This window comes from Echeneis naucrates, chromosome 18, assembly GCF_900963305.1.
Source record: "Echeneis naucrates chromosome 18, fEcheNa1.1, whole genome shotgun sequence".
Classification (NCBI taxonomy): domain Eukaryota; kingdom Metazoa; phylum Chordata; class Actinopteri; order Carangiformes; family Echeneidae; genus Echeneis; species Echeneis naucrates.
In genome coordinates, this window is record NC_042528.1 from 13,321,560 (window position 1) to 13,575,166 (window position 253,607).

Consider the following 253,607-nt stretch of genomic DNA (forward strand, 5'->3'; position numbering starts at 1 on the left):
CCACCGTAGAAAATAGATTCCTGAATCTCCATGTTCTACCTGTAGTGTTCACATTTTGAAAAATTTTGTCTTAAATTGTGTCATTTTGTAAACTGGTGTTTCTTTTTCTGATAGGAGGACAACTGGAAAGTGAGTGAATGTTTAATGATTATTCCTGTTTAATTGTTACCAGTTTACGGTTCAAGATGAACAAGAACAAGATGTGTCAATCTGTGAGAAAGCATTTTCAGTAACAACACCTTTGATTTTGATGATATGCTCCATTTGTACACACATTTAATTACAAATTTTTAAAGCTTAAAACAGACAAAGGCAATGTCATTAAACAAAATGAAAACACAGATCACATCGCTCTCCCACCCAGGAGAGAACACTGTAAATCAATCAACAAAAGATTTAACTAGGAATAAACAAAAGAATGAATGAAGGCTTTGATTAAGCCTTACCTTAACCTATAAATCTGAACACTGACCCTAACCCAGAATGAACAGGATATTTGTAATATTATTGATAATGGAAAAGTGAGGGAGAAAAGAAAAAGATGTTTAGAGATAATGCCTTAACCCTAACCCTAACAACCCCAAAGCGAGATGACACTTTCCCCAGTGCCCCCAACCCCGACACCTCTAAACTTGCTACCCCCTAACCCCTGATAACACTAACTCTTGGACTAAAACGAAAGGGAATAAACACACATCTGTTGAATCATGTAAGGCTCCCTGTTCTGAGGTAACGATTAATCTTCTATGCTGACAAACTATATACAGTATATTTTCTGGTCAAAAAAGCAATTCATCATTCTAGCCCCTTTTTAATTATTTTTTGTATTATTTTGTTTCCTCTGACCTGCCTTCCTTTTTTATTAGATCATATAATGTCATATTCGCACAGTTTCTGTGCCAGTTTCCCTTCAGATTTTCTGCCTGAGCCCTATCTCCTCCACCCATCCCCCTCAGCCATTCCCTCTCACAGCGCCACTGCTCCCATCTGCTCCATTTTCTGCTCTGTTGCGTTAACTCCTGCTTTCCCATCCCATCTTATTGGATTCACAGAACATTCTGAGCATTCAATAAATCTGTTAAACCTGTGTTTCACCTCTAAGTCTGTATTTGGATTCAAGAAATTTCTCGCCTGTTGTAACTTATACCCAATCTAAATTAATAGACACAAGGAGTAACATTCTACCTGAGTATACTTCTAAACATTTTTTATATTCTACATCTAACGATGGTGTTCCAATATTTATATCTTAATCCTTAATCAGCAAAACTGTTTCTCTTTCACACTGGAAATATGGAATAAAGTCTTAATGCCTATTTGTGAATTGTAAATAAACAGGTGCTGATACAAACATTGGTTATGTTGTAATATCTAAACAGCTTTAAAAGAACACTGCATATTTTTATTTTAATTACTATATATTATATTCTCATCAGGCAGCACAGTGGCATAGTGGCTAGTCCTGTTGCCCCACAACAAGAAGGACACAGTTTCGGTTCCCAACCTGAGGCCTTTCTGTGCAGAGTTTGCATGTTGTCCCTGTGCCTGTGTGGGTTTCCTCCGGGTACTCTGGTTTCTTCCTACCGTCCAAAGACATCGTGTTTAGGTTACCTGTTGACTCTAAATTGTCTGTATGTCTGTGTGGTTGTTGGTCTCTGTCTGTCTCTGTGTGTTGGCTCTTCAATGGACTGGCGACCTGTCCAGAGTGAACCTGCCCTCACCCAATATGAGCTGGGATTAGTTCCAGCACCCTGCACGACCTGGAAATGAATAAGCAGAAGAAAATGAATATTTTAATCAGTGGAGATGAATTAAGAGAGATCTATGAGAATAGAAATATCTATGAGAGGCAATTAAGTTAATAAGCATCAATCTACACTGTAATAAACAAGCAATGACAAACAATCAACAATTCTGTGTTCTCTAATTCCACTTCAAAAGTTTCCACATTGTTGTATCTAAATAGTAATTCACAATTTTGCGATTTTTTTTTTTTTTTTTTTTTTTTTAAAGAACATTCACATTACTGCTACCTTTAAGCACTGGTTAAAGTGAGAAATGTTGCTCTTGAATTTAAAATGAAATGATGAGGAGGCAAAAATCTTGAGATAGATATGAACATTGATGACAACATGAAAAATAATATCTGCATGTATATGCAACAACATTAGTGGGCAAAATGTGTTTACTTCCTTTCTTCTGTTATTTGGATGCACTGACTGTGGTGAGTAATAAATAATCCAATTCTATAATTGACCCACAGGGACTGCAGCACCAGTTGGAAGCCAGGCATCTCAGCATCTGTCCAAATATATTTTTGTTGACAACAAATCTACCAAACTGCTCCAATGCTGTATATTATGGCTATTCTGGGCTGTGTGACAGTAAAATCTTGCTTACTTCACCTGTAATTGCTGCTGAACCCTGAAGGGAAACCTGATGAAAAACAAATAAAACAGACAGCTTTCATGGCTCCACTCGAACACTGATTTATCCAGCATACAGGGCCCAGCTGCTCCGGTGTTTTTTTCTATGTATCAACTCATCAAGCTCTCACACACCTCCTCCCTATCAAGGTCGAAGAGAGCTCACTTTATTAATCAGCTCTGGCTTTAATCATGAGTCCATTAGCAACGTGGCCTAATTGACCATCATTTTAATTGCTCCATCATGCTCCACCTTAGGACCTTCTGTTGTAGGCTTTTGGTCTCACTTCTCGATAAGACACACGCTTAATGAATGCTCACACTTGTGTAAGAAAATGGCAGCAGCCCGATTCCTCTCACGTCTGAGCGGATGGCCCTATGAGGCCTATAGCTAAGTGAGGCAGAGACTGAAGGTGGCCTGACATTTATTGCATGTAATTGTAGATGGGTATGATCCGACACACTCCAACATGGATGGATATTAGCCAGGAGCAGATCTGGTGTTGCTTCAACAGCTGCTGGGCATGCAAGGCTGAGACAGGCTGAGACAAGGCACAGAAAGTGACTGCTGAATGGGGAAGTCACTTACAAAACAGCAGCTCACAGCGGTCCATGGGGTCTAGAAGCCAGCAGTTGAGCTTGAGAATCAACTGTGAGATTCAGTCTATAATGCAAAGATGGAAATCCTTATTGATCATTATCAATTGAAAGGATAAACATTCCTTTATTATTATTCTAAAGAATTCTCTATTTGTTAATTATTTGTTAAGCTACATTTTTAAACCTATAAATGTGTATTGGGATTAGAAGAATTATCTGTTTAGATTGGTTAGCAGTATTTATTTAAAGCTATGTTATTTAAAGTTTTGTTGTTGTTTTTTTTAAATATAAATCAGTTTCTTTTTAACCAGTGGCTTACTACACTTGGAAATACCCATGTACTCTTTTTTAATTTACAATGTATTTATTTTTCCATTTTCTTAAGAAAATTAAAAGTGTTTCCTTTTCTTTCTGTCTGTCTTTTATCTTTTGCACATAACATGTTTGACATATTGAGCAGGTCTGTTTGTGGGAAGGGTTCGGGTTAGGGTTCCTAGGTAATAACATTTAGCTTATGGACCAACATATGTTGGCCTCCTGTGGTGGCCACTCGTTTCCACTCTCTACCTCGGTGGTGCAGGTTGGCAGGTGTGGCCAGCAGCAGGCAGCACAAACTGCTGCTTGCTCAATGTCTGCACATCGCTCAAATGTTCATGAGTCGCTGACCATGTTGCTTGTGGTGTGAACACTATGAGGGTGGCAGCTGCCAGGGGCAACAAATCAGGGCGTCGGATGAGGAGTAGTGGGGTTTCTAAATGTGGCAGGGCTTATTACTTCTGCTAGAAAACAAAAGTAACTGTCTTGCTTCTGTATATTTCTGACAGGTTCCTTCCTCCTCCAATAGCAGTCTGTTTAAAAACTCTCATTAACGATTCCACAACACTGTTAGGCTCAACTCAACTCTGAGTCCAACTCAAGTCCTTTTTTTTTACTTTTAGAGAAAACACCACTGACTCTTACCTCCTGCTCTGCTGGTCAGAAAACCTACTAAGACCCACGGATCTGTCATGTTTCCTGCACAGTGCTGTTAAACCAGGAATGGCATGGCTAAAGCTGCCTCTGAGAGTGAGCCAAAGTTCAAGAATAACTTTTAAAACCATACAGTCAGCTATTGAAGCATCTCACTGAGGCTGCAGCTCTTTCGGGGTGCACCAACATGGAGCTGAGTCTCAGTAGGGTTGTTTTCATCACTTTGCATGGCAACTATCAGCTCATTGTATATTCCATGCTTCTGTGCCTCTTTACCAGTATGTGCGGTTGTTGCTCTTTGTAGCTGAGGGTTAGGGTTAAGGATTAAGTCATTGAAAAGTTTGAAAAGTCAATCAGCTTTAGCAGTTTCCTCAACCCAGATTAATCTTGATGGAGTTGTGGTGGGACTGGACACTATGGAAGCTGATGTATAGTGACAACCATGCATGTTCAATTTTAATCACCAAAGAGCTTAATATGCATGCCTTTTGTATGCACCACTACATCTAACCTTTTATTTTTACAAAACTGTTTCATTTAAGAGCTAAATTAAGGCAGGCCCACCATGACAGACCAGTCTGAAACACCCAGACCCATGTTTGGTCTCCAGAAACTCCTATATCTGGCTCTAAAATTATTTTGTTGCAGTATTGCAACAGTAACAGCGTATCCTGGAGACCTGGACTCCTGTAGACCTCTCAAGGTGAACCGGGCTATATAAACAATGACATTAGCAGCAGGTCCTTTAAGTCCTGGAATTTGTGATGTGGAGCTATGAATCTGGAGTTGTTGGTCCAGCTCATTCCACAGATGCTGGATTGGGATGAGATTTGGGGAATTTGGATCCAAGTCATCACCTTCAACTGGTTGTTGTTCAACAAATCATTTCTCCCTGCCTCGCTGCAACAGGGTTAGGGTTAGCCTTATCCTGCTGAAAGCCGACACTGACATTCGTGAAAGTAGTTTCCTTGAAGGGCTCAACTTGGTCTGAACCAGGTTTTGGTCTGTGCTCTGGCAGCCCAGTCATCACAGCCAAGTTTGGTTCTTGTCAAAATCTCTCTTCCTCACATTTGACCATTTTCTTCCTGCTGCTACATCAAAGCGCCTTTCAAAGCTCATCCGTTCTCTAACTCTGACATCTTATAAAACAATAAAGAGAAAATGTACGGTGCCCTTTAGAGACTTATGTGATTTATTATTACATTAAGTGTTTCATCACGAGGATACACAGGATGTTTAATTTTAGATTTACTTGCTCGTAAAATAAATCGTTTAGGGAAGAATTTTTATTTTGCACTTACTTCGAGATTTGCTTGCAATCAGTTTCATTCCTGCCTTTGTCGATATATTGCCACATGTTGATCACTCAAGCAGCATGGAACTAAGGTTGTGTAACTTCACAGATGTAACCATGTATATATGCACACAAAACCAACAAAAGTATGCCCTTTGAAGCTTTGTTCCTTTTAATTGGCTGAAACTGAGCTTGTCTTTATCTGGCAGCTTAAGAAGCTCACAAGAAGGTTTATTCATATGTGCACGAATCTGCCCTAAAAGAGGTTGGAACAAACATGAGTTTAACTTTGGACATGTGTTGAGTTGGAGCAACTTTTCAAAGTGTGACTAAGAGCACAGCTTGGCTTTCTCCCCTTTGATAGTGATTTTGAGTTTGCATATGCTCCCTGTGTCTGCGTAAGTTTCCTCCCACCGTCCAAAGACATGCGTGTATAGGTTAACTGGTGATTCTAAATTGACCCTAGGTGTGAATGCGTGTGAGTGGTAGTTTGTCTCCGTATGTCTTTTAAGAAGCCCCTTTCAAATCACACTTTAGCACTTTAAGTTAGATATAAGATCAATCAACTGATATTCATTTTGTCCTCTCAAGACATGTTCCAGTGATCAGGTGCAGATGGTCGATGATGTATATTGCGATTTGAAGTTGCCAGATCATAGCTCAGTATCTCAGCTATGGGTCCACATACACACGGGAGGCTGAATCTTTGTTGTTTTTAATCATACCAACCAACATTTTGCAGAAAACACGCACAAACAATTGTTGTGGCAGCAGCATTGAGTCAGTCCCTATCGCATTCTAAACACACAGTTCCTCTAAAGACTGCTGGAGTTTATGGTGTTCTTTTAATAATTATTCAATAATTTGACAGACAAAACATGAAAACATCTATGCTCCTGATTTTTTTTTTGCATAATTTTATTTAAATTAGCACTGATTAGCAGTTATCTAAGCCTATGGTCACTGTACCTGGCCTGTTAGCTTATCTTGACGGTTGTCCAAATATATTTTTGGATTAACCAGGAATGAGGGGCAGCAGGCACAGATTCAGCTAAGATGGCGACTGCTGAGCAGTTCAAAACTGTTCAGCTATGTGTGATGCCACAGAGACCATCTTAAATCTCCTTTTGATTAGATAACTAGTTGAAGGCAAGACAACCAACAAAATTAACACCAATTCACTGTGGCTACAGTTCACAATCTTTAGTTTCCATCAATGTTGGCAAATAGTTTAATGAGAAAGGTTGGGAATGTAATAATGGGAAGATTTAACACAACTACTGCATCAACTCTGTATGACTGATTAAACAGCAATATGGAAATGAAATTATTTAAAGCTTAGTGGGTTGTGGACTTCATTAAGATAAGGCAATTAAACATAAACAGAAATAGATGAGATAATAAAGGAAGTTTTGACAGAGTCAGTCTCAGTCTGAACCTCAAAAAGAAGGTGATTGTGTAAAAGTCAGCTGATCACAAACAGGGGCTGAGGAGAAAGATTGTGACCGATTGTGATTAAAGGTGGGCAGGAAGCTTTCACAACTCTCAAAAAGCTCTTTACTAGCTATTGAGAACTGGCCAATATGTGAAGGCTCTCCCTGAAATAAGGCCTGATTACTGTACTGATGCAATCAGAGGACCCTACAGAGTAGTCCAGCAAGTGTGATTGCTTAGCACACAGCTGAGGAAGAAAAGCCAGAGAAGAGCAGACATACTGTAGGGTTTGTGAGGGTGTCATAGGAAGCTGGGTGGTTATTCAGCAGCAACTTGATATTGTGTTGATTCATACATCCATGTATGAATGTTTGGATTAGTATTTACATTTCACAAGAATGCAAAAGAATTCAGTTGTGTTTTTATTAGGGCTTGTCAAACTAGGGCTGTCAAATTTTCTAAGATGACTTATTTCATTGCTTTGCCTAAACTGCCGTCTGCCAAAGAAACAGCTGACTCAGGTGTTTTGTATCTATGGATTTCCAAAGGATATTGTTTTAGACCGTCAGCCCTAGTCCATCTCCAGATTTTGGAAAGGGTTCTGCAAGATCATTACAGCCGCCGTCAGCTTCACCTCTGGGTACTATCCAGAATCAAATGGGAAGAGGGAACGTCTCAACAAGGAGTTACAGACATATATTTGATGCCTGGTGCCGCAGAACCCAACTTCATGGAGTAAGAATCTGGTGTGGGTGGAATATGCCCACAACTAGCTGCACACCTCGGCCACCAGCATGTCACTGCTCCAGTGTGTCTTTGGTTACCAGCCCCCTATCTTCTTTGAGGCAGAAAAGGAGATCACTGTCCCATCTGCTCACGCATAGTCCAGCGTTGTCACCGCATGTGGATAGCCACTTGCAAGGTCCTTCTTCACAGTGTGGACCGGATGAAGATAGCTGCAGAGTGGAAGCACTGCCCTGCTCCAGCATACCAGCCTGGCCAGAAGGTCTGGCTCTCAAGATGCGACTTACCTCTCCATGTTGCCTCCTGAAAACTGGCTCCAAGGTTTGTGGGTCCATTTCGGTGTCCAGTCGGTCCCTCCTCTGTTTGTCTGCATCTGTCCCAGTCCCTGATACTGTCATGTCCAAGAAATCATGTTATGTTGAGTTTTGTGATGTCTATATTGTCTTGTAGCTTCCTGTTTTATCTTGACATCGAACTCTCCTCTTGTTTCAGGTAACTTGACACTTCTCCTCGTGTCTCCCCCTGGTCTGATTGTTTGCCCCACCGTGATTGATTCCACTGTTTCCCATTGCCTTGAGTGTATATGTAGTCTGTGTTTCCCTTTGTCTTGTGCTGGTTCATCTTTTCTTGTAAAGCCAAAGAACCCCCGCCGCTTTTGTACTCCATTTCTTGTCAAGCCAGGTTTCGTACTTATTTGATTTTTTGCATGAGTTTTTTGTCATAGTCAGATTTTATGTTATTTTGATACTATGTCTTGTTTTTGCTTATTTAGTCATAGTACCTTTTTCTATTTTTTTGTTTAATAGTTGCTCTGTGGGAGTGATTTTCCTGCGATACTTTGTCATTAAAATGTTGTTTGGACTGTCTCTGGAGTCGTGCATTTGGGTCCTAGTTTGGTTGTGACAAAATCATAAGATATAACACAAGTGTAATCAATGTTACTTTCCAAAAAGGTCTAAGTCTAACCCCTAACCCTAACCCTAAAATCTTGATAGATTTATTTAAACAAACACAAAAAATCCCTCCATCTATTTTCATATTCTCCAAATTCTTTCTTCTACTTTAAAAATACAATTATGTCTGTATGTGCATAAAAAGATCAGCCAAGGGTGAAAGTTACATGAGTACAGCGTTGTTGACTTTTTTGTCTTTGTTGTTCTCACTCATATTCTCTTAGCTGATCCATCTTAGCAGGCAAATGCAATGGCGTGCATGTAGTGCAGGAAGACTGTATGCAGTGACTTCTTGTCCTTCTGGAAGGACAGGGCAGACTCCTTCACTGTTGCAGGGTCTGGCTAATTAGCTCCAATTGGACACAACTCAGCAGCCAACGGGTGACATAGAACTGTTGACAGCTGTTTTAGTTCACTTGGACAAAACTGTAGAAGCTGGCCCATCTCTCCTTTAACAGACTGACTGCACTCCACACCGTTCAACTGGCTCTGTATGAGCAGGTGAGTGCACATGTACATGTGGGGTTTATTACACTGCTTATGGTGGCTGTGTGCCTGCCTGTGCAGTTAGGGATTCATTTACTGAGAATCCTGTCATTACTGGGATGAACTTTTTTACAGTCGTGTACTTACATTGTTTTGGGGTTAATCTCTCATTGAAGCAGCACAGAGTGAAAATGTTAGGTGAGCTCCCTGGTACATTCACATCAGCACACAGCTTTTGGGTCCTGCCTACACATGAAATTTGTGTTGATTGACAGTGTTATGGTCGATCATTCTAGCTTCAGATTAATTTTTTTTACAATATATATAAAATATTTCTATTTTTTGTCTCCTCAGAGATATAGCTAACTGGCAAAGAGAATTCAATCAACCAATCAGCTTGTGCAGTGGAGATTTTGGCTCCTCATTTCCCTGCTGTTACCCAGAACACCCTTCTCCCTGGCAGTTTGCTGAGATGCCTATTATTATTTCCAGCTTTCACAAGACTCAGATTGCTGCAGACACCTCCCACATCTATATGCTGATTGACCTACTGAGTTATTATACAGTAAGCTGTAGTTTGTGTCCTTGCCATCAGCTCCTAACTTTTCCCACATTGGGGAAATTGCTCTTAATTGGCCTTTAACCTGAGCCTTTTATCTTAGGAAATGCACTGGTTTCACTCAGTTACTTGTAAGTTGCAAAGTATAACTCAGTAACAGTGATGAAGTGGGAAAGCCCTCTTCGTGCAGGGACCTTCCAGTAATGAGGCTGCCTCTCTGACCTTGAGACCATCACTGATCCTCTGAAGCTCTGTAAGATCGCATGACAGACTACCAGGCTGCACTCATGTAAGTCACATGCGATTACATGAAACCATATGTACTTAGTGTGTCCTTGTACATTGTACCACTCTTCACAAGCTGTCTTCTCCTGATATTAGTGTACTAACCAGCTAGCCCCAGCCGGTCTCTTGGTCTGTAAAGTGAAGCCAGTGCTTAACCCTTCATTCTATCTAATGACCATCAATGGTCAACTCAACTGCACAGCAAAAATAACTGAAATGATATTCAAGCCTATGTGAAATGAAGATGCTTTATGGGGTGTGGCAATGTGACTGACAGACTGTACTACCCAATCAGAATAGAGAGCAGAGCAGGACAAGTGATGTTAAAGCCATGGACAGGGTTCTTCTGGCTGTTCCAGCTTTAATCTAAGGGTATGTTGTTGTGTTGTTGTTTTCTTATAATTTTTGAAGTGTCACAGTATCACGCCTTTATTGCGTCTGCTTGTGTGTGCGTGCCTATGCATGTGCAGTATCTGCTTCATGTAATTTCCCTCTATAAACCACTTCTAACTTTGTTCAATCTACTTTTCTCATACTGCACTCAGGTCCACAGAAAGGAAAACTTACTGAAACCTGGGGAGGTAACATTAATGTATTCTGTTTATGTTGATCCATGACTTTTGTGACATGCATACTCTTGAATCAAAGATCAGTCTGGATCCGTTCAGGGAAAGGTCTTCCTGTAGACACCTGCTGAGGTATTGATCAGTTTTACAGCTCACTAAATATGATCGATAAATGAGAGACGGTGCAGGTACTCAAATCAAAGATCAGTAATATTCTCTGGACAGTGTCTCACTCTAACCTCTGCATGTGTGTGCATCTGTGTTTCTATGTGTGTGCTGTTATGACTGGGGTCATTGTGTTTGTGAAAAGTGCATGGTAGTGTGGGTTGGACCTGTTGTGTGTGTGCGCCCTGTGTCTGTGTTCTATCACATATGTAAATAGGTGTGTTCCATAGCCGGTAGCTGATTGGTGGATGATTTCCAGCATGGCCTATGATAGGCTGACGACAAGAGCCTCCTAAAAGGAGGCAAGGTCCCAACCGACATACTTGATTGCTTGGTTTGTGAGTAGTAGGGGTGGACTGCTAGTTTTGGTTTATGGTGGGTAAGTCTTTTTTTGAATAGTCTTGGATAGGGAATCCCTTTGTTTTATAGCTAGGAATCTTTTATTTGTTGTTTTGGCCTTGGTTCACCCTGACGCCTAGCGCTCACCTTTTAGTTTATCTTTGTATGTATTGTGCCTAGTGCATTTGTAAATAAAATCCCATCCATTGTTACAACAACAATTGTTTTATCGGTGGCTATTTGGGACTTGGGGAAGATGGGGCCTTATCATGTTGTGCTCTAGGCACCCCTAGACTGGGGCATAACAGTGTGCACATGTGTATCTGTGTGGTTTAGCCTTGGCCTGGTAGGAATAAGCTGGTAATCCAGCTTCACCTGACAAATTTCAGCAGCTTATTGATGTTTTGAAAGGTCAAACTCTCCCAAAGAGCTCCTTTGGGTCAGAAACATCCATACCACTGGCATCAGCCAGTAGCATTTGGTTTTAGCGACATCACGAACAAGTGCATTATCTTCAGACAAAGCAATGCCGATCCCTCCACCAAGGTGCCACTGAATTCTTAGGGAGTGTTAGTTATCAGTTATCAGTGGTAGACAGAGTAAGTATAATCACAGATGGCACCAGTGTGGAGGCAGTGCAGACTTCCCTCAACTTCTCCTCCCTGTACAGATTAGTGCTGAACGGGCTGATTTGTGTTCTGGTGTCTTCTTGGTGTCCCCTACAGTTTGGCAACACTTGTCTGACAAACGTACCAAGAGACAATCGGTCCTCGATGAAATGAAGTGATTAGCTCTGCATTGTGACAGTTTCACACAGAGTGCTGATGTATAGTCTCAATGAAATATGGCAGAGTGTTGGGACAAATCATCTGCTGCAGCTATTGTCTTTAATCGAAGGCAATGAGGCTGTCAGAGTGAGGTAAACCCCTTATCTATTCATTTTTGCTTCAAAAAGAGTACACTCTGTTAAATTCAGTTCTTTGGCTCATCAGCTACCATCTGCCTTCCTCATTCCTTTTAATTTTGTTGACTCTAAATCATTACATCATGTTTACCTCCTCACTACTAAAACCATTTATATAGCCAATCACGTATGTTTTTTATTCAAACAATAAACTAAATGCTACCATGAACATTTCTGGCGATGACCACCAGCCTGAGAACGGATCATTCTTCATTTTAACTGCCACTTTATCACAACTCACTATCACATTCTGTTCTGGTAGTTTTGGAGCCATTGGAAGCGTTTTCCAGAGATATAGACACAGTAAGGAATTTAAGTTAGACTGTGGCGAGGTGTTGGTGCTAACAGAAAGAATGTTACAGCTGCCCCATGTGGATGACAAGCCTGTGGAAAGATTTACTTGGACCAGAGCAGAAGCAGGGTAAAATACTGATCCGTCTGCAGCTGTCTTTTTATGCAGAGTGCTGCACTGAAATTAAAGAATAAATCCAACTGGCTTCAAAGCAAGTGGGAAATTTCAAGTGCTGAAATGTTTCTGTGCCTGTTACTGAACATATCAAACCCAGCTGCTTCTTTCTCCAAGCATCCTAAAATATTAACAGTTTAGGATTTAGACAGTAGATTAAAAAGACAACAAAGAAGGTATAAACAGAACAAAACATTACTTTATTTGATGTCCCAAAGCCATCCTCATTGTTGTCGTCCAATTTCCCCCTGGGTTGGTGACTCAACAAACATCTTAAGTAGACATTTTTCTAACATTTTATTATTGGAATCAATGATTTTAATGTCAGTGTTCATGTCACCACAAATGTTGCACACATCTGGCTATTGGAAAGAAATGTACAAAGACTATCTGTAAAACTATAACCTGGATTCTGGGGTTGTACAATGAAGTCAATGTTGAAGAGTCTCAAAGCTGCATTCTTTCCAATGGTAATCAGGGGGCTTTAAAACAGCAGTGATGCTGCACTGCACTTGGGGATTTCCACTTAGTCAGGCCCCACCAGTCCAACTAAATTGCTAAATGTTACTATTACTTGCAAAATGGTGCTTTTGGCCCATCATATCCTTGGAACCTCAGCGGGCATCTGGTCCCTAAACCTCCTCATCTGGGGTAGGTTCTGGCTGTTATCTTCCAGTAATGTCTGACAAGTGTGTGCTTACAATTGGTTCAGGTGTTGAAATAGAATTTAATAGTCCTGATGTATATAGGCTGGATTCATTTTGCTATCTTTGGCTGGATGCCAAGGCTGTGTGTGAGTTGAACAGATAAGCCAGCGGGTTACAATGTCCAGCTCAGCCTTGAGTCAACTGCCAGAGGTGTCTGATTTGGTGGATCCAGCCTCTCAGTAAAAAGTGTGAAAAAGTCTACCTTTAGCTTGATCTGCAGCTCTGAAACACAATCAGAACAATTTTGATTTTTGCTGCCATCTCTCTCTGCTCACAGGATGACAACTAAGTGTGTTAAATTAACTAATTTCCATATGAGGCAAGTGTTTTACAGAGGCACGCACATATGTTAAAAATAACACATTTTTAAGATGTTAAAACTGCATTAAGAGGAAGAAAACATGTTTTCAGCCCTTTAGATTTAGATGAGCTGGCAGTTTCATCAGATCTCAGGTGTTCAGGAAGCTTGCTCCACGGGTGAGGAGCACAGAAACTATGAGCCAGTCTGGGTGCTTCAGCTCACTGAGTCTCAGCTCAACTAGGTTTGAGGTGTCTAGGGTAAAATGAATAATGCTATCCTCAAACTTCTGGAGCAAAAGAGTTGCTAAAGGCGAATGGTCTCTTTATAAATACCCTGACTCTCAGCAGATAACAGAAAGCCCCCCTGCCAATTCCTGACATTTACAGGCTGAAAATCTGTGAAATATACGTATGCTCCACAGTTTTTGACCTCTGACCTTTTTCTTTCTGTGTTGTTATCACATCCAAATACCAAGTAAATGTTTTCATTAAATTTACATTCATGCTCTGTGGAGGATAATACCGTAGTGAGACAACGGGCAGAGCTGTCTCCCTGCAAGAGAGAGACTAATTAGTGATGATGGGAGACACCTGGGAGATGCCAGAGGAGAGGAGTTAAGAGAGGACAATCATTTTTCAGGTGGGTCAGCTGTATGAACATCTCGTCTGTCTGGTGGCTTGAACTACCAAAACTCCCCCAGTCTTCCTGTCATTTCTGCTCAAGTAACTTCCGGCGGCACAGGTAGAAGAAAATATGACAATAACATTCATAAATGGAATGATTTTGGACCACTTAGTCAACATTGACATAAATGACAAAAAATGAGTTAGTTGAGAATGACATAAAAAAGACCATAACCTTTACCTCCCTAACTCTGCCACCTGTCAGTGAAGGGTTAGGGAGAAAAGAGTTACCTCTTAAAGATATCTCATTTCCAGCATGCCGCACATGATGTAAAGGCTTCATAGTCAGTCATCAGCTACAAACGGTACGATCATCACAACAGCCTTCTCACAAAATGACGCTCATTATTAGAGCAATGAGGAAGGACTGAATGAAAGGGCAAGTTCTCTTCAACCTTCAGTTCTACAGTCATTAGTCAAGTATTGTCTGTTGTACATTGTAAACCCATTCAGTTTACAGTGTGACAAGTCTGCACCCACAGCACTTTCATTTTACTGCTCTCCTGAGGGGCAATGCGGCTGCATAGTGGTAAGCGCTGTTGCCCCACAATTAGGACGCGGGTTCTGCTCCTGCGCCTGGGGCCTTTCTGTGTGGAGTTCTCTGCAGAATTTACTGGTTGTCTGAGTGTGAGTGGTTGTTTGTCTCTTAGTGTTGACTCTGTGATGGACTGATGGCTTGTCCAAGGTGATTCCACCCTCACCCAGCGTGACCTGGAAATGGATAAAGTGGTTAAAGATGAATGAATATTCTCCTGAGCAAGGAACCGAACCTGCAGCTGCTGGGTGTTCTGCCTCAGTGTCTGTCTGTTGTGCGTATTTGGCGTGCCCATATTGAAGTGGCAGTGTGTTGCGCACTCAGAAAAACTGGTGCTCCATAGCATGTGCTGGCTATCTATTATCCTGTATCACTGTAGATTGACACTGTATTTTTTTTTATTAGATTCTAGACTTTATATTTAATTTACACTAAAGTTCTAAGATATGGGAGATAAAAAAACAAAAAAAAAAACAAAACCCAAATGTAAATGAGACAAATGTTCTGAGTCCCTGCTGTGAAAACATACCACAGTACCACTTTTTCAAAATCTCTGAAATGAGAACTTTTTTCTTTTTTTTTTTTAAAGAAAAAGGAACATGTTTTAGTCAAATGGCAGTGAGGCCTACAATTCCCGTGATGCAACTGTATTTCATTTTTATTTTAGTCCCGTTGTACCTGGTGAAAACCAACATCTTTTTAACATCCTGCTGGTCCCATATAGCATGAATTCTGTATTACAGCTCAACTCCATGAACTTGAACCATGAACATGTTCCTGCCTACACCCCCCCCCTCCAATGCCTGCCTGCCTGTCTCTCTCTCTCTCTCTCAACCCAACCGGTCGAGGCAGATGGCCGCCCCCCCTGAGCCTGGTTCTGCTCGAGGTTTCTGCCTCTTAAAGGAAGTTTTTCCTTGCCACTGTTGCCAAGTGCTTGCTCATCGGGGGATCTGTTGGGTCTCTTTAAATAAATTTATGAAGAGTTTGGTCTAGACCTGCTCTATATGTAAAGTGCCTTGATGTAACTTTGTTATGATTTGGCGCTATACAAATAAATCTGATTTGATTTGATTTGATCCTGCTAACACGTAATAATCCTGACTTTGAGTCATGGATTTTTTTGAACTAAGGCGACGAGGAAAAGAATTCATCATTGCCCTCATCATCAACATCATCACATGAGAATTAAAAAGACAGAATGAATGAAGCTTATTGGTAATTTTGTAAAAATGTTTTATGCAACAATTTAAAAGTAATAACACAGCAAAAGACATTCAAAAGAAGATGAGCAACTGGGGTGTGTCCTGCCAGCACCAAGCGTCTGTCCAGTCCTCCACCATGTAAACAGTGTTGAGAGAAGCTGCTGATGCTGCTCTGCTTCATCCTGAAAGACCCCCCATCATCATCCTCATCCCCATACTGTGAATAACACACTGAAAATATAATAAATTATAAAACCTACAAAGATGGAGGAGTTGACTTGTGGTAAACTTAGGTGAGAAGATTTTCAAGCATTTGGGACACACCCCAGGTATGAAAAGACCTCTTTGGCACATGACAGAAACTGTAAACAAAACAGCATTCATTACAATTTTTTAACATAAGTATTATCAACATATTAAAAAACAAACAAACAAAAAAAAAAGTTTTGGCAAATGTGACCGTTTCCCCAACGATAATACTTGTCTCAGTTTGCATGGTGTCCGTGCAAAACTGCGTCATTGTGGCTAATGTTAGAGCGCTGGGAGGCCGAGCAGAGGGGAGAGATGTGGACTGGTTCAGGTCCCATTTGTTGTTTCATGTCTCTGGTCCTCCTGTATGCGATAGTTCTGTGGTTCACAGTCTCTTTAGTGCAAATAGGCTGTCAGCTGCTGCCTCCTCAGAGAGGGGAGGGTGAGGGATGGGGTGAAGTAGAAGGTCATTTTCGTGGTGGAAGTGAGGCTTTGTTTGGTTTGGCACCTGGGACTGGTCTGCAAAATGTGTGTTTGTGTGTGCAGAGGGGGGGAGAAAGAAAAGATTAAAACTTGAGGTTGAGGTTACAAAACAAACTGATGACTGCAGGTTTTTCTTCAGAAGAGTGGAGGCTTTGTCTGTTTGTCATCAATCACAAAGGCACAACATACAGGTGTGTGACTGATTTCTCCATTGTTCACACAACAAACACACACTAATTGTCACACACAAATCTGAATTACAAAGTGAAAAATGTGTACATGGTTTGTGAGCATACTAACATTCATAAATTAGCGCTGACCACAAATTGCAGCAGGGGCTGATTGGAGAAACACACTGCTGGTCCAGTTTGAGGCAGCAGCACAGTACTGTCCAAGTCTGGTGTATGATGTTTTTAATGAGGACGGATAGTGGTACAGTGGTTAGCACTGTCACCTCACTGCAGTAAGGTTCTGTGTCTCCAACTTCTCTGCCAATGTCCCAGTTCAGATATGACTGTCCTCTCTACAATGTCATTCCCTGGCCCTGTGTGTCATTGTTGTGTGTTTTCCCCACCTGAGAGCTCTGAGAGGGGGGATGGCTGAGACTTTTCCCACAGGTTTGGGTCCCACTGCTGGGGGCATCATGACCAGCAGACCTGGAGAGGGTTTGGAAACGGCATTCAAGGCCACACTTGCCGTGAAGGAGTTTCCCCTGGCTGGGCTCATGGGGAGGGGCCTCTGAGGAGGGAATGGGGACGCTCTGGGCTTCAATTCAGACACCATCTAAAAAACATTTAATGACATTTAATGGTCAGGTTGTGTGTCTGGTTATCAGTCTATTCACATACAATTCAGTGTGTGGAGAATTCAAGCACGAAGGGAAAATGTTTAAAAAGCAAAAGTTTTCCTGGAGGGAAAAAACATCTTTTTTAAGATCAGCACCAACACAGAACAAGACTAAATCCCAGATACATGGACCCAGCAGGAAGGAGAACTCCAGCTCAGTTTCAGTCTGGACTGGATCCAGGACGTATTCTGAATCTGATCCAAAGAGGATCATACCACCCTATTCACACCGATAGCAGATGAAAAGTGAGCTCCACAAAACAGCAGTGATCTCAAAGTAAATGCTCATGAAATATTGGATGGTTGACACAAACAAGAAAAAGCAGCGGAGCATTCAGAAGTTCATCTCATTTAAAGACGTTTTACACTTCACAGAGGTGAACTGATGAGAGCAGAGTACTAATCAATACCAAAGCAATCACATAAAAACATAGTGGTTTATTATTTCTTCGGGGTTCAAGAAGTATTTATGTGATTCATCTCAGAAGAACTCTGAGTCAGACTCCAAAAGTTTTCTCATTAGCTCTGCGTGTTTGGAAATTACACAAAGAAATTATCGATTTAGCCGCAGCCATGAGGAATGCAATGCGGAATCTAACACTGGGACTCAAAAAGGCGTCCACCACACCCCACAAACAGGAAGTTTAATGTTGCCATGGTTTCAGTTTTCATTTTATATAAAAAAAAAAAAGAAAAAAAGAAAAAAAAAAGTATGTGTGTGTATATATATATATATGTATATATGTATATATGTATGTATATGTGTATATATATGTATATGTATATATATATATATATATATGTGTGTGTGTGTGTGTGTGTGTAATTTTGGATAAATGAAAGGATAAACAAATGAACTATTATTAGTGTCTGTCTGCAGTGTCCTCTACGCCACAAAACTGTCATTGTGATTTATTGATGCAATCAATATTTCTAACTATATCTCCATCTGCCCTGAGCATTTTATACTCTTATTCTGCCTGGTATGGTGAACACAGAAGGAACGGGTTCTGTAATTTAAACCCAAATCAGATCAGATCACCCTGCTGGGCTCACTTGGATTGGATTTCTGTCTCTGGGGGAGGTCAGTGAGTTTAGCATCTCTTGAAGAGGCCAGTCATTTTAATCCATCTGATTGTGTGTGTTTGTAGTTGTTCACAGTCACCGGCTGTATTTGGTACATTACCATGTGATGCTACATGTCTGTCATCCTGTGGTGTCAGAAGCTCTTGTATGTTGCATGTGCTGTGCAGTCCTGTCTGTGGGTCTGTCTTTGTAGGGCCAAAGCTGAATTTCCCCAAGCAGTGGACAATAAAGATGTAAATGAATTTATTTGACACAGATTCTGGCCCTCTGGCCAGATGTTGATCCTTGGATCAGTTCAATTCTCTTTTAAGGCCACAAAAATGATCACAAAGGCTTTTACCAGGGGAGATCGTGTCGGGTTGAGGGGCAGAGGCTTTTTCGGCGGGCTCAGTCTCTGAGGGGTGGGTGGTAATTTGAGTGGGGCAGCTGGGGGCTTGCCAACTGGCAGGGGTGGGCGAGGCGTCTTGAGGTCCCGGGGACCACCCTGAGGAGACTGGGCAGGTCTCAGAGGTCGCACAATGTTGACAGGCTGGGTGCCATTAGGTGACAGGCCTGGTCTGAGTGGCAGGACCTCTTTGCTGGTGTGAGGAAGCTGAAAATTAAGACCACATGAAAGACTGAACCTTAGAATAGCAATGTACATTTCTTTATTATCCTTGTGCCAGTATTTTAATTAAGAAGACTTATTCATCAATTACTACCCATTATTACTGGTCATAATTACTCAATTAATGATAGAGATGATGACTTCTATCAATCATTTTTGTTGTAACATATTATATAAGATATGATTATTGTGTCATTTCCCAAAACCTAGAAGAAGTGATCTACATATAACATGACAAAGAGGAAAAACAATCTGTGAAGGTTCCATAAATGAAAGTTTAAATGGGTAACTGTCAGCATTAGCATGTGCTATTTGTTGTGATTAGATGTGGTTTTTACTGGTACAGTGCAGCTTCATTCATTGTGTGCTTTGTTGTTTTCCTAATATCTGGCCTTTGTAACCCTTTGCTATATAAGAACTGAAGAGGTGGGGTGAGAGATTATTCTGTAGTGCGATGTCTAGAAGCAGTGACAGACATTTTCAGACCATTTAATCCTTGAGCTAAATATATTTTTACATAAAATATATATTAATGTAATATTATTATTGATATTGTGTATATATACTTGGTAAATCTATACTTTATGAATAATATTTACAATAATCTTTCATCACTTCTGTGTTTATGCTCCTCAAACAAGACAGTTCAGCCAAATAAATAAAGCTGTAAAGGAGGTACAGTGTGGTGGATTTGGGAGGAGGCTGTTTCTTTGAGGTCATTTCATAGGAAGGGCAAACTCTAGGATGGGTCATTATTCCCTAAAACACACCTTATTCCCTTCCTTTCCAAAACACACACTTCTAACTCACCCCCTTGTGGCTGCTGGCTTTGTTGATTGGTCCAACCACCTTCAAGTGAAAGGCAGGATTCAGATGGCCATTCTTCCCTTTCTCTACCGACACGTCCGTCCTGAAAGGACAGGCAGAAAATAAACCTGAGCCTGACACCTGAAACCAGTCCTGCTTCAGCATTCCTTTCCATCTGACATAGATTTTTTTTGCCCAAAGTAGAAAAGGAGAGAGAAGAGAAATCAACATGAAGTTTTTCCTCCAGTCTGATGGGAAAGGAAATCAGATCAAAATGAAATTAGTCTGGTTCTGTTTGAGGAGGTTTTTCTCTCTGCTGTCATCAAGTGTGGCTCATTGTGAACTGCTGGCTTTCTCTAAATAATACTGTCAAGTCTTGACCTCACTCTAAAGTGTGCTATACAAATAAAATTGAATTGAACCGGAATTGTCCTTCAAAAGCTCTTTATATACTCACAGGTACACTGTGGAAAACCTATCATGTCCTTGTCAATGTCAAAATCTGCAAATGGAAGTGATGATGATTTTTGTGTTGATGCTCCTGCACGCCTATATTAGCATTAAAAAAATAACTGACAAAAAGATAATGACATTCACCCAGTGACGCTACCGCCATAGATGCAGTGGAGCAGAGAGCAGCTGCATCGACACTGTTCTTCACAGTGCCAGGCTAACTGTGTGTAATAATGACAATAATTACACTTCGGGCTTTCCAGTAAGAATGTACAACATGCTAAAGCAATCATCCTGGAAAAAGGCGTAACTGTAAATGTACAAAGACTATTGCCCATGGAACAAAACAAAAAATGCTGTAGTTGCAGCCATTGAGAGTATTTTTAATCAGCATAGGCGCTAAATCCTCTGCATCGCTACCTCTCATTCAGTTATCTCCATTTTAACAGCCGTTTCTGTAAATTACTGCTCAGTGTCTCCGAGATCTAGCCTTTCTCTCTGTCTGCGATTTGAGGGTCAGGGTCTTTAAAATGCTGGATCCTCCTGTAAATCACTGAAGCAGACCTGAGAGATTTCAAAGTTCAGTGTTATGACAAGGTTGATTTTGCGGGCGAGGTATACAGCAATGCTCATAAAGGATGCTTTGGGCTTTATGAGGACATGAGCTTTGTTTGGTTCTGATGGAGGTGAGTCTCAGCCTGCTGCTTAGATACTGAAGGAGGTGGAGATCTGCCACCGCTCCCTTTATCCTCACTACTGTCTGACAGACACAGAGACAGAGACAGAAAAACAGAGGCAGACAGACGGACAGGGGGACAGAGACAGAAAAACAGAGGCAGACAGAGAGACAGACAGACGGGCAGGGGGACAGAGGCAGAAAAACAGAGGCAGACAGAGAGACAGACAGACGGACAGGGGGACAGAGACAGAAAAACAGAGGCAGACAGACGGACAGGGGGACAGAGACAGAAAAACAGAGGCAGATAGAGAGACATACAGACGGACAGGGGGACAGAGACAGAAAAACAGAGGCAGACAGAGAGACAGACAGACGGACAGGGGGACAGAGACAGAAAAACAGAGGCAGACAGACGGACAGGGGGACAGAGGCAGATAGAGAGACAGACAGACGGACAGGGGGACAGAGACAGAAAAACAGAGGCAGACAGAGAGACAGACAGACGGGCAGGGGGACAGAGGCAGATAGAGAGACAGACAGACGGACAGGGGGACAGAGACAGAAAAACAGAGGCAGATAGAGAGAGACAGACAGACGGACAGGGGGACAGAGACAGAAAAACAGAGGCAGACAGAGAGACAGACAGACGGACAGACGGACAGAGACAGAAAAACAGAGGCAGACAGAGAGACAGACAGACATAGACAGAGAAGCAGACAGTCAGACAGACAGACAGACATAGGCAGAGACAATGAAACAGACAGACAAACAGACGGACATAGACAGAGAAACAGACCGTCAGACAGACAGACAGACAGACAGACAGAGACAGAGAAACAGTCAGACAGACAGACAGACATAGACAGAGAAACAGACAGTCAGACAGACAGACAGACATAGGCAGAGACAATGAAACAGACAGACAGACATAGGCAGAGACAATGAAACAGACAGACAGACAGACAGACGGACATAGACAGAGAAACAGACCGTCAGACAGACAGACACAGACAGACAGACAGGCAGAGACAGAGAAACAGACAGTCAGACAAACAGATGGTACTTGTTGCTTTTGTTCTTCTCTCTCTGTAAAAGCCACTTATGGAAACAGGACGTCTTTATCCTGCAGCAGTAGAAGATGAGCAGCACTCCTGGCAGGACGACCAGGAAAGCAAACAGCAGCCCCACCACCAGCCCCACCTGACCTGTGGACACACAAACATGTGCATGTTCATTACCATTCCTACAGGGATTGTGTTTTGATATTTACATTATTTAACCACATTATTTTCTATCAGTGCACGTTTCTGTTGAGACAGGTTTCTATATCTGCCCAGGTGTGACTGACCTTTTTGTGTCTCACGGACTTTGATGTTTCCATTTTTACAGGTTACCAATGTTCAAGAGAAACTCCCACTCGCCCAGCCAATAAGTCTCTTCATCAGTGCCTTCAGACTGACTTCGAGGCCTGCACCTATCTATTTCTGTGTGTGTCCGTGCATGGACTCACTGTCGTACTGAATAGGTCCACTGTCAACACTGCCGCCAAGTCCTGGCTTCTCACAGAAGGGTGGTGCCCATCCTCGGTTACAGTAGCAATTCCCATTGCTGTTACAAACCTATACACGTGCACACATAGACATACAAGGCATTTGTTAGTATTGGAATGTGCTGCAGGTTGTGTTGTTTGCAACAGACTGACACTGTGTGTGCCTCCTCTACCTTTAGATACAGAACACAGATTATAAACAATAATGTCTCCAACTTGCTGTTGATCACTTAGACCTTTGACCTTGATTTCTTCTGGACAAGCTGCCTCCAGGTCCAGAATGATCACAGGGCGTAACAGATAATTGCATTATGCATGCATTATTAAGGGAGAATGCATACTGAAATGCTATTGATGAAATTGAAATGGCCGCTATATTTATGCCTGAATATCTTTTTTCAATTCAGCGTTGCTCTTTATTAATTCAGTTAATATCATGTGCTCTGCAAATCGCATAATATATTTTCTAACAATCAGGTTAGAATAAACAAATTGATTAATGTGTGGCATTAAAGTTTACTGCAGGGATTCTGAGTCTTTGCCCCTGGGGCTCCCTGCCAGTTTATTCAGGTTGTCTCTGCATAAAGGACAAATAAACATTTGCAACTTTACAAGAACATTATTAAGGCAAGGTCTAGCTCGTTCAGCTATCAGTAATAGTCACAGTCCATAAACCATGACGGTATAACTGCTCAGTCAGTCACGCCTTCATTCCTTTCTCCCTACAATATAGTGTAGTCTTACACTGATATTTACTAATACTGGAAAAACAGACAGCACAATCTGCAGCTCCAGTCAGTTCAGATCCACAGTCATGAGAGGCAAACCGAGACTCATACTTATTATTCTACCATTTTTTGCTGTTACACATTTCTAATTCTTAAGGGAGAAGCCTCCTGGCAGCTGATTTGAATTTGGAAAGACAATTACAACTCATTTAAGCCTCCTACAGAGAAAAGTGGGGTCCTAGATGATGTTTACTGAAGCTACATCCATCCTTAGTCATGTGGGCTGTGGGGGGAAGATTTGTAAATTCTAACATCTTCAATTATCTTTTTGGAAGGCAGACAGGGAGCATCTATAAATTGTAGTACCAGCCAACAGCCTGTAGTCTGTCTTCACTGCCCCTTTGATCCACTGATTGGCCTTTTCTCTGTGACATCAGACACGAGTACTACAGACTCATCTGTCATGACAACATGGCCAGAGCGTGATTTCTCAGAGACATAGGTGGAGGATTAAAATCAGTTTTTATACACTGACTAAGAATGAATTGAAGAATCACCTCTGAATGACACCCAGTTTAAGAGAACTTTACTTCATTCTGCATGACAGTTAATTACCTTAAAAGTCTGAATTAAATGTGTGAAAAAAAAAAAAAAAAAAACCCCAACCCAAAACAACTTCAATCTAGAGATTAGCATTTAATAATGACTAATATCTGCAGACACCTTTGCAGCCTCTATACAGAGGAGAATACACTGCTGTGCTCTAATTACATCCAGATGTAATTACCCTACTGGTGATAAACAGGCCTATTTACCTCATTAGCACTCGGTCAACATGAAGGGCACTTGGATATTGTGTGGCTTATTTGTAATGATCACTTATGAAGTGAGTATTTGAAAGAGTTTCTCCATCATATATGATAAAAAGGGGAAATCTGTGTGAAATGAAAACACCACAACCTAGATTTACACACAGTCACTGATATATACAAATCATTCACCCTGCCAAGTCTACAGAGCCTGTAATGTGCTTTCAAAAATAAAAGCCTCATGTATAATCTTTTAAAAGATACAGACTCAGAAGAGAGTGAAACGTCCCTGCTTAATATTGTTGTTTATTTGCATGGACATCCATGTTCTCCAAAAGCATTAGGCTCACTGAATGAAAGAATCAAATGAATTAAATGATGATGCTAAATAAAAAAAAAACCCAAACAAAACAATAAAAGTTCTAAAACAAACAGAACAAAACAAAGCCATGCTAACACAGGAGGAGATGGTTAGAGAGAAAACTGTATGTTTAGAGTAATCCTGACTTGAAGCCATTTCCATTATCCATCTGCACATTGAGAGGAGGAACACAAAAGGGACAAACAGCATAAAACAACAAAGTGAGGAGAGAAGGACGGGGGAGTAGGGGAAGCAAGGATGTGTCTGGTGTTTTTTCTTATTGCTCACATTATTTCAAATCCTAATCAAATAGCAATGCCTGATGAGTAGTGCGACTGCTCCTCATGCAGCGGCTGGGGTAAACAGGCTGAGCCTTCTAAGGTGTGAAATTTGGGTTTCTTCAAATGATGAGAGCAGTTCAAAACATTAACTAGGCCCTGCCAATTAGGGCTAGACTCCACATATCAAACTGGCCTGGAGTTAACACACAAGTGTAACAAAGGAAATGTCCTTCACATTTGACTGCAGAAGTAATACCAAGCTACTACTGTGGGTAATAATTCAGGCAGTTTTCATGCCAATCTATAATACTTCTTACAGCATTTACCACACATTTACTTCCTAAAAAGTCAACCTAGATGTTTGGCTGTGAATAAAGCAACAACACGAGGACCACTTCAGGTGGATAACTTGATAATTGGCCTTACTGTCTGTCTCTTCAGAGGAACAGAACACACACTGTTATGCCAAACTACGACCAAAACTAAAAAATGAGAGATAACCAGATACTAAATATCCACTTGGGTAAATAAAGATAACATACATATAAATGGATGTAACCAATGTTTGCAGGATTATACACTGGTGGAACAGCCATCAGAGGTATTTTGGGCTATATTATATTGCCCAAGGGCACTTCAAAATGTAGACTAGAGGAACAAAGTACAAAATCAGTGAGTTTAGTGGATAGCCAAGTCTACCTGGTCCACCTAATGACAAGACCACATTACCATTTACCCTTCCTCATAATCGCTGAAAGAATCTAAACTACCATGTTCAAGTCACTGCATTACTGTGTGAACACACACTGGTAACTAACTCAAATAGCAAAGTGAGCAGAAACCCTTAACAGGGATTGCATTATGCATTATTTACTTCTTCTTCTTACTATGGCAAATCACCATATAACTGTGTTTAACCAAGTTTATCCATCTGGCCTTTACTTGTTCATGTCAAGCACGCCCCTGCCGTTGTTAGAGATCCAGCTTCACTTCACTCCTGGTTCTTATTGAAGTAAAAATAAATAAATAAAAATTCTCCTCTTGTGTTAAAGTTTTGAAAAGGAGATGGGGAAAATACCCAACAATCTGAAGTCTGCAGATCTGAAGAGTTTCCATGAGTGATCTAGACCTGCTGAGTCTTATTACCACTGCTTCCCCATGACCGGACAAATTCTATTTCAGTTTCAGTTGATAAAACGTTTAGCTGACTCTATAAATGATCTGCCGTGATCTGAAAAAATCAGGACTCAGGAGGAAAGAATATATATTTTAGATTCTATTATAATCTTTGGCTTTCTGACAGCTCTCTGGGTCTGCACGGTTCAGTAAGACTTTCTCTGGTGACAGCAGCCGAACACAAAGGAGCCCCAAAATTTGAGGATTTACTGCCTCTTTCTTCTGCAACACACATGGACAGATGCTTTACTGCTAGCAGGCTACAGAGCTAATTATCCTGTTTGCTGTAGCACAGAGTCTTAACCCTGCATTTTGTCCCATGACTATCAGGGGTGACTCCACTAACAAAAACAGATTGATTTGTAGTTTGTGGAAACTCCTGATTGATTAGCTCAGTAAACATTTTCCTTATGACTTTATGGTCTCAGTGTTTAGCTCAAGTCTTCTTCCATACAAAATATTCTTTTTGGGTGTGGCCACTGTGGGACTGGTGATTGACAGACTATACCACCCAATCAAGAGAACACAGCAGAACAGATCCAGCCCTCATTCCTCCTCAACTCCACCTTCTTCTCAAATGATGGTTTTAAATAAAAAATCTGATTTATTTGTATAGTGCCAAAACATAACAACGTTTAAAAAAATACAACATGACGGTGACGGCCAAATTAAAAACTGGAGAATTCACAAACAAAAAAAGTCTCACTTGTTGCATTGCAAAAAGCAAGAGACAGGTTTCATTTTCCTGTGGTTTTGCAAACATTAGATTTCAGGAAAACATCAGCTGTCAGCAGCTTCACCGAAAAAAAAGTCACAGTGGTGAAAAGTTGATGGTAGCTGCCAAGGTTAGACTGCTGTGCTGCGTGAAGACACATCTGGTGACATATGTTCCTATCTGTGAGATCTGTGCCTTTTCAATGTGGTTCAGCTGTACCTGGACTACAAATAACTCTATGTTTTGTGTTTATATTTCCAATTCAGTCCATGTAGCTTAATTACTCTTCAACCAACTTACAACCTGTGACAGCCTGTTATTTTCTATTGGAAAGAGGTGAGAGCAGATTGAACAGTTGTTCTGCAGGTTCCCTGTCAGAGGAGAATATGCCTCAATTCTGTGAGTGACCAAAGCTGCATTTTTAAAATGTTCTGTGCCACCTGTGGGAAGCTTTGGCCTTGGTAGACCTACTTTACAGTAGGTGTCTTTTGGTCTCAGTCTTCATACAAGCTTGACAAATTACACACTGCTTGCTCGTTCAAACATTTTGCTTTTAATTTTAGTAAAAACGGGCCCTTTGCAAAAAAATCTAAATTTTCACCATAATGCTATTTCAACAAGGACATGTTCTCATGGTCATTCTTTTGTTGAATGACACCAGAGTTGAAAAGAGTTGAAAGTTGAAAAGTCTACAGGAAGGTTTCATTTTGGTGACATTCTTTTCAGGCTTGTGCACAAAAATGCAGGTCTGTTTTGCTTTAAATACAAGTTCAAATAATGTGAACTCTTCTATCTGTTTTTAGCATTGAAAAGGTGCAGCAGTTTTACATTTCTATTCATGCTGCCACTGAAAAGCAATGACACAAAAGTTACCAGCAGTTCCTGTTGCTGTTGTTGCCAGAACACAATGGCCTCTGCATTTTCATGCTCTTCATATCCTCAGTCAGAAAGTTTTTGGGGCTGTGGCATCATATATATATGTCTCAGCTTATGTTTGATGAGTTTCATTGACAGTATAAACCAACAAGGTTTGAAGTTTCAACTTCAGAGGTCAGAATCAAAGATTGATAATAAAGATAAATGATCTTCATTCCCATCTCCTCTTTGGGTAACAAGTAGTTAAACCTACGCTCTGCTCCAGAGCTTGGTTATTGACTTGAAAACTATGAATGATTTTTCTTTATCTGCCTCAGGCTTGCTTGTCCTGCTCCAATAAATAGTTCATCACTTCAGTTACTGTTGCATTCCAGTATTCCAGTCATTTATTTTCCTGCCTTTTATGACACACCTGGTGACAGCGCTGCAAAGCGTTACCTTTGCCCAAGGACACAGTGTGACAATAAGATTAGGGAGCCATGCCCAGCAGCTAAGTGAGTCGAATCTGCTGCATGACTATGGATGCCTGTGAGACTTGTGAATTTGTATGTGTGTGTGAGTTTGTGAATACCCCGTGGCCATGACAGCGTGCGATGCAAGTCTCCAGCTCAGTGAAAGAGGCATTTTGGCATCGGCGGTCTCGGCACACCTGTGGCAACACAAGCAGAATGATCACGTTACAGATTACAGTGCATGTAAAGCGAACACAGTGCGTGCAAACAAACAGATTCTGCCTTTTTCCTCTGCCCTTGGACTTTGGAATAACCTGGCCACCTGAGGAGACTGGGCAAGCAACATGTCCTGTTTAATCAGAGCCGTTTGACTTATTAAGATGCTTTCACCAAAGACATTTGGTCTCAACTGCTGCTTTAATTTTCATTTATAGGCATGCTGGAGGGATGTGCTGCTTTCTCAGGAGCTTTATTAGTCATGCAACTCATCTTTCCCGGCAGTGTAAGGACAGACAAGAGGACAGGCAGTTTGGGAGTGGGTGGGTGTAGAGGACAAACTGAGTCACTGACTGATTTGGGACAAAAGAATCATCAAAAGGGACTAAGGCTGCAAGAAAGATGAAGAGTGATGAAGGCGTTAAAACGTTTGATTGTTTTTCAGATGCGATGTATCAGATTCAAACTGTTAACATTGTGCTTTGAATCTCATCCATTTGTAGCCTTTTTCATAAAGTTGCTAATGAATGAACTTTTGTCTGTATCCATTCATTATGGAAGCTAATCACAAAAACAATTTGATTCCTGCTTTGTAGTCTAGTATAGTTTAAACACAATCAGTCTCTTGACTGGAGCAACCCTATTCTTTTTACCCAGACAGCCTAAATTTGATGACTGACAAAAAGTACAGAAGTCAGCAACTCAAAATGTGAAATTATTATTGATCAGTTCAACAGTCCATTGAGTCACCATGTGTACAATAAAAAAAAAAATCATCGATCAAAAACACTGGTGGTTCTATTGTAAGGTTGAAACTCATTGACACTACTGTAGCAGAACTTTTTACTTCCTGCAGTACAAATCTGCAGCAGTAAAATATGTTTGTAAGTGCTGAGACTAAAGGTCGTAACTCAGCACCTTTTATGTAGCTCTACAGCACAGACCTACATTAGTTATAATTTAGACATAATATTAGTTATTTGCATTTGTGCTCTTTCTCCTACTATGTCTGTTATTGTTGTTGCTTTGCTATTGTTCGCAGGGCAATCAATTTTGCGTTGGTTGAATGTGCGATTGTGTGATTAGAAGCTGTAGCTTTGTGCCATGTATGCCTGTGCTGTCTAAAAAAGGCCGGTTCAATATGATGACTCAAATTTCATCATTTCGGATGGCAGACAATATTCTTTACTGCCTATTTTTAATCTCTACTCATGAAGCACTTTTCAGTCCTTTCAATGCCACAATCATTGAGATGGAATTCAAGGGGTACAGATGGATAAATAGAATTTACTGGTAGAATGGTGGGAAATGCAGATTATTTTGTGCGTGCATTGATAAATAATATACAGCCCTTTTCTACTCTAATTTTGTCCCATTTCCACATGTGTAGGTGTGTGTAGCATCAGATTCACAGCCCAATGGAATGGGAGAAGTTTGAAACAAACACCTAGCAAAGATCAGGCCTCCTCCTACTGAATTCTCTTCCTGTTAAATAGATTGTGAACCCATTGAGGACTACTTTAAATGTGGATTTACAACAAATTAAAAACTCAATTTGCTTGTGAATTTCCATGGGATTGTAATAAGCAAACAAACCCTTTTATCCCATAATTTCAACTTTTTATCTCATAATGATGACTCGGTGTGTGATTTAGTTTTTTTATTCAAGGCTAAGTTGTCATCCTCTGTTTTTGTTTTTTGTTTTTTTTTACTGCCAGAAATGGGCTTCCATACAAAGCTGTATGGGATGGTGACAGAGAGAAAAACCACTGTTGAAAAAGGTCCACATGAACTCTTTCACCTGGAATTTGCCAGAGACATGTGGGAGACTGCAAGGTCAATTGGAAGAAGGTTATTTGGTCTGAGAAGACAAAAATTGAGCTTTCTAGTCATCAGACTAGACACTATGTTTGGCGAACACAAAACATTGCACATCACCACAAACTACTACTACTACTCTACTGTGAAGCATGGAGGTGGCAATGCCACGTTCTGGGGATGATTCTCAGCAGCAGGCCCTTCAAAGCTTGTAAAGAGGGGCAAATGGAATGCAGAAAAATATCAGCAAATCCTGGGGGATAATTAGATTAAATCTGCAAGAGAACTACAATTTGGGAGAAGATTTATTTCCCAGCAAGGCAACGACCCCAGGGATAAAGCAAAAGCCACACAGAAATGGTTCAAAGACAACAAGGTGAAGGTTCTGGAGTGGACAAGTCAATGCCCAGATCTCAGTCCAATATAGAATTTTTGGCTGGACTTGAAAAGAGCTGTTCATGCCAGATCCAAGAAAAACCCAACAAAACTTGAGTGGTTTTCAAAGGAAGAATGGTGAGAAATCATACAGCTTCTCATGTCAGAACTCGACGTGGTGCATGACAACACATTTCTTCAGCAGCAGCCTTTGTCTGGCTCCTTACCCCTGAGCTATCATAACACACACAAACTCTAAAAGAGACATCAATGTTCATACAGAAGAGTAGAAATTAGTTTTCTGACTTTAGAACAAGGCTTTAATTTCCTTTGTGCAGTGCAGTCACTTTCATCTGTCTGCGTTCTGTTCAGGTCATTTTAAATCTCCAGTCAGGTGTGAAAGTTGTTGGGCAGGTAGCCAGACACATTTGTTGTTTCAAGCTGTTGCTGACCAAAGCCGTCTTAACCCTCAAATGCTCATTTGACTCCTAAATGAAAACATGACAGTTGGACAAATCACTTCTAACTTAATGATCCTCCCCATCATTATCCCGGTCTGTAATGGACCAACCTTTCCTTCTCCGCACTTAGTGCCAGTCATGACGAGGCCGGGGTCGGGCAGGTCACCCTGGCCATCCTGGGTGCTGTAGACATAGGTGCCACGGCACTTCACCTCGATGCCATCCGTCTTGATGGTGGTGTCGATGGACACGGCGTTGGTGCCTTTGGGCTTCTTGGCAGCACTGTGGCATTGGATCTTACCACACTTGGCATCACTGGGCAGAGACAACACAAACATTTAGCCCCACCTAAAGAGAGCTTTATTTATGAGAGACAACAGAGCGAAGAGGAAGAGGATGCTGCAAGGAGTGCCTTTTTTTACACCCTCAGTGAAACCTCTCCAGGGATTGTTTGCCAAATCCCCCGCTTGTCTGGATGAAAAATCGGATTTTTGTGTGGAGCTAACCACTGATAACATAAATGAATAAAGTGTAATTAAGTATATTAAGGATGAAATTTTGAACAGCCTGATGTGTTCAGGGTCCAGGCTCTGAAGCTAATGTCTGGAGCTAGCGTGCCCCATGTCTTCATACAGAAGATAAGTAGTAAAGCAGCAGTCAGTCTGGTAAAAGATGTTACAATGTAAAATTAATTTCTCATCAGCTACAGAGCAAGATGTGAACTATTTCAATCTCTATCAAATATCAGTCCATCAGTAATTTTAGTATGAAGTACAGCCTTGGTCTTATGCTTTGAAATGAAGTTGGTGGTGACTGGTTGATGATTTGACAGAAATAACAGCTCCTCTTATCTACTTCAAATAAGTGAATGGAATGCATAAGAAAGGAGATCGAGTTATTCTTTAATGGAATGCGGTGTCTGACTCACTTTAGCTTATTTCTTCTACCTACACGCCACTGAACTCTGAGCAGTGGCTCTCCAATCTGTACTGACTTGTTACTGTAGAGTTTTTTGGCTATGTTGACACATAATGAGAGAGGCACTGAAGAACTGTGTTGTGTTGTGACAGAGGTTTTGTGGTTTTCTTTAAGAGCAAGTATCCCTGTGATGGAGAAACAATTGTAATATTAATGCAGGCTTTCTCTCCCACACCTGCCCTCTCAGCATCTGGCTATGTCACTCTGAATTGTTATTGTTGCGACCGTACCTACAAAGTTCTCATGCCATGAAGCTCTGACCTTCTCTCTGGCCCACTGTTTTCTTTAGGTATATTAAAGCACAGTAATGTGATACGATTTAATCTGCTGACCCAGGAAAACTTGGACAATATTGTACACAATGTGAAATTCTCCTCCTCTTGACCTGATAGTATCCCAATGGGTTTTTCCTGTAAAAGAGTTTCTTCCCACGGACGGATTCCCAAACATGCACACTTAAAGGTTGATATTATCCTGTTCCTGTTTGTAAGTAAAATCATTGAAAAAGTATTTGAACAGCTGAACAAATTCTTGGGACATGCTTGAACAACACTGCAGCAGACCTCTCCTGGTTACTGTAGGTCTTCAGAGACATCCACTTAAAGTCATAGTCTCATTGGATCACAGAGCAGAAATTAATGAAAAACTGGTGATACTCTGTGGCACTCTGTGGCATTTTATTGTGATCTCTCACAGAAACATGACACTGCCTCCCCAGCGACACTTGAGGGAGGAGAGAGCTATACTTGGCTATTTTTGTCAACATCTACAGCTTCCTGATTTTTTTGCAGTACTAATAATGTATTCAAACTGGTTAAAAAAGGCATGCAAACATAGGCACATTCTTGAAGAAAACAATTGAAGAGGATTAGAGAAAAATGTGCAGATAGCAGCTGTGTGTCTTAATAACAGCCAGACAGCATATTTACATAGCTTCTAATCAGCTCTGTGACTCACTGTGGCCAAAAAACACTCTAATGACTCCTGTGGGACTTTATAATGGATTTGGGCTGCAGTGGATCATACAAGGCAGTCGTCAGCCACCTTAATCCACATGCTCCTTTGCATAACTAAATTGCTAATTTGGCTCCATTAATTAGCTCTGGCAATGTTCCATGGAAGCTGTCTTAGTTGTGTTGACTCTTGTTAATGTTCATACGACATATACAAAACTCTTCGGGTGAACTATGACAGCAAGAAACCAAGAATTTTATTATTTCTCATCAAAGTTGCTTTTTTTATTTTATTTTGTAGAACAGAGCAAGCTAAAGGATATGAGCCAAGTTGAAATACATTTTAGAACATCCATCATACATAATGTACTGAACTTTTGTGACCATAGTTTGATCACTATGGCCTACTCTGATGCAACATTAAATTTGACTGAGAATACTGATTGTGTTTTCTTAATTTTTCTTTGTTTTGGTCAATGAAGCTAAAAATGCAGCTGATGATAAGGGCACCATGGGCTAACTAGAAACAGTAAATTCAAAAGCTGAGAACTGAGAGATGCTAACAGAGGGGGGCTGCAGAGACGGCAGTAATTTTTTTATGTTACATCATTGTAACATTGTAGGGTTACAATCATTGTTATGTCATTTTGCCATTATCAGTTCAGTTTCAGAGTCCAAAAAATAAAACAGATTGTATGCACTCTAAGTAAAAATAATAAGACCCTAATTATACACACATTTCTTATGGCAGACTTTGTTACTTGTAGCCCTGGTATCTAGGTTTCTTTATGCATGTCATGATATGTGGCTTACCTTTTCTCACACTTAATATAGTTGCCATGTTCATCTTTCCCACAGTTTCCAAAAGCGTTTCCTGCGGCGTTGACGTCTTCGAAGCAGGCATCGTGGGCTGGTCGTGCTCCTGAAAACAATACATATCCCATCAACCGGGAGGGTCAGGCTGTGCACTTGCTTTTGTGTTTCTCACACTAATAATGTGCAAATAAGTAAAGTTTATTGTTATGCGTACCCATAACAATCATAAACATACAAAGGTTAAGCATCACAGTAGTCTGGAAGAGCTCTCCAATGTCTGATCACTATGGCCTGGAGAGGAGGAGGCCTCCATCATATTAAGGTGTTTGACAAAATTAGGCTTTAAATTTTAAAATGGATATGGAATTTAAGTGGGAGTCAGTGAAGGGAAGATTAGTCATAAGAGCTAATGATCTCTTCCACGAACTTGGCACCAGTCACAGTCACAGTTCATGCTGGTCTCAGCAGAGATGCCAAGGGCCACCACAGAGATCAACACACACACACACACACACGGTTGTTCAGCTGTGGAATATCTGTGCTTTTTAGAACTGTCAGACATGTTGGGAAACAGATTTGTTTGGTTTTATAACTGGAGTCAGATCAATGTCTCTTTCATCATAACATGTAAAATCAGTCAGCTGTGTTTTCCTCACAGTAGAGTTTTGGCATTGTAGTATAGCATTCTATGCTACACAAAGCTCCACCCCCATCTGAAATACTGCAACATCATTATGGGATCTAATCACCACTGACGCTTTTCTCTCTGTCAGTAAAAATTTTTGTAGCTCACTCAAATCTCTCCTGAATTGAATATACTCAGCTAACAGTTCATAAGACACCCACCCAAAACTTGCAATACACAGTACTCTTCATGCAGGTGGGGCTCATTAACATTGGATAGATATTACAGTTAACTGCAACACAAACCATTTCAGCAACATCACACACTGCAAAATAAAAAGCTCATCCAAAGTTGAATCAACACTTTAAATTATTTTAGCTAAGTGTACTATATTTATATGTGTACAGTGAAACTGTGGATTGGTCTGGGTTTGAATCTGGCTAAGGACCTTTGCTGCATGTCATTCCCCTCGCGCTCTCTCTCTGTTTCCTGACAGCCTCCCGGCAAAATGCTAACTGATATAAAGGCATAAAAAGTCATGAAAAATACAATAAAAAACTGTGGTACAGAACTCCAGAGCACTTATTATCAGCCTTTGTAACAGTAAAGCAGAACAATAAACTAAGAAGATGATGCACATCTAAAGTCACCACATTGCTTTTACCTATTGTTCTATTGCAAATTCTTCTTCTGAGAGGGAACAGGAACATGACTGTGATGGGAATTTACTTTGGCAGTCTCAGCTTATCGATAGAAACTCTGACACGTGGTAGAGAATAAACACACTGTAGTCTATAGCAGTTTTAAACACCATCATAGGATACTGATGCTCTCAAAGTAAAATGACTGCCCTTCAAAACGTCCACTGGTAAAGACCTAATTTAGAGTGTTTAAACAAAGACTTAACACTCTGCTAAGGGTTTGTTTATCCCGGAACTCAGAGTGAGTGAGTTCACTGTAGTTTGTATTATGTGTTCATAGACTTGTCTTTTACCATAGCCCCAAAGTTGCAGGCACTGCTGTTCGTGGGTGAGGCACATGCCGTTGTAGCAGTAGGCTGCCCCGTACTGACAGGAGGAGCCGTCCAGCAGATAGACGTTGGTAGGACAGTAAGGAGAGGCCCCAGTGCAGTACTCTGGCAGGTCACATGCCCCCGCCTGGCCCCGGCACATGGTACCTGCCTGCTTCAGCTGGCACAGACAAGGAACATGAGAGTGGAGGAGGGTAAGGACACAATGAAGATTTTTACTGATATGGTCGCTAATGGACAGAAAATGTAGCTGTAAAATATCAGTGATGATGTGAGTAACATTCTGTACCGAAGGTTTCTTTCGCCATCATAGTTAATAGCACTTTTATCCAGGAACAAGAAACAAATCAAAGTGTCTTTTGTTTTTTCTTGTTTCGAATCTTTATTAGCTCAGGTTGCTCTGATTCTGAATATGTGGAGACAATGTTTTTAAAGACAACAACTTTAATAAGGAAAAACACAAAGGGATGAAAAAACTAAAACCTGCAGAGCCTTATCAAAAATGTCTCAAGTTAAACACTTGCTTTGTTTTACATAAAATGCTAGTACCCACATGAAGATATATTTGTAGGTTTTGAAGAATTGAATTTTCCTAGTGTAGCTTTATATCTCCCCTCTCAGGCTTGGAGCTCTAGCAAAAGTCTGCCAATCAGAAATGAGAGTCTGTTTCTGTGTGAACTAAGAATCGGGTGACTATGAGTGTTGCCCAATACAGGAACCACATCCTACAGATACTGTTTACATGGGTGTGACCTTCAAAGGAACTTGGTGTTTTTGATGCCATATTATTGTTATTACTGACATGCAGTGAATCTTGAAAGATGTTGTGAATCCAACAGGTGAAAAACGAGTCACAATTGGTTTCCTGGTGCAGCCCCTGAGGGATATGGACAATGAATTGGGACACAGCATGTGTCTGATGCTCAGTGCTGAATGGCAGTGGACAGTAGCCATCGATTTTTCACTGAAAATAGCAGCTGTGCTTTACGACAGTGAGGAAAACTAAAAAAGAGCTGCGATGACCTGTTGGTTTTCCCTCTTAACAACACATATACATTGTCATTTGCATACAAAGAAATAGCAGGCAGAGCGGGAATACAACTTGAACAGTCTTACTGTGATGACAGTAACACAAACAAAGAAGAGTTATCGCTCCTCTCCTGCAGACAGTGTACAACTTATTGCCAGCCTCAGTTTTCATCTCTGCTGTCAGGCTAAAGCTCAGTGGAGTTTGGGCTCTGCTGCATGTTGCAATGGGATGTCAGGATTTGCATTTGAGCAGTGAGATGTGAGAAGAGATGAAATGTGCTGGTGTGATGTGAAGACAGTGAGCGCTGCTGTGATGGGAGCAGACACACTCTGGGTACAGTATACCAACACAATGACACAATGAGTGACAGTGAACTAATGATACTGAGGTACTACTGCAAACAAGGTGCGCTCCTTCCTTCGTCTGCCTGTGTGTATGTGTGTCTTACTTTGCAGCCCTCACAGCACACTCCATGGGCGCACTGAGCCTCTTCCTTTAAGGTACAGTTGTTGGCATTGCAGCAGTCATTGGTGCATTCCTGCAAACAGTCAAAGATAGAGGAGTTAGACTGATGCAGGCAAGAGCCAGAACTCTAGAACTTAAGTTTATCAATCAATTAAAAGATATTCATAAAATCTCTTTATGCACTGATTAAGTCAACAGAAAAAAGAAAAGTCACAATTAATGTTGTTTTTTAACTATATGATTGTTGATGTGGGGCAGCACGGCTGCGTAGTGGTTAGGGTTAGGGTTAGACATCATGTTTAGGTCTTTCTGTGCTGGCCCTGTGACAGACTGGCGACCTGTCCAGGGTGTACCCTGCCCCTCGCACGGAGCATTGGCTGGGATTAGCTCCAGCACCCCCGCAACCCGGAAACGGAAAAGCGGTAGAAGATGGATAGAGGGATGGATGGATGTATGGATTGTTGACATCAGGGAGAAATGGAGACCTCTCCGGGAGGCTGGAACTGAGCTGTCAAACTCAGCTTGTTTCTCTAAGAACTGAAGATCTGATACTGGGAAATGAATTCCTTCATAGCTTCAAAGACACAGCTGAAAACCGAGGTGGAAAAGTAAATCTTACACATCTGATGTCAAATTGGATAAAAGTCGATGCTGAGCTTCTGTCAGACAAACACAACACTGACACATGAAGACATGCAGCTTATGAAACAGAATGTTATCAGGGTTAAAGAATAGACTGTCTATAGAGAGACTTAAATTCCTGCTCTGAAAAGAGAAGCCAATCTTGAAGAGCAGTAAGCCTTTATTCTATCTTTATTCTATGATGAATACAGTATCAAGTGGCAACTCCACTGGCTGTAGAAAGAAGTCAAGATGGTGTAGAAGTCTACGGAAAAATATCTCTACTTCTTTTATTAGCGCAGTAATTTTTTTCCTAACCAGTTTATGGCCTCGGTCTTTAGTTTCAATACAACATGATGTCAGTTTTCTAAATGATGAATGAACACATCACCTACATCTAAATAACTATGATTATAAATATTTATAGGTTTAAGACAGAAGGGGCCAGTCACAATGCAAACCACGCTTGTGCCTGGTTTCAAGTGAGGATTAACATTTCTAATGTTACAGTAAATTATAAAAGACCCACCCCTCCCAGCCCTAGTGTAATTTCACTGCAGCGCCTTATACACACAGGGTCAAAGGTCAGACTATCCATTAGAATGGTTTTTTAAAACTAAAGAAGAACAAAACAAATCACTCTAACTTATTACACTTTGTGCACGCACACACATACACACACACACACACATACGCATCAGGTAAGTCCCGATTGGAGCAGATGGGAGCAGGAAGAAAAGATCATTTAAATGCAGAAAGCTGCCTTTGCAGCTGCTTCCTGTGTTATTCAGACAACACAAAGGCTACACCTCCTGTTGCCATGGCGCCTTCCTTTGAGCCACGGTTACAGTCAGAAAATATGTGGGAGTTGATGAAAGCAAGAAAAAAAGCCAATTAGACCGGAGAACAGAATAGAAATGGGATTACACATAACACAACAACAACAACTACCACAACAACAAGCTCCAACTTGTAGTGTGATGTTAATTTGAACACTAAGAAGGAGCCAATGTGCTTGAATTATAAAACTATCTTTCTGTGGATTCCCTCACTCCCACTTCCTGTACAGCGCAATCTCATTATATATATATATATATAAAAAATGCAGCTGCTTTGAAATGGTTGTACTCAGTTCACAATCCGAGTCACTTTGTTTCCAGATGGGGGGCATCTCAGGATGAGACAATTAAGCATTATTCTGCAGACCATCTCATTTGCAATGCTAAAAGCAGGTGGCTTGTCAGCAGCCTGGGTTTGACTGTCAGCTCTGCTCCAAGAGGGAGTCAGAACAAATGGCCCCTTCAGTGCTGTTGCTGCTGTCAGCTACCAATTTGCTTCCTCTGTTTTCAATTTGCTCTGCTGCTTGAACCAAAGACAGTTTACTTAACCTCAGAGTTTATTGAGCGCAAACATTTCATTCTGATTTGAGGAAACTTTCCGCTGCGGTGCACAAACACAATGCAGACAGCATTGATGATGAGACCATGGTGAGGCTGCACTACGTCATTTAGGAGCTGACGTACCAGGGATGCATCTTCCCTCAGAGACATTAAAGCAGAGGAGACAAAATTGTTGGTAATATAATTCTCTTGCTGCTTTTGTCAACAAATGTCAAATGTAGTTCACTTTCCCTCCCAAAAGGTGGATGGGACAACTGCTCAGTCTCATGTCTGACAAAGGTTTTTAGGACATTTTAGGACTTTTATGTGCAGCTTCCTGTAGTCTTGTCATCAGAGAATCTTAGGAAGGTTTGGTTCAAGCATGCATGCAGAAAGGCAACACCAAAGCATCTGAAGACCCATTCAGTATCAGGCAACCAACACTAAAGACTGAGGCGTTGCACAGGCGAGCTAATGAAAATAGTTCTAGTAGTGTATCGAACGTGCCTGCTGTGTGTGGATTGAAGGCCCATAGGGTCTAAAGGTAGACCTTAAAGGTCTGTGTGGCATAAAGGTAGATCTTAAAGGTCCATACAGCCTAATGGTGGTCTCTATGTGGTCTTTGAATGAAAATTAGGTCCAAGTTCTATACTAATAATGTGAATTATTGATGGTCTCAGTCAACAGAGAAATGTTCACAGTCTGTATTCAGAAATTCATCCTGGATGTGACTCTGTCACTGCCCTCAGCCATGCCTCATCTACCTGGACTCACCAACCAACCTTATAGGATTTAGTCTCTTATACTTAGGAATTTGTTTTTCTTATTGGAAAAAAGAAACACTGAGCCAATCAAAGGAGAATAGTAGACCTCCTTATAAAAGCTTGAGGAAGAAGGTTGACAGAGGAGATATGCAACTATACTAAGGTTTTTTGTCCTTAAAACCACAAACATATCTTCTTATTGCTGTCTTCTCTTCAAAACAGATGAACGTCCTAAGTCAGTGAGTTTCATGAGTGTTTATTTTTGAAACAGTTTTTTATTCATTAGCAATTATAATCACCTCAGGTTCTCCACAGTCGCACTCTTCTCCATCCTCCACAAATCCGTTGCCACACTTCTTTCCACCTACTAGGTCCTTCATGTTGGGCATGTTGTATAGACACATGCCCCCACCCTTCTGGAAGTAGCTGTCCAGGTCCCGCTTGCTGCAGCGGCTGAACACTCGAGGGAATGGATGCCTGGATAAACATAGATATGTTACACGCATAAATCCCTTTTTTTTATTTAGAAGCATTGCTTTGTGTTGGTAAGTGGTGCTTGGATCTATTGTAGGACAAGTCTTCCTACATAATGACCTGTTGAAGCTAAGGTGAAGCTAGCAGTGCGGGAAAATGAAAGTCTTTGAAAATCATAATGGAGAAATACCTAAGTCTGTGTTTTCATATTAATGACAAACATTTCATTCTGTAAGAATTCTACTCACCCAGTGGCGGCAGCCATTACACAGCCTCCTTGCTCTGCAGTGGCCTCCACACAGCAGCCCTCATGGTCATGGCTCATCCCAAAGTTGTGGCCAATCTCGTGGGCCATGGTGGCTGCAGCACCTATCGACAGCTCAGAGTGGTCCTGAGGGGGGTGAATTGGTGGAGGACTCATTAATGTAGTGGAGAAGATTTCTAGTTGTATACATACTTCTTGCATGAGTCAGAGCATTGCACCATTTTTAATGGTTGTAGAGTTGGATTAACCCTCTATAATGGGCTCTAGCCAAAAATGAGCTCTAAGTCCCAACCATGGTGTATGAGTTGGTGCGTGGTAGCCTTATTAAGTGCACAGTTTCAGAAATATTCATCATGCAAGCACATAATAAATCTAAATAACAAAACTGTAATCAAGAATTTGTCCCCTTAAGATCTCTATTAGTTCTGTTTGTATTGGCTTTTGGAATTAAACAAATTACCATAACATTTGCTGCATAGTTAACCTGGAGCTTTTGGGCCTACAGTTGTGTATTTGTTGTTTTTGCTCTTGATACACATTTTCTTTTGCCCCATGGGATTCTGATGAAGTCAAACATAAATACATTAAAATTTTTCCAGCAAACACACTAGGCTGAAGTCTGCAGGTCATTTTGAGACAAATTTCATTTGCAAAGTGTATTGTTGTCCATGCATTTACGGGAGGACTGCTCACACAATAGGTGACAGATGCTGATTATGCGGTCCTGAGGTTTGGTAATTTGTGAAAATTGCTTTCCCCAAACCTCTCAGGGGGAGGCATAGTGTTGATAGGATTCACACAAACATAAAGAAGATTGACATCACAAAGCTGTAGCACTAAGCCATCCAGAAAGGTTCATTATATCAGTTATATCAAGAGTAAAAATGACCCTCAGGTTTCTTTCCTTCTTTAATTTGGCTGCTAGTCTGGTTAACTCAGGAATAAATAACATTTCTTAACACACGTACGAGCATTTTATTCCTATTACACCCTGTTTTAATTGGTGGGACTTCAGTGTAACATGTTGGCATAGCTCTGACATGTTTCTAATAGCTAACATTACACTATTTACCATCTATGGACCACGATAGTCTGGATCAAGCAGTGAGTCAGGCCCAACAGACTGGTGCAGTACCGTGGTCTATGTAGCTAACTTTCTCCTTCATGACCACTGCACAGTGGGAGGACGTTTATATGACTCTCCTGTTTCAGTTTTATCAAGGATTAAAATAACATAGAATGGAGGTTGGGGGATAAGGGCAGAGTCAGACAGCAGCTCACTTTAAACCTGTATGTCACAGAGATTAAATTGTTTTTCTTTTATTTTCATTAACAGTATTTATAAAAGTCAGAGGATCATTCACTTTCATTAGGATTCATTCTCCGGAGAATGCTGTATCTATCCCTTGTATACTGTCATTATATATACAAACTGTTGACATTGTCCTACTGCTACAGAAGCTACATGTGACTTGGACAAATATAATGTGACCTGACCATCATAGAGGCTCCAAGTTAAACAGGTGCAGCAGTGGAAGATGCATTTTCAGATTATATATTGGATGTAGTTAGATGCTCATTCCTGAAGTAAGAGCCAATGTTTAGTTCTAAAGGTAGTGAGGTAGAGAAGCCAAACTAGCAGGGTAGAGCCTAAAGAACACACACACATGCTGCAGTGATGAAAGCTATCAGTCAATCTCAGCTCTGCTTGTGATTTATGCATACAAAAAAGTGGGGATGTGTTAACTGTCTGGAAATGTTGATGTTCCTTCCCATGTCATTTTATTCTCTGAGAGCCAAACCACAGAGGTAGCTGTTGTGTGTAAAGTGTGTGCTGGTTGCACGCTGGCGCCATGGCTCTGTAAGGGACAGTGCATTTGGATTCTATTAGTCTCAGCCTGTCCACAGTGGCGCTAACAGCCTATTAGAAGCAAGTCAAGCATAGAGAAGCTATTGATCTTTCCAGCCACGTCCATTCAATCCACTGCTGCACAAATATATGAAGCCGTACAGTGCCATAGGTGGAAAGATTCCAAAGACTAGGATTTTTAAGCTGCCAGTAAGATATGAATGTTAACACCATAATCTACCAGGAGGGGCTGCAGCAGAGTAGAGAGTTCAGTTGTCCTGATAAAAATAAAACCTCAGTGTTGAGACACTTTTAGAAAGACAAAGTCAAACACACCATAACATGGAAACTGTAAAAATCACAGGATCTTTTTTTAGTTTAATTATTTATGTTGGTTTTACAAAGTAAAGTTTTTGTTTGATTTTGATTGGTTTTCCACACAAGATGACAGGAACAACTATCAAAAATTGAGTGTGGCTGTCATACTGATTTTACAAACACCTGGTAAGAGCCATTTTTTTAGTTCAGTCTTAACAAAAGGCTTTAAACAGCCATGCAAGTTTGATCTCTTCAGGTGGCGTGTGATGACAGTGGTGTTGGTAAATATGCATATTCACATGAGAAAGAAGACGGTCAGTTTCATGTCTTTGTCCAGACCTGGAGTAAGGACTACTAAACTGAAATCTCACTGAAACTACACATTCTGAGACATTTTTGTTACATTTCATTGCTGACTTCTTGAGAAAGTTCTTAAACCAAGAGGAGTTATCCTCATTGTAAGAGCACTGGGATTCAACAACCATGAGGATCCTGAATCTCTCTAGCGAATGCATTATGCTTCATTGGTCATAAAGGGTTTTTTTGTTTAAAAAAAAAATAAAATAAAAAATCAGATTTAAAGCTCAGACAATAAGTTTTAAAACAAGGAAACATGACCACAGTTTTTAGCACTGTTCATCTTCAAAACACAGTTTTTGCTGAGAAAGGTTCAAATTGAGAGAAAGTAATTGTTGTCCACTCTTCTCCTATCCATATTTAGCAAAAATGACTCATTGATAGTCTAATAAGGTCTGATGAGGAGGAGACAGAGAGAGACAGAGATTAATAGAAACCAAACAGAAAACCAGAGTGAACCTGGGTATGTTGGTATGGTACGTATGCTTTTCTTCTTAATGGCTTTCCACGCTTATTTATTAATAACAATATAATTTATCAATTATAATATATCAATAATGTATATAACAGAACTGATTTAAGCAATAAATTAAAATGTACGCTGCTCAGTCAGTCACACTGAGACAAAGTGTGTTCTGTGGCACCTGCAGTTATCCCTAGCCATTTGTAAGTCTGTGTCTGAATTTATTAATTTTAAAATCTAAATACTGATTAAAATCAGAGGAAATGTAAATGCCACAGCCTGTGAAATTGGGGATGACTGTAGCACATCCATTGGACAGTTTTTTTCCCCCATATCTAAGACTTCTTAAAATACTTACTAGCAACATAAGGTTATGTGCAGTCTATTCTTTTCTTTTTCATATATAATATATATATATATACACGCTCCCTCCAATGGCACCAAATCAGACACAGCCGAGCTAACTCACTGAAAATGCAAACAAGCAGAGATCTGACAAAGACACACTGTGAATGCTGACTGATCATGTTGGCTGATTAGAATGAAGATGTCCCTGTTGCATGATAAGAAACACTGCACTCAAAAGTTCTATGCTGAATATTTGAAAGACCTTAAAATCTTGGTTTCCAATTGAAAGATTTCTCCATCACATTAAATATTCATACTGTAGATATTCATCTGACTGTTGGTCTGTATTATATTGGAAGCGCTCAAATTTATCCTGCAAAGTCCCTTCATATAATAAAAGTTGGAATATGGAATTACACAAACAAAATGTAATTCAATTAAATCATTTCTGTTAGATTTAATGAGTTAAAATTTTTTTGTCCTCATTTGTTGAAAAATTCTATTTATTTCTTCTCCACTGTATCACAGACAAAGCAGATATCACAAAACTTTGATAAATGAAATGAAAGCTGCGCATTGTTGCCATACTGCCTCTGAATATCACATCCTTCAGCAAAAATCTTAACTGGAGACTGCTGAATGACATTAGCCATTTGTCAGAGAGAAGCCATGACCACATGAAGCTTGAGTTGGCTCTTCTCATCATGCTCCTCAGAGGCCTAACATTTGGTGGGAGTACAGTGCTACTACAATGACCATTAACCTTTGGCTTCATTTTTAGCTGGTCATATACATATGCACACACCCACACACACACTTTTGAATATATATATATATATGTGTGTGTGTATGAGTATATATACACATATGTACACAGACACACAGGCAACCACACAAAACTCATGAAGCCTTGTGGTGCTAGAGAAAGTCCGAATGTGAGCACTTTGAACTGATGGACCTTGTCTTTGAGAGCAGTTTTGTGGACACGAGTAAGCTCTGCTCTTTCATGCCTGAAGCACATCTCATCGGCTCAACTCTTCTCCAGGAGACTTTGAAGGATTACTGATTGTAGTCAGTCAGACACCAGTGAAAATTGGGGATGGCGACAAAACAATCCAACAATTGGTTTAGGCTCCTCAGAACCTGCCCTTTTGCCTCTTTTGGTAGTGGGAGGGTGATAACCTGATGCCTGGCTTTTGTGGCTTTTGTGGGAGATATCTGATACATTAGAACCTAACAGTGGTGATTTGGCAGCTTAAAGCATTATGAGGTCTTGGGCTGCACCACTGGACCAAATATCTCTTCCAGAGATTCATTCATTGGACTGGTATGGGAGCTGGCTCTGACAATAGGGACTGAACCAAATCTACTTCATGGTGGATTAGCTCCCTAGTCATCCTGGTGAATTCCTGCCAGGATACATCACTGAAACACCGGACAGAGGTGTCCATGGCAAAAAATTGCATGGACGTATGTCACTGATTAAATAAGATTATATACATATGGTCATACATTATCCTAGGTCATATTTGACTGATGAGATTCAATCATACAAAAAATAAATCAATACTAATTCACTGACACGGACCAGTCACCAGTCACACAACTGGAATAGACAAAGGGATCATGAAACATGATACCACCCTTGGACTTTCTCTTCCCTTAAGCATATTATGATTTGAAGATGTACAGTTTTTATATAATTTATATAAGTATATAAACATTCATTTATGCGGCCTTAACAACTCATCTTCAACCTTTACTTAAAAAAAAAAAAAAAATGCAGAGGTGGCATTTAACATATACATACAGGAACTTTTTATATCACCAATTATCCTAACCTACATGTCTCTGCATTGTGGTAGGAAGCTGGAGGACCCAGCAGGAAACTAGGACAGAAGACTATATTTCAAAGGACCTTCTAAATACACAAAGGTTATACAGTCAATAAAAGATATATGTTCACAGTGAGAAGAAAGACTAAGGTAAAAGAAAGGACAGCTAAGAGGGAAGTTAGAGAGAATAGAACTCTATTCCTACATACCACATTGATGCCTCCAGAGTTTTCCAGGCTGCACATGCCCTCCAGCGGCGCCATCCCAATAGTTGTCCCCTTGAAAATCACACCCCTGTGACAAAGGCAGCAAATAAAAAAAAAAAAATCACTAAACCTCAATCTCTTCCCTCGTCACTCATGGACTCTGTCAGATGCTGAAGATGCTCAACTCTTCATATGGTCTCTTGGCAGCGTTAACTTCACTTCCAAAACTAAAATTGAGTCATGTTTGCTGAATCAAAACCAAATAAGCCCTTTGCTATCAGCATAACTTATTATGGAGCAAGCGGGGACAACAATTTACAGCTTTTGGATGAATCTACAAATATGCATGTCAGATGATACGAACATCGGCACTCAAGCTGCAACATTGCTGCTGCCAGCACACTGAGTTGTTCAGCCCAATTACAGCTGATTGGAGCAGGACTTTCTGCTTAACACAATCTGTGTTTAACTAACGATTTGTCAAGTTACACATGAAATATGAAATCTGATCCAAAGTCAGGAGTTTGTGTCATTAGAGCCACAGGGAGTGTCATTGGGGGGAGCGTATGTGGGAGGATGTGGAGCTTTCATATTAGCTGTGGTACAACCATGATTTCAAACACATTTATCAAAAGCAGACTGTGCTCCAAAAAACAAAACAAAACCAAACAAACCAAATGTAAACACCCCCCCAAAACAAAAACAGCTCAGTGCACTTATTGTTTCCTGGTGTGAATACTCAATGGAAGAATCAGATCAATACTGATGCTGGGGAAAGTTTCGAAATGTTGAGGCCCCCCTGAACAGACCAGAATTTAGCTGCTGTGCTGCTTGGATGTTTAGATGTAGTAAACAGTTTTCTGGTTGGTTCGCTAACGTCTTAATCCATCAAGTTTAACCTTTATCTATAGTGTTTCAGAGAGATCCACACACCATTTAAGAAAACACCCAAAAAGGAAGTTGAGCATTTCAACCGAGCTCATCACTTTTTCTGTGTCTCTGCTAAAAAATTATAATGTGTTGTGAATATGTCTGTGCTCTGATGAGACTCAGAAGCCGGTTCCATCATCAGAATACCAGACCAGACCATAACAGTCAAAATGATATTGGCAGTTAATCACTTGTGGTTGTCATGTAGTGCCTGAATTTAACCCTGCAGATTTAAGTCATGATTACACCCAGGCTAAAAGCATCATCTGAAAGCAGCAAAGACTGGATGGTTCCTCAAACAGACTGGGAAAGATGACTTTTTCTTCACTGACAGCACCTACTGAGCTGCCCTCAAGTGAGGCACAGAACCTATGAAGCATTTATTTCAATTATGCCTTGTTTCACTGATATATATTTCTATTTTCACATTAATATGAAGAAGTGTATAGTTTGAGGAAGTTGCACTTCCTTGTTTTGGGTGTTCCTTGAACTCATTGGTTCCCTTTTCTTTAGTTTACTCGGACAACTAGGTGTCAGTCTGTTATTGGGCAATCAAAAAAGATTGATTGCAAGCTTTTGGCTTCCTAGATGGGGCAGGACTAAAAAAGAGTGAGGCACAGAAAGGAACAAAAAAGCACAGATTTTAAGTTCAGTACAACCTCTTGAATTACTGGTGTCTGTCAAAGTTAATGTCAGCAGTTTGGAAAAGGAGACTGAGCTGAATTTGTCAGCCTACTTAACTGCGCTCTTAGCATGAAAGAAGTTGCTAGTTATCTACAATTTTGTGGGAAACAAATGTAATGCTGAGTTTCTGAGAGCACTCACATTGACTAGGTTTATTAATGATATGGACATTCAAATTAAGATGCAGCTGGTGTATTAGAAGTAGTAGTGTCAGCCAGGAAAAACAGAGCCTCAGATTGCCTCCTTTGAACAGGTTAATGTAGGTGGACTATTAGAAATAAATGGGCTACAAACCGAGTATTTGTTATGAAATCACCATTACACAGAGAAATTAGGATCAATAAAACAACAACTATACCCATAAAGTGATTTAAGCTGGAGAACTCTGCTACTGGTTCATTCAAAAGTTGGATAGTCTCATAACTGCTGCCTGTTTCTGAAGCAATGCATCTACAAGTATGTTACATGTCCCTCTGAATTGTGGTGTAAATGGGTGTCTTGCTCACGTGAGAAGTTGTGCATTGTCATGCTTCTTGCGGGATTTCAGCTTGCGTCTCCACTGCAGGAAGGACCAGAGGGTGGCGTTGGGCTCCTCTGTGACTATGCACTGATCCCTGTCTGTCCACACCTCCAGACCAATCAGAGGCACGCGGATGTTCAGAGCCCTGTAGAACTGAACACACAAAACACACACATAGTTTTAAGAACCCATAGCACAGGCTAGTTGCACAGGGCAATTTCTTTTCTGCCTCCCTCAGGGACTGAAGCAGAAGCCTATCGATTAGCTCCTGATCAGGATTCATACAAAAGCTGATGTGGATTTGAACTTTTCATTCACTAATCATTTATTTAGAACATATAAGACAACAAACTTCAGAGTAAATGAGCTATAAATGACATGGAGATATCCGATGAGTATAAAACAGTTTCTATTAGCTTGTTGAATGGAGGTGTTTTTCTCTTTGGAGAGTAGCAGTCAGCAGCAGGAGGAAAACCCATCAGCCTCACCTTATCCACATAATTGGCAATTTCCATTATCCTCGTCTTGGTCTTTTCATAGTCCTTATTTTGCCGTTTAAACTGCAGGACAAGGGAGATGGAGTATTACTGGCATGAATGAGATCTAAGTCAGAAAAAAAATCAAGAAAAAATAAGTAAATAAATAAAATGGATAAAATAAATGAATATGAGAAACAATGTTTCTGTTAAACTTCCTGCAGAATCAAATAACCTGAGCTTTTCTTTTGTGCATGCAACCTGATGCGGTTGTCTCCAGGTTAGAAAAGCACAAACATACCATTGGCATGATGTCAAAGAAAACGTGATTAATCAGACCAGACCACCTTCTTCGATTGCTCTGTGGTCCTGTCTTGATGGTCATACGCAAAAGATAGTAGGAGCTTTTGGTGGTGGACAAGGGTCGGCATGGACGTTCTGGCCTGCAGCTACACTTCCCTAAACACAACAAACAGTGATACTTTGTGTGTTCAGCCACTTCTCTATCAGAAACAGCATGAACATCTTTACCAGCTTGAGCTCCAGCAGCTCTTCTGTTGGATTAGACCCCATGCTCTGGCCTTCATGTCCTGCAAGCATCAACGAGGCTGGACTGTCCATGACCATGACTCTGATTTCAAAAGTTGACTTGCTGCGTGGCAACATTTATTGACAATCTCTGTTGACCAGTGGAAAAGATTACTACCTAAAACCCCGAGCACTTCTTTAAACTCAGCCCATCTCTGGAGACGGCATCTGTGTTGTCTTTCCTGGTCTTAGTGTACATTAGACCCATACACACCAATCTGGCATAACATTATGATGAATGACAGGTGCAGGGAATCACACTGTGAACAGGTGCCATTTCATTGTAGCACCCATTAGTGGCTGGGATATACTAGGCAGTAACTCAACTTACTGTCCTCAAAGTTGATGTGTTGGAAGCAGGAAAGCATTTATAAATGTATGGATTTCAGCAAGTTTTACAATTGGCCAAATTCGGGGGTTCTATGAAAAGTGGTCCAAGGAAGGAACAGTGGTGAAGTGGTGACAGGGTTATGGGAGGCCAAGGCTTGTTGATGCACATGGGGAACGAAGGCTGGCCTGTGCCATCCGATCCAACTGACGTGCGACTGTTGCTCAAATTGCTGAAGATGTTAAGCTGCTGACTCTGATTGAAAAGTGTCAATGCGCAGTGCACTGCAGTTTAGTTGCATATGGAGCTGCATGGCTGCAGATCAGTCAGGTACCCAGGCAGACCCCTATGCACTGCCAAAAGTGCCAACTATGATCATGTGAGCATCAAAACTGGACCATGGATTCATTGAAAAAGGTAGCGTGGTCTGATAAATCACATTTTCTTTTACATCATGTGGATGGCCAGGTGCTTGTGCGTTGGTTACGTGGGGAACACATGGCACAAGAAGGCATGGTAGTGGAAGCAGAGTGATGCTTTGGGCAATGTTCTGCGTTGCATTGTTGCAAACCATGAACAATCATGGAAACAGTATTCCCTGATAACTCCACCATATTTCAACAAGAGAGGCAACAAAGCAAAAATGGCTCGGGAGTGGTTTGAAGAGCACAACAGTGGTTTGAGGCCTCCCTGGCCACCAAATTCCCCAGATCTCAATCCAATCAAGCATCTGTTGGATGTGCTGGACAAACAAGTCCAATCCATGGAGGCCCCACCACACAGCTTCCAGGACTCCACTGTGCCTGTGGCAGATACCTTATTGATTGGTTTCTTCATCCATTCACACTGTTTAATGTTCCATGCTCCATGCTCCATCCAGGTTTATTATCCTCTGCTGTCCTTGACAAAGGATTCAGACATCCCTCAGAACTGTGTGTCAGAAATGCTACTACTGGCAAGTGGTGCTGGAGTTCCATTCCACTGTATATCCTGGATACCTTCTGGTGCAACACAGACATGCAACCTACAGAGATTCCAATAACTCTGAAGTGGTTGGATGCATTAAAGGGGAGCATGAAGATCAGAGGGGAGTAGATAGTCCAGCAGACTGATATGAACTGAAACTATCAACATAAGTAAACCAAAGGAGTTGGTGTGGCCCTTCAGGACCTTGAGGACTCCTCCTGAAGGTCCACCTTGAGCTGTGCAGCTGTCTGAGATGAGAGTTGTTTGTAAAATCAAACATCTGGCCCCACATATGCCTGGATCCTTAGCCCAAGTCTGGCCCAGATAGTAAAACATCTGTCCTGATTCCATCTGCTCTCCTGCAGAATTGGCTCACAGCCAGGAATATTTGTGTGCATCAGAATTGGTCCAGATGTGGAAATCGCATCAAAAGAAGTCGTGCTATGTGTGATCTTAAGTTGAGGAACGAGGTGTATGTTGTGTGAGAAGGACGACAAATAGGAGGCCCAAGAGTTTACATTAACACGTTTCATTGAGTTTTCCTTGCACATTACAGTTATTTACCTGCACTTTTGTCCAAACTGTGATCGTACCTAACGCATTACCTTTTGAACATTTTCCTATTTTGGTACTCTGTTTCATAGTCATGACTATTTCATTCATTCATTCATTCATTCTTTCATCTTCACCCCTTATCCATTTCCGGGTCATGAGGGGTGCTGGAGCCAATCCCAGCTCACACTGGGCATTGCAGGGCTAACACAGAGACAGTAAGAGATTTAAATTTTACTTCCTTGCTGCTGTTTCTAACTTAACACTTTTTCCTTTATAGATTTTTAGCACAAAATTACAACCCAACTGTTCCTGTGTTTCCTCTTCTATCAAAGTCTATTGTCATAATTAGACCAGACTCTTCATTTGGTAACCATGTGCCATTATGATGGCATTAATGTAGCAGACAGAACCCTCAGCTGACTTTTATGGAGACATAGCATCTCATCAGCGCAGCTTAGTGTCTATTTGAAGGCCCTTTCACCTTTAAATTCCACCTGAATATGCTCCCTCATTAAGCAGACAAATCCCTCCACCTCATCTCCACATGCTTTTTCCTCACTGTCACTATTATGTCAGCTCAGAGCTCCTAGTATTACAGAGCAGCGTTAGCTGGATTGACATAATTCTTTCAGATGTGGGCCCAATCCACATCATTGTGCGTCATTTGACAGCAGGCTGATGTAAATGGATAAATATGATCTGTAATGGAGTGGGTGGAGCAGGTGGAAATGTCATCTTACCAGTGTGTTGTCTGCCACAATGTACAGCTCCATGTACTTAGTTGTACCCCAGGTATTCCTTTTAACCTGACAAAAGATAAGAGAAAAGCAAAGAACCATGGGAACATGCTAATCAATGTGTCAGTACAATTCTATACAATATTATGGTATAAACTACACATTAGGGGAATCTGTCTCTATGGGCTGTTTGACCATTAAAAGCTAAAAACTGAAAAAAGCTGAAGAACCTGGAGGGAACCCAGAACCAGACACAGGAAAAATATGCAAACTCAGAAAGGGTCCCAGAACCGTTTTGCTAAAAGGCAACAGAGCTAACCACTTGACACCAACATTGTTATCTAATTAATCACCGTGTGACAATGTCTATTCATGTTGGTATGACACTTTACAATCTACATAATCATGTACGTATGATGTGCATCATACATAATGATGTTTTTAAAGGAAATGTTGATGACTGTGCTAAAATGAAATTGTTGGCAGCCTGTTTGAACATAAATAGATATCAAACAATGATGTCATTCATGATCATGTGCTGTTGGTTCAATATATGCTCAAATAAGAGAAAATCTAGCAAAAACTGCAGTGTGGTGGACACAACAGAAAGGTGTCTTACTCGTGATATTAACTGATAAGTATTTAATGAGTGCATGTACAGACAAACACACGTGCACATTTTTCTCTATTTTTTTATATATCATTCTTGTGTTTACAGGACACAGTAATTCAAGATTCATCGTGCCGATGGGTAAAAAGTGAAGCCTTCGATTTAATAACCAGTCAAATCTAATCTGGCAGAAATATGATCAGACCAGCTAATCGAGAAAAGAAAAAAAAAATGCTTTTTCATTAGTAAAACCGGAATAGATTTTATGATGAATTCTCATCATATGAAGAAATTCTCTGTAGTAATAGACAAAGAGGTAAAAAGTCTATGGGTGACCTAATAGATCCATACTGTAAATTGCTCCATCATTCTATTGTACTTCCACTAGATCACAACCATTGGAGAAAGGCTTTATTGTGATTAAATCTCATTTATTTACATACAGGATGTTGTGAGGAAAATTCCCCTTTCACAGATTCCACCATAACTCTGAGTATCTACCAAAAGGCCTTCTCACCTATCACAGTATAAGTTTGAGAGTTTACATATGCAAAACAATAAACTAGCCTTTGGAAACCCAGAGAGAGAGAGTGAGCGGTGTTTTGGCACACATAACAAAAAAATGCACAAAAAAAAATTTGTGAGAGCATGTGAAACCATTTTGTGACCTTCTGGGTCACCCTGGCTGTAATTCCCATAAAAAAACACTACATAATGTAGAAATCCTCATGAAGCAGGGACTTATACACAGTACAGGCCAAAAGTTTGGACACACCTATTCATTCGAATGAGAAGGTGTGTCCAAACTTTTGGCCTGTACTGTACTTATTTCACAGAGGAAAATCACCACTAATGAAACACAATGATCTGAAGTCTTGGGTTCTTTGCTGGCATGGAGTTACCCGAGATAACAACTACCTAACCCTATCCCTAACCCGTAACCTGTATTCTGATTTAAACTGGTTGCAGTCTAAGTCATAACTTTAACCACTGACCAAAAAAAATGGGATTTCAAATTGGGAAATCACTGACAATCCAATTATTCTTTGTGCTTTTATGTAGTGCTCTTTCTATCCTTTTAAAATAAGCACATTGGTACTGTAGAACCCAGAACATCGGTTCACTGGTAACACGGCATTGCCTGGATCCTACCAACCAAAACTGCCTTCTCTGAAAAGCACAGAACAAATTGGTTGGGGGTCCCAATACTTTTATGAGCAGGTGGACTTGCAACTGCTGCCAGGAAAACTGTCGAAAGAACCAGCTAACATTTGTACAATAAGGTCAGTACACCTCTCCCCAGTGAAGCTCCCAGCAGCACTAAAATCTCTGGCAGGATCCTTCTCACCTCCTGGAAACGGACAGCAGTCTGTTTGTCATCTTCCACCAGACCTATATATTTTAGCACCACCTCTGTTGTCACCAGGGTGGATCTTTTGAGGAAAAAAGAAAGTCTGTCACAGAACAAAGTCTCCATTACGATTCTTTGTAGTGCCTATTCGTCCAAATGGAGGATGATGTAATGAACAGCTTGTGGTTACTGCATGTGCTTGTGGGCACAGTGAACCATTCCACAAGAGTGGAAGAATACTTTGAAGTTGAATTTGAATTTTTCTTTGAGTGCTATGTCTGGACTTAGTGTGAGTGCTGTGAATTATCCTGTTGAGCATGCACTCTCTCCTGTGTCCTTGGTCTTACTTCGATTACTGCTAGGACACTGATAACTGTTTCAAACTCCTCGGAACTGAAAGTTATCTATAAGAAACACTTCAGGCTAGAAGAGAGAGCTGTGGTATCTTGTGGTAAAGATGAATATTGAATTTGAGCTGCACTGTCTGGCTGAGCTTCCTTTCAGCTGGGAGCAAAATAATTAAACGATATAGGCAACATTATTGTTAAATGGAGCTCAAGCATTTGGAGCTCAACGGCTGACCACCAACAAAACTATTCAAATCTGCAATGTATTATATACTTTGTTCTTTCACCATCACATTTAGTCCATCTTGAAGCAACAAACTCCTCAGCAGAGCTGCCTTGTACAGGGCAAGGAGGTGGATCAGCTCAGCAGTGCCTGGTGGCTTCATCACTGTCTCCTGAAAGCCCTGAATCTATGTTGTTGAGAAGCAAGGGTGAAGGAGGACCACCCTCTTGCAGTTGACCAGACCAGATAAGAAATGTTGAGGTTCTAACTGGTCATTATTTTCAAAAATTGTTATAAATATTACATTTAAAAAAACTTACTTCATAGTAAAAGTGACTATCATATTGAATAAAGGAAAAAAAGTTCCCTTTATTAATCATTACCTAGTGGTGAAATGCTGCCATATGAGAAATAGCAGCAAAGAGGGGCAGTTGTTCTTATTTTCTCTAGGTGTGCCATTTATGACTGTGTTAGGTTGAAGGAGTTGCTTTAAAAGTGCTGTAAACATTCTGAGTCGCAGGAAAACAGATCCCAATAACCTCCTCTGTGGAAGAAAAAAGATCCATTTCTGTCTGTGTATCATGGGGCAGGAGGTGGTGCTGTTTAACGTGCTTTATTTGGGTTTTAACACTTTAATCTATCATTTCATTATGTTGTGCGTTGCAGGGTAGGTTTTTCAGACAAGCATTGCATCCCTAAAGATCATGTCACAAATAAAAAGACAGTTGTGAAATGCGGGGCAGGCCAGGCTGGAGCAGGCAGACAAAATGCAGATTTAAGGCTCTTTAGCTCTGGCTTCTTTTATAAGGGTCGATGCCAATGGTTCTGTTACACATTGAAGTCTGGTATTCCACCATGTTGCCACTGATTTGGTCCAGTGCCTTTTGTAATGGGAAGGTATAAAAAGCAATGTAGGGCTAGGTGATTCAAATTTCAATTTGTCCATTGTACTTTGGAATCGTTTAAGCCGCCTTACCAGCGAGCGTTATTTTACACAACTGTAAAATATCTCGCTTTTTCATCTGTTAACAGGCTAATGACAAACCTATGCTCTGGGGTTTCCCCACCTCACAAGAGGTGTACCACTTGTTTTAAAAGTCATTTTAAAGTCTTATGCGCTGCCACTATATTGGAGCCATTACTGTATCTGTCATGGGCACCAGACAGGGACTGTCAGTGCTCAGGAATACAAATCACTACACCTTTGTCAAGTTTGGTCAAAAACAACCATACTAGACATATATGTAAGATTTACAATCCAAACACACAATAAATGTTAAACATGGTAAACATGAACAATAATAAAATACCATTATAAAGTGCTTTACCTGCGAGTTGAAGAAAGAAGGTGAGAAGGCCATTTATATAGCTCAGAGCTTTTTCAGATATTTCTGTTGTATCTGGATACATTGATAAGGCTACACATACTGCAGGGTCCTGCAGAAGTATTGTTGCCTGACCTTTCTAATACTCATTCTTCACCATGACATGTCTGACCTCAGCACTGAAGCCTAGAGTAGTGTGATTCCATCACTTCTGGTAGTTTGCAGTTTCACAAAAGTGGAGATTTTCGCCTATCAGGAAAACATCTAAATTCATTGGTCCCCATTTATGGAAAAATTTGGTGCTCTACTTATAATAAACACCTAGACCTGGCAGTTCATAAGAGGATCTTTTTAATTTCTTTTGACTTATCCATCTGCTTCCTTTGTGGAGTTTTGTGGTTCTTCTTCTGTTTTCTTTTTGCCTTTTTTTCATCAACTATGTACTAAGGCACATTTGTTTGTTAGTTTTTTGTTTTTGGCCTTCACTAGTCTCACTTTCATAGAATCTTTGAAGTTGGTTGCATGCCAACAAAAACTTTTAAACTAATCCAAGCAGATATAGTGTTGCAGAGTTCTAACTACAACCATGACACACCAAGAAATCCACAGATGCCCTACTATCTGAGTCTCATTGTCTGGAAATCACTCATCCTCTGGGTTATGTCATCTTGCTTGGGACGCCAGCCCCAAAACAGACACTTTGGTCCAACTGCGAAAGGGGTTTAGATCTGTGATGATGCTACAGAAACTGGCAAAACTTCTTTTCTGTTGTCTGTGATGTGAGATGATGTTGGATATAGCTCTAAATTGTTATTTTCAAAGTAGATTAGTAGATCAGTAGATTATCCCTTTAGAGCCCTGCGGTCTGTCTGTAAATTTGAACTACGCGTCACTTCATCTTGATTTCAAACTATCTGTTCACACTCAGTCTTTATTAGCGCCTCATTTATTTGGGTGTTAATGAAAATTTTGCCATGAACAAATCCTTATTTACTGTGGTCCTGTGTTTTCATCCAAAATCAGACACAGGGACCCTGACTGGAGATGTGAATATGCCAAATTGTAATAATTAAAGTACTTCATGTGGCTCGTCAGTCTTTCTCTAATTGAAGATGGTGCCCCAATTTTTAGCAAGTACAAATTTAAACTGTAGTGTAATTTATGCTGCAGGGGGCACTGCTACCATGGCTTGGTTGGTTATTAACACCAATATTGCACATTGATGCTATAATGACAGCCTCTGGAGCGCTCTCTTTCACACACACACACACGCGCGCATGCACACCTACAAACACACAAATATGCACAGTAATGCCTTCACACATCACATTACCGATTTAAGAAGCAAATAGAGGCAAAAGCCTTGGGACAGTGTGAGGTCTGCTGTGTCTGGCAATTCTGCATAACTGCCTGAATTAATGTGTGGCTGTGGAGGGAATTGGAGGAGCCAAGGGGTGTGATGCAGGATGGAGCAAGAAAAAGAAATGGGGGAAAAGATGATGCTGTGGTGGAGAGCTAAGTGGGTTTTAGTGTATGAGGAGTGCTGAAAGATGAAAACAGTTTAAAGTAATTGAGAACGTAAATGGAGAAGTGATAAATAAGAGATCAAATCTGAGAAAACAAGCCAAAGAATGACTGCCCTCTGCAGTGGAAGCAGATAAAGGCAAAAGGACCCACTGAAGAGTGTCATTTATAACTGCAGATGAGCAATCTAGACTCTTGTTTAACTCTTCTCAAAGTTTTCTCTAAAGGCAAAGCCTAAGCCAACCTGAAAGGCTGAACACAGCTTTAATTGCCATCATTTCCAATTAGTTCAAAATCCATTTTCAGTCACCAACACCTATTCAATATTATGTTTCCATACGCGAAAATACCTTTCCCCTGTGGAGGCAAATGTCTTCATGCGGATGGTAATGACTTGTGAACAGCCAGTGAAAACGGCAGACACTGAACACTTAGGACACAACACAACATCAGGAGAAACCAGGCAACTGAGTGACCCAGTGAGGCTGCTGATGATTCATCTTGGAGCTAACGCCTACATGCTTACATATGAGGTTATTTGGTGGTTATTTGTAAATTGCAGTGTTGGCCAATAGGCTCATGGTCATTCTTCTGTGCCAGGACACCCCAGATTCTAGAACTGCCAGTGCCAATGCTGAGTATTAACCCCGTGCTATTTATATTGACTGGGTCAATAGTGGCCATTCTTCAGCTGTATGGTTATGTATGAGAGGTTGAGGAGACATGGGGACATGGCACACACTATTTCAGTCAACCAACTAGAACAGTGTTATCAGCATGGTGTCTGCTAGTATTTGTTGTCCCTGCAGAGGATACTGAAAGGTAACCGATAGATGTTGAATGAGGCAGATTATATAGCAGCCCCAGAATAAGTACACTTATAATGCCTGGTGAAGCTGAAATGGTGGCAGCGTTGAAAAGGTCTGATCGGTTTGGGCCATGTGAACAGGAAGCATGATGCTGTGGTGAAGCATTGAGTTTCAGGGTTGAAACCACAAGCAACAAATGTCACTAGCTGATTTCTATACACATGGATTTTATAGCTCTTGAACTCTGATATGACCAGTAGTTTATTGTGGCTCATGTTAGAAAACTTTTGATACAGATGCTGCTCTTTTAATGATATTAATGGGACATTATTAAAATAATGACTGACACATTTCCTGTCACCCCATTCCAGGATGTGTGAAACAAGTAATCAATGTAATCAGTATCACAGTCTGTCATAACTGTCAGATGAATGAGCTGCAGGGGATAAAAAAAAATCTGTACTAAAAATCATTTTTCAAACTGAACAGCCTGCAGATCTTTAGTGGAATATTCTCATTACATTATCATTGAAAACCACTGCACACAAAACCAAAAGGAAAAAGGAACAAATGGTACAAGTCTATTTTAGCGTACTAAAACATGTTTTATTTCAATTTATTTCAAATGTTTTGGAACATATGTGAGAAAATAGAACTGCAAGTATTTAATCTTTTATAAAACGTAGCGATGTTGTATTTCCTGACATAGTCAACTAACTTGCTGGTAAAGAGTTAGGGTTAGACTTACCCTCAAATGAAATGGTCTGAGCAGGTTAGAGATGTGGTTGGACTGCGCAGTGTGATGGCTGTGCCCACAGTTTCCACCTCGAATTGGCAGTTCTTCGGTATTTAACAGAGAATGGTGAAGAGGATCCACACCACTGATTGGCTGCAGGTAGTAGGTGCCATTGGAATTAACAGATATCAAGCCCCTGTGATAAGGAAAAAAAAAAAAGAATGAATTGCTGATGAGCTCATGGAAGACACCACCATGAGATTATGGAGGTGTCTATGGTAGGTTTTATTAATTAAACAACTATCTATGAATTGTTGTTGCTATTGCTCCCTGGGAACACCCACCAAATGCATTTGAAAATGGTGATTCCTTGGAAAGAGACCAATATTTAAAAACAACTTAAAGGCTGCTGTGAAATGACCTCAAGCATGTTAGAAGCAGCCATGATAAAAGCCGGTCCAATTCTCTGGATGCTAAGGAAAGGTGCTTCAGTACATCCTTTCCTATTGCCTTTTGCAACAATGGACCATCCTTAATGAAAGCAAAGCATATAATTGCAGCCTAGAATATAAAGTAAGACACTAACCCATGTTAATAACAAATATTTCTGGTTAAGTAGTGGTCAGAAGTTTATATACACTCATCAATTTTGGCCTTTTAATGGTTAATTCGAAGTGTTCTTTTTCCAGGGTGGAAAAAGTAAATGTACATTTTCAATGATTTTTAAAAACATGAATTGGTTGCACAAGCTAAAATTTGTTTTGGATTTTCTGTAATCCACAATGGTTCAGAGTTTAGTTTTCAACAGCAGGAGCAAAGGCCAAAATCTATGACTGTAATGCAATTTCTCTGCACACCAAATTTTCAGTCAAGCAAAAACTTCTGAGAACAGAATAATTTTCCGTTGGTGATATTTTGGTTCCTCTCTGGGAACCATCACCTTATCGTGGTGAAGAGGTTTGTGTGCTCCAGTGAACCTAAGAAGTGTTTTGCCGGGAGCCATGTGTTCCTGGTAGGGACTCCCAAGGCAAATTGGTCTCAGGCCAGGGACCAGACAAAGGATGGTTCTATAGACCACGAGTGAAGAACTTCAAGTATCTCCTGAGTGAGGGAATTCTGGAGTGCGAGATTGGCCAGAGACTTGGAGCAGCTGGTGCAGTCACGGTACTTGAGTGAGGTGCAGCTGGCACTTCCAACTAGGAGGTGAACTTGGGCAAGACGCAGGATCAGGTGGAGAGATTATAGGTCCTCACTGGCCTGGAAACGCCTCAGGACTCCCCTGTCAGTTAGCAGGTTTTCGGGGAAAGCTTCAGCGAAACTTGCTAAAGCTGTTATCCCCTGATCCAACTGCAGATAAGTGGTTGAAGTAAGATGGATTGATGAATATTTTGGTATTAAATTGATATTTTTTCTTGGGGGAACATAATTAGTGCAATATAACCCAATCCTGGAACTTCTACAGCTAGTGATTTTTCCTACCAAAAAGATCTAGTGGATCAAGTGCATCACTGAAACAACTGGTCTGTGCAGGTCTCACAAACACATCACATGTTACACTGACCAAATGTGGACAAATCATGTTTGGGTTTGATTACTTGTTTTTGCTCAACCTTCATATTATGTTTAGATTTACACCAGCAACCAGAGAGACAGGGAGATGAAGATTAGAGCTAGTCACTCTCCCTTACTTTCAGACTCTGTGACATCGACATGCAATGAACACTGGTTCTGGTACCAGCAAGACTCTCCCTTTGCTCAGACAAGTAAGCATTAAACACCTGTATGCTTCACATAAAGTGCTTGTTGGAAAGTTGAACAGCATCTGGACCCTGCGCTTGCACTAATGAAATAAGTGGGAGGGAATTCTGGAACATTAGCCCCAATGTAACACAGAGAAAGGTCATGTTTGAGGAGGTAAAGATAGGTAAAGCTTCTCTTTCAAACTCTTTGATTAACACAACTACAACATTTTTTTCATCATTATCCATTATTCCAGATTTTATGATTTATCTGGTCACTGGCTCTTCTCCATCCTCCAAATTTGAGTGTAGATAATTTAGAAGAGGTATTTCTATTTCTTTTACATATGGTTAGGCAGCATTTGGTACAAAGTAGTTCTATTCAAGCAAAATGGCAAGTGGTTAGCAGCACAGTATTACAGCAAGGCTCCTGAAAAGTAACTGACTGATCTTGCATGAGGCAGATTTCATAGCAGCCCCCAAGTATCTGAAGCTCGGATCACAGTTTGGGTAGAATTGAGACAACCTGGTGGAGCTGTGGATCCACAACATGAATAATGAGTTTTAGCTCACAATTCTTACATTCTTTACATTTAAACTTGATAGTATTTTTACTTGATAAAGTATGATTAATAGATATATAAAATTCCTCTTAACGCCTTAACAACTATCACTGGATGAGTTTGATATAGAGAAAACTACCAAGAGCAGTTCCAGAATTATGTGTCCTTTTCCTATGATCTCAGCAGCTTGGTGGATATTTATTCATAATGGACGTCATGGATGAGAATGTCCTCCGAAAGAGTAAATCAGACAGACTCCAGGCTGCAAGACTTCCAAATATGTAATAAATATTTTTGCTAAAGGATGATTCCTGATTGAAAAAAATCCAGGAACTATGTGCGAAAGAACAGACTTGCATTTTGTTTTTTCCCCTTTGTTTATACAGGGGTGGCTATGATTTAAAGTTACTTTCAGACCATTCCATTTTTTTCATACCTTTGTGTTGTTCCTAATATTTTGAAATGTTTCTCCAAGTATTCAAAATCAGAGCTGACTTTGAAAGAGTTGGTTAATTGAAGTTTATCTTTATCTGAACAGGAATTTAGCTCATTCTTTTGAACAATAATGATGAAAAATCTGCTCCAAAGCCTCTAATGCTCTTAAGATCTTCACTATAATAAACTCTGACCAACTTCTCTTCAGTGTGAGATAGGAAAAATACAGGACTGAGCCCAGAGATTTTGGATATACAATCTGCTGACTGCTTTTGAATGAGACACTCTGATTGGCTGTGACATCAACCACTGGAGCTAATAGGAGTGTCAGATGTAGAGACTTGAGTCTAAACTGTCAAAGATGATGAATAAACACACAGAAGAAGTTAAGGTTAAAGCTGTGTCCAATCTGTTATGCAGTAAATTTACGTATTTCTTGTGAGGCGTCAAGTGATCAAGTCAAGTGATTTCAATATGTTTAAGTTATTACAAGCATTTGGAACACATTTTCATGATGATCCCAATAATGATTGTTGTGAATTGCAGTTATTTACATTCACTTTAGATGTCTATTATCAACGCTTTTGCTGAAGCAGCTGACAAAGATCAGAGGTGGCCAAATCAGGGATTGGAACTCCAAGAAATGTCCTGGTATTTCTCACAAAAATCATGTGCAACTGAAAAGTGTATTTGCCTCACATGCCTTCCTGAGGACCACAGCTCTCCCATGGCCCCCAGTTTGAAAGGTTGGGAGGTAATGTTTTAAGATACAGATCACATGTTGATACTGGGTAGAAGTAGGATCGGATGAAAAAGATTCTTTTGGCTAAAAAAGACCTAGAACAATCTTTGATCTGTGCAGGAGAATGGCTGAAGTATAAGGATGCAATGTATCAGTCATAATAGATAGATAGATAGATAGATACTTTATTTATCCCAGACTGGGAAATTGCAATGTAACAGCAGCATTACACATAGGGAATTAAATATATAAAAATATATGCAATAGGAATAAAAAATATATACAGTAAAGTAAAGTGCACATTGACTGTGAGTATGACCAGAGTTATTTAGCTGTTATTTTACAGTGTGATGGCATGTGGCAGGAAAGATTTCCTGTATCTGTTTCTTCGACAACGGAGCTGTAGCAGCCTGTGGGAGAAGTTGCTCCGCTGTCATCAATGTCACCAACATTCACATAATGTTGAAGTTTAGAAGTATATTATATATTTAGAATATATCTATTTATATATAATATTATATATATATTATAATAAGATATATATAATCTATATATTTAGAAGTATATTAATCTTTTCAGAAAAGTCAGAGTGATGAACAAGACATGTTGCCCAAGAAAACACAGAACAGTGAAAAGGCAATTTAAAGCAGAGTCATTCTGCAGAAGTGACTGTCGGATAGTGTATGTGTGTGTGACTGAGGAAGAGAGGGAACCTCTTGTTCCTTCCAGCCAGACTCTCAGACATGTACTTGTACCTCCAATCCTGTGAAGACTGCCTCCTGATTGCATTTCCCCACTAAACACTCAGACATAAGACTACTTCAAGATCCAGCTGAGCTCTGACCTCCTCATATTCAAGCTCATGTATTCTTTTTCAAACAAGGCACTTTCTGCATCTGCAATCATTTTGATACTTTGATACTTTCATTTCTAGCAAAATTCTAGCTCTGTCGGCCAATCAGAAAAGTGTCTCTCTTATGTTTGATTGACTGTTTTTCAGGTTATCAAAAAAAAAAGAAAAAAAAGAAAGAAAATATAAATAAATAAATAAAAATAAAAATCTATATATATTGCTCATTATTGGATTCATGCTTTGGCTATTTTCTCTGCACTGAGACCCTTGATATGTTCACTGTATTAATATAAAACCAAGACCTGATTAAAATCAGAAACGACACAGAGGTCTCCCTCTACAGTGTATATAATTGACTTTCTATTAAACACACTACTTTTACAGTGTAGTAAACTTTGTATTAGTGAATATGTAGCACAGCTGCCTTTGAATAGATAATACTGACCTTATAGTTGTTTTACTTACTGCAGAATTTCAAATGAAAACTGCATTGTACTGAACTCTTCTGCAGGTTTTTGTTCTCCTGCCAACTAAATCTTCCCTCATTAGTGAGAAAAGTTTCTGTGGCCTTCTCTCACGACCATGATATCCTTTGTTAATCTAGGAACAGTGACGTAAAGAGGGTTTGCAGAGCCGCCCGACTCCATGATCCACGTAGATCACGGACCTTTCAGCTTCTGGCTAGAACTGATCTGCATCACAATGAGACGTATGGAGGGCAAGACGTGCCTTTGTGATTTCTTTTGCTGTTTCAACTTAACACTCCAAGGCACTCTCAAAGAAAAAAAACTAAAAACTCTTCACCTTACTTTAAGTAAGCTGAATGCACTCTTTAAATTGACTATAGAGCCACTGATCATCTGTGACTTGCATCGCTGTTAATAGTGTTGCTGTTAGATGTATAATTAGCAGTATTTAAACAGTAAATCTCCTTCCAATGTTCTCACGATCAAAACAACTCAATTTTGTCTCATTTTCGCAACCATTAAACTTTGAGTTGATCTCTACTGGTTTTACTACTTTAGCATCCATGCCAATGTAAATGACTCCTGGAAGTATTAGAGGAGCGATGATTACATTGTTTTAAATGGAAGGTTCGACTTTTGCACATGAAAGGCACACAAATAAGCCTTTCAGGGAAAGATTACAAAATTCACAATTACTTGAAATACTCCTGGTTTGGAACTATAGATTTTGGGAAGACAAGGTTACAGTGCTGTTCAATACAATTATGAAAACAGCAGAAAAGGGATCTTTATCAAAAAGGATTCCTCCCTCCAGTAGTCTAAGACTCTGAAATGGAAATGTTCTTGCTGCTTGTGGCCCAAAACCTTTGAAAGGTACTATTTTGGTTTTTCCTTTAATTTGTCTTCCATCTGTAGTTTGGAAGTTTTAACAGTAAAGCCAGTGGAGAGCTATGGTAAGTGCTAAATCTATAATTGCTAATATACAATTTGAGTTCTACGCACATTAGTGTGGTTGGTAAGGCCAGAAAAGTGCCATCTAATTGAAGACCATGTAGTTGACTAATTGCATTTAATAATTCTGTCGTTTCTTTTATATTAATATTAATAAAAGAGTGTTAATATACAGACAGACAAATTGTGAGAAATCTGTCTATCCATTTCTGCCCTGGCCTTGGAAAATAATGACTCATGCAGGCTCTGCTCGCTCTGGTTCAATATGCATTTGAAGCCTGTATGGAAACAATTTCACTTTCTCTGTGAACATTTTGTCAGAGTTTTTATTTATTTCCCAGCAAACACAATAGGCACAAAGAGAACCAAATAGCTTTTTGTAAAGGAGTTCTGCTGGTTATTCTGCCCATGCACATTACATATAGGCACGTCTGAGCCCTGACCCACGCTTTGTTAGAAAATACTGAATTTTTATTCATTTTTTGTGAGTCATCTTGAGTCACTAGAGATCACTTTGTTATAGCACCAAGTTGCCATCAGGAAGAATCCACATGGACAATGATAGTGATGCTTCATACAGGACTGCTACTGGAGAAAAATAAAGTCTATCAAGTCCTTTCTTTACCCCTAGTTTGTGATACTGCATGTGTCATGATGTTTACGGTTAAATAAAAATTTCTCTCATCAGTTCACTCGCAACAGTCCTTGGTGAAAAAGTCAAAACTGAATTTTGTGGAAAGAGGTGGAATATTGGAATGAAATAAGTATTTCATTTTAAAAGTTTAAATTTTAAAGTTTTTAACATTGCAATTTCCCAGTCTGGGATAAATAAAGTATCTATCTATCTATCTAATCATCCAACTGAGAGAGCAGATCCAGACAGAACGAAGGAAGGAAGCTGCTAATACTGCAGAGCTCAGCGATAGGATTGGGCTGAGAGTCACTGAAAGTTCAAGAGCTCAGCAGGCTCCATCAATTTGACATGAGGAAGTGTGAAAACACAAACAAACCCAGGAATCTGCTGTAGGTTGGACCATTACTATGGCAACAGGGAATGATTTCATTGAGAGGTTACCAAGACCACAATGGTTCCTTAAACTGAGCTTTAGAATCCCTGCATTGATTAATCTATGTATTCATTTAATCTTAAATTAAGCCCACAAAAGCATATAAACTTCTACAATCAGTTTTGCATGTTTTATCTGCTTAAACTAGAGACTCAGCTCTCAGCTCCAAATGTGTAACACAGTTGATTCACGCACAGACAAAGTCATGTCAGATTTGGATCAGTGTAACACTTCCACTGTAGCTTTGTGGCTTTGCTTCTGTGTGTTTTTCCATTAAGTCACATCTTCCATCTTTGATAATGAGAGGAGGAAGAGGAGAAATTGATATGAATTTATTATAGTGACAGAATAAAGACAAGGAAATGCAGACAATAGGATATTTGGAGCATTAAAGGCATTGGAGCTGATTTTTTTCAGAATCACTGAACCCAAACATATGTGTGGAATTTGTGTCCAACTTTTCTTTGATTATTATGGCCTACAGTATTTTTTATTAAATAAGGAAAAAATTCCAGATCTGTTTTTTCAAGGTAATTCTGATTGGTGGACCACTTGCATTTTTTTTCACTAAACATTTCACAATTTAAAAAGAATAGTTTTTACAACTTCATAAGGAAAAACCCAAAAATATGAAAAGTGGAAAATCCTAAATCTGGCAATAAAATGGTTAATGGGATGACTGTACAGCTCTGTATTGATGCACTTTACCAGATTATAATGTGAACCTAATTAGCTAATTTCCATGTGCAGTCCTTTGGCAGAAACAAGTGATTTTGTCCAGTTTGAGGAACAACTCTGTATCTCACAAAGACTAAAGAAAACGTTAAAGACACAACCGCCTTCAAATTCTTATTCGAGATTCCTAACATATTTGAGAACACACACTGTAACATTGAGATTTTTCTAATTGTAGCTCTACAGCATTACAGCATTTCTTGCTGCTCTATTGGCTTCTTTTAATGTAACATTTCTAGACTCCAATAGCTTCCATTGAGGCAGGGTCACGCATGCCATTTTCATTTATAGTTCTTAACTGCACTCTTACATTATACTTTTTCCTCACAGAGCTGATTACACAACTGAAGCTGTTACAGACATAGTCAAAAATATCAGAAGATGGCAAATCATTTCAGTTCAAGTTCAGGTTAAATTATGATCTGATAAGACAATGATTCAGTTATAATCAAATCAGTTGTCAAATCAAGTTATACACTGAAGAACTGTGTGGGTCTTGTTGTAGGAATGTAATTGGCCTACGTGAAAATGCATTTTTTTTATATATAATTCTTGGCTGAAATGACACTCGTTGAGGACCCCGGTGAGTTGATATCATAAAGTATCGTCTGCTGAAGGGGGCCCAGCACCTGTGATGTTTGCTTGGACAAGATCATTAATTATCATCATTCATTAATCATTAATCCCAATATATTCTACTGTGTTACCTGCACCATAAACCAAACATTCACATTTCCCATTAGGTTTTTCTGATCTGAACGACTAGTTTCCAGGCGCAGTCAATTCACTAGTGGGAGTTGGATTTTTCAGCTATGATTTCACTTAACAGCAGACCAGATTAAAGCCAGATAAGACATGGGTTAGCCTACCACTTTTTGCTGTAAGGCTTCTGATGTTGAAATGCTTCAGGCCGCAGAGGACCTTTGCATGATTGACAGCTGGGAAAATTTTCAATAACCTCTGACACATTCCACTGATCTGGGCTTTATGGCAGACAAAGTCTCTCCTCAATCAGGGTTTGTAAAAAAGCAGCTACAGCACTCTGAGACTGTGAGAAACCAGCTTCTCTGGTCTGATGAAACCAAGACTAAATATATTATTCATGCAAAGATGCAATGTTACTGTGTCGAGATAACACAATAATAAGTGGCAATGATTACATGTGGATAGGTTTTGCTTGGCTCTTAAATGTATATATATCTATATATAGATATATATGTTATTTTATAAATATGTCCATAAATATGTCCTTTGTCAACTTTTGGAAACTTCATGTATTTATAGCACAGTTTGCTTTTCAGATTTAGAGCAAACTTGTACCGTCATCTCACATTTGAATGACTGAATGACTGGACATTTAGAAAGCATTTACATTCTGCTGGCTAGCACATCTCTATTCTCCCCAGTGTCTGCTCTGTTGTCTACAAAGCTGCTGTAGACAAGCAGCATCTGTTTCCCTTCCCCGATCAGGACAGGAGGACTGAGAAGGGTTGACGGACATGTTGGCGCATTAATTAGAAAAATGTAAAAACTTCCTACAACTCGATGAAAAACTTCTTCAACCTTGAATCTGTTTTGATTTACTGAACAAGCTTTTGAATTAAATTCCTACTAAAAGCCCCACTGAGCTGTAATTTGATGTCTCTTTCACTGGATCAAATCGATTAATATATTTTTTGGGACACACGTCCTGAGGACACGTTGCATTTTTGCCAGGAGGAAGCTTCAATCCAAGTCTTCTGTGTGCTCCACATTAAAATCTGACTGAGGCTGTGAACATTTAAGACTTTCAAAACTGCTGCCTGGATCCCAAAAGAGGATCAAATTAGTCATTTCCATGACTACCTGAAGAAGAGGTTGAACGGCGTGAGTCTCAACTTTCTGTTGCTTAAACTCTGTCAAAATGTATTGAGGGCAGTTTCCAGGGTCAGTGCAATCAAGACTTTTATAGACATTAGAAGAAACAAAGAGAATCTGTGTCATCAGGCGGGGAGTAAACTGCGCTCGCATTAGATAAAGAAGTTCTTGGATGTCCCCGACAGTGACAGCTCACTTTTAATGCCATTCATGGATATATGCAGAACAGCCTTCACAGATTATCACTTAAAGCTGGCTACCATATTGACAGACTAAGTTATCCTGCTTATGTAAACAAGTATGTCTCATCCATCCATCCATCCATCCCCTACATGAAACCACCATGCCCAGAGAGCCTCTCAACATGATAGCTGTGTCCCAATTCAGTGGCTGGATCCTTCAGAAGATGTGGTCTAGAAGGTGTGAAGGTGTGGCTCTGACCAGTGATCCTGAACAGTGAACCAATGCGACAAAACGAAAGGTAACTCTTGTAAGGAGCAGTGGTAAGCACTGTCGAGGGGGGGTTCCTCCCACAGTCCAAGGATATGCACCTTTAATTGACTCTAAACTGCCCATAAGTGTGAGTGTGAGCACGAGTGGTTTCATGTCTCTATATGCCGGTCCTTTTTCTCTTCTCTTCATCTCTTTAGCTCTATGTGAATATGAGGAGCTAAGGAGCTTTTCTCCTCACATTTTCTTTGAGTGTGGCTGCAGTACCTGAATTCCCTTCCTTCAGCTTACCCTCGAATAGATGTAGCCTTCAGACCTAGTTCATTATCTTGAAACAGAAAATCAATACAAACAATGAACATATATGCAAAAAAAACTCCACTAAATGTTCTCATTCTTTTTCAGAAAGGCCTCAGGCCAGGAAGTGAAACCGCGTCCTAGTTGTTACAGAGCAACAGTGCTAACCATTATGTCACCGTGCTGCCCACAAGAATCCAGTGAAGACAAAACCCATTAAAACTCATACACTCACACTATGTTCAATTCCACTCCTACCATTTTCATAACATCTGAGTTTAAAACAAGGTCAAGCCCATTCGTTAACCTCTGATGTATTTCATCAGAATATGATTGAGGTTGACAGATTTTTTTGAGTTATGTTATATTCTTTTCCACATATTATCAGTAGCAATAATAAAAGCATAATTAAAGATTTGGAGACAGTTCACTTCTGTTAAAAATAGTCTCACAAAAACAGTTTTAGCGGATTTCTTTTTCTCTGTTGTGTTTTTCCCTGATTCCCCTAGTAACGCAGCTCATAAGGGAAGCTCATGAGAACAGAGGAAAACATTGCTGTGCTGTGGTTGAGTTCTAGAGAACCTGCTGGTTATTGCCCACTTCTGGTAAATAGAACATGCATCAAATATTCCTCGTCATCACATGAAGAAATTATAGGAAAGTAGGTGGAACAATGTTATTTGTAGGGAAAAATAAGACGTTATCACATGAGATGCATGATTCAAATTGTTGATCCTGATTCTACACTAACAAAATCTTTGTATAATCCCACACTTGGAAATAATATCCAAAGTACTCCCAGTTTAACAAACTCCTTTTTCACACCTGACCTGTTGCCTGACATTTGCTCAACCTTAACCTAATGCCGATTTAACCATGAAATAATGTATAAATTGACACATTGTTGTGATTTGGTGTGAGCTCTGCAGCAAATCAAACACAAAAGACTGTACTGTGACTTTTCTTTCCCTGCTGTGTCATGGAAGATGATGCATCAGTCAAATATGTGGATTCATATTCATAGACTTGACTGTACCTGAACCCTGAGCACGTGCTGAGAGCGACCCAGGACTCTGGATGTCCTCTCACATGGCCGTGGTAGAAGCAGTGATCCTGGAAAAGGAAAGAATTGAATATTTAAAAATTTTTTGGAGGAAGAGCTGTGATAATGTTTATGCAGACATAGCTCTGGTGAAGCCAACAATCAGTCACACAGCTATAGCTAGTCAGTGCTGGTAGTGTTCTTAAAAAAAGTTGAACACTGCAGCTGGCACAACCACAGCCTATAGTCTATACAACATACACACACTCACACACAATACACATGTGACCACAACCTTGAGATGCACACTGAGAAGGGCAGTGGTGAATTTTGCTCACTTTCTAAGAAAAAAGCTGAGGAAAATGTCTTTAATTTTTTAAAACCCTCAAAAACCAGACAAGCTGTCAGGCCACCAGACTCACATGCTATGTCTCAGCATACAAGCCTGAAAGTTCATAAGACAGAGACAGTGAACGCAGACATTGTGTCCTGAACCAACGGCTGGTGAGCGGCAGGACCTATCACAATGTTTAAATTATGCCTTGTCAGTTTTTGACAATTGATAAGTCCCTGGCAGCTCATCCAAGCGTAAAATTAGCTCTTTCATTTGAACAGTAGCAGCAGCAGCAGTGAGAACTCTGATAAAGCCAATATCTAGATCAGCTTTCAGTGAGGACACTGTCTGCCTGCTCCCAGTAACTAGTTTGCTTACATGCACAGGATACGATGCTAACCCATTTCAGGTGTGTGGGGATTGACTGTGCAGAAAACCAGAGACAGGATCCCGTCTGCAGAATGGAAGCTTGACCAGAGCATCCACCATGTTTGTAGGAGGGTGAACACGGTTCAACCAAGCTGAGGCTTTTCTGCTCTTTGAGTGCTCTTCCTATTAATTCACATATATTTACTGCAGTACTGCATATATGAATTCAATGGAGTTGTCTCTGGAAGCCACAGCATATAGTTCACATATTCACACTACAGGCTATTCTAAACTACAGACCTATGACCCTCATTCTTCATGCATGAGGTCATTGTCATGATCCAATGTGAATTTCTTTTTTTCCCTTGGACAGCTCACCCACACAGTCTCTGTCTGTCTTCATCCTTTACTCTGTGGCCTCTTGAAAACACATGGAAACTGACAAAACAGCAACAAATTCAAAGATTATCTTCATCAGTGTGACAATGTGTGTGCTGCAAATACAGACAAAACAGCAGGCAAAGTGTTTCCTACAGACAAAAATATTATCAGGAGGGGCCGTTGTAGCTCTTCAGGAAGGCATAGTCATAACCACAGGGTTCCTGGGTTTGAGTACAAGCTAGACTTTTGAATTCCCTCTTTCTTTCTCTCACTTGCAGAATATCCAGCCTACATAAATATAGGAATTTAAACAAAATGCTTTTAACTTCAAAATTCATATTCCGTTGAATAACATGTTGTGAGTATTTGCAGTTTTTTAAATAAAATTAATGGAGGTATTTTGTCTGCTTGAGTGTGTATTCTTTTCTTGCTCCAAATAAGCTTCATACATCTGTCTCCTTAAATTAGAGGTAAATAGTCAGGTGTTACTTGAAGCTGTTCATAGTGTATTACCAGTTCAACTACATTCATTAGCAGGTAGAAACTGTTCAAGTCTACTTTCCAACCTCCACCTCCAACAAGTAATCAATGACAAAACCTTTGTTCAACGTCGAGACTCATTCATTCATTCTACCGCTTATCCATTTCCAGGTTGTGGGGAGTGCTGGAGCCAGTGGTCTCAGTCTCTACTTTCATGTGTTCTTCAATATGATGTTCCATTTTTTTATTATGATTCCATTTAGAGAATGATTAGGAGGTGTAACTGCATTGTGACTGACAGACGGTACCATCCAATCAGGATAGGATACAGAGTTGGGCAGCTCCAGCCGCCACTCCTCCTCAGCCCCACTCTCTAAGAACTCAAGGCTTCAAGGAAGCAGCTGACAAACCAACTGGTGACATCACAGAAGAGGGATAGTAGGGTCGACCAAGTTATAAACAACAAGGATTTAGCCAGAGGAACCGCATCATGGCCACAAACCCGCTGGTACACAATATATCTGATATTTATGTGGAGAGGAATAAGGACATGCCTGGTAAGTGAAAACCTTTGTTGGCAAGGAATCATAATAATTGTGAGGGATTTTAATAACTTACTAAGATTTTTTTTCTTGAGAGGTTTCCAGTCCTCCAGTCTATATTAAAACCTTACAGTAGTCTGTCAGCCTTATCATGTGGGGTGAGATAGGATTCTGAGCTGATGGATTTAGATGAGCCTCAGATATCAGGAAACACCCGATTATTCAAAGTATTTATGTTGTTCCTTTTGCTACATACATCCTTTTTACATTTTATAAACCTCTTAAAAGGAGCTTTAGATGGCGCAGTGTCACTATTTGACAAGAAAGACTCCTTGATTTCTCTGGGTTTCCTGGGTTTGATGATCATTGTGTCACATCTCACTGCTGCACAAACTGTCTCAGGTGTCTATGCTTTCCTTTTTCTTGATAAGGTCAGGTTGATTTTCAATCACACTCTTTTAAGTTTCTTGGCCAGTGATAGTATCACAGGCTTGTCCTTGTAACTCTGGAGTATTACAATTATCCATGTGTCTGCTTTCATGAAACTTCACTCATTCTATTTCAGTATTCTTCCCCTTCAGGAGCAACTTGTTCCTGATTGTTTTTTCTCCGATCCTCAGGGACACCATCAGCGAAGAGATCACTGTGGTCATTGATTTTCCAAAGGGCCCATTTTTTCACAGATCAGCTTTTGCAGATCCTCTTCCTCTTGCTGTTGTTTGTTATTCCTCTCTATTTTCTCCTAAATCTTGACTTAACAACTCCCTGTAACAGGGTTCTGGTATCTCTAGACGTGTGCAGGCCACTTTTATATACACCCTGTAAGATAACCTCCACATGAGATCTTAAGATTCTGTTTCAGGAGCTGCCTGCTAACTTCTTTTGTTGTGCCATCATTACAGTAGGAGTCGGCATTGTCACCAGCATATTTGTGCCCTTCAGTGTAAACACTCAGCTGCATCACAGTCAATGGCTTTGGTTTACAGAACAGTAGAGGAGAGTACTGTGGGAGAAAGACAAGGTTCAAAGACCTTGTCTCTGTTTGTGCGTCAATATGAGAGTCAGGTCATCAGCACCTACTCTGGCACCTAGCAAGTCAAAACAATAAGTAGAAGACATCTGGGTGCTAAGAAAGAGAACTACACCACACATACACACACAGAGCTGCACACTGACTATAGGTGAAGGTCAAGATAAGGGTGACAACACACGTTACCTGTCTTAGGTATAAGAAGCATGTCACATGTTTATCTCGGAGGTTCTGTCTCTGACTACGTTGTTAGTAGGGCTGATGTGAATAAAGAGATTCCCCATCTGACACCTGTGTCCGGACAACCTGATTTCCTCCTTTCCACTTCTTTCCGCCACAACATAATTGGTGACCCTGACGTGATCGAGTTTGTATCCTTGGCTGGGAGGGAGGCCGCCGCATCCCGCACCAAACAAAGCTGCAGCACAAGGCAGGTTAAATTAAACCTACACTAGTATACTCGCTGCGGGGGGTGACGGCTAAAGTCTCAGCTATTGTGGATGCACTCAAAATAAATACCCTTGATTTGAGGCTATTGGAGCAAAAACATTGTTGAAGGAAGCAGTGGGGGAGGATCAGAGGGGGACACAGGTCCCAGGTGAAACCTGCATGTGGAGGTTCTGCCAGCAAATTCTGTAAGTGTGTGTTGTGTTATTATGGTTAAGTATTTATGAGAAGCACGGAAGGTGCTCTGTGGCAGCTTGATCAACGTAGGTATAAGAGAAAGAGGAGTCTAAATCACTCTTATAACTCCTCAAAAGGCATGAATACTTGATTGAAAGATCTTGAGTCAGTAAGTGTAAGTCACTATTAGGACATGCATGATACTGATTCACTGTGGACAGACTCAGCATGACTTCTGGAAACCTGGGTCACTTCAGGATCACATCAGACGCTACGCAACTCCAGACACAACAAACTGTGATGCTCTGTTGATGATCATGGTTAATGAGCCGTTCCATTCTCTTAGGTTTGATTTTCAATTAACTACTCAGTGCTAAGAAAAGCAACTTCAGAGAGTGAAATGGTTCATTTGAAGTGAGAAGGGAGAACATAATCCAAAAAGATTACATGTAGGCAGAGCACCCCGTCTCTGCCCAGTGTCTACAGAGAAATATAGCAAAATCACATTAGTATTTCTCAGGATTACAAATGGATTAGACCTCTGTTCAAGACTACATTAGCATGTTTGATACCGTTGACTACTTGGGGCAACCCTGACAGTCCAGCATTTAGTTCAAAGCTCAGAAAGCCAAAACGTATCCAAAATTGACAGGTAACCACAACCAGGAGTTATTACTTCACAAATGAAATCATGTTTTGAAAAGACGATACACAAGAGTTAGTTTAGGGTTCCTATCCCGATGAAAGGATCAGAAATATGTCCAACTGTAATCTAAAGCACCACAAGGAAATCCTCAATTTACTCTACACTGTATAATCTGGGTATGGAGAACGGGTGAAACAGCCAGGCTCTATGAATCACACTGCAAGCAAAACTGAGCCAGAAAAAGTTCCGGCCAACTCATCTCATATTCAAACAAATGTTGCAAGGCACAGTGGTTCACAAAACTTGTATCTCTACCTTCCCTCCATGCATTGTGCTGAAGCCTTCTCATCTGAAAAGTGTCCTATCACGTTTGCTTTTTCTGAATCAAGCCACATCTCCATCAACTGCAACCTGAAAAACATGCATCACCTAATGGCTGAAACTGGGCCTTTGTGCAGAGAAATGGCTGTTAAAGTGCAGCCTGAAATTTGTGTGACTAATTTATATTGTATACTCTGCACTACAGCACTTTTATTAAAATAACACCTTCCCACCACCTGTACATACTGTTTTTAATTATTCCTGGTTTTCTCAACATAAGGCTACAGAAAATATGACTGAATGAGGAACCATCTGAGCTCTTTGAACATGTGATCAATTCACAATAGTAAGGAGAAGAAACTCTTAAAATAACAGTAACAGTGTCCGTAACCTGTCCATATAAATACAGGCACTGTTTTATTGATTTTTTTTTTTTTTTTTTTTTGGAGGGAAGGTAGATCAATTGTGTAGGCTGATATGATGTAAGCTGATCAAGTTGAGGCTTACTGGCTGTTTAATGTATGGTAGATTTCAGAGACCAAATTCTGTAAGGTTTAATGGTGGTTCCAGGTGGACAGGGCTTAGAGGCATAGCAGGCTGTGACATCACAAGTTCCAGGCCTGACAACTGGTTCTAAGACTCAGTTTCTGAACAGGCTGTGAGCCTTTCTCTGTGGACTGAGATATTTCATATTTTCACTGTAATGATATAGAACCTAGACCTGATCGCATGAAGGTCTACTTTTAAACTGTATGGACCTTAACCAATGAGCTATTTAAAAATGCCTGAAGGAACACTCTTTGGTTTGTCTTGCATCTGAGAAATACTCTCTGTCTTGCTAAGATGAAGGGCTACATTATTATTAGACAACCCAGTGCTCAGATTCAGAATAATCATCCTCAGTTTTTCCATGTGAATCATAAGGTGTCCTAAATGATTAGATACAAAAAGAGAAGAGGGGCTCTCACACTCATCAGTTCATCTTCCATGATAAATATCAAAAATAAAAATTGGAAACAAAATTCAGTTTGATTATTTGTCAGACTGATGTATAATTAAGAGGGTTAATTTGTGTTTTCAATTTTAGAAGAAAAAAAAAAGAATACTCTGATTGCTTTAAATTGAGCTGATGCCTTTGGTTGCAGGATCTGTGCCCACTCACCTAACTCTAATCAGTCAGCAGGGCTGTCCAAGTCAATCATTGTCATGTCTTTTTTTAAAAGGATTAATCACAGCACCCTGTAGTTACAGAAGCTTTTTTGCTACTAAGTCACCAGCGCACAAGAAAACGTGTGCTCATGTAAACTTACATGACAGCTACTGTACATATGGCACATTCCACATTGCGGCTGGGTGCTCTGTACTGGCTAGCTCGTGTTGTGGGATGGGAGGGGTGATCCTGCAATCTTTGCATACCTATTAAACACTTTCTGGGGCAGCTGCTGGGAACAAAATGAAGAAGAATCTGCGTGGTCAAGAGGACTGAATTTCACCACCAAATGGCCTCCATCTAAGCCTGCTAATGCCAAAGGAATTGAGGCGGTGAATGATTTTTTTTGTTTTTACATTTTTCTTTAATCCTGAGAACAGATGAAGCTGTTTAAATGTATCTCTTCCAACACAATATCTTTTGTTTTGCTCCACGTAATGGTGTTTCAATCATCCTGCTCCCAGGCTGTGTAGTTGTTACTTTCAATCTGAACTGAGAGCATCAGTACTCCCTGAAACAAGCAATGTTACAACTGTCTTCATAAACATCCTTCATTAAAGGTTTGCCTTTTGTGTCTGACCCTCAAGCTCACTTTCAGAATAGCATGAAGCTGGAAGTGAAGTGTTATAGTTACACACACACACACTGGTTACACAGTGTACTTATAATGAAAACACACTTTACAGCTGTGCAAAATGCACCAGAGGAAGCTTCATATCTACTAGACTTCACAGATTTACAGGTAAACTGGTCTGAACCTTTTCCAAGGCTGCTTTAATGCACACTCAAGCGATTTTATACATTTTAAATATTCATTTGACAACAGAGTACATGGATTCTTGTGTGCATGAATAGTAAGCATTGGTGTAGAAAAATGCTCCCTGCCATTTGTTTTACGAGATGCTCTGACGGATGGACATTTATTCCTGCTGTGTTGAAGTGTATGTTGAAGGTGCTAGTGGTCAGCACACGCTGATGCAAACAGGAAGACTTCAACAAGCAAAGACAGCACACTTAGTCACAGTAATAAGACCCAAGTCAGGCAGTGAACAAGAGTGTCTGCGGCACTGGTCCAAGGAGTCAATCTTCCAAGAAGTCGTTTTATTACTCATCATCATTACTATGTGTCTCGACTGTAACACAACTCTGGACTTTTCAGACTAAAGCAAGTCAGGCAGTGTTCCTGGAAGTCTCAAAAGGCTTAAAAACCCAGTAGTCATCTGGGCAGGAGATGGCAGCATAGCAAAAACATTTGAAGTCTAAAACATATTAGTGTGGAGTAAGCATATACAGTAACTGTGTAAAGTGAAGCGAATGCTTAAAGCCTGAAACCTGGATTCTATCTAATGACTATAAGGGGGGCAACTTCACTCGTTGATAAAAGAAGTCAGATATGGAAACATGTTCCTACTTCTCACTCAATTCATTAGCCCAGTAAATGTTTACCTAATGAGTTTATGGTCTCAATATTGACTTTCAAGTCTTCAATACAACATGATGGTCATTTTTTAGACCGCAGGTACCATATAATCAGATCCTATCCAGCCCTCACTTGAATGAATGGATGGATCATTATACAAAAATGTACTATGAAATTCTGTTGGTCTCTCTCGATATAAAAGCAAAAGACAACTAAAAACTTTTACATCTAAATACGCATTTTTCCTCAGCTCCACTTTCTCGTTCAAATATGGTTTCTTCTGGTTTCCACAAACTAAGAACAGCAGCTAACAAACCAATGGGTGATGTTGTGGTGGGCTGTCCTTTGGGGTGTAGCCTCACTTCCACTGACAGTATCCTCAGAAACTTTCTTATTATTATCTGATTTTGGAGTGAAAACATAATGATACAGTATATGCTCTGTGGTGCATTTACATGGAGATCTCTGGAGATCTGCTTCCCTTTGTCTTAAGCCAGTGAGGGTTATAGTTAAAGGGTGACTGCTCAAACATAAATCAATGACTTCACAATAAGAAATTGGGAGCAGTCAGCATTTATGAAGTAACCAAAGCATTCATTTTCAACTTATACTTTAATTTGAAAAAGCTATTAATCACTTGATAAGGTCTGGGTTCGTATAAATGGGTTTACAGGCCTGCAGCCGAAAGTCTACTGAAGATAAACAGATGATTTGTTCCTGTGATGCAGCACTTAACAGCAGAGTTAATCAAAGAACCAATCAGTCAAGCCATCCCTGATGATCAAAAACTCTAGAGATGTGATGTGTCAGCAAAAGTCCTGATAAACAATGCCTTTAAAGACTGCAATCAAGTGACTTCAGTGGAGATCACATGCAAAGGATTGTGGCTTTGCTAAATGCTGTTGATGAAAGAGCAAAGAGTAGATCAAAAGAGCCAAGAGGATCTCACACTTAGTACTGGTTGGTTTTTTTTTTTTTCTGGAGAAACTGTGGATGTTGCCTTGCTTAACAACAGGACAATAATTTGTTTCCCCCAGTCTTCAAGACCTCATCTCCTTCAAAAAGCAATTTATTACCTTTAAGTGGATTTTGACAGAGAAAGTGAAATGAGAGTGAAAATGTAAGTGCTCTTAGTCTTTATCAGCAACTTCCTCTTTAAGTTCTGTGCTGTTATGCTCCCACTGTTGAATAAAGTTCATCTAAATGTAACAGGGAGGCTATTTGCTTCCACATCTGTATCCATCTGTGTACCGATTAAAGCTCTTTGATGTGTCACACTTCAACCAGAATGACAGGTCCTGCTCCCTGCCTCACGCATACACAACAGCTTCCATAAAGTCCATCATTATCTAGAAAAATAGAAAGATGGACATTTTGTCTGTGATGCCAGCTCAGGTTTCTGAGCTCAGTTAAACTATCAGCTGATGTGAAAATGGACAGAGGTGGGATATATATGTGAGTTTGCCTGACACTCAAAAAGACCCCAACCTCAAACATGAAACATTACCTGGTGAGTTATATAAAGATGCATACTGCACACAGCTGTCATGAGACAAAACAGTTCCAGGCTGTAAACATTTTCATTTCAACAGGTTTAACACAGGCGTCTCTGTGTCCCTCTTTTATCTGATTCTCCAGGCTCCAAGCACTTCCAGTATACTTATTTTCATTCTTGAGTCTACACAGGCATGTACCATGACATTTCCTTCCTGTAACACTGCTGCAGCTTCTTCTGAGATTTATGATCTTGTTGATTTAACAAAGATTCATATTCTTTAATGTAGATTTTCTCTCCCAGCAGAATGCATATCACTGCCTGGGTCCTTCAAACAGCAGAGCCTGTTTGCTGTAAGACACCACTTCCGAGACTCTCACTGAAAAATAATCAAAGGAAAATCCACCATACTGAATTTCAACCTATAGTCTAATTAGATTATGATGTACTGCTGGGATGCTTTAACTCTAAACTGCCAAAGTGTGAAGATAAAAAATCTCCACAAACTGACTGATCTACAGGTGAAAGAGTTCCCTCCTCATCCCCTGACACCATTAAAGATTATAAGGTAACCTCAGTCACTGGTTGAATTTTCAGCCAGCTGGACTCCTGCCTGTTTTCCATTTTACTTCTTTTACTCACATTCTCTGTCTTCCTAAACTGTCCTATCCGATAATAATGGTATAAAATGGCCAAAATGGTTTGACTGTGAGTATGATGTCCCAGTGAAGTTTGCCTTCAAGTCCATTATTTTATGCTAGACATTTTTGTTCATTTACATCACAGCCTGTGCCTGAATTTGTGACTTATGGTCCAGAATGAGATTTAAGACGTCACGGTGGTCTTTGAACTTGCGACCACAAAATTAGAGTTTATCCTTGTCCATGTGGTAGTTCAAGCCAGATGTAATGAAATTCCCTTCTGCCATTCCTGATGTATTGCATCCACAAGAGTCAGGCAGACATGAGGTCACTGTGACCAGCACTAAAGCTGAATAAGTTCACTCTAATCAGGGCAAAATGAGCATTTCTCTCCTGGCGTTCTTGAGATACCGAGACAGATGTATGACCTGTTGCAAAATGAGTAATCGTATCATTTTAGAATTACTACATGATATTTTTAGTTGAAGATTACTTGATCATAGATTGTGTCATCTATCAAATTGAAACATTTGTTTCAATTATTTATACCAGCTTGGTATTGGTCTCTGGCTGCTGTTTAATTGTACTCTCAGAGACTGAAAAATGCCTCAGGATCACTTCCATTTCACTCTGGTGCTGAGCATCTGCCTCCTAAAAGTCTTACATACTTATCAAAAACTGCTGACTTGTTATGCAATTTCTGAGCCCTCTGGGTTGGCACCTGCAATTCTCTGAAGAGACTGAGATGAGGACAACTGTTCTGTAGAATGAGCCCTTAACATTAGTCAATCATGATCTGAATGCACAGTCAATCTGGGTGATGTTACCAACCATGCTCATCCCTTTATGGCCACAGCTCACCATTTCCTAACTGCTGCTTCCAGAATGATAATAAAGAGGAAAAATGTGTCTTTGGAACACTGCAAAAAGCCAATGGGCTTTCCTCCATTGTCTTTTGGATGATTAGGGAAGAGATTGGGATTGCGATCCAAGATTGAGTTCAGCAGGATCATCTTTCACTCTCTTCACCACTCTTTGATTGTGCCTTATGACTTTATTGTCACCACCAGTAAACTTTATTTTGTCGTTTGATTCAGCTGTGACATATTCTCTGACCGTTGGATACAATTTTTAACTATAAACAGAATGAGGTTCAAGGCTGAACAAGCACATTTTCATGTTGGCAACAGGCTTATTTACTATTCGTATTTACTATTCTTATTTATGTAAGAATTTTTATGTTGTTGACTGAAAGACAACAATATCTTCATTTTTTTTTTTTACAGAGATCATCATTTCACAGAGATCTTTTCCGTTATCTAACCAAAAACACCTTGAAATAAAATCATAGTTTTCACATTGAGGACAGGGGAAGCTGGCATGCTAAATAATTTCAGGGTTACAGATATTTAGAGCTGATTGGGCAAATGTCATCTCAAAGTCAGTGGCCTCCTCAGGCTGTAGAAGTGGAACACTTTGAGATTGAAATTTTCAATGATGAATGTACTAATAAGAAAGAGCAATAACAAGGAGTAACAGGCTGAAAGAGCTGTGGAGAGAAGATACAACTTCCTGCAGACATATTTTACTTTGTTACTTTGTACTTACACTGTAATTGTGATTGGTCACCATCACTGGTTGTCCATCTTCTCTGTAGTAGGTCTCTGTGAAGTCTGGACTCAGAAGCTCACTGAAAAGGAACAAGAAAAGAAGAGAGGGGAAAAGGGTGAGGGGGAGATTAGATTTCAATTTAAAGATCCCTGAGGTATTTAGCAGCAGCAGGATTAGAAAATACAGGCTGAGGCTATAATAACATTTTTAGCCCTTTCAGGATTATTTTCATTAACAAATAACTTAAACACTCCAGGAAGTTGTGTTTATCCATTTGGTACATTTTTCCTGTATCTCCAGGTGGAGAACGTGCTGATACATCCACCAATACAATGGAGATGAAGTTTTCAGGAGATGTTTCTGCTCAGCGTCAGCTGAAACAGTCATCAGATAATACCACTATAATGAAAGGCACCAGGCCAGGAGTTCCCCTGTAGTCAGCTAAGGACATCAGCTAATGACATTAGCTTGGCTCGCTAAGTGACTGACAGCAGCTGACTACAGTTGCTTAGCAAAGACAAACTGTTTCACAGATGTTTGGCTTGTGTGGAGCTGGGACTTCGATGTGTATTAGGTTGTAGAAAGCACACGTTTATTTCTACTGTAAAGCTCAAAATTGTTACAGGGACTGACTCACTGTGACCAAACTAGACTTTAGTAGTCTGTAGAGGAACTCTGGATTTTGAAGTTTGCAAATAATAAATATTCCAAAGTACATTTATAACCTATATGTGTATACATACATAAATATGTGAAAATTGTTGGTATTTTATGTATCAGCAAATATTAGCACTAATCAGCAGCTGAAATTTTCATTTGCAGTACATGAAGTTGTACCCTTGGACTGTACAGACTGTACGCAGCAAACTTTGGTTTGAAAAATATGTTGGGAAATAATCAGGATTTTTAAATTGAGATTCAAGCCAACTCATTATATCTTGGCTTATTTCTGTTTATAAAAACCTCCCTCTTGCGAGTTCACCACTTTCTGGCTGTGGAATATTAAATTGCTGGACTACAGATATCAGACCTTACATATATAATATGAATATTAGTCACAGCTGGCAGACATGTTGACATGGATGTGTAGTTTGGGACAAGGGGGGAAGCCGCACAGAATTATTTGCTGTTTGACTCTTTCAGATGGAAGCACATGAATGAAAGAGTACAATAAAACAAGAAGCACAACAGAGACACAAGGTGCTTCATCAATACCAATACCCCCTGGTCCCACGGTTCAAGGTGGCCCAGGTCCTGGGGCCACACTGCACCGCTGGAAAAACCCCAACATAGCCCAAGAGCCCCCAAATCCCCAGTCCCACAGAGCGCCAGCACGCCAGGGGAGGCAGCCCCCAGCCCCCCGCACAGGCGAGATCCAAAGCAGGGCCCGCCAGTCATTTCCAAGTTTTACTGAAAAATGTATTAATTGCTGTATCAGCCCAAATGGCTTCATGTTAATACAGGTAAAAATTGATAACAGGGACAAAGAACAATAAAAAGTGCCATAGTTGCCATTGTATTGTATTTGGTTCATCTTTTAGTTATCTGGTGCAAAAAACAGTCTTGTCCATATAATTTTTTGCCACTGCTCTACTGAAAGATCTTGCAGAGCTGCTGCTAAAGATAAAGAATAGAGATAATAGTTTAACATCTCCTGAAAGGTCATCCCATGATGTAAATGCATTGCCTCCATTTTAGCCTGCCGGCATTGAGGGTGACATTTGCCGTGTCCAAGGAATGAAAAAGTTGGCTGTCAAATGCCAAGACGTCCCTAGACAAACACTTCAGTGTTACAGACGCATTGATCTGCACCAGGATGACACTGGGCCTCGCTCAGCCTCTGTGTGCAGCTGAGTCACTGACAAGGAGAAACACATAACTAACAGATCCCTGCACACAAATGGGAAAATGGAAGCCGGTCAGGAAAGATGAGCCCTATCTCCATTTGGTCCCTGGGGCTTTATTGTATTATTCATTGAGGAGGATCGAAATGGAACATAATCCAGCTTTCTCACCCCTTTTACTTGAGACAATTTGATCTGCTATATAAAGACATGGCAGTCCTCTAAAGTTAATTCAATTGCAGCTAGTCCACACACAGCGGTGTGCAAAATTCAACTCCCATCTTATTCAGGCCAGTATTTACACAGCATTTTCATCAAAAGCAGACAGAAGAAAAGGCTGATTGCTTTTCATGGCAGGTCACTGTCTGTAAAGCTGCCAGGATAGCATAGAAAGAAGATCACACTCAAATCCCTCCTAAGGCCTAATTAAAACCTGGCAACGAGTGCAAATAAGTCCACTACAGAAGTTTGAAAATTAACAAACATTGGAAGCTCGGTCCACCCACAGTGATCAATGGCTTGTATGATATGTGGCCTTTGTTCTCAAGCAAACAATGCAGGACTGATGAGTGTGTGAAGTGGGCAGAGGTTGACAGATTAAGCAACAAAGCTTGATTGAAGCTGTCAGGCAGTCAGGCATTTGGTTCAATCAGATTTTAATACTGCTTACCAGAAGGTACAGGTACAGTACATTGCTGTTCCTGTCAGGTTTATAAATAAACATAACCATTTCATGTTCCTATTGAAGCTTAACATTCAAGGTTGAGTATCCTGCATACTTTTATTTTGGATATTTTGGGTATATCATCACAGAAAAGAAGGATTTATAAAAATGTTCCTTGAGAACATTTGTTATTGGAATGCTTGATTCAGGCTGTTGAACTAGCGGTCTTTGAGGTAAAACTACCTTTCATAGTGAGCTAATGAAAATATAGCAGCTTTCAAGTAAACATGCAGAAAAACCTAATCCTGCTGAGTTTGATTGTGGTTCCAGGTGGCCTGTGCTTTGGTGTGCCTGCTCTTCAGGATCCATCTCTGAATATGGACTTTGAGCATTGGACTGAGACCTTTGCATGGACCTTTCAGATCTCCGTTTAGACCATATGGACCTTTATTAATCATTAACAAGAAGAGAAAATAAGGTTACTTTCTCCTGAGAGACTCACCTCAGTGCGCCTCTTCCATTCCCTTACAACAATAACAATGTGCAGCACACGGTAACATTACATTTGGAGTCCACCAACATGTCAACAAATGACCAGCTGAGAGCACAACACAGACTTACATCAAGTGAAGTCGCACAGGAATGTGACCAACATCAATGGAAAACTTGGATCAGTTAATAAAAAATATTGTGGACCCAAAAAATAATGTTTTTGGATCCACCAATTCTTCTCCACAAGAGAAATTTCTTTTTTTGGTGGTGTAAAATTACATGTTGCTCCAGAGAATTCTAAGGGTGGAGTCTTCTGTTTTCTATTTTAAAGTCCACACCACTGTGTTTTGCATTGTGTTGAGCACTATCGTCTAACCACAAATGCTCATTATATAAGTGCCAGTGGATGTGGAATAACTCATTGGTAGCCCTGATACTGAATAATTTCAGACATACTCATCCTTTTTCTCTCTCCAAATACATCAGCTGCAAAGCCACACAGTGTATCTGAGGTCAACCTGCAGTGCTACTTCCAAGAATAAAGGTAAAGTGCTCTTTCTGAGGATGAATGAAAGCAGCCTGGCTTTGCTGTGTTTATATAATTTAGCCTAATAGGCAAGCTGAGAGGATAAGCAGCTGGACACAGCTTTTTGTGTGTCTGGATGTAATGCAAAGGTAGTGTGTTTTTAGAATTGCCTTTCTCCTTCTGATTGGTTTGAAAAGCTTCTAGAGCCTGCTTAAACAAGTTATAGGAGAAACCACATAGGGAGGCGTGAAAAAAAGCAAATACAAGGCAGAGGCATGGTGATGGAAAGGAAGGGATGTTTCTGATGTTCTGATACTGTATAAACCCCACAGAAGAGATCACACAGGCTTGTATGATCCCTAGAGGAAAACACAACAAGACCAACCACTACAGGCACCTAAATAATAATGGTTAGATTTGATTCATGAATACATTAGTCAGTTAAATGTAATAAAACTGTGAAAAATAAGAGCACATAAACATACAACAATTATCAATTCCTATGTAGGGTCCTAAGAAATTTTAGTCTTTATTTATTAAAACTACAAGAAGTGAATTGGTGCAGTTAAGGGTCTTGTATCAAATTCAACATATATTTACAGGTAACAAAATTGGGTTAAATCCTGGTACCCCAGTTTCCTCCCACCGTCCAAAGGTTAGCTTAGGCCTGGTTAGGTTCATTGAAAAATAAAATTGCCCATAGATGTGAGGGTGGCTGGTTGCTCATCTCTGTCTGTCTGGCCCTGTGAATGACTGGTGACCTGTCCAGGGTGTACCCTGCTGTCGCCCAGCACCCACCGTGACCCAGAAACGGATAAGCGGTTGAAGATGAGTGAGTGATTGTTCACAGCAGTGGGGAAAAAAAAACTGTAATCTACAACAATGAAAGTTAACGCGCAAGCGCAAAAAATATCCTAAACATCCTGGATGCAGACACTCCCATCTTGTGTCGGAGCTAGAGTGCTGCGGTTCCCACCATGCATCCATCTGACCAACTGAGAGGCAGGCAGACAGCCAGACAGCCAGTCAATCATGTAGTCATACCCCTGTTTTACAGCAGCTTATCACTAAGTAAAACCTAACTGAACACTTGACACTTAATTTTTCCTCAGCGTCATGTGCAACCAATGATCAAATTGCCTGTGAATGCTCTCAATAGAAACGGACGGGATGGGTGGAAATGCCACAAACATTGCAAGAGATAGACCCAAATTGCAACAACATACAGACACAGTCGCCTTTGTCTTTGGTAAAAAGATATAAACAGACCTCCGCCATGAGCAAACATAGCCAAAAATGGCCAGTGTTCCTGCTGAAATAAACACACCACAAGGAGAAACAACTGGCCTTATTCATCAGAAATGTCCGCAGATCGCTGGGACTAATGGGAAAAAAATGGAACAGTACAGTTAGAGTATGAATGGCTCCATTGTCATTATAGTCCAGCTGCAACTGAATCACAAGCTGAGAATTAAATACAGGAAACTTTGAGGTGCAGATGCTCTTAAAGATTTCTTGGGGGGTACTAACAGCTTGAACACTTTCTACTGGCACCTGGATTCAGCTTAAAAGGTTTCTTAGTTCAGGACAGAGACACAACCTCCTGCTTCCTTATCTAGCTGCACTGATGCTCTTTATAGCTCCATAGAGATTGAATTTTAAGAAAGGAGCGAGAGGATATATCTCTGATAGTATCCATGGTGATATCCCGGGGATCAGGCCACGTTTTCCGGTTCACTGATAAAAGATCAGTTAAACAGTCACAGCTGACAGAATGAAGAGATCAAAGTCTCCGGGGAGTATCAATTATTTCTGCTGTCAGGTAAAAACTTCATGTTTCCACAATAGAATAAATGAAAAACATAATGGCATGAGACCTGTGACATTCCTCTATTGCTGTGGAGTGAAAACATCAACCCACTGAGAACACATAGAGACTTTAGACGAAAAGAGAGAGCAAAGAGTTGAATGCCGGAGGCAATTTCTTCCATTTTTGTTATCTTATCCAAGCTGCATTTACACGCAGGATTTTATGTATCAACATGGTCACAAATGCATAAGAATGAGAAAAAGAGGCACAAAGAAATAGCTGATGCACTAGTGACGGAATTAGGTTGTCACTAATGACGCTGACATACAACAGTAAATCAAATCAAACAGATGCTACTAGCTCCAGAAATATATACTGTTGTATATCTTCCTTTTTTTCTTTAGCAAACTGTATATATTGAAACCTGCAGTGGAAGGTTTTAAAATCTATTCTAAAAGATACAGATGAATAAGAGCCAGTAAGTGAAGCTAATTTCTCTTCCTTGTCTAACTTCAACGTCCAGCAGTCTGTGGAGTGGCTGCCCAGGAAGAGCAGTTAAAACAGTCCTGTGGTAATCCACTGAAATAAAAGAAACCACATTTGTGTTTTTATGTACAAAATGTCCTGGAACATCCATTCAGTAACTGCTACTGTAAGACACATCGACCTGATGGTGGCACGAGAGTCAGGCGAGTCAGACAGCAGGTTCTTTATGCTAGAGTTACACTGCTATGGCAAAATAAGCGTGAGTCACACACATATTCAAATTTTGTGGAACCACCAGATCTTGCAAACGGAGCATGAATGAGCTTTTGTTCATTTAAAGGCAAGACTGTGCCATGCCCGTGTGATGCTGAAATCAGACGTTTTCTGCTCAGTACTTCCTGTTCTGGAGAATGCTCCTGTTCTACCGAATAAAGTCAGTCATGTCATATTTTTATTCTGATTCTGTCATTAAAGCAACAAGAAGGTCCTGGGTTCGCACTCTACTCCTGGACTCAATCTTTGCCTGAGCTTTACCCACTTGTAACTGTCACTGCCACTGATGAAGAGCATTTTACTGAAAGTTCAGTAAGCAATGCTTAAATTCAGATCATATAGTCAATCTTGGATTACCTTACACAGACAGACATATACACTCTGGGTCACTGTGAGAAGGATGATGTTCACTCATGCATTTCCTGCAGTATATCTAAGTAGTTTCAAAAGAGAAATGACAGGTTGCTATGTACTTCCTCCTCTTCTTCTGACATTTGATTCTCCGGGTTAAGTCAATTGTTTGGTTATGACAGTCGCAGCTCATTCCTTCCACACTGAATAACACAGGCAGGTAAAGAGATGGCTCCTCAGCACAGAGAAATTGAGTTTATTTATTATGCCTATGCCTAAGCAGGTATTCACCGAGAGTAATGTTTACACTGTAAACATGAACGCGTCAGATCTGATGGTAGGTGGCCTGGGAGTCGAAGAAGACAGTGGTCTGTTGTCCCTTGCCAAGAACCTGGACTGCCTTTCACAAGACGTCCGCCATGCTGTGCTCATAGTAACTCCAGAGTGCTTTGCAGTTTTCTTTGTATTCGTCACAAGTAAGTAAAGAGGAAATACAAAGTTGCAAGCCGCCGCCCAGAAACTCCACTGCCTGTGGTTAACCCTTCGATGCAAGCTGCTAACGCTTCATTTCAGGAAAGGATTCGACATGGGCCCACACGTTTGCACAGTGTGAGACAGAGTTCTCTTCCCAGATCAGGTAAAGTATTGCAAGAAAGACAAATATGTCAAAAACCTTCATGTGGTGGCTGATTGCTTGACAGGTAAGTATATCCACAAATGTGAAGGTCAATGCTCAGCCCCTCGCACCGTACCACAAGGGAGGATGCAGGAGTGGATCTGCCACACCTGCGACAGCCACCTCACCAGAGGAGAGATGCCATCCATCGTGGTTGCCAATAACTTGGAGCTAGCACCCATTCCACCAGAGCTAGAAGAGTTAAATGTACTTGAAAGGCAGCTGATCGCAAAAATCTTACCGTTTGCGAAAATTGCCAAAAGGACGACAACGGACAGTACATGGTGCAGTCGAGCGTGAATGCTCTCCTGAGGCCCAGCCCCGAAGCCCAGCTGCTGCAGGTCAAGTTGAAATGGAAGATTAAGTACAAGGGACATCAGCGCTTCTACACTGTGAACATGAAGAATGTGCTAGCAGGACTAACGACTCTGAAAGAGAAGCATTCCAAATGCCGTGATATAACCGTCAATGAAAACGTTACATTTGAAATTCTAGAGGAAGATCAGCCAGTCAATGAAGGACAGGTCAACCCAGACGCTGTACAGCCTGACGAACATAAAGGGGAAATGACAACCACAGACGAACAACAGCCCAATAACGTGGACCAAGAAAAGGAGGATCTTAGACCAGGTCTGGCCTTGGACACTTGCATGCAGCCTCTCGACATAGCACAGGAAGTTCTATCCTACGGAGATGGGATAGTCAGCGTTGCTCCCGCCCAAGGGAACAAACCCTTCAGCTTCTTCACTGTACCAAAACTTGAAGCAATGACTTTTCCTATCCAGTTCCCAACTGGACAAAACACATTGGACAAGGTCAGGGAAATCAAATTGTCCCCAAGTGAATATTTCAACGCAAGGTTCTTCTGTGTGGACACCCGGTTTGCGAAGGACCAAACTTACCTCTTCTTTGCACAATTTGTGATGGAAACACACATGGTGACCAACAGCGTGTCGATCCAAACACGGAAGGGAAAGAAAAAAACCAAAGATGAGAGGAAAATTTCAAACCAGATGCTTCAGGATAAAGAAGGATTGGAAAAGTTCATCCAAAAGAGGGAAGTGACACAGTTCATGCAACCCCTTAGAGGAACTCCAGTGTACTGGGAGAAGACACTTAGAGATCTACACGCTATGGTCAGACAGTTGGGCAGGCCCACCTTTTTTGTTACCTTTTCTGCTGCTGAAGTTATTGAGGTCATAAAAGCACAGCAAGGTGAAGAAGTGGACTTTTCAAAGCTCGACTGGAGGTTCTTCAGAGCAACCCTGTCACTGTAATGAGTATGTTTGAGAAGAGAGTGGATGCGATTCCACAGTCGTGGAATCGTGTCTGGATGGCTGTCCCACTTGGTTTCTTCCTTGATTTTAGTTGGATGTGGCAACTGTTAGGCAGAAAAAGATTCTTGGTAAGTATAGAGCGTAGATGTTTCATCGCAGGATGGAGTGGTGGTAGGTATGTTCATCCTTTCAGCAGATAGGACCGGCCCGATTAGCGGTAGGTATTCTTGTAAGGTAAGCATTTTCATTTCTTCGGCAACATGGCTAATCCTGGAGCATGTTCTCCTTCTTTTGCAACCCTTTTTCCCTGTGTTGTGGTATGGCCTCCATCAGAGCCTGCTCCATTTGTACTGTGTTATCTCTCTGTGTGTGTTTGTACACACTGCATTTTGTGCTAACACAGGGTACGTGTGAAGCGTTAAGTGCTGTAGTGTAGTGCTTAGAGTTAGTGTACGTTGCTACTGCTGGTGCTACTCTCTGCTTACATCTACTTCCGCTGGCTAGCCTTTCTAAAGGAGGGTGAAAAGAGAAGCTGACTATGTTAGTTTCCACCTGCCAGTATATAGCCTCTCCACTACCAAGACTCCTGCAGTGCCTCCTCGCGGCCACACACAGAAACTGCAGGGGATCTCGGAGCAGCAGTGGGCCCCAGAGACGCAGCATACAGGCCCACCGCCGTGTGGACATGCCCTGGTGCTCGTCAACCACTGTCCCAGCTATGGCTAAATAGACAGAGATAAGTGATAATGTTTGATACGAATCAGATTTTATCTTTTTGGATTTATTTCTTTGATTGTGTTAAATTATATTGAATATTGAAGATTGAATGTGTTAATATGTACACAGTCTGTTTGAGTCTTCATTTTTGAAAGACTAAGTTTGTGAAATTCACATGTTTTTTGTGATGAATTGAATATATAAAGGAGTCATATTTTTGCACAGTGATGTTGTATGCTCTGATACCATTTGAATTCCTTTTTAATGTCATTATTTATAATAGTCTTCCATTTTCTTTTTGTCTGAGCAAGATGAAGAAAAGCATTACTTCGGGACGTGTAAAAAATTTTGAATCTGAAGTCACCACTTTTTTTTTTTTTTTTTTTTTTAATTTCATGTTTAATAAAAATTATGTGCATAATGAACTGGTATCAACATGGTGTTTCATATGATGAATGCAGATTGCAGTTAGATGTTGTAGTAGAAAAAGTAATCATTTAAGTTTCCTGGCATGGCCTGTTATGCATTATGTTAATGTGGCATACATCATGTAGGTAAAACTGAATGTTTTGTAAATGCTGTCCACAGACTCACAATACAATAGTCTGTTGTCACTTTCGTCAAATCCAGAGTGGAGCTGCTCGTTAACTTGAGTGAGAAGCATGAAAAAACAACAAAAGAATCTTTCGAGTGGTGTTTTAATCTTTCTGATATCTTTTATTCTTTTCAAACAGCGATTGTTCAAGCGTGATGCTCGTCTCACCTCATTTCTGCTGAAAGTTTTAGTTTCCCATGTGTGTGTATTGCACGGAATGTTGGTGTTAGAGTGGAGGACACTTCAGTTAGAGTGCGTCAGTGAGCTGATGATTATCCAAAAAATTATTGGTAAATCGCCCTCATGGGCACATAGTTTAAGGTACGCACATCATTTTCTCCAAAGTAGTAGAGATTCTTGTGCTCTCTTGAAAAATGTCTTTACTTTAACTGTGGGACAAACCAAATTTGAACTGTGCCCCTCTAAAGGACATGCTCACCCCTCCTCTCTCCTATTACTCCCCATGTATTTTTCTCTGCCTGGAGGGAGAGGAGTTCACATTTTCATGTGTTTTTAACTCACTCCTGTGTCCACATTTTACATCCTAGAAACATCAAAATACACACACAGCTTCAGACACTTGTTGTGGTGCTCAGCGTCTGCTCGCTTTTCTGATAGGAGTTACCGTTTTGTCGCAAATTGCCTCAGAGTGAGAGGCTCGCTGACAGAAATGAACCTGTTTTCTGGGCTTTCTGAGAAGGATGATGCAATCCAAGCTCAGACACACAGCTGCAGTCAATGATGTCATCAGGCTGCTGATCAGCTGTTACTACTGACATTTGTGTTAGACTGCAGGACACACACAGACACACACAGACACACACAGAGACTGATATACAAACACACACACAGCGACTGACATACAGACATACAGACACACACAGACACTGATCCACAGACACACACAGAGACTGATATACCGACATACAGACACACTCACGGATATGCAGACACACACACACACACACACACACACACACACACATACAGATGGATGGGCACACAACAACACAGCCAGACACATACAAAGAGACATAAATACACACAGACAGCCCTAGGCACATACATATATATAGAAACACAAATACAGACATACACAACCGTATCCAGAGAGACAAGCACACAAAAACACAGCCAGATACAAGAGACACAGACACAAAACACACATACAGACATGCACACAAAGTGCATGACTCACACAGAGAGACAGTGGAACGCACACATACAGACACACAAAGACACAGACAAATATACAGACGCACACACACGCACAGAAACACAAACAGACACAAATACACAGAAAGACAGTCATATACAGCTCTATTCATAGGAACAATTACACATACAGAAACACATACACAGACAAACCCACACAGATACACAAACAACTGACACACACACATAAACATATGCAGACACACACAGAAAAAGATACACAAAGACACAGCTGACGAACACTGACTATGGCCATCACTTTGAAGGATTTCTTCTCTGACTCTAACAAATCAATGTACTCATTCCAGACTCCTCTGATATGAGAGCAGCTGATCAACTGTTACTACTGACATTTGTGTTAGCCTGCACAACACACACAGAGACAGATAAAGATGCACAAAGACAAATATACAAACGCACACACAGGGAAAATATGCACACGCACACAGGAATGTACATAATGAGACAAACAGAAACACAGCTGACACACACAGACACACAACAGATAGACAGCATTGTTCAGTTTTTACAGTAGTGTCACAGGGTGTATGTGTCAATTAAATAGTTATGTGTCTAAAGACATACGTCTGTCTGTGTATATTCTCATTCAAACAGATCGTAGTCATATCCATCCAACAGTTGAATGGAAATTAACTGAACTCAGGACTTGGGTTTTGTCAAAGAAGCTTTGCCTCTTATCCAAAGGGCTTCGTCAGTTCCCATGCATTCTGGCACACAGTTATACGTGGTTCAGTATATCTGTACAGCTGCCAAGTCGACGTCCCGGCAGCAGCCCCCCAAGTCACTCTCGAAATTTCTGCCAAGGAATTTTCTAGTTTCAATAAACTGTTTCAAACAAAAAACATAAATAATAAGACATTCAGAAGTTTGAGGCAGGTGACAGGAAATCCATGCACATGCTAGTTATAAGTTATTAGATCAGGGTAAAAACTATAAAATAGATGTGACTTGTTTGTACAAACATGAAGGTCACACTTGGAAAAATAAGAGATGTTTGACTAGTGTGAAAACTGATAAGAAACAGATGAATGAAGAGGTAGGGCGGGAGTGAAGCTGAATCTCAGCCTTATCAATACAGAGTGAATCACCCCAGTCAAAAATGGTCAGTGCTGAGGAAATTCAGCACAAATTTTTGAGAATGCCATACAAAATCATCCAGAATGAAACACTGACTCACTTCAGTCATATTGTTTGTAACCTAATGATCATCACTGCCTAAGATTCCAAAGCTGCAGCAAAAACAACATCAGAACCTAAAGTTATATGGAATCTCCATTAAAATGTTCATTTTAATTCCTGCCATGACAATAAAGCAAAGGATTTTAACCTAATTTATCGAATTACTTTTATTAAGCATTTAACAAATCAAAATTTTAAAAAATTGCTTCATACATTCACATATGTGCTTTTTTTTCATACTGTGAGATGAGTAGATACCTATTTGTGACCATTCATGTTGTCGGTATTTTCAACTGTAAAAATGACCTTGATTGTCTTGTCTCAACTGTCAGTTAGGGAGATTTAGCATCTGGGTACAGTGCAGCCCAAACATCATGATATATTATATTATCACTTATACAATATTAGCAAGATTTTATAATGGTCTATTTCACATTTCAGGCCCATTACAGTTACAGTGACTCTTTTATTCCCATAGACTCACAGTGAGGGACATCACTGACAGTGCAATACAAGACCTTGGTGAGATAAGTGTGATCAGTTTGATAAGGCAAACTGCTGCACACAAAGAGAACCCTGGTCTGGACCAGGAGTTTGTTGGTTAACTGCTTGAGTTTTCTCATGTAGAGAGAGAAAATATAAGTGATGGTGCCACCAAACAGCACTTAAAATGTTTGTGTCAGATTCTAAAATGAAAAATACAAATAATAACATTCAGTATTACTGATTATTGAATATGATCAAAATAGTTTTTAATGCCAGCATCTTCATTTCCTTGTTGTACAAATGTATATCTGTTATTTTTGTGCTGTTAGCAGCATCGTGCTTTAGCATGATCTGTTTCCCTTTTCCCTCTGTCCTGTTTCTTTTCTATCAAACTCCTAGAGCATTTCTCCTCACACTTGCCAGCTAACTAACTTTCCACCGCCTATTGATGAGGGTCAGGGGGATGCTGGAACCAATCCCAGCCAACGGTCCGGGTGAGGGACGCCAGTCTGTCACAGGGCCAGCAAACAATGAGACACAATCAACCCGTCACACACACCCTCTAGACATCCATGTCTTTGCACTGTGGGCGCAAACCCATACTGGCACGGGGAGAACATGCAGACTCCACACATTACTTCATCATTAAATGTGTAATTCTCATTAGATTTATCACTAGATTTTAAGAGCAGATAAGGAAGTACTTAATGTGAAGGGAAGTTTCAAACAGGAACCAGGTCCCCAGTATGCAGAGAAAACAAGATGTTAAGGCACAGAAGAAGTGAGGACTGAGCGCCAGAGGGTTGCCTTTTTCTGCTTGCTCTCCTGCATGTGCATGAACAGAACTTTTAATGTGTTTTGTGGCAAGGCCATAATACTTCACTTCTCACAACAGCAGCAACTGAGTAGAGGTGTGATAATTCTAAATAAGGATGAAGCTTATCACAAAACCTGAGATTAATGCTGAACCTTATGCTGCAAAACAGGTGATCCTGAAGTTATATACTGAAGTTACTTAAGTGTGTTAGCATGGTAACATTTTAAACTGAGCATTTAACACAGCTTTGGCTCTAGCTGCAGCCAAAGTAAGTGTCATTAGTTTTGCAGATATTTGGTTGGAAAGCTAAATTTCTTCCAATTGGTTGTAAGTTCAGGTTTATTTGTTCACCCTTCAGGAGCATGAATACCAAACCATAAATTATTTGTTGCACCAGAGGAAATGTTGAGTGCAGGGCACCATGACGATCTGTGTGCTAATCCATCAGGCTGATGTTGCAGTACTTCAATAGATAGATGAAAACATTTAACTGTTAGTGGATCCAAAGTCATTCAGATCGATCTTCTAGGAAACATGAATTTCCTCAACAATCCATCCGATAGTTTGGACATTTGGAGCAAAGAGAAGGATTGATAGCTAAACTTTTGAGCAGTGCAGCCAGGTTCTCAGACATCACAAACACAGCAGAAACACAAACCTGAGTTACTAATAATGATAATGAGGCGCATCTTTATAGAGCGCATGCTGCTGCTCAAAATAATTGCCTTCTTTTCTTTGTTTTTCATGAGCAGAGTTCAATCCTGATGGCTGTTCAGGCCTGAATCAGTTTAGTTTAAAATCCATGACAATGAAACAAAACTCTTCAAGAAAAAAAGGACAAAAGCCCAGAAAGGTCTGGTCAAGGGAACACGTGTTTGGCTGTCACTCCAGGTTTGAGTGAGTCATTGGCCTTGTAATAATGGATCCATTTCTTCAGTGGAACAAGAACAGATTCTTCTTTAACTAGCTGAGGACATGTCTGAGGGGAACAGAGCCACAGAGGAGAAGGACGACAGGAGGAATGTTTGCATACCTTGTCCAACTATTCCCATTTATATCTGCATTTTCTTCTGCCTCTGTTTTAGAAGTGAGCCTCTACTTTTCACAACACTTTAAGTCATGATGGCCGCTGACAAGATTTTACAGTGTGCTTTGGAGCTGCAGATTAGAGTTGTAGGGAGAGGACAGTTTGTCATCTCCTGCTGCGTCTTTTGTTTGGGCCCTAGGGATTTTAGGGGAAGGGTAAGGTATAGCAGTGTTTTTTCAAATGGGTTTAGAGTAACCCATATTTTCAAAGTATTTTTTTCTTTATAACCCAAAACTAATTTTGAAGCCCAATAGGCCAACACATCAGACAGAATATTGCTAAACCCCTGCAGCGTCTTGGTTAGACTTCTGGCAACGCTGACACAGCTATTAGCCTGAGAGCTATTTTGTCAGGATAATTTGGCTCCATTTTTATGTTTCTAGCAGTAAATTGTAGGGCTGAACCATATATCATTACCATAACCTCAGCAAGATATGAACATGCACAACATAAACATCACGAAAACCAAAAATATGGATTATTTAGTCTAAACACTCAGACAGTCTGAATATTATCAGCCTAAAGGTCGATTTTCATTTCTTTTGTGACTATAAATCAGGTCAAGGTTCTATATTAATACTGTAAAAGAGTTCAGTATGAAGAGAAATGCTCAAAGCCTGTATTCCTGAAAATCAGCTGTCAGGATTTCTGGAACTTTGTGGTGCCACAACAAAGCACTCAGTGCCCTAAGCCCTACTAACATTCAACCAGGTAGGATTTGGTTTCTTGGTGTTTACCAAAAGTCTTCTATATTTTCATTTCATCACACAGAACATAACCAGCCAATCATAGAAGACGCTCAGATGATCTCTTCTGATTGCCTCATCAACTAACCTCTTTATTGATGTCAGCACTCAAAGGCTACTAATGGCTACGGTCCTCTTTTTCTACTCATTACACAAAAGTAGATGGCACACTTCCTTTGTTCTGTAAATCCAGCCTTCATTTTCTGGCCGATTTTGTACCCTGTGGTTGGTGGATTGCATGAAGAAAGTGAGGCTTATTGGAAACAAATTTCAACACCAACAATGCCTAAAGCATTACATTGTGCCATCAACATTTAACTCTAACTCACGTAGAGGAGCTTATGGTGAGGCCAAACTATTATTCCTTGCTCCAGTGAGGACAGATTTTTCTTGTGGTCCTTGTGCTGCAGAGGACACAATGACAAGATTGTCTGCACATTGAAGTATTTTTTCTTGGTTTTCTACAATGAGCAGGTGATGCAGATGAATGCACACTTGTTTTACCAACTCATTCATATAACTACTGAATTATGTGGAGATCAGACTTGTTGTTTTTCTACTGTCATTCTCAATCACCATTACTTTACATTTACATTTAATTATCCTGTATCCTGGTTTTTCACTTGCTACAGAACTCAGTAGGATGGTTTGGACATTTGTGATTGTTGACTGTGTTCACTGCATTCACTCCACATGCGCTGAAGGGAGATCAGTAGCTGAGGTGTATCTGAGGATTTGTGGACTAGGTTTTTGTTTTGACAACAGCCTCAGCGATGCCCTCCCCCTCTTCAGGCAAACCACTTTTCCTCTGGTTTCTGCTTCACCTTTTCACTGTGGAAGCTTGCTTTCCGATCCACTAAGACTGTCCTCAAATGCTTGTTTTAAAATCTGTTTTGTCCCCTCTTTTCATCTGTTAGTTGTGACTATAGCAAAAAAGAAAGAAAAAATAGAAAGTCTCTGCTCTGATTGGTTCACACAGACTTAAAAACATAATCAGGCCATCTCTTCTGCAAAATCACCTCTTAATGATATTAACCACCTGATGTTAATTGCTAGATTAGATCACTCGTTGGTCATGACAGCAGCTCATATCACATTAGTATTAACATATCAGTTATCAGGCTCCTCTTCTATGGAACCAACTTCCAGTATCGGTCCGGGGGGGCGGACTCTTTAGTAACTTTCAAGACCAGGCTTAAAACTTTCCTGTATGACAGAGCTGATAGTTAAAAAGTTAAAGTCCTCTACTCTTTAGCTATGCTGCTGTAGGCCTAGGCTGCTGGGGGAAGGACTGAGCTTCTCTCTCTCTCTCTCTCTCTCTCTCTCTCTCTCTCTCTCTCTCTCTCTCTCTCTCTCTCTCTCTCTCTCTCTCTCTCTCTCTCTCTCTCTCTCTCTCTCTCTCTCTCTCTCTCTCTCTCTCTCTCTCTCCCTGTCACCCTCTCTCCCCCTCTCCCTCCTTGCATGCGCTGATAAAAACCATCCTTCTTAAAAAAAAAAAAAACAACAACAAAAAAAACAGTTTCACCCAGTTCTAAGCATTTATACTACATTTACTAACCATGTTCTGCCAAAGTCTCTGTCTCTCCCAGTTCCTCTCCTCTCTCTCCCTGTCCTCATCCTGCAGGTGGTGACTCATCACCATCCCATGTTCCTGCAACACCTGCTGGTCCCATATAGCATGAATTCTGTATTACAGCTCAACTCCATGAACTTCATGCAACAACATGTTCCTGCCTACACCACCCCCCCCCCCCCCCCCCCCCCCCGCCCCTCCAATGCCTGTCTCTCTCTCTCTCTCTCTCTCTCTCTTGCTCTCTCCCACTCTCAACCCAACCGGTCGAGGCAGATGGCCGCTGCTCGAGGTTTCTGCCTCTTAGAGGAAGTTTTTCCTTGCCACTGTTGCCAAGTGCTTGCTCATCGGGGGATCTGTTGGGTCTCTTTAAATAAATGTATAAAGAGTTTGGTCTAGACCTGCTCTATATGTAAAGTGCCTTGATGTAACTTTGTTATGATTTGGCGCTATACAAATAAATCTGATTTGATTTGATTTGATTTGATATTTTGACCTGGAAGATAAGCGGTTGATCCCAGAGCAGTTTAGGAGAACTGATACAAAGCAGCTCTGTCCATCTTGACACACTGGATGTTATTTAAAGTAAAGCATCTTTATTACAGTCTATAGGAAGACAACTCAGCTTTAAAGCAGTAAAGAAAAAAGAGAGTTGGTAAACGGTAAAAAGGAAAACAAAAACTCTTCATTTCATATATAAAATATATGCATTGTAAGTAGGAACATGTTTCCCTCAGATCACTCTCTGTAATGTCTTACGGCTCTGCTGCAAAAATGTTGTATTTATTGGCAAGCTGCAACAACACCAAAAACCCGAAAGCCTGACAGCTGTTTGTTGAGTCTACAAATTAACTACTGCCACGAGTTGGCAGCAGGACAGTGACAGGAAGGAGGTGGATGGTGGAGGGAGGGGGGAATGACCCATTGCCCTACTGATGGACAGAGACACAAGGAAACATGCAACAGATGCACACATCCTACTGTTGCACACATACTTCCTCACATTAAGTTTTGCCATATGTTGTTAATCATCCCCCCTTCCCTCCCCTCCATCAGTCCTCACACAGACTCCGACCAAAGCTTACTTGCAGAAGTATCTTATAATGGATGACTCCAACACTTGCCATGCCCACCATGGCCTAAATTAAATTAAGGCCAACTATATATTGTGTTTTGCTACAGGAAACTGAAAGAGCTGCAGACATTCTTATCATACGAAACCTGGCTTTGGGGTAATTTAAGATTTGCGCATTTGTGAGATGAGCATATTGTGCTGAGCCTTAGACAAAGGAGGGTGAGAGAAGACATTCATCACAATGAACAGCTGGGAGCAGGGACATCGTGATAAGACAATAGAGGAACCATGGCAACCAGGTTCCAGGTGCTGTTTCATATAGCTACATCTAAACATTGCTCACCTTTCACAATGGACTGTATGGGGAAAATAAATAAATTAGCTGTGATTATAGTTTTCATGGACCTGAGCTGGAGTTAAACTTTGAATATGGCATCTTGAGAAAAATCGATCAAGGAGTTGCAGTTAATGTAATTATGCAACTCTTCCTCCTGAGATGTCTGGAAAAACAGAAGTAGCATCTGAGGCTGCAATTACACACGACCACAAACATGCTAACTCAAACAAGGAAGCACATGAGTGATCCCACACAAAACAGAGCATGTCAGACAAGGAAGTTGTAGGAGAACTGACCTATATAGTTCAGTCCAACAGACCTGTCTGTTGGACTGAACTTTGTTGGAATGGTTTTGCTTACAGGGTCTGCAAACAATCGGCTTTTTGTCATAGTTACAGTAAAAAACACATGCATTCAGGGTTTTTATGGTTATATTTAAAAAACAAAACAATGCAATGTGAAACGGGAGACAAACTACCATCTGTCAATATTTTGTAGTCTCATTTCTACTGATTTAACTTTTCCATTTCAACAAAACAAAATTTGCAATACACATCGATTTCAACTGGACTTTTAACTTTTAGTTCAGTCTAAGACAATAAGTAGCTCTATTTCATTTTGGTCCAAACATGGTGCAAGCTGTTTGGTTCACTGACTTAACAGAATCAAACCAATTTGATACTAAATCAAAAAGCTATAGTTATGGAGGTCCTGGTAGCCAAAACAAGTGAACATGTGGCTTAACAGTGGCACAGGGAAAAATGGCTTAACAGCTAACCTTGACACATTCCTCAGCTATGACAGAAATGGCCTTTCGTGTTTTTCACACCAACTTTAATTGCCCCTCAGGTCAGTTCAGGGCCCGTCACCTGGAAAATGTGCTGTCAACTGGCCATGCCTCTGTCAGAGCATCAAGGGAAAAGTGGAAACACAAGAAGTGATGATCAATCAGGACAACTACATGTCAGGACAAAACACTTTGTGTGTCACTGTGGACACTGACGTTTCACATTTGTCATATTTTATTTGAAATAAACACCAGCCCTATGAGTGCACAGTAAAGGTAGAGTTGGGGCTTGGTGAGATGTCTCAAAGTTCCTCCTGGGCTTTGTGTTGTGTTGTGGGTCACGTGTTGTTGTGCTGTTGATCATGAATTTGCAGCCTGAGGATATGGAGAAGGTTTGTTAAGTGAGCTGCATAAGCCATCATTCATGGTGGACAGGTATGAAGTGAAATGAGAACACAATCCTGCAGGACTGAGTTCTGGTACAGGTCGGTTTCAGACCTTCAGTTTTGGAAGGTCACAGAGTGACTGATGAAGCTGTGTTGTGTCTTTTGGGACACTAACACATTGGAGAACAGGAATATGGTGTCCATCAGGTGTGTGCATGTGTGTGTAGAAAAAGATGTACTGTATAACATTTGTAGGCTGCACAGCTACTTTAGCAGCGCTTTGGCCAAACAGCAAACGCAGCACTTGGGAAACAGGTCTGATAGGTCTAGCCGCACATAACCCAAAACCCTCTGTCCCCTTTCATCAACGCTCTTCTCTATTTCCTGCCTGGAATCTATCTAACCCACTGCAGCATCAGCCCAGCCCCTTCTTCTCATCCTCTCATCACTCCCTTCATCCCTTCATCTTGCCATCTGAAGCAGTTCCAAGTCAGGGTGCTTTTCTTAGGATTTGGGAACTGAAAGAAAAAAGGCTCAGCTGGGTCAGACCTGCCATCCCAAACTAGATTAAAGCAGATTATGAGAACAAAGTTTATTATTGATGTTAGTCACTATTAAAGTGGGGTCACTGTCAGGCTTAGGCTGAGGTCAAACTAACTATAAATCTGTGGAGGAAGTGGGGTGATAAAAACTGTTTTCAGAAGAGATCTTAGAAAGTGCTCCAAACGCTTACTTTGGAAAGTCAGACCCTCCAAGGACATTAGTCCTAATTAACACCTTGTCAGGGCTACTGTCTGGAGTATAGCAGTACAATTAGCCCACCCAGACACATGTGGCGGGTTTATCTCATCATTGCACACAATGGACAGCACGTATTGCCCATTTCCCTCCGTATCATTGCAGAGAAGCAGCGTAATCAAGGTTTTCATTAAAATAAAGCGAGCTTACACTATAAATATGCTATTTCAACATAATGTGGTTGCGTGTCATGCCAGCACCCGAGCTGAGTATGTAAGGCACTGATGTGAGGAAACAAAAGCTGCCTGCACAAAATTGAATCATATTGTTTTGATGCTATTTATATCTAATAACTTATTATCACTCCGCTTTAATGAGGAACACGTTTGAGCTGTCTCCATACACACATAAATGTGTTGCTGTGTAAACAATGTTATCCGCTACTCATCAAATCAAATCAAATCAAATAAATAACCATCTAGTTGAGTTCAGTTTGTGCACAATCACACAATAATCATGTCCTTACAGTATGCATACTCTGCTTTCCTCTGAATGGGAAAGTCAGTGAAACTCTAGATATCTCAGTGATGGATCCAGCAACTGGAACAAAGCCGAAACCTCTGAATCTGCACAGAATTAAATTTCATAACTTATTAAAAAAAATAAACCAAACTGGTGACCAGGGCTAAGCACCACACATCCAACCTTCCACTTCTTGCTAAGTCATGCAGTTCCCCTGTCCAACCAATGACAACACAACAGCAATCACTGAGCCTCAGACTTGTGACTGCCCAGTGAGCATGATCGGTCATAAATGGTCATTCTCAGGAACGTAAGCAGATAATTTCTCATACTTAGCTAACAGACAGTTGTCCTTTTTTAGAAAAGGAAATCCTACAGTTTCTGAGGTTGCTGTGATCGAGCATAAGAATTCAGGAAAACTGAAAATAAGTTCTTGAGATCAACCTTTACACCTGTGAGAATGGTGATGAGCCCTTTTCCAAATGATCGAATGAATTACTTAGCCTTCATCAGCGCAACTATCTATTTAACAACCAGTCTTACCGATGTTATACACTCCGCTCAGGCAATGACAAAGCTCATACTCCACCTTGGAAATAGCAGCTGGGATTACAGCAGTTCAGTAGCAGCTCTGGAGTTTTCAATCATGTCACAAGAACTTCAGCTGACTGAGTTTTGTCATGTCTCAATCTGAACTAAACTTAAGTTTTTTTCTGGTTCTAAAGATGTAGAACTTGAATGTGTTGATTGCTAACATGCTAACTGTTACTTTTGTTTGTCACTACCATACTTAACTAACACTACCACTGGTTAACACACAAAACCTGCTCAGACTGGTTTACACGGACTGTTCTGGTTCATCCCTCATTGCATCAGCAGAGCTCTGATCCTGACATTTTAATGACCTTTACCCTCATGTGGGTTGAGCTGTTAGTCTAAGGACCTGACCAACAACGATGTCAGATGTCCTGAGGCCCTGCACTACAAACTGTAGGAACTCCAACTTCACATAAACACACAAACTGGAGTGACGACACACAAGCGTGAGCCACTGATAAACCATTCTGGCTATTCAGTCAAGTCTATGACCAAAGTGCATACACACATGCACACAAAGACACATATGCTGTCTCTTGACGACAGCGTACTTTGTTGGAATAAAGTGATACTTGAATCATCTAAAGCTGATTAATTCTCTCCTCTTTTCATTAGTGTAGAAGTAATGATGTTGGTCTTGAAACGCTGAGCTGCTTCCTGGACTTGTTCCAGTACAGTCCCAGTGGAAGAGGCCCAGTAGATAAAATAAATTCAGTTTCCAGTAACATTCCCAGTAACTTCTCCTTTAACAGAGAAACTGCTTCTCCCAAATGTGTCCCTCGTTCTCTGACCTACATTCTGGTCCAGACCAAACTTTTGCTTCACTGGGATTGGCCTAAAATAAACTCAGAGTCTTCCTGCTCGTTGTCCTGCAGGAGTCACTGTGTCAGGTTATGTTTCCAGTGCAGCTCATTCATTACTGCCCATCTGTTTCATGGATACCACCATTGTCTCGGAACATCAATCTGTTTCCCACATTCTTTAAGGCCTAATCCTCCACCTTGTGGATTCTGCCTCTGACTGAGGGACTGAGGCATGCCTCAACACTTTTCACACTCGTTCATCACACATCTGCCATGTGGAGGAAGCACTGATATAACCACTGCCTTAAGATTATTCCAGGTCTAAAGAAGAAAAATCAATTTGGAGGAGAAGGTGGAGCTGAGGAGGAGTGAGGGCTGGATCTGACCTGCTCTGTACTCTGTAGGTTCATGTTACTCCACTTCCATCAGCAACATCTAAATGAAGCATTTACATAAAGTCTGGTAGAGATTATTCATGATGGACAACTGTATGTTCAGCTGAAAGTGATCTTACAAATCAAATAACTTCATAAATGATGACAATTTGCTAGTTTCCTCTGTTTCACATATTTATAACCTGCTCATCTTTGTAGTCTGTGACTTGGACAAACATCACCCCTCCCCTTTTTATAGACTCTGTGATTCAACAATTTATTTAAGATTAACTGGCAGATATTGATCATCAAAATAATTATCTTTATCTCTGTAAGATTAGACTTCATTGCCATTCAGCCTTAAGATCACAGATTTGCTGGTGAGGCTGCAAGTTCATGTCACTAAACATGAAACTGTTGGCATGTGAGAACGAAATGCAGATTAAAGTGTATGTTTCTTACACACAATAGCCAAACCCTAATACAGCCCCTGCTTTCTGGTCTATTTTCCTCTAAATAGAACCATAATAAAAAAAATGGCATGTTGTAAAGGAGAGACTGAGACCATGAACCTTTTAGGAAAACGTTCACTGAATTCATAAATCAAGAGAGAAATAGGACCTTTTTGACATAGACTTCAATACAATCTAGATGTAAGCACAGGTAAGTGTAACCTGCAAGGCATTGCTGCCTGTCACACCTCCCGGGCCAGTGGGCCCGCTGCAGGGTCATCACCCGGGAGCCACCCCTCACCAATGTTTCGCCGCATGAGCCGCTGGATGGAGGTTCCAGTGAAGCCTCGGCACCTGATTGCTGCTGGGAAAATGGTTGTCTTACATCCTGCTTGAGAACATGAGAACAGCTGCCAGGTCGGTGTATTTCTCCTTCTTTCCCTCAAAGGTAGTATCCATCCCCTCATCCCAAGGGACTGTCAGCTCTGCCATGATGACTGTCCTCATGGAGACAGACCAGAGGACTATGTCTGGCCGGAGGGTGGTAGATGTGATGTCTTGAGCGAACTTTAGCTGGTGGTCAAGGTCAGCTATCATGTTCCATTCACCTCCCGGGGAAAGGAGGGACCGCTGCTTTGAGCTGCCGCTCTGGCTTTCGTCCCCTTGCTGGATGAACTGAATCCGCTGCTGTGATGTTAATGGGCTGGCGTTGTTAGCTTCCAGTCCGCGTGCCTCCAGGATTTCAGCTAACTTGCATAGCACTCTATCATGGCGCCATCTATACCAGCCCTGCATCAGCGCCGCCTTGCACCCAGAGACGATATACTGCAGACTTGGCTTGCTGGAGATGCAGAGCATGTCTCCTCTGTGCCGTACCACAGGTGCAGGTTCCGGTGACTGGGAAGAGTGTCGTACGTGGCCCTGACCATGAAGCTCAGCCTTGCAGCTGTAGTGACTGCTCTGCTCCATGCTGGAGGGATGGACTGGGTTCTCCAGGCGGTGACACCATAGATCATAATATTTTAATACAGAGACTGGAACATGAAATTGGAATTAAAGGAACTGCACTAAGGTGGTTCAAATCCTACTTATCAGATAGACATCAGTTTGTTCATGTTAACAACAGCTCCTCCTCATGTACTGTAGTCAGTCATGGAGTCCCGCAGGGTTCGGTACTTGGACCAATCCTCTTTACGCTTTATCTGCTTCCTCTAGGCAACATTATCAGGAAACACAGCATCAACTTCCACTGCTATGCAGACGACACTCTTTATTTATCAATGAAGCCAAATTAAGTCACTCAGATAGTCAGACTGCAGGCATGTCTTGGAGACATAAAAGTCTGGATGACTCAAAATTTTTTACTTCTCAACTCTGACAAAACTGAAGTTATTGTACTCGGTCCTAAGCACCTCAGAAAAATACTATCTAATCATCTCATCAGTTTGGGCTTCATCACTTTGGCTTCCAGCTCCACTGTAAGAAACCTTGGAGTAATTTTTGACCAGGACATTTGTCATTCCTTTGTCCCTCACATAAAACAAGTTAGTCGGGCAGCTTTCTTCCACCTGAGAAACCTGCATTTGTAACTTCTAGGCTGGACTACTGTAACTCATTACTATCTGGATGTCCAAACAAATCTCTAAAAGGCCTTCAGTTGATTCAGAATGCTGCTGCACGAATATTAACAGGAACTAGGAAAATAGATCACATCTCTCCTGTGTTAGCTGCTCTTCATTGGCTGCCAGTAAAATATAGAGTAGAATTCAAAATCCTTCTTTTAACATATAAAGCTCTCAATGACCAAGCTCCATCATATCTCAGAGAGCTCATAGTTCCTTACTGTCCTAGTAGGCCACTCTGCTCTGTAGATGGAGGTTTACTTGTTGTTCCTAGAGTCTCCAAGAGTAAATCTGGAGGCAGATCGTTCAGTTATCAGGCTCCTCTTCTATGGAACCAACTTCCAGTATCGGTCCAGAGGGCGGAATCTTTAGTAATTTTCAAGACCAGGCTTAAAACTTTCCTGTATGACAGAGCTGATAGTTAAAAACTCTCTTAGCTATGCTGCTGTAGGCCTAGACTGCTGGGGGAAGGACTGAGCTTCTCTCTCTCTCTCTCCCCCTCCCTCCCCCCTGCAGGTGCTGACAATAACCACACTTCTCCTAAATCCCTGTTTCTCCCAGTTCTTGTGTACTGCATTGACTAACCATGCTTTGCCAAAGTCTCTGTCTCTCCCAGTTCCTCTCCTCTCTCTCCCTGTCCTCATCCTGCAGGTGGTGACTCATCACCATCCCATGTTCCTGAAACACCTGCTGCTGTCATATCTTCATGAATTCTGTACTACAGCATCATCTCCATGAACTTCATGCAGCAACATGTTCCTGCCTACACCTGTTTGAATATCCCCTCTCCTGCTCTCATTCTCACCCTACGCTACACCCCCCGCCCTCCCCTGTGCCTCTCTTTCTCCCTCTCTCTCTCTGTCTGTCTCTCCCACTCTCAACCCAACCAGTCAAGGCAAATGGCCGTTTCCTTGCCACTGTCTCCAAGTACTTGCTCATCGGGGGATGTGTTGGGTCTCTTTAAATAATTTTATAAAGAGTTTGTTCTAGACCTGCTCTATATGTAGTGTAAGTGCCTTGATGTAACTTTGTTATGATTTGGCGCTATACAAATAAATCTGATTTGATTTGATTTGATTTGGTTTAGATGTTCAGCTTAGACGGTGCTGCCTTTTAAGGTGCCACAGAAGATTGCGTGTAGGGTCCCATTGAAGCTACTCCATTTGTCTTTGTCTTAATCTTGGGTTTCCTGATTGGCTTCTTTGCCTCTCCAATGAAGGGTTCCCTGGTTAATGCTCTGGTGTGTCTCCTGTGGGATAGGTTGCAGCTGTTGCAAATCCTGTTGGGAAGGGTGAACTTGAGCACTCTCGCCGAATGCAATGGTGGCATCAGTAGCACTGTGGTGGTCAAGCTGGCTCTGACTCCTTCTTGTCGGACCTGCTTGCGCAGTGCAAGTTTGCATCTCGCTGTGGCCGCCAAATTTCTTCCTCCCCTGGTGGAGCCGCAGGCCCTGGTAGGTAGTAACCTTGGACCAACTGCAGCTGTATCCTCTCAGAATCCATTGTTCCTTAGTCATTTCCATTCCAGTCGTTGCCGTGTCATCCGTCCTAATTGATCCATCTTCCATCCTGCCTCTCAGTCGACCACTGGGCTGTCTTAACCTTAGAGTACTCATTGTTAGTTTGGGGAGTCCCCATAGTAGAAGCTATGAGGATGTGTGGAAAGGGTAACTAGCTCTCTCCAACCTCGGTACCGCTACCATCAGCCAGTGTTTCCTTGCAGCCCTCCCGTCTTTCCTGGATGTCAACTGCTCTGTTCTCAGTGGTCACTGGATCTAGCCAGATTGTCTAGATGTAAGCACAGGTAGGTGTAACCTGACTTCTTATTACAATCAGTGGAGTAAACCCCTGATGGCCATCAGATAGAAAACCTTTCGGTGTCGAAAGAAACTTGCAGAAAGACTTTTCACCAGAAAATATGACCTGGTCAGACAAATGGCTTCTTTCGTAGATTTAATAATCTTTAATAACATCCACCTTGTGAGTCAATGCACACAGATGAAACTCTCCTTGGTGTCATCAAAGAACAAACTGACCTTCACCAGTTGTGAACTTTGTTTGACAGAGCTGCCTCTCATTTTGATCAACCTCAACTTTAGAAAGCGGCGTAACCTGAGTAACTGAGGAGCATGTCATATATTAGTGCAACAGGCTTCATACATCATTGGTGGAATCCAGAGGAGGCAGCCAACATGGCAGGAGAGAATACTCACTGATTATGTTCAACTTGAAGCACCAGGTGGAGGTCACTGGATGAGAGCACGATCTCCCCTCTTACTGGGTGCTCGACCTGTGGAATGAAGAGCAGACATTGGATCAGGTCATCACAATACAAGCAGTTTGATCAAATGGCTTTGACGTGATCCTTCTGCAGGCACAAACTCTATAGCTGTATGAAGGCTGCAATTTCTGACCTTATCTCCAGAGGAACTGTGATGCATGTTTGGACTTTATTTAAATCAGTTTGAAACACACATTTTATTATGTATTAGGGTGTGGCTACTGTGTGTTTAAAAAAAAAAAGTCGTTCTGCAAGTTCCTTTTGACACATGGTCATCAGGGGTTGACTCCACCGATTGAGAAGAAGTCAGATAGTATTGAAGTCTATGTTAAAATGGTCCTAATTCTCTCTTGATTTATGAGTTCAGTGAACCCAGAAAGCAGGGGCTGTATTAGGGTTTGGCTATTGTGTGTTTTAAAAAAAAAGAAGAAACATACACTTTAATCTGCATTTCGTCCTCACGTGCCAACAGTTTCATGTTTAGTGACATGAACTTGCAGCCTCACCAGCAAATCTGTGATCTTAAGGCTGAATGACAATGAAGTCTAATCTTACAGAGATAAAGATAATTATTTTGATGATCAATATCTGCCAGTTAATCTTAAATAAATTGTTGAATCACAGAGTCTATAAAAAGGGGAGGGCTGATGTTTGTCCAAGTCACAGACTACAAAGATGGGCAGGTTATAAATATGTGAAACAGAAGAAACTAGCAAATTGTCATCATTTATGAAGTTATTTGATTTGTAAGATCACTTTCAGCTGAACATACAGTTGTCCATCATGAATAATCTCTATCATTTAGATATTGCTAATGGAAGTGGAGTAAAAATCAAGGATTCATCCACTTGGAACATGAACATGGAGCATCTATTGCAAATATTTTATCGAACAGTTTAATAGATATTTCATTCTGAACAGCATGGTGAACCAGTCCACTGATTCTGTGGCTAAACCATACGAGTGATCAATGGGATCTGGACCAAAATCCAAGCAAGCCACATCCACAGTTGAATTTACATATATAACTGAAGAGAATGTGTAGGAATAACTAGGAAGTCATGATTATTAATATGTGCCAAAATGATTGATTACTAACAAGATGAACAGCTCACTGATTCAGTGATTGGGTAACTATGCAGAAATGAGCAAACTTTGATATTATCACATTTCGACATGTTCACAGGAAACAACATCATGAGAATTTTTCTGTGGTCAAATAGATAAATATATTTTAATAATGAAATACTGTTGAATTCTGTTATTTTTTTTACCTTTTTTTTGGGAGGCGGGGGGGCAAGATGGCGTTGTAGTGTGAACACTTGTCTGGTTAAGCTCTGGTGGGATCTATTGAATCATCCGTCTGAAATACATGTTCACCTGGTGAAACATCGTATTCATGCATAGCTCTATAATGAGCCTAGATGACTATTTTTTGAAAATGCCTCACTCCAAGCCTAGTTTAAAGAAAAAGCCCGGTCCAGAGAAGCATGCTAGCAACACGTTGTGGAGTCTAATGCGACTCAGCCTGAAGAAGCTAGTGAAGTAGAGTGTGCCACTGAAGTTAGGGAAACCGGGAGCAACATTAACCCGAGTATTCTCTTGGCTTTGAGCAAGATAACTGACAATATCACCAAAGTCATTTGATGCTAAAGTTGACACTGTGTTGGCTGCCATACATGAGCAAACATCTTTGATACAGGATCGGACACAGGTCGGAGATGCCAAGACACAGATCTCAGGCGTGGAGGACACGACAGACACGCTGCAAGCTAAGGTGACAAAACTTGAGAAACAAACTATGGATATGGCAGATCATATTGATGAGAATCGCAGCCACAGGTGTAAACTTTGTCTGTTCAGGATGCCTGAGGGCACGGAGGGAAAGGATCCAGTGACTTTCATTGAGACATGGCTCCCCTCCTATCTCAACCTCACAACCAAAACGGGGAAGATCAAGTTGGACCGTGCACACCGCTCCCTAGCAGCAAGGTCGGGCGCTACCCAACGCGCCAGGCCCATCATCATGAACTCCACAACTTTGCTGATAAACAACAAGTGATGGCAGCGGCCCGGCACCTTGCTACAGAGCCGAACCAGGCAGCAGACCATATCAGGGTCTCCTTCTTTAACGATTACTTAGCGGCGGTGGCCAAGAAACGTAAGGCCTTTGATGAGGTGGAAAGTTGTCTAAGGAGGAAAAATGTAGAATATGCCCTTCTATGTCCCGCTATGTTGAGGCTGACTGTCATTGGCATGGAGAAGAGATTAAATACACTGGAGGCAGCTGCAACATTCGTGGACTCGCTGCCCTGAATTTGTGGACTACACACCACCGGATTATCCTTTTTTAATACTGCGCCTGGACCGCACTTCATGAGGCAGTGTGAGTATTTGCCAGGTTCAGGCATATGTGACTGAGTCTCTTCTACCGCTTATAATCAACCAGGTGAACTGTTCTACCTCACCATGTACTTAACGGTGTTAATCTCTATGAGTAGGCGCGGGTTTAGTGCTTGTTGCACCCGTTGGCTCCCAGCCACAGGCAGGAGAAGGATGGTTTATTCCTACATGTTCAGTAGGGTGATTGCCCAATCGTTAGTTCTGTGTGTTATGATATGTTACACTATACATAGCTCTTTCTTTTTCTTTGTTTGTTTCCTTTTATTATTATTATTATTATTTTACTTGAGTGTGGTGGATCTATTGGCTCAATATGTTCTGTCTGATATATGAATAATGCTATTAATGAATAGGCTGCGAGTGTGCACCTGGAATGTACGGGGTATCCACAACCCTATTAAGCAGAGAAAAATTACTACATGTCTAAAGAAGGATGATGTAGAAAAAAATACCTTTTATAGTATCTGATTGTGTTACGGATATGAGCCCAGGTGAGTTGGCCTTTGTCGGTGTGTTGGGTTTGTTTGAGTATAGGGCTGTTCAAGTGAGTTTAGTTGCTGAATCTGCTAGTGTAGCTTGTCCTCCACCTCCTGCACCCTCTATACTTTCATGCCCCCTACTGAAACCAGGGCCTGTATCCCCACCCTGCTTTCACTGGTGCAGTTGGTGAGAGGTCAGAGTAGTTGACAGCTGTGATGTTTGAGATAGTTGTCTTTGTGTGAGGAGTGGTGATGGCTGACATTAGGGGGTGACTCTGGGACTCCAGTGTTCACGGTCTAGCCTCCTGAAGGTGTTGTGGGCCTAACTAGACGAAACACCGACGAAAGGAGGTTCCCACCTGATGACCCCAAAGACATGATAGCTATCACCGCTCACTGGCCTAGTTGGATATTATCTGTAGGGAACATCGAGCAGGGCCAAAGTTTGTTGCTAGGAAGGTGATCACTGAGTCTGGTCCATTTTTTGTTGCACAAGTTTCTTGTGTTTTCTCTAAATTGAAGGGTCGCTATGTGATAGTCAAGGGTACTTTGCAAGGTCAACAAATGTCACCTCACCAAAATATTTCTTGACTTAGCTCCATTCCTATCGAATTCCACTGTCATTGTTGGTGGTGATTTTAATTTAATATTAAAATATTCCAAAATATTCTCATAGAACCTCTTCTTAATATGTTCAATCACTCCTTCACTGCAGGGGAACTATGCTCTATTATAGCCCATCTGATGCATTACACAACTGAACATTTTGCCTAGGCTTTTGTATCCTATTGAGATGATTCCTATTTAGTTTTCTCAAAGCATGTTGAAGGACATAAATGGTTGACTCAGCTCTTTTATTTGGAGCAAGCGTAGGCCTAGGCTTAAGATGGTAGTATTACATCTGCCAAGTGCCATGGGAGGCCTGTACCTACCTGATATTAAAATTTACCAACTTTGTGCCAATTTAAGATTTGGGTTGAGGGTAAATCTTCAATCTGGATGGACACTGAGACGGCATTATCACAGTGCAGACTGAGTGATTTAACCATTTTAAAAAAGTCAAAGCTTTTTGTACAAATCCTATAACAATCAATACTCTTAAGGCATGGTGGCTTGTGCGTCGTCTTGAAGGAATACCAAATTTAACATCCATGTTCACCCCAATAATGAATATTCCTGCTTTTCCTCCAGGTTCTTCAGATCCTGGTTTTCGGCAATGGTCTGATAAGAATATAAAATCTCTCAGTGACCTTTTCTCAGATGGTAAGCTTATGTCATTTGAACAGCTTACTAACAGCTATAAATTGTCCAAACAAGATTTCTTTCACTTCTTGCAGACAAGACATTATATCATGCATAGCACAACGCTTATTGATCACCCTGAAATATCTGCTGTTGAGAAAATGCTGTTTCAACAACAATCTAAGGTATCCTTGAGTTCGCTGTACCCGGACTTTAATAGTTACTCCACGACTGACGCGCAGAGGGTCAGAGGTGTGTGGGAGAGGGAGCTGTCCGTGATCATAGATGAAGAAAAGTGGGATAACATTTGGTCTCTTGCAAAAAAGATTTCAATTTGCACTCGGACAACAGAAAAGCAACTTCACATTTTACACAGATTACATATATCCCCTCACCGCAGGCACCTCTTCAACCACTCTCTGTCCCCTCTGTGTCTCAAGTGTAAAACTGATGTTGGGACTCTAACCCATTGTCTATGGACGTGTCACAGACTTCAAAGATATTGGGCTGAAATTACAAGCGAAATGGAGAGCATTTTTCATGTTCATATAGAAATGGACCCTGTGTCTCTGATTCTAGGACTTCCAAGTGACCGTTTGGACACAGCAGCCAACAAACAACTGTATAACAGTTTGACGTTTGCAGCCAGGAAAAATATTCTTTTGCACTGGATCAATGACGACATTCCCTCAGTTTCTGGGTGGCGCAAAATAATTTTCGAACTGATCCCCTTAGAATATCTCACCAATGTTGTTCATCACAGTGTGGATCAGTTCTACTGAGTATGGTCCCCATTTTTGGGTTATATTGGACCGGTCCTCTCCTCCACTCTATTAAAAGGACTGCTGTGTACTTAGACTGTATACAATGTAAGGCTGATCTATCACCTCCCATACTGTGTCATATGTTGACTTGTCATTCAAGAGCTGTTGTGTCTGTTTTGTTGTATGTCTAGTTTTGTAGACAATGTTTGTCTGGTTGTGTGTAAAACAAAAACTGCAATAAAAATAATGTAGAAAAATAAAAAAAAACACAAATTTTTTTGTTTAATTGGGAAACAACAGTTCTGAAAAATAATATTGATCAGAAGAAGGTTGTGAAATCCTTCTAAAAAAGACAGAGTTCAAAAGGTTGACGACATCATACTTTTTGTGTCTGTGAAACAATGTGCAGTGACGAGACATCCTCAGGTAAAATCAGGTGCGTTAGTGTGTGTTGCTTCTGTGCTGCATCTCTACAGACAGGCTTTGCACCAAAGAAGACTGCTGCTCAAATGCTGACAAGACTCTGAAAGTCCATAAAACCTCTCCAAGCATTCTGACATCATTACACAAATCTGTCAAGAAGCTGTGTTTGTGTCTGAAGTAGCACGCCAAGACCTCAGTGTCTCTGATGACATTGTGAGCATGTTGGCCAATCCAACTCCAACACTGAGTCTTGCATCGACAGCCCCTGCCTTGTCATATGAATAAATGCTAGTCCCTCTCATTTTCTTCTTCCTCCATATTTAGAAGTTCAAGTCACTCTTTTTCTTTGTATTTTTGTCTCTCTGCAAGGTTGGATCTCCAATGAGGAAACTTTTAAAGCCCATTAAAGGGATGTCAGTGTTGTCATTACAGATGTAGCTATGTCACCTAACCTAACATAAGGTTTTACAACAACATTCATCAAACTGTTGCAGTCTGTCCCTGTCTCTCACCCTGGACTCAGTACTTTTCCACACTCAGCTATCAGCACACCTGTAGCAAACACTCAGTCCTTGCCAGATTGTTCTTTAGCATTGTAAGTGACTCTACAGCATTCTATTCCTGCCTGATCTCCTGTTCCCAACCTGCTCTTCATGTCTGCTCCCTGATATACCCGCCTGCCTTTCGTCCCCGACCACGAGTTCTGCTTCTGCGTCCTTGGCTTCTGTCTGCGCTCCCGGCTACGACCCAACCGCCTGTCACTCATCCACTCATCCTCTGCCTGCTCCCTATCAGTACCTCCTCTTCCCCTGACTGCTCTCCCAGCTTTGACCGCTCCTCTGCTCTCTCCTTGTCAGCACCTCAGCACTGGTGACTGGCTCTAAAGACCTCAGGCTTTTTCTGTCCCTCTCCCTGACAATAAAAGCCATTATCGACTTGTCTCCTGCTCTCCTGTGTACTGCTTACAGAAAACAGTCAGAACTCTCTCAGTAATGTGAGAGAAGACGGTGAAATTATTAAATGATTACTGAAAAAAGCACGAGGACAACTTCATATGAAAATAGATTTAAGAAATTTGAAGTATATTCATGCCCCAGCCCTGAAAAAGCACACATTAAAAGATGTCTTTCAAAAGGATTTAAAAGAGGCCAAAGATCAAGATCACAGGATGGTTAACAGTCTAAGCATCAACTTCCTGGGCTGAAAAATGAGTGTGGTTCCCAAAGTGACTGAGTCATCATAGACCCCAATGTCAAACTCAGTAGAGAACAGGCTTTGTCTCTGTCATGACCGATGTACCACGGTGAAATTTTAATGGAACTGATGATTTTGAAAAGGATTAAAGTTATTATTATTGAGGGCATGGCTTCTTTGAGTGAATGTAGTTCCTTTACACCACCTCTTTGCCAATTTTGAAGCAGGAAGTTGGGTGTGTGCTCAGGCACTGCCAAGATGGTGACAGTGCAGCAGCTTCAAAACCACATCACAAACCTTACATCCATCTTTATTTACAGTATGTGGCTCATGTAAGGAGCGCTAACAGCTCAAATACTGTGATATACAATATGTTTAAGCAGAATATTTATGTCCAGCACTGAGGTCGCTAAAACAGACTATATGATAAAGACTAAAGCGCAAGCGCAAGGTGAAACCTTACAACCTAATGCGGTTGTATTAAAGTCACAGTAAAGAAAAATAATTGGCTACATCATGATAAATCCATAAAGCAGGATTAACAGAGTCCCTCTATCATTTTAGTCCTATTCTTAGTCTGCATTGACTCCTCTATTTGTCCTTCATGAGAAAGGCTTTTAAAAGAACAGCCCACTGTGAATCTAAGTCTATTCCTCCCCATGTAATTGAACATGTTGTTCCAACATCTACTGACAAATGCTCAACAGATGCACCGCCACATACTTCCCTTGTTTTTCAGCTGTTTAGGCTGACAATTCCCCAGCTCCAGCTGAAAGACCACAGTTGGCCTGGGCAAGTTCACAGTGGGGGAAGAGGGGTATGTGTGAAAAGGAGTGTAAGCGTGGGCAGAAAGGAAGAAGGAAGTTAGGGGAGTGTGAACTGTCAAGATGTCAAAGGATTGGACTACAGGGGGCCTTAAAAGTCTCTACTTCAGACAAAACACTTAATGGAACATCCAACTGCATCCTATCAGAATCAGAGCAGGCTGTTACCCTTTTTACAAATTTTCAAAGCAGCTAGTTTGGCAGTTATGCTCATTCCATGAGATAAGTGACAGGTGAATGAAAGTGTTGAAGCAGGGTTACATCTGTCTCTTTTCCATTTCTTAAGTTATCCCCATCTTTGACTGATGACTTCATCTTGTCTCGCTCTATTACAGCTGGCCCTTCAGTCCTCTGAAGACTTGCTGAAATGAGAGCTCCTAAAAGCTCCAGTCTGTGACAAGATAACATAAATCTGATCCAAAACCCCAGTTTTTTTTCCCCAGAAGCTCGACTTCTTATGGACAATATGGTAACATGCAGTGCACACTAAGTAACAGGAAAGTTCACTCATAACGTTCTCATCCTCAGCAGATGGCTTCATAGAGGAAGGGGTAGGGCAATCAAGGTATTTATAACACTGTTGGTGCCAATGCCAGCCTATTTTCTACATCACATGATATGAGAAAGTCAAATGAAGAAAAGGTGAGTGACACATGGTCAGCATTTGTGATTGTCTTGTGAGTAATTGGTGTGGAACTACAACAGTTGGCATACTGTTAACACAGTGTACTCTCTGTGAGTGTGCTGATTAAAGTATTTTGTTTTCATTTATCCTTCCATTATCTGAACTGTGTCAGGTCACGGGGGAATTGGAGCTTATCCCAGCTGGGTCAGAGCGGAGCCCACCATCTACCACAGGACCAATATACAGAGACAAGCAACTATTCACATTCACGTCTACTGTGGTAGGAAATTGTAAAACCTGGAACGAACCCATGCAGGATCAGGAAGAATATAAAAACTGCACAGGAAGTCCGCAGGCCTGGGGATTAGATGCAGAAGCTTCCTGCTCTGAGGAAACAGTGCTAATCACGGCATCACTGTGTCACACAGAAGGTGATTAACAATGAACTTCATTAACCGTTAATTCCATCACGTTGCATTTAGGCGACTTTCATAAAAGTTAGAGAATCCTGCCCAAGAGAAACTAACAGACACTAAGAGACACTGAAGGCGTAACAAAGAGAGAAAAATGATAGATTGATAATGAGAAACAACAGGTAACGAGAAAGGAGGACCGGTGTTGAATTTGGTCATCGCACTGACACTTACCTGCTTGAAGCTGTAGATAGACATGAAGAGGAATGAAGACAGCAGCATCCATCCATCAGATGGAGCTCCTAGCAGGGGCCCTCTCTGTGCTCTAGTGAACCACAACTAGCGCACACTGTGCCAGAGGAGGGCTTATTAGATGGATCAAAGCTTGTCTAATCTACATGCTAAGAATATGATGAGAGGACGCTGACAATCCTCCCTTTCCTCCTGAGATGCAGTCATTATCATACAGGGTTATGAACAGTAAACACGCAAAGATGGGACAATGTATGTGCCCCTCAAATCTTTGATGTGACTGTGGGCTGCCACTATGCTCTATTATAGCCCATCTGATGCATTACACAACTGAACATTTTGCCTAGGCTTTTGTATCCTATTGAGATGATTCCTATTTAGTTTTCTCAAAGCATGTTGAAGGACATAAATGGTTGACTCAGCTCTTTTATTTGGAGCAAGCGTAGGCCTAGGCTTAAGATGGTAGTATTACATCTGCCAAGTGCCATGGGAGGCCTGTACCTACCTGATATTAAAATTTACCAACTTTGTGCCAATTTAAGATTTGGGTTGAGGGTAAATCTTCAATCTGGATGGACACTGAGACGGCATTATCACAGTGCAGACTGAGTGATTTAACCATTTTAAAAAAGTCAAAGCTTTTTGTTCTTGCAGACGAGACATTATATCATGCATAGCACAACGCTTATTGATCACCCTGAAATATCTGCTGTTGAGAAAATGCTGTTTCAACAACAATCTAAGGTATCCTTGAGTTCGCTGTACCCGGACCTTAATAGTTACTCCACGACTGACGCGAAGAGGGTCAGAGGTGTGTGGGAGAGGGAGCTGTCCGTGATCATAGATGAAGAAAAGTGGGATAACATTTGGTCTCTTGCAAAAAAGATTTCAATTTGCACTCGGACAACAGAAATGCAACTTCACATTTTACACAGATTACATATATCCCCTCACCGCAGGCACCTCTTCAACCACTCTCTGTCCCCTCTGTGTCTCAAGTGTAAAACTGATGTTGGGACTCTAACCCATTGTCTATGGACGTGTCACAGACTTCAAAGATATTGGGCTGAAATTACAAGCGAAATGGAGAGCATTTTTCATGTTCATATAGAAATGGACCCTGTGTCTCTGATTCTAGAACTTCCAAGTGACCATTTGGACACAGCAGCCAACAAACAACTGTATAACAGTTTGACGTTTGCAGCCAGGAAAAATATTCTTTTGCACTGGATCAATGACGACATTCCCTCAGTTTCTGGGTGGCGCAAAATAATTTTCGAACTGATCCCCTTAGAATATCTCACCAATGTTGTTCATCACAGTGTGGATCAGTTCTACTGAGTATGGTCCCCATTTTTGGGTTATATGGGACCGGTCCTCTCCTCCACTCTATTAAAAGGACTGCTGTGTACTTAGACTGTATACAATGTAAGGCTGATCTATCACCTCCCATACTGTGTCATATGTTGACTTTGTGTGACTGTGGGCTGCCACAGTGACAAGGAATATGCTCTATTATGGCCCATCTGATGCATTACACAACGCCAGGCAATCTTCATTTAATGAAAGCTAATGTATGCTCATTTAATGACACAGGGACACATTGCAACACTGCAATTTTGTACAATGGCTGTCCACAAAAGGGCACTGTGAGACTGTGGATAAGTCTGCTAGATTACAACTTAGATTTTATTTTTGATTTGTACTTAGTTCCGTGAACAAAGTGATGAGGAGGCAGCAAACACACGCAGAGCTGATCAGACATGTTGGACAAAGCTTAGCCAGATTATCCTTCAACCTGAAATGTCACTAATCATCACAGCTCAAAACTATGGACAGGGAAGCAGGTCAAATGTGAAGTCAGGAAAGCTTTTCACCAAGCTTTTGTTTTCTCTTTGGCTTAATTTAACACTACGAGACCAATGTTAATACCCCAGGCAGTAATTCTGACCCCAGGGCCTAAGCAACAATTGAGGGTTTCGGAAACTGAGTAAAGCTTTGAGAAGAGAGATATGCTATTTCATTTTTTTTCCTTCCAGATACCGATTCTAATAATTGACTGGGTGTCAGCCATTGTTATTTACTGATCTAACTTTTTTCACATTTGAAAGTCCAAACCTGGGATTGTTTTATGGTATGAATCCAACAAAAATTTGGATTTTTAAGTGTCCAATATACTGAACCAAGCACTTTATGTAGCAGCTATTTTTCCCTCTGTCTTTGGTGGTGATATGTGATCTGCTGTACTAGTTACATTTAATTGGTACAATCTTCACAATAAAAGCAGAGATTTCTTTAAGTTACAGCACTGAAAGCAGAAATGACATTTGTTCATTCCTTAAAGAAACATGGTCATCCCCAGTCTTCTGAACATGAGACAACCTAAGGTTTGTTAGCACTTATGAACCTATAGCATAAGCGCTAAAAGTTGCTCCTTCCAAGATGTTAGGTACAGGTTAAATCACATTCTCATCAGTGAACATGAAAATGGTTATTCAAAATCACTTAAATGTAAAATTGAGTTTTCTTTATTCAAAAAATATGTATTTGTTATTCGGGCCGACTTCTCCATGCCAACATGGGGAACACACTGATGTATCGCAGCTACAGGCCAGCACAGTCATCACAGTCACGTGACCAGTGTAGTGTAGCGTGAGTTCCTGGATGTTGGTGTAACCTCTAGAATCTAGAAATGATTGCTTTTCTTTGAGCTGAATTGTATATCTTGTATCTTTGCATCTGAATTCTGCCAATCAAATTTGAAGTTTCATTCATTCATTCATCTTCTACCACTTATCCATTTCTGGGTCATGGGGTACCGGAGCCAATCCCAGCTCACACTGGGCGAGGGCGGGGTACACCCAGGACAGATCGCCAGTCCATCACAGGGCCAACACACAGAGACAGACAGAGACAAACAACCACTCACACTCAGACCTACAGTACAGACAATTTAGAGTCACCAATTACCTTAGCATAATGAACCTAAACTCTGCACATAAAGGCCTTCTTGTTGTGAAGTAACAGTGCTAACCATTATGTCCCAAATTTGAACAACTGAATTTTTCATAATTGGATATTTTAAAACTTGAATTTTTGATTTTGTAATTGGAAATATTGAAAATTTAAAGTGAATATCAGTTATTGAAAATTTTGAGTATAAGCAAAAAATTCAGCAACATAATTTCACATAAAACTTCAATGCTAAATGGAGCCTTCCAGTAGGAGTCATAACTAAATAAGTGGCAAAGGATTTACCTCTTCTGTCCTTTTTTTGACCGTCTTTCTCATCTGAGTCAAACTAGGCCATGAAATTGTTGAAAGAGCTACCGTCGTCTTTGATGCAATTTCTCCCAATCAGTCAAGCAGTGTGAAGAAGGGGCAGAAAAGGTGTGAGAGGATGGAGCTTTACAGGAAGAGGCAATCATGTCTGAGACCCGAGAGAGCTTGGAGAGTGAGGGCAGAGGAGAAGAGAGCAATGCTGAGGATGGCAGAGGAGGTGTGAGTGGGTCTGCTGCAGGTTTTGCTGAAGATGAAGTCGATTTGTTGCAGGAGAAAAGGTTCCCTGAATAATCGTTTTTCCCTCTACTGTGCTGTGTGTCTCTGCGTGTGTCTTAAAGTGACTAGCTATATGACATAAAGAGCCTCTGGAATTAATCTATGTCAAATGTACGTCAAAGATGCTAAAATTAAACAAGTCTCATTCTGCGAAGCTGAGGAAAGGAGGGGGAAAGGTGGAGGCGGGGGATGGACGAAGCCTTGTTCTTGTTACTGCTCCTTTCAATCCCCCACTGAGTCAAAGTGGGATGGCCACTGCTTCCAATGATCTGTCAGTACCAAAAGTGATGATAGGTGGCTATCAGTAGTCCAACAGAATACCCATCACTTCCATTCTGGTATCATCAAATAGACATCTAACAACAACTGAAGGGCGAAAAAATAAATATGACACCAGTGTTCTTCTGAGTTCCAGGCCACATTTTTTTTAATCTGACTGAAATCCTGGGGAAAACTGAAATACAATTGGTGGAAGTAGATTTTAATTAGGAAAATCTTGCATACAGGAGAAATTGCGTATAGTGTGTGTGTGTGTGTGTGTGTGTGTGTCTGTATGTTTGTTAGGCCAGGAATATACAAATAATGTAGTATCTCTATTTAATCCTTTTTTTCTGATATGGAAATGATTTCCTCTGGTGGAAGACATTATGATATTTTCCTTATTAGTGGACAAACCTGCTCAACTCTGGTTTTTAAGATAACAGTGCTTGTTAAAGGCAAACCAAAAATGAAGAAAATACAATGTTATTTGTACAGGTGACCAGTCTATCACAGAACCAACATATATAGAGAGGGTTTTTGGTTAAATTCTACTACATTTATAATTAATATTAATTACAAGTGACAGACCAGGCAGCTTCTGTCTGTGCTACTTTCTGTTACATGAACAACATCAATGAAAGAGACAGAGAAGAAAAAAAAAAGAAGCTATGATCAATGATTGGAACAAAGAGGTAGTTTATCCTCATGAATGATTACAACACATTCCTGGAGGACAAACATCGCAAAGTATCTATTATTTTGACAGGTCCATTCTTTGGCCTGACTGTGACCACACATAACAGATTATATAAAAAATAAATAAGTAAATAAAAAAGAATGGAAAAAAACTAAAATTCCGGTTGGATACAGCACACAGATCAGTTTTTCTCAGGCACTTCAATGCCTTCATTAGAAAGCTCAGTGAAGAGAGAGAGAAAAGTCGTAGCTGAAAACTGGCATGCAGCAAAGAGAATGACAGGCCAGGAGAAAACAGACTCGCATAGCAAGTAGGCCTACAAATAATACTTGATTTGATAATCAATTAGTCCATCACTTACTCAATAATTTATTTGATAAAGAGGAAAAATGATTACATTTTCAGCAACAAAATGATTTTGTTTATTTTTATTAAATGAAACTTTACTGTTTTAAAGTGTGCCAAAAAGAACATTTTTGACACATTTTATTTAATTTTCAGTTAGCAGAAGCTGAATGGTTTGGATTCAAACACCAAATCTTTTTTTTTTTTGTTAATAAAGTGCAACCAGTATTTCTTGATATTTTGCTTTTAAGTAAAATCCCGCAGTGTTGTGTTGCCATGCCATGCACATTTTGCAGCTAACGCTGTTCGTTGAACAACTGATGTTCAGTGTTCCAAGACTTGTAAGGACTTGGGTCATGCACTTTTCTCCACGCTAACGTTAGCCTCTGCTTCAACGACCTTATCATCAGCTGTCTCTGCAGACCCAATTTATCATTTCTTAAAATAGTTGAAAATGAATTTATTGATGGATTTTATGTTTTATTTGTGGCAGTTGTTTTCAACTCGCCTCAGCAAGACTTGCTATTAGTCCTGCTGGGGCGAAGTGAAAACAATTCTTAGAAAACACTTTGTGTTGTGTCTATTACGTTAATGGCTCCATTTTGAGTATCTTGTAATCGACCAGGTCTTAATCCTCCAGTCTGTGACCTTGTTTGTCATCAGAGTCTGACAGTTAACAAGCTGCTGGTGACTGGAGAATTTTAACACAGACACGGAGCACACTAACATTCCCTTTTAAATGCTAAGCCTATCCTAACACAAACTATGAAATGACTATATTAGTAAAATGTCACAAACCTGTTACTTTCACTGAAAAAACCTGTTCAAATAATGTTTAGATTTACAAAGATTTAATCTTGGAAAAAAACAATGTACAGCACTCGTGATGCAGCTTTCAATCAAAGTTTGACAAACCCTGTGTTCAGAGCTTGACCAGAGCTTGCTTGTGAAGCTGAAAAAGGATGACATGACACTAACATCTTATTTCAGAAAGTGTTTTTCTTCCCTTATTCCCTCACAGTGTAAATGGAAAAAGATCTGCTATTTTAATGAGTTAAGTAGTTGCTGTTACTGAAATACACTTGAGTAAACCAAAGAAATTGTGGAGCCATTTTACCATTCAAGTCTCAATCATCAAAATAACTTTAGGTTTCAAAACAGCAGCGTTAAAAGGACAATTGTATACAAAATAATTTCCATATAGATCAAATCCAATGGATCCAAAAAGGCAGACTTTTTCATGCCACCTACTGTGGATATTCTATTCCATCTGTGTCGCAGCACATCATATTTTACTAGGCAAATTCACAGCATGATGCCTCATTTAAGCAAAATGAAAATTCCTTTTTTCTGTACTAATGGCTGTGAGAAAAAAATTCCACCTTCACAGAAGCAACAAATGCACCCAGTGGAGCCACCTGAGGACATGGTAACCAGGCAGTTTCAATTTTCTGTCACGTACAACCTGTGACCAATCAACCTGTTTTGTACTGCACCTTGGGCCACGGATCTTCACTTATTCATCCTGATCAGGGCTTTCTAGATGGATGGGATTGAGGTGCATCATCTCTCCTATATAGGCTTGCTTATGTTGCTGTACTTAATTACCTGGGCAACATGAAAAAAGAAGTTTGGATGCACTCCTTAAGGGTAATTTATCAGACAAAAATTGAGTTTCTCCCGGCTTGTGGTGCTTCACATGTTGCCTCACTCTTCAGCAGCGAAAATGGATGTAGTTGGCTGGATGAAGGCTGATGTGAGAAATGGAGAAGTCTTGTTTCTTACTTTTGTATTTTATCTTCACATGTTTACCAAATTAATATTCACCTGGAGCTTAGCGCCATGAATACCACTCCTCCAGAGCCTTTTAGAAATAAAGAGTGTGTTAGGAAAAGTAAGTGTGAGTTATTGACAGGGCATTCCATATCCAGGCTAATATGGAAATATCTCTGCTGTCCTTTGTCTGAGGAGATTTGTGGTTGACCCTTACTGTAAAACTTGTTCTACGATCTCTCACACACACAGCTACAGACAGATGAAGGTGGAAGTATTCAGAGCAAAAATCAAAAAGGAGTTACTTATACTGTGTATTTAGTATTGAAAAATATCAGTGTGGTTGATTCATCCTGAGAGACAAGCGGGTTAACTGAGTTGTGCAGATGTGAATATGTAAATCACGTGGTGCCCTCTGGGTAATGTAGTTAATATAAGCCACATACAACTCACCTAGAAACTGAGAGAGAAAGAAGATAGCTCTTTTACTTTTTTCATACCAGAAGATTGTGAGAAAGTAAAGAAGAGAAAGTAACAGTATGCTAAAGGGTAGAATAAGTGACACTTCAGTCCCACTCCATCTTGCACTTGTTATGACAATGTAATTATTAGGCATTCAATTTCTTCTTATTGTTAAGATTTCACTGAGGTTGTTTACGCAGACACAAGCTAATGCTAACTGACCCTGACCTGTGACATTGTCAGAGCTGTTGACTTGAGCTGCAGAAATCATCATCATTATCACTTGTGTGATTGAATTCTTCAAGTGTCTCTTCCTCTGTCAGTCACGCTCTGTCTCTCTCACCCCTCAACATACCACAGTCACCTTGGCCACAAACCTAAACATCACCCCGCTGCCTCAACAGCCTGTGGTGTTTGCTAATCAACACCTGCCACCCTCCAAAGTGCCAAAGGACCGCTGAGCCTCACACCGCCATCTGACCAGCATGATAGACCCCTGCCGGGGATGCAGGAGGCTGCACAGTCATCCTCCCTTTATCCTTCACTGCATGCTGCTATGAGAAACCACCTAATTCATCTCCTCAGGCAGCAGCATCTTCAAGCCATCACAGACATGGTAGTTACTAAGTAGGGCTTTATTATGTGGTCTATTGATTTGAATGTATTACTTTATTCTAATATATATTCAAATTGGGTCAATCATTGATCATCTTTAACTCCCTAACCTTGATTGATTATCAGTCCTGGAGTGTTAACCTTAAGAAACCAATTTTATCTTTCATTACATGATCTGAGTAACATGGGTCTAGTTGTCTGCGTCCATCACCTTTATCTTCTGCTTATTTTTGCAAATATATTAGCTCAGAGACCTGAGAGAAGTTGTTATGACCCTTTGTTTGTGTCCTATTTGAGTGTTCCCAGGAAATAGCAGTCTCTGTTTGACCTCATATACTGTTTGCTATAATGACAACAGCCCGCGGGTTCAGCTCCCAGCCTGGCTCCTTTCTGTGCGGAGTTTGCATGTTCTCCCCATGTCTGTGTGGGCTTCCTCCCACCGTCCAAAGACCTGCATGTCGAGGTTAACTGGTCTGAATGTGACTGCGAGTGGTTGTTTGTCTCTGTTTGTGTCTGTGTGTTCACCCTGTGATAGACTGGTGACCTGCCCTGGGTGTACCCCGCCTCTTGCCCGGAACGTTGGCTGAGATTGGCTTCAGCACCCCCACGACCCAGAAACAGAAAAACAGTAGAAGATGGATGGGACAAAATATTCTTACACCAAATGATTAATTACCAGTTAAATACATTTCCCATTATCAAATTCATGAAAACCTAAGAGAAACCTAACAGGATATATCTGAAATTTCTACAGTTGTTACTGGTGCAAAAATAATCCAGCCCTAAACTTTGTGTGTTCGAAGATACTCAAGGATGCTCCAGCATGTTTGGACGGTGAGAAAATGCCCATGAATGAGATGTTTTAAGGATATAGCTGTCAATATCCAATGTTTCTTTTAAACCTGTTTTGTTTTAGAGGCATTTAAGGTGTGTAAACTGTGACTGATAGAGACAGTGAGAAGAAACAAGATTATTTCAGGAAGAAAGGATTACTAATTAGATGCATCAGATGAGATGATATCTGTGACTTTGTAAGATTTTTTTTCTTAATCTTGAGACTAAATGCATCCTGAGTGATATACAGTGGAAGTGGAAGTAATTGTTAAAAATCCCACAGGACTCTGGTACGATACACAATCTTAATAAAATGTGGCTCTCCTGACTGCAGTAACTGTATTTATGAATGTGGTATAACTACAACCCAGAGGCTCTGTTAACTTTTATTTTCAATTAATTGCTACCACATTTATACTACCCAGGTAGTCTGGGTCACAGCTAGAACTTCAGACCTCTACATACTGTAGATCCATCTGCTCGTATTATTTGTATTGTCATGTGAACCAGTGAAACCTGAATCTTTTAAACCCATTTGCAGTCCCCAGCAGTCTAATGCTGTTCTGTGATTAATGCCTTGCCACTGACTTAGTCAGGCTTGTAAATACTCAGCCTTGGATGGCCATAAAAATACACAACTGTATTTTGCAGTAGGACACAAATTTGACCATATATCATAATATGCCTGAAGGGGGGTCATCACAGATCAGCTATCATAAGCTAAATCACTGTCAAAAAAATACATAAAAAAAAATATGTAAAAATACTGCTCACCTAAACTAAAAATGAACACTCACATATTACACAGCATGCTGTTTTAGTGTTTTTATTGTGTTGTGGAGTAATTATGGTTAATATGCTGCTCACAGCCAATACATCAATTAATCAACAGTACTTCCAGTGGAGTGTGGCTTTAATTCAAGACTAGTTATTCCTAAAGTAATTGTAATGACAATGGTAAAAAAAACTTTCTTTTTTCCTTTGCAGTTAGTTCAGCAGCTGCACAACACCAAAGCTCCATGGCTGGTGGCTACTGAACGCTAATGTGACTCAACAGCAGAGAGATACCTTTTGAATGAAAAGCACAGTGAAACCCCAAAACACCGATGTAGAAGGAACTATTTCTGAAGTAGGGGCTAATTAACTGACATATTTGGTCATTATGGGATCTAAATGAAGCACTAGCTACTCTAGAAAAAATTATTTTCTTTTTCGTTTGTTGAGGAACATCAGGCAACAACAAATGTAACATTTTGAAAGGAAAATTCCAGCGTTCTCACCATGACATGAAGCCATGGCCCTCTCTGCTCCACTATAAGCTCTGTCCAAACAGGCAGACCAGACAATATAAACCCTCTTAAAGTTTGCATAAAGGTGCCATCGCTGTTGTCACCCATGATGGAACATTCTGTGATTTTGCCTCCAGGTGTAGCTACTGTGAATGAAAAGTGTGAGTGTGTGCTAATCACCTCCGGCTAGCTAAGCCACTGTCAGTCATTAGACTGCAGGTTAATGAGATGCTACGTATTTAATAACCATCATGATTAGTTCTTATGCAAAACCTCAATGGATCACTAAACCACAAGTGGGTTGGAAAACAGTTTTGAAATACGCCAACAACAAATGAACCATCAACATTTGAGATTTGATTGTCCATTAACTTTTATACCGTCCATTCACACTTCCAAGGATACTGACTGTTCTTACAGTGCGTCTATCTTTAACCCTTATTCTGGAGAAATCTGATATAACCCATATAGCTTTATAACTTTTTTCTCTCATCCTGAACTTGAACAGTCTTTACTGTGCAGCTGTGTTGGTAATGATCATTGGCCACTGATGGTGTATCTAAAATAATAGTAGAAAGAAAGCCATCAATGGTTGCAAGAACGTGCCAAGAATCAGTATAAACTATAATGGTAACTTTTGTGGTGACTTAGAGGTAAATCTGTCATCTTGCTCTCAGTGAGAGGTGAGAGGAAGTGTCTTTATAAGATTACAGTCTTTAAGTGTATCAATAAGGGATTGTTCTGTTCAGGAAATCACTAATGTTCAGCTATATACGAATAGAAAATAATAATAATAATAATAATAATAATAATAATAATAATAATAATAATAATAATAATAATAATAATAACGATCATATGTTTCTGTGATCCAGAAGCGTGAGGACAAGTTACAAGGGAGTGTTTACATGTGTTTAGCAAAGCAAACTAACTCAATGATGAGTTGACAAGTAGAGGCCAACAGTCCACTTGCCCTGACAAAAGCTAAGCAAACTCTGTTTGTATGTGAGTCGGTGACTGAGAGTGTAAATAATAGCACTGTGTGCACCTCCAACTTTAACCTTTATGTCCATGGAGGGTTTGATGATGGTAGAGTGTGATGTGTGAGTCACAGTGAGATTGTTATGTCTTCTCAGGTCATGAGATGATAGCTGTAGATTGTCGCTTTTGAAACAGTTTGGTTTGATAAAATACTTTGAGGTTAATTAACAGCTGCCCCAGAGAAAGGAGCCACATCTGTCGTACGCTCTCACACAAACGGCATGACGGTTTTGGTTTTGTGACACTTCATTCTCTGTGGTTAACTTTTAAAATAGAATTTTTGCCCTGCATTTGTTGCTCATTTGTCTCCACAGCTCAGACATCCCCGTTAGAGCAAAGCACTCCTCCAGAAATGTTTATTTTTCAAGTTATTTCTAATCAACTCAATTAAGGAGAAATATTTCACGATGAAGAAAAAAAATCACACAGATAGTCAAAGCATCAGTCTGGCGTCATTCTACATTTTTCTAAGAAATTCCATGTAAAGATTAGGGTTAGGGTTAGTTAGTTAGTTGTCCTTTACTGTTATTACAGCTCACAAACATGTCACATATATTGCTGCAGTAAATGTTCAGTAATTTCCCCAAACATTACTCACAGGGGCATTTATTAGGGCTACTTTAAGCAGGGGATTGATCCATACCTGCTGATCTAATGAAGATAATGAGTGTGAGACTGAGTAAAAATACTGTGTGTTGGTGATATTAGGGGAACTTGATGTTTCCTTTGGCTGTTATGAGTTACATAGATTTCATCTTGAATATTCAAAATCTGTTTTTGTTTTTTAGTGTTTTCTTTGCTACTATCCCCTATTACAGTAAACAGAATCCTTATTTAATCACATATGGTTAGCTGAGATTGAGCTGTGAAAAATGTAATTTTTATATCTTATAAGTAAGAATACGTACATGAAAAAATGGGACTCTTAGAGAGTTAAATCCTGAATGGAAATCATAATCGATCACATTATTCTTTGATTCTTTGTGCATCAGTAAAGTCACCACTCAAAACATCAACACTGAATTGTGAGCATGTCCAGTCCAGTCCTATACGGCTCATCATCAAAGCAGTTCCTCATTAGTGGAGTAGATGGAGATAAAACCTGACACCAGAAACAGAGTGGCCAATTGTACTTGGAAAGCAGAAAAATAGTTGATCCGTCACTAACGGACTTTTACCACAAATCTCACACATTTATCACTGAGTAGAGCTAAGAAGAGAAAAAGAACAGGAGCAAAAGATACATCTCCTTCAAGAACTACATGTCACCAGAGTGGTGAATTATGCACACACACAAATATCAGTGCACAGTCATGAATCCTTTTTATCTCTGGTGTTAACGCAGCTAGACCTCTTTGACATGTGCATGGCCAGAGCGCTGCAGCCAAACTCTGATTCGCTGCTCCAAAAAGGGCAGGCCTATGTGTGTGTGAGAGAGAGAGCAGGTTGTTCATGTGTGTTTAATTAGCACACAAAATCTGCCTCCATTAGACTCCACGTCAAATCCACACACATTATAGGTGAGCCTGTCTCTTCAGTGCACTGTACTCCATGTGTGTGGGCTGCTCTGCATTTCTGCCAGAACTCTTCATTGTATTTCTGTTTCAATCCGGCCTTTTCACTCTCTTCAATGTCTCCATTAACTCCATTCATTCCCCAGTTACATTCAGTTTTCTACACATTCCTCTCCTCTCCTGCATCAGTCTGTTTCTCCTTCAGCTTCTGTTGCCATCAGACGTCTTGCATCTTGTTGGCTGTCCAGTGTGAAAATGAAAACCTGGAGTAAATTAGCCCTGCAGAATGATTTAATGGACTGATGTTGGCTTTGTTCTTGGTGGTCCTACCCTAAGGAGCACATGTATATAGATGAACTGGGGGTTGAGCTGAAAACTAGTGCAATTAGTGGTTCACTGGCAGTAAACATAAATAATGAACTAAGTATTTAAAATTTCTTGAATTTCATTTAAACCAAGCAAATCAGACATTTTATTTCTGCGGCAGCTCAAACCTTAAAGGTCCCATATTTTACACTGTTCAAGTGTTTAGAATGTTTACTATATATATTACTATATATATTTCAATATATATGTTTTATATTGGCTATTAGATAAATATTGAATTAGAAAATCTTGATTAGCTGGCATTATGGCTGCATGTCTCTCACTGATTATTAAGCATGCATTTTTACTACAGCAGCAGCCGAGCTGAGGATGGATGTGCCCATTCTGCCCAAACTAACCTTCCAGGGTACATTCATGGGCAAATACCCATTTTCATTGTTTTGTTTTGGGATATTTTATTTGTATTTTTTTTGAGAAATGGTTCCACAGCGAAATATGTTGTTTTGTTTCATTCTTGCCAGTCCACAGCTGAAAGAAAATGTGATAGTTAGAATGATTTCTTTTCTCATATTTGGTTTCTTTGGTCCTCTGTAAAATCTTCATTAGCTGGACATATTGGGCATTATGGTAGCATGTCTCTCACTGAATATTGTATTGTATTGTATTGTGTTTTTAGGTTTAAAACACTATAGATAGAAAGAGACAGATTTTATAAATACTGAATTTGATATATGAATGATTATGAAGCAGCGCTGCCGCACCACAATAAGAAGGTATTGGGATTGATTCTCAGGCCAGGGGCCTTTCTGTGGGTTTGCATGTTCTCCCCATGTCTGCGTTGGTTTTTGCCACCGTCCAAAGACATCATGTTAAGGTTAACTGGTGACTCTAAACTGCCTGTAGGTCTGAGTGTGAGTGTGAGTGGTTGTCGGTCTCTGTCTGTCTCTGTGTGTTGGCCCTGTGATGAACTGGTGACCTGTCCAGGGTGACCCCGCCCTCACCCACTGTGAGCTGGGATTGGCTCCAACACCCTGTGACCCGGAAATGGATAAACTGTTAAAGATGAATGAAGGAATTATTATTAATGAATAATAATAAAGCTGCAGCCACAGCTTTTCTTTGCCTAACTAAAGGTAAATGACTATGTGCAAAACCTTTGGCAAAAACAATACTCAGTCACAATAGTCTTATGAGCTTTTTCATAGTCTGTCTCAAAATGTGGACTTGAGATGAAAATCAAGCCAATGCTGAAGAGCATTAAACCTGCTTTCTATCTTACAACTATTGGGGGTGGCTGCAGTGTTTGTAAAAGGAAGTCAGAGAGAAAATGCCCGTACAGTATGTCCCCCTTGATTTATTAGCTCAGTAAACATTTTCCACAAGTTTATGGTTTCATTCAAGTTTTCTTTAATAGACCATGATGTTTAATTTTTAAATGATGGTCCCATTTAGAGGAAAACAGACCATAAATCAAGGCTACTGTGTGATAGACAAACTGTACAACACAGAGTAGGTCAGAGGATTTCTTCTGGTTTCAAAAAACCAAGCTGTCTGATGGACCAGTTCAAACTGAAGGCCTCAAAGTGGGAGCTCATAAACCAAAGGGCCATTTATTCAGTGCAGCATTTTTGAAGAATGGTAAGCAAAAACAAAAGAAAACAAAAAAAACTTGATAACAGCTTTCATTCTCCACTCCATCTGTGTCCAGAGTCCAGCTGTCAGCACAGGCAACAATGACTGAAGTGAAGAAAGTGCTTTGTTTGGTTTGTTGTTGTTGTTGTTGGTTTGTTTATTTCACTTTGAACATTCTTTTGCTCCATCAAAAACAGACTTCAAAAATGAAATTAAAATGAAGCACTTTCATTATGAAAAGACAGGACAAAATAGTCTTCCATAATAATGAGCATTCTGGCTGTCGTAGATATGTACAGGCATTGTGATGGTCAAATTCACTTCCCTCTTCAACCTCCTCAATCAGGAGGCACTCCACATGCTCCCTTCCCATCCCCTGCTCATCTATTATTACTACAGCAGCAGCCGAGCTGAGGATGGATGCGCCCATTCTGCCCAGACTAACCTCCTAGGGTACATTCATGGGCAAATACCCATTTTTTTATGTTGTTTTGTTTCTTTCTTGCCAGTCCACAGCTGAAAGAAAAATGTGATGATAGAGAATGATAGTTTCCTTTCTCATTTTTGGTTTCTTTGGTCCTCTGTAACTATAGGCTGAGCCTTGGAGCATTCTTTCAAGTGGAAACTCAAGTGTCTTTTCCACAAGTGTGTAGTCGATGGATGGGAATGATAGTGATTGTGGCCCTTACCAAACACATACACATACACAATAAGTGCAGCAGTCCCAGCAGCATTAAAACCACCACCAAACCCCCTTTAAAGCAGTACTCAAACCCTGCTTCTTTCTCTTTGCTTTATCTTTTACTTGAGTCAAATAGCTGTCGTTTTGTAGCCAAACTGCACAGTGCTAGTTTTTATCATCCTCTCAGGAGGTGGGGGAAGGGGGGCGAGGAGGCGGAAAAAAAAAGAGGGAGAAAGCCAACCAGTGCTGACCTAAATGCAGCTCTCATTAAAATGGCCTGCACATGAGGGGGGAGGGCAAGCCAAGAAATGTCCTCTCTGTCTCTTTCCTCTCATGTCATACAGGGTTTTTTTTTCATCTCCTTTCCATCTTCTATTTGCTTTTTTTCTATACTTTTCCATTTCACCCCATCCTCCCTCCTTTTCTTCTCCTCTCATTCCCATTTTCTTTCTATTCCTTCAATGTTCAGGCCCAGTGTTTGTGAAGAAAAGTTGCAGCAGAGAGAGGTTTGCAGGCGGCCAGGGAGGAAAACAAGGTTAAGGAGCAGGAAAGAAAAAAATATAAAAATATTCCTCCTTGGCTGCAGCTTAAGCTAACTTCACATCATGTGAGGGTTTTGAATTTATACCATTTTACATGCAAACTATGGAATCACTTGCCAGCCATCCAAAGTTTATTATTATTAACGTGAATATTAAAGTTGCCTGCCCTACTTTTTCAGCCTCTGTAGCAAAAACATAAATAAATAAATACAAATTCTACACAAAACAGTAAAATAATGAAAGTGGCGACATTGCGTTCCCTTGCCTCTAAACCCCAAATAATAACGTGACAAGCTGAAAGCAAGATGGAGCACAGGCAAATAAAAAAAAAGGGCCATAACAATCTGAGGCTTAGTTTGAAGTCTTATAAGGTCCTGGCAGACAGAGAATACCAAAACAAGCTATTAACATTAGAGAGCTATGCATGCAGACAAAGCAGGGTGGGTGGAAGAGCGAGAATAGCACAGAGAGATTTCTTTTGTTCAGTTCCTGATTGTAATGTAAATGGTTGGAGGTCTTGTGTTGCAGTCTAATAAATGGACATCTATTAACTAGGAACAGAAATGGGGCGTTGTCTGTAGCGAAATGTGTAATGTACCATAACTGATGTATTTGGTGATATTATCCATAAGTTAATGTTACCGCACACTCTGTGTGTGTGTGCATGTGTGTGTGTGTGTGCGTACGTGCGTACGTGCGTGCGTGCACGTCTGATGAATAGGTCTCTGTGCTCTGTCAGAAACAGAAACAGGGACAGGAAGAAGCTCAGCATCGCAGAGAGATGAACATTTGTGGTCTGCCCATCTGATGCCCAACTGATCAGTTAATTGATTGATTATTTATTATATAAGACAGCTCTACAAAGAATAACATTTTAAAACAATAGAATCTGACCATCAACTTTATATTAGATCTTGCTAATTAATAAAAATTTTTGGTCAACATTTCAAGTATGAACAAACATCTATTTTCATGATGACCAAAGTGCTTTAGTTGGACAAGCAATTTGCAGAGTTCAGTTTTCACAAGGCAGAGATATGACATTTAATGTCACTGTAAACAAAACATCTTTGGATTTTGGACTATTGGTACAGTAGGTGAGTTAGACATGATTATGAATGTACGGAGTGATTGTTTCTGGTTTTATCCCCTGGAAGCATTTTGAAATAGTTTGGGCATGCTTTTGGATAAAAAGCTGCAACCACAGAAAAGTAATGTTGTTGTTCAATTACCGTTGAGAAGTAAGTCAGATTTTTGGAACGGCTGTAAATTTGCCGCATTGATACTTTAGAGCCGTGTTCATGGAAATTGGCCCGAGGACGAAAGTCATTCACAGACACACGTATAAAAAGTTGTTCACATCTCAAACTAATCACTTGTCTTGCTTGTGTTCACTAAATGTCTGTTGTATGTTAGGTGCGTTTTTTTGACCTTAGGGGGTTTCATAACAACTGCTGCTTTTCAACCACTTGGCTTTAATAAGCATTCCCTGGTCCAGGTGACAGCCATGGCCAATGAAAACACATCATAAACACATTTTATGTGTGAGAAAAAAAGACAACAAGCTGTAAAATGAAATTGTTACTACTTCTGTGGGCTGACTAGGCCTGTGATGTGACAGTTTAGGCTACACTCACACTGTAGACCCCTTTGTCTGCTATCATAGCTGGACATTTCTGCACAAACAACAATTAAAAACATAAGGACCATCAAGTAGACGTTACTTAGCACCATCCAGCTTCATATGCTGCCAGTCTATTTTTGACAAAAATATAAAGAAGTTAAAAAGGAGGAGTTGTACTAATGTCAGTGACATTAGTACAACTCCTTTGGGAGCAGAGCTGTAAAAATCCAGACCTGATGCTGCAGTGAGAAAGGAGGGAATGTGTGTTTACTGCACATCTAAACTGAAACACTTAACCAATTTTCATCCTTTCTGCATCCACCACCTGAATTTGTTGGTGCATACAGTAGATAATTGCGGCTCAGTGCCTGTTGGAAGTCAAGCACTATTAGTGAGCTGAGGGTTGTGTGTTCTATCGATCTGGACATGGTACTATGTGACTGGGATTGACCCAGACATGGACGTCTCAATTATCCCAAAAGCAATCTGTGAGCCAGATTCTTCACCTCTACATGCCACAATGTCAGCACCTGGGAATTGAGCCTGACACTCTTCGATAAGGGCTCAACTGACTCCTTAACCATGCCAGTGCTCATTACCTCATGCTAGATCAAATCCCCATGGGGCTTCAGCTCCGTTCCAAATCCCTCTTTACCTCCCTAAGGCAACTCATTTAGAAACGAAAGTGGACAGACTCTCCTGTGAACCAAGACTGGGGGGACACCAGGAGGAAGGAATGTATGTGAGGCTATACCGTCTTCACTCGTGCAGCATCTCAGAAAACTACATATGTTTTCTAGCAGTATCCTTTCATCTACAGTTTTTCTTTTGGTATAGCACACAGCAGATGACTGTTTAAAATTTTCATATGGCACCTCTAGCCATTACATCCAAACTCTGGAAGAGTCCTGTACTATCAAGCACACACAAATAGATTACGATGTAAGCTCTGATTTATGCAGAAATATATCAGATTTAGTGTCGTCAAGAAAACAGGCCATTTCTCTTGGCAACAAAAAATTTTATTCCAATGACTTAGCATTAGCAACGATAGGTAGTTTTCGTCCCGTCTGAGACCCTGCATACTGTGGTTATTAATGCAACTTTTACCCGAACATGTTAACTAGGTACGCTTATTTTGCTGTTATTAAAAAGTATTTCTGTTATCTAAATTTTGCTGGTATTGATCAAATCAAAGTATGGAAATGAGGAATGGGAATCAACACCATGGACCTATTTCATTTCTTTTACTCTTTGCATCTTTTCATATCAACAAAAGTCGCCTCTTAGAGGTGTCTTGTTAACAGCAAGGGAAAATGGGTTTTTGATGCACCACTTCAGAAGTGCATTATGCATTCTGCAAACGTCTGGAGGAAAAGCTATGCTTTCTTGGGGGGTGCTGTCACACCCCTCCTTACCTCAACATCCTGCATTTCCTCTACAGACCACTAGAGTCTGGATCCAGCAGTGAGTCAGTCCCTGAAGACTCCCATGTTAAACTTTACAAGAGAAACAAACTATTTCCCCCTTCAATGACAAATGTACCTTTTATATATAACTCACCTGTTTAAAATATCAAGCCTTAAAATGATGTAGAATTGAGGGGGTGGCCTCCTTTAGAGGAAAATAGTCCATAAAGTATGGCGTGCATTTGGGTGTAGCTATTGTGTGATTGAGAAGGCTATCAGTGACACTGGCAGAGTCAGCGCTGCTAAGATGGTGATGGTGGAGCAGAAAACTCTTCAAAAACACACACGGGTGACATCACTGTGCCTACAGTCACCTTTACATACAGATTTGGTAAGAAGATAAGAAAAGCTGGTTCAACAAACTCACATTAAACCTGCATAATTCTGGGCAGTTCTTTGATGCAAGTGATCACACTTACACTGACTAAAGATGACATCGTCATGCTTTGCACTGAATGAATAACATTCCCATCCTGGAATGGATTAAGCAGACATGTAATTGACTCAATAACTGATGAGTCAGCTTGGATGAAAATAGAGCCCTCTTTTTGAAATCATATCAGGATGTTGCTGTGTCACATCCATACGTGCAGACATAAAATTTACATTTTGTTTCAAATAATGAAATACAGCTTGAGAGCACAAAGGTCATGGGCTGGTGGATGACCTGAGTTCCATCCCCCCCTCCCTTCCCTACCTCCACCTCCTAGGAACACAGAGAACAGTTGACCTGCGTCCAACTTTCTGTCAGTGACTCAGACTTTGACGGAGCACCATCCCAAAATTAAACACAGCTTTATTCTTTTCTCATAGACTTCCAGCCAAATGTGTTGCTTCCATCTCCCTTTTCACCTCATTTCAGCATTAAGATAGATTCAAATTTGCCTCCCTTCCACTGATCTCTGCCGTGAAGTCATTTACTGAGCCACACACTTCCATATGCACAAGCCCATTCCACACATCAAACAATTCATGCCCAAAGTCATTTTCAAACAGCCAAAAACAGACCTTGCACACCAACAAGGGTATGCACACAAACATACAGAACCACGAACAAGCATGCACACACGCACACAAACATAAACACACACACACACACACACACACTAACAGAGACTGCTGTAATGAAATTGCTATGAAAGCACTATTATAGTATCAATCTTTATTTAATCCATTCCGTGGAAAGAGAGGCCGATTGTAATTACCTCCACCTCAACTGGCTCTAACAAAAGCCAGCATTCACATCATGCTTCCTTACTTTTCCTTCTCTTTTCTTCCTCAATTTCCTATCATACAAAAGATCCCTGGGCTTTCAGTTTCATTTACAACCGATGCAGTCCAAAATATGGCTTGAATTAAGATGTACATGTACAGTGTCTCCAATAATTTGGCAAACCTGTGCATAATTTCTGGCCAAAAGACTTGTAGTAAGACATTTGAAAAGATTGACATTTTTACATTTGATGAGTTTTCATGCTGTCAGATTTCTCTTTCTGGTTCTTGCAAGAGACCTGGGCCAAAGCCAGGCCATTTATATATAAGTGAGTCCATACTGGAGACATTATCAGACAGGAAGCAAAGAAGGCTATGAAGGTGCAAATTCACATCCATGTTCTCAAATGTTTTGCAACTTTAAATGGTCTAGGTCTAGGTTCTATATTGAGACAGTGAAAGTATCAAAGGTCTCTGTCCACAGAGAAATGCTCACTGCCATATTGCTCCCGCTCACCATACTCAGAAACTGAACCTTAAAAACTGCCACCAGGACTTCGATAAATTGAGATGTCACAATAAACCAGATACTGCTCTCAGCCGCACCCCCAAGCCCAGCCTACCTGGACTTACCAACCAACCTTACAGGATTTGTTTTCTTTGAGCATGGTCTGTAATCTGCTATAATTTTATTGGACCCATAACTATACATCAGTTAGACTTCCAGAGAGAGAGAGAGAGGTTCTTAGTTAAACAAAAAAAAAGGTAAAGAATTGTAATAGTTGTGCTCCAACACTGAGACACACTATAACCATGAGCGTAAGTTAGTGCCATTATGTCTGGAACCCCAGTGTTTTTCTTGTGAATATTTAATGCTGTCACTGCTCTAGTTTACACCAAAACAAGATGTTGTAATGTTTCTTTTAACTATTCCGCTCAGCCCTGTTATCAACACTTCAGATAAAACACCAGACAAGTTCAAATATGGGACAATGAAGGAGTGCAACTAGAGAGCAGGAAGGACCCTGGTGTGACAGAATCAGCTCCGTGTTGTTAGCTGAGTTCTTGGAAAGGGGATAGCTGAGATCTCCCTTCGAGTTCTGGGAACTGTCTTCAGATGACACTGTTTACTGAACTTAATTAACTCTCACATTCTCTGAATGCACTGTTTCAGCACTGAAAGCCAACTATGCTTATGTATGTACATGTAATAATTTATTGCAACTTTGTCTCTAACAAGATACACGTCTAAATTGATGTGTTTAGGCAAACACACTTAGCAGGAAATATAATTGCTCCTAGAATGAACTACACAGGCAATGTTTCCATCAATTCAGCAATAGAGATGTTTCAAAGGGCAAGAAACACACACACACACACAAATACAAACACAAACACACAAAGCATTTCTGTGTTGTGTGTCAAGACAGATTAATGTCTGTTTAATGAGTGGTATGGAGTAGCATGTGATGAAACCACATACATGGGCATGAAATTCTCATTGATATCACTAAGAAATTGTATGTAAAAGGTAGAGCAGAAGGAGGTAAGCTGGTGGGATGAGCTTGAAGAGGGCTTATTATAAATGTGATCCTTGTTTGTACTGACAGTGTTTTAATGATCTGCCCATTTGTTCCCCCGCAGCCTGAACTTTTGTCCTGAAAGATGAGCTGGATTGTTCAGACGGTGCTTATCCCAAGAGCAGGGATCTGATTTCTGCCATTTTCCACATTAGCAAACAACATTACAACTGTTACAAATGCGTTTTTTTTTTTTTCTGTGTGTGTTTTGTGTTTCATCATCCTGGTGTCACTCTTCATGTCTTTGTGTGTTTTTCATGAGCCACTGTGTTGGCATCTGTTTAAGGGGGAAAAAATTGCTCAGTATTCAAACCCAAAATTCCTTTGAAAACAAGTCATATTCCATTTGTGCTCCTTGAAAAATCCCTAAACCCCAGTAGACTGACATCTCCCTGCTCATTGTGGAGGATGTCTCTGTATTCTAAAGAGAGGCTGATCAAAAGAGCCTCCTGTTGGAACAGCACAGCTGTAGATTCTTCCTCCATGCCATTCAGAAAGCCGACCCTGCTGCGATCAAAAAAAGGCTCCCAGTGGATTTTTATTGCTATAGTACATCATGTTTTAATGCTTTTAATGTTTTTAATGTTATAAATCTTTAGTTTTAACCCTGTAAAGCACCCTAAATTGCTGAATATATGAATGGTGCTGTACAGATAAAGTTGCCTTGCCTTGCCTCTCTCAATGTCTCTCTCCCCTACCTCTCCATACCAACACTTCATTATGTAAGAATTGTAAATTCTTTTATCATCTGTGCTGGCTGCAGTTTCAAATGTGAATGACAGGAACGCAAGCATTGGCAAAATAAATATGCTGTTTTTCAAATCTTAGTTTAAGACCTCAAAGTCTCTTTTTATTTATGTTCTACAGTATTTAGACATACCTAGCACATCTTTCTGATCAGAAGGATTACTGGGTATATGAAGCTACAAGCTGAATGCGTATCAGCTCAAAATATCTAGTGAGTTTGAGTCTTTTTATTGTCTTGCTGTCTTGTTCCTGAGTTTGTTGACCTGTAATGAGCTGTAATGGTCTTCGAGAAACCCTGAGTTCAGTCTTTAAATAAATAATGTTGTGCCAAACAGTCTCCACTTACTAGATATTCCACTGACATTTTTTGACATGATTTTGTTATGATCAGCTTGTAGCTTAGTTTATATAAATGTGAAAGAAAATGGGTCTTAGGAAATAAGATAAGATCTGTTGATACTGATTATGTGAAATATACAATAAATACAACATAAACACAATATATAATGATAAAAAAATATCAAAATAATAAAGAATAAGCCTAATAAAAGCATTACTACTTGATGTACAGCACTGTAATGCTCACCACAACAAAACGTAGATGAGAAGACCCACAACCCTTAAATATTGTGGACAGAAAAAATTATGGCCTGCCACCCACATATGAAGTTTCCAGATGGTGCCTTAATAATCGGCAGACTGGGACCAAAGGAAGCATTACAATGAACAAAGCAAAGCCACATCAAACATTTTGCAGTTCCTCAAATGATTGATCACTAAATTAGTTATTAATCTTCTCGTCATTAATGAACTAATTGTTGCTTTTAAAAAAGACACAAGCGGATGCAGTTGTGTGTAAGTGTACAGTATCTGTCTGCTCAGTTTTCACTCTCCTACTGAAAATCTACCTCAACATTTACTGAAGAGATTGCTGGGGAAAGAACGGTTTGCACTCTAGTTTGCAGTGAGTCTGACAGGATGGCCTATAAATGACATTATACGTTCTCTAGAGTGGTATGGAGCGTGATTGCAACAGTCAGTCTGATGTGTTGTGGATATTTTATGGAGAATTCTGTTTGAGTTGAATGAACGATTCATCAGGTTATTTGACTTCCCCCTCCAGAGCCATTTGGACCCAATTTTGAGAACCACTGATCTCTTTTACAAAATCACTGCTGAGAATCAGAGCCACCAGCCGAACATCCAGCAAAATGAACATACACCAGGGATTAATAGGATATCATCTCGATGTTTAGGAAGACATTAGACAGATGCTTGGACACTGCAACTGCAAGTACTTTGCAGTTGGCCCCTGCAAGAAAACAGCTGTGTTGTTCCCAAGCTCATGACCACACCACAGGGGGATAAGACTGAATTACAGCTCTATAAGGCACTGTTGGAGAACAAGGTTTCATTGCTGGTTTATCTGATATGCAACTGATGGTGAATATTTAGTGCAACATGACAACAGGTATGGTGTGAAATTAAATGTCCTTTCCAAAATACATCTGTCAGGTTTACTGAATTCTGTCCAGATGAATGGCTTAACAGTCATGTTCATGTACCCACAAAAAGAGACACAGGATAGATGTGGACTTTCTACAAATCGACAGGAAAACAGCCATAAATCACACAGATGTCTTAAAATGTTCATTGACTGGCTTTGTTGTTGATTATAATCCCTCTGGAGACAACATTCACTGCAAAGGGAAGAAATTCTTAGAAATCAGATAATAAATTAGCATCTGGGTTTAAGTCAGATGGAAACAAACTATAATGCTTTTTCCAAACAAATCTTGAAACAAAAGGCGCAACTAAACGACCCTCATCAAAGAAAGGAGGCATTTGAAGAAACAAGTAACAGACAAAAAAGCTGTTCAGAGAAGTTTAAATTCTACTTTTCATCCTCCACACAACTGATCAACTAATGTGTGATGTGGGTCTGCATTTTAAGTCTCAATTTCAGAACTTTGCAACAATTAGTAATTTCCAGGACTGGATTCTCCAACAGAGGTCAGGTCCGTCAGACAAAGATAGCTCTGCTTCAATAAAACACAAAAGCTGTGGGTTGCTCCAGGAAGTACTGTGAGGTTGAAGTACAGTCCCGAGTCCAACTTTGAATCTTATGATCACAAGAGGCCAAAAAATGTGTATGTTTTACAGGAAATGTCACTGTAAATATGTTTTCTATTCACATAACAAAGACGCACTACAGTACAACTGAATAATCTAGCGAATAGATCACTACAATGAGCACAGATTACACAATATTTAGTCTTGCTGAACAAAATTCCGTTTTTATTTAAGTGTTTCATGGCCCTGTGGAGTCTGTCACAGCTGTTGGTTAAATTAAGGACAGATCGTTGTGTTTAGTCGACTTGCCGAAAACCCAGCTAGTGACTTCAGACACAAACTTAACTCACATTTAACCAAAATCACCATCTTGCTCCGTCATTGATTGAGACTAATGCGCAGATTAATTCTCATTAAAAAGTCTACTCAGTCTACTTGAGACGTTCAGTGATACTATTCTACTATGGTAGTCATCACTCCAAATTCCCAGTGATTTCTGCAAACATTTTCGACTGTCAGAGGCAAACTTCTACCTCCACAAAGAGCTTTCAATATCTAATAGACAGATGAGCAAAGTTATCCCCCCAAGGGATGAATCATATAGACCTCCTTATATCTAATTAAGATTCCATTACCTTTCATCTATTGCCAGCATTAGAACAAAACATCTTGGGAGTTGTAACAAAAGGCAGACTGTTCGAGACAGCTTGGGACTTAAACTGAAAAGCAAACCGTCAGTTTTAGTAACACAGAATGGTTTGTGCATCTGGGCACTGGTGTGATGGAGGTTTAGCAGAGATGGTTCGCCAATTTATTTCTCAACAACAGTCATTTGGGGAAGGAAACAGATGTACACGAGGGATGAGTAGTCCCTGCATTGCTTAACATCTCACTGTCAATCAGACAGGAAAACAAACAGAGCTTCAGCACAGCTGTGTCTCCAGCAGTTGGCAAAGGAAACACCAGGGGTCAATTCCATTTCATTTCACCTAATGCAGTATGTCCATTCCATACTAATTCTAAACATGTACTGCAGTCTCAGTGACGGTCTATGCTCTCATCAGGAAAGGAAAGAAAGCATTTGTCTCTGCTGCCAATCAAAGAGTGGAGGCAGAGCTGTGAGGCTGTCTCTCTTTGATCTTCTCTTTGAGTTTGAGTTTTTTTGGTAACTCACTTTGCTTTGTTGGCTACTCCCATAAATAGATTTTGATGGCAGACATTTTGATTTTTCTGGTAACATTGTCAAAAAGGGCTGCTAACTTATTGCCATGCAAGAGCAAACAATATTAATTTCACCGGGATTGCAAAGTCTAATGAGGCAAAGTAACTCCAACACCTCATGATAAAACCTTTATACTGTTGAAATGTAAAATGAAAACACATATAGTACATGTTGTCTGTCTGAAATAATCCAGCCAAAGAGTTCACTCACTGAAAGGTCAAATCAAAAGGGAAAAAGTTCTCCAGTGAATAATATACACTATATTCCAGAAAAGAATATTACAAAGTCAGCTTTTCCCATTATCATGCAGCTGGGGGACTGGTTTGCTGTCACACCTAACCTTCCTATGTCTGCCACAACAAGGATCAACAGGACTGTTCCTGGCTCAAAGTGAGGAAAAGGTTTCCAATTATGGACTGAACTACACCTGTCACTCTGTCAAAGGCAAAATAGTCTCCTGGGATTGTGTAGTTGTTGTATGTGTTACTTTTCCAGTTTTCTTTTTTGGAGCCTGGGGGTAACATAGAGAAAATACCCCAACTTCTAAAAACAGCAAGATGCAGTTGCAGCTGTGATGTTTGTACGTGAGCAGATTAATGAACACCAACGAGATCACCCAGTTTTCCTGGAAAACTGATGCAAAAAGCTGCCAGTGATCAATTTAACACTACACTGTTGGCCCAACCCTCAGTGTGTTTATTTCCTGTGGGCAGGGTCAGGACTGGGTAAAGGTGGTACACACTTTGTATGTAGAGTAGAACTGTTGGTTAAGGCAACTAAGCAGGAAAAAACACACAAAAAATCCTACATTTGATGTATCATGACCTCATGAAGTTATAGTGGTGCACACTGGGTTTGTTTTATCTTTAAAGTTATTAATCCCCAATTAATCACTTTTCTGAATAAAAGGCGCAAACATGGAATATGGGAACACTGCTGTTCTACCTAAAGCCGGAACAACAACTTTGTTAACGTGACAGCTGGCATGGCAGCAATATCCAGGCTGTTTGGCTCAGTGTAACCAACCTATATAAAGAAGGTTCTTTAAAAGCTTGACCACCACCAGTGATTTTTCCAATCCCTAGTTGTGCTGTTTGACTTTGTGTCGCCTATCTCTGCGTGTTTATCTCTGTGGGGTCCTGTGATATAGATCAATCCCTCAATCAAACTTGCTGACAGTTAGTTTTCACTGGACTAACAGTTAGTAAAGCATTTCGTTTTCACTAGTTTCTAAATCACTCGCTCATTCCTTAGCTCTGCTAACTTAGCTTAGCAATTAGCAACGGCCTCTTGCTTTCCTTCTCTCTCTCCTCTTTCTCCCTCTTCTGCTCATATTTCCTACTACTCTGCGTGCTTCAAGTTCAGTTATTCCTCTGCCTCCTTTAGTGATAATGGTGCATGTAATTAATGTAGGTTGTTGATAGATACGGAGGAAGAGTACATGAGTTGGAGTGATGGCTCTGCACCGCAGCTAGTCCAACAGACCTACAGCAGCTCCCACAGACACTCAGAGTTTATTCCCCCCCAGCAGCTCCTGAGCAGCCAGGATCTAGTCAGGACGGTTGGTTGACGGTTAAAAACCTGGATGATCTGCAACTTTTTACTTTTGAACTTGAGTTTGGCCTCCAGCTCCACAAACTTTGAGTCAATTTGGATCAAGACATGTTCTTCGTCCATCAAATAGAACAAGTTTCTAGGACAGCCTTCTTTCACCTATGCAATATTGCAAAATTCTGTCCTAAGAGGATGCAGAAAAAGTAGTTTCCTCTAGACGAGACTACTGTAACCCATTACTATCAGGTTGTCCCAACAATTATCTGAAAAGACTTCAGTTGATTCAGAACACTGCTGCACAAATATTAACAGGAACTAGGAAAAGGGATCACATCTCTCCTGTGTTAGCTGCTCTTCATTGGCTGCCGGTAAAATATAGAGTTCTTTTTCTTCTTCTTCTTCTTCTTTTAACATATAAAGCTCTTAATGGCCAAGCTCCGTCATATCTCAGAGAGCTCATAGTTCCTTACTGTCCTAGCAGGCCACTCCGCTCTGTAGATGGAGGTTTACTTGTGGTTCCTAGAGTCTGCAAGAGTAAATCTGGAGGCAGATCTTTCAGTTATCAGGCTCCTCTTCTATGGACGGGGAACCCCTCCTCGATCTGCTGCTGCAAGTTCTTGTCCTGCATTCTGCCAACTGTTGGTGAGTAAATCCTTTATGTGTTCATTAAATATAATTAAAGAAGAAAGAGAAAACAGAGCTCTGAAAAAAGAGGAAACCTGGTGTTCGATGCTGCTTATTTTCCACTACACTCCACGCCTCGATCACTCTTGCTCTTATCCTGTTTGTAGAGGTACACTAAAGAACCCTCCATTTAATGTCAGAAATGTGATGAGACACTGCCAGACTGAAGGAGTGGAGCATTGAGAGCAGGCAGCATGCCACCTAAAACCAACCAACACTCCAAAGGTGGATTTTGTGGAGGATGGTCCAAAAGAGGGTGCTGTAGGGGGGCAGCATCTGGAGCAGCAGGGGGGAGTCAGCTCCAGTCAAGCCCCCCAACACAGGATGAGGAACATGTTCTCTATCTCAGTGCCTGAAGAGAATTAACAGGTAGGGGAGGGGTGGTTCTAAAACTGGAGGAAGTGGATGATATGAGCAGTATCTCACCAATTTTTGAGCGCCTGGAATCAGCATATCAGTGGCCAGCGGCTGATTCCATATCTGACAAGGGAGGCCCAAGCAGCATATGTGGCCATGGCACCAGAGGACACCTTTGACTACAAGAGGGTGAAAGAGGCCATTCTTGCCAAATATGAAATCAATGAAGAGCTCTATCGACAGCAGTTCAGAGAACCGGACATCCGCCCCAGTGAAAATCCAAAGGAATTCTACAATTGGCTCAAAGACAAATGATTCTGACCAGAGAACAGCAAGACCAAGGAGAAAGTAGGGGAGATCCTCATTCTGGAAAAATTCTATCACTCCAATTGCTCCGCTTAGCCCACCATGGGTGGTATTGGGGCAGGATATTCCCATCCTTAAAGAGTTGATTCAGTCGTCTATGAAAACCCTACACATGATATCTTCTCTTTTCCTGTTCTTGTTCTCTCTCCATCCCTCTACAGAGTCTCCCCCTCCTTTCCTTCATGCTTGCTCTCAATGTGTCTCTCTCTCCCCCTCTCAACCCAACTGGTCAAGGCAGATGGCCGCACCCCCTGAGCATGGTTCTGCCCGAGGTTTCTGCCTCTTGAAGGAAGTTTAAGTGCTTGCTCTTGGAGGGATCTGTTTGGTCTTTTTAACAGCTGCCTAAAGAGTTTGGTCTGGACCTGCTCTATATGGAAAGTTACTTGATGTAATTTTGTTATGATTTGGCGCTATAAAATAAAAGCGCTTTGATTTTAAGCCTAGATGAGACACACAGATATGATTTAGTTGTTGTAAGATGTAACCGATGAAAACCATCCTAAATCTCTGATATTTATCAGGAGGGGCAAATTCATTCATATTCTGTCTGAAAACGTTTGTTGTCAAGTGTTGTTTAAATTGGTTGGGGCAGTAGCTAATAAGCTGAGTGAGGGGAGCAGCTGACAAATTAACAAAAACACAGATGAAGAAGGTGCCAACTTCAACCTGCTAAGTTGACAAGCGAGTTCAGGCTCAGCATATGTCCACACTACTCATTTTCAATTTGGAACCCATACTACATTTACTCCTGATGGGTTCTGAAGCTCCCAAATTGGTTCATTCTGGAAACGCTATTTTATTTTGAAAGCACCAGGACTGTGTTGAGTTGAGGGGCAAAAAAGTAGACTTAAGAAAGACCAGTCAATCAATGATTTGATCTTATCAGCCTCTACTTAACAGAGGTGAAAGCAGCACAAGTAATGCCCCAGCAGTAACAGCTGTTGTTCAATGAAGTTGAGAGAAGGTTTTTTGATCTTGGCTAATACCATTTGTTCTGTGCAGGTAAACAGATCCAACTGGTAAGAAGAAGAATTATTCTACTATACTTTCAGCTCTGAAGCACGAGGATTGGCTTCATTTGAGTCTCTCAGTAAAAATCAGTCACTACACTTTGTGTCCCTCCTTACAGTATACTATGGACTCAGTTCCTTAGCACATTACTATGAGATATAAGATTTCACTTTAATTCAGGATGTGTGGCTCACAAATATAAGAAAACACACTTTCAGGCTGCGCACAAATTGGATATTTCAAGGGGATTAATATTTAATAAATCCACATCTCTAATTTACTTTTTATTTCAGAGCTGCATCTGCACACATACTGACAATAAGATGGTAATGTAGTCCTGTCATTTCCTTTATTATTGGATACTTTCATAAAGCATCAGTTCACACAGTAATCAATTATCTGCTGGGTTCATCAACCAAAAGGAGTCATTTCCATCAAACTGTGCAGTGATGAGGTGCTGCTGCCTTTTTTAAATTTCTCCACTTCCATTGTTGTTCAAGGTTCTTCAAAAGCTTTAAGATGCAGAAAATCAAACAGTCAGCTCTGGCTGACATTAGCAGCCAATGAATTTAGATTTGTATAACACAATCTGGTACATTGAAGTGCTGCAGACTTTTGTAATTCGTCCGCCTGAATATTTTCCAGTGCTTTCTCACTCCCACACAGTCCACATCATTGTGCTGCAATGTTTAAAATGAAGACTGACAGCTGGGATCTGCACACTGAAATAACAATTGTTTGAGCCAGAGGTTGAGACGACTTCTGGATTGAGGAGTGAAAAAACTCAATAGACACATGCACACACACGTACACACAGCATGACACACATGCACTTTTGCTGTTGAACTACTGATATCCCAATTTGACCTTCGATAGTACAGAGAGAGGGAAAAAAGAGAAGGATAAAGTCTTGATGGTTACCTTGACACCACAACCCAGCACATATACACATCTGGCCATGTTGCACAGTATAAAGATATTTGTGTGCTACAATGCAACATCCATATATCTCAATCCTTTTTAAACGGATTTTCAAATATAACTTTAATAGACCGGCAAAACAGCATGCGGACATCCAAGCATCACACCTGTATTTGTGCCAGATCTGAGAATTTACTGCAAATAATGTGTAAATGTAATGTCCCATTAAGACAGAAAAACCATTCATAAAGTCAAGGATTGGTGGTCTGGTTAATAAGCTTGTGGTTCAGATGCAGACCAAGCCCTTTACTTACAAACTAGGAATAAAAATAATTAGTATAGCTGGCTTTAGAAAAAGAATCACTTTTGTTGAGAGAGGAAAGGGCGACACAAAAAACTTTTGCAAATTCTGCAGATTTCTCCTCATTGTATCACAGGACAGAAAACTATTAAAAGGTCAATAAATCAAGTGAGATGCAAGGTCATTTTCAAATACAATTCACTTCATCATTTGATAAAATGCAGCTTTAAGGTTCTTCAGCACTGGCTTCACTTTACAGCCCTGCACTCTTCAAGACAGCCTGTGGCTCTGTCACACTAAAGCACAGAAACCGGATCAAAACTACCCAGTGCAGAATGAGCCAGACAGAAAGATAAACACACAGCATCCAGTTCATTTTCAAAGTAAAACATTCATTTATTCATCTTCAACCACTTATCTGTTTCCAATTCACGGGTCAACACCCAGCACAAATTAGTCTCACATGACTACACCAACATCACACCCTGGTCAGAGGATTTTCACCATGAACCCAAGAACAGAAATAAAGGTAAAATCCATGAGGTTAAACTCTCCAAATACACCCAGTAAGAAGTTGTTGGATATGAGCTATACGGTCGGAAAGTATACAGTACACATAAGGATATGACTAATAAATAATTATTATTATTATATATTAGTGATAATAAATGTATGTTTTAAGTTACATTTAAATTCACATCAGAGAATGTACACACACACATATATATATAAACAAAGCTTGCTTAATTTTTGTGTGAGGGCTTTAACTGTCATTAAGGTCATGCTAGTATTTGCTCTCAATATAACCATCATTAATTAAAAGTTTACATTCTACAGATCAAACCTGAACAGTATTTTTCAAACTGCACAAAAAATTATATTCCTTGCAAAGCGGGGAGGGATTTGATGTTCAATTTAAACATTCATGTTAAGAAACACAAATGTAATTCTTTATTTTATGGGTACATGACTAACTATCTGAATATCATCAATAATAAATCATCTAGTTGAAATGTGAGGAACAATAGAAAAAATTACACTGAAACTACTTTTTTAATTAAGACTTTCAGATATATAATTGAAGTGGGGATGGGGATGAGGATGAGGACTGGGAGCTTGGATTTATCAGACCTGGTTCCTATGTGACCAGACTACAGTCATCTTTCAAAGGTTTCACCACCACAACAAGAACACATTGTGGAAGAAATCTTTTTTTTCCAATTCTAACTGTTTCAATTCATCTGCACAGAGTATCACCTCAAACATGGTGCTCTGAGCTGGAGCCCAAACCACGGCTCACAGCAGCGGGAAGGTGGGCTTGGCAGGAATACAGATAGCAGCTTATTGCTGACTTCGCTCAACACACAGAGAGCAGAGAAGCAGGAGAGCGTACAACTGCCAGATGTACACAAAGGAAGACATAGCAACAATGAACAGACTGGCTTTCCTGTCAGCAGTGGAGCAGGACAATGTGATGAACAGCTTCCCAATGAGCAAACATGGCCTATGGTTGTGTCTGGATACTGATGTTTATGCTGCTTTTATTTTTACTCCAGCATGTTTGAATATTGGAGGGATAAAACTGGTTTTCACAGGTTTTCTTTAGTAGCTTTTAAGGCAGCTTTATTAAAAAGAGCAAAGGCATCTTTAAACTTAAACAAGATCATTCCAAATGTGAAAAGGCTGGTCAAAATACAGTGTATCAGATTTCTTTTGAAGGTCCGTATAGCTTTAAGGTAAGTGACCATCTGGTCTTTGATACTGTCACAGTGTTCAACCTACACTTTTATATTCAAAGATCTCTGTCCACAGAGAAATCCCCACAGCCTGTATTCAGAAACGGCCATAGGGACTTCTAGAACGTTGTGATGCCATAACAAAGCATTCACTGCCTGAGCCCAACCCAAAGCCGCAGCCACTTGCACCCATCACTATCCAACCTGAAGGACTTTGTTTCTTTGAGTGTGTTTTATTGGATCACTCTGAAAGTCGGTGAGCGCATCAGAACCTCTGGCTGAATGAGCTGTTGTTACTAGAGCTCTAGAGAGAAGCCTGATATAGGTTGTTAAAGGAAACTCACAAATACATCTCGAAATATTTCAGCTAAAGCACTAGTACTGTACTGTAAAATTTTTAAGGTTTTCTCTTCCTATGTTAGTCTGGATTTAAATTTCCCATTAAATATTTTTTTCATATCGGCTTCTAGCTGTGGCCCCACAATAAGAAGGTCGCAGGTTTGGTTCCCAGCCTGGGGCCTTTCTGTGCAGAGTTTGTATGTTCTCCTCATGTCTGCGTGGGTTTGCTCCCTGTACTCCAGTTTCCCCCCACTGTCCAAAGACATAATGTTTTGGTTAATTGGTGACTCTAAATTGTCCGTAGATGAATGCAAGTGTGAGTGGTTATTTGTCTCTGTGATGGACTGGCGACCTGTGCAGGATGTACCCCACCCTCGCCCAGAATGTTGTCTGGGATATGCTCCAGTCCTCCTCCACGACCCAGAAACAGAAGAAGCTGCTTCTACCTCACAAACACTTTTGGTCAGTGCAGGGGTGACTGTTAGTCCAGTTGTATCCAAAGGTCCATGAGGTGCTGAACAATGGCAGAGAAATACAGCCACACCTCAGAAAAATGTTCACCTCCACAGCTAAGGCTGCTCTGTTTGTTCTGGGGGAAAAGAGGAACCTCAGTATGTTGAGCACACCAACAGCCGGCTAATGCATTTGATCTTTTTTATTACAAAATGCTTTTAGCATTATACTAACAAAATACTACTGTAGAGGAAAGGTCTGAATTCTAAGTCAATAAACAGCAAACTTGAAATGGCTTGGCCTTTGTAGATACACTGACAGTTAATATTAATGATATTATTGTTGAATAAGACAGAGTTGACCAGCCATGTCAAAGAGACAACACAGCACAGGCGTAAACAAGAGTCATCCGAAACATAAGCTGAATCTCAATGAGCTTTTGTTTGAACACATTTTTAAATTATTCAATTAGAGTCAGGGCCTAATTAGGGGATATTTTAATTGATAAGGTTCAGCAAAAATAAATCAAACCTACTATTTCTACATTCTCCACAGCACAAATTCCACAACATATTCAAATTACTGTGCAAATGTACAAAATTAATCAGTAGTACTGTTTAGTTGAAAAATACAGATATAAGCTAAAATTCAGCACTAATAATTATTGGCAAAAAGCAATTACGCACACATATTTTTGGCAAGTGTTGACTTAAGCTTCAACTGGCTAAAATGAAAAATGCTGCCAGCTGCAGATAATATCAATGTTAATTCCACAAGTAACTTGTGATCTGGAAAGCGTCCCACCATGCTGTGAGACAATGTCCGATCATCAATTAACCATCTATCAATCAAATTTATTTTTATAGCATCCAATCATAACAAAGTTACATCAAGGCACTTTACATATAGAGCAGGTCTAGACCAAACTCTTTAGAAAATTATTTAAAGAGGCCAAACAGACCCCCCCAAGAGCAAGGAATCAAGGAATCTATCAACTATCAAACAAATAAAAGTATATTTTGCAAGGATACAGTTTTCTTATTCCATATTTAGGCTCAACAACAATGTGAGAAAATCATCCAAAAAAATATTTTAAATGTGTATTGGTGCTTGTCAGAATGTGAAGCTTCTGCGACTGTATCATAAAGGTTAACTGAACTTCCTGAATAAATGCAGGACAGTAAAAGAGCATGCATTTTCCAAAATATATTTTCTAAAACAAATATCAAACGAGCATAAATGCATGCAAATGCAAAGAAGATTGTGGGTTTGATTCCTGGCCTGGGATCTTTCTGTGCCTCACTGTGTCTGCGTGGGTTTCCTCCCACAATCCAAAGACATGCATGTTTGGGTGAAACTGGTGACTCTAAAATGGCCGAGTAGCTCCCAAACAGACGCATCGGTTACGTCATCTATCGTGCCTTACTAGAAGAACCCAAGCGTGGCCCCGTCACTGCCTGACTAATAATGAAGATGTCCTCACCTGTGTAGTTTTTCTCAGTAGCAGAAGATAACAACAGCATTGGTTTGCAAAACCTGTTCAGCAAGGATATCGAGAGGAGGAAAGAAGACTTCAAGTTTTAACAATGATTCTCATATATTACATGAAAACTCATCTCGTCATCACGGCAAAGAGTACATAAAAATACCCAGAGCTTCAGCATCAGTTATATTTAAATTTTGGAAACTTTATTTACTGTAGTAAACTTAAGGGAGATATTTATTTGTTTGAGTTTTCTTTTAACTTTATAAGACATGCTGCTGAGCCTGGGAGCTCCCTGCACTTTTTGGTAGAATTTTAAAATAAAGATGTCTATTGTCTAAGATTAAAAAAAGTATAAAAATTATAGACATAAGTCCAGGTAAATACCAGCCTGTCAAAATATCTGTTGTCGTGTCAGGTTTGGACTGATTCAAGCATGACAGCTTAATAATGCAAAAAGACTGGCCAGCATGCTTGAGTTCACTCACAAAATTTTACTTGGCAAAATGCCACTCAAGTTTCAGACACAAAAATGACATGATGTTCCACATATAGAAATTAATTTGAACATATGCAGTGTTGTTTTATTTCAAAATTAACTATCGGCAATATTTGTGCTAAAAATGTTGTTGCATATTTGTACCTGTCAGAGGTTCATCCCTGAAAGAACATTGACGGGGCCAAAAAATTATGATTCAAGACACAATCTAAATAGCTTGGCGATAGCTTGAGGCCTGGTAAGATGGAGTATCAGTTCCAGCTGACGCATTCTAAAACTATTTCTATTCTAAAATCATTAGGTTAATCCTGATGACTATGATCCCACTTGAATGCTGAAAGGCCAAAGACAATGTGCACTACTCCTGCCATTGTGAATATTATTGCCATTGCGAGCATGCTCACTCGTCCAGGATGGAACAACCAGGGAATCAGACTGTAAAGATATGCATGCACACTTAGGCAATCCAACAGGGGACCACAGTGCATCATCATCATTATCTTGGTTTACATGTACATGTCCATAATGGCATTCAGACCAAAAATAAAAAATATAAAATGAGAAAGTGCTGTGAGGATGTTGTTCAAAATACTGGTGAGTCAGTATCCTATCACTATCCTATAAGACCTTTGAATATAGAAAATAAGATTACTGGTCCTTGGTCCTTGGTGTACAAACAAGAAGAAGCTTCAAAGCAGCATAAAGTTTTTGTTGCTGTGTAAGTTGTTCTGCTGAGAATCCATCTATGTCAAATAGAGTGAAAGCAAGACATCACAATGTTGTGTAGTTTTCAACATTCGCACCATGCAGAGAGGAAGGCTTAGAAATCTACCACCAACCTTGCTTTCTCATTGCTGTTTAATCCCATTGATCTCCCCTCTTCTGACACTGCTAACCCTGTTCATTTCTTCTAATCCTGGCACTGGCTAACCTGGCATCAATCCCACTTGTCAGCGTGCCGGTTAGTGACAGGATGCTGGTATGCAGATGAATGTATGGGCCTCAATTATACTGCACAATTATGGTTCTCAGCGTGACTTCACTTTCCCATTATTATCAGCATTAAGATGCACAAGAGGCTGCCAGACGCCTCTAGTGATCACTGTCAATTACACGGTATCCATTGGGGAGCTGGCCTGAGCCTGGAAGCAAATCAACAGCAAGGTTGTTGAGGTTGAGGTTCCAACTCCATTTCACTGTCCGTTGTGTCAGGCTAACAATTATTCTGATTTACACAAAAAAGATTTTTTTGTTAATATTATTAACATATTATTATTATTAATAATTAATATCATTAATTTCCTCTCCCTTTCCTTAAAGCTAAGTCCTGTATTATTATTGTTACCTACCTACTAATAGAGAAGAGCGGGCTATAAACAAAACCCAAAATTATTTATAGTCCTTTGGTTTATCAGTGTCTTGTGACTTTTTTCATCGCACTACTTACACTAGATTGTCTTCTACCTAAAATGCATTTCTTCCCCAGCGTAAGAGATGCTAACACACACTGCTATCCACATGATGTAAAAGAAAACCTGACACATTAGCCCAGACTGCCTTCTTTCATTGCTCTCTGATCCAGTTCTTATGCTCATGTGTCCGTTGGGTCCTTTGGTGGGAGACAAGGGTCAGCATGGGTACCCTGTCTGGTCCGCTGCCAAAAACCCCATAGACAACAAACTGTAATACTTTGTGTGTTCAGAACCAGCATGAGCTACAGCAGTGCTTCTATTGTATCAGACCAGGCAGTCCAGCCTTCAATCCCCACAACTATCAGTGAGCCTTGACCCCTGACCCTGTTTGTGGGTCAATGGTTTCAGATTTCTGACCACTGCAAACCAGGAATATCCCACAGAGCTGCAGTTGTCACACCACCACAGTTTGGTCCTTGTTAAAGTTTCTCACACCATCACACCTGATCATTTCTCTTGCTTCCAATTAATGTTATCTCCGATCGGTGCGTATTCCATTTGCATGTGAATCAGAATCAGTTTTTCAAATAACCGACTGAAAATCAGTGATTCACCTACCGCGCCTGCCTTTACATGGAGGTTAGATTTATTATTGCACTGCTTTCTTGGATTGCAGTGAATGCAGCTTAACAAACTGAATCATTGTATTTAGTTTGACTCAAAACCGAGTGCAGGATCTCACCACAACCTTGATTTTCTGTGGTGGAGATTACCTATTAATTATTACTTGGTATTCCATAATCCATGGTTGAGAAAGATATTTTAAGATACTATTTATTAGCCAAGAGCTGTTTCTGGACTTTAATTCGTGTTGAATAAAAGTCAGGATGAAAAAGAATGAAAGAATGAGAATGTTTTATTTCTTCTTCCCTAACTGCCCTGGTTTGGATTTCTGACTGCTCTCAAGTCATCATGCCACAAGCTCTGGCTACAATTTTCCCTTTCCTCTCACCAACTCACACCCAGCCAGACTGACTTCCTCTTGCCAAAGCCACCATTAGGCCAAGCAGGGGCATCTGTCTGATAAGGCACAGAGCCACAGCTCCATGCTTAGCTGCTACCCAGCCAGCTCCACATCAACAATGACATTATATAACAAGTAGCCAGTCCCTTAGTCCCAGACATGACAACATGGCAAAAGTTGTTGGTCTCATGCCATACTACTGATGACTGCAGTAGTATGGCATGAGACCAACAACTTTTGCCTAAATATATGACATCCTGTGGTGACTTGGTCATTTACTGTATGTGTTTTGTATCCCTTGCAGCTCCACCAAGATATTTATTTTGGTGTACACTTCACATTGTACCTGACAACAACAAGCAGTATATATGTAGCAGAAATGGAGATGGTCATCACAAACAAAAACACATGCTGAGCAACTCCTGGAGGTGCACATCACGGAGGACCTCTCCAAGATCTCACACACTGTCCAAAGCTGTCTTCTTGTACATGCCTCTCTGTCTTTATTTTGTTAATACAATAAACGCTGGCACAATCAGCAACTGGAGCCAATAGGAGAGTCTGATGTACAGATGTGACTGTAGATGTCATGCACAAAGACAGCAGATAAAAATCAATGGATAAAATAAAGCAATAAAGAGTCAGAATGATCCAAATCTTTCCTAATTTAGTAGTATTGACAGAAGTGCCACACGTGGACAAATCAGGGGTTGTTAGTAAATGCTGACAAGTTGCCTTCCTATCAAGCCATGATGGTACAATAACATTCTTCAAATGATTTGATTTTAAGATTAAAATTTATTATGCAAAAAATCTGCATCAGATTAACCAACTATTAGCCCCAGAAAAAGAGCAGTGTGTGTGTTTTAAACTAACAAATGTTACAGCTTTTGTTTTACACACATTCATAACATTCATAACTGTTGTCGAATATCAGGTAGGTCTAAATCCTTATAAGGCAATGTCACCTCTCTCTCAGGACTGTACCATACCTCTACGATCAGGAACTATTTCCTGGCATATGCTGTGCGGTTTAAACCTACTGGTGAATCGTGAACAGTGGTTTTCACCTCTCATCATTCTCTAAAGGGCACACAGTCTTTAATGTTCCTTTCCTTGCTCTTGTGTGTGGTTTTATGCGGGGGGATTTGAGCTGAACACAAGGCAGTAAAAAGCCAACGTATCAATAAGCATGCCCGAGTCAAATGTCCCTTTGGGACACAAGTAGAGAACTACAGAAAATATATCCTCTATGCAGCCATAAAACCAGAGTGTGACTGGGGAATGCTGGGAAAACAGCATCTTACAACAGTGATTAAATATTTAAGCTACCAAAGCTGCCAATAGAAGTGAGGATGGTGTAATTAGATTGTAGCCTGTATGCTTACCAAAACACACCTAATTTTAATGCCCTTGCAACATTCACATTTCATGTCAACCACTACCTCAGAAAAAAAAGACTGCGTGGCTGGATTTGTACAAAACTTTTGTTAGGCTCTTAGGTCTACACACAGTCACATATCTTCATCTATTCAGATCATGTAAGCCAGCAACTCAAGTCCAGACGGTTGTGGTGTTCAGCTGCTTTTTTTTGGGGGGGCGGAGTAAAATATATGGGGTATCTGACCTGTGTCATGGTCTCAGCCTCCCTCTTGATTCGTCCTTGAGACAGCCACTGCGCCGTCACCATCCTTCCCGTCCTCAGCCCTAGAGGACAGAAAGCAGGGGGGCATGGAGGGGATTAATAGGACGCAGGACTGCTTAGAAAGACGTGAGTCAGGTTAACATAGATAAGAGATGAGAAAGTGAAAACAGTAGTGTCATTAAGATGTTGAAGAAAAGGAAAACAGGGTTATAATGAAAAACACTATTCCATTTTAATATAAATGTAAATGTAAATGTGAAATGAATGATACGGTACAAACAGGTGGCTAAATGTTTCCTCAGTAATCCAGTAAAAAAAAAAAAAAAACAGATTTCAGGTGAACACTCATGTTTCAACCCATCATGACATCATTTGTTGGTTTGAAAGGCCTCCTGTTTGTAAATTTGTCAATGGCCATCTTGGTTTTATTGAAACCACGTGAATGGGTCAACGTTAGAGCTTTGGTCTGTCACTCACACAGTAGCCGAGCCCCTTTATGGCTTTATGGTCTATATTCCTCAAAATTCAACTATCATTTAAAATATTTACATGTTGTACTGAAGGCATCTTGAAACAGAAGATGAAATCATGAATTTACACAGTAGGACGAGGTGGGCACAAAGTTCCAGACAACCGGACAAGTGGCTTTAAGGTTCAGTTTCTGACTGTGAGCATTTCTCTGTGGACTGAGATCTTAGACACTTTCACAATTGCGGTAATAATGCAGGAGCTACATCATTTCATCATAAAAGAGCACTTGCACATCTACCTTTACAGTACAGAATATAGGTGAGTGAGTATTATTACTTTATAAACAATATTGAAGCACATTAGTGCACATTAGTAAATAATAGGGCTGGGAATCGTTGACTATCTCATTATTCAATTCAAAATCGAGTTTCAGTTCAAAACAATTTGATTCATAATGATTTCTGCTTCAATCTATAGGTGTGCAAAGGATCCTCATGATCTACTCATCTGCTTTGCAAGACAGAATGACAAATGGAGACATTAAAGTGTCTTTTCACATTTATTAAGTTTTATCTATGCTTACATGGAATTGTTGCAACTGTTGCATAAAAGCAATATCACATATTGCTTAAGTAACAAAAGTAAAAGGGTCTCTTTATAAAAAAATAGTGCAGTTAAAAATGCTGCCTTTTAAATTCTAAGGAAAGTGCTACTCTAAGTAGCTGGCTATAAAATGGGTCATGTCAAGCTTGGTCTTCCCGGGCATTCAGTAAAAACCAAAATGAAAAAAATCTTTGCCTTCAACGAGGACGGGGCCGGTTGAATCTCTCTTTCTTCTGTTATTGTAGTTTCCTCCTTGTTTTGGTGCTTACCGCGCATGCATATGTTCCAGAACCGGCTGCATGGTGACATCAGGACATCCCGTGTACAAAATGGAGGTATTTAAAAAAAAAAAATCGATTTTGGGACATTTTACATCGATTCTGAATCGTAGTAAATGAGAATCACGATTCTGACAGGAATCGATTTTTTTGCACACCCCTTGTAAATAATGTCAAATAAATAATGTCAGTGGCCAACTTTTTGGTAATTTGCAGTCGGATGATCATACTCAGACAGTAGAAGCATCAGTAGTCACTATGGAAGCACTGAAACATTGGCCAAACATCAGTCACGTTCCCTCCGCCAACCAAAATCAGCTCACTTGATAGGTAGAATCAGTATAATGTCATGTATGTCATGTCAGTTGTTTATGAGTAGTGTAAATAGCTTGGACTAACATTCAATAATATGGAGTATTGCAATATATCCCTATCATGTTATGATTTTCATCAGCTGAAATGAATTAAAATGAAAAACAAAGTTACAGGACAGCTGCATTACAATACAAATTTGAATAATACCCAGGCATTAGTCCCTGGCTCCCTGGCTTGGCCTATATATAGACTTTGTTTTTATATGGCAGACACATGATGAAAGAAATTATCATTAACCATGCCTGAGAGATTCAACCTTAAACTGCAGTGAACAATGACAGCCTGATAAAAGCAGACTCCATTTCAGTTGGGAATTCATACATCACAAACCTGAGGAATTGAAAATGTCAACTTGCAGCTGGGTCATTATAAATAAACCTGAAACCATATACTGCAGAGTCAGAGTTAGCATTAGCACCACCACTGTCAATGTGTCATACAATTACACAATATGATGACTATGCTAAATGTTCTGATATGTCTGGTAGTCCCATCTGAATCTAGGTCTGACTGATGAGCAGCAGTGGAGGGCATGGGTCAAGAATATTTTAATGAGGTAGAGTCCAGCTCCATTTTTTCCTGATGGACAATGATGCTGTAGACCTTAAACTGCAATTACCTGTTTACACATAGAATACCTGAGTATGCCTCAAAAGTTGGCCTGTGTGCAGCTGAGGTATTCTGACGTAAACTGAATTTAAACAGGACGCCCAAATTTTACCCTGATCTTGTTCCTGACACAGCCAAAACCTAAAAAAACCTAAAAAAACAAACAAACAAACAAGTATTTTTTCTAGTTCTCTTTCTCATCTGTCATACTTTAGTCAATACACCAGTGCCGTTATGTGAAATAATCTCAACAGGATGGCTACATTAGCTTAGACGACTCACGTTCCCACTTCAAATTGAGTTCATACACATGGACTCCGGCGACTGTTCTATCACAGACAGACAGTCTGTAAATGCGCTGCTGTTTTATTTTACCAGGAAAGACATGAAGAGAATGGATATGGAGATGGAACTTTCATTTACATCTCTGAGGAAAATTCAACTGAAACCATTTGGAAGACAGAAAAAATGGGATTTTAAAGACCTCAATTTGCCATTTATCAAGTATTTGAATCACAAACTAAATAACACAATTGGCAGAAAAATATGAGCGCAAAATAACCCTTTTAAACCAGACAAAGCCAGCAGGATACTGGTGAATGTGTGAGTTTACCATTCCTAAGCCAATGAAGAGAGTCAATAATCAGCCAGGGAACAAACATGGTTATTAACCCGTCAGCATGTGGACAGCTGCAGGAGGATGTGCACTAAATGTCTTAATTATTCCTAGCTGGAACACCAGATCCTCCCATCTCCAACGTTGGCTGCTACACAAAAGTCTAATCGCAATTTTAGTTTTTACAGATATCTTTTCCATGGTAGGAATTTCATTTTTTCTGTTTATTTAAAAGGTTCTTTTTTATATTACATTATTATAAACCCTTCAACATATGGCCTAAAACTAGGGAATGAAATGATATTCACAAATAAACCCTTAAGATGTTAATCAGCTTTCAAACCAGTAAAATTAAACTGTGCAAGCAGAGCTTGTTTCAGTTTAGAAAGTTTTTTTTTTTTTTTTTAACTACACTACAAGAAAATATAGAGACTGATAATATTTCACAAACTGGAGCTTGAGAGATTTCTTTCACTCAGTCTATTTCAGTAAGGATGTATCACTCTGAGGAGGTTTTTGGGACTACAAATACAATCAGTGGAGTAGTAGGGTAGGGGTTTCTCCCTGAAAAATTATCTTTGGCTGAGAACAGACACCCACTCATGTTAACCTAACAAAACACAAGTTATCAAGTTATATTATCATTAAATTGTGACAATAGAGTATACCTTTTGCTGACATCTTTTGTCCTCTTAACTGGTTAAAGTATCAGCTCCAGCTAATTTGTGGTTCCTGAACTCAGTCACTCAAACTGCAGTCAAACTAATCATATTAGCACATTTCCCAACCCCTCCAAATCATGACCCACTTCAAAATCACAAAAATATTAGCAGCCCACCTCCAACAGAATACAACATGAAGGCCTAATAATGCCTTCTGGAAGCACGCTGTATTTTAATAACAATCAAATTGCAAACTGGGGCTGACCAACATGCTTCACACTGACGGATATATTTAAGAGTAAAGAGTTTTACAAGCATGGATGTGAGTTTCAAAAGCCACACTCTATACAAAGTACTTCTAAGCATATGCTCAGAAATAGAGCATTGGTTGAATATGTCTTGAATATGAATATGATTAAGTGTCTCCCAACAGTCAATGTTACAAAATCTGAGAATGCACAACCAAACTCTCAACTTTGTAACACTACTCTCCTGCCAGTTACCCTTTCAGTGAGCATCTAACTGCGTAAGGATCCCACTGGGAAAGTCCATCACATTGCTGGAACAATAGTGCTCAGTGAGGTTGCCACAGAAGTCACCACAGGCCTAAATAACACCTCCACAAGCAACCGGAGGTGAATTCTACTTTGGAAACCACACGCTCATGGCCTCAATTCTTCAAGTTGGGGAAGATCAAATGCTTCATCCCCCAAGTAAAGGTCACCATTAATCGCTGATAACACTGAAAGGAATCCATAAATTGTCAGCAGCACTTGGCCTGGAATTGCTACAGACAGGGAGGGGGAAACATGTCTGTGACATTTGAGGATTTCACAAAAGGGGCAGGCCAAATAATGAGCTGAGCAGAGTGGAATGACAACATGGGCTTGTCTGTGGATCCCTGAGATGTAGGTTCTGTTTTCTCCATCTATTTGTTTTAACCCAGTGGCCTGGTATTGCATGTGATGTCCATGTGTGATATTTTGTTTTCTTGTTGTTTTTCTTGTTGCATCCCTATGACGACTCCTGTTAGTACAAACTCCACAAGTCCTACTGCTGCACAACAATCTGGAGAGGTTTTATCTGTAAGCAACCACAGAAGCTGCTGACATTACCGCAGCGATTAGCCACAGTCTTCCCAAATTCTCAATCAATAAAAACGCTTCCACATCTACAGCAAATATTTATGCATCAGCAAACAAACAGCAGAGCAAGTTACCATGGAGCATCTTTATAAAAATAATAATCAATCAATCAAATTTTCCATTTCTAATTGACTTAGTTTCAATTCATGATCTGAACCTATTAACCTATTAGCCATTTAATCCCTCACAAGACAATTTGCCACTTTCCTCTGTTTTATTTGAGTTGAATTACTTTCTGTGTTATGAGTTCTTCTTAAATTTGTTCCATGTCCCAAGGTGCACAATAATTTACATACACCCAACAGAAATACAGAAAAAGGTAAATACATTTAGTCGATTTAAACTGATATAGCTAACCTATATCTAATATCTAATCATTTTACACTGAATATCTTTGGGTCTGATATCACTCACTGGGAATGCAGTGGCCCTGAACAAACCAGAAAGCTAAAAACTAAAGTCTGTTTGTTTGACTTTGATTCATATTAAAAAAGCAAGTAGCCCTGAAATCTATACCTTCTTCTTCTTTGATCTCCTATTTGGGGTCGTCACAGCAAGTCAGCTCTATCACCTGCATAATTTGGCTGAAGTTTTTAGATGGGCTTGGGAGTGGCACAAATATACCATGGGTTTATGAGTGCCTTGTGGCTGGGTCGTTTAAATCACATTTGCCAGAAGTGGGATTCAAATCCACACCTCCAGGAAAGACTGTGACCTGAATGCAGCACCTTAGATCACTTGGCCACCCCCTTACACCTGCATTCTATCTAAAGACCAACAGGCAGCAACTCCACTGGTTGTCGGAACTCAGTATTTGAGTCTGTGGGAAAATGTCCCGATTCATGAGGGAGATTCATGAGGTTTGAAGGAAGAGCAGAGTAATAAAGTCGAATTGCTCAAAATTTGTGCACCATTCAAAGTCAGACTGAACAGATCTTGCATTCCAATCTCTGGCTGGACTTTCGGTAAAAAATTACATAGGTAATGTGGGCCTTCTGAAGTAGCCAGGGTGAAGTTAGAAACTGCTTCTCTCATCCTATTCTTCAATATTGAAAAGTCTTGGCTTATCCAACCATGACCGTGTTACATTATTTCCAATCATTGGTGGTGGTGCTCTGTGTCACCTCGTGTGTTGTCTCTGCTATTCTTTCCTTCCAAAACCCTGACAATCCCGGGTCGAGACCAGGAGGCAGAGCCGCAGTTTAACACGCTCCTCTGCGCCTCAGTCAGAGCGGTCACCTGCCGAGAATAGAATAGAGTCTCTGTCTATGTTTAGCTTTATAGAAACTGTGTCTGTCCCCCAACCACCTAAATTTAGAAAAGTTAAAAAACCCAAATTAAACAGAACAGGAGCTAAAAACAAAAACCTAACTGTAATTAAAACAGCCAAAAATTCAGTCTCAAATAACACTGCGATCAAATGTGGACTGTTGAACATTCGATCATTGTCATCAAAATCTCTACTAGTTAACGATCTCATAGCTGATCACCATATTGATTTATTTTGTATAACTGAAACGTGGCTGCAGCAGGATGAGTATGTTAGCATTAATGAAGCTACACCCCCAACTCATGTTAACTTTCATATCCCTCGTACCACAGGTCGAGGAGGGGGGGTGGCTGCAATATTTCAGTCAAGCCTATTAATCAACCCCAGACCAAAATCTGGCTTCAGGTCTTTTAAAAGCCTCACTCTTAGTCTCTCCCACTCGGACTGGAAAGGTGAAAAACCAGTTCTGTGAGTTACAGTATACCGTCCACCTGGTCCTACTCGAATTTTATAAAGGCATGAGAGAAAACATTCATCATGTCAACACCACATTTCCCCGCAGTGACATCGGTGGCCACTAAAAACACAAACTGTGGCCATATGTGTAAATGGATAACACAGTTTTACAAAATTAAGTACTTTCAATTCAAATATGAACAAACTTCGCAAGAAACCAGCTGAATTTAACTCAGTGGCCTGAACTCAGTCTCATTCACACCTTCTTCCTGTTGCACATGGAGTGAAACAGGGTGCCAGCTAGCGCGTAATCGGATGCATCAAGTGAAGTGGCTGAAGTTAATGCAACCCCTGCTTAGTACTCAGTACAGATAAAATCATTATCCTGGGAGATTTCAATATACATGTTGATGTAGAAAGTAACAGCCTTAGTTCTGGGTTTCTTTCCCTACTAGACTCAATTGGCTTTTCCCAGCATGAGAATGAACCCACTCACTTCTACAATCATATCCTTGATCTTGTTCTAACTTATGGCATTGAAATTGACAAGCTAACAATTCTTCCCCAAAATTCTCTCCTGTCTGACCATTACCTTATTACATTTGAGTTTACTTTAATGGGCTCCACAGCATTGAGGAATAAATTCAGCTATAGAAGATGTTTATCTGAAGCTGCTGTGGCTAAATTTAAAGAGAACATTTGGTCATCATTCCCAACAATGCCATATCTAAATTCAAATGAGGATTTCTCCCATCCGCAGGTTGATGACCTTGTGACTAGCACTATGGCCACACTGCGTTCGAATCTTGATATAAGTATTCAATCTGAGGAGGATGGCTCCCTGGTATAGTTACCAAATCCGTGCCTTAAAGCAGACATCAAGGAAATTAGAGAGATGTTGGCCTTCCAGTAAGTCAGAAGAGTCTCACAGAGCCTGGAAAGATAGCCTAAAAACATTTAAAAAAGCTCTCCGCAGTGCTAGAAGTTCATATTACTCAGCACTCATAGAAGAAAACAAGAACAACCCCAGGTTTCTCTTCAGCACTGTAGCCAGGCTGACAGAGAGCCATAGCTCAGTTGAACCAGTGATCCCCTTAGCTCTAAGCAGTGATGATTTTATTAACTTTTTTACAGATAAAATTCTCATGATCAGAGAAAGAATTTATCAGCTCTTGCCTACATTAGATAAAAATCTCCTACTGAATACAGCAACTCCTGAATCAGTTGCGACGCCTCTTTTACATCTGGAATCATTCTCACCTCTGAATCTCTCAGAGCTAGCTTCTATAGTTTCATCATCCAGACCGTCAACCTGTCTATTAGACCCAGTACCAACTAGCCTCTTTAAAGAGATTTTCTACACATTTGAGCCATTCATCTTATATCTGATTAATCTGACCTTATCTTTTGGTTATGTACCTCAGACTCTGAAGACTGCAGTCATCAAACCCCAGCTTAAAAAGCAGAATCTTGATCCAGATGTTTTGGCCAATTATAGACCCATATCAAACCGTTCATTTCCGTTCATTTATAAAGTCATTGAAAAAGCAGTAGCAAACCAATCTGCATAGGAATGGTTTGCTCTAAAAGTTTCAGTCAGGATTTAGAGTTCATCACAGCACAGAAACAGTGCTGGTTAAAGTCTCCAATGATATTCAAATAGCTTCAGAGAATGGACCAGCCTCCAAAGTCTGTTAGATCTCAGTGCTGCATTCAACACCATAGATCATAATATTTTACTACAGAGACTGGAACATGAAATTGGAATTAAAGGAACTGCACTAAGGTGGTTCAAATCCTACTTATCAGATAGACATCAGTTTGTTCATGTTAACAACAGCTCCTCCTCGTACTGTAGTCAGTTATGGAGTCCCGCAGGGTTCGGTACTTGGACCAATCCTCTTTACGCTTTATCTGCTTTCTCTAGGCAACATTATCAGGAAACACAGCATCAACTTCTACTGCTATGCAGGAGATACTCAGCTGTAACTATCAATGAAGCCAAATGAAGTCACTCAGATAGTCAGACTGCAGGCATGTTTTGAAGACATAAAAGTCTGGATGACCCAAATTTTTTACTTCTCTGACAAAACAGAAGTTATTGTACTCGGCCCTAAGCACCTCAGAAAAATACTATCTAATCATCTCATCAGTCTGGACGGCATTACTTTGGCTTCCAGCTCCACTGTAAGAAACCTTGGAGTCATTTTTGACCAGGACATGTCCTTTGTCCCTCACATAAAACAAGTTAGTCGGGCAGCTTTCTTCCACCTGAGAAACATTAGGAAAATCAGAAACATCCTTTCTCAGGATGATGGAGAAAAACTAGTCCATGCATTTGTAACTTCTAGGCTGGACTACTGTAACTCATTACTATCTGGATGTCCAAACAAATCTCTGAAAGGCCTTCAGTTGATTCAGAATGCTGCTGCACGAATATTAACAGGAACTAGGAAAAGAGATCATATCTCTCCTGTGTTAGCTGCTCTTCATTGGCTGCCAGTAAAATATAGAGTAGAATTCAAAATCCTTCTTTTAACATATAAAGCTCTTAATGGCCAAGCTCCATCATATCTCAGAGAGCTCATAGTTCCTTACTGTCCTAGCAGGCCACTCCGCTCTGTAGATGGAGGTTTACTTGTGGTTCCTAGAGTCTCCAAGAGTAAATCTGGAGGCAGATCGTTCAGTTATCAGGCTCCTCTTCTATGGAACCAACTTCCAGTATCGGTCCAGGGGGCGGACTCTTTAGTAACTTTCAAGATCAGGCTTAAAACTTTCCTGTATGACAGAGCTGATAAAAAGTTAAAGTCCTCTACTCTTTAGGTATGCTGCTGTAGGCCGAGGCTGCTGGGGGAAGGACTGAGCTTCTCTCTCTCTCTCTCCCCCTCCCTCCCCCCTGCAGGTGCTGACAATAACCACACTTCTCCTAAATCCCTGTTTCTCCCAGTTCTTGTGTACTGCATTGACTAACCATGTTCTGCCAAAGCCTCTGTCTCTCCCAGTTCCTCTCCTCTCTCTCCCTGTCCTCATCCTGCAGGTGGTGACTCATCACCATCCCATGTTCCTGAAACACCTGCTGCTGTCATATCTTCATGAATTCTGTACTACAGCATCATCTCCATGAACTTCATGCAGCAACATGTTCCTGCCTACACCTGTTTTAATATCCCCTCTTCTGCTCTCATTCTCACCCTACGCTACACCGCCCCATACCTCTCTTGCTCTCTCCCTCTCTTCCACTCTCAACCCAACCGGCCGAGGCAGATGGCCGCCCCCCCTGAGCCTGGTTCTGCCTCTTAAAGGAAGCTTTTCCTTGCCACTGTCACCAAGTGCTTGCTCATCGGGGATCTGTTGGGTCTCTTTAAATCATTTTATAAAGAGTTTGGTCTAGACCTGCTCTATATGTACAATGTTATGATTTGGTGCTACACAAATAAATCTGATTTGATTTAGATACAACATAAAGGAAATTTAACTTTAGCAAATATACTTATCTCTACCATAGCTACGCTCTGTTTATACAAGTCTTCTCACGGCAGATATATATAGTATAAATCTGGGACTAGAAAAAAGGGTGCTCAGTTCAGCTGTTGTATAAGGACTCAGCACCAAGTCATGAAGATCCTCCACACTAAACCTGACATTTTTGACACTTTCCAAGCTTCACAACATTTCACCTCTGACTTTTTCTTTAGCGCCATAAAAAAAAAAAAAAAAAAAAAAAATCAGGCTAGGAGATCAGGTCAGGCAGAAATTTGGCCAAAGTTGACACCATGAACATCTGTATTCAATATTAATTAATGGATAAATCAACAAATGACATGTTGGTTTGAAGAGTCTGGAAGTACAGTCACTAACAGCTTGAAAATGCAGGGATGGGGCAGGGCTACCACAGGTAGATGGCATTTACAACCTGAATAATACACCACTGTTTTCATCCTCACTTGTTCTGGCTGCAACACTTCCACAAAATGTGTACTGAAGCTTTTCATTTGCAAAAGCAGTGTGTGTTGATTGTACATAAGTGCTGGATGAGCTGATCTCTCTCGCTTTCGCCCTGTTCTGCAGGAAAAGAATAAGGCAGTGCTGATAGGACAAATGGATGACTGCATGGATGGGTGGATGAAGGAGGATAATGAAAAAAGGGATGAAAGGGGCAGCTCCTCTAACCAAGATCCTAAACCTCATTCCCCAGTTTAGCAGAGAGCTCTTTGGATACACAAACTTATCCGCCTGCTCAAACAGAAACCTTGAGGCATCCATTCAAGTTCAGAGACAGAGATTGAACTCTTTACGGTAAATGATCCTTGAAATGCTTCTTTTAATGTCTTCAAATGTCATGTTCCTTAATCTTCTCTATTCCTATTACCACTCTGTTAATACTGCTGGATAGTTTCACATTGGGCTGCATGGAGAGGGGAGGCTAATGCACCACATTCTGATCTCCACCACCACTTTGAGGGAGGCTCATGATGGCTTGGACAAGGTGTGACTGAGGAAGTTCAACATGTTTTCCAGAACAATGAGCCCTGAGTCCAAATTTTTTTTTTGTGTTTAGAAAGGTGTTACACTCCAGTGGGTTTTTCAACTCCTCTATGAGGTTGGCAGCTGCATGAAAATCTCAAGGAGGAAAAAGGGCTTGGAGGTGAAGTTTAGCCTCTCTCCAGCAGCCCGCTTCCCTAAAATCCACATTCTGTATTAAGTACTGCTCTGTACACAGTTTAAACTCAACACAGGGACAAAACCAGGTGCATCTGAGAAACTGAACAACAAAATGTAATCCACATTGGACTGTGGGGAGAAATTAAGGCAAGTGTATCTAATCAGCCTAATTAGACAGAATCTCCAATTGCCCTTCTACGCAGTTCTGAACTTAAACTGAGATGTAAACTCAGGTTGCAGTTGTCATAAAGAATCTCTCCTCCTCATTGTGTTCAACTTTTATTAATTCTTGATTACTTACTTTTTTTTTTTTTTTTTTGGACAGCATGTCTATGAAAATGTCTTCCAATCTGAAACACACAATTTGATATTGCGGGGGGAGTGGGGGTAATGGAAGATTTTTTGACTTACTGTCAACCCCTAACCCTTGCCTGGGGGAGCACATTACAGATCACCTGCCTAATATTGTCTCGGTCCCCCTTTTGCTGCCAAAACAGCCATGACCCAGAGAGGAATGGACTCCACTAGGCCCCTGAAGATGTGCTGGGGTATCCTTTGAATACTGTAAATTGCAAGGTGGGGCCTCTTTGGATTGGACTTGTTTGTCCAGCTAATCCTTAAAATGCTCAATGGATTGCAATCAGGGGAATTTGAAGGCTAAGTCACATTTGTCTGTCTGGAATTTGGTGTTTAAACACCTTATTCGCATTGTCTCAAGTTGTTTCTCTGGCTGGCATTTCATCCATGTGATTATCCTTCTTTGAGATTCTCGAGCACAAAATCAGCTACAGTACATCCAGGCTAGCCAAGGGATTAAGAGTGCGTAAAGATTTCACATCACAAAATTACATGCAAGAGATTTACATTTCAGAAGACCCGAACTCTATGACTACATTATTAATGACTTGAGTAAATTTCAGTTAAAACCATTGAGGCCCCTGTGAAGGACAAATGTATAAGCCTTTGGAATAGAAAATGTCGTTGTCCAGGCTACAAAGCACACAGTTTGGGCTTGTTAAGCATTCCCCAATAGCCGAGGTGATTTCCTGCAATGCCAGACTTTGAAAAGTAAGTAAACAACATTACCATAAACAGCATGAATAATTTGGGTTATAGTGACTAGCCTATATGGGAAGCAGAAATCTTCCTGAAGGAAAGCACTTCCCATTTTTGCCTGGTACTGATTGAAAGGACTTTGACATCAGGACATTGCCAATTGTTCAATGTGACGTTGAATTTTAGGATGCATGAAATGGGCTGACAGAGCAACTGCTAAAGCTTGGACTGCTCTGCCCTGACAGCCCCTCTTAAACTTCTGTCTCACACTGGAAATTGACAGATACATGATTGTGCAATACAGTCTCATTTTCATTTCTCATTTTCTACTAATTATACTCTGTTGTCAGAAATCTTCAAACTGGAAACAAGGTAAAAATGTATTCAACGTATCAATGTCTTATTAATATTGAACCTTCTCAGAGTCTATTTCAAAGGGACTATTAGTATGTTTTCGCTGCTGCTGAACTTGGTTTCTTCCCTGGGGCATGACTAGACCTCCAAGAGGTCATAATATATCCTCTGAGTCAACAGTGAATCACTATCAGGAAAATGATGATATGGGCTAGGGCTAGCTGGTTAGCATGCTAAGTTCTGTAGAAGCACTCCTGGAGGCAAGAGTTACGGTTTAGATTAAAGTATCCGGGTGCTCTTTGAGTCAAGTATCCAGTTATTATAATACACCCACAATCAAGGGCAACAAAATGCCTCTAGCAGCCTGACAGAAAAAAAATAGCAAGATGGATATAAGATGAGGTCCAAAGTTTGTCTTTGCCACTGAACTATAATTTGCTGTCCTGAAGGATTTTTCAAGCTGAGAGCCTGAATGTGTTTTTCAGTATATATGGTATATTTTTGTTTGAGGATGGTGCCAGCAGAATGGTCATTATGTTAATGCTATCTGAGATGTTGTGACATGGTAAAAAATATGCTTAAATATGTAGAATATGTCTCCTTTGTGTTCGACAAAATGTGACGCAATTGAGCTGTGTATGTTGTTCAGTAATTTGTCACGAAGCACTAGCCAATTCAAATTATCTCAGTGGAGCAGCCCGGCCCCAGACAGCAGCAACCCAAACATCCTGTCCCAATATTTTTCTTTGTTTAGTCATTCAGTGCTTCATACACACACTACTTATATATTTCTTTATTTACTGTCTTTTACTATGCTGACCCTCAGGGAGTCTCTGCCAACATCAAGAGAAAAAGCTGGAGGATTTGCACTCACGTACCCTCGCCTGGTGAGCTATCACTGCAGGGTGCAAGGAAAAAACAATGAGAGGTGTGATCTATATCTGACAGCTATTCAGGTGCCTGGAAGATAGAGAGCGTGAGGACTGGTAAGAGGGGTGGGCAGAGGGAGGAGAAATAATACGCAGCAAATACTTCATCTTCTTGAGAGATGACTGTGTGGACTCACTTTATAAAGGAAGTTGAGAGGCCACTCACGAGGGGAAGAAATAAAGCAGTTTATTTCAATGGCGACTTGCCAATCAGCTGATATTAGATAATATCTGATTCAAAGTGACCTTGTTTATGCCATTTGCTGTATCTGACAAGAAGCAAGAATGACAGCTCTGGCCTGTTTACATTACTGCTGTTTTACTGTTCTATATTGTGTAGCGACAGTCCTACTCAAGAGCTGGATCCTTTTTCTTCTTCTTTCCCCTCGAGGTTAAGGCCCAGTGCAGTGCTACAGACAACTGGGATGACACAGCACGTGCTATCCTTGCCATTCAGATTGAATGTGAATGGATAATGTTTCTTTTGTTTGCTGTTTTTCTCCTAATTCTTCTTCTTTAACCCACTTTGAGGACTTTGAAAAGCTTACAGGAAAGTAACACCCAGAGAAAGTTAGACAGAGAGACAGGGTGGATGTTAGTTTACCCAAAACTAAAATTGTGCAGTGAGAAACTAATTCAATTTCTGCTGTTTTACTATAAATCACTAGAAAACGTGGGCGCTGGTGTGACTAGTGGTGTATACCACCTTCCAATTTTTTCCACCAGGACACTTACTTCTAACGCAGCCAAAAGCCTCATTAAAAGAAACATCTTCCACAAAGTAGGAGGTCATTTTTGCGATTCCTGTCTTCTGAAGCATGAGCTGAGGGGCTGGGAAAAAACAACAGTCACAGTCAGAAACCATCATCTGACTCTCCTGTCCTGTTGAGTCACTGATTGCCCGTAGGTCTGAGTGTGAGTGGTTGTTTGTCTCTGTCTGTCTCTGTGTGTTGGCCCTTTGATGGAGTGGCAACCTGTCCAGGGTGGACCCCACCCTCGTCCAATGTGAGCTGGGATTTGCTCCAGAACCGCCTGCCACCTAAAAAACTGATACGCAGTTGACGATGAATGAATGAATGAAATAGACATGAGTCTAAGTTTTCATAGAGGTCTGAGTCTGCTTTGCATTTCAATTATTATAATTATACTGCACTGAAAATGTTCAAGCTTTTCCAGTTTTTTGGCCTGAATAACCTTATTAGTGGATTAGTGGTTAGCACTGTTGTCTCACAACAAGAAGGTCGCAGGTTCAGTTCTCGGGTCTGGCGACCTGTCCATGATGTATATTGCCCTCGCACAATGCGAGCATCGGTTGGCTGTAGTGCAGTGATTTAAAAAAGACAGAGCAGCATGTTAAAAACACAGCAATTAAAACAAAGCAACATATTAAGTTGTTATTAAGGATACACAAATGAATCAACCAATGTTCCCCTTGTTGACTGGCATCAGCCTATTGGTAAATTAGATAGAATTTGTTGATGTCAGTGGCTGATGCATTGGTTATTTGCGGTCGGACATTCAGATTCAGACAGCATCAGCAACACAAAGGTGACTGCCTACAGCTCTAGTGTGACATGGGGGGGCAAAAGGTGCTGCGCACACAAGAGTTTTCAGAGTGAGAGAAAATGTTGGCCATGTGAGAGTTTTACACCATATCTGAGAGAGATTGATGATATATAGTATGTAAGAGGCATTCAAGTGACATTTCAAGAGGAGATGCTAGATCTAAGAATTTTAGCACACCAAATCTCATCAGCCACCTAAAAAACAGACATGAGGCAGAATAAAACGACTTGAAAGTGGATAAAAAAAACAAAGAGATGAACTGGAAAGTAAGAGGGAACAACCTGCCACTAACAGAACTCAGTGCTCAATTAGCACAGCGTTTGACAAGGGGGAAAACTGCCCAGCCACCGAAATTTTGCAGATGTGTCTCCCTGAAAACAACGCTGTGGCTTTACACATTCATGAACTACTTGCTTGCAATATTCCCATCATTAGTATTACAACAGACATTTGGAGTTCAGATGCTAGCATGCTTAGCTTCACAGCACAGTGGACTGACAAAGACTTCAAACTGATAAAAGTGGTGGTGTACTCCAGTTCACGGGCTTCCACTCCGCACCCGTTATCTCTAAGGCATTTTAGAAAATGTCAGAAACTTGGAAAGCAGGCAAATCTGAAGTGCATGCAGTTGTGAGAGACAACGCCAGAAATATGGCAAAAGCCATGATGGACAGCGGTCTGGCAAGTTTTGGCTGCATGGTTCACATCTTGGCTGCCACAATGGTGTTTTGAACCAGAGCAACAGTTGCTTGGACACTTTAAAACCTCGCCGCTCACTTAAACCCACCTGTATGCTGTGCAGATGCAGTTGGGGATGAAACCAAAAAGGCTACAGCAAGATGTGACCATTCGTTGGAATAGTACTTTCTATATGATGCAGAGCCTTCTTGAACAAAAGCATGCACTTCCTATGTATGCTGCATACTATGACTTATGAAAATGAGAAAGTATAGTAAGCTTTTACATTAGGAAGTGGCTAGGTGTTCCAAGATGTTTCAGCACTGTGGCACTGTATGGGAATGGCATACTTCAGCTCCCAGTATCTAGTCTAGTGGAGGAGTTTAAATGTACTAAGGTTAGGACAGAGCTCCTGTTATCTGGCAGTAAAGATGTGGTAGTTAGTAAGGTGGTTCCAAACCCAACCAAGGGGAGAAATTTGAATCCAAGAATGGCAGTGCAGGAAGCAAAAGCAACTCTTGGGCATACAGAGATTGTGGGTAATGTAAAAATAAGTCAGGGAGACTTGGGGCTTGGTCCAGGCAAACCGGTGTGGAGTAGAGCAGGTCCCAAAGAGAAGAGGAAACTAGTTGTGGAGCAGGTTCGTAGACAGGAGGAAATATAGTATGAAGGAAAGTAGTATTAGATTTTTGATAGGGGCAACATATGATGTATCGCCAACTCCCCCGAACCTAAAAATCTGGGTAAATGAGAGAGCAGAGAACCGCTATGTTTGTTGTGTTCAGGTGTTGCAACTCTAAGGCACATTTTGTCATGTTGTAAGATTAGTCTGTCACAAGGATGGTATACGTGACGACATAACCAAGTTTTAAAAAGCTTAGCTGCATATATATATATTGAAGATATATGGAGGCAGGCAATTCTAGGAGGGTCTAAGACAAAGAGAGTGTCAATTCAGTTTGTTCAAGAAGGAGGGAAAGTTAATAAGACAACAAGGAGGCAAGGCCGCCTAGAGGATGCTAATGACTGGGAGATGGAGCTAAATTTAGGAGGAAATCTTGTTGTTTCCCAGGAAATAACCTGTACAAAACTGATATAATTTTGTGGTCCAGGAGTAGAATGAGAGTATATTTCATAGAGCTGACTGTGCCGTGGGAGGATTCAGTTGAAGAAGCATATGAAAGGAAAAAGCTCAGGTATCCAGATCTAAGTAAGGATGCTGAGCAGCGAGGATGGAAGGTTAGGATTTGTCCAGTGGAGGTAGGATGTAGAGGGTTTGTAGCCAGATCTGTTGCTGCTTTGTTGAAGGAGTTAGGAGGAAGGGGACAGAGGGTGAGGAAAATAGTGAAGGAAATGTCAGATGAGGCAGTAAGATCCAGTCAGTGGATTTGGGTTATATTTTGGGTTATATAACTGGTAATAGTAGCTGGGGGCCCAGCAGGGGAAGCTTTTAAGAAAGACAGACTCTTGGGAGAAGCAGAGGAAGAAATCCAGGAATAGGAAGTGTATTTAAGTGGAGGGTGTGGCCTGTTTGAGCCTCTTTGAGACCATGTGGTTAGTCCAGGTGAGTTGGTCTGTATTGGTTTGATTTTGACTTTTGCTCTCTCTCTGATTATAGGACTGTTGAGATAAATTTGTTTGCTGAATCTGCTAGTGTAGCTTGTCCTCCGCCTCATGCTGCACCTTCTATACTTTCATGCCCCCTACCTGAACCAGGGTCTGTATCCCATCCCTACTCTTATCTCCACCTCTTCTATTTCTCCCCCCCTACCCGAACCAGGGTCTGTATCCCCACCCTCCTTTCACTGGTGCAGTTGGTGAGACGTCAGAGTAAAGGAGGTTCCCACCTGATGACCCCAAAGACATGTTAGCTATCACTGCTCACTGGCCTAGTTAGATATTATCTTCAGGGCAAAAGTTTGTTGTTAGGGAGTTAGACACTGAGTCTGATCTGATTCTTAAAAAACACAGTTTCACCCAGTTCTAAGCATTTATACTACATTTACTAACCATGTTCTGCCAAAGTCTCTGTCTCTCCCAGTTCCTCTCCTCTCTCTCCCTGTCCTCATCCTGCAGGTGGTGACTCATCACCATCCCATGTTCCTGCAACACCTGCTGGTCCCATATTTCATGAATTCTGCACTACAGCCCCCCCGAGCCTGGTTCTGCTCGAGGTTTCTGCCTCTTAAAGGAAGTTTTTCCTTGCCACTGTTGCCAAGTGCTTGCTCATCGGGGGATCTGTTGGGTCTCTTTAAATAAATTTATAAAGAGTTTGGTCTAGACCTGCTCTATATGTAAAGTGCCTTGATGTAACTTTGTTATGATTTGGCGCTATACAAATAAATCTGATTTGATTTGATTTGATCCATTTCTTTTGTCGCACAATTTCTTGTGTTTACTCTAAATTGACTTTTAATTGAAAGCTTCATACTACTCTCCCCGTTTGAACCACCGACAAGAGAAGTCAGCTGTCAAAAGTCAGAAGTCATCGGGAGCATCGGCTGCTGACACAATCCCCTTGCTCAGAGCCCTCTTAAACAACGAGCCCGACACAGAGCATGGTGTTAAAACAGCACAAATCACATGATTGGAGGCTGTAAACAAACAATTTGACCCAATATAGTTGGATCAGATTTTCTTCATTGCAATGCTTGACACACAACTTATGGACAGGCATGCTCTCAGTGTTGGAGACTGTAGAGCGAGCAAGAGGGCATGCACAGATGTGACATGGTCGACTCTGCATGACATGTTTGAGGAGATGCTGGAGGAAAATGGACCAGAAGTGCCAAGGACGAGGGTATTACAGCAGCTGGATGCTTGCTTTGCTGGGCCTCCCATTCCCAGAACTGATGATGCACTAGGATACTGGAGAAACAGTCACCTGCATTCACCAGCATTGGCACAGATGGCATGCAAATACCTGAGCACACCATGCACCAGTATAGACAGGGAGCGGCTGTAACAGACTGAGCTGTAACAAGACAAAGATGCTTATCTTTGTGAAGAAAAATGTGCATCTCATCAAGAAATAGACTATAAGACAATAGACATTTTTTGCATTTTGTTTTCAAATTACAGGAGATTTCTCCTAAGAGGAAAACTTTTGTTTAGTGGGGAGGCCCATATTCCAGCCTACTGCAAATTGGTGCTCAATGGAAACATAAGAACATTGTAATCTGTATGAAATATACAAGATGTAAGACACCCCTATTTATTTATACTTAGTTTTTTTTTTATTATTATATTTCATTTTTCTTTTCCAGTACATTTACATTTAATTTATGTTCTACTTAAGGGATGTTTTTGTTGGGCTATGGAAGTACTAGAGGGATTTTGAAGCAGATTTCCAAAAAGAAAAATAGATTTCCTGTGAAAGAAAGTTATTAAAGATTGTTTCATGAATTTGTATGACTGAATTTATGCTCATTCAAAGAAAGTGTAACTGTGAGCTGAATAACATTAAAACAATTCATCTATTTTTTTAACAGTGATTTCTTTTCCCCCCGAAAAAGCGGTATTGTTAGATATGGGCTATCAGCCAAATTCTTATAAAAAAAAAATAAATAAATCGGTGTCAGCCCAGAATTTCACAATCGGTGCATCCCTAGTTGTTATATGACTATAAATACCTTAAATCCCCAATAACTCCTGCCTTTGACTACTTTAAATCCAATCTTTGACTATCTTAATTCCCAGTTTTGACTATCTGGAAGTTTCTCAATTTCTACACTGTATCTCTATAGCCACCATAAATCCATACTTTCACAACTTTCAATTCCAAATTTGATTTCTTATATCCTTACTATGCCTACCACTAATTCCAACTGTGACTATGTTAAATCCCAGTTTTGACTACCTTGAATCCCAATTTGGACTACCTTAAATCAAGATAGGGCATCATCTTTTGCACATGTGAGTTGTTTTACATTTCTATTAGTCCAGTGCAGCCTACATGAAACTGTAGAAGCACCATGTACAGCAAAAGTCCACTGAATACAACACCTAAGCTCTTAACACATGTATTTCCTTCAGAAAATGTTCCTGTATTGTTATAGTGGTTTTCCCTAAGCACCATTTATCATTTAAAAGCAAAATGAAATGTTTAAATTTTCCACACACCAACGTCACTTTGCTGGGAAAAATGCACTCTATTTCCGGCTGTGATTTCATCATGAAAAATTCATGATAAAATGTACTGTAGGTTGTTCTCTCTGAAGGCCATCAAACTAAGCAAATTACAAGTGTGCAACAGGTATGAGGCAGTTTCAGGAAAATAAGTAAGACTTGTGTTTTATACACATTCTTAACGACACAATTGATTGTGGGCAGGGAGGTGGGAGCTTGCTGGCTAACATTCTATTTAATGTTCAAACGCAGTTTAGATCCACCCCAGCAACAATGTTTTAAGTAGAACTAAGAAATACATCTTTTTGCTCTAGGGGAATAGTCCTCTCACTGTTTTTACCATATACATTAAACTAGGCACAAAACTTTACTTTTCACTGGGGTCCTTAACATGAAATTAATATGTGACGCAACCCTTGCACCATTTTCACATGAAGTTGGTCTCATACCTCAATGATTATGAAAACCAGATCTAAACTGCAGATACATATATTTCTCAAAAAAGAGAAGCCAACATAGCATTACTTATTCTGCATCTTGGATATTTCACAGCACAGGATGCTACACAATCAGCCAGCGTGTAGTTGGGGCCAAACACCAAGCAGTCAGTCACATTTACAAAACCTAAAAAATAATGAATTATTGAGTTAGTCTGACCAAAAGTGGACTTTTAAAGACATGTAAGCATGTTAGCTCGACTGAAGTCAAATTTATAATCGTCACACTTGGAGGTGGAGGAGGTGATCTGCGCATGTGCTGAGGTTTTGCACCAAGCTATGACCCAGAAGTCAAACGGCGTTTTGGGGGTCAGACAAAAGAAGTTGGCTAACTGCTACGCATCGGAGATGGAAAAGTCTGAAGCAAAAGCTCATTTTTGGAGGGATACAGAGGCTAACTTGCTAGCTCACTAGTCTTTTTTTCTTTCCACCTCTATTGTGGTCTGTGACGTCATACTGTAGGTGCATCAGTAGTGGCCCATTACCCACGAGCTGAAAGAGCGCAGATTGCCACCTATCATAGCGGAGATGGCATGATATCAACAAATAAATCTATATCACTCCCGTACATGTGTGCTGGGACAAGCACAGAAGTCTGATTAGAGGCTTTATCAAACTATGCCCATAGCTCCACTTAACTGTGCATGTAAACGTGTTGAATGACGTGTTGAAGTCTACATGGATGAGAATCTTACTAAAGTGCACAACCAAGGTCTTATGATAGCCAAAAGAAACAGTATCCTAAAACCTCATGATTATACCCCATGATTGTACCACGCACAATGGACTGTGAGCCAATCAAGTTAGAGTACAGATCAGGTCAGCTAGGTCCAAATATGGTTTTATCTGGTTTCAAAAAACCAAGATGACCAACAGCAAATTATATATATATATTATATATATAATATATATATTTGATATTTGATATATTTTTGATTAAGATGTAGATGGGTCTACATTGCTGGGTCCATTTCTATAGTAAATGTTGCTATTTTAATAAGGTACTAAGCTTCTTTTCCTCAGCCTCTAATTCATTCTCAGGAATACTTTAGCTGAAATATCTTATATGCTAAATTGTTATTTCGTTGAATTAAGCCAATTAAGATCCTTGAATCGGACATCAATTCAGTAAATCGGCAGATATACCCAGCCCCTACTTATTTGACCTGCTGTCACTAGGTTTAAAACATCCTATGGGACTGTTTGGTAAATGCTGGCAGTTGATTCACTTTTCATGTAAGCAGGAGAAAACTCAGTAAGCCTAGAAACAGCTTACGCTTATATTTCATATACCATAAATCCCCACTGGCTTCATCTCCCAGTTCAAGAGTCCCTAAGCTCTTCTTGTCCTAACCAGATGCTCAATAGACGAGATTCCTTCCCCTCTTTCTCTTTTCTTAGTTTTCCACAGGACTGAAGTGATGGGATGATTCAATCCAAGCTCTCTCATAGGGGATAGTGGTTCCCTAGCTCTATATTAATGATTATTATACTGTACTGAGGCTCCGCTCGCATTTCCTCATACCTGACAGAATGAAAGCCACCTTCACGACGTATGCTAGACAGAAAAATAGCCAGATCTGATGGGATATTGGGTTTGGGTTAGGTTAGGTTTGGTTCCCCCAAATCCATAAAAGCCCCTCTCTCTCTCTCTCTCTCCCTCTCCTGAGAAGCATTCTCAGGACCTGTGAACACTCAGTTGTGTAAGGATTCTCCAAATGCATGGTTCCATTCTTAGTGCAGGTCAGCCAAAATCTACCTACTCAAGTCAAGTCAAGCCAGCTTTATTATCCCTGAGGGTCAAATTGTGGTACAGCCAGCAGACATAACTAAAACACACACAAAAAAAAAGACACTTCCACAAAAATAATTAAATCACACTGTTTCACTCATTGATGACATTAATGGCAGCAGTAACAAAAGAAGTCTTTAACCTGTTTGTCCTACATTGCGGCAATCTGTATCTGTGACAAGACGAGAGCAACTGAAGTTCCACTGCCAGAGGGTGAGATGGCTCGGCAAGGACTGTTTGGGCCTTCTTAAGGGCTCACCTTGTAGAGCTGAAAGAGGTCATTTAAAGCGGTATCCATCACCTTACGACACACTTTAGCAGTGCTCATCAGTCTATTCTTATTTTTAATGTGAATGAGCCTCTGCTTTAATGTTGAGACGCTGCTAATTTTGCAACAACATTGCATATGTTCATATCTAAGGGATATGATGATAGATAAAAACAGGATATAGGATCAAAGCATCTTAGTAGACAGTTCAGTAAATCATTCACTCTTAATTATATCTGACCATGTTCACATAAAAATCACAGAAGAGAATCATTCCTAGCCTAGAGCTATGTCAAATTATTATTACTTATTTCTAACCTCTATTCTTCCATCTCCCACACATGCCTTTAAAGTAGGTCTGTGTTCCAAGTTGAGGACTGAAGACACCAGACAGACCTGATTATGTGTCCGTTATCCTGCTTAATGCAACGCTAAACTAAATTTCAGTTGTTTCGTATTAACCAGTTTCTGAAATTAGGCTTTAACCCTTTGATACGAAACATTCCTATTCGCCACCTGGACTTTGAGCTTATTTTAACCATAAACAGGCCAGAACGTATCCTGTCAGTGATTGCTTTTGCCCATTTTTCCAGAACACTTAGAACTGTTGATATCCAGCAGTTTACTGTGTGTCGAAAGAATGTATTAATGGTTAGAAACAAAGGATTCTCTGATTTCCAAGTGGAATTAACATATTGAGCCTATATTGGCTGTGAAGTGCAACTTCTCAGCTTACAGAAACATCTGGCATTTATCCAATAGTACAAACATTCCCAAACTTATGGTAATGCAAAAAGCAGTGGCCACTAGTGACAACACCCAGTTTAGAAGGGTTAATAACGTTCAGGCCACCATCTTATGGCACCCTTGGCTGGCCCCTGCCTTTCCATCTAATACTTGCATCATCAACCGCTACTTTATGACCTGATGCCTACTATAGGGCAGGTCCCCCTTTTGCTATAAAACCAGTCTCAACTGTTATTGTTCTTCAAACCATTCCCGGCCAATTGTTGCATTTATGACATGATCCTGACCCAGAAGTGTTTCCCACCACAAAAGTAACCCTGACTGCAAGAAGTTGTTTGAGGTGTTTTGTTTTGTTTTTTTTTTTCCCAAGAATCACTTTATTCACTTCCTGTCAGTGGTCAGAATGTTTTTGGCTGATTGGTACTGAAATAACATGAAGAGACTGTTGACTCACCGCCTCATGTTTACAAGTCGTTTTCTACAGACTTTGAAGTTTTCTCAAATCCTTCAAATTCTGATATGATGAGAGTTAAAGTGGGGAATTCTCCAGTCTACTTGTGGTGACGGACAGGTGTCTCCTGGTTAAATAGACACACACAGACCTGCATGGTTTCATTTAAATTGTTGCACTTTAGGTTAGGAGAGGCTACAGTCAGCACCGGGATCTTGCTACTATCACAAAGGTAAGCTTGAATAAATAGCAATTACGATTTGCGGTAGTTGTCAAATATGTACATATCTTCATTATTCATCAGTTTGTCAGGCAAAACAACATATTCAAAATAAAAAAGGTGTTTTCTGACATAAAAAACATTCAACTGTTGAATCAATAGTGAAAGCAATGGTTACCTGTAGTTCTCTTAGTTACGTGCAATCATTACAATACAAGCATAGAGAAATTTGGTTTAGAAAAGTCACCAGTAAAGGAACATAATCAACACTCAGAATGCTTTGGTAGATTTTCTACCAAAGTACACCTGCTCATTGTCTGTGTGATGACACAGAGTCAGATGCAAAATGCTGATTCAAAGCTGAGCTGGGGCCCGATCATGTTGTGTCATAAGCGTGTGTCCTGTCTTCCTTCTGGGGGAAGATTTGATCAAAACATTTACGGAAGGGATGACATCCTCAAAACTATGGCCATGTTTCACCAAAGCAAACATCATAAAATGGACAATAGCCTCTACCAATATTGCAATTTCGTCCAGCCCCAATATCATAATTAAGCTGTTGCATAACCACTTTTCATTATAATCTGCACACAGTTCATAATGATATAATTACATTTTACAAATAAGCTGTGATATTATTACAATATTTTTGAATACCGAACTGAATTATAACACAAAGCTAATTAGCACATAATTCAAGTTACCCTTTTAGAGCCACATTAAGGAAACGTTTTCCCATATATTAGTGTTTTTCTTAAAAATTTCACTAAATCAGCCCATTTTCACAATCAGCAAATAGGGACTTTGTTCACAAGAATGCTGTAAACCATAATAACTATAGAAAATGTCAATACAGAAAGTACGTTTAGGATGTTCTAGAGCTGATGTGAAGCTTTTATCGTAATCTGCTCATTCTTGTAATCTTGTAATCATGACAGATCAGCCCACAAGAATTGATTCTGGTTTAAGTAAAAAATTAAATTAAATTAAAATAAAAAAAGCAGCATTCCTCCAGCTAAAACCACTGCACAGCAATAACACTCAGTTGTGTTGTGACTCTTTGAGGATATACACTTCAGGTGTAATAACATTAAGAGAACCTCTGAGACTTGTACATACTGGCTACAGGTACCAGACTGGACCTCCAGCCTCAGTGTCAGCTGGGGGGGGGACTAATGTATAATTAATGCATGACTGTACATGAGGAGGGTGGGTGTAAAACCACCTGCCTATCCATTGCAGTGAATGTTAGTCACCCAACACAAAACAACAAAAAGCATTACCAGTACTGATCAGCAGGGCAACAAAAAAATCCTGTGTTACTGTTTTATGCAATTATATTGCAATATTCGAGATCAGCTGGGGCCTTTTTACATCTGTTTAAATCACGTTCATTAGGTTTTTTACTCTTTTACTTGAGGGGAAAATGGCCTGTAGTTCAGGTCTCTCTATCACCACAATGCTTGTGGTGCCAATAATGCCCATTCTTATTCATTCATTCATTCATCTTCTACCACTTATCTGTTTCTGGGTCACAGGGTTCTGGAGCCAATCCCAGCTCATATACACCATCAACAGGTCACCAGTCCATCGCAGGGCCAACAAAAAGAGACAGACAGAACAGACACATGTCTTTGGACGATGGGAGGAAACCTACGCAGGCCCAGGGAGAACATGAAAACTCCACATAGAAAGAACCCAGGCCGGGAACCGAACCCACAACCTTGTTGTTGTGGTGCAACCACTATGCTGCCATACTGCCCCAATGTCCATTTTATCTTTCCCCAAAAAGAAATAAATAAATCAAACATTATATTTTGATTATTTGTGCAATATTTATTCCTTTGGTTTCGGTACTGGTGATGACGCATTCACAAAATGTCTTTTGTTTTTTTTTTTTGGTTTTGTTTTTTTAAGCCATTTCATTTTGTACAATCACTACTGAAAGAGATTTGTTCACTGGATGGAATGATATAACCAAACAATGTGGATTTCCTCCTTTAGATTATGTAATAATTTAAACAGCATCTGACATTTGCTCTGAAAGAAGAGCCAGCTCAGTTATCTGTTGTGTAAGAGAGGCTACTTCTCAGCTCATCATAAAAGAGGTTAAAAACTTCACGTTATTGAGCTATACCACACTCCACACTGGCACACGGACTGATAGAATGAGACTGGAACAGCAAGCTCTTAGCAGCACAGCCCCCTTTACCTCAGCACCAAAGACCCACAAAGCAATGAACAATGAAAACAAGGCCACACAGGGGACCAGAGAAGACCTTGTACGGTGTTACAAATAACAACCACGAATGTTTATTAGATTTCAAACTAAATATTCCTGAAGGGTTCAGCCTCTCTTGGCATTTGCAGTCAATTCAAATACATGAGATGAGCATCATCTGGGAACGTGTCGCCAATGAAAGTTTGCGTGTTTCACGGTTAAGTGGCAGCAGCTCTGCAGCCCCCACCCCTAGGACGTAACAAGCCCACACATTGAAGAGCTCTCGAATCTTTCCAAACAGATTCCTTTGGGCTCCCACAACAGCCCTTACATTGCAAAAGCATGTGGAGTGCAGGCCCGGCGCAGGCTGCAGTTCTGTGCCTGGTAAATGGGCCGTGCTGCAAGAAGAGATTGTAGAGGAAACTGCTGAGCACAGAGTTTATTTGAGGCCTGGCAAGTTTGAAGAACGTTTTAACCTTCTGCTGACATAACTGAGAATAAAATGTGTGAGAAAACTATCAGGAAGAGCCATCAGGATGTATGAAGAGATGCGCAAATGTAAGGGAGATGTCAGGACCATGAGGTGACTCTCTGCATCAGTATTAGTCCTGATATTATTTTGTGAAGTCATAGTTCAAGTTACACTTACATCTCTGCAAACTGCGCCTACACAATGGTCTATCCTGGCCTAAATAAACACTCAAGGTGAATTAGAACTCCATTCTGCTGGATTTACCTCAGAGCAAAAATGTTGTTGTGAAACATTTCAAAGGAAGTCGCTTCCACCTGTGCAGCAAGCCCTCAGCACGAGCTTGACCATGACAATGTGCCTGAAGAGGTTGTGCGCTGACAAAAGAAAACGAAAGGTGGGAATTTGTATGGGCTTGGAGTCACTGAGCTGCATGATAAAATCATGATTTTACCAGTTTTAAAATGCGTTAGTTAAAGCCTCTGAAAATGGAACAAAACTGAATTGTGATTTGTCCTTGAGTCAGGCCTGCTCACAACTTTCAGTTCACCTTTCGTATAGAATCCTAGAACTGGGAACTGCACGGACATGAGTGCACTGCTGGTCAGTCTTTCTGTGAGCGTATAGGACTATTTGTGTTAAAGGTGCCTTCTTTTTTATTTCATTTCTTTTAGTGCAGACATTGTTAGAAATAGGTAAACAAGTAACTCCACATACACATCAGAAAGGTTTACTTAAGTTCTTAGCATGATATCACTCTAGAATAAGACAGGTATCACTGTTGTTTTGGTAGTGACATTGTGGAAAGTGATCTCGGCAAAAACCATGTGACAATCTTCTAAAGTAGGTTCCTAATCAGTCTGGTGATTCACCATCTGCCTCATGCTTCTCCTGATTTAATTCTTATAAATGTCTTTTTTTTTTTATGTTACCAAGTTTTCTTGGTACACGCTGGACAGGTCACCAATCCATCACAGGGCCAACACACAGAGACAGACAAACCAAAAACCACTCATACTCAGATCTACCAACAATTTAGAGTCACCACTTAACCTAAACATTATATTTTTGAGCGGTTTGGGTGGAAACCGGAGTACCCGGAAACCCAGGCAGGCACGGGGAGAACCGAAAGATTGGGACTGGCTAGAGCAGAGTTCTAAAAGTTTGGGGCGCAACCAAACGGAGACATGACAGGTGGTGCACGACAAACGGGATGGAAATTTTCAATTCCTATCTTACTGTAAATGCCTTTTTTTTTACTGACAATAAAGATAGTTCACTGTAAACAAAACACCCACACGCAAACAAAGTAATAATGGCTAAAATGATTATTGAGCATTAGGAGACCAGGAGAAAAATGGAACCTGGGACTAAAATGCAAAAACTATGATTGACGTCGGGATGATAATTGCAGCGGGACAACAAGGTAACAAGTAGCCATGAGCAACATGGATAAATTTGTGACAAACCACAAAAGAACCATCTCACACGTACGCACACAAGACAGACTGTTGCTTCTCTGAAAACGAAATACAGATCTCAGCTCAACATTGAGCATGACTTGAGAGTTGGCTTGAAAATCCCCACTTGTTCAAAGTGGATAATAACAAAAACAGTTTGAGAACCACTGGGCTACAGCGACCCCACAACCCAGACACAGATAAACTGTAGATGAATGAATGACTTTCACTGTGACAGTGGATCTAAGGCTGTGCGGACAAATCAAGTGTTGATGGCAGATGGATGATGTGTTGGTGAATGGCTCTGGTTCTGCTCACTGTAGTTTTAATAGCACCAAAGAATAAATTTTCTGATGCGGATTGTTTTTTCAGGGTTTTCAGTTTTCTGTTGAAATATGGAAAAAAGCTAATTATCAATGTTACATTCAGAATATGATGCTCTACAGCCAACTATCTGCTGTACTAATGACTGACACCAACCAGCAGTATGAATGCGTGTTGTAATGTATTAAGCATGCCAAGGCTGCATTTAGGAGCAAACTAAATTCAGAATCTATGCCTCGTCATATGATACCCAAGGAGTGACTGAGTACATCTCATCAATGTCTGAGAGCCAATTGGTATGCAGCATGCACCAAAACCTAGTAACGCTGGTGATTATTTACTGAAACACACATGTGTAAAGAAACCGTTAGAGTTAAGTAAAACTCAAATGTGTACTTTACTGCCCTGATCTCGAGTTTCTTCCTTTTCACATGCTAGACAGTGAGCTAACAACATGTCTCTTTTTCTGGTCTTATTAAATCTGACAGCGCATAAAACGGGTAAAACTGAAACATACAACAACAAAATACATGTGTACCAGCAATGACATAAACCCTGCTACCACAAGCTTGACATATATACACGCATACTCACAGACTAATGATGTCCAAGGTAACAACAGTAAGACAAGTTCATAGCACTGTTGCATCGGACTTTCACCTCACAACACTTTCATTACAAAGTCTATGGCACATGCATCCTGTACAAGCCTACAATCAAATATAAGGCAGAATATGTACTGTAATGCACATTGTGATTTACTTATTTCATCTTAGGGCTGGACGATATACCGGTTCGTACCGAAAACTGCTCTTTATTTGTTATGAACTGGCAACACCGATTCAAATGCCGTAAACATGTCCAGAACGCAGCGCGTTGGTAAGTGGTTTCACAGGGGACCATTTTCATGGCTGCGCCGCTAAACACGCATTGAACAGAGCGGAAATAATAGTGGAGTCGCTGAGCGCGGTGGACATAGATATAAAGAGTAGACACCACATCGACTCCTACTGCCTATTTGCGCTGACGAGCCGTGGGGCCGCCACCTTGGGCTGGTCACCCGCTCCACTGGTGCAATGAACTGTCAGCACATTTAATCAATCATAACTTGCTGAATACTAAACTGATTTTCTTTTCCTTTTTCTGCTGTAAACATCATACTTGTAGCTATGAAACTAAATTCTGCACCTTCCACGCCATCAGTTAAAACCGACAAAGCTACAGGACAGACGAACGGCAGCATACGTGACATATTTCAGCCCAGTGCCATCAAATAAATAAAAATAAGTGAACACCGGCTGTCGCCGCCCAAACATCAGACCGGCCCACCAGGAGTTGTCCCGGTTCTCCCGATTAGCCACTCCAGGCTATTCTTAGCCAATATGCAGTAAATCTTCTCTCAGTTGGTGGAAAATGTGGTCATGAAATAAAAGAAAAAAATCAAATACTGTGAAAACCCAGCTCTATTTCATCTTAAATCATATTCGGTGACCTGATGATCAAATGATTTGGGTGAGTCCTTAGTTTGACCCCAGAGCAGCCGGATGACTTTTTCTGTCATTCTCTATAAAAAAGGACCTGTGGTCCGTCTCACAAATCAGGTTCAAAAAACTCTGAATCTAACCCTGAACTGTGAATTGATCAGCAGAACAGCAGATTTTAATTACCGTAATTTACGAACTATAGAGCACACCTGAATATAAGCCGCACCCACTACATTTAAAGATAAAAACTGTTTTGTACATACATAGGCCGCACTTGTTTATAAGCTGCAGGTGTTGGAAATATGGGAAATGGCGTATGACAAGGAATTATGTTACACAGAAAGATTTTGCCTTTTCGTCAGATCAATCGTCTTTAACTTGAAAGCTGCATCATATGTATTACTTTGTCTGTTTTCCATGATAAGGCTGTGTGCATGAAGTGCAAATGAAGAATTTAGTGTTTAATTCGAACAATTTCATTGCGCCACTGTGACCTATTGGGTAATTTCATTGGTCTGATGTGACGCTAAATGTATTGGCGGCATGAAGCTTGTTACCCATAAAAATCCATAAATTAGCCGCATCGTTGTTTAAGACACAGGGTCTAAAGCATGTGAAAAAGTAGCAGTTTATAATCTGGAAATTACGATACTTTGATCAAGTCGGAGTAGTTTCACCTGGAGTTAAGCATGTGCATCACAAAGATAAAAAGACAGCATCAACGGAGCCCCCATTCGACGAGTCACCATGGCAATGGTAGAATTGGACATCTTAATGTGCTCATACGGTGAGTTTGAACATGTTTTTAGAAATAAATGCAACATCGCTGCAGCTGCAAAAGAGATGGAGACAGCATGGGAGAACATTGCTGCTCGGGTCAATGCGTAACTTGAAATGTAGTCCTTTGCAAAAACTGCTTGAATGGTAGCCTATTAATTTATTTCATTTAGGTGCAATCCTGCGGCGGAGAGGCGCACTTGGCAGAAGCTTAAAATTAAATATAAAAACATTGTTCAAACAGTTAACCCCTCAGCATAATCTCATGGGGTACCTAATTTTGATGTGCCTGGTGGAGCCCCCTCACGCCACAACAGACCTTGTAACTGTGAGTAGGCAAAAGATGGGCAAGTAGGCAATGATTTTGTTTAGGTGTACTGAAACAAATCACTAATCTCAGATGAAGAGCACAAGGAAACTGTGTCTGCTGCCTTTACAGAGGGGATCCAGAAAGGCCTATAGAGGTAACATCTTAATATGTTACTGATGGCTCTCTTCCCATTCACATTCTTAACCTTGTATTGGAATAGAGTGACATTTAGCCTACACTGAAGTTTGAACACATTCTCATCCTTTTTAACAGGGCTTGGCTGGGCAGCAGCAGGAGGGTCCCTCAACTTCCACGACACAGATTGACACAGTGAGATGGATTCTGTGGAATTGCAAATTGTACAGCTTTATTGTTTAATGTCCTCCTTATGTATTCTCAGTTATCAGTAAAAGACATTTATAAAATTCACCAGCTGAAAAACTAAATCCAAAAAACCGACAAAGAAATGCAAAACTTGGATGGTCAGTTGCCTTACTCAAGTGCTATGCATCTCCAACGTTGTACAAAAAACTCCAATTTGCAAAGAAAAGCTGCACAACACACAATTTCTGCTGGGAAGTGAGAGTATGAATGCAGTTCGTAATGCTGCAAATGTAAGGACAGATTAGGTTGTGCATGTACAGTAGATGATGGACAGTGCCATCTCCCAATATTGCATTCTCTGCACTGTCAAGCTGCGCCTTCATCCACGAGATCGTTATCAAAAGGACATGTCATGTTAGCAAAAACAATCGCCTAATGGACTTCTAATATCAGCCTACTCACTGATTTATTTATTTATTTATTTATTATAATTTTTCAAAATAACAGACAGCAGAATTGTGCTGCTGCAAAACTCACCTGCTCACAGAATGAATGAGGAAGTAAAATACCGTGTGTGGCTGGAAGAGGGCAGAGACCGAGAGAAACTCAAGGTTTACTGAAAAAAACCTGGTCCTGACCAGGTTAGGTTCAGAGAGTCTGTTACTACGGTAACTGACCGAGAGCTTTAACTAAGCTCTCAGTTTCTCTCTGGGAAACAGGCTAGAGTTACCCCGCTTTCTCCTGTTTGAGTTACTTCCCTTTGTTACTCAGAGTTTTCCTTATTTCAGGGTTGACAGACTCAGAGTTTCAACTAAACCTGCTTTGTGAAATGGACCCCTGAAGACTCTGTAAATCAAGCAACAAAGACGCTAAATTGGCAACATTGCCTACTAACAGAATCCAAATAGTTCCAAATGGTTTGGAAAGACAAGTGGACAGTGAGGAAACTCTTTCACGGGACCAGTCAACCAATGACCTTACTTTTGTCAGCTTTACTTTGAACTTCTTCCATATGTCTCCTTGAATATAGAGTTGACAAGATGGAAACTGGACCAGATTTTTTTTTCTCCTGAGAAATGCTAAGCAACTTCAAAACATTCACGTTTGCGTCCACTTGTTTTTTGGGGTCATTGTTATAATCCTTTTCATTTACAATGGAAGACACTAAACTCGCATTCTGAGCATCCTTGACTGAGAGAGAAAAAAAAAATGTGTACGAATGGACTGAGGAAAAAAATACATGAATGAACAGACATATGTTTTGTTTATGGAGATTCAGAGAGCAGCAATGTGGTGAGGGCGACACGTCTGTTATTGGGCTGGTTAAATGAGTGCAGTGCAAATGTACAAAATTATATTATTAAGGTGACAGGAAAACATTGAAGAGATGTTGAAACTGCATGAACAGCAAATGATTAAAAAGTCTTATTTAAATAAACAGATTCAAACTGGAGAACAGGACACATGCAACATAAAAAATGCTAATCACAACATGTTTTTTTTTTTTTATGATAAGATTTGTTTTGGTGCTGTAAGGACAAATGATCCTCCAGAAGAAGAGAAGCTTTGTCTGCTGTACTATTCTTTTCAAGATGAGTTTTAGAGGTGAGGCAGCATTTACTTTCCTCAAACACTGGCTGTGCTCAGTTGGGGTCCTTGTGTCATCGCGACTGTCTGGCTACCAGAAGCTCATCTACACCCTCCCATAACAAAATGCAACCCACGTACAGCGCACATACTTGCAGACGGTGTATATACCACTAACTTCAGATGTTCTGCTGAAATGAGTTTGAGGGGCAGAGATTCTTCAGCATTGAAGCAAGTAATGTTTCTCTGGCTGCTGTAAGTATCATCGGTCTTAACCACTAACTCCACAGAAAGGTGGCGCTCACTGCAGAGCTGCTGTTGACCTGCATCTAAGAGTTCAGCAGGGCGCCCAGCCCTGGATTTTTGTGTATTCTCCAACTAAACACATGGACACATAGGCAGGGGGTTAACAGGATTAACTTGAAACATGGTTTTAGAATAGGGGTTATTCAGTGCACATACCACAGCTCGACCTTCCTGGGCCTGAACATATTCAATCTGTCAGATTGATGACAGGACTCTGACCCAAGACAGACTATAAACAACAGAACATTAGGTCCAGTAAGGGGCCAACATCATTTTGGTTGTAGCCAAAAAAGTCAAAAACGCACTTTCTGTGACATAATTGGGTGAAATCTGGGCCATTCCACAACACTGTACTTTCCAGCATTTCTCCTCAACTCTGCCTTTTAAGGACAAAAGACAGTGGGGCTCATACTGTGCTGGGTTTGATTAACGACCTCATTTGAACATTTGCACTACAGGAAATGTGGAATCAAATCTCAACACGTTTAAAACTTGTGATCTTCGGCTCTGTCAAAGCTAAGTACGTGCCTTTTGTCGAGACGGCCCAAACAGATGTGACAAACCCCATACTTCTGTTGGTGCCTTGGAAAAGAAATCAAACACCACAGAAAAAGGAAAAATGGGGTTAACACATTTTGTTCATTTCGCCGTAAAAGGCTCAAGTTCACAAGCTTTTTATAAAAGTAAAGGCGTTCCGCTGTTACACAGCAGTTGTGTGACACCGTGTTAGTGTGCAGGCTGATGCCAGTGTGTCTTCACGGAGTGCGCCCGGAGCGCAGCGGACACCAATCGAACCGCTCCTTCTTTTACCGCCATATCACCAGAAAGTTTCGATGCTTCGACAGCAAAACATTTCCCGCCCAAGTCCGATGCAGACACTGAATGGCACTCTTTACACTGTCTCTGCCGCTTTGTCTACGGCGCCCGAACTGTTTCACCAAGCAACTAGTAGATGGTCCAAGAAGTTGAAAAGCGTGTTGGAGCGCGTTTTTACCTTCGTCTGCGGTGTCTCCGCTGGCTCTTTCCAGAGTCCCGCTCAGCAACAGAAGAGATAGAAAAAGCAGGAGACGTCCACATTTTGCCGGTGATTTTTGGACATTTTTCTGCCTGTGTTTACTGTACATCCCTGTGGGCCTCGGTACCGCTGACCGTCCTCCCTGTCCTCCCCGTTGTTCAACTCTGCTTCCCTCTCCGACTCCGAGTGTCAGCCAGCGGAAAGGGACACATGCCACTTCCTGTGCGTACCATCACTATAAAAGCACGAGCAAACCAATTATTTCACATATGAATGTTACTCAGAAGTGGTCCAATGTTGTCATAATTAACCGTGAGAAAGGTTACAATTCAGCAGACACATTTCATCTTGCATCACACACAGGAAACATGGTTTAACAAAAGATTCCACCAAATGCACACATTGGAGAGATTGTTGTGTGTTTATTAGCATTAGGTTTTCCTGCAAAATAGATAATATTTAATCACATTTCATCATTTTTTTGGGAAATCAAGTAAGAAAACCATCAATTTCATTAAAGAAATGCTTTACTAAAAGAAAAACACTATTGTTTGGTTTATTTTATTCAAGCACAAAGTGTGGTTGAGTCTGTTTACACGATTGTCACTGCATCAAGTTTTGACTAAAATTGGAGAAAAACGTTGTACGTGACAATGTAAAGTTTTGTTCTGAAGGGAAATTTCCAGACATCCGGTGATTTTTCTGTGAACTTTACACCACCTGGAGAAACCCAAAAGCAGACACGGATCGAACGGATCCTGCACCACAGATTCATTCACTTTGTATAGGAAGCAAAACGCAAGCAGCGAATTGAAAACAAGCATTAGTATAATACTACTACTAGGCTTTGAAAAGTGGAACTTTGAATCAACTATAAAAAAAAAATATGGGCAGCATAGTGGTTAGAGCTGTTGCCTCACAGCAAAAAGGTTGCATGTTCGGTTCTTGGGCCATGGTACAGAGCCCCAGACATGACATGGAGGGGGGCATAACGTGCGCACGAAATACTAGCCTAATTTGTCCCCATGAAATAAATATAACGTGTCACGAGGAGCCTTTCTAACAATTTAGTGTGACTCTATTGCTGTCACATATTTTTTGCTAACTTTATGTGCTCATCAGACAAAATTTAAAGAAACAACAGGATCATTTTCCAACAAGCTAAGTGCTTTTAAACTTGACATGTAAAGTAAGATGTAACTAACTCAGTGACTGGCTTATGCTTTGTACTTCAGTTATTCTGGTTTTATAAGAACATCTTTTTGGTTTCTAGGTTGTGAAAAATCACTTTGATTTCTTATATGCAATTTGATATCCAAGTAGCTTGGATGGGATGCGTGAAGCGACCTGGCTCTCAATAGTCTATATAAATGCATCTCGTTAATAATGAATCCTTGCAATGCCAGGCTTTTCAGAATGTCTTTGTAGCTCATCCCCAGCCTAAAATAAAACTCAATCATACTATCTGGTTGTTTAGTGCCTCTTCCTCTGTTCCTTTTCTAACTGCTACAGACGGTGCACCCTATTTACTTACCCGGCTTCCTACATTTACTACTGTTACTGTTAATTATAATTACTATTTTGTGCGCATGTTATATCTTTTCCCCCATGTGATGTCTGGGGCTCTGTGGATTTCCTCCCACCGCCCAAAGACATGCGTCTTTAGGTTAACTGGTGACTCTAAAACACATAAACTATAGAAGATTAATATGGTAACATGGTAATGCTGCTTGAATTAAGTTTTAAGTATTTTTGCGTGTTTTAATTTCAAATGTTCTTATTTAATATTTATGTATGAAGGACATTTTCAAGTTAGGGCAGCACGGCAACATAGTAGTTACACTGTTGCCCCACAACAAGTTTGCAAGTTCAATTCCCAGGCCTGGGGCTTTTCTGTGTGGAATTTACATGTTTTGTACTCCGGTTTCCTCCCACCATCCAAAGACATCATATTTGGTTAATTGGTGACTCTAAATTGTCCGTAGGTCTGAGTGTGAGTGGTTCTTCTTCTCTGTCTGTCTCTGTGTTGGCCCTGCGATGGACTGGCACCCTGTCCAGGGTGAAACCGCCCTCATGGGATGTGGGCTGGGATACGCTCCAGCATCCCCTGCGACCCAGAAACAGATAAGCGCTTGAGGATGAATGAATGAATTTTCAAGTTAACAAAATCTCCTTGGAGATGAGACTGATATGAATTTCATGTGTATGTGGTCATTGGTGTTCGGAGACAGCATACTGCTTTGTGTCAGCACAAATACTGGAGGCAGAGAGAAACATAGCCTGGCTCACTTATGTGCATATTATTTGCAAGTCTATAAAACTGACATTGACTCTGGCTCTATAAAGTAAGCCCATTGCTGAAAAACCTTTAATCTGCATTTTAGCTAATGGCTGTCAAGCAGTGACAGATTGTATTGGAGTCTATTGGAAAATGTTCCTTCTTCTCCCTTTTTATTAGCTGAGGAATGTGTTCCTAATTACTTTATGGCTTCAATCTGTAGTTCCATGTCGTTCATTTAATTTAGAGAAAATTAGACCACATAGCAGGGCATGTATTAGGGCATGGATGTCATGTGACTGACAGACTGTACCACCCAATCAGGATAGCATATAGAGCAGGTAAGATTCAACCCCCACTCCTTCTCAGCTCCACCTTCTCCCCATATGGTTTCTTCTGGTACCAAAAGTACAAGTTGGCTGACAGCAAAATTACAAATTAGAGGCTTCAAAGTGGTAACTCACAAACCAAATGGTGGAGTAAAACTTCGTTAAAGTTTGAAACATTAATTTGTATAACTAGGGAATGGGAATGGAATTCATTGTGCTCTTTATTATATATATACATGGTTTCAACCTTGAATGATGAGAGTCATCATTCAAAAACCTATTCAAAAACCCAAACAGGCCAACAACACAAAAGCAGCTGTACATCTGTTATAATCCCCTCTATCCTGAAAACCCCCATCGTAAAAACTAATTAGAATGATGTTTTGTGGTTTTAGGAGGAAAGATAGTATGGTAGGGAATGTTGGGAACACAGCCCTGCCTCCCTCTGCGCTAACATGTATGAATTATTGCTTATCAGTTTGCATGAAGTTAAGGAAAGTGAGACAGGATGAATAATGCATCGCAGGGAACCACTTCCATTTCCATTAACAATTCTATTGCCATTTACTTGCATTCAAAGATCCCATTAAATATTTATATTATTGGACAGAGGGAACTTTATTGAAAGAGGAAGAGCTCTGTGTAACGAGCAAAAGCATCTTTCATATTCAAAATTAGTTCTTTATTGTTCACAGGGTCCAAAAAACGTATGTCTTTTAAGCCAATATTTTTTTTCCTCAATATACATATTCCTCAGCCTTTGTTTTTGTTTTTGTTGTTGTTGTTTGTTTACTGCAAAGCAATAAAAATATCTAAACTTATGAATGAAAGGAAATTACTTCTGCAAAAAAATCCCATTTTAGAACCTCAGTCCTCAAGACTTTAGGCTTTGTTGATGAACATCACTTGAAGGCCTACACACTTTATAGAAAGGTGAAAGAACAATAATTACTATTGCTGAGTTTTATTTTGCCCCAGTTAACACTGAGATGAAAGATCTATTGAATATGTTTAAAGGGTTACACCATTGGGCAACTCCAATTTAATCTTTCTTCCTCCTGGTGATATTTTTTCCCTTCTGCCCACTCCATCACTCAGCTCTTTCAAACATTTAACGATCTAAACAGCCTCTCTTGTCACTGGCTTGTTGCCCTTTGCTCAGCTATATCTGGTCTATGACAAAATGGCATCCACAGCCTGGTCTGGTTCAGAGAAGCTTTCTGTTGGTCCTCTAGAGGACTTATTTTATGTGCTAGCGAGTTGCTTTGCTCTGTAATGGGGCCCAAAGTCATTGTCTGTCCTCTCCACCACGAGTGCTGCGTGCCTGTGCCATGCTCACACTCTTTGACTTTGGAATTAAGGCAAGGATTTAGGCTTAGCTGGCAGAAGGGATTCGAGGATGAGACAGATTTATTTCACCTCCTCTGGAAAATGTCTCCTCTGCTGTTTGACCACTTCAGTGACTCTTTATCCTGCAAGTCAGAAAGTGGAGACTGCACTCACTCCCTGAGCCATGGTGCAAATGGCTTCGCTTTTTGTTGTTTTTGCTCAGGTCTGTTTGAGGCATGCTATCAATGAAAGGTTAAAAATCTTTGGCTGAGACATGTTCAAATCCATCATCCCATTCACACTGCCCACAGAGAAACACTTTAAAGGTCATAAGCCTTCCAGAATATGTCAGATCCCCCACAACCAGCCAGCTGTGAGACTTTCAGTTGCTATTTGGGGGATTTTCCACACAAAAGGCAATTTGTTTTGTGAGACACTTGCATGATGAAGTCACCCTGTGTACACAAGAACCATTAAAAAGCAGTGTAGACTGCTGCACCACAACACTAACAGTTAGGCAGCTCGGGAAAGCAAGTAGCACTGATGAGAGCCAGAGTGTTACACTGTGTGGCAATAAAGTTAGTGCCAAAAGAAGGAGAAAAAACTGTTGTGTTTCAATGTGGAGCTCGCAGGATTGACTGTGTCAGTAATATACAGTGACACAACTCATCCACTGGTGGAATGGAATTTCAACTAGCTTAGTTCCGATTGGCAGGCGCCCTGAGATCTGGTGTCATGTGATGTCATGTTTATGTGAAAGAGTGATTTCCTCAGAGGGAGAAAGTTTGGAATGTCAGTTTTACCTGAGCGATGTCTTTCACCTGAATGATGTCTCTTTGACTTCAGCGATGTCTTTCACCTGAATGATGTCTCTTTGACTTCAGCGATGTCTCTTTCACCTGAATGATGTCCCTTTGACTTCAGCGATGTCTTTCACCTGAATGATGTCTCCTTGACTTGACCGATGTCTTTCACCTGAATGATGTCTCCTTGACTTGACCGATGTCTTTCACCTGAATGATGTCTCTTTGACTTCAGCGATGTCTTTCACCTGAATGATGTCTCCTTGACTTGACCGATGTCTTTCACCTGAATGATGTCTCCTTGACTTGACCGGTCTTTCACCTGAATGATGTCTCTTGACTTGAGTGATGTCTTTTACCTGAATGATGTCTCTCGACTTGAGCGATGTCTTTTACCTGAGCAATGTCTCCTTGACTTGACCGGTCTTTCACCTGAGTGATGTCTTTTACCTGAATGATGTCTCTCGACTTGAGCGATGTCTTTTACCTGAGCAATGTCTCTTTGACTTGAGCGATGTCTCTTACACTTGAATGATGTCTCTTTGACTTCAGCGATGTCTTTCACCTGAATGATGTCTCCTTGACTTGACCGGTCTTTCACCTGAATGATGTCTCTTGACTTGAGTGATGTCTTTTACCTGAATGATGTCTCTCGACTTGAGCGATGTCTTTTACCTGAGCAATGTCTCCTTGACTTGACCGGTCTTTCACCTGAGTGATGTCTTTTACCTGAATGATGTCTCTCGACTTGAGCGATGTCTTTTACCTGAGCAATGTCTCTTTGACTTGAGCGATGTCTCTTACACTTGAATGATGTCTCTTTGACTTGAGCGATGTCTTTTACCTGAGCAATGTCTCTTTGACTTCAGCGATGTCTTTCACCTGAATGATGTCTCTTGACTTGAGCGATCTCTTTCACCTGAATGATGTCTCTTTGACTTGAGCGATGTCTTTCACCTGAATGATGTCTCTTTGACTTCAGCGATGTCTTTCACCTGAATGATGTCTCCTTGACTTGACCGGTCTTTCACCTGAATGATGTCTCCTTGACTTGAGTGATGTCTTTCACCTGAATGATGTCTCTTGACTTGAGCGATGTCTCTTACACTTGAATGATGTCTCTTTGACTTGATCGATGTCTTTCACCTGAATGATGTCTCTTCACTTGAGCGATGTCTCTTACACTTGAATGATGTCTCTTTGACTTGAGCGATGTCTTTCACCTGAATGATGTCTCTTCACTTGAGCGATGTCTCTTACACTTGAATGATGTCTCTTTGACTTGAGCGATGTCTTTCACCTGAATGATGTCTCTTCACTTGAGCGATGTCTCTTACACTTGAATGATGTCTCTTTGACTTGAGCGATGTCTTTTACCTGAATGATGTCTCTCTGACTTCAGCGATGTGTTTCCGCAAAGCAATGTCTATTAGACCTAAGCGATGTCTCTTTCACCTTAGCGATATCTCTTTGACTTGAGCGATGTCTCTTTCAGCTATGATTTTTTCACAGAAAGACTCAAACTCATGAACATCCCACTTTCTGCGACTGTAGTAATCAAAGCTAAAAGCAGATGAAGTCAGCTGAACACCCAATGAATGTGAGGGAGCCCCGTGTTCACGACATTATTACTTTGCAATATATTTTTGAAGAAAACAGTTGTTTACTGTTAGTTCGCTGTTTGAAACCTTGTTCACAGAACCTTTAACTTACATCTCTTCATCACTGGACAAACTTAGGATATAGCCACCTGGAAACACTGTTCTACCTTTTTACAGTCCATGCTGCTTTGTGCACATCATTGATTATTCTACGCTTAGAGGAGCACAGCGTCGCTGGTTGTTGGGACGAGGGTTCACTTGAGGAATCTCTTGCAGAAGTGAGGAGTATTTTATTAAAATCTTTGAATATGCATCACTTAGTCCTTCTCTACAATGGTTGCAAACAAACTGCAGCTTAAGCTCTTAGGAGGTCTGGGGCAATGGTAGAAGTTGCCAAATCTCTCTTTTTCTTTCGAAGGGTGGGGACTTTTGTACCATATGCACAAGAATTAGATGAAGGTAGAGTATGACGTGGAGCCAAGATTATGAAACAAGTCTTATTTTCTGTTGGTATACTAAATATGTGTGTGTGTGTGTGTGTGTTTTAGATTGTTGGTTTAATATGAGATTTTCTGATGGACACAACTGCTGCTTAAAACAATGAAAGCACTGAAACTGAGAAATATTAAACCTAAAGGTCTAAAAACCAAAAGTAAGCTGAAAGATGGTAAACAAGCAAAGTTGGTCTTCACATCACACATACTTTCATCCATCATTTTATTCATTTGATCCATTACTAATATCAAAAAATTATTGATTGGTGCAACTTTAAGATTTCATTGTGATTCTGCCTCATGGGCTTTACTGAGGATCTATTTACTTCAAACACATCCTCATTTATTTTCTGTCTTTGGCAAAAGGTATCACTGTCCAAATAATATGATACATTTTATTGATTAACATACAGTCATAAATGTAGCTGAGAGACTTTGGCATTTACAAAATTACATTGTTTTTGTTGTTGTTGTTTTGCTTTTGGCATCAGCTGACAGCAGAGATAAACAGGAGGGGAAACCAGTGCAACAAAGCTGGAATAAAACCAGCAACCCTGTGGTTACCCAGCAGACCAGCAGCCCACCTGCAGAGAGTGTAGTTTTAAAGGAAACACACCATGTCTGGGGAGAGAGGTCATAGTATAAAGCTTTGTTGCAGCTGTTGAGGTTACGTACAGATTAATCCTGTTGTTTTTCTCACATGATTCTAATTTTAAATGATGTACTGCAGATTGAAAACACAAAAGAGTCTACTGCCTCCTGAACAAAGTGACAAAATGACAAAAAGACTTTCATATGCTTTCATATGACAACCTTTCATGGTTTGTAGACAGTTTAAATGACAATGAAATGTACTTATTTTCATTATTTTTAATGAAAATTAAACAGATTTGCAAAAGCACCTTATGAATGAAGGTAGCCCTGTCTGAGGTTCTTGAACAAGTTTCACCTCTCATCCAAAAGTTCACTTCACTTGTAGCTAATGGGCAGTATGACCAGCTATTTGTCACACCGTGGTGAGGTTGTCTTGTCTGGGCTCACTGTGTCTCGTCATTTCCTGTTTTATTTTGAAATGCCTAACTCTCCTCTCGTTTCAGAACACTTGCCCTTCCTCATGTCTCCGGTGTGTCCTCCTGATTACCGATTGTCTCCACCTGGTCCCCATTTTCCCCCACAGTTCAAATAGCCTGTCTTTCCCTTGTCTTGTGCCAGTGTGTCGTCATTTCATGTCTCACACCAGCGTACGTCCTAGCCACAGTCCTCGTCTCCTTGCGTATACCTTTGATCCTCTACGGAGTGAATTTTTGTTTGTAAATTTATATATCTGAGTTAGCTCGTTTCCAACAATAGCCTTTTGTTTTTCCTCTATATGAGCAATTTTTTTGTTTGTACAATCTGTTATTTAGATTAATGTTCATAGCTTTTGTGTTTTTCCTCCTTGAGAGTGATTTTGAGTTTTTATACATTTTTATAGAGTTACCTTGATCCTCCGCTTAATAGCGCGAGTGAGTTTTCTTTTGTTTAGTCAGGTTTTCCTCCCTACGGAGAGTTTTGTGTTGTTCCCCTTTTTCCCTCGTGACTCCCCGCTACAGTTAAGGTTTCATAGCCTGGTTTCCTTTATTCACTCGGTTCTGAGGTCATTGCTACCGAGAATAAAGTCTGTGACTGACAAAACCTCTGCTCCTGAGTCCTGTGTGAGTCCCAGCCTGACACTATTAAACCCCTTGGGGTGTCACTAACAAGTTGAGGGTTGTTAGCTCACTTGCCTATCATGTGAGTAATTAGTGTTACCTGAATAATGCTGTGGGTGGTTGTTGAGCTGCAGGGGATTGATCTCACAACTCATTGACTGCCTAGAACCCTCCAACTGCCAGGCAGACTTGAAGAAGCCTTTAGGGTGAGGTAAAACATTGTCAAGAGCCTCAAGCAAGTCTAGTTGGTAAAGCTCTAAGAGATACCCCATCCTGGATCCCCGATCATTTCCAGAGTCATCAGCTGTCAGCACCAGCAAGTTTGATGATTCAGAATCAGCTGTATGGTCCAAGTATGCATGTGTTAACAAGAGATTTGACTCTGGCTGAGCTAATGTATGGAAACACAGAAGCTTCTACTCTAAATTTATTGAATAAAGAATTGACTAAAGATTGAAAATTGAAAAATATACACATCTGTACAAGGTTACTTAAACCTTATAAGACTGAAAGTGAACATTTTAAACTGATTTGTACAATAAGACAATATATGAACACATATAAGTCAAAACTAAGTCACTATAGTATCTCAAACGCTTTGTCTTCTTTATGATAGAGCATCCTGTTCTTGTGTGGGGTTTTGTTTTTAGCTTTATTATGTTTCATGTCAAGGCCAATTTAACTCCTGAGGCTTAGTAACTTGTTTAAGGACATAAAAATCTGTCCATAGCGACAAAAAAACCCAATAAAATGTGACAAGTTAAACAAATCAGTTAGAATGTCAATGGCTCAACAACCCTGAGAATAACCTGGCTGAAATTACACTGTTTGCCATTAATCTATACATACATCTGTACATGAGCTTAAAGGTGGGCACACCAGCACTTGCACAGCTCCATTGTGGCTCCTTGAGGAGCAGCCTTATGTCATCATTGTAGGCTGTGGTTAGTTTCTTGCTCTTTCTGCAGCAGTGGGCAGTATACATGGGGGTATAATAAGCCCTAAAAAGTGCCATCTTTTCAGATGCAGAGCAAATGCAAAATTAGCTTAAGGGCATATTTGCTTGTACATACTGCATATAACAGTGTCTATAAATGTCCCTCTCATCGGACAGATCATGAACTATAAAGTGCCCCAAGAACTTGCCTCACCACACACAGGACAATTCCATTCAGAGAGAAATCAGAGAATGAGTTTACTGTCCTCCTCACTACTAACAATCATGGTGTTGCTCTACTTTGTACTATATTTAATGTCAAAGTTTAAACCCTATTGAGAACAGGCCCTCAGTAAGTGTTGAAAGCCAGTGCTCTATCAATAAAAGACCATCAAATCATCTGCATACATTAAGTGGTTAATGATGGTGTGACCAACCATGCTGTCTGCCCAAAATCTTCATTCATATTAATATTCCCAAAACTCAGTTACTTACATTGAATGAAGTTACCCCATTTTAAATACATGAATTGGTGAGCATGCCAAAAAATGTGAACGCCAGGTATGTGTGGACCTAAGTGCAAAGAGAAGCAAGGCAGAAGCACCAAGTCCGTAAAAACAAGCTCTGTAGTCGAGGAGGTAACAAAATGTCCAAATCCTGAAAGGCAGGCAGAATCAGGCAGACAAATCAGACACAAACAAGCAAAAATCCAAAAGGTCAAAAATACCAAAACTGGTCATACACAGGAGACACACAGCTCAGAAAGTGAGAGAGCTTATACACAGAGGTAACTAAGACTATCTGGCACAGGAGGGAAGGTGAGCACGGTTTAAATGCATGAGGAGGGGGGGCAATGAGACACAGGTGTAACACAATAGGGCCAGGATGTAATCAAAGAGAGGAGGGACAAAACAGGAAGTAAAACTAACAGTAACACAACAGAACAGGAAATACATACAAATTAACATATGGGTCCTGACAAAGACATCAAGTTCTCACTAAAACTTTGGGAACCCCTCTATTGTACAACTTGTAAAGTAATTTTTCATGACTTACATGGGCAAAAGCTTTAGAAGCATTAATAAAGGAACTTAAGCTGATGCAAATCTACAATCTACAATCAGTGTCTGTGCCTGTTAAAGTTTAAAACCAAACTGGTTGTCAGAGTTTAGTATGAACTGGTCTGGTCTATTCGGTATAGTCCTCTCCAAAACCATGGCTATTGATTGATCGGTTGTTATCTCTGCTATTTATCTTATCTATATCCTTAATAATAGGCACTAACATAACAGATGGAGGTTTAGGCTATCGTGTTGTGAAGAACTTGGTCAGTCATTGTAAAATGAAAAATGACTGATACTGCCTGATACCGCATACTGAGAGGTTAGTGTTTGTGTTGATACTATATGAGCAGTCCGATTGATTTGTTTTTCCCTGTTTGGCTCTTGTCCTGTGGATTTGACAGTGCTTCACATGTCTCAATAAGATTACAGCACACACACATTTCTGATTGCCAGGAGACGATGAAGGACCAATGCTGGGTGTGGCTGAAATCAGAATCAGGTAGAAGCAGATACGTAACAAATGCTTCCAAACAGAAGCTGAGTAGGCCAAGATGTTAAAACAGTGGGTGCACGGACAAACTGGCAGAGACTGGAGAGAGAGAGAGGAGGCAGGAGGAATGGATAATCAGTGATGAAGATCAATAGGTGCGTCAGTCACATTCAGCTGGAGACACACAACATACAAGAGCAGGGAAGAGGAAACACCAGGAAACAAAAGGAAAGTGGTACAGCACACAGCGGATATTACACCCAGGAACTGGTGTCTGAACTCCGAACTTTCTTGCTGTGAGGCAACAGCAAATTTTCTCTTTCTGATAACAAGAACTCACCTGGGGATTTCAAAACTAACTGCTCACATATCTCGTCTCAGTCATGCATTAGAGTCAAACAACCAAGCTGTTTCCTTTTTAGAGACATTTATCCTGCAGAATCTCATCAGAATGCACTAAGAAATTCGCTCCAGCCTGCAGTTTCAGTGGCTTCTATCTTAAGCTATGAATGAAATTGGTGATGAAGAGGCTATTTAGTTTTCTACTGCTCTTTTAATTGGCTTGTTTGGGTCACGCTTTGATTAACATAATGTCTTGGTGAACATGGCTTAATGAAGCATTCAATAGTAACCTTGCTGACTCTTGATCAGCGTTTTGCTCAAATACACTTGAGCAGGTATACTAATCACTTAGTCACTTCTTTTATTGGCCTTGCTGTCCTCATTTATTCGAAGCACTGTGATCTTTACTTTGTTGCTGCTCTTGGGTGCTTTTTTGGTATACAGTTAATTATTCCTGTTACATTATGAGGCTTGTTTAGTTGATAGTTCACAGGGGGATTAGCAGTGTGTGAGAAGTTTCCTTCCTCTCCTTTTCAGATGTTGATATGAAGGACGTATGCAGGGAGGCAGTCTGTCTATTTCGTGTCACGTTTCACTTGGCTTTCAGTTGCACAGGTGTTGAGTGTCAGAGGATTAAAAATAAGCCCCACTCCTGCAGTTTTGCATGTATTTGAGAGCATCCTGCTTTTCCAAGAATCAGAGCAAGTGTTTTTTGTGAATAAAGAATTTTCCCTCTGCAGTGATATCTATGATGAAAGAACATGCCTCACCTCTTTATTGTGTAAAAGTCTGAGGACTATCCTCATCTGTCAACATTGGTGAGACTTAAATGAAGAGCTTCTATTGTAAAATATGAACCATGTTTCTACAAATAAAAGGAATCTCTTATTTTTAGCCAACTACATCTCTTGGCTGGACCATCACAGGTTAGGCAGCCCTATGCACTATGACAGACAAAGCAGCAATGAGACATCCTTTACACTCTTTGTTTTAATTTCAATGATCACAGCTCACAGTTCATGAAAATCAAAAATCTGTTATCTGAAAATATCCCAATATTTAAATTGGATTGGAGTCCTGGAGTTTCTTTCAAACAGTATAAATTCAGCATATTGCTTAGTGCACTTCAGTATACACAACCACAGTGATGATGACTGCTGCCTGGACAGTTGTCCAAATGATGATCATCAACACCCTCCACAGAGGGTGAGCCTCTAACTGTTGACAGTGAGCTGTAATGAAGGTATTCATGGAAAGTGGATTGGAAGTCTGGTTGAAAATGTGACAGAGCAACAAAGATGGCAGCAGCCTTGAGAGGATTGTCAAGCAGAGTCAGTTTAAGTTGGAAGAGATTCATAAGGGGAGAACTAAAGCTGGAGACAGAGCAGCAAACGCCATCAGGCACAGATATCTTCAGGAAATTGACAACTATCCAAGACCCTCCTGAACCAGAAGCAGCATCAGAAGGTCTAAACAGGATTTGAACTGTTGATCAGTTCAAAAGTTTTTATTATGTGTATTGAGATTAGACCAGAGTCGTAACTCTGGTCACTGAGCTTGATTGGTAGGTGTTAATAATGATAACATCAAATGTATCCAGTTTATTTTTTTGACTCTTCAGTTATACAAAGCGATGGGGGTTGTTGTCTTGTCCTGCAGGGACTGGACATCATTCCCCAGCATTTAAGTCAGAATGCTTCCTCTTCCTATTTTACCTCCAGCCAGCTGCTAACTGAGCATGAATGGAGTTCATTAGAGCTATCTGCTAAACGGCTCCAGGACTTGCAGTGAAACAGATGCTACTCATCTTGTGTCAAACAAACCCAACTCCGTGCCGTCCGTAATGACAGGGTGTTAATTACTGTAGCAATAAACAGTTGGCCCTATTTTTCTTCTAGTGCTTTTGTCTTTTTGTGGTCTTGTGACTGTTTCTCTTTTTTTCTTAGGACTACTTGCAGTATTCTGTTTGATGAAGAGCTTCAGGGTTTCTTTAGCAGTTTGTTCTTTTCACAAGCAAAAAAAGAAATACATGCAATTAGTTGATTGCATTTAATTTACATCAAATGAGCAAACGATCCAACCATATGTCACAGACATAGCTCTGATGACGGTATGTAGGGGATCAAGACAAAAATATACACTGAGCTAATTACTGAAAATTAAGACAAAACGCTAAGAGGGTCATTAGCAGGCTCGGGAGCCACAGTGCTCTTTACAACCTATAATAGATTTGTGTTACTTAACCCTGTTTTTACTCTTCACAGGAGTCAGACTTTGAAATGAAAGACCATGGTGTCATTCATTTTTGCCTGCAAAGATAATGAATGTTTGAATTGAGTGTCATGCCACCACAAGATCACACCTTAATTGTGAACTGTTTGAAGCCTCCAGTTTTCAACTTGTTAGTTTTTTTTTTTTTTTTTGTAGAATAAAGTGTATTTGGAGCCCTGAGATGGATTGGTGACCTGTCCAGGCTGTACCCTGTCCTTGCCCATTGTTAAATGGGGTTGGCTCCAGCACTCACTGCGATTGGGAAACAGATAAGCGGTAGAAAATGAATGAATGAATGAATGAATAAACCATAACTGGTGGAGAACCTGAAGCTGAGGAGGAGTCGGATCTTACCTGCTATTGTCAGGCAGTGTTTGTCAGTCGGGCAGTAGACACACCCACGTTAACCCATGACCTCACCAGTAACATTTTCAGAAATATCATGAGCACTTTCAGACACTATTTCAAAATGTGGCCATTGATTTTACACTACTTTTAATTAAGCATTGTGCTATGAGGCTACTAAACAGGGCATATGAATTTGAACAATTAGAATATGACAAACTTTTACTTATGAGTGATTTTGGACACAGCCTAGTTCTGCATTTAGCAGGAGAAAATTGGCAACCTGCCATTATTTTATACTTGCCACAGGTAGGAGTCCTGCAACGTTTTTGTGAAAAATCTGAATATGCAAATTACTGCATTCCCTGCATCCAGTCTTTATGATAAACGAGGCTAATCACAGCCTGTGGTCCAGCTCTTTGAGAGAAAGCATAAAATGTTGAACTGTGCCTTTAATAAAACATATTGGTTCCATAGCTGGATAAATTCATACATTGTACCATAACCAGTGAATGAAAATAGTCACAACAAGGTTGTTTACAAGCACAGTGGTTCTCATCCATTGTTGACAGCAGATGGAAAACAACTGAACATTGGGTGTAATCTGTTGGAACCGTCTTATCAAAGGGGTTGCCTGTTCAAAACTGCAAACATAGAGCTCTAATTGAATGCAGTCTGGAGGAACCACTCCCTCCACCAGATCACTTATTTATATGTGCCATATGGATTCAGTGCTCTGTGTTTGCTTTGCTGCCTCTGAAGAGAAATCAAATGTGCGAGTGACATCCTGTGTGTGAAAGAGAGTCAAATGTTTCCTTCCTCCCTGCTAATGTTAGCAGGCCTGTCTGGGGAGTGTGACACACTTCTCACAACACAAGCCCATTTTCATCAATCAGGACTTAGTTAAATCCCCGAATGACAGAAACTCTGCCTAAAGTTTGCCCTTCCTCTGCTAAAACATGAGAACAAAGCTCTCCTACTCATTCTTTTCTCCACTCCAGAGTACAGCAAATGCAGACTTAGTCTGAGGTATCCTGGTGAGAGAGATGTTTATTTGGATTATCACATCTCAAGCGAAGGAGAGCCTCCCTCAGCCAATTTAGAGTTTTCCCCATTGGCCAGAATTCTTTTGCAGAGTAGATAAGTTAATTAAGAACACAAAACGGATGATAACCACCTTGTATTCTGGTCCTGTTGTACAATAATTACATTTCATGCTCAGTATTTGTGGTAGGGGGTCATTGTGTATTGATGAACCGCACTCCAAGTAGATAAGAACTCCTCATTATTGTGCAAGGCTGGACTGGGACTGAGCCAACTGACGTGACAAACCTCTGAAACATCTCTGTCTCTGAAGCAGATGGGCACAGTGTAATCATTAGCTGTGGCTGCCATATTCTTTGAAGGAGATGGCATCAGAAAAGCTAACAGACATTCAAGAGATATAGAGTTAGTAATTACAATTATGCTACCAAGCATGTCAGGAACATAAACAGTAAGTGAGTCCATGATATTTTAGATTATATCTCAGCTTCCGTTGTGTTTTTGTTGAGTTGAGAGTTCCTTTAAAAGTCTACTTGTTCCCCATATTCCACCTTAAGCTGCTTTCATTATCTTTTAATGGTGAACTGTTGCTCCTGATAATTTGAAAACGAAGCTATGATGTTGGTCTGGAGAAAGAAAAAACACATTATTTTTCATTTCTTTAAACAGTTAACATTCTCTACCAAGAGACTTCTTTTGATTATGTCAATGAGATAAAATATGATTGATCCTTTATTGATCCCTCAAAGTGGGACAAGTGTTTGTTACAGTGGGTTAATATACATAGTAAAAAAAGTGAGATAGAAGAATAGGGAAGAAAGCAATTAAAACAATAAAAAAATTAAAATGTGTAGACTCTAGCTTGCTTTCCTCCACCTCCTTTACAGATCTCAGGGGATGGCCCAGGACCAAAATCACGCTCTTGACCAATTTGTCCACCCTTCTTCTGTTCTTCTGACCACAGCATATTAAAGTTCAGCTGAGACCATGGTGTCATAAAAGGTTCTCAGCAATGTCCTGCACATACCGAAGGACCTCAGCCGACTTTGGCCCTTCTTGAACAGGGCACTCATGTGAGAGACCAATCCAGTATACTGTTGAGGTCAACATTCAGATATTTGTAGAGCTAACAGAGCGCTCCAAGCCGAAAGAACATGTAAATAGTTTTTTTCATTCCACTGAGGTGGCACAGGGTGGCGTGGCAACGTAGTGGTTAGTGATGTTGCCCCACAAAAAGAAGGTTGTGGGTTCGGTTCCCGGCCTGGGACCTTTTTGTGTGGAGTTTGTATGTTCTCCCTCTGTTTGTGTGGGTTTCCTCCCACTGTCTAAAGATATGCATGTTTACGTTAACTGGTGACTCTAAATTGTCCACAGGTCTGAGTGTGAGTGGTTGTTGGTCTCTGTCTGTCTTTGTGTATCCTGCCCCTCGCCTGGAGTGTTAGCTGGGATTGGCTCCAGCACATGGAAAAGTGGTAGAAGATGGATGATGTGGCACAGGTACACCTCTGGTGCCATCAATACATTGATAAACAGGAATGAATTTGTCAGATCTTGGCACATTTTATTTTTGATTTCAGAAAACAATATGACTTCAGCCACACTTTTGTAGAAGGCTGAATGAAATTGACACCCTGGAAACACATAGCTTTATTTCATGTTTCAACTTTGAGGTTTGAAGCTGCATTAGTGATCCACCAGTTGGATGCTTTGTAAAGAGGCAAAACAGACATGCCTGATGGAGCCTCTGATATTAGACAGTCTCACCGATCTTTTAATCATTAAATGCAGCCTCTGGAGGATGCAGCACAGATTTGTGACACAGCTACTATGTTTTGTTTTGTCTGTTTCTATCATAAATACTAGAACTTCTAGATATCACAGCAAAACATTATGATTATTACCTGCTTACCCAATGAGCTTCTTTTTCACAGAGAGTTGGTGAGAGTTTGGTGCAAAGCCGAGGTTGAAGTAATATGAGTGGGCAGTGAAGGTGGAGACACCCTCCAGGATGAAAAAAGCCAAACTCTAGAGAATGGGGCAGAAAAGCACATACACACTTATTGTAACGTGCTCTATGTTATAAAAGTATTAGAAGGGGGTGTTCTGGTAGCGTTGGATAAAGTGTGTGCTCTGTGAACACAATGCTACAACGTTTTTGTCTGCAGCGCTAGTTTGCTGCATTTTTCAGAGTAAAATTCTTCACTTCATCCCTGTAAGATGGTAGAAAAGAGCCACAGTAAATATAGCAACTAAATCTCACTATGACTCAGGTCATAGTCATAGCTGCAGTTCCTACAAAATAGTAAGGACAACATATATGTTATTCCCCACTCTCTCTCCCCATTTCCTGTCACAGAGCAGATCCCTTGTTGAGGAAGTCTCAAATTGCTCCAGCTGCCATGTCCCCCTTTAGGCATAGATGCAGTTCAGCTGAGACTGTGGCTTCTCTAGTCAGGACAGTGTTGGTGGTTTGGGTGACACAGCTTGAAACAAATGCACAGTTGCATGATATAACCACTATGTGTCGAAGGCACACTGATAACTTAAGGGCTACTTTTACTTCCTTATCCTGTTAATGGAAACACTGACCTGTGATACTTCAGAGCTTTTACACCTTGACAAAGGAAAACTGATTAATTCAGGTATTGATTTGGATTGAAATTGTTGAAATACAGAGAAAGACAGTGTGTGTGTGCATGGAATTACCTGTGTTTTCCAGAGGATGGATTTTATTATGAAAATCAGCATATAGAAAACTCTGAGAATTCACTGTTATCAGTATAAAGATATTAGTATGGAGGGGATGGAGGACAGAAGCTGTTCTGTCTCACTATCAAAAAAGAAAAACACACGCACGCAGTGGTTTTCCCTTCCATTACCTCTTCCAGTGAATGCAATCTAACTGAAATTGACAAAAAAAACTTGCCCCATTCTGCTCCGTCTCTCAAGTGAATATTGTGGAGCAAACCAGAGCAGTCAGGATTGCTGAAGTTGAATTGGTCTGACCAAACCAATCGATTTCAGCTCAGGGGATTGGGGGAGAAACAGGGGTCAACGGTGACAAGACTGAGCTAGTCATGCTTCTCTGTCCAGGCATTTTCAGCCAGAATAGAGATGTCAGAAAGGATCAATAAAAAGACATCCGGGAATCTGCATCTAACCAAAGGCAGCATGAGGAGTAGTAGCTGTTCATTTGAACTAACAGATGGTTATTAACACAATGCAGAGTGTGCATTAACCTAGCTCTGCTTACATCATACTTACATGCTTTGATGCAGTTACAATCCATGTAAAGTGTCACCTTATCAGAGTTGTGTGACATTTGTAGAAGCAGCTTCGAGATTGTGTGTTCAGCAATAAGTAAAAGTAAAATCTTAAAGCTGCATAATTAAATCTTTGTTTTCAGTGATAAGGCATCTATACATTTAATTAAAAAGTCAAAGCATCACAGCGGAGTCTCAGCAGCCTCCGCTCAGCCTCAGCATCATCTGTTCATCCTCTTAGGTTATTTCCTGCCATTGGTGAAACTGGCTTTTCTCTAACCACAAGGTTGAAGTTTCATTTCACAGTCCCACCAGTCCATGCAACAAGTGAACACCACATTGAACTGTGGAATGTGGGCCAATGCAACATGTAGGCATGGAGGCAGCTCTGCCTCTGTCAGTGTGTGTGTTTAGCAATACGGAGCTTTTTCAAACCTAAATTAGAAATGTGCTGTTGATTTTAAGGCTTTTGGGAGGGATTCTTTGCTGGAGACACCTCTTAATTGAATCAGACAAAAATGATGGCATATATTTAAAACTCACTGACTGAGAAGTTTGTAATTTTGAACCAAGGGAGGTTCTGTGAATGCAAAAATATTCAGCAGAGAGTGGAAACTACAGGAACTGACAGTTGCTCTGCCAAACTGTCCACATTTCCATCACTAAGCTCTTAGTGCCCTCTGGTGTCCCAGCAAAGTTCCTGTCTATTACGGGATGGACTCCTTGCACAGAAATACACCCATCATCCATAACACTATGAGCCCTGACAGGTCAAGTGATGTAACAACTGAATCAGAGCATCTCCAACACACAGCATGCAGCTCTGTGGGATGGTCCTGTCTGCAGTGGACAGGAAGGATCTACCAGAAGTGGTGGGCCCTTACTCCCCTAAGTTTTGCCAGAGTTGTTCTCTCTCTCCCTCTCCCTCACCCTCTCTCTGTGGGCGTGATGCTTCCTTACTGGTGCTGGAGGAAGTCACCTGCACCCTGATGTATCTGCTTCTACCTCTTGGGCTCATTCCTCTTTGTACGATAGAGAAACCCCTTTTTAACATCAACCTTGCTTGCTCCAAATTCCCCAGATCATTCCCCATATCAGTCCAAATCAGCATCTGTGGGATGAGCTGGACAAACAAGTCCAGATGCGTGGACGCTCCAACTTCCAGGACTTAAAGGATATGCTGCAAACTTCTTGGTCCAGATACCACATTAGTTGCATGCAGGGCCAGTGAAGTGCTAAAGTGAGTGTGAGCATACAAAAATCAACATTAACAGTGTAGCGAACCAACTACTTAATTGACTTGTTTCTACAAGATTCTACAGTGGAGTTGCCCCGAGGTGTTCTTGGTAAAGCGGCAGGTTTAAGATTTAGAGATCCTGGACCAATGCTGGGTGGGGATAGAGACATGACAAACTGGAGGAAATGTTTCTTTTTAATGCCTATCTTAATAATGCCTTTTTTTATTGACAACATAGATCCTATATTCAAAACAAAACAACCACACACAAACAGAGTAAACATTAATGAAGCATTAATGGCCTGCATTTAGCCTAAATGAAAAGAATATTAGATAAGAGCCCGGGAGAAAAATGTAACCTGGAATCAAAGTGTGAAAATAATGATTAACGTTGGCATGTTAAATGCAGTGGAGCAATGAACAAATAGTCACACAGAGGGGTGGCAGACTAGTGTAGGCTATTTCCTCACATAAACAAATCTGTGGCAGGAACCACAACAGCTGGCGACAGAACATGATATCAATTGAGGTTACTTTTGAAAAGTTTAAGCTTTGCATATTTCATTAGCATTCTGTAAGGACGATGGGGACAGGTGGGGCATGGAAGTTCCACCTTGTCCAAAGTGGGGAATGCCTGAAAAAGTCTGAACACCCCTAGTCTATAAACAGGATCTTTTGGATCTAAATCTGTTGGAGATGATTTTTATCCTGTATCTCTCTTTTTACCCCCTTTTTGGTTGTTTCTATTTTTTGTTTTGTTTTTTATCTAACAAGATTTTAAGATTAATAGGATGTTTGTTTCTTTTTAGCTCGAGTCAAAGGGTTAGCTGACAAAGCTGATGATTTCTAAATTTGAAGGAAGAAGAATCAAGAGAATAAGGTCAAAAGTTTAAATGGAAGTTTTTATTATATGAAAAGGACCAGCCTTTTGGTGAGTAAAACCCCTGCCTTGCTATTTAACATCAGAAAATGGAGAGAGTACTAAACCTTCCGTCTTATCATTAGAAAAGTACAAACTCTCAAACCAGAAATTTTCCAGCATCCTTCTTCCTCTCTTGATCCTCCTCCTCCTCTTCGCTGTGGCTGCCTTCTTTACCTGAGGCAAATCAGCATTGTCACAACTCACACACCACATGTCTCTTTCAGTGTGTTCAAACTGAAGATTATCACAGTTTCCCCCACAGCATACATTACACGCTAATCTGTCCATGTTTTGGTGTTACTATATCAAAGCTTATTCATTTCTAAATGGCGAATCTAATTAGGTAGACATTTTGTAACTTCACACGGGTGTTGCGCCAGGTTAATCTCTCAGAATATATCTGTGTGGGTTAAAGGACCAAAGCATAGTCACCCTCCGACCCTGACAGATTATTGGTAGAAGATGAGAGAGACAGAAGTATCAGTATTGAAACTGTAGTAAAGATAAAGACAAATACTAATGTATTGGTGTATGGTCGTATGCCCTTCAAATTAGACAATGTTTTCTTCAGAAGGTGTGTGGACTCTTGGGTGTATTGTGTGTCTTTGCACTGTCAAAATAAGAGTCCTTGTTTTTGCCTTTTGTGTTTTGATAAGCAGTATGAATAAAAGCTGTTTCTGTTTTCAGGCTCATTCCATATTCACTCAAAAAGGTGTGTGAAGCTTCAGTGTCCAGGGGATGCTAAAGCTTCAACTGAAATCGTATCTGACAACAACCAATTCACAACTAAATTCACATCACCACATCTCATGCCTCAGCTCATATCCCAAAAACATCTGTACTTGTCCAAAATCACAAACAGACATTTACATGTTTTAAGAGTCCCCCCTCCCTCCTTCATTCCTACAAAACATCTAATTTTGTACCTCTTTTTCCTTAATTGTGAATTTCTTGTCATTCCTTGAAAATCACAGTGGCTTCTCAATGGAATAAAGAAACATATGGCTTTCTTCAGATTCAGATGCAGTTTCAGATGCAAAGGATTTTTCTCTGGAGAATTTAAAGCTCCATTAGGTATATTTTTGCATCCTAATTCATCCTACTTGTAGTTTGTGAACTGTAAAGCCCCATTACCACTTAATATGAATACACACACGTGTATATATATATGAAAATATAATGAGCTAAGAAGTGGAAGAAAGTGTAAACTGAAGTGGAAGTGGAATAGCGAGGAGGGAGGCTGGCTGGCTCTCTGGAGCGGAAGGAGCGCTACCGCGATCTGGTGCAGCTTACCTCCATGCACAGTATCAGCTCTGGATCGAAAATCCTGGATGGGTGCTGGGTGTTATTCTTCTCCAGAGTTTCCAGGGGCGTGAGGCACCAGGCAGGTGTGGAGACACTCACAAGTCTCCAGCTGAGTGCTGCCATGTTGGAGTTTACCACTGTGGACCAGAGTTTGGCCTCCCTGTGCTTGAACGCAAGGGGCAAAACTCTTACTTTTCTCTGTGCATATGCACTGAACAGCAGTTCAGAGTATCCAGCCTTCTTGGAAACCCTGGCTGGAGCCCTGTATAAAGGTCTGGTGGGCGACTCTGTAGTACTGCTGTGATACCTGGAGGGGTGTAATTGGGAGGATCAGCCTCCCTGATCTGAACCCGAGTGACAGTTTGTCAATAATCAACACCATGTTGGAAACACAAGGATGCTCATAAGTGCACTTGGTAGCAAAGTACCCTGGGCCGAAGGTCAATGTCCAAGAAGCCCTCAACTTCCACTTCTGAAGGAGTTTTTCCCCACATTCCTGTGGACGTTGGGGGCAGTGCACCTGAATAGTTGATAGCTTCCATTGTTGAAGCCACAGAGGGATCCTGTGGTCTAAGGGTGTTGGGTCCCTCAAGAGGCTGTAACCCTCAAACACTGTGATGGACACTGGAGGCCAGGAAAGCTGTCTGGCTGAAGAAGGATGGGCCACAGGGCAGCAGCCTTTGAGCAAGTGACTGGGGAAAAACAGGTCTGGGTCTGGGAAGACTTCAGTGAGGCCATGGAAAAGGATGTTCGGATGGACAGAAGACCATCAGACCGGAGATGGGGGACCATCCAAACTGTGCACAACAAAGATGGAACACTGTTGACCTGAACTGAGGAGGTGATAGGATGGTGGAAAGAGCACTTTGGGGAATATCTGAACCCTACTAATCCACTTCCTGTAATGGAGACATGGGTGGAGGGTGATGGGGACTCATAGTCAACATCCCTGGGTGAAGTCACTGAGGTAGTTAAACAACTCCACAGTGGCAAAGCCCTAGGGGTTGATGAGATACCCCTTGAAATGCAGAACGCTCTGGATATTGGGGGGCTGTCTTGGTGGACACACCTTTTCAACATTGCGTGGAAGTCAGCGACGGTGCTGAAGGAGTGGCAGACCAGGGTGGTCCCTCTTCAAGAAATGGGACCAAAGAGTGTGTGCCAGATACAGGGGCCTCATGCTTCTCAGTCTCAATGGAAAAGTCTACTCTAAGGTCCTGGAAAAGAGGGTCTGTTTGATTGTCTAACCCCAGATTGGAACAATACAGATTCTGTCCTGCTTGTGGAACAACAGACCAGCTCTTTATTCTAACAGAGATCCTTGAGGGGGCCTGGGAATACAATCTGCCAGTCCACATCGGTTTTTGTGGCTGTAGAGAAGTTGTTTGACCGGGTTCCCAAGGATGTCTGTGGGAGGTGCTTCGGGAGTATGGGACGAGGGGGTCACTTTTGAGGACCATCCAATCCCTATATGCCCAAAGTGAGAGCAGTGTGCTGATACTCAACAGTAAGTCGGATTCGTTTCCTGTGGGTGTTGGCTTCTGAGAGGCTGTGCCTTGTCTCCGATTCTGTTAGTGATATTCATGGACAGGATTTCAAGGCACAGCCAAGGTGAGGAAGTTGCTGATAATCACTGCACTGTGTGCACCTTTGTTGCAATATATTTATGGAAATATATTTTAACTTTTAGATTTGTTATCATAGTTAATTGCATGATTTAGTGTATATTCATTTGTCTGGTACAAAACACATTATGTGGGTTGAAAATGGAATTCTTTGTTTGTGTTGACAGTGATTGGTGAGCAAGTAATCGGCTTCAGTCCACTGTAGCTGATTCATTCCGTACTTAGCTGCCCTGTGAACCCGAAAGCACTATTGCACTTACGCATCTACACATCATACACAATAGTATTTCTCATTTGTTGAAGATCCAGTTTGTCTCCTTTTAAATTGCTATTTTTGTATTGGATAGAACAACTCCTGGTTATATTTTTATACAATAGATATAAAAGATTATTTTAATTTCTAACCTATGGAATGGATTCTGACAATCAAAGTATTACAGAGACAGAAAACAATTTGTTTTCTTGCTAGTTATGTGTAAACATACAAGGAATTTTTCCTCCAGCGTTTCGAACTTTGACAAGGGAAAGACAGGCGTTAAAAATTTAAAATAAAAAAGTCATTTTTTTATACATTTAGTCATGGGATGGGATGACGTGGGATTGGATAGTGGCTCTATCGCAAGGCTACACAAACATTTCCATGTTAAATGTTTATCGTTTAATTGCTCTAATTATATGTTTTTATGTTACGGGCACAGCAAAAACTCTCTTGTCCCGACAATACTATCTATCCTAAAAATAAAAAATAAAACCCTCTGACACGGTTTCCTACTGCGCATGTCTGCACTAGCATGGCGTCAGTGTCTGTGCGAGTTGGGGAAGTTGGGAAATGAACACAGTGAAGTTTTTATGGAAGAAATGGGTCGTTAGCTGTGCGGCAATAAGTTTGAAGCACAGAGACACAGGAGGACAACCATGACAGCGAACGAGGACCAGGAGGTAAGAAGAACTGATGGTGCACAAGCTGCTGTAGCTGCTAGCGGCTAAAAGCTAACTGTAGGTCAGCATGGCTGTTAGCATCAGACTGCTTTCAGGGCTTCTTGCTCGTCAAGCACCAAACAAGTGAACAGGGCAGCAGTCAGTGTGTACGAGCTCAGTGTACGTGTCGAAGCAGTCAGACCAAGATGGAAAGCCAGCTGGGCACCATGTGTATACGGGAGATAATATCCCACCAAGTCCATCCAAGAAGAACGTGTAGTCAGACGTCGAATGCCCCAGAAGCTGTAGGTCACCATGTTGTCTTAGAAACGTTCACAAAGTTACTTGGTGCACGTTATTATCCATGCACAGCATGGATGTGTCTGTGTTGAGGTTCCACCGAAACCACCATCCTTAATTTCCAGGAGCAGCTTACAGACTGCACTGAATGGAAGTCGTTCTAAGCCTGGAAACCCACATGGATGGACAATTAGTCACTGCGGTGACGTGTCTGTCCTGCACACCTCTCAACTCCATTCCGTGGTTCATGGAACATTTCTGAGAGGTTTTGGCCTGTGAGAGTTGTCAACTCAACCATGTTGCTGTTTTTCTGAATGACTTCTGTCGGGCTAACTTGCTACTGTGCCTCCTGTTTGACTGCAGATGGAGCTGGAGGCTCTGCGCTCCATCTACGAGGGGGATGAGGGCTTCAAGGAAGTTAGTCCAGTGTCATTTCAGTTCAGGGTGAGCACTGTCTGCTAGAAACAGTTGTATCACCTAAGCCTCCCCACCAACAGCCACCAGGCTACCTTTCAAATTATACCACAGTTCCTTAAGTTTCATCTTCTCTGGTACCACCTGTTTGGATTAATTCTGTCCTTGGAACTTGTCTCTTATTCTGTTTTGCATAAAAGATAGGAGGCCTCGAGGACACCAAAGCATTTATCCTGGACATCACATGGCCGGAGACGTACCCAGACACGGCCCCACAAATCTCCCTAGATGCCTTTTTCAATAACAGGATGTACGTTTGATAACAATGTTTTGTCAAATATCATTTTCTACTTAAGTTCATTCATATATCAAGCACTGAAGACAGACAGGCAGATTGGAAAATTGAAAATTACTTGATGATTTTTTGCCATTGCACCATTGCAATGGGTCCATGTAGCTTTAGTAAACTCTTGTATTGTGTATTTTAGGGACTGCTTATTTTATTTATTTTATTTATTTATTTATTTATTTTTTTTTGGGGGGGGGGCAAAAGAAATGTTGAGGCCATAACATAAGATTGTATTGATGAGCCTTCATCAGTTTCCAAATTCCTCAATAAATCTAAAAATGATTAAACCGATCAACACTGAAATAAGTACGTTATCCTCTTCTTATTTACTGGAAAAAAAAACCAATCTGATATTCAACCTGAACAATGTGTTGGTTTTTGAATTGCAGAGTAATTGTCAGCTTCAGTATCTTTCTGACAACACCACAGGGGGGCATCAGTGTCTACATTTTGTGGCTTTAAATAAGTCCACATTTTCAAGAGTCTGTGGACAGTGAGTAGTGGCTGTATGTATGTCACTATGGTACATATGTTCTTTTATTTTTTTTCCCTTTATATTGGTTCCATCACAGTTCTGTAGAGACAAAACAGCTGATTCTGTCGAAGCTGGAGCAGCAGGTGGAGGCTAACCTAGGGACTGCAATGATGTACACCCTGTTTGAGTGGGCCAAGGACAACCAGGAGGCACTGATGGAGAACCATAAACCTGTAATGAGTACTGTGGTGAGAACATCCTGAGATTGTTGGAGGCTTATTTGATTCTGTGTTTTGAATTTGAAATAAGACTTGACATAGCATTTTTATTACCCATTTGTTGCCTGACATCAGGTTCAGTGTCCCAAAGGTTAATGTTTGGGTGAACACCTGGAGTTTTGTGGTCTGAAAAGAATGATAAGATGTGGGTTTTTTGTTTGTTTGCTTTTTTTGCAGGCATCGACATCCAGCAGTGAGGTGACCAACACAATTTCAACAGCCAAGAAGAAGGAGAAGAAAGAACAGCTGACAAAGGCTCAGAAGAGGAGGATCATCAATAGAACAGGTAGATCACTAATTGATGTCCTGACCTCAATTAAATCTTAGACACTAACCCTAACATCAAATTGGATAAAGGTAATTGTCGGTCTTCTGTCAGGGTTAGGGTTAGGGTTAGACAACAGACAACACAGACTCATAAGCGGAGAAGATATGACATCATTGACAGCTGACTAATTAAGACTACACCTTCCAAATCTCAAGTGTCTGGTCTGATTGATATTGGTTGTAAGTACAGTCAGTGTGTTCAGATAACAGAGGGATTTGTTCTTTCAGATAACAAAGGAGAGCTGCCCCGAGGCTGGAACTGGGTGGATGTTATCAAAGTAAGTTGATGTCATTTTTCTGCAGTATATGCTGCAGTTCACCACCGTAAGCAAAAATATTACTGACTTCTACTCTTGTCTCTGCTCCCTGCTCGCTGCTGCAACCGTACTCCAGCACGTAAGTAAAAACCATCCCAGTGAAAATGTCTTTCAACTCAAATTCATGTTGATATTTATTTATTTATTTTTTTGCAGTTGAGTAAAACGGGTGGGAAGGATGACGACTAAACCTGAGGGCAGTGACCTGGTGCTGCTTCATAGAAGACTCTACACTGAGGCCTGATGTCACTGCAGCCTTTCAACGCTGCTGCCTTCATATCCAACCTCATCAACATGCTACACTTAGACTGGCTGCCTTCATCCTGGCAACCAAAGCAGGCTGGGTAATGGCAGACTTCACGACACACACAGACACACACCCACAAACAAACAAACTCAGCGTAACTGAGACTGTGAACTGTATTTGTTGTGTTTGTTGAAACGAGCGACAAAGAGGAACATATCAGGTTTCCCTCAGTGACTTATTCCTCAGATGTTCTGCTGGTCAGTCAGTGTGGAGTGTGGGTGAGATATTTGCCATCACTGCCATGTTTTCACTTAGTTTCAGATGTACAGGCATTGAGCCATAAGTGTTGGATTGTGGTTATGAATGGATGTGTAGAAATGACAAGCAGCATCCTGCTGTTACTCTGAGGTGTCGTGTTAAATTTTTAACATAAAATATTTCTCCTCTCACTGTTTTCTTATTTTGATAAATTTTAGTTTTTGTGGATGGTTTGAAAAAGTTACAATTTTTTTTGTGTGTGTGTGTGTGTGTGTGTGTGTGTGTCTGAGAGAGTGAAAATAAAATTATATTTCTTCTGCTGCTTGTCTATTATTTACCATCAGCCTCACTAGTCTAAGCTTTGAGATTCAAGCACCAATTTTTGTCACCTCTTTTACCAGCTTCTGTGTCACATTAGGCGGTAAATTTAACAGTAACAGGACAACATTAAGATATAATTCTGTTTCTCTGTCCTAAAAGTGTAAAGGGACAAAATTCAACCTCAAATCCAAACAAAGCTTTGTGACTTTGCCTTGATAATTAATCTGATGAGTTCGAGATTGCTGCCATCAAGGAATCTTAGGCTAATAAGGGTGAAAATGTAAAGCCACACCCACTTATGAGGCTCTTTGTGATAAAACCGATGAAAGAGGTGTAACAGTCATGACAAAGCTCTTGCTCAAAGGAAGAAGAACAAAAAGCTTGATGACAAAGAAGCCACACAAATGCAGCACAGTGTCAATCATTTCCTGAAATGGATTCTCAGAGAGGGTGCAGTGGAGAAGATGAGAGAGAAATCTGAGAGATACATGTTGATCCTGCTATCACATTTGGTTCAGACTAGATTCAAATTACGCAGTGGCCCTCAGGGGAGCCATATTGTACAGAGTGCACCACAACTTTCCATCCTTATGCGTATATCACTATCCAAGTGCCGCCAGTAGCAGGGTTACTGGGTAAAAACACAGTCTGCCAACTAAGGAAAGCAGATACTGTCTTTCCCAACGTAAGGACTTAATTTACTTCGATATGAGACTAAAAATACCACAAAAGTTAGGTTTCTTATTCTGTCAGTAAGACAACGCAGCATGGTCGATATTGATATATTAATTTCTTCATCTTGACACAAGAATGTAGGCCAGTTAGATGTTTTATCTTCTAGCCTGTCAAGTATGTCAGATAAGTCGCTGTGTTTTAAATGTTACTGTCCAATATGAATGTATTATACAGAAATATATATATTAAACACTGACCAGTTCAAGGTCAAATTTTATTAAAAACTGAAATGTTAACAAGAAAATACGTTCGTCAGTCAAACACATTAGAGATGCAGCCATCACAAGATGACCTGAAACAGGTACATCTGGGAAAAAGGCATTTCATTTATCATGTTTATTTCCGAATTGCGTTAATTCAAAGGAGATGGGCCACCAGAGCCATGTATTTCTGTTTTGCCACTCTCTCCGTTGCTTGCATGTCCAATTGACCCCTGCTGGTGGCGGGTACAGCTGTCGCCAAAGCACTGTCACTATTCGCTGTAGTAGTTGGTCCACTTGCATGGTTGTCATTACTGGCTGTGGCTGTTTCAACTGATGTTGTCTTCGTTTACATCAAAAAGCCACAATGTTGACGACATGGCTGTTGTTGTTTGGACATTTTCAATATAATTTGAGGATAATCCAAACACCATACCATTCATTCATTCAAAGATTTCCCTCGGTCCACCCATTCACTCATGAGGAGTTCAAGTGTGGCTATGTAAATCTAGCAATTCCACTCCAGAGCCACAGCAAGAATATATGGAATTGTGTGGATTGTGAGTTACACAACTTGATCCTGCTCCGCTAAACACTAAGATGTCTCTGAGGGATGTAGGTGCTCTGCTTCATGGTCAGAGTGGAGTCAGTTTGGTACATGTGCCCACCTACCACTGCGGGGTTTCACAGCTGTCTCCTCACATCCATTTTCATTTTGAAGCCTGCCTAGAGTTTGACTTCTTGTCCTCTTAAACGACTAAAGGAGAACTTTTCATGTTGCAGGACATCTGCTGATTGGATCTTGTCTAGCTGCAAGGTCAAAGTCGAGGCTGCCAGGGATGGAAGGAGGGAATGGAGTCAGTTAACAAGGACAGATAACAAGATAGATATAACTTTTTTGATCCCCAAGGGGAAATTCTCCTAGTCAGGAGGTCATCAAAATAAAACAAAAAATGTAAACATAAAAAACCAAACATTATCCAGTCAGCAGGAGGAATTGAACATTCTAATAGGATTTCCTGCAGTACAGTGAGAGGAGCCGACTGCTGCGACTGCTGGTCATCACGTCCACACACACGTCAAAGGACCTCAGTGACCGCAGGAAGAACAGGCAGCTCTGTCCCTTCCTATAGAGGGCAGTCCAGCTTGTCATCCACAAGGACCCCTAGATATTTGTAGACTTCTCCACTGGTACACCTTTGTCTATAAAACAATTATTGGACTGCTTCCCTCATACCTCTGCACCTACCTCACTTTTACATCAAATCCATCATACAGATTGCGCTTGCTGGACATTTTAATTGCCTCTGTCCCCAGAATGAGGACTGAGTTTGGGAAGAGGGCTTTCATGTTCTCTGCTCCCTCTGCTTGGAACAATCTGCAAAAATCACTAAAACTACAGGAGCTCATCACCATCACTGATTTCAAAACACAACTCACAGGTCTTTTAATGTCAAATTTTATTTTTGTATAATTTTTTATCATTAGTATATTAGTGTTCTTTTGTTGTGTATTGTGGTGTGTTGTTTTTGTTCTTGATTTAATATGATTTTTCCCTCCTTTGGCTTGATCCCCACTTACCGCCTTCACTGCCCCCTTCCAGCCCTCTTCTCATAGGACTTTAAGCCTTTTCACTGTTCTGTGTTTGTGCTTTCTTTCTGTATTTTATCATGTTTTTTTTTTTCTTAATGCTGCCATTTCAGCCAGGCCTTGTTCGTAAAAGAGATCATCTGATCTCAAGCAACCTGTCTGGTTAAATAAAGGTTGAATAAAAAAATAAAAATAAAATACAACAGTCCCTCAGCACCTGATAAACCAGCTGGTAGCCTTGGCTTCAGCAGCACTGTGGATCTGAAAGAACAACCCCTCAGTCATCACCCTGACTACCGGCTCCCTTCAGGGTAGCATCTTGAGTCCACTGCTCTTCACCCTCATGACCCATAGCTGTGTCGCCAGGTCTGCCTCAACCATATCATCAAGTATGATGACAGTGGTGGGTCTCATCCAGAATGACAACAGAGAGGAAATGCAGCAGGTAAACTGGTGCTGATGGTTGAGAGCACAAAGTTCTTGGAAGTGCACATAACAAACTCATTAACCAGAAAAAAAAAACATGGGGTCAAGAAAGCACAGCAGTGCCTACAGTGCCTGCTCTTCTCCAAATTGTTGATTTGATGCAATGATCCATTTAAGTTCAGCTACCTCCATGCTCTTCTTTCTCATGTTCCCACTCCTCTTTGCCTGTATTGCTGCCCTCCACCACATATCTTCTACCCCCCAGAGGACTCCAACACACCCTAGCTGACAGGTAACATATACTTCTTTGATTGACTACACTGAATAAATACACCTGTTAGGAAAACATGTCCTTGACTAGTGGTGTGCATATTGTTAAATTACTGTTAAATAATCAAATGTGACCACTGGAGTGTTTACACAGGTCCCTTAATCAATGTGACTACCCTTTGAATGGGCCAGAGAGGACACTCGGTAGTTCCTGGTGAAACCGATGGAAACCTGAGGTTTGTGATCTGAGGCAGAGGCACATTGTCAAAAACCTAAATGAAGTAGGAGGGCTTGTGACAGTCCCTCACCCTGGGTCTAGATGACAGGATTATCATAGTCCGAATGGGTCAAAGTGCACAGGTTTGGCTTTTTATTTCAACACTAGGAAGGATTGCCTGGAACTGTGATCGCCAAGATCCCTTTGACGCAACCCAACCATGTATACTTTTCATTTTAAAAGACATGTGATTGTGTTTGGGGTGAGAGTGGTGTAATCTGGGAAAGTTGTGTATTTTGAGAGTGACTCTCATGTGACTGTCACATGTGGATGACAGCTTATGATGGTCTTACGTGATGAAAGACATGTAGTTCATGTTAATATAAAGATAATGAGAGGTTGATATGAGTGATGTCTGAGACAAATGTGTGTCTTTGACCTTCTAGGTTTTTGATCTGGCTTCCTCCTTCTCCCTGCTGCACTGTGTTAACATTTTCCTGGAGTGTGAGGCCATCCACAAAAAAGGCTTCGTCTTGCTGTCCAACAACTCTACTAGAGACTACGTTATCTTTGCCCTACAGGCCAGACCCTGGTCAGGATGAGGCTCCCGTGTTCAGAATGTAACAAGAAATCTGTGTCGATCATTCACATAGCAGGCCTGTTTTGATCCCTAGAGCACTATGAACGTCGACCATTTCAGCCTGATGAGTTGCCATCAAGGTCGCTGCAGTGACCTTAAAACCTTCGTCAGGAACTCTTGTTCCGTAATGACTTAAACTGAATGTGCAGAGGATACCAGCAAGACAATGAATTTGTCTTTAGCCTGTTACAACCCAATTGCAGCTAGATTGCAATTGCAGCAGTTGTGAATGCCTTCAGAGTAATTAGAACATAAGTCACACCCTTGTGCCTGAGGAGGTACCTGATATGCAATGAACTGGGTCACTGGTGTTTGCAGGTAAGCTGGCGGGGTAATGATATGGAATATTTCAGCTCATTTACAGTGCTTTGTCACTACCCTGCAAACACATCATCACTGCTACATGTGATGGATGTCTGCTACGGACTGTTCTTATTCTTTTTATTTTTTTTTTTCTCATATATTCCATTATTGCTTTTTAAATTTTATGTGGGTGATACGTGCGTTGTTTATCTGTCATACACAATTGATTGTTGGTTGTTTATTTTTTGTTATATGTTTGACATGTGGGTTATTTGTCTGTTATATGTAGGTGCTATATACGGTTCTGAGTAAGCTACTGGATGCCTTAAATTTCCTTTTGGATTAATAAAATCTATCCATCTACTAGGAAGAGATTCGAGAAATCCAGAATCCATCAAATGTTTGTTTGGGGCAAGTAGTCCATGCCTCTAAATAAACTGTTAATAAGTTGTTTTATATTCATCGTTTCAACCCTTGATGAGCAACTGTGGCTCTACCTCAGGAAACTTTAGATGTCTACTAATTTGTATTTTTATAGTATTCTGCATACCTGATCCAAATGCGAACACATGGTTTAACCCAACTGTCACAACTGAGAAACACAAGAGTAAAGCTCACTGTCACGCAGGAACAGAGAGCTTTTATAAAGCAAGAGAAGGATTAAACAACTGGAAATGACTCTTTTTAGACTTTTGTTGTTTGTATTAAAAAACCAAGATGGCAAAATCCTAGTTACAAACCGAAGGCTTCAAAATAGAATTTCACAAAATAGTGGGTGACTTCATGAATGACATTTGATTTAGACATATGTAGATTAAAATGTCTTATTTTAGACTGTACAGCCTCTGTTGTCCTACATTGCAAAATAGATTTTATTATATATATGTAAAATGCAAAGAACATGAAAAGCTATGTATAACTAATACAAACTGCAAGATCCTGCAACAATAACAAATACTTCAGTATCTGTCTAAAGCAGATAACTTTTTTAATAACAGTTTTTGACATTCATGGCACATTTATATTTGGTTTAATTAAAGTCTATTGATAAGACCAAGGTCTCTGAGGTTCCAAATTCTGATTCGAATGTCTTGATTATATTTTAGCAACCCCACACTTCAACCCGATACCAGTAATGTTTGATTCAGGTTCTACATAATTGTGAAACAAATGGTGACACCAAAGCCTTTTGTACATCTTCCAAGTAACTAATGCAGTGTAGGCAGATCATCTTCCTCCTCCACATCATCCACTATGGCCATAAGAGCACAAAACTTGTCAGTTGCTGAGTTGTTCCAAAATGAAGTAGTGGACTGTTAACGCCATCCCAAGTACCCTGTCTGTGGGACCTGGGTGATTTGTAAGAAACAGACCTTGACACTCCTGGTGTGACTCTTTCCCTCTTCCTCTCCAGGTCCGGTGGTGAGGCTGGTGTATTTAGTGCCTGGTGGGGTTCTGTGCTGTCTGTCCTGTCAGCTCAGCACAGTGCTGCCTCTGCACACGCTGTGGAAATGACCCAAGACTACCTACTTCTCTTCTGCAGGTAAAGTGGAATCGTTCACATTGAGCCCTTCAGCACCATCACTTTCCTGTATCTGCACTCTCTAGTATTGTAGGCTGTAGCTAGGACTGCGTTTTTCAGGTTACTGTTAACACATTGTGGCCTTTCACATCACTGAGTTGGTCACCGGAAACATGGAGACAGAGGACCACAGACACATTGCTCGCCTCCCTGCATTTTTACAGGTTTTCAAGTGTGGCCACTAAGTGGGCTCAGATAATTTTCTCTGCATCTTCACTTAGTATTTTATATATTTCCTGATTAGTTTGCTGGGAAGTAGGTGGCTCTATATCAGCATGGACCACCTGTCCTATATGCCTCAGTTTTCCTCCAGTCTTGATCGTTGATCTTCTATGAGCTTCCTTGATCTTGAAAGACTCGCCACATCAGTCCATGACACCCATTTTAGTAGCTTGTCTATACTGTATATTTATGAATTGTATTCTTTTCATATCTAGAAATAGATTTGTAAACACATTAAAGTGACATAGTCAAATAAATAACAATCTAAATCTGTCAGTTTGTCTATTTGAGAACTTTGTTATCATGGTTGTAATCCATTTGAGTAAATGAAAATTTTAAAATGAAGAGACATTTTAAGGAAGAAACCAGAACTTTGCTGAGCCACTGTAGCATGCCACCAGAATCTGCGAAGCATTAATCCTGTATTGGTCTTGCCAGCGCATGTGTTATGTATATGTACTGCTTGTTTACGTAATATTCTGACGTTTATGGCGATGTGTGTCATGGCCAATATATCCAACAAAGTGGTATTCAAGATATGAACAAGTATACAGGAGATGATGCTTACAGCCAGCTTGTGCAGTTGATATTGATCAGCTACCCAACTTCAGCTGATAGATCCTGCTGGCAGCAGTTATCAATGATGAGACGTTTATGATGATGGTTGCGATTTCAGTCAAGAACCCATAAATAAAAGTGGTCAGTAATGTAGAATGCTCACTCAGGCACCATAATTGTAGGCTATTATTGTCCTTCTGATTGCAAAGGTTCACTTGCAACACCTGAAAACCAAGAATTTACAAGTTCTTCATTGTCTCTTAAAGGGTATATTGCAGGTTAAAGACCTCTTTAAATCAACGTTTAGAAAAATAATATGATAACTGTTTTTTATTCAAAATATATTGGAAAATACATTAATTGGGCTTCTACAGTCGTTTTTTGTGAGAGGATTTTACTTCCATATCCAAAAATGCTAAAGTGGAAGTGACGTCGGCAGAGGGAGAGCAGTGAACCTGGGCAACAGGAAAAAAATGGATCGCAATCTCAGACACAGAAGAAACTTTAATTGAGATAAAAAGATATACCGTTTGTTGGTTAATAAAAAATTCAAATATAATACATTAAGTACTTACAGGGCTGAGAAAAACATTCTGAGAACAAAATAAAGGTATTATGAACTAAGGGAGAAAGCTCATAAAGTCCTGTCCTGGCAACTAAAGGCAGAGGAAAATTCAAGAATAATTAACCAGATCCTAAACGAAGCGGGTAATATTATACACAACCCAAAAGAAATAAATGAAACCTTTAAACAATTTTATGTAAATTTGTATAAATCAGACTTACCAGAGGACTTGAGTATAATAGATGCCTATTTATCCAACATTGAATTGCCCAAACTGAACCAGGAGGAAGAGAAGAATCTTGATCTTCCATTTGATTCAAAAGAAATTGAAAAGGCCTTAAGTTCTTCACAATCTAATAAATCACCGGGGGAGGATGGCTTCCCCCCCGAATTTTATAAAGAATTTAAGGACTTACTTATTCCTCTTCTTATGGATTAATCTAGCTTAATCTAGCATCCAAAACTAAAGTCTTCCTGATTCATTCTCCATGGCTATAATTACTGCTATTCACCCGTTAGAGTGCTCTTCCTATCGAACTATCTCAATGTTGAATTCAGATTATAAATTGATTTCCAAAGCTTTCACCAATAGGCTAAGTGATTACTTATCAAAATTGATCAACTCAGATCAGACTGGTTTTATTTTGAGGAGATCCTCTGCTAGTAACCTATGTAGGTTATTTAACATTATCCATTTAGCCAATTCCAGAACTGAACCAAGCATAGCCGTTACTTTGGATGCTGAAAAGGCTTTTGACAGGCTTGAGTGGCCTTACTTGTTCAGGGTCTTGGCAAAATTTGGATTTGGTTCTTATTTCATTAATTGGGTTAGTACTCTTTACAAAAAACCTCAAGCCAGAATTATCACCCATGGACAAATGTCCACTCCTTTCTTTTTGAGTAGATCTAGTAGACAGGGCTGCCCCCTGTCTCCTGGGCTCTTTGTCCTAGCCATTGAGCCTCTGGCTGAGGTAATCAGATGTAGACATTAAGGGCTTTAAAGTAGGTTTAACAACCCACAAAATTAATCTACTAGCAGATGATATAATTCTTTATTTGACAAATCCATTAAATTCCCTTGCTAAACTACAAACACTCATAGATACATTTGGGACTGTGTCAGGATATTAAGTCAATTACAAAAAAAGTGAAATTATCCCAACGACAAATACTGATTATGAGGAATACCAACAAAGAAGCACATTTAAATGGTCCCAAATGGAGTGCAATAACTTGGAATTATCGTAGATAATAATCTAAAGAATTTGTATAATCTTAATTACCCTACATTGGTTAGTAAAATAGTACTGGATTGACAGAAATTGATAAATTTACCTATCACGTTGATTGGGAGAATAAATTGTGTTAAAATGAATATATTACCAAGGTTACAGTATCTTTTCCAGTCCTTACCTATTCCAATACCACATAGTTTTCTTTTGAAACCCTTAATAAACACATTAGACAGTTCATATGGAATGGTAAGACTCCAAGGGTCTCTTACATGGGACAATAAACTGGGTGGCCTTCGATTACCTAGCTTTAAAAAGTGTTTTTTGGCTGCCCAAATGCGACTTATGTCTTTTCTTTTTGAGAAGCAAAGTGTTCCCTCTTGGGCTTTAATTTTAAAGTTTGCTCTTAAAGAGAAGGTGCCCGGTGATTTCCTTTATAAATGGACCCCAAGGCCTATAACCACGAGAACTGACAATCCTGTTTTAATACGCTTTTTTAAATATGGTATGAGGTCTGTAAATGTCTTGGACTAGAAACTAATCTCTCACCCAAAACACCAAAGACAGAATGAATTCATATCTGGATACACACTTCTGGACAACAGGATCGTCTAAGTGTGGAATCAGAAAGGGATTCGTTATTTGTAACAATGGATCCCTGATGTCTTTTGAGGATCTGAAGAGGAAGTATGATCTGTCCAACAAAAATTTTGTTTGTTATCTTCAGCTAAGATCTTTTCTGGGACCTAAAATGACTTTACCTGAGTACAGTGATATAGAAAAGCTGCTTGCTTGCATTAATCTAGAGTGAAATGGGAGTCAGACTTGGAAATAACAATAGATGCAGAACTTTGGTCAAAATTGTGTCAGAGAAGTTTGTCTGCCACTGTTAATTCTAGATACAGACTGATCCATTATAATTTTCTCCATCAACTCTATATTACGCCACAGAGATTGCATAAATACAAACCTGAGTTATCAGACAAATGTTTTAGATGTGGTATAGAGGAGGGCTCATTTCTACATTGTACTTGGTCATGTACAAAGCTTAATACATTTTGGCACAACTTTGGTAAAATCATGACAAAACTTGTAGGATTTGCCTTTCCGTTGGATCCACAATTTTGTCTACTGGGGAATTTTACAATCATTAGTATACACTTAAGGAACTTCCAAAAGAAGTTCTTAGAAATAGCTTTGTGCATCACCAGGAAGTGTATATCGGTAACGTCAAAATCGGATTTGCATCTTCCCATAGCAAGATGGTTTTTGGAAATGAACAGCTGCATTCCACTTGAAAAGATTGCATATTCTCTAAGAGAGCAGGGCAGGTGGTGTTAGCTTATGGAATATCGTGTTTACGCCATAATATTGCACTGATTACCATCATATGTCCGGCAATGGTAAATTATTAATGGTCATCTATTATAGGCAGGAGAATTGATACAAATAATCAAAATCAATGATCTTGACGAAGTGTCTCATACTCGTAATATCCATCAACCCTACGAGGTACAGCACTGTACTACAGCCGCGGGAGAGAAACACTTTGGATCCACATTTTGTTTCATAGTTGCTTGTGTGGGAAATGTGAGGCCAAGACCACAGCCGAGGAGAGCGTGTGCTGCAGGGAGGTAGAGGCCTGCTGGGCCTGAGTGGAGAATGTCCCCCCAGGCTCCAAGTGCAGTGCTTCACACAGCACCCGGGATTTGATGCTGTCTGAATCCCTCCGTGCTTCAGATAGCCTCCATGCACTACAGGCAGGAGCATGGACCTCTCCAGGCCAGAGTATGTTGTGTTTAGGGTAGAAATGTAGTTATTTTACTCTCTTTATTACTTACATGTTCTATTTTCCATATATGAACTGGGATAATAAAGTACACAATAATGCTGAATGGCAGCAGATCTTGTTGGAATATCTGATTTTATGCTTCTTACATGCTTTTACACTCTTTGATGATTATATTGTTTGAACTTAATGAACGGCTTATGATGAAGTAAAGAGTGACATTTACATGAATAAAGAAAGTAACAACTGCACAGTGTAATGAGGATAGAATGTCCAGACGTGAATGAAAAACATGTTTTATAAAATATCCATATACGGTATATAATGCAACTGTGACCTGTTAATTGCTGACTGGATGCAGAAGATACACTGGCGTTGTGCGGGTTGTAGTTTGTCTGTTCTTCTTTCTTTACACAAAAACAGGGACAGTCAACGGCCACCAGGAGCTGATCGCAACAGTGGAGCCAGATATCATGAGGCGGAAGTGTGAGAGCAGAGGAAGACCACACCCACATACGTCATTTCCTTTGTGTACGCTGGACTGGGGAAAGACAGAGCATCAGACTTCGTCAACTGACGCTGGAGTTGTCTGCTGGTCAGGGAGGCACAGTCTGGTTCAGAGCTCTGTAAATGATCTCTTTTTCTATAGTGTATGTTGTTGTTAGATGTTATAATAAAACATTTGAAACTGATTTGGACATTTCCTGCATCCTTCATCAAACGGATGCGCACAATTTGTAAATTTCTCCGGCACAACAGGAGCCTGCTTCGGACAACTGAGCTGAGGAGGCCATCCCATGTTGAGCTCCATCAGATCGCTTGGCTGATAATCCTCCAGTCTAAAAGGGTCGTTAGTCGTAGCTGATGCAGCCGTGAAGTCTCTTCAGCTGCACCCAGGCACGGAGGATAGCGGGTTTTTTACTGTTAGGAAGCCTGTGGAGTCGATTTCCTGACAGGCTGGAGTTTGTGCAACCGCCACAAACGCAATAATTTACCATGATAATGATAAATGAATGCAATACAACACTACTGAATACACAGCGACTCTGACTGATAACTGCCCAGTGTAGTTATATAGTTAGTATATATAAAGTATATATAGTTCTAGCAGAGCCTAGCATGTAGCTCCCACTGCCTACGTCATATGAAAAAAAGATTCTTTTAGAGGCTTAACTCAAAACTGTCACTTTTTGGACTAAATTTACGCTCTTATGTCTTGGAAAGAATTTTAAAACTCCATTACCCTTTGAAATGGTATGTTTTTAGACAAGATTACGTAAACATCTAAAAAAATGTAACCTGCAATATGCCCTTTAAGACTAACTGTATCCATGGATGATCATTGTGCTGGTGCTGCCATCTAGTGCCTGTTTATTACAGTGAGTTGACTTTCCAGTGCCATGCTTCGCTGTCCTGTCCCCTGTTTGACTTTGCTGCATCACAGCTATGAATTGTGTATTGTAAGAATTTTAATATAAAGCACAGCATCAGTTTCTGTCATCACAGATGTGACCTTTTCTCTGCCTACAGGGCTGTGCTTTGAACTGCACCTCTGCTTGGGGTGAGGGTTAGGGTTAGGGGAAAACTCCACAGGGAAAACTCCACGGAATGTGTGAAACTATTGTATTTTTATGTTTTTGTCTCATAATCAACCTGGTTTAAATGTCATAAAGGTTTAAGTAGATTTTGAGTCGTAGTCTTAAACCTGCATGACCCTCAGGGGGCAACTCCACTGTTTTTAAGAAGTCAGAATCCAAGTCTACAGGTGTATCTCAATAAATTAGAATATCATCAGAAATTTGATTTGTTTCAGTAATTCAATTCAAAACGTCAAGATGATTATGAGTCATTACACACAGACTGATATATATTTTATTTATAAGCCTTTATTTCTTAAAATTTTGTTGATAGTAACGATTATTACTAGGGATGCACCGATATCGGTATCTGGTATCAGTCCAATCACCACTGATACCACTTTACGGCAGTGCACGGTTTACAGCACTTGACTGCAAGGCGGGAAGCGAGGAGTCATGTCAGCAGTGTGGAACTATTTTCAGGTGAATGAGAGCGACAAAAAAACAAAGCAGAATGCTAATTATCCATCCATCCATTCATCTCAACCCTTTCCAGGTTGTGGGGAATGCTGGGGCCAATCCCAGCTCACTCTAGGCGAGGGGCGAGACAGAGACCAACAACCACTCACACTCACACTCACACTCAGACCTATGGACAATTTGGAGTCACCAATGAACCCAAACGTGATGTCATGGAGAATCCACAACAGGAACCGAACCAATGTAACCCATGAACCCATGAACCCAGTAAAAATTTGTGTTTGTCACAAGTTTCACTGCAGCATGTACAAGAAAATCATACTGAGGAATGGTGCTCAAATAACAGACGATCAAAGTAATTTTATGTGTGGTGGCGTACGTACTCGGTATCAGTATCAGTATTGGTAAGCACTTGTACACTACTCGTTTTGGACAAAAGTGGTATCAGTGCATGCCTAATTATTACTTACAGAAACAATCCAAAATTCAGTATCTCAGAAAAATATTAATATAACATAAGACCAACTTAGAAAGGATTTTTAACACAGAAATGTTGACCTACTGAAAAGTATGAACATGCACATAACTCAATTGGTCAGTGCTACTTTTGCATGAATCACGATCCCTTTGTGGCACTGCTGAGGTGCTATGGAAGCCCAAGGCTGACAGCAGCCTTTAGCTCTGCTGTGTTGTTGAGTCAGGTGTCTTGAAACCTCCTCCCCACAATATCCCATAGATTCTGTATAGGCTTTAGGCCAGGCAGTTGAATAGCCAATCAAGCACGGGTCCATAAACATGGTTCCTTAAACAACGTATTGGTACTTTTCGCAGTGTAGGCTGGCACCAAATGCTGCTGGAAGATTAAATCAGCATGTTAATAAAGCTGGTCAGCAGCGGGAAGCATGAAGTCTCTAATACTTGCTGGTAGATGGCTGCGCTGATAAAACACAGTGGAGCAACACCAGCAGATGACATGGCTACTCAAGCCAACACTGATTGTGGAAACTATACTGGACCCCATCTTCCTGTTTCTATGCACTCCATTTCTATGAACTTCATGCAGCATCCTATGTTCCTGTCTGTACCTGTGTTAAATATCCCTTCCTCCTGCTCTCATCTCTCCCACTTTTGCACTTAGCACTTGTTGAACAGTTAGCTTCTTTAGCAAGGGCCCTCCTTACACTCTTTGTGCGGGGTGTCAATGATCATCTTCTGGTGAACTGTCAGGTCAGTAGTCTTCTCCATGCTTGTGTAGCCCACTGAACCAGACTGATAGACCATTTAAAGGCTCGGGAAATGTTTGCAGGGGTTTTGAGTGAATTAGCTTATTAGAATATGTCACCAGGAGTCTCCAATATTGAACTTATTCACAATAATCAAATTTTGGGAGATACTGAATTTTGAGTTTTCATTAGCTGCAAGTGATCAAATCAAATCAAATCAGATTTATTTGTATAGCGCCAAATCATAACAAAGTTACATCAAGGCACTTTACATATAGAGCAGGTCTAGACCAAACTCTTTATAAATTTATTTAAAGAGACCCAACAGATCAGTTTTTTTTTTTTTTGTTTTTTTTTTTTTTTAAGAAAGATGGTTTTTATCAGCGCATGCAAGGAGGGAGTTAGAGAGAAAGAGGGAGAGAGGGTGACAGGGAGAGACAGAGAGAGAGAGAGAGAGAGAGAGAAGCTCAGTCCTTCCCCCAGCAGCCTAGGCCTACAGCAGCATAGCTAAAGAGTAGAGGACTTTTTAACTGTACTTTAACTGACTTTTTAATGTCTTCAAGACATGCCTGCAGTCTGACTATCTGACTGACTTCAAATCATAACAAAGTTACATCAAGGCACTTTACATATAGAGCAGGTCTAGACCAAACTCTTTATGAATTTATTTAAAGAGACCCAACAGATCCCCCGATGAGCAAGCACTTGGTGACAGTGGCAAGGAAAAACTTCCTTTAAGAGGCAGAAACCTCGAGCAGAACCAGGCTCAGGGGGGCGGCCATCTGCCTCGACTGGTTGGGTTGAGAAAGAGAGGAAGAGAGAGAGAGAGAGAGAGAGAGAGAGAGAGAGAGAGAGACACGGGGGGGGGAGTATAGGGTGAGAATGAAAGCAGGAGAGGGGATATTCAAACAGGTGTAGGCAGGAACATGTTGCTGCATGAAGTTCATGGAGATGATGCTGTAGTACAGAATTCATGAAGATATGACAGCAGCAGGTGTTTCAGGAACATGGGAGGGTGATGAGTCACCACCTGCAGGATGAGGACAGGGAGAGAGAGGAGAGGAACTGGGAGAGACAGAGACTTTGGCAGAACATGGTTAGTCAATGCAGTACACAAGAACTGGGAGAAACAGGGATTTAGGAGAAGTGTGGTTATTGTCAGCACCTGCAGGGGGGAGGGAGGGGGAGAGAGAGAGAGAGAAGCTCAGTCCTTCCCCCAGCAGCCTCGGCCTACAGCAGCATAGCTAAAGAGTAGAGGACTTTAACTTTTTAACTATCAGCTCTGTCATACAGGAAAGTTTTAAGCCTGGTCTTGAAAGTTACTAAAGAGTCCGCCCCCTGGACCGATACTGGAAGTTGGTTCCATAGAAGAGGAGCCTGATAACTGAACGATCTGCCTCCAGATTTACTCTTGGAGACTCTAGGAACCACAAGTAAACCTCCATCCAGAGAGCGGAGTGGCCTGCTAGGACAGTAAGGAACTATGAGCTCTCTGAGATATGATGGAGGTTGGTCATTAAGAGCTTTATACGTTAAAAGAAGGATTTTGAATTCTACTCTATATTTTACTGGCAGCCAATGAAGAGCAGCTAACACGGGAGAGATGTGATCTCTTTTCCTAGTTCCTGTTAATATTCGTGCAGCAGCGTTCTGAATTAACTGAAGGCCTTTTAGAGATTTGTTTGGACATCCAGATAGTGAGTTACAGTAGTCCAGCCTAGAAGTTACAAATGCATGGACTAGTTTTTCTGCATCATCCTGAGAAAGGATGTTTCTGATTTTCCTAATGTTTCTCAGGTGGAAGAAAGCTGCCCAACTAACTTGTTTTATGTGAGGGACAAAGGACATGTCCTGGTCAAAAATTACTCCAAGGTTTCTTACAGTGGAGCTGGAAGCCAAAGTGATGCCGCCCAAACTGATGAGATGATTAGACAGTATTTTTCTGAGGTGCTTAGGACCAAGTACAATAACTTCTGTTTTGCCAGAGTTGAGAAGTAAAAAATTTCCAGTCATCCAGACTTTTATGTCTTCAAAACATGCCTGCAGTCTGACTATCTGAGTGACTTTATTTGGCTTCATTGATAGGTACAGCTGAGTGTCGCCTGCATAGCAGTGGAAGTTGATGCTGTGTTTCCTGATGTTGCCTAGAGGAAGCAGATAAAGCGTAAAGAGGATTGGTCCAAGTACCGAACCCTGTGGGACTCCATGACTGACTACAGTGCATGAGGAGGAGCTGTTGTTTACATCAGCGGTCCCCAACCTTTTTTGTGCCACGGACCGGTTTAATGTCAGACAATATTTCCACGGACCAGCCTTTAAGGTGTGGCGTATAAATGCAACAAAATAAAATGATACGATCGGCATAAAAACTGTGCTATTTTCTAAATGTCATAATAAACGTGAATCCACTGTGCACTCGTATGCAACTTTATTAGCAGCGTCATCGTAACATCCTCTCTGCCCCCTAACCCCAAACCTAAATGCAGCTTTCTTTTTCATGGAAGTCACAGGCTCTTCTTCTGTCTCCTCACTGGGCCTTTTCCCCTTCACAAAGAAACTATCCTTTTTTAATCATTTCGCTAGCTTGTGGGTTTAATTTTAGCGGTAACGTATCACATGACCGAGACAAGCTCAAGAGTGAGTCATAGACGGATGTAACGGAGAGAATCCGGTCATTTTTCAAAATAAAACATAGCTCAGATTCAGATAATAAATAAAACATAAATAATGTATGTTATTTATTCTTTCTGCGCGGCCCGGTTCAAAAGACCCACGGACCGGTACTGGTCCGCGGGGGTTGGGGACCGCTGGTTTACATGAACAAACTGATGTCTATCTGATAAGTAGGATTTGAACCACCTTAGTGCAGTTCCTTTAATTCCAATTTCATGTTCCAGTCTCTGCAGTAAAATATTATGATCTATGGTGTTGAATGCAGCACTAAGATCTAGAAGGAGAAGTATGGAGGCTGATCCATTGTCTGAGGCCATTAGAATGTCATTGGAGACTTTAACCAGCGCTGTTTCTGTGCTATGATGGGCTTTAAATCCTGACTGAAACTCTTCAAACAAACTGTTCCCATCCAGATGCTCATGTAGTTGTTTTGCTACAGCTTTCTCAATGATTTTAGGAATAAATGGAAGGTAAGATATGGGTCTATAATTGGCCAAAACATCTGGTTTCAGCTTTTTAAGCTGGGGTTTGATGACCGCAGTCTTAAGTGCCTGAGGTACATAACCCAGAAATAAAGTCAGATTAATCAAATCTAGAATGAACGGCTCAGTTTAATAAAAAATCTCTTTAAGGAGGTTAGTCTGTACTGGGTCTAATAGACAGGTTGATGATCTGGATGATGAGACTATAAAAGTTATATTCATGAAAATAAAATAAAAAAAAACTTGAAATATATCAATCTGTGTGTAATGATTCTATATACGGGTAATTATTTATATAATTACACTCTTTGATGATATTTACTAATTTGTTTAGATGCCTTTGTATGTGAAAATGGCCAGTACTGTCCAAGGAAAGGGCTTTCTAATTGTTCAGGCTCTAGTATAATAGAGATCAGGGTATAGAACATTTTATATGACATTTGGTATACAAATATCTCATAAACCATGATATATCAGCTAAGGAAAAATACTTGAGATATTATCCTTTCTTTTTCAGGATCAAGTCAAAGTAAAATTGTCATTATTGTGTTGTGGATCCAAACTAAACCTACTGTGTGTCTATCTGAGCATATATCACCCTGATAAATGCAAAATATGCTGGAATTGCTGATTGCATGTTGTCAAGTGCTTCACATTAGTCAGGAAACGTGATGGACTGACATCAATATCAGCATTATCCAGAAAAACAGATGTAGCCTATAATCCATGTTTGTATCCTGGCATGATGGAAGTTGACTCCCTCTGCCAGCAGGTATGCTTTGTGCCGCTCCACAAGAACTGGAGCGGTGTATGTGTTGAATTTGGCCAGATGATGCTTCTCCTGCAGACTGGTCAGATTGGAGCACAGCCTTTACAGCAGCTTACCCGTGATTTTAACTCTACATCTTTACAGTCAGGAGCTTAATCAGCAGCGTGGTGACACTTTGATATCGATACCAGGTAAAAACGTATTACTAAAGTTTACGTCTCTAAACATTTTTGCTTCTTTTGTGTTATAAGTGCAGCAGGCTTAATGGCTCTTGGTCAGTTTAATGTGTTCAGATCCAATCTTCGTCACGTTTATTTCCTTTTGCAAGTTTGAAGGACTGGTCTGAATTCTGTGTCTAACCTCCCAGACTCTACTGGTCTAACTTGATTAAGAAGAGCGATGTGAGGAGACTGACTGAGATCACAGTCATTCCCTGTCCTCACTATGAGTACTGCCTGCTATAGGATGGACAGATTCTTTTGGGCCTGTCAGAGACCAGGTGAGAGTCAGGAACCCAGTCAAGGTGTGGAACCTTGCTACTGTGGGGAAAATGAGCCAAACAAAACATTTTCTGATGTCCAAAGTCCAAAGCTGATTTTGGTAGGAGCCACCTTAGATCTGGTTGTTGTTGCAGGGATTAACTTCATCGTCCTTCTCCTTATTTTTTTTATGACTTTTTAGTCTAATACGGCTTTATTCCCACCTGCTTCAGTCATTTTAACAAATATACATGTTGCTAATTAGGATCCATAACAACCTGCCCTTTGAACCCATTATTACACCTTTGTCCCTGAATTTCAGTTCATTTTGCAGTGGTAGAAGCAAAATCATTCCCTTGACTTACCTTTTCAATAGTGCGAAAGAAGATATCTCTGTCATAAAAACATAAATTATTGACTTTTGTTCAAATCCACCAAAAAAACATGACCTTAGAGCTCAGACCCATTTCCAGTCCGACAACAAAATCTTCTCGTCTCCTGATGCAAGGGTCAGTCGTTCCCATGCTGATCCCATGCTTTATGGTGTATTTTCCTCTAAATGGGACCATCTTTAAAAAATACACCATCTGAAATGAATCAATCATGTTGTATTGAAGAAGAGTTGAAACTAGAGACTGAGACTATAAAGTCATCAGTAACATTTCCTTAGCTAATAAATCAATCACTTTTCAGAGTCTCAGTCCACTTTGATGGTCTACAGCAGAGGTGTCCACCTCCAGTCCTGGAGGGTCACTGTCCTGCATGTTTTAGGTGTTTTCCTGCTCCAACACACCTGATTCAAATGATCAGCTCGTACTCAAGCTCTGCTGAGGTCTGATCGGGAGTCACTCATTTGAATCAGGTGTGTTGGAGCAGGAAGCATCTAAAATATGCAGGACAGTAGCTCTCCAGGACTGGAGGTGGACAGTACAGTATGTCCTGGCCATGAAGGGGTGCTGCAGTGCTCTCAGATTGTGGTCTGTGAACCTGCATCACTCTCACTTCATGGTGATTGGTTTAGAGTGACACAAGCAGAGTGAAAGTAGGTGGGGTTTGGATTTAAATTAGGCTACAACTGACTTTTCCAATATTACCAAACGTGGCTTAAGTTGAGGTTTCTTAATATCTGAATAATAATGTATGTGGCCATCGTAATGAAAGAAAACAAAAAAAACAATTATTAGAGGCATAAACATCTGCAGGTGTATTGAACTTTTTAATTGAAACTATAGAAATGATCAGGTCTTATCTGATGCTTTGCTCATATCTTATGATGGCACTCATGGACAGGCCGCATAGAGCTCAAAGCTCCTTCTCCTTTGTTTCAGCAATGCTGTGGGATGTCCCGACAGAGCCAATGTGAAAGGACGAGGAAGCTGGAGAAAAAGGTGAGAGGAGGAGGAGAGAAGGGGAATGTGCAGAGAAAAATACTACTGCATCAGCAGTTTATTTTGGCTTTTTATTTAAGCAATATATATTGGCAGCCTGAACAGACAGGTAATAGATTAGAATTAGAATAAGTGGCACAAAATAATTTTGATTAGTGAGAAAGGGCTGTGTGGGAATGAGGAGCAGGCGTGAATGGATGGATGGATGGCAAGGAACACAAAGGAAAGTGTGAGGACATAAAGTAGTAGGGGATGGGAAGTGAAGGAAATGATGCGGCAGCAGTGGGGAAAGATGTTGCTGGACTTGCCTGGAGAATGAAAAATTAATTCTTCTTAAACGTATTCATTAATCAGGTTTTTTCATTTGGGTGGTGGAGAAAATCTCCCACAGTTTTCCTGGTCTTAGAGCTGGTGACTGTGATGAGCAGTGTATGATGTAGGTTTATCCTCATCACTGTGGCGACCCCTCCTTCCGTGGCAACAAATGGCCCCAAAGTGAAAAACAGAGTAGCATTCAGCCCTGTTCCTTTCTTATGACCTCACCCACCAAGACACTGTTGTCCGCATCTCTGTGAAACAGTGCCACTGGGTTTTTAATTTGAAGATGCAGATCCATCTCTAATAATAACAGCGAACATCCCTCTATACATCAGATGAGGCCTGATCATGTCCTACAGTGACATCATCAGTCACCTGAGGAAGAGTGGTGTGTCTGCTTTCTGCACCCTGTGGGACCTGGAGAAATGCATGGTGGGAAATCTATTTCTTCCAGTTTATTCTTTATCAGAATATTTTTAATAGTTATGCCTTCTGTATGGCAAAAGAAATATTTGACAATGCGGCTGACGTGTGATTTGATCTTTAATTTTGAAGGTGATGAACAGACTGATGACTGAAGCTTGAGTTTAATGCATAGCTGTCAGACAGTGCAAACAGAATAGTCTTTGGACTGACAGAAGGCAACAGGTAAACGTGTCCAAGTTTTATACATCAATGGAAGTGTTCTGAGGGCGCACAAAAAGTGATAAACAAGGCAGGGATACCAAAATTAACAAATGCTAAGGTTTGTAAATGGCTAAACTGGAGCCACAAGTCACACACAGAAACACAGCCAGCTTCGCCAGCTTCGCATTCAAAGGAATAGGAAAATGTGTTCAAAGCTTTGACTGGTACTGTCCATGCAACAGTCACTGCTCTTGGCTGTTTGTCTGTGGAAATTTTCCATCACTCAGCTCATGCCCTGGACAGACGATCAGGGTGCAGCTCTGTTTAAACAGCCAATGTCAGCTAAAGTAAAATTAGCTGACTAATTGACTTAAACTGCAGCTAGTGTAGCACCATTAACATTACAAACAAGCCATAATACTCCACTCCTCACAGAGGACGCTCTATATGGTTAATATAATATTTTTGAACGCTGCTGAAATAGGAAAATAATTAATACCCTAATGCCATTTAATATTAGAAATGAGACTTTCACATATTCACCCTGGTGTGTTTCTATTACATAATTTAAACATGGAAATGATTAAATGACTGTTCTGTTTAAAGTCTATCTGTATGGCTTCTAAATATTATGCACCTGTTTTGTTGTCCTCCAGCTGCATGTGTCACATTTCCTTTGTTCCAGTCCTGAAGTTCGGCTGTGACTCTGAGGATATAGACAGCCCACATTAAAGTTGCTGCAGCAGAATGTGCAGCACTAACTTAAAATTCTCAAAGATAGCTGAGCCTACGGGACCTGGAGATGTGGAGCATCCTGTCTGTGCTCTCCCTGAATGCTCGTGACCACCGTATGAGGCTGCTCCATCAACACCCTCTGACCCTCATCAGGGTCCGTTTTACATCCAGGCCAGTTCAGGACGCAGCAGCTCAAGCCTCTAAAGATGTAAATCTGTTTGGTGAGTCCAGCAGCAGTGAGGAAGAAAAGGAGAGGTCAAAGGATGGGACAGTCTCTGCAGCTGTTAGGGCTAGTTTGAGGACCAACACCTAAGCAGCTCTCTGTGAGATAAAAGGGAGATGAGATTTGCATGACTGTTGGATTAGACTGTTAGTATAGTTAGAAGGACAGTTGGCTGTAAAAGTTGTCAATTCAAAAGCTTGATTAAGTGCAGAAGTATGATTATATAACAATACTTTTAGTCCCAAAAGACATGTGTGGCTGAATGACTTAGTTATAATGTAACTGCTGTACTGTGAGAAAAATGTTTTAGACCGTGTGCATTTCTTAGCGTAGAACCAATCTTATATGAATCACACCAATTAGACATAAGGTTATAACTACCTGTTTGATACTGTGTAGATCTAAAACAGCCCTGGACTCCTCTCAGAGCAGCAGATATTTTAACTGCTGGAAGTTGTGAGGTGAAGCCTCCATGGATCTGTACTTGTTGGTCCAGCTCATCCCACAGATGCTGGAATGGAGCTAAATTAACACCTTCAGTGGTTTGTTGTTCCTCAAAACCATTCCTGAAGCATTAGGGAGCATTATCCAGCTGACAGAGGCCACTGACATTAGGGAATGCTGTTTCCATGAAGGGCAGCTGATTGTTTTTCACACTGAAGAAAACACAGGTCACTGAATGACAATACTTTGTTTTAATGAATATAAAAAGAAATGTACACAATAGTGATAGTGAACCAGTGAAAACGTTAAGTCCACACACAGCGTTCTACTCCAGTGTCCTATCAACAATCATCTCCTCAATTAAATATCAATATCTTGTAAACATATTACATGTGAAGGTTATTCTCTAGAAGCCAGTATCGTAGAAAGATAGATGCAGATTCCAAATAACTGAGTATAATTTAGGAAGTTAGAATAACGTTTGGCCAAAACTGAACAAACTAATAACCATTAATTGGAATACCTGTTTCTTCTTCTTTTTTTTTTTCTTTTTTAAATGAGGAACGTGACCAGAATAAAAAGTAAACCAAATTATTCTCTTTTTTTCGCTTACAAGTCAAAAAAAAAAAACAAAAACAAAATAAAATCCCACAGAGAGCGAAACACTTGAGGACGACAGCAGCTTCAGGCAGATGTTTCTCGCAACAGCTGGACTCCCTATAGTCCACAGTGCGCCGATAACCAGCGGGAGCAATCAGTGATGTAACAGCAATCACAACTTGTCCTTGATTAATAATAAGCGCTGCTACTCATGGTGTTTGATTGTGCTCTTATAACATCACAAGTACTTTTATCAACTACCACGCAGTTCTAACCCCCAAGAAGAAGAACTCTGAGATGAAGGTCACTACCTGGAACGACGGTCTTTTCTGTTCTTGTCTAGGCTTTTGTCCATGGTCTTTTCGTTGTCCCCTCTGCATTTGGGGCAGTACCACTTGCCTTTGGGCTTGTAGGTCAGCCCCACACAGGAGAAGTGAAACCATTCAATGGGGCACTGGTCGTTATCACATCCAATCATCTCGCCATAAGACACCTGCTCACAGAGGCAGTAAGTGGGCTCATTGGGGTCAATAGCAAATTCTACTGGCGATGCGTCCCGTTCCTGTTTGGACTTGCGCTTTTTCTTCTTTGCAGACTTGGACTTCTTTTCTCGGGGTGGAGGGATGGAAAGCTCCTCCGAGGCATCGTCCACCATAGACCCGTTGGCTGAAGGGTGGTTGGAGTCACGGCTCTCGCTGTTACGCTGGCGTCTTGGACGCCGGTTTGAGGTGCGCTCAGGGGCCGGGGGCTCCTGGATGCTGGATCGCCGCTCCGTGCTGAGCCGCTCAGCCTCGCTGGGTTCCTGGAGGCACAGGGAATGAGAGTCCATTTGGCGAGAGCGGTTCTCCACCAGTTCTGTCATCTGGGTCACCACGTGAATCTTCTCATCTCCAAGCTCCTGGCTGATGATGAGCGCCCGCTGCAGCTGGATCTGTAGGCGCTTCCTTTGAGCTGCATCCTGTTCACCTTTGTACTTCTCGAACACTTCATCCACCTCTTTCAGCACCTCTGCAGAGCACAAACCACACAGGCAAATTAATGAACTGGACCCTCTACTAATTTTTTTTTTTTTTTTAGGTGTTGTGTTTCTCATTGCATTTGTAAAACTGTTGGGGGGAAAAAAGGCATGGGAAGATTACTTTTTACCAGTGTCATTTCAAAATGGCTTATATCTCTAAAATGAGCATGAAAATTATGTTTTTACTTTAAGTGAACTTATTCTACCAACTTGGTGAACATTTAACTATGTACAGAACAGCACACTAACACTGGGTGGTTCCTTGGTTCTCCACATCGTGACTGCACCACACCAGTTTTACAGATTTGTCGCCTGCAAATTCTTCTCCTGGTCTATCATATACCACAAAAGGCCTAAAAGGATAGTGGATGGGGGGGAGTTGAAGTGCAATAAACTCACTGGAATCTAGATGAAACCAGTCTGAGAAAACTTTATCATTGTCCTGCTGGTACAATGGTAAAATGCAGCCATAAAATACAGATCCCAGTCAGCAACAATTCTCAGAGTGTGGCACTCAGAGAACTTACGCCACTATCAATGTGCACTGTTGACATAAGGCTGGTTGGGTCCATGGAAACAGTATCTACCATCTGCTGCCACAGCAAAAATTCAGATCCATCAGAGCAGGTCTCGGACTGTCCAGTCACTGCAACCTCAGCATTCTGCTCAGAGGTTTGATTAGAACATGAAGGAACGCTCCTGACACACACCGATTGGCTGACTATATGAAGAAGCAGGTGCACAGCTGTTCCTAATAAAGTGCCCGTCCAACTTTTCAGCGGACATTTTAAACTTTTGGCTGACGTGAAATAGAAATTGGACATGTTAGATAGGGGGCAGGAGAGGGCGGAGCCACACTGAGAGCCAACCCACGGGAAGTGACGCCAGTCGGAGGGGGTGCCTTGAGGAGCTATCCGGCTCTGCGGTTCGAGATCTAGGGAGCAGAGTAGTGGGGTGGACGTCGATCCAGCCCTCAAATGTGTGTAGTCTCTCCCGAAAATGATTTAAAACCAATGCGCGTGAGTTCATTCGATTTCCGTCACTATCTATCGATGGTGTCGTTCAACTTATCGCGAGCGGCGGCAGTTCAACACCGCCGCTTAGCCTGTGTCAACACAACGCAACAATGACAATTGTTTTTCCTACAATAAACGCATTTGTTCGAATACTAACCGCCTTAACGTTGACGACAGAGTCATTAATCGCTCTTATCGGCTAAATACCGAGCCCACCTCACGGACAGCAAGGCGAAAATGAACAGTTAACCAGCACTCTTTAGTATGCATAATGTCACACAAGCCTGCATTAAGGAAACTGCAATGTCTGTTAACCATGGTCGTTGGGCAAAGGGTCATACATCAATTAAGACAATTACCCAATTTCTACGCATCCTCATTCTGTGTTGTGGTATTCGGCATACGTTTCATAGACCAAGTAGCGTTTCTTTCAAATAAAAAACCAAGTTTACGCATCGTTTTACCTGCTATTCGCACAATAATCCTCCGTGGAAACACCGCGCTGGGCGGCAGTGTATAGTCTATAGCTATTGAAAAAGTTGAGATTTTATGATTACACGGTTCTAGTTTTGGGACTGTATTAACACCGAATGTGCCATCAGACACCAAATATTCATTCACAGATCATTATCAGGTCACAATATACATTTGTAGAAAGACACATAGTGCATTTCAGAATTTCCTCGATCAGATTGGTATCGCACACAAAACAGGACTGAGTATCCGAGCAATGCTAACTGTCGCTTTGCTTGCTTGTTGAATTAGCCCTTGGTCTATCGATACAATTGTCCACATTTCAGCCGGTCACCTTAGTGTTGGGATGAAACAAGGGGCGCTCAGTTTTTGCAAAATGGGAACACAAGCCTCGCGCCTGCTCCACCATTTCAGCCCATCCTCTCACACTGCCGTCAATGTTTAACACTTTTACACACACGCAGTTAGAATTCACGAGAAAAGCGTATAACACAATACCTTGATACTTTGCATCAATTTCTCGAAGCAGGGAAACATTTCTTTGTATGTCCAATGGTAGGGACTCCACACATTCCAGATAATCCTCCACATAGTTGACCAGTTGTTGCGACTTGTCGGCATTTGGGTAGTGGTGGCCTAACATCGTCCCTACGATGCATAGAGGCACTAAAACAATATGGAGGAAATGGGGAAAATATACAGTTAAAATCAAATGATTGGCGACTTTGCAGCTTGTAGGGCAGTTCCAGGCAGCAGTTCACTTCAAACAAAACTCAAGCTACTGCGCATGCGGGAGTAATAGCCTTTTATGGAATTGTACAGTTTCCTCTCATTTGTCGTCATCGAAGGCGGTGCCTGGTGAAATTGCAGCATTGGGATTGGTAGAGACTGGCCTCATTATCATAGTATTTTCCCGGGAAATCAATCCAAAGGGGAAAGTGAAAACATAGTGCTGCCACAGCACACAATGAGATTACATTTGACCTTGTTTCTCATTAAAGTAGAGCAGCAGAAGGCTCAAAGGCTCAGTTACTATTCTTTAATTCATATGTAAATCACGAGGATCGTAATGATAGATTAATTAATCCATCTTCTACCGTTTATCCGTTTCTAGAGCCAATCCCAGCTCAGATCGGGCGAAGGCGGGCTGCACCCTGGACAGGTCCCCAGTCTATTGACTCACACCTACGGACAATTTAGTCAGCAATTATCCTACACATACATGTCTATGGACGTTGGGTGGTTGCCCCGCAAGCACGGGGAGAACATGCTATGTCCGCACAGAAAGCCCCCAGGCTTTGTCCATTGTTCTTAACAGCAACATGAAAATCTGGATGACCACTTTTAAAAGTGTCTGTTTTGCTCCTTTCCCCGCACTGTCTCTGTCCGTTATCTGTTACAGTATCTCAACTAGTAGTCTTTTTATATACAGTGTTGCTGACATAACCATTGTTATTATAACAAAAAGTATGAATTTACGATACTTATAAAATCATATTTCCTACTACTACTACCACTCCCACTACTACCATTATTCTGAGTGCATCACTACTACAGCAGTGCAACAGCTACATTTAATTTTCCAATGACTCAATTTGATGACAATACAATGACAAATGAACCCAAAATCAATTTAAACTCTGGTGGTCTAAAAGCTGAATTTGGACACAGATGCTCTTTATACGACCAGGGTCACAAGGAAGTCAGAGTCTGACTTCGGTGGCCTGGGGCTTTAGGGGCACCTGGGCTTTTGGGTGATAATCTCCAGTGCTGTTTGAATGACGGCAGGAGCCGCCTCCACTGAAATACATAATTTATCTCAGTTACGTTGTGGTCAAGTTAAATGCAGCGCTGAGTCACTGAGTCACATGAACACCCCGGTGTGTGTGTGTGTGTGTGTGTGTGTGTGTGTGCGAGAGAGGGAGAGAGAGAAAGAACATGACCATTCGAGAAAGTCTCACAAGGACCTTTCCCCCCAGTTTTGTTCAACCGCCTCTTCTTTCTGTCTCAGTGGTTTCGTTTCCTGACTTTCGAAGTCAGTTGGTCAATACATCATTAGCATATAAGAATCAACGTTTCTGCTTCCGGTTTGTATTTTCAAAATACAATCCCTTCAGTGTGAGACATTGCATCCAAATTTCATGGTATGATAAGTAATCAAACACGAATCAAATACAATAAGTTGTTTTATTTTGATTGAATAATTAGAACTGGATTAGCGCTGTTGCCGCACAGCAAGAAGAATGTGGGTTCAATTCCCAAACCTAGGTCCTTTCGGTATGGAGCATGTGTTCGAGTTTCCTCCCACAGTGAAAGAGGTCAACTGGTGACTCTAAATTGCCTGTAGGTCTGAGTGTGAGTGGTTGTTTGTCTGTCTGTCTCTGTGTGTTGGGTCTGTGATGGGCTGGTGACCTGTCCAGGGTGACCCCCCCCCCCCCCCCCTTGTTCCAGATCATTGTAATTATTTTCATGCCATCTCATCCACTGTGCTTGTTTTCAGTTTTATCGTGTTCATCCACACATTAAGTGGTTAAAATTCCCACTTCATTCGCGAGAAAGGGTAAAATGTCACGCTATACTACGATATACACAGTACTGCACAGTCCATGAAAAAATATGAAATATTGTCTAATCTGGGGTGAATCCCGTGATTTTCATTGCACTGATACCAAAGCACTGATACCAAGCAGGTTAAAAAAAACAAGAAGTAATTTTAGGAAATTAAAAGCACTCATTCATCGTTTACTTCTACCGATTATCGGGTTGCGGGGTTTGCTGCCAAAATGCCAATGCCAATACTTTGAGCAAGAGCGGGGTTCATCCTGGACAGGTCAGCAGTCCATCACAGGGCCAACACACAGAGACAGAGACAAAGCCCTATCCATGCAGCCATCCAGGAAAACTTCTCCACAAATTTTTAATAAATGTTTATACTAGCCTATTGGAAGGGAATCCCCATTATTATGTCATTACTGTTTGGATTGAAATATTTGACATTCTGCACGAGAAATAAAATCCAACTAATATATATATATATGTGCGGATTTTATTTGTAAATGAGAGACTTCCTGTCATGCTCTGTGTGCCGCTGCTTGTTGTGGACTAGTGTACGGAGCTGTACACCGTGGGGGACAGACTGACTGAGAGTCCAGCTGAGTGTCGCACTTGTCGCCATGAAGAAGGCAGTTGTGTTGTTCGTTGTAGCCTGCTGCGCTGTCTCAGGTGAGCTTCAGTCTCATCATTCTTTACTTTGCAGGCCAAAACTGCTTTCCTCCACTATATTCACCTTTTTTATTACGCGAGTAAAGTGTGATGCGTTTTGTGGAATTTTGCAAATAATGTTTGCATCTTCTAAACTGGTTTATTGCCATTTTGCGATTGGAAACTTAGAAAAAGAAATTCGGTGAATAAAGGAGACAGGAGATGTTTTCATCAGGACGAGGTGTTACTTCCTGGATTGTTTGGGGAACAGAAATTTCCGCAGTCGATAGTTTCTGAGTCACATGTCAGCTGGCAAAAGATCGCTTTTTTCCGAGGATGGAATCAGCAACTTGTGTTTGAGCCTCAAGTCACCGTTGAATTTTGCAGTTCACTTACTACAAGTGTTACATTAAACAACTTTGAATATTGTGGCCTTTAACCTGTCTTCACTTTTGGAGGCCGTAGTTTGTACAAAGAGTAACAGACAGAGTCAGCACTGTCTGAGCAGAAGATAAGTTGGGGACTGAAAACACGTCACATGAAGACAATATCACCTGATGCCACCGGAAGGGTTCGCCTTTGTCTTGACAACATCCAACTCTGAGGAGAACAATTATCTAAATGAATTTATTTTAGTGCTCAAGTTCTGTTTTCTAAGTCTGACAGTATTGCCAGAAGTTACTTAGATGATTCCAGCACACACACAGAAATCTTTAACAGCCAGAGTGGTGTGGTGTTTCTGTTCATTAGTTGGTGGAGGTAAGATGCAAGATACCAGCTTCAGTTACATCCTCTGCCATCAAGTTGTCAAAAACAACCAGTTGTTGTGTTTGTAATGGAAGAAAATGAAGTTGGAAGGTTGTATTAATATGGGAATTAATTGTTTTGTCCCTTCCTGTCTCTTTAAAGTGCTGTCATTGGCTGAAGAGAAACCATCTGCAACCATGTCATCTGCAAAGCAGTTTGACGTTTCGCCATCATCCACCACCTCCCAGCCTAAAACCACTACCGCCATGGCCAACACAACTACCACCACCTCCAAGACAACAACCACCACCCCCAAGACAACAACCACCACCCCCAAGACAACAACCACCACGCCCAAGACAACAACCACCACCCCCAAGACAACAACCACCACCCCCAAGACAACAACCACCACGCCCAAGACAACAACCACCACGCCCAAGACAACAGCCACCACCCCCAAGACAACAACCACACCTGTCCCAGGACCCACCCCCCCCCACACGTGTGTTCGTTGGAAGCTACAATCTGACTGAGAAAAAAGTGGTTTGCCTGCGGGCTAACATGGCACTAGAGATCCAACTGTCAGCAGCAAAGGTACATTTCAAGTCATCAACATGGATAGAACTTTCTGCTCAAGTCTCTGACTCAGCTGTTATAAAAGCAATTGTTAGCAACATGTTTTCAGGAAATGAAAAAACTATTCATAGTTCAAATGTTTTATTTCTTCACTGTTGTGGCCTTGACATGCACACAAAGTTAAACGTGCCATCTTTGTGTCATAAGACAGTAGCTGCTAATGCTATATGATATTTTTTGCTCCAAAGAAACACTGTAACAGCTATGGTGCCTTGGGGGACGTTGTGATACAAAGCATCTGTCTAGTTTCCTGATTTCTTTGTTAATGTTTCAGGTCAATGGGAGCTTCATTGTTCAGCCTAATGAGACCAAGACTGAAGGAAGTTGTGGGGAAACCAAGGCAAACCTGACTCTCGTCTTCAAAGAGGGCTTTATCACTTTCATGTTCAACAAGGTACATTTGTTTTATTTAATTTCTCACTAATATCATGTTATCAGTTTAATGCTGGTAGGACTGGACAGTCCCCGTTTTCCTCTTTGACCTATTTACACTACAAATATAAGTTTCAACCAATTAAATAGTTTATTGATGAATAATAATGACTAAAGTAATTTCATGTAAGAAGTGAAATAACAGAGCTTTGTTAAAAAGAGGAACTATAGTCGACGGGCCTGTTCTAAAAGCATGTGACAAGGAAGCTGCATCTCGCCTCTCCGCAATGTGTCTGTGATTCATTTAGTGTTGTTCAAAGAGACAGTTGAAATGAGATGATGTGAAAGTTGCTTGGTGAAGTGAAGTGTAACATTAATATATAATTGTAAAAATAACTGCATAAACAAAGCTTAATAACCTCTAATAATATCTCACACTAATTATGTGTTCAAAAAACCAGTGAGGCCAGCAGGTGCAACAACAGACGTCAACAAAAGAAAGATTTGTAAGCTAAAGTTAGAATTTAACAGGAATACTGACTGTAAATTCAAGCTAAAATCTTCATATCCTGTCAAGTTATACAGTTTATTGGGATAAAATACAGTCCAATCAGAAAATGGTCACAACAGAAGGGAAGGCCCTAATGAAAATTTAGTATTTTTGCAGCAAGTCAATAGTTTCTCAGTGAGCTTTACTTTAATTTTTCTTTCTGAAAAACTGAACAATGTTGCTACTAGTTGTGGTCTTTTTTAAGATATTTTGCTTTCAGAATTCAAACCCTTGTGACCTCACTAACATTAAAAAGATTCAATTCAAAATGAAACAGATATATTTCAAGAAAAACTTATTGAAAACGCACCATCCTGATCTTTATATTCATGTGAGCCAAAGTGTTATCTTCCAGAATGTTAGTCATATAAAATTCTAATGTGCTTTTCATACATCCATAAAAGAACCCAGGGGATTTGCACAAAATGATCACCACTAATTAGGTAGAGCTTTCAAAACCGTATTAGTACAAACATTAGTACATAAATAGCACGATAGATTAAAAATATTTTAAGACATCATTTGAAGAACAAAGCAAAAGTGTGTCACATATTTAAAGCAGATCAGGTTCTATGTTAATGTTAAGTTGTCAGGACTGCAACTTTGTGATGTCACAGCAAAACAATCACCACTCTCAGCCACAATCCAAGCCTGGCAGGATTGGGTTTCACACTGAACACAAAGCTTCTCTGCACAAGTAATCCAAATATATTTAAGCAGTGTAGAAAAATTGTAGCCATAGAGAGTAAACATTGTTAAAAATATCTTGCTGTCACTGTGGGCATTTTAAAAAAGAGCGAAGAAAAAGGCACACAAGAGACCAAAATCATACATGCATAAACCACACTAAGATACACACAACAGTTCAGCAGTTCAACAATTTAATAAACCATTTCCAAATATATATGATAAAATTCATGGCAAGGCTCTGTCCTCCAGCATTTGATTGTCTGCTAATTTCCTCAGTCACTGAGGATGGCCTGTGCCTTCAGTGGGACATGGTCTACCTGGGATTCTGTCCAAAGGTCTAAGGGAGAACATGCAAACTACAAAGAAAGGCCCCAACCTTCTTGCTGTGACAGTGCTAACCACTTTGCCACCTTACCACCCCAATACTCGAATTTCAAAGTATAATCCCCAGCAGAAGAATGTAGTATTCCCTCACTTTTCCAGACAAGATAGTCTAGTATAGATGGTAATATGCAATGGGTCTGTACCCCTGATTTGATCCAGCTATGGTCTTGTTGACTGCAGTGAGAATCATTATCTCACATTTAGTTACAATAAGCACTTTGATTACCAAATTGCTTTGGATTATATCCTTTGTGAAACCCTGTCTCCTCAGAGTGTTGCTGATAATACTGCCTATGTTGATGCTCTGTCTTTCAAACTCAGCTACAGCTTCGCCAAAGGAGGTAAGTTGTCATTAATCCAGCTTCTCCTTTCCTGTCATTAAACTTTAAACTCTGAGAATGTGGGTCACTGAATTTCAAAGGAGGCTGAAAATGTGCAAGACTGGCAATTGACAAAAAATAGATAAATGCTTAACAACTTCCATGTCTGTGTGTCACGGCGTAGCCTTTGGAATTACTTTTAAGTATGTCCTGTCCAACAAGTTTGACAATCATCATTGTGCTCTGAGAGAACCCTTCAGCATTGTTTTTTGACTGTTGCAGAAGCTCGGCAAGAATATCGCGCCGACAACAAGTCACTGCATCTCTTCGCTGCAAAAGTGTCACACTGCTATTCCTGCTCGGGTGAAATGCTTTACATGGGGAACGGACTCTACCTAAATGTTACTAAAAACAGGATGCAGGCTTTCAATCTGACCAAGAGCTATGACTTTGGCCAACGTAAGTGTTCTGATGAGAAGTTCCTTATTATACAATTTCTTTGATTACATGTCTGAATGAATGAAAAATAAGACAATTCTTTTAAAAGAAAAATATTTTTTTTCTATTTAAAATCAGAATCACTTGAATTTTTTTTTAAAGAAATTTACTAATACATTTTTTAATAAAAATGAAAACATCATGTAATGATAATGACAGTCTATAACGATAAATTGTCACATGATGTGTAACTTCATTTGATAATGAAACTACAAACCATTACAACAACATTTGAATTTCAACATAAAAAAAACCCAACCTAATAATGTTTTAACACAACATCAAGTCTTAATTATGAGTTGTATGTAGCGTGGCATTTTTAAAAAGGAAAATTAAAAAATAATTCTGTATAATATAATTAATTTTCTGTTATAGTTAATTTTCTCAGTAAGAAAATTAGACTTGCCCTTTGCCCTGTGAATTGCACCTTTCAAATTAGGCTACAAATTAACTGACACTTTTGATCATGTTTGTAAAATGATTTGTTTTTTGATTCATGTGTTTTTCAGCTGACATGTGCCTTGCTGACAATACAGATTACCGTGTCTCGCCATTTGGAGTGGGAGTGACATTACTCGTGCTCATTGTGATTGTGGTATTGGCCTATCTGGTGAGCCGCAGGAAGAGGACTGACGGTTACCAGACTCTATAAGGTGGCCTGGTCCAAGGTTGACGAGAGCTCATCCCAGATGTCACTCTGGTTTAAGAGGAGAAGTCAGTAAGGCTGTGAGGCTCTTTCTCAGGGGATCGGCAGCATTTCTACCAATCCTATCCATTTCTGACACTTAATTTGAACTAATCAATCAATTACTTGGTAAATTTTAAAATGCTATTATAAATTGATCTATCAAAATAGCACTTCAAAGTTATGTTCATCAGTTCAAGGTAAGTATGTCATGGCTTTTGGCTGTTAATCCATGTATTCTTGCTCTTACATGTTAAATAGAATTTTAAAATAGAATCACAAAATACACTTAAAGGAACTTACATTTTAGTGTTCGCTCTTGGATTTAATTTTTTGCCTTTCCAATTTTGTTTCACAGCTGATCAATATATGGCTTAAAATTTTAGAACTGTATTCAATTTGACAAGACGTTGGAGTTCAACAGCAGCATGCCACCTGCAAATTAAATCCAAAGTCCACCTGCAGTGCAGATGGTGCTCTGACTGGCCAAATCACTGGCAATACACAATCTGGACTTTGACTTTACATTTAACTTTCATGTAGCACGCTGCTCAAACAGTCTTCAACAGGATCAATATTGTAAGAGACCAAATTTGATTCATTTTAAAGAATTGAATAACAACAAGTAAATATTAAAAACTACAATCACAATTAATTTCTAGTTTCATCATAAAAAACTATGAATTCACAATTGTAAGCAACAACATTAAAGCAATTGGTAAATTCAAAGAAATGTAAGATATAGCTTTACCTTGAGTGTAATTATTGAAATGCTAGTTTGATTGATCAATAGCTTTTATATCATCACCTCCTATATATAGGTTTTGAAAAGCAGGTGTACTGCATCCTATATTTTAACCGTCATCAGCCTAACCATAACCCTAACCATTTTAGAATGACACATAATAGAAGAACTTTGATGCCACAATATTATTCGTTACGAGTTCAACAATTGCATAAAAACATTACAAAGTGGGACACTAAGCGTGGCACAAACTGACGTGGGGCACACATTTTTAAAAATGACTAAAATGCCTAATCATAATCAGTTGAGGTTGTATAATACAATAATATGCGCTGATCAGGATTGTGTTGATATAAATTAATTCATTCAAATTAAATTTCTTACAGGTGGCAAAAACAATTAGTTGTTTTTGACAAATACTGTTTAAATTTTCTGTTTCAGTGTAAACATTATGTCTGAAATGTTTTTTAGTCCTCTATTTTTTGAAGAATCAAATTTTGTGTATTTTGTAGCACATAGAGTTTCTTATTGAAGAAGAAGGGAATTTATCCAATCACTATTGATGTTATTGGTGATTATGATGTGTTTCATTACTAATCAGCACAAAAGGGAAAATTTGTTTATAAGGCATTCATTCTCCCTTATCAACATTAATGGCACTGATTGGCTTTTCCAGTTTTTTACTTTTGTCTTTGTTATACTATATATAGTTAATCCTGAGTTTTCATATAAATGCGAGGAATAACCATGGATCCATGCAGGTTAGTCTTATCTTGATTAGAGTATTTAATGGAGCGTACATTTACTGAAGCTTAGCAGTCCATCTGTCCTCCCCCAACAAGTCTACTGTGATACACTTTCCCGCACTGGAGGAATATTTCAACAATTTAGGAAATTGCTTTGCAGCTGTTTCCCCTTGTGCCTAGTGTTATGCTACAATAAATAAAATGTCTCCTCAAGGGAAGTGTATGTTCTCATATAATTCCCAACAAAAAAATTGCTTATTAGTTTTCCAAAATGTTAACATATTTGATTTGTCTTTTACACATGCAAAACCAACAACAAAAGACAGGTTTTGAATAACAAGAAACAATGTAGTGCAACGATGTCACTGTAGTAGCTGCTGACCATAATGTCATTATGGCCTTCACCAGCCTCAATTTGAAAATCAAAAACACAATGGGCAAAATTAATATCTTGATTAAATATAAAGATTTAAAAAAAGAAAACGAAAATATACGCTTTGCACTGAGATTATTTTCTTAACCTACTGCATTTTGTGCACATGACTAAAATAGCTTTTTCAGCACACAAGGAAAATAATTAAATACATAACAATGAATGTTAAATCAGTAGGTCAGTTTACTCTTGTTAGATTTACTCTTTACCCTGACCTGGCTCGATTATTGAGGGGTCAAGCTTTTCAAAAATAAGCCTCACTTTTACATACAATGCAGTGGATACAGTGTGTGTGTTCCTTGAAGCATTAAAAATGATGAAGCTGTTGAAAGGCCTATCTGTAGATTATCTGACCATCCAGGACGTTGTTGCAGGTGAAATGAACTGGCTTCCTGGTGGCTGTCAGCTTCTGCAGGGACTTTAAAGAGCCCACTGCTGCAATTTTCACCCACCGGTAGAGGCTGTGAAGTTAGGGAGTGAACACAAATAAGGGACCCTTTATGTTTGTAAAGTTATACACAGTGTGCTAGCACTTTGGACCTGTAATTTCTTGTGCCAATAAAAACTGATATTTGCTTATGTGTGTGTGTGTCCTTGAATTACAGCTTTATCTCCAGGTAGTTTTACTAACTCCTCAATGACACTTTTCTGTCAACATTTTCTGCAGTGTTAATAAAGTAAATCAGTAGCCTTGCATGTCAAAAGAAATTAGAAATTAAATTAAATCGAAGGAAAAATCAAAAAAGCTCTAAAATAATAAGAGTGATAGCTCAGTAAATAAGTAAACATTTATTTTAATGCCTCAGAAATGACACAACAAAAAATATAATGTGATATTTGTGTTCCGTGTTGATTTGACATTAACATAATAGCTTAGTAACTATTCCTGTGACTGGATTATATAGCTTTATGTAAAATAAACTTAGCATAAAAAGAAAGGAAATGTGAGTTTGGTAGATCACTCTTGTTGTAACAATGCTTCTTATACCTAATCTTACACTGCTGGAAAGCCTGTTGATTTCCCTTTGAACTGGTGCCACATTTCTAAGTAACATACTGTACATTTGTTCGATGAGCAGCAGAGTTGTGTATGTGGATGCCAAATCTTCTCTTCCAATGCCAAACAGCTTATTTTGCTGTTGCCATTGACTCTTGTTTTGAGCTTCTAGTACCCCAGCATGGACCCTGCTAGAGTGGTCACTATGTGTCTGCGCCATTGGACTGATCTGGATAGGACCCATGCAACAGGGCAACTTCAAGTGGTGTTACGCCAAACCAAGTTGCAGTATAATTTGGAGTGAGCCTATGAGAAAAGTTGTTGGTTCACTGACTACGAAACCTGAGACCCTGAAGATCGTCTTGCTACGCAGACGACACTCAGCTGTACCTATCAATGAAGCCAAATGAAGTCAGTCAGATAGTCAGACTGCAGACATGTCTTGAAGACAAGTCTGGATGACTGGAAATTTTTTACTTCTCAACTCTGACAAAACAGAAGTTACTGTACTCGGTCCTAAACACCTCAGAAAAATACTATCTAATCATCTCATCAGTCTGGTCGGCAGTACTTTGGCCTCCAGCTCCACTGTAATAAACCTTGGAGTAACCTTTGACCAGGACATGTCCTTTGTCCCTCACATAAAACAGTTAGTCGGGCAGCTTTCTTCCACCTGAGAAACATTAGGAAAATCAGAAACATCCTTTCTCAGGATGATGCTGAAAAAACTAGTCCATGCATTTGTAACTTCTAGGCTGGACTACTGTAACTCATTACTATCTGGATGTCCAACAAATCTCTGAAAGGCCTTCAGTTGATTCAGAATGCTGCTGCACGAATATTAACAGGAACTAGGAAAAG

The 253,607-nt window shown here is 40.5% G+C and overlaps 4 protein-coding genes across 5 annotated transcripts; 2 read left to right on the top strand and 2 right to left on the bottom strand.

The window, feature by feature from the left end:
• Positions 1-15,698: 15,698 nt before the first annotated feature.
• Positions 15,699-189,483, bottom strand: adam19a (ADAM metallopeptidase domain 19a). The gene is made up of 23 exons (XM_029526173.1): positions 189,290-189,483; positions 155,183-155,262; positions 107,230-107,306; positions 80,490-80,571; positions 69,383-69,459; positions 58,203-58,386; positions 51,269-51,334; positions 48,104-48,175; positions 47,602-47,768; positions 45,485-45,569; positions 40,089-40,231; positions 39,666-39,843; positions 36,586-36,675; positions 35,072-35,267; positions 33,450-33,558; positions 30,816-31,020; positions 27,955-28,032; positions 22,399-22,507; positions 21,952-22,093; positions 19,760-19,859; positions 18,683-18,934; positions 16,985-17,193; positions 15,699-16,446 (listed from the first exon to the last, which is right to left on the bottom strand). The coding sequence occupies exons 1-23, from the start codon at positions 189,417-189,419 to the stop codon at positions 16,395-16,397; spliced, it is 2,883 nt and encodes a 960-aa protein (XP_029382033.1). The 5' UTR covers positions 189,420-189,483; the 3' UTR covers positions 15,699-16,394.
• A 23,982-nt stretch (positions 189,484-213,465) lies between these two features.
• LOC115058995 (RWD domain-containing protein 4-like) lies at positions 213,466-216,847 on the top strand. 2 transcript variants are annotated; one of them, XM_029526576.1, is made up of 8 exons: positions 213,466-213,619; positions 214,262-214,342; positions 214,513-214,622; positions 215,234-215,384; positions 215,592-215,700; positions 215,970-216,019; positions 216,135-216,137; positions 216,215-216,847. In XM_029526576.1, exons 1-8 carry the CDS (start codon positions 213,596-213,598, stop codon positions 216,245-216,247), a joined length of 561 nt encoding a protein of 186 aa, XP_029382436.1. In that variant the 5' UTR covers positions 213,466-213,595; the 3' UTR covers positions 216,248-216,847. The 2 variants fall into 2 exon arrangements, with proteins under 2 accessions (XP_029382436.1, XP_029382437.1); XM_029526577.1 differs by having other exon boundaries at positions 215,234-215,381.
• Positions 216,848-239,284: 22,437 nt separating this feature from the next.
• Positions 239,285-242,500, bottom strand: LOC115059023 (inhibitor of growth protein 2-like). Its single transcript, XM_029526611.1, has 2 exons — positions 242,238-242,500; positions 239,285-240,239 (listed from the first exon to the last, which is right to left on the bottom strand). The coding sequence occupies exons 1-2, from the start codon at positions 242,380-242,382 to the stop codon at positions 239,539-239,541; spliced, it is 846 nt and encodes a 281-aa protein (XP_029382471.1). The 5' UTR covers positions 242,383-242,500; the 3' UTR covers positions 239,285-239,538.
• A 2,412-nt stretch (positions 242,501-244,912) lies between these two features.
• On the top strand, positions 244,913-250,427 carry LOC115059011 (macrosialin-like). The gene is given in 8 exon segments (XM_029526596.1): positions 244,913-244,961; positions 245,850-245,919; positions 246,019-246,181; positions 246,183-246,284; positions 246,601-246,720; positions 248,594-248,663; positions 248,928-249,101; positions 249,650-250,427. Coding segments are annotated over 8 exon segments (891 nt in total). The 3' UTR covers positions 249,793-250,427.
• Positions 250,428-253,607: the final 3,180 nt, after the last annotated feature.

What these genes read in the sequence shown, in the direction of transcription:
- adam19a (XM_029526173.1), bottom strand. Translation starts at nt 189,419, where the DNA reads ATGTACAGTAAACACAGGCAGAAAAATGTCCAAAAATCACCGGCAAAA. An exon ending in GTAATGGCTGCCGCCACTGG is followed by an intron (nt 39,844 to 40,088) that starts GTGAGTAGAATT and finishes ATGTTTATCCAG; the next exon opens with GCATCCATTCCCTCGAGTGT. An exon ending in CTAAGTGCGGAGAAGGAAAG is followed by an intron (nt 28,033 to 30,815) that starts GTTGGTCCATTA and finishes GTGTTGCCACAG; the next exon opens with GTGTGCCGAGACCGCCGATG.
- LOC115059023 (XM_029526611.1), bottom strand. Translation starts at nt 242,382, where the DNA reads ATGTTAGGCCACCACTACCCAAATGCCGACAAGTCGCAACAACTGGTC. An exon ending in AATTGATGCAAAGTATCAAG is followed by an intron (nt 240,240 to 242,237) that starts GTATTGTGTTAT and finishes TGTGCTCTGCAG; the next exon opens with AGGTGCTGAAAGAGGTGGAT.
- LOC115058995 (XM_029526576.1), top strand. Translation starts at nt 213,596, where the DNA reads ATGACAGCGAACGAGGACCAGGAG. An exon ending in CAGCGAACGAGGACCAGGAG is followed by an intron (nt 213,620 to 214,261) that starts GTAAGAAGAACT and finishes GTTTGACTGCAG; the next exon opens with ATGGAGCTGGAGGCTCTGCG. An exon ending in AACCTGTAATGAGTACTGTG is followed by an intron (nt 215,385 to 215,591) that starts GTGAGAACATCC and finishes CTTTTTTTGCAG; the next exon opens with GCATCGACATCCAGCAGTGA.